Source organism: Bufo gargarizans, chromosome 3 (assembly GCF_014858855.1).
Source record: "Bufo gargarizans isolate SCDJY-AF-19 chromosome 3, ASM1485885v1, whole genome shotgun sequence".
NCBI classification, from domain to species: domain Eukaryota; kingdom Metazoa; phylum Chordata; class Amphibia; order Anura; family Bufonidae; genus Bufo; species Bufo gargarizans.
This window is the reverse complement of record NC_058082.1, coordinates 312,742,747-313,031,104: the sequence shown is the minus strand read 5'-3', so window position 1 is coordinate 313,031,104 and position 288,358 is coordinate 312,742,747. Positions and strand designations below refer to the sequence as shown.

Sequence of the window (288,358 nt, the reverse complement as noted above, 5' to 3'; positions counted from 1 at the left end):
TACTCATCAGACAAAATACACTATATCATCTTTTTATAGCATCAGGGTAATATTAAAATAGCCCCCCAACCCCATATTTTAATATACATATATAATATAACTCCAAATTCCACAAATTACAAAAGATATATAAAAATGACAATATCAGTGACATTACTATACTAAAATTAAATAGAAACGCACAGAAAACGCAATTGCGTTTCCAATGCGTTTCCAATGCGTTTCCAATGCGTTATCTATAGAATATATAAAAAAAAAAAAAAAAAAAAAAATTATATAAAAATATATAAAAAATATATAGAACATCTTGTCCAAGGCTAATAGGAGGATCAGATGAAAAATCTCTCTGTTGGGGACCCAAAAAATCCAAAAAATCTCCCCAAAGACACGTTAACTGCATTTGCGATGGAGGATAAAATATATATTTCTATATGTAGATAAGGGAGGCGAGCTGGGCAGGGAGGGAGGAACAGAGTGCTGGTAAACAGCCAAAATCTGAATCTACATCACCACCCAGCTCGCCCCCCATTCCTTAGAGGAATCCAAACAATTCCCATTCTGCATTCAAGCCCTTTGGGATTAGGGACTCAAACTCGAAAATGCGACGGGATTCCTGTCTGGACATGGCTGCTATATGATTGCCACCTCTCCAAGGTTTTTTTACTTTCTCTAATGCAACAAATGTCAGAGAAGAGGGATCACAATTGTGAACTTCTTTAAAGTGTTTCGAGAGGGAGTGCAATAAATAACCCTTTCTAATATTCGCTAGATGTTCTGCCACTCTCTTTTTTAGGGTCCTCTTGGTCCTTCCTATGTACTGTTTTTGACAACTACACTGTAAGAGGTAGATAACGTCTGTTGATTCGCAGGTCAAACATTCCTTAATGTCGAACCTGAAGGAGTTTTGTGTGGAGATGACACTTAAGGTTTTCCTAGCAAAGTTAGTCGTTTTGCAGTTCCCACACCGCCCACACCTATGGAAACCACCCACTGTTAACCAATTGTGTTGCTCCTTCCTACACTTATTCGTCAATTTCAATGTGGGTGCTACTTTTGCTGCCAGTGTAGTAGCTCTAGTGTATGTGATCCTGGGGTCTCTAGTCAGGGATGGGCCTATTGTTTTATCATCCAGGAGGAGATGCCAATGTCTTTTAATCATTTTTTCCACCTGTCGATATTGAGAATGGTAAGGCAGAATCATCCTCACTGTTTCATCCATCGGAGTGGCACATTTCTGGACAAAGAAGTCTTCTCTTCGCATGTTCCTGACTTTTTCCAAGGCTTTGTTAACAGCCTGATCTGGATATTCCCTCTCCCGGAACTGTTGACTAAGAGTGATGGCTTCTTCCTCAAATTCACTCTCATCAGTACAATTCCGCTTCAGTCGTCTAAATTGACTGACTGGTATGTTTAGCAACCATCTTGGCAGGTGGCAACTGGAATAGCGAATAAAGCTATTCCTAGCAACCTCCTTCACAAACGTGCTACATTTAATCCTCATTCCTTCTATCGCTACTTTAATATCCAGAAATTCTATCTCTTTATGACTGATCTTTGGAGTGAATATTAAGTTCTTATCATTCATATTTATCTCCATCAGGAATTCGTCAAGACTTTCCCTTGTACCTTCCCAGATAAACAGCACATCATCGATGTACCTACGCCACAGCACCAGACTCGCCCCCAACCTCTGCTTGATGGTCTCAAACTCCCATTGTGCAAGGAAGAGGTTGGCATAGCTGGGGGCGAACCTGGTGCCCATGGCGGTACCCGTGAGCTGAAGGTAGAAATCCTGTTCAAAGGCAAAATAATTATGAGAAAGGATGTATTCCACTCCCTCCGAAATGAACATAAGCTGTTCACCTTCAAGAGTATTCTCTCTCTGAAATTGTTTCAATAAGGCATCTATCCCCAATTTGTGTTCAATCACGGTATAAAGTGAGCTGACATCAAGTGTACCCAACAGCCACCCTTCTTTCCATTTCAAGGACTCTAGTGTTTTCACAATATCCGTAGTGTCTTTAATATAGGAGGCTGTGGTCTTGACCAAAGGTTGAAGCCAGCAATCGATATACCGTGATAGATTTGAGGAGATTGAATCAATTCCCGATACTATCGGTCTCCCTGGTGGACATTTGAGATCTTTATGGACCTTAGGGAGACAGTAGAACACCGGAATTCTTTTTTGTGTTTCCATTATATATCTTGCCTCCTGATCCTGGAGAAATCCCGCCATTAGGCCCCTATCACATAAACTCTTTAGTTGTTTATAATATTCCTCTGTCGGATCTTTTTTCAGTTTCTGGTAGGTCATACCATCTCCTAGTTGCTTCAGACATTCTATTCTATATGCTTCTGTATCCAAAATTACAATCGCTCCCCCCTTATCGGCGGGTCTGATGGTAATTTCCCTAGTATTTTGTAATTCCTGGATCGCATCGCGTTCCTTTTTTGATAAATTGGAAGTCTGAGTGCGACCCTTTAGTGCCCTTAGGTCTTTTTCTATGTTTGTCTTGAATGTAATCATTTCCCCACTCATTTCCTGCCTGGGATACTTTTTTGATCTTACTTTACAGTCAGTATGCGAGTAATTCCCAACAGACGACCCATCCGGGTTTGTCCCTGCGACTGGATTTTTAATAAAGTATTTCTTCAAACAGAGCCTGCGTATAAACTTTTCAATCCCCACATATGTGGAGAATTTATCCAAGGCCCTGGTCGGGGAAAACTTTAAACCTTTATTCAGAAGACTAATTTGTGCTGATGTGAGTGTAATCGAACTAATGTTAATTATGTTTGATAATTCCTCGGTGGATTGTGATAGTTCCTTCTTTTTTGAGTGTCTGCCTCTTCGTATCTTTCGCCGTGTTTGTGAGTCTGTTGGTTTCTGTATTGTGATTGTTCTTGTTGATAGTGAGGTTGAGGATACCGTGTCTGATTGTAATTGTATCTCAACCCTGGTGTCCTTATCTGGTTCTCCCGGTGTTCCGGGTATCGCTGTCTGAGATTGTATTTGTGTTTGTGATCTCCCTTCTGTATAGTCCCGTGTCTCCTTGGTGGCGAAGGTGTTCGTGTTCGTGTTTGTTTCATTTTTGAACGATGATGGGGAGGAGTCCCATCTAAAAAAAGGGGCGTTGATAATGCCTCATACCTATTTGTGACTGCAATCAGTGATTCATGTTGTACCAAGTCATTAGTGTCATTAGTGAGTCTTTGTGAATCTACATTGTCACTGGTTCTCTCCCGGACATAGTCGTTGCTGGGGACACCCCCACACTGACCCTTCAATTTTCTCGTTTTCTTATATATAATTTCTTTTTCTAAGATATCCAGATTTTTACAAATCCTATCATGCCAGCCCTTTGTTTCATCCCCAATGGGGAACTGTTCTAATTCCTTTTTAATATTATTAATTTGTTCCCCCAGTTCACTTGATATTTCCAGTCGGCGTTTGATAATCATCTGAATCAAAGGGCTGAAACAAAGGGCTGGCATGATAGGATTTGTATAAATCTGGATATCTTAGAAAAAGAAATTATATATAAGAAAACGAGAAAATTGAAGGGTCAGTGTGGGGGTGTCCCCAGCAACGACTATGTCCGGGAGAGAACCAGTGACAATGTAGATTCACAAAGACTCACTAATGACACTAATGACTTGGTACAACATGAATCACTGATTGCAGTCACAAATAGGTATGAGGCATTATCAACGCCCCTTTTTTTAGATGGGACTCCTCCCCATCATCGTTCAAAAATGAAACAAACACGAACACGAACACCTTCGCCACCAAGGAGACACGGGACTATACAGAAGGGAGATCACAAACACAAATACAATCTCAGACAGCGATACCCGGAACACCGGGAGAACCAGATAAGGACACCAGGGTTGAGATACAATTACAATCAGACACGGTATCCTCAACCTCACTATCAACAAGAACAATCACAATACAGAAACCAACAGACTCACAAACACGGCGAAAGATACGAAGAGGCAGACACTCAAAAAAGAAGGAACTATCACAATCCACCGAGGAATTATCAAACATAATTAACATTAGTTCGATTACACTCACATCAGCACAAATTAGTCTTCTGAATAAAGGTTTAAAGTTTTCCCCGACCAGGGCCTTGGATAAATTCTCCACATATGTGGGGATTGAAAAGTTTATACGCAGGCTCTGTTTGAAGAAATACTTTATTAAAAATCCAGTCGCAGGGACAAACCCGGATGGGTCGTCTGTTGGGAATTACTCGCATACTGACTGTAAAGTAAGATCAAAAAAGTATCCCAGGCAGGAAATGAGTGGGGAAATGATTACATTCAAGACAAACATAGAAAAAGACCTAAGGGCACTAAAGGGTCGCACTCAGACTTCCAATTTATCAAAAAAGGAACGCGATGCGATCCAGGAATTACAAAATACTAGGGAAATTACCATCAGACCCGCCGATAAGGGGGGAGCGATTGTAATTTTGGATACAGAAGCATATAGAATAGAATGTCTGAAGCAACTAGGAGATGGTATGACCTACCAGAAACTGAAAAAAGATCCGACAGAGGAATATTATAAACAACTAAAGAGTTTATGTGATAGGGGCCTAATGGCGGGATTTCTCCAGGATCAGGAGGCAAGATATATAATGGAAACACAAAAAAGAATTCCGGTGTTCTACTGTCTCCCTAAGGTCCATAAAGATCTCAAATGTCCACCAGGGAGACCGATAGTATCGGGAATTGATTCAATCTCCTCAAATCTATCACGGTATATCGATTGCTGGCTTCAACCTTTGGTCAAGACCACAGCCTCCTATATTAAAGACACTACGGATATTGTGAAAACACTAGAGTCCTTGAAATGGAAAGAAGGGTGGCTGTTGGGTACACTTGATGTCAGCTCACTTTATACCGTGATTGAACACAAATTGGGGATAGATGCCTTATTGAAACAATTTCAGAGAGAGAATACTCTTGAAGGTGAACAGCTTATGTTCATTTCGGAGGGAGTGGAATACATCCTTTCTCATAATTATTTTGCCTTTGAACAGGATTTCTACCTTCAGCTCACGGGTACCGCCATGGGCACCAGGTTCGCCCCCAGCTATGCCAACCTCTTCCTTGCACAATGGGAGTTTGAGACCATCAAGCAGAGGTTGGGGGCGAGTCTGGTGCTGTGGCGTAGGTACATCGATGATGTGCTGTTTATCTGGGAAGGTACAAGGGAAAGTCTTGACGAATTCCTGATGGAGATAAATATGAATGATAAGAACTTAATATTCACTCCAAAGATCAGTCATAAAGAGATAGAATTTCTGGATATTAAAGTAGCGATAGAAGGAATGAGGATTAAATGTAGCACGTTTGTGAAGGAGGTTGCTAGGAATAGCTTTATTCGCTATTCCAGTTGCCACCTGCCAAGATGGTTGCTAAACATACCAGTCAGTCAATTTAGACGACTGAAGCGGAATTGTACTGATGAGAGTGAATTTGAGGAAGAAGCCATCACTCTTAGTCAACAGTTCCGGGAGAGGGAATATCCAGATCAGGCTGTTAACAAAGCCTTGGAAAAAGTCAGGAACATGCGAAGAGAAGACTTCTTTGTCCAGAAATGTGCCACTCCGATGGATGAAACAGTGAGGATGATTCTGCCTTACCATTCTCAATATCGACAGGTGGAAAAAATGATTAAAAGACATTGGCATCTCCTCCTGGATGATAAAACAATAGGCCCATCCCTGACTAGAGACCCCAGGATCACATACACTAGAGCTACTACACTGGCAGCAAAAGTAGCACCCACATTGAAATTGACGAATAAGTGTAGGAAGGAGCAACACAATTGGTTAACAGTGGGTGGTTTCCATAGGTGTGGGCGGTGTGGGAACTGCAAAACGACTAACTTTGCTAGGAAAACCTTAAGTGTCATCTCCACACAAAACTCCTTCAGGTTCGACATTAAGGAATGTTTGACCTGCGAATCAACAGACGTTATCTACCTCTTACAGTGTAGTTGTCAAAAACAGTACATAGGAAGGACCAAGAGGACCCTAAAAAAGAGAGTGGCAGAACATCTAGCGAATATTAGAAAGGGTTATTTATTGCACTCCCTCTCGAAACACTTTAAAGAAGTTCACAATTGTGATCCCTCTTCTCTGACATTTGTTGCATTAGAGAAAGTAAAAAAACCTTGGAGAGGTGGCAATCATATAGCAGCCATGTCCAGACAGGAATCCCGTCGCATTTTCGAGTTTGAGTCCCTAATCCCAAAGGGCTTGAATGCAGAATGGGAATTGTTTGGATTCCTCTAAGGAATGGGGGGCGAGCTGGGTGGTGATGTAGATTCAGATTTTGGCTGTTTACCAGCACTCTGTTCCTCCCTCCCTGCCCAGCTCGCCTCCCTTATCTACATATAGAAATATATATTTTATCCTCCATCGCTAATGCAGTTAACGTGTCTTTGGGGAGATTTTTTGGATTTTTTGGGTCCCCAACAGAGAGATTTTTCATCTGATCCTCCTATTAGCCTTGGACAAGATGTTCTATATATTTTTTATATATTTTTATATAATTTTTTTTTTTTTTTTTTTTTTTATATATTCTATAGATAACGCATTGGAAACGCATTGGAAACGCAATTGCGTTTTCTGTGCGTTTCTATTTAATTTTAGTATAGTAATGTCACTGATATTGTCATTTTTATATATCTTTTGTAATTTGTGGAATTTGGAGTTATATTATATATGTATATTAAAATATGGGGTTGGGGGGCTATTTTAATATTACCCTGATGCTATAAAAAGATGATATAGTGTATTTTGTCTGATGAGTAGATATTCCTGTCCTGAGTCAGTATTACAACAATGGCATAAGCTTTGTAGGACCGGATGCAAAACCAAATTCGGTCCGTACTCCGGGTATTCTGGATTTCCTAATTGTAAGCTGTCCCACCTGAGCTGGCCTCATAGGAGGATATAAAATGTTGCTCAGAGCTCACTGTCCCCACCACTGAGGAAGGGGTGTATACCCTGAAACGCGTCTGGGCAAGTGTGGGACAGTGAGCGTTCTTCCTTTTCCCGGATACCACGAGTGACTAACAAGTGATCACATCGGTCGGGATTTGTGCTGCATAGACAGTCCGTGATAGAGGCGCTGCTTGTGAAGCGCCGAAGAAAGAAGCTACGATAACTTCAGCTGGTGAGTCACGTGAGACGTCACGTTCTGACTCTACACCACGTGGGACGCCACGTAGCTGCACTCGGATGCGACCTCGAGTCTCCATGTGAGCGGAGCTGATACAGAGGTAAGAGATCCGGCTCCTACTTATTATTTGTAGCGGAATACCTTCTCTATTGGGACATCAGGGATTTATTGCTTATAGCTGGACATCTTAAACTGGTCAGTGTGACATCTCATTCCGTCCTCTGGATACATTGGAATTTTATATTATAAGGGGACCAATTGCAGGTCGGATTATATGGACTGCAGGCTGACCAATGCTTGATGCTTGATGAATTTTCTGATGCTTGATGAACTCCATTATTATTAGCTTCTCAGGACTTACTGCTGCTGTTTTTTATTTTTTATTTTTCTTATATATCTTTTATGTATTTTAGTTCTATGGATTTTTATGTGCAATTAATTCAGTTTTATGTATGATAATGTGTTGACATTAAATTAATATCATCCAATATCGTTCCCTGATACGGAGTGCCCCTCATCTAATTATACAAATCCTTTATCATCATGCTGAGCTATTGTATGCTGTAACAGTGGACTTGTGATTATTTTTGTCAATAAAACATAGTTGATAAAAAAAAAAAGAATATAGTCAAAAACCTAAATAATTTACTTATTAGGTATCGCCGCGTCCGTAAGAATCTCCTCTATAAAAATATCCCATGACCTAACCCCCCCAGATTAACATGGTTAAGAAAAAAATAAAAATAAATCATATGTGCCAAAAACAATATTTTTGCCACTTTTCCATTTCAATCCATTTTTCCCGGTAACAAAACAAGGGTTAACAACCAAACAAAAGTTACAATTTATTACCCTGATAATGCAGTTTACAGAAATGCCACATTTGTGGTAGTAAACTGCTGTATCAGTAAAAGGCAGGCCGCAAAAGGAAAGGACCGACATGGTTTCTGGAAGGCCGATTTTGATGGCCTTTTTTATTGACACCATGTCCCTTTTGAAGCCCCCCTAGAGTAAAAACTCCCTAAAAGTGACCCGATCTAAGAAACTACACCCCTCAAGGTATTCAAAACTGATTATACAAACTTTATTAACCCTTTAGGTATTCCTCAACAGTTTATGGCAAATGGAGATGTAATTTCAGAATTTCAATTTTTGGTAACCTTGCCTCACAAAAATGTAATATGGAGCAACCAAAAATCATATTTACCCTAAAAATAGTCCCCCCAAAAAATGCCACCTTATCCCGTAGTTTCCAAAATGGGGTCACTTTTAGGGAGTTTCTACTCCAGGGGTGCATCAGGGGGGTTGAAACAGGACACGGTGTAAATAAACCAGTCCATAAAAATCAGCCCTCCAAAAACCAAACGGCGCACCTTTCACTCTACGCCCCACTGTGTGGCCATACAGTAGTTTACGGCCACATTGTGTGTTTCTGTAAACGGCAGAGTCAGGGCAATAAAGATACAGTCTTGTTTGGCTGTTAACCCTTGCTTTGTTAGTGGAAAAAAGGAGTTAGAATGGAAAATTAGGCAAAAAAAAAGATTCTCAAATTTCATCCCCATTTGCCAATAACTCTTGTGCAACACCTAAAGGGTTAACAATGTATGTAAAATCAGTTTTGAATACCTTGAGGGGTGTAGTTTCTTAGATGGGGTAATTTGTGGGTGGTTTCTATTATGTAAGCCTCGCAAAGTGACTTCAGACCTGAACTGGTCCCTAAAAATTGAGTTTTTGTAAATTTCTGAAAAATTTCAAGATTTGCTTCTAAACTTCTAAGCCTTGTAACATCCCCCAAAAATAAAATATCATTCCCAAAATAATTCAAACATGAAGTAGACATATGGGGAATGTAAAGTCATCACAATTTTTGGGGGTATTACTATTTATAACAGAAGTAGAGAAACTGAAACTTTGAAGTTTGCAAATTTTTCCAAATTGTGCAATACAAAAAATCTTTGGACTTCATTTTACCAGTGTCATGAAGTACAATACAGGTCCTTCTAAAAAAAATAGCATATTGTGATAATGTTCATTATTTTCTGTAATGTACTGATAAACATTAGACTTTCATATATTTTAGATTCATTACACACAACTGAAGTAGTTCAAGCCTTTTATTGTTTTAATATTGATGATTTTGGCATACAGCTCACGAAAACCCCAAATTCCTATCTAAAAAAATTAGCATATCATGAAAAGGTTCTCTAAACGAGCTATTAACCTAATCATCTGAATCAACTAATTAACTCTAAACACCTGCAAAAGATTCCTGAGGCTTTTAAAAACTCCCAGCCTGGTTCATTACTCCAAACCGCAATCATGGGGAAGACTGCCGACCTGACTGCTGTCCAGAAGGCCATCATTGACACCCTCAAGCAAGAGGGTAAGACACAGAAAGAAATTTCTGAACGAATAGGCTGTTCCCAGAGTGCTGTATCAAGGCACCTCAGTGGGAAGTCTGTGGGAAGGAAAAAGTGTGGCAGAAAACGCTGCACAACGAGAAGAGGTGACCGGACCCTGAGGAAGATTGTGGAGAAGGACCGATTCCAGACCTTGGGGGACCTGCGGAAGCAGTGGACTGAGTCTGGAGTAGAAACATCCAGAGCCACCGTGTACAGGCGTGTGCAGGAAATGGGCTACAGGTGCCGCACTCCCCAGGTCAACCCACTTTTGAAACAGAGGCAGAAGCGTCTGACCTGGGCTACAGAGAAGCAGCAGCTGGGGGGTTGTGCGTCTTATGGGGCAAAAAATAGGTTATATCAATCTAGCACATATATATAGTCCTTTCATTTAGGAAAGTGATATATTCTCGATGGACATGAATTCGCTAGCAAATTTTCGGGTTGTAGCTGATCCGAATTTATAGTTATAGATACTCTACTAGTCTTTGTAAAGGACTATATGTGCTAGATTGATATACTATTTTTTACACTACCTTTCTGCTAATTATTGGACACTAGAGCTACTATTTCTTCCTTTTCTTTTTGAGATTGCTTATATTCATTTTATTGGTTTTGGGGGGTTATGGTTTTATATTGTCGTACTAATTATTTACATATTTTATTCTGTGTTTTTACCAATGATATAGCCAATACATTGATAATCCATTATCTGTGTCCATTATTTTAAGCATTATATGACTCCAAATCAGAGAGTGCCTGCTATTATATTTTTCAAGGTTATCCAAAAAATGTATTATTTTACATCTAGTCGACTATCCTCAGTCCATACAGCACTAGATAGCCGAGTGCCCCCCAAACCCAGTGTACATTTATTTATTCCCTCATTGACCATGGGGTGAGTTGCGGGGTGTGCACCGACTCATTAGTTTCCAAATTGGCTCAGCCACTGATTTTATTATTAATGTGCGGTATTTGCCTTCTTATCCCATTTGGGTCGCATACAGCATACAACCCACCCTACTTAAATTATAGGACATGTTTTAGACACAGGCCAGCGGGCAATTATCAACTGAGCACCCACTAGATAAAACAAGCACTTCCTGCAAATCAAAAGGTATTCAGGGCTTTGTTCAGAGAACCAATTTAAGGGTCCTTTCACACTTGCGTTTTTCTTTTCCGGCATAGAGTTCCGTCACAGGGGCTCTATACCTGGAAAAGAACTGATCAGTTTTATCCCCATGCATTCTGAACGGAGAGTAATCCGTTCAGGATGCATTAGGATGTCTTCAGTTTATTCGTTTTGACTGATCAGGCAAAAGAGAAAACCGTAGCATGCTACGGTTTTCTCTCCGGCGAAAAAAACTGAAGACATGCCTTGTGGCGAAACCAACCTCGCCACTGGGTTTTGGAGGGGGCTGTTTAAAAGCCTCTTGCCTCAGGATTATGGCCCATGCTAACTTTTAAACCCCTGAACCTATTCCAGGGAATTTTGGATAGGTTTGTCCCCCAAGTTATACTGTTTAAATTGATGTAAGTTATATGTATGGACAATGTAACCTCACAAAGTTGTAACAATTTATAATAAGTGTAACTTGTCAGCTTGGGAGGAATATGCTGGGTGTGGTTCTATTGTCCCATTGTGTGTTTAAATGGTGATGTCTGTCCTGTATCTCCACGTGTGTATTGGTGATCTCCCCTTTGTCCTGAGAGATAATTGGATTGTCTTCGGTCGTCTCCCAGGCAGAGAGGAGGAAACCATGATGCATTGTGGGGATATGTTGTATCTGTCCTGTGTCGCAGTCTCCCTTCTGGTCCTCTAGGGGGCGGGAACGATTGGTTGCTGTATTTACATTGTGTGTGTTGTGAATTACTGATTGGTTGGATTTCAAAACCCTGTGGGCAGTACTATGTCTTTTTTTTATCAATAAAAGAGGCTGTACTTGAAGTACAGTCAGACCACTGCTTGACCCTCAAGACGGAGCCTTGTCTCGTTATTGGGGGGATTCCATGTATGCTGTTGGAGACTGATTGCCAGGAGTGTAAGCCGACTGAATGCTTTTCCTGTTCGTCTGCCGGCAGCTATTCGCGAGGTTCCAGTTTGGAGTGCTATTTTGTATCCAGTTCGGGAGGTTGGTGTTCTGCAGTAGCTGTGCCTGTCTCTCGGAAAGGGGCATATCGCCTAGACGGATTTTAACCCCTTGTCTGCTGAAACGGTCCGTTACATGCCTGAACGCCGGATCCGGCATTTTTTTCCAATAGGAATGTATTAGCGCCGGATCCGGCATTCAGAATACCGGAATGCCGGGTCCGTCGTTCGGCATGCGCAGATCGGTAAAAATTAGAAAATGTACAAGACGGATCCGTCGGTCCGCATGACAAGCGGAAAGACGGATCCGTCCTTGCAATGCATTTGTGAGACGGATCCGCATCCGTCTCACAAATGCTTTCAGTCAGCGGCAGATCGGGCGGCCAGTTCTGACGACGGAACTGCGTGCCGGATCACACTGCCGCAAGTGTGAAAGTAGCCTAAAAGGTAAAACACCAGGCAATTTTTTCGACATTTTATTACCCTGCTCATATTTATATAGGTCAGGGATCAACAACCTTTGGCACTCCATTTGTTGTGAAACTACAAATCCCAGACTGTTCTTGTAATTATGATAGAAGTGAAGATTCTGGGAGCTGTAGTGCCTGAGGTTGCTGATCCCCAATATAGGTTGTGGAGCACTTTTTCTCTTTGACTCTGCCTCCTCCAATCCATATTACAGCCACAAATCCTGATCTGACTATAGGTCTAATATCGGAACTTACAGCATCATAACTCTCTATCATGCTGTTAGTTCAGGTCATCTGAACCACAACTGAGCTGACATTTATGGCTGTAATAGACTATAAAGCACACGCATCACAACTATTTGAAAGAGGCCCAAGTCATGTAGTATGAATATCCTGGTGAGAGGAAGTTGTAAAATGACAACGCCCGTGAACATATTTCTTTTAACTTTTAATGAGATCTTCAAACTATTGAGTTTACATCAATGGAAGTCTATGCCCTGGGATCTCCCTGGAGATTTCAGCAGCTGTACTCAGACTGGCGATTCACTTTTAAAGGGAACCTGTCACCGGGATTTTGTGTATAGAGCTGGGGACATGGGCTGCTAGATGGCCGCTAGCACATCCGCAATATCCAGTCCCCATAGCTATCTGTGCTTTTATTGTGTAAAATAAACTATTTTATAGATATGTAAATTAGGCTACTAACATTTCTGGAACCCAGCCACACCCACTGTGAAGGAGACCAGCACCGCCCCGCATCCTCCGAGTCTCCTCCTTACTCCCCGACATCTCAAAGCTAGAGCGCCGTAATCTTGCGATGCGCAAGCACAGTGTTCTTTCCCTGTGCTGGCATCAGCCTCAGGGAATGAACTGCGCATCGCGAGATTACGGCGCTCTAGCTTTGTGACGTCTGGGAACAAGGAGATTCGGAGGATGCGGGGCGGTGCTGGGCTCAGAGTCAGAACGCTGGACTCATCCCTGAAGCATGGAGAAGACAGGACTCATCTAAGGATCATTTACATACCTATAAAATCTTTTATTTTTTTGACACAATAAAAGCACAGAGAGCTATGGGGACTGGATATTGCAATGATAATTTCTGTAAAGCACTGCAGAATGTCAGAACTATGGGGAGTCATCAAAAAAATATACACCCCTTTTTGGCATATATTAGGCACATATTTTGTCGCAAAAACTGCATCTTTCCCCTCTTTACACCGCTCACTCCAGTGCCGATAAAAGGGGGCGTGGGGTGGGCATATTAACGGGTGGGCCGACAGGCCTGTCTCATTTACTATTTTCTACACCAGTCTTTGGTGTAGAAAATGACTTAAATCTACACTTGTTCTATGCCACTGGAACATGCGACTAAGTTAGGTAGAGGCATCCACCGCCAGAGCAGAGGTATTAAGACCGGCTTATAAATAGTTGGTTTTAATAAATTACCCCATAGGTGAGTAAAATAAATAAAATCGGGAGTGCCAGTAGGACTATCAATGTGATATTGATGAACTACCCTAAGAATAGGTGATCAATACTTACTGTATTTTTCATTCCATAAGACGCAACTTTTCCCCTCAAAAGTGGGGTAAAAATGACAGCGAGTATTATGACGCAAATACTTTTGAGCGCTTCCATTATGGAAGTGCTCATTGGTACACGGTAGAACCAGGGAGCGGTGAATATAGTGCTTTACTCCCACTCCTTGGACTTCTGCCAGCACCGCTCTGTGTCCTAACTGCCTGCTGTGTGGTCAGGTCACAATGCAGCGCTGCAGGAAAAGCGTGCTGGATCTCCCAGGTGGCAGTGCCGACTGGAGCAGGAGGGGTACATTTTATTTATATTATGTCCGATCCGAGGACTGTGAGCCCGATTAAGAATTCGCGCGCAACCTAGGTACGTCTTATACAGCAAGTCCTGGAGAACCTTTTTTTTGCAGTACAAGGCAACTCTGTAACCCACACGTAAACCTACAATTGATTTTATGTATTTTATTAGTACCTTGATGAGTCCTAAAACTTTAAGCAAACTTCTGTATAAAAAGAAACAGGCCTATACATAAACATATTACATTTACTACTTAATATTTTAATAAATGTACATACTGGGAAAAATACAGTCCTGAAAGTAAAAAAAAAAAAAAAAAAAAGTTTCACATTTTAAAATTCAAATTAACAGGGAAAAAAAATATTTATTAATGTCCGCAGTGCATCAAAGAAAAGTCAATCAGATCAATGTACGGTATGCTCTATTCAAACAATACAAAAAATTATTTTTAAAAATTCATACTAAGCCTACACTCAGTGCAGAAAAAGCAGACCTTTCTAAAGTGTTTAAATTTAAGAAAGGAACAAAAAAAAAAAAATAATGACTTTCGCAAAAAATAGTTAAAGCTTTATGTTATAGTAAAAAAATAGATTTTAAAAAGTTGGAATGCTCCATCAATACAGGTGAAATTGTCATTTATTGAAACAGAACTCAAAAAATATAAGAGGTCGTAGTGTACAATATATTACACAGTGCACACTTAAGTGCATTTTCATTCAAGTATGAAATCCTGTAACACCCCAAAACTCCAAGACAATCCATGCATTTACTGTCAAAGGAAGCCCCGTTATATTGATGTCCTAGCACCAAGTACATTAAACTGCTGGGAAGATCAACCAAATTGTGAACACAGATAAATACATTCATGAAATGTTACATCTAATTGCACAAAATGTCTATATGGTACAACTCTTATTAACAAAATCCTTCTGTGTCACTCGTGTTGGTTCTCTCAAAATTAATACTGGCAATATTTTAGGGGGGTGGGGGAAGGTAAACATCATGAAATCCCCACATACAGTTTATCAGTTTTTTTATTGGAAAACAGATCTAATAGAGGTGATGTAAAGTTCGAGCGCTCCAGAACAACCACAGGCCTTTGGTAAAGCTGGTGGAGTTGTTTTAACGCCAGGTCACCACAGTCTGACAAAGCTTTGTCCAACATAGTTCTTAAATTTTGTAAAGTGAGTTCGGATGCTGCACTCTCGCCCAGGGACAGGCATATTTGTTGGTAATTTCGATCTTTACAGGATCGCTTTTGTGGGAACTCCCACTCAAATTCTTCATCCTCAAATTCATCATCTGTCTCTTTACTCTCCTGCAAAAACTTGAGGAAAGAGGATTCAAACCCCATTGGCTTAAAGTTCTTAAGTCCAATTGCTATCTGTATTTGTTCTTGCCGATTGTCTTTTCTAGGGGAGAGGGCGACAGACCCTACAGGCTGCCGCAGAGAACTTCCTTTGCTTTCCATTTTGCGGCCCGTTTCAAAACCTGTACAAGATACATTTTCTTTTTCGTTAGAATTGACAAATCTGTCTTCAGGTTTATGGAAACGTCTAATGTCAGACTCCTTAAAATTTGATATTTCCACGGGACCATTTCTTCTTAGATCACCGTTTGAGTTCCTCAAAGACTCATGCTGTCCATTGGCAGCGCTGTGATTATCACTGCGCAAAGTCAATCTAGGACTAGGTTCCTCCTCACCTGAAACGGACTGCTGTTTTCCCTTTGGAAGGTTCTTCACACAATATACCAACTCTGAAAGATGATCGCTAACATATGTAGCGCTCAGGGTATGCGTGAGTTTGTAATGTCGTACAATGCTACTTTCTAGTTTTACTACCGATGAGCAGCCATGAAGCATACATGGAAACTGTGTAAATTTAATATTTTGGGCACACATTTGCAATGCTTCGTCTCTGGACTTATAGTAAACCTTCTCGCCTTTTGAGTCCCGATTTCTACGCTTTATCTTCTTTTTCTTCTTCTTATAAATCAAACGATTGCAACGTTTTGGTTCACCATAAGTTTCATCTAATTCCTCCTCCTTTTTTTTCCGCTTCCGCCTGATTTCATACAGTTTGTACTTTCTGTGGCGGGACCAAACATGTTTGGTGTAATTCGTATGATGTCGAAAGACGGCAGTGCAGCCTTCTACATCACAGTAAATCTCAGACTCCTCGCTTTCACTGATGTCACTTTCCTGTGTCTCGCTTTTTAAGTGGTTTTCAGCCTCAAAGTCAGCAAATTCCTGCTCATCACTGTCCCCCTGTTCATGAAATTCTTTGTAATGTTTAGCCAGGGCTTGAGGACATGTAAAACTTTTTCGACATTCTTTGTATTTACAAGTACATATCTTTCTGCATTTGTCATTTTCTTTCTTTTGCGCCTTTTCTTTTTCCAAACATAAAGACTCCCTGGTATATTGATGTACAAGCTGATAATGGCGGACTAAGCCCTGCTGACTGGTAAAAGAAGAATTGCATGATTCGTGAATACAGTGAAAAGGCTTGTGATACTTATTTAAAATGTAGCACAACTTCCCTTGAGCTACCACTCGCCTGCTGCCTCTTCCTTCTGCTGCAAAATCGTCTTCTCTTGGTGCGCCAATCACATTAGCAGCATCCGTTTCATCAGACGAATCACCAAATGTCTCAGAATTAATATCGTCCTGGGGTGAAGATATTCTCTTCACACTACTGCTAGATTCACTTACGTGGAATTTTTTCCAGCACATTTCACGTCTTTGACTTAGAATATGGCTTTTAAGCTTGTTATTAAGCTTCCCAGGACCTGACCTTTTTGTTTTTTCTTTGCTTATTTGATGTTCCTTTTTATAATGAATTCGAAGTAGGGTTCGTCTCGTAAAATGTCTCTGGCAGATATGGCACTCAAAAGGAGAATATTTCTTTTGGAACATGCTAAACTTTAGAGCGTTTTCCTTGGTATACTGATGTTTTTTACAGTAATGTAATAATAGAGCAGTTTTTGTAACAAAAGCAGATCTGCAACCTATAAGCTCACAAGCAAACGGTTTGGCTGATAAGCGAGATAAATACTGGTTTAATCCCTTCTCTTGCTCCGGGGTTTTGCCTTTTTGAGTCCTTGAAAAATTGTTAGAACAACTGGCTACCATTTCGTGACCTTGGGGAGAAGCGCCTGATATGGTGGAATTTGATGCTGCAAGATTCAGCTGTTTCAAACTTGTGAGAAGTTCATACAAAGAGTCCTCAGAAGTAGCAGAACTTTGACAGCTATCGGATGAAGGAATTTCTTCATGCCCGCTATGAGTCTCGGGGTCTGTAAGGTTATACAATGTTTCTGACACTTCTTTTGTTTTCTCTTGCTCCTCTTTAACAGATGTACTGCACGGGCTTTCACTTCTAGTTAAAAGGTTGAGAAGATTCTCAGAGCCACTCTTACGCTTGACCATGGGCTTATTAAGTTTCTCACCACCAACTTGCCCATTGTTCTGCTTTTTGCAAGTGCAGTCTGAATTTAATCCATGATATACACATATTTCTGCATTACTTGAATATTTTAACTTTTTATCCTCGTGCTCTTCAGGTGGAGAATCTTTTCCTGTACCCGATGCCAACCTTTTATCTGAAGGAAAATGTACGTAATTGCAATCTGAGCTAAATGGCCTTTTGTTTGCATTTCTAAGGTCTTTAAATATATCAGTCCTATTTTCAAGGCCATCACCAGAGCAAGCAACATGTGTAGCAATGTGACTCTGCAGTTCAGATCTGCAGTAATAAAACTTTTTGCAGGAGGGAAAAGTGCACGTGTATGCAGCTTCTCGAAAATGTTGAGCTTCATGATGGTAAAGCAGTCCCAAGTCACCGAACACCAGGTGGCATCCTTCTAGTTCACATTTATACTGCGGGTCCACATGGATTTGTTTGTGGTGAAGCAGTTCATTAATAGTTTTAAATTTCTCATTGCAGTCTATAGATATGCACATAAATGGCAGAGGTCCAAGGTGAAGGTTCATGTGTTGTTGTAAGTGAAAACTCGAGATAAAGTGTCTCCGACAAAAAGCACACTTCTCTCTCAGATTTTTCAAGTCCAAGTAATGCTTTACATTTTCATCATTGTTATGGTCTTCCGTTTTTAGGTGTATACTCAAATACTTAAACTGCTTGAAAACTTTGGAGCATCCAGTTCCAGGACATGGATAGACATCTCTGTCTTGCAGATTTTTATCTTGTATTGTCCTAAAAGTGATGTAATCTGTTAGGGCTGTTAGGGGTGTTGGGGCTGTTGGGGCTTTACATTTAACATCCAACTTAACTTCAAAGGTTTCATTTTTCTTTTTAGGGCGATGTCTCATGGGCATCTTCATGTGCTCCATTACGTGAGGAACAAACACTTCCTTCTTTCTAAACTTTTTCACACACACGGGGCATGTATAGATTCCATCTTCAAAGTGCATTCTAGCATGGTGAAGAATCCTTGCCTCAATTACTTCTCTTTTACATAGGAGACATACAAATTTATACTGTTGCCATCGTTTAGATCGTTCAGACGAGCCAATTGGCTTTTTCACTTTAACACTCTCTGTTTCAAAGGAAGCATTTTCCTGTGGCTCTTTTTGTTCCAACAGTAGATCAAAGTTGTCCAAGGAGCCATTTATGATATCAGGCTCGTTCACAGAGGGGTCTCCATAGTGGTCATCCTCAGAGTCTGAAACTTCAATACCAAGAAGTTTAAGGCAATGTCTTTTTAAGGTTTTCCAGGCCCAGAATTCAGGATCGAACGACCAATGACTTTTTAGTGCAAGCAAGAGTTCACAGCGAAGGGAGTTGGAAATAACGCTTGATTCTTCAACATGTTTTTGATCAGGTTGAAGAAACAGCTCTTCTAATACATTTAAGCCTTCAGATGTTGGTTCAAATAAGAATTCTGTGAGTTGACAGGCCCGTTTAACCTCCAAATCGTCTGGTAAGAGGCATGCTATAGTTTTGCACACGGAAGACTTGGTTGCATCCGTCTCAGGTGATGTGATCTGAAGTGCTCGTATACATAACATGATGGAAATGGGAACCCCATCATCTCCGGCCTGAAAGACAAAAGGAGTTGATTAGTTTCAATACTTTTATTTCTGAACACTTGTCACTTACTGGATTGTGCCAGTGAAAACAAAGCAAATGATTAAAGGGATATTCCAGTCTTGTGTGTATGATGGGAATAGCCCTTTAGGTGGAATATACTTTAAAGGCTATGGACACCTTTAGGGGCATTTTTTGTATTATTGCATTGTACTCATTTTTATCTAAAAATAATTTTTTCAACTCGTATTTATTACAAATTTTGGGTCCCTTTCTCTATACAGCCGTGAGATTCTCTTGTAGCATGCTCTGTATGTTCATCTTATCTCTGATCTTATATAAAATCATAGCTCAATTCTTATGTTACTGATAAGACTGTGGCATCAAGAAAGATGAGTGGGGATCCTACTGCTGGGACTCCCACCTATAATGAGAACAGAGGCCTCGTACTCCCTGCAGCTCTCCTGAAATAACTGGAGAGGCTGGTCACTACATTAATTTCTATGGGAGTTCTGGTAAAAGCAGAGTACAGCGCTCAGCTATCTCTGGAACGCCCATAGAAATGAATGGAGCGGCTGCCCCGGTCATTTTAGGAGAGCTGCAGGGGGTACAGATCCACCGCTCTCGTGATAATAGAGGGGGAATAGAGGATAACTTGTACCAACTGAAATACTCCTTTAAATAAGCATTTTTTAGCTATTAGTAATTTAGACATAAAAGGGCTATTAGATGACCAGCACAAAGTGAAAGTACAATTATCACAACTAGGCAAACGTTAACCCTTTATGACAAAGCTGCTGAATATTTGTGCGATTAAAAAAAATATATATATTTTCAGCCTAAAATGCAGTCATTACAAAGTGCCCTGAAGGTGTACATAACCTTTAAGCCCAAATGAGTAAAACGCAATCATAAAAAAATTAAATAAAAAATTGTTCCTGAAGGTATGCATAGCCTTAAATTAAAAGGGTATTCCCAGTTTAGATTATGCCATGATTATGAGGGTCCAAACCTCTGAGACCCTGATCCTGAGAATGAAAGTGGCAGAGTGCTATTCCTTGTTTTTTCCTTTCACAGTGCTACCCCTGGCCCCATTTATTTGAATGAACCTGTACTGCAGTTCCCATGCACAGCAGGTGGCCACAGCGTGTAAAGCTAGCCACACAATTGAGATAACGATAGGCAGCTTCATGGACAAAATTGCAGTCTGCCGCAGCCCATGAGGAATGATCATTTGCACTAGTTTTTCAACATAATATTTAATGGCGGCACAACCCCTTTAAAAGAGAACAGAGTTGTCACATTTTGCCCATGAAGCAAATGTTGAAGGCACATTACAAGGTTCTTAAACCTATTTTTATTAAAACGGTCCATAAAGCAGTCTTCCAGAAATAAAACTTAAAAATTGGGCCCGTCCTGAGCTCAGTGCAGGACCTGGAGTCACTGGCCCAATGAAAAGGTTTAATGTCTGGAAAAAAAAAAAGAAGCTTTATGGACAGTTGTAATTAATAGGTTTAAAACACCGTTATGTGTCAAGAAGCAACATTTCAATTGCTGCATAAGCAAATATGTGATGACCGGATCCCTTTAAGTTATTCACACAAAAACAAACTCAGGTCAAACAATGGATTACCTATTCTAGTGATCTCACTCATTTGGTACTAAAATTCTATTTACAAACCTTCTCTAGGAGACTGCACAAGTTGCTCATCAACCGTCATCTATGCCAGCTTGCCATCAGTGATTCACACTGACAACACAACAGTTTCAGGCAATCACTGGCCTCAGCAGTGCATCAAAAAGTGATTGGCTGCAGCTTTGGCTTCTGCATTTAGCTAGACAATGCATCACAACCTCAGACTTAAAGGGGTTATCAAATTCTCAAAAATTACCCCCCCCATAGATCATACTTGCCCCGCTCCGCGGCACCCATGTCACTCTGGATCGCTGCATGGCCGCCGCTGCATCGCCCCATTGCGCAGATCAAAATGAGCAAAGCAAGTATGATCTATAGGAAGGGCCCATGCATTGTGGGGGACACTTAAAATTGAATAAACCTTTAAAGGCATTTTACAGTCTTTACTAAGTGATGACCTATCAAAGACTGGCCGTCACTTAGTAAAGGCTAGAAACCCATTTAACAAGGGTCTACCCAGTTTACCCCTACCTTATTATACTCAGAAGTCAGGGGCCCCAGGATGGTGAAAACTGCCCAGTACAAAGAATGCATGCACAGTGTAAAGTTTACAAACACTAGTGTACATACAGCCTGTGCCACATGGGCATTGTTTTGCTTGAATGATCATTTGCCACTCACCTCTGTATGTACAACTTTTACAAGGAAGAATAAGTGCTGGCACGTTTTGGCAATTGCACCAAACTGCCTACACCGTTCAAGAAAAGTATTCAGAGATGGATCAATTCTTCGCTGCAGTTTACTCCAAAACAAAGTCAGCTCCCTGAAATATAGATATATATTAGTATACACAAAACACACACACAAACTTGTAACTCACTTAAATTGACGTCAGGACCTAGCAATATTTGCAAAGAAAACCAATTCCATTACACTTGCTATGGTGCTCTGAAGTTTTGTGGGCTGATGCGGCAAAAATTTCAATACAATTCCTGACATACTGCTTGCTCGCATCTTTAATAAAAAATGTCAAATATTAAAGGGGTTCTCCGGGATTTTTATATTGATGGCGTATCCTCGGGATAAGTTATCAACATGAGATGGCCAGGGGTCCGACTCATGGCACCCCCGCTGATCAGCTGTTTCAGGAAGCTGCAATGCTCAACAGAGCTCCAGTGAGCCTCTTCGGAACTTACCAAGCACAGCGCCATCCATTTGATAGCGACTGTGCTTTATATTGTAGCCCAGCCCCATTCACTTGTTGTCACATGGCCTAGAAAGGCCTAAGCGGTCACGGAGCACCACAGCCTCTTTATACAGCTAATCAGTGATGGTGCCAGCAGTCAGACCCTGCTAATCTTATATTTATGACCTATCCTGAAGATAGGCCATCAATATCAAAATGCCACTAGAACCCTTTAAGGACTCTTATTCCTTTCCCCAATTGTCCAGTAAATACAATTCTTTGGTTGAGAAAAAATGTCATGGGAGGAGCTGTAAATTATCATGGATCAACAATGCCAACTGAGGTGTGTTTCACATAGCAAAGATTGCAGTTAGGACAAAAACGGTGACAGGGACCGCTCACCAGGAAAATGACGTTTCTTCATTTTGTAGCTGCTGTGTAAGGTAAGTGGTACATAGAATAAATGCAGCATTAACTTGTCCTTCAGATTCCATATTACAGATTGTATCCAAAACATCTTTTCCATCCATTTTTGAAATCTGTATGAAAAAAAAACACAAACTGATCACATATTTTGTTGTAAATGTCCGATATGGTAAGAAACTGGTGAACATCGACTATTCGAACCCATGATAAGCCACACAATTCCACACAAAGTGAGAATCTAAAAACTGCCTGTGCATAGCTAAGGAAGAAAAGATTTTTCACTTCAATACACTAAGACTACTTTCACACTCGCATCCATCCATCATGAACAGATCCGTTTGTATTATCTGTAACATAGCCAAGACGGATCCGTCATGAACTGCATTAAAAGTCAATGGGAGACTGATCCATTTTCTATTGTGCCAGATTGTGTCAGAGAAAATGGATCTGTCCCCATTGACTTACATTGTGTGTCAGGACGGATCCGTTTGCCTCCGCATCGTCAGGCGGAAAGGCAGCGTTTTGGTGTCCGCCTCCAGAGTGTAATGGAGACTGAACGATGGCAAACTGATGCATTCTGAGAAGATCCTTTTCCATTCAGAATACATTAGGGCAAAACTGATCCTCTTTGGACCGCTTGTGAGAGCCCATGACGGATCTCACAAATGGAAAGCCAAAACGCCAGTGTGAAAGTAGCCTGTCATCAGGAAGATCCTGCAAAGCTAAGACAAGACAGAACACATTTCCAACAGAACTTGAAAAACAAATAAGTTACGCTACTTTCACACCAGCAGTTTTTGGTGGATCCGTCATGGATCAGCAAAAAAAAGCTTCCGTCTCGATAATAGAACCTTCTGCCTCTGTTGTGAACGGATCCGGTTGTATTATCTTTAACTATTAAGTCAGAGAAAACGGATCTATCCTGACACACAGTGTAAGTCAATGAAGACAGATCCGTTTTCTCTGACGTCTTGCTCTGCACCACATCGGACAGAAAAACGCTGCTTTCAGCGTTATGCTGTCCGCGATGTGGACGCAACCAAACGAAATGGAACGCATTCCATTTTGTCCCCATTGACAATGAATGGGGGCAAAACTGAAGCATTTTCCCCGCTATTGAGATCCTATGATGGTATATATTGGTCGATCAGATTTTTTTTTTTTTTTACATAACTCAGACAACCACTTTAATTGAAATATAATCTAATCCAAAAAGCAGACTCACTAACCGACCTCATCTTGCCTATGTCTGTTATTTCAGTTACCTGCTCTGCCCTAGAAGCGAGTCATTCACTTCCTCACTACTAATTTAGATCCTGGTCTCATATCTTAAGTGAAACCAGCTCTCTATGCAGGACTTCCTGAAGAGCTTGTGTAGACAGCAGCCAGTCTGAAAATATGGTGCTTCAGTGTAAAAGGATGAAAAGAGAAGCAGCCCAAGCCACTGATACAACAGGACTTCAGACTACCTCAAAACACCACAAAGTGCATTATATGATGACCAAGTTGCACTACCATAAATACCTGCTGTGTCCAAATAGAGCAAAGTTAAATAGCAGCCAGAACCAATGTTGATAACAAGCAGGTAAGCATCACAAATGGGGTACTGGCTTTGGAAACCTTTGGGAGCTATTTTTTTTTATGATTGTATTCTACTCATTTGGAGCTAACAATCATTTTTCAATTGGTCTTTAATTATTAGCAGGTTCTGTCTGAGAACTGTTGTGTCAGCTGGATCTGTACATCTTATCTTTAAAATCCTGGCAGCTCAAACACTCATTACAGCTAAACCAGTATAACATGGTCAGGCCTCTGCACGCAGTTTCGGAAGCAAAAATCAGTAGTGAATTCACGCCTAGTTTTGCCTTCCAAAACTGCATAATGAAACCTGACCATCAGTTTGATAAGAATTTAGCTTATTTATGAGCTGTCAAACGTTCAGAGATAAGGGCTAGAGATCCAGCTGACAAAGCAGTTCTCTGAATCGGAGAGCTCACTTCAAATGCACTTAAAGTGAAAGCTGTGGAAAGTATTCAATAAAGACCAACTGAAGTTATTTAGTCCCAAATGAGTAAAATGTACCAATATTAAAAAAAAAAAAAAAAAAAAGCCGAAATGTGTCCATAGTGTTTAACTTCTTAGTGAGCTTGCCAATTTTTGCTTTCGTTTTCCTTTTTATCTTACAAAATTAATTCACAGCCATACGGGGCTTCTTTTTTTTGCCGTACATATTTGTTTTTAATGGCAACATTTAATTTACAATATCTTGTATTGGAAAGCAGGCAAAAAGTTCCCGGTCGTGTGAAAAAAAAAAAAAAAATTTGACAAGGTTTTTGGGGATTTAATATTAGGGAGGTCACTGCACAAAAAAAAATTACAAGACATCCTTATTCTGCAAGTTAGTAGCATTATGGCAACACCAAAATTGCATAGTTTATATTATGTTTTACTTCTTTTAAAATATAAAAACCTTTTAATAATTATTTGAATTGACATTGTCTGACACCCAATTTTTTTTATATTACTGTCTAAAGAGCTTTATGGGGGCTTGCTTTTTCATTGATACCATTTTGGGGTACATATGACTGATCACTTTTTATTCAAAATGTTTTGGGGGACAAGGTGACCAAAAAATTGTGATGGACCATGTGATGAGCGCAGGGACATCATCAAAGGTCCTTTTAGCCAGGTCCTGAAGAAAGTAGAAAGAAGAAGAGGAGATCCGCTACGCGACCGAGTGGATGGGGCGCGTTAATTTTTTTATTATTTTTAACCCCTCAATGGACATTTTACCAAGCATTCTGTATTAAGAATGCTATTATTTTTATTTTCCCTTATAACCATGTTATAAGCGAAAATAATGATCAGGTCCCCACCCCGATGTCTCCTAGCAACCATGCGTGAAAAATTGCACCGCATGCGCACTTGCTTGCGATTTTCACGCAGCCCCATTCACTTCTATGGGGCCTACGTTGCGTGAAAAACGCACAATATAGAGCTTGCTGCGATTTTCAGCGCAACGCACAAGTGATGCGTGAAAAATCACCGCTCATGTACACAGCCCCATTTTAGTGAATGGGTCCGGATTCAGTGCAGGTGCAATGCGTTCACCTCACGCATTACACCAGCGCAGAATTCTCCCTCGTGTAAAAGGGGACCTTAGACGCGGCACCTAGCCATGACAGGCCTGGGAACCTTCAAAAGGCCCCATGCCAATCATGGAAACCAAATCGAACCCCCTTGATTTTGCAGCAGGGGCTTTGATTGCAGGACAAAAGGAGCCTCTCTAACCCCACCGATGCTGCGGTCACTATTGACAGTGACATCTGATGGGTTCAAAGACCAGAGTCGGCATCATTGTGATACTGGACACAACCAAAGCTCGCCATGTATGCAGTGAACTCAGTGTGCGAGTTCACTCCATGCATTCCCTCAAAGTTAATGCCGTACATGTACGGCATTGTGTGTTAAGGGGTCAAACTTAAGCTGGAATTCCACTTTTAAGAACCAGAAAGTCACCTTTACAAAGCCATCTGCAGATAACCATTCACACCTAATACTAGTGTAGACCAGGGATGCCGAACCTGCGGCCCTCCAACTGTTGCAAAACTACAACTCCCAGCATGCCCAGAAAGCCTACAGCTATCAGTCTACAGCCAAGCATGATGGAAGTTGTAGTTTTACAACAGCTGGAGGGCCGCAGGGTGAGCATCACTCGTGCAGAGTAAAGATCTGACAACTCACAGCAACTCAAGCTACATGATAGATTTTGAGCACCTTTAAATGTCTAGTACAACTTTATACTACCTGTTGGATGGCAACAAACTTTTGTGCAAAAGACATAGTGGATTAATCTTCTTGGCTTATTTATGAAGAAAGTATGTCTAAAACATATTACATCAGAATGCAGGAGCAGGCACAATGGTAAAAGTGGGCCCGTTACTCTTGCTTGTCCCCTCACTACTAGACTTCACAACTAAATGTTCAAGTGTTGTTAGGTATAGGCAGACATCTTTCCTTGTCCAAGTGAATATTAGAACACCATCTTTTGGCATACACTCGCTGAAAACTATTCGAGGGCTGCCAAAAGGCGGTTGCAAAAATCGTTTATCACAGTTAACTCTTGATGAAATAAATTCCCTTATGAAGCCTTCCACTTACCTCTTTAAAAGCTTCTTCATTTGGCAGCATTGTACACAGGCATGTGATAAAGGACTGACGGAAAAAGAAATTGCTTGAAGTCTCGGCCGTTTCAGAGGCAATTCTTGATAGGAGCATTGCTTGCTCTATGCAGTTTGTCTTCATTAAATGCTTAATGCGCATCTGTAGAAAACAGGGGCCTTCTTGCGATATCCAATTACAAACTGGTGCGGAGAGAAAAATATCATGGAAGTTTAAATATAAAAAATCAGCATCAAATGAAGACAAATACTTCATATCTGAGGAAATACGGTATATTCTGGGGGAAAAAAAAAAAAAAATTATGCCATTCATACCTACTGCTTATACTCTTAACCCTATAATCTCTGGTTCCTTTCACCTTAGGCAAATAGAGGACACGAAGTGTAACTACATTACCATTTAAAAACGAGATTTTTGTATAACTTACCAGTAAAATCTCTTTCTCGCTCTTTCCTTGGGGGACACAGAAGACCTTGGGTATAGCTCATCTCCATAGGAGGCGTGACACTAAGTGAAAACTGTTAAGCCCCTCCTCCACAGCTATACCCTCAGCCTGGAGAGAGAGACTGCCAGTTGCGTGTCCAAGCAGTGAGAAAAGGCAAAGTCCAACAAGGAACCAACAAGCCAACTACCCAACGGGTAACAAAAACTTGGAAAACGTACAGAGAAAAAACAATGAATGGGTGGGTGCTGTGTCCCCCAAGGAAAGAGCGAGAAAGAGATTTTACTGGTAAGTTATACAAAAATCTCGTTTTCTCGCCCAGTTTCCTTGGGGGACACAGAAGACCTTGGGACGTTCAAAAGCAGTCCAAAAGGGGGAGGGACCACAGCACCAAGGTGAAGCACCCGAAAGGCATCAATGAACCGCCGCCTGTAAACCCAGGCGGGGTAAGGCAGCATCTGCCAAAGTCAGAGTATGCACCCTGTAGAACTCAGTAAGGCGTGCAAGGCAGACCTGTGGCCGCCGTGCCCAAATGCACGGCCGAAGCCCAATGCCTCCGGCCCAGGAGGCACCGACCGCTCTGGTGAAAGGAACGGTGACACCAAAGACAGAATCCTGCCCTTGGTGCGGTAACCTCAGCAATAGCCAATCTGATCAAGCGGAGGAAAACCACCCTGGAGTCTGTCAACCCTATGCACAGCCCTCCTGGAAACCCAAGAGGCCGAACGACTGCAAGAGTCGGAGATCTCCAAGTAAAAACGGCAAGGCCCAAACAACGTCCAAATAGGTGAGGTGTTGAAGCGAAAGGCAAACACCACCTTCAGAAGGAAGGAAGGAAGGAAGAAACGGGATGCAGAACAGCCCTGTCCTGGAAAAGACAAAGCTCGTAACAAAAAAAGGGGCCATTCCGGCACCCGTCAGAGACACGACTGATACGGAACACAACCGTACAGGACAGAAGGGGTAGAGAGAACTCCTGTAACGGCTCCAAGGACAAGATTGGAGCGCCGAGAGTACAGTACAGAGGAACCAAAGAGCCACTCCGAGGAAGAAGGTCTGGACATGCCCCGAGGGCCGGGGAACGCTGGAAGAGGAAGGACAGCGCCGACACTTGACACTTCAAGCAAAGGAGTCCCAGTCCCAGGTCCAGGCCGGACTGGAGAAAGACAGAACCATGGGGGGGAGAAGGGCAGAGTGGGGAATGCCCAGCTACCCACCGACACCCAGACAAAAAACCCTAAGTCCAACGACAGATCCTGGACGAAACACAGCCAGGAGCGAACAGTAGCGAGCCCGCTGGAGTCACCTGGGCAAGCGGATAAAAACCCAATGTGACCAGGCGCAGACCAGTAACACGGGCAGAAGGGTCGGCAAAAACTGGTCCCGTCGGCCTCCGAGCAACGTTGTCCCGTATCCACCCGGAGTGGGGGAGCAGAAGGACAGACGGAAGGGAACCGAAGGGTCCGCCCAGCATCCGCCAGATGCCAGGACAAGACAGGACAATCTGGACCGAAGGGCAGTCCCCCCAAGTTACCAAGAAGGTAAGTCTACAGCAGGACCATAGCCTAGAATGGAAAACGCAATCTGCACCCAGCGGGAGGACAGAACGCGGTAGACCCAGCAAGAGGCACACAGCAAATACAGCCAGTGTGAACAAGGGAGACAGTACGAGACCAAAGGAACACCAGAACCATCCACATGAACAACCATGCTCCCCCCAGAGGGGAGGACAGTGAAGGAACAGCCTCTGAAGCCTGGCCGGGCAGAAGCCACATCGGCGTGATCTGTACCGAACGGGGAGCCAAACAGAGCCGGCGAGACAAGGTAGTCGAGACAGAGGCCGGCATCACACCCCCCAACCGAAAGGAGGAGTGGGCAGCAGGGAAGTCATAGGACAGCCCAAAAGCAGAACCCTGCTACACTGTGAGACGCCAGGTTCACCGCCTCGCAGAAGGCAAATACCCTGAAGAACCCAAGGTGGAAGTCCTCCGGACCTGGGTAATAGAGCATCCAAGAGAAGTTGGGTGATCTACCCGAGAAGAGTGGCCCGAACCTGGTAGCAGATCAGACCGAAGCGTAGAGGGCGCCAAGAGGAAGGACTCATACCACACTGCATCCGAAGAGGAGGAAATGGTAATAGGCGAAGGAACCATAGTCCCGCCAGAGCCAACGAAGAATCCGAGGGGCGCTGCAGACAACAGCACGCATCTAGGAACCACGAACACTTCCCGGGAGGAAGGGCCAACGAAATGAATGAGTACCACCCAGCTCGGTGCAGTAGAGAGCACAGAGCCCTCCGGGTCAGGTGGACAGAACGATCTCTGTAGAGACGAGTGCAAGGCTTGCGGCAAGTAACCCAAGAGAACAAAGGGATGTCGCAGGAAGGAGGGGAAGCATACGTACGAGCAGCCCCGTAAGCAGTGAGAAGGCCAACCCACCTACGGGAGGAGAAGGCAGAAACGGCCCAAACAACGCACAAGAACGGCCGCTCCCTGCAAAAAAGACACTCAGAGAAGAGGGCCAGCCACAGAGTGCCCCAGCATCTATGGAAGTGCAAAGTGCAACCTGAAAGGGAGTTATGCATAAGCCTAGCATGGCACGCGATGGAACGTAAGCAGTCCGCCCCGAAAGAGGGGAAATGTACCTGGCAAACTGCAGTCGGCAAGAGTGCAAAGGCCCACCCCAAAAGGGGGTGACGCCTAAGGCCGTACCTACTCCAGAGACATAGGACATACCATACAATCCTGCAGGAGCGCAGGAGGTCCACCTAGTGAAAGGGGGACATGCACAGGGTTATCCTAGCATTAAGAGAGCGTGCAATAATTCCCCCAACACCGAACTTTGTGAGAGTGCAACCACTCCGCCAATGAAGGGGACATGTACAAGTCCAGCACAGCACGTACAAGGACAGCCGTGAATCTCATGAGCGTGCAAAGGTCCGCCCATGGAATGAGGGGTGGTCACACACAAGGCCAGCACCGAATCCAATGGGAGTGCAAGCGTTCCACCCATGTACGGCGCTGGTGCGATGTGTAAACATGACGCCCGCTTGCACGTGCAGCGGGCGTCATGCACATGGCCAGCATCTCATCCAGGGAGAGTGAGAGCACCCTGCCATGTACGGGAGTCATGCACATAACCAGCAACGTACTGGCGAGAGACAAACACAGTCAGTGAGAATGTGTGTATGTCGCCTGAGGAAGGGAGGCATGCCCATGGCCGGCAGCGAATGCGAATCCAGTGAGAGTGCGTACACCGCCCACGGAAGAGGGGCCATGCACATGGCTGACAGCGGATCCAGCGAGAGTGCAAGCACCCCGCCATGGAAGGGGTTCATGCACATGGCCAGCAACGCACCGGCGAGAGAACAACCACAGACAGAGGGAGTGTATGCATGCCGCCTGAGGGAAGGAGGCGTGCCCAAGGCCGGCAGCGAATCCAATGAGAGTGCAGCATACCACCTATGGAAGGGGGTCATGCCTATGGCCAGCCGCAAATCCAGTGAAAGTGCAGCGTTCCGCCTATGGAAGCGTGTCGTGCACCTGGCCAGTACCGCATCCGGTGAGAGTGCAGATTTCCGCCTAATAAAAGGGGGACATGCACATGATCGGCAACAAATCCAGTGAGAGTATAGCGTTCCGCCAATGGAAGGGGGTCACGCACATGGTCGACCGCGAATCCAGCGAGAGTGCTGCGTTCCGCCAATGGAAGGGGGACGTGCACATGGCCAGTACCGTATCCGGTGAGGGTGCAGTATTCCGCCTATGGAAGTTGGTCACGCACACGGCCGGCAGCGAATCCAGTGAGAGTGCTGCGTTCCGCCTATGGAAGGGGGACGTGCACATGGCCAGCACCGTATCCGGTGAGAGTGCAGTATTCCGCCTATGGAAGGGGGTCACGCACACGGCTGGCAGCGAATCCAGTGAGAGTGCAGCGTTCCGCCTATGGAAGGGGGACGTGCACATGGCCAGCACCGTATCCGGTGAGAGTGCAGTATTCCGCCTATGGAAGGGGGTCACGCACACGGCTGGCAGCGAATCCAGTGAGAGTGCAGCGTTCCGCCTATGGAAGGGGGTCGTGCACATGGCCAGCACCGCGCCTAAGAAGGTCATACACAGGGCCAGCCCGCAGCCAGGGAGAGTGCAGTATCCCGCCTGGGAGGGGGGGGGTCATGCCCATGGCAGGCACCATACCTGGAGAGGGTGACGAATGCTGCCTACAGAACTGACCGCATGCACTTGGCCCGCGCTGCATCCCGGGAGAGGGCAAGAAACCGCCTAAAAGGGGAAATGCACCTGGCAGCGACGCAGGCTGGGAGCGCGAAACCATGCTGCCTATGGAAGGGGGGCATGCAGACAGGCAGCACTACTGCGATGAGGCTGCAGCGTCCTGCGCAGCCCACAAGAATCTGTTAGACATCTGTTTATTCATTATTATTTCATATTTTTTTTTTTTTTTTTTTATTTTTTTTATTTAAAACAGCCTCTCTGAGGCTAAAGGGGAACCACCATATAGGGCACAGATTCTCTTGATGCAAGAGAAAAAAAGGGGTGGCCAACCATACAGGCCCATTGGGAGCCGGCCTGCACCCAAAGGGTTAACAGGGAGCCGGCCTGGGGGCCGGCGCTGCGATCCACTGGGGGCGGAGGAAGCCCCAGGCGGGAAGAATTCGCGCCTGGAGAAGTACCCGCCCCCTCCAACAAAGGCCAGACTTTCGCGGCCTAGTAGGCCGTAAAGCCGGGGCCTAAATTTGTGCGGCGCCCGGCCGACCGGGGCCGCATAGTATTATATACCGCCGGGACTGAGGCGGAGCGGCGCATTAAACCGGCCGCGGGAGCCCACCCCGCAGGCCGGAAGAGTCGGGCCCAAATGGAGTGCCGGAATTGCGGCCCCGCAGGCCCGATGGCGGCCCAGCAGGTCATTGCGGCGCCCGGCCGCACCGGAATGTCCATGCCGGCCGGAGGCGAGGTCTGTCAGGAGCGGGCCCCAGGCCCTGAGCAACGCTCCGGTAAGGAGATGGGGGGACCCCGAGATCGGGTGCCCGCGTAGTATCATATACCGGCGGGACATCAAAAGATAAAGGGGGACAGCAGCTGCATGTCCTATGGGGCCAGGAGGGGGAGGGGGGGAGCAGGGAGCAGATTGCCGCCCTGCGGCACCCCAGGGGCCAGCCTAGATCCAGCAGTGGAAGGGTTAAGGTTTGTCCAGGGATTCGAACTCATGACCTCTGCCATCAGAGGCAAGGCATTCACCATCACAGCTATGAAAGCTGTTCAGAGAGGCACAGTATGGGCCATGGGGGGGGGGGGGGGGGGTTAGGCACGCAGGAGACCGGGTGGTGGTGGTGGTGGAAAGGGGGGGGTCGTAGGGCTGGAGAAGCCAATCTCTCACCATAGCCGTCTTCACCCTCGGTCCATTCCAGCAGGGTCGCCCCTTCAGCTACTGGCACCGTAGTGGCAGGACGCTGGAAGAGGGGCTTGGCGTGCGGGCGACCCTTGCGCTGGCGGGATACAGGGGAGCTGGGCTGCCCTGGTCCACCTTGCCTTCTGTGGGGGAGGCAGCAGTGCGGATGACCGGCACTGGCGCAGCTCGACCCCGGGAGAAACAGAGAGGTCTAGTGCGACTCTGTTGTCCCTGATGATCTGGAACAAAAAGAAAAGAAAAAAGTAAAAATCAAAATTTAAACAAGGAGAATCAGCCCTGCAGTAGCAGGGAGTGTCTTGCCTCCTTGGACACTAAGCAAAAACTGGCAGTCTCTCTCTCCAGGCTGAGGGTATAGCTGTGGAGGAGGGGCTTAACAGTTTTCACTTAGTGTCACGCCTCCTATGGAGATGAGCTATACCCAAGGTCTTCTGTGTCCCCCAAGGAAACTGGGCGAGAAATTACGCATTCACTTGAATTTACAAGATGCAACACATTTGGTGAGCTCCCCATGGGCAAACTACAATTATATCAGTAGAGGCCATCTTTATACCATGTTTATAATCAGCAGCACTGAATGCTTAGGCTCAGAATACGCTTTAAAAGAGCAGAAAATTCCCTGTGAAATGATCAAAAGTAAAACCCTACTTGGCATTCTCACCTTCTTCAGGCTCTGCTGTCTGCCGAGACAGAACTTTAACAAGAACTGGGTTTTTCCATGCACCCCCATGCTTGATGTTATCAACCAGCAACTGCAAATTGCTATGTCCAAACTCCAATAATATGTCTTGGGAATCCTTACAAATGATAAAAACAAAACAAACACATTCTTAGTAACAAATTCCCAAAAACAAAAGTGCAAAACATAACATTGGTCATTATTACATTCAACCCATACAGCTGCTATATGAAGGAAGATACATCACTGAAAAGTGGCAAAACATTTATCTTCATGTAGAGAAGGTTAATACAATGCAGTTACTAATGTATTGTGATTCTCCATATTGCTTCCTTTGCTGACTGGACTCATTTTTCCATCACATTATATACACCGCTCGTTTCCATGGTTACGACCAGCCTGCAATCCAGCAGTGGTACTGCTGCTTGCACATTATAGGAAAAAATGCTGGCCTCTCTGGTGACTGGGACAGTGCATAGGATGGCACTTTCTCCTATAGAGTGCAAGCACAACCACTGATGATGGATTTTAGGGGTGTCGTAACCATGGAAACCAGCAGTGTATACTGTTATAGAAAAATTAATCAAGCCAGCAAAGGAAGCAATATGGGTAACAACAATACATTAGGAAGTGCCTGGTATTTATTTTATCTACATACTGAACTGACAAAACCCTTTTAACATGAAAGCAAGGTTTCTGCCGCTTTCACTCCTGACCTGATTTCTAAAGACCATGGGAACACATTTATAAAAACTGGTGTAAAGTAGAACTGGCTTAGTTGAACATAGCAACCAATCAGATGCCACCTTTCATTTTCCATAGGAGCTGTGAAAAATAAAATGTGAAATCTGATGGGTTGCTATGGGCAACTAAGCCAGTTCTACTTTACACCAGTTTTGATAAATGTGCCTCCATATCTCCCACTGTACAGGAAATATCAATCATATCAATATTTATATAAAAGAAAAGGCCCATATTTCATAGCTAATATGCAGTCATGACTGAGCGGCCTGAAAAGCATTTAGAACAGGATAGCATCATTAATATCTATGGCAGAGCACAGTTCCTGCTCTACAATAGAAAGTAATGATGACATCCTGTGTGCAATATGCCATCAGGCTGAGCAGCCTGACGAGAAGGCTCATCACTATATCGCAGGCATTGGAGCGCAATGTAACGAAGCAAGATCCCACAACCCTTCCGTGCAGCTCAAGGAAACAAGTCCTATTCACATTGTAGGATGGGTTGCTGCCAGCCATTTCAAATAATACACAATACCACAATACAAAGTCAACTTACCATGACAGACTTTTTAAATCTCAACCCAAAATCACATGAAAGGTCATCTTCAGTCATAGAAAGAATTACTTCAAAACAGCTCCTGTGGAACAATAGGATAATATGATAAGGTGACACACAGCTACAAAATCACGCGCCTTAAAGGGAACCTGTCATCAACTTTATACTGCCCACCGTGAGATCAGCATAAAATAGTGACAGAAATGCTGATGTCAGCGGTGTGTCACTCATGAGCTAAACGTAAGTGGTAGCTGAGACCCAGCATCATAATCATTGCGGCCCAGGCCTTGGAAAGAGTCAAATCTACCTGAGAAGAGTCCTGGTTATACATAATCTCCTGCTCTCCCGTCCATCTGCTGATGATTGGCAGTTCTCTCCTAGAGAGAAAGGGAGATAACTAGGTAGGAGACTGTCATCAGCAGGTGGGCAGGGATTCATGAATAACCAGGACTCTTCTCAGGTGGATGTGACTCTTTTCCAGGCCCAGTCTGCAATGATTGTGATGCTGGTTCTCAGCAACCACTTACTTTTAACTTATAAATGATAGACTGCTGAAATCTACTCACCTGTCTCTACTTTACACTGCCTTTAGCATGGGCAGCATAAAGGGGAATGACAGGTTCCCTTTAAACAAACAGCACTTTCATTAACAACTAGAACCCGGAAATGAAAAATGGTTTACAAAAATGGAAAATGGCGTACAGGGAAAAGGGTTACGTAGTACATGTACAATGCTTCACTTACAGTACAAGCCTTTCAATGAGCAGTAAAACGTCTTCACACTCCGTGGTCAGGTACGGCCGTGCATTTGCAAAACTTCTCAGAGCAGTGCCGTACACATCTGTGTAAAGTATGAGATTTTCAGAGGCTGTATGATCTTCAGCGCACTTCAGTAAGACCTAAATGGGTGAACAGGAAGAAATTGTGTTACAAATAAAATAAAAAACGTAAGCATAAAAGATCTACATCACACAAATGCACCCTTCTAGGTTCACATACCATCTGGGCCATATAGTTGAGAGATACCGTAAGATATAAAAAAGGAAAGCTAAACTGATGCCAAACCTGCTATATGGGATACGAAAACTTTATTATTATTTTTTAAGTTGGAACAAGAAATGAGTACAATAAAAATGAGGGGAAACTACCCAACTGTGAGTAACTGTAGAGGTATGTACTTTCACTTCTGTGTAGGCATGGACCTTAGATACAGTAAATGTAGGTAGCCTAAGTAAAGCTGTGCAATAGATTTCAGTGGAATTAGCGCTGACCGTCTAATGTGTATGGGGGCCTCCCGATCACCCCAACAGATGATGCCCGGGAGAGGAGCTGGGAGCTGCTGGATTCTAACATGCCTGATCCTTCGGCTTTCAGGGGAGATAAGCCAGAGCCAAGCGTGCATGTGGGCAGGAGAGCTAGCTTTTGGCTGACAACCGTCTAATGTGTATGGGGGCCTCCCGATCACCCCAACAGATGATGCCCGGGAGAGGAGGAGGGAGCTGCTGGATTCTAACATGCCTGATCCTTCGGCTTTCAGGGGAGATAAGGCTACTTTCACACTAGCGTTCGATCAGATCCGTTCTGAACGGATCCGATCATAATAATGCAGACGGAGGCTCCGTTCAGAACGGATCCGTCTGCATTATTTTTAGCATATAACAGCTAAGTGTGAAAATAGCCTCGTACGGATCCGTCCAGACTTTCAATGTAAAGTCAATGGAGGACGGATCCGCCTGAAGATTGAGCCATATTGTGGCATCTTCAAACGGATCCGTCCCCATTGACTTACATTGTAAGTCTGGACGGATCCGCACGCCTCCGCACGGCCACCCGAACGCTGCAAGCAGCGTTCAGCTGTCCGCCTGTCCGTGCGGAGGCGAGCGGAGCGGAGGCTGAACGCCGCCAGACTGATGCAGTCTGAGCGGATCCGCTCCATTCAGACTGCATCAGGGCTGGACGGCTGCGTTCGGGTCCGCTCGTGAGCTCCTTCAAACGGAGCTCACGAGCGGACCGACGAACGCTAGTGTGAAAGTAGCCTAAGCCAGAGCCAAGCGTGCATGTGGGCAGGAGAGCTAGCTTTTGGCTGACAACAGTCTAAGGCTACTTTCACACTAGCGTTCGTCGGTCCGCTCGTGAGCTCCGTTTGAAGGGGCTCACGAGCGGACCCGAACGCAGCCGTCCAGCCCTGATGCAGTCTGAATGGAGCGGATCCGCTCAGACTGCATCAGTCTGGCGGCGTTCAGCCTCCGCTCGCCTCCGCACGGACAGGCGGACAGCTGAACGCTGCTTGCAGCGTTCGGGTGTCCGCCTGGCCGTGCGGATCCATCCAGACTTACAATGTAAGTCAATGGGGACGGATCCGTTTGAAGATGACACAATGTGGCTCAATCTTCAAGCGGATCCGTCCCTCATTGACTTTACATTGAAAGTCTGGACGGATCCGTCCGAGGCTATTTTCACACTTAGCTTTTTTTTTTGCCATTTTAATGCAGACGGATCCGTTCTGAACGGAGCCTCCGTCTGCATTATTATGAGCGGATCCGTTCAGAACGGATCCGCCCGAACGCTAGTGTGAAAGTAGCCTTATGCGAATGGCCAGCAGTAGGGCTGCAACGATTAATCGATGTAATCGATTATATTCGATAACTGGATTCGTTGTCGACGAATCCAGTTATCGAATAATCGCCGATTCGTTGCTATTCGGGCGGGCGGTCGCTGCATCTTTATTTTACCTTTTTACAATGACGCTCCCGCTCCTGTAACAGCCAGGCAGAGCGGACGGCGGCGTAACGTCACTCACTCACGTGACACGCCTGCTCCGCCTCCTTCATTCATGAAGTGGGCGGAGCAGGCGCGTCACGTGATTGAGTGACGTTACGCCGCCGTCCGCTCTGCCTGGCTGTTACAGGAGCGGGAGCGTCATTGTAAAAAGGTAAAATAAAGATGCTAGCATCGGGGCCGGGGCTGTTAGGGGGAGGGGGGATCTGTCTATGGCACTGCTATGGGGGGGGGTCTGTGTCTGTGTATAGCACTGCTATGGGGAGGGGGGAGGATCTGTCTATGGCACTGCTATGGGGAGGGGGGTCTGTGCACTGTTATGAGGAAAGGGATCTGTGCACTGTTATGCCCATAACAGTGCACATATCCCCCTCTCCATAACTACGCCGTCCACAGATCCCCCTCTCCATAACAGTGCACATATCCCCCTCTCCATAACTACGCCGTCCACAGATCCCCCTCTCCATAACTACGCCGTCCACAGATCCCCTATAATAGTGTCGTCCACAGATCCCCCATAATAGTGTCGTCCACAGATCCCCCATAATAGTGTCGTCCACAATTTGTTTTAATATGGCCTTTGAACATAATTTTTCAAGTAAGATCATATAAACCTCTCTGTTTGGTAATTTTGTCGTTTTTTCCGATTAATCGATTAATCGTAGAAATTAATCGGCAACTAATCGATTATTCAAATAATCGTTAGCTGCAGGCCTAGCCAGCAGTCATGTCCTGGAACATACTTCAGTTAAAAATGAAAGCAAAAAAGTTTGAGGTCTCCGAGCAGGAAGGGGGGGGGGGGGTTAGATAAGCACGTTTTATCAAACCAGTGTCGGAATAAGACAAGTACAAAGTTGATATTTCTCAACGTAACAACTTGGACTAGAAGGTTCGCATAAGTGAATGATGAAGAAAAGCATGGCTGAACTTTTTCTGCATATTTCCATTTTTCTGTTCACTCATAGGGCCATAAAAAAGCAGCGCCAGATCAGTCACGTGACGGACACCGACGGTGCCTAAGATAATGAGTTCTGTCGGCTTTCCATCATAGTGCCAACCATCTTACCAGAAAATACAGATGGAGCCTCCAATGTAAATGCGAACATAGCCTCACTTCAACCATTTCATTACAAGGGTCTAGCCTGAAGATCTGCAGTACAACACATGGCGCCAGTGGCAAAACTGTATCCTCCCTACACAAGGAACCATTCTGAGCTGCCCCGCCACCTTGCAAAAGAATAAGACCGCTTCAAAGCTTTTTCTTTAAAAAAAAACAAAAAAACACACAACAACAACAACAACTGGCACCCACTGAACTGAGCGTGTCTGCATGTAAACATGGCAGCACTCCCACGCTAATGTAATGTTCACATAGCGTGAACTCAGTAGGGCATTTTTTTTTTACATTGTAATGAAAACCCTAGAATTCTGTGATAAAATAAGATTTTGTGGAAACTACACAGCACCCATCGTACAAGCTGCGGCAAAATTCTGCCTGAAAACCCCTTAGGTTATGAAGTTTAGAAAGCAGCTCTACAGATGGTACATACACGTGAAAAACCAACACGTTATGTGCAGCTTTGTTTGCCAATGATTTCCACCGATCAACGCAGGAAGCAAAAACTGAAAACCAACTGTGCCCACATGCCATCCATCAGCTACGCCTGGCCACCGACGTAAAACTAGGCCGTGCTGTACTGGTCAGGAACCCAGACATACACACACCTGCCCAGGACTCACATTTTCTAGCGGCACATCTTCACCAGTGGTTGACCCTAATCCCCCCACTCAGCTCTTTACGTGGTCTGGAGAGCTTCTGGTGCCCATCAGACCATGTATACCAAGCGATGACACAAAATGTAAAAATGTTAGAACGTGTGCAGCTAGGTCATCCAGTGTCAAACCAAGCATCTGACTAAAGGGCATCCTCCTACTGCGCTAGTGTCTTGTCCAGCCATTGTGCCCCTACAATCCTCAGGGGTGAAGAGGTGCAACACTGGCACTTCTAGAACAGACCGCTCTACAGCGCTTCCTACGCAGAGGAATGTGCCCCATGGATTGTAGGACCCCCCCCCCCCGCCCCCCAAAATAAACAGTGTCTAGTCTTACCCTAAAGAAACGAAGCACAAAGCTGATAAAGGAGAATAATATATGACTTCAGGATGAGACTACCCAAGGTTTGTAACCATAGAGGATATACATCTGCATATGAACTGTAGAGTGGAGAGCACACACAGCGCAAGCACGGCCACCATTCACCGCTATTTTCAGGACTCCCATAAAAGTGAATGGAGGGCTGCCTCGCGAGCATGGCCACTCTTTGTCCACTTAGGGGGGCCCATTCAGGAGTGAGACTTGTGTCTGACATTGATGGCATCTCCTAGAGATATGCCAGTAGTCTCAGGTGGCAATAGCCCTTTCATTTTCTCTTGTTTTAGACACTTTGATAACCATTTTGTAATTGTTCCTAAGTGTAAAAACCCAAGATAGTTGCTAAATGTACAAATCATTTGGAGTTCTGGGCGATGAGACCCCCAAACCGCAAGAATAGAGGCCTCCAAGTCACGTGAATAAAGCAATAGCGCTCATGCGTGACTATGGGACTACTGGGTAGAGTAGTGGACACAGCACAGCGCTCTATATACATGGTAACAGGGTGCCATGATTAGCTGGGCCCCAACCAACCACACTTCTGAAGATCTGTTTAGTAAGGGGTCACAAGTCAAATATGCGTAAAATATGAGCCAACATGGCATGGCCTCGGCTTGTAATAGGCTCACTCATTGTCACCAGTCTTCTCCGGTGCCCTGGTAAACATGAGCGCTGGGACCTGGCAAAGGTCCATTTTCCATACAAGTCCCTGGGAGCCTGGCTGACAGCGCCTCCGGGAGTTACTATCCCCCACCTGCCCGGCGGGGGAGCTGCAGTCCTAATCTAACAATGCCCTGGCACAGATCTCAACATGCCACTCTGCCAGCAGGTTGGGAGACGATCAAAGGTTACCTATGCCAGCCCTTCCCGCGCTCATCACCCTGTGTGGCACAATCGCTGTGACAGTTGTGACTGCGATCCCCGCACGGCCATCACGCAGCGCTGCACGCACCAGTAGCCCAGTTTCCTCATTTCATGCGCTAGGGATTGTGGGTGCAGCGGGCCGCCATTCCTCCCGGTAACCCGCTCTGTTGTGACAGGGCTTCGGGGGCTGAATGAATTGAGGAGAGGGACTGGGCTGAAAACAACCCTCCCACAGAACCCGCCCCCATCACTCACTGTCAGCAACCAAAATAAAACGGCACGGGCTCTACAAGCCGGAGCCGCTCCCCTCGGGGCTCAGCCCGCTCCACAGCAACAAGCCCCCCCAGTCCCCGCCACTCACCTCGCACAGGCGCCTGCAGTAAGCAGCGGAGGACAGCAGCGACACCTCCTCCTCTCTCAGCCCGTCCTCCAGCTCCTGCAGCGTCTCTAGCAGGCGGCTAGGCTCCAGCGAGGAGGGAGCCGGGGGAACCGTCCCCCCGTTACTAAGCCCCGCTCGGGACTCTCCCTTCCCGTCCGCCATCTTCTCTCGCCTTTGCCGCGCGTAGGCAACACTGTCGCACACTCACTCTCTCATCACGTGATTCGGCGTGGGTAGGACGACGTCATCACCAGGGAGACCGGCGTAGGGAACGCCCATTTCTAGCTACGTAGTGTTGCGACCCCAAACCTCGGTAGCGCCGCCCATCTGTGGCGGCCATTTTGTTTGTTGACATGGGTGTGAAGACATTCCAAGGCTGGTTTGTTTCTTTTAGGTCACATGTTCTGCAATGGCGGGGAAGTAGAGAGGGCCGAGGAGGCAGTCACATCCTGTTAGTACAAGGCGTCCATACCTGCTGGATCAGTTACTTAGGACCTGCATAACCCACTCTTACAAACACAGGCCAGTGCCCCCAGTAGTGCCAGCACAATGCCCTTTATAAACTTCTCAATGCATACACACCTGCATACCGCCCCAACAGGACAATATGTGCGGGTATGCGCAGTGCAGAAAATATTTCCATACTACGCCATGCCTCCAACTCCACCTAAATCCCAACTATACTCATCCAATCCCACCCAGTCCCCTTAATGCCCCTACATAGTAATTATGCCCAGCCATGTGCCCCCTTCACAATATGCCCAGCCATGTGCCCCCTTCACAATATGCCCAGCCATGTGCCCCCTTCACAATATGCCCAGCCATGTGCCCCCTTCACAATATGCCCAGCCATGTGCCCCCTTCACAATATGCCCAGCCATGTGCCCCCTTCACAATATGCCCAGCCATGTGCCCCCTTCACAATATGCCCAGCCATGTGCCCCCTTCACAATATGCCCAGCCATGTGCCCCCTTCACAATATGCCCAGCCATGTGCCCCCTTCACAATATGCCCAGCCATGTGCCCCCTTCACAATATGCCCAGCCATGTGCCCCCTTCACAATATGCCCAGCCATGTGCCCCCTTCACAATATGCCCAGCTACGTGCCCCCTTCACAATATGCCCAGCTACGTGCCCCCTTCACAATATGCCCAGCTACGTGCCCCCTTCACAATATGCCCAGCTACGTGCCCCCTTCACAATATGCCCAGCTACGTGTCCCCTTCACAATATGCCCAGCTACGTGCCCCCTTCACAATATGCCCAGCTATGTGCCCCCTTCACAATATGCCCAGCTATGTGCCCCCTTCACAATATGCCCAGCTATGTGCCCCCTTTACAGTATCACAGACATACAATATTACTGACATATTGGTATCAGAATACACTATAAGCAACTGAATATGACAGCAATTGTACAGCATGACCTCGTATTGTCTACAAATGAAGGAAATATAAGGATAAATATGCCCAGCTACGTGTCCCCTTCACAGTAGTTATGCCCAGCTACGTGTCCCCTTCACAGTAGTTATGCCCAGCTACGTGTCCCCTTCACAGTAGTTATGCCCAGCTACGTGTCCCCTTCACAGTAGTTATGCCCAGCTACGTGTCCCCTTCACAGTAGTTATGCCCAGCTACGTGTCCCCTTCACAGTAGTTATGCCTAGTTATGCCTAGCTATGTGCCCCTTCAAAATAGTTATGCTCAGCTATGGGCCTTCTTCACAATAACTATGCCCAGCTATGTGCCCCCTTCACAATAGTTATGCCCAGCTATGTGTCCCCTACACAGTAGTTATGCCTAGATATGTGTCTCCTTCATAGTAGTTATGCCTAGCTTTGTGCCCTCTACACAATAGTTATGCCTAGATATGTGTCCCCTTCACAATAGTCATGCCTAGCTATGTGCCCCTTCACAATAGTTATGCCCAGCTATGGGCCCCATTTACAATAGTTATGCCCAGCTATGGGCCCCATTCACAATAGTTATGCCCAGCTATGGGCCCCATTCACAATAGTTATGCCCAGATGTGCCCCCTTCACCAGGGCTGGTTTTAGGCTACTTTCACACTCACATTTTGAGCGGATCAGTCATGGACGGATCCGTTCAGATAATACAACCGTCTACATCCGTTCAGAACGGATCTGTTTGTATTATCTGTAACATAGCCAAGATGAATCAGTCTTGAACACCATTGAAAGTCAATGGAGGACGGATCCGTTTTCTATTGTGCCAGATTGTGCCATAGAAAACGGAGCCGTCCCCATTGACTTACATTGTGTGTCAGGGCGGATCCGTTTGGCTCAGTTTCATCAGACAGACACCAAAGTGTCAGTTTCCAAAGCGGAACGGAGACTTAAAGGGAACCTGTCACCGGGATTTTGTGTATAGAGCTGAGGACATGGGCTGCTAGATGGCGGCTAGCACGTACGCAATACCCAGTCCCCATAGCTCTGTGTGCTTTTATTGTGTTAAAAAAAACCGATTTTATACATATGCAAATTAACCTGAGAGGAGTCCTGTCCCTGACTCATCTCACAGACAGGACTCATCTCAGGTTAATTTGCATATGTATCAAATCAGAGTTTTTACACAATAAAAGCACAGAGAGCTATGGGGACTGGGTATTGCGTCTGTGCAAGCGGCCATCTAGCAGCCTATGTCCTCAGCTCTATACACAAAATCCCGGTGACAGGTTCCCTTTAACTGATACAAACTGATGCATTGTGAGCAGATCCTTTTCCATTCAGAATGCATTAGAATGCAAACTGATCTGTTTTGGACGGCTTGTGAGAGCTCTGAACGGATCTCACAAACGGAAAGCCAAAACGCCAGTATGAAAGTAGACTTAGACAAAATGTGGTCCTGGGCAAAATCAAAAGTGGGTCCGCAAATCTTGCAATAATGTACTAAAGTCTTTAAAGATGGGAGCCATAGCAACCGGGTTCCTAACGTATTTATACAGCGGGCACCCACGGCCAATGTCCGCGATCTATGGTAATGCTGATTGTGGACATTTAACCACTCAGATGCCATACTCAAATGGCACCTTTCCCAACAAAAAACACCAGCCAAGTTTACACAAGTTGTAAAAGTGGCTTCACATGGATGTTATTTGAAACATTTTTCTCTGTTGGGGACACCCTGTGTTTTTATTTAGCCTCTATTTTTTAAATGTTTTTTTCCAGGCTTCAAACTCATAGTTATCTATGTTAAAGGCAAGAAACTTAACCACTGAGTTATAGAGCTCAATGTTATACTTTTGCAAATATATTATGGCTAAAAACCTCATTAGTAGTTTCCCATGTATTATGTATTCATAGATATCAAAAGTATCATTTTATATATTTTTTTAGTAATTGCATATTTATTTTGTGCAATACATTTTTTTTTATAATTAGTAAAACAAAATATAAAATGATACTCCTGCTATATATGAATACCTACTACATGAGAAACTTCAATGAGGTTTCTCTATAGCACTTTAAAGGGGTTGTCCGGGTTCAGAGCTGAACCCGGACATACCCTTATTTTCACCCCCGCAGCCCTCCTGAGCCTGGCATCGGAGCATCTCATGCTCCGATGCGCTCCTGTGCCCTGCGCTAGATCGCGCAGGGCACAGGCTCTTGTGTTTACAATAACACACTGCCGGGCGGTAACTTCCGCCCAGCAGTGTGTTCGGTGACGTCACCGGCTCTGAGGGGCGGGCTTTAGCTCTGCCCTAGCCGTTTTACTGGCTAGGGCAGAGCCAAATCCCGCCCATCAGTGCCGGTGACGTCACCGGGGTTCCTGTCAGCCCCATAGAGAGCCCCGGTACGTCACCGGAACTCAGAAAAATGCCTTTGCCCTGCGCGATTTAGCGCAGGGCAAAGGAGAGCATCGGAGCATGAACTGCTCCGATGCTCATGTCAGGGGGGCTGCCGGGGTGAAAATGGAGGGATGTCCAGGTTCAGCTCTGAACCTGGACAACCCCTTTAACATTGAGCTCTATAGTTCAGTGGTTAAAGGGGTGTCCAAGTTATGAAGAAAAAAAATATATAGCACTGTAAATCCGATGGGCAGCAATATATAACTAAGCTGGTCCTTTGTTTACATGCAATAACAACAATCTCTGTCCCTCCCCCTGCTCTGCAAAGGGAGTAAATAAAAGTGCTGCTCTGAGGGACATATCTGCCTGCTGGGAGACTCAGCAACATGTTTTAGTAGGACTACAAGTCCCAACTGTACAATGACACTTCTGATACACAGAGACTCTCCCCCCCCCCCCCCCCCACCTGTTCTTGGGAAATGCTCTGTAGAACTGTAAGCTTCTATGCTCAGCATTTGTCTCCTCACTGCCTGCAGCTACTCAGTAAAGCCTTCAGCCCCAAGTCTGTGCAGCTGAAGGGGTTAATGTTTTTCCTCAAGAATCCAGGGAGAGAGCAATAAGCAGCAGCCGGCAGTGCAGGGGGGCGTGGCCAGCACATTGACTTCTCACATATATGCTCTCTCAGGCTTGTGCACGAAACATTATCAGAGCAGGGAGAGAAGCTGACATCACAGGTTATGTGACCCTCAGTGGAATCTGAAAAAGCAGCAACTGGAGATAAAGTGAATTGTAAAGTCCTTTCATTTGCCTAGTTAGAAACATACAAAGAACAAAAAATAATAATAACTCAGGCAACCCCTTTAAGGTTTTTGCCTTTCATGTAGATGGTTGTGAGTTCGAATCCTGACAAATATATATTTTTTAAATAGAGGTTAAATAAAACTAATTTAAGTTTTAGGGTGTATTTAAGTTTTATTTAACACCTTAAGGGCCCTGACATTTTTCACCTTAAGGCCTCTTGCACGCGAACGTTTTTTTCCCCCCGTTTACATTCTTTTTTTGTGTTTGGTATACGGAACCATTAATTTCAATGGGTCCGAAAAAAAAAACAAAAACAGAAGGTACTCCATATGCCTTCCGTCTCCGTATTTCCGTTTTTCCATTCTGTTCAAAGATAGAATGTCCTATTATTGTCCGCATAATGGACAAGGATAGTACTGTTATTCAAACTAGAAACTACACCCCTCAAGTTATTCAAAACTAAATTTTATAAAAACTTTGTTAACCCTTTAGGTGTTCCACAAGAATTAACAGAAACACTACGGATGCACTCTGTAGTGCTTCCATGGGGTCCCCATCTGTGCTTCCGGTCCCCATCTCTGTGATTGCGGACCCATTCAAGTGAATGGACCGCATCCGTGATGCGGAGTTCACACGGGCTGGTTCCTGTGTATTATGGACCCGGCGTATGCGGGCTGCAATACGGCCACGGGCAAACAACGTTTGTGTGCAAGAGGCCTTACATAATAAAGCTTTTTTGAAATAAATCATTTTTTGGTGTCTTTTTTTTCTGAAAGCCATATTTTTGTTTTTTGGGCGATTATCTTATGTAGCATCTTATTGGTTGAGATGACGGTTTGATTGGCACTACTTTATTTGATCATTTGGTATTACACTTTTTGTGATGAAAGGACAAAAAAAAAGGCTCTTTTTAGCACAGTTTTTATTAATTTATTTTACGGTGTTGACCAGACAGGGTAGATCATGTGATATTTTTATAGAGCAGGTTGTTACGCATGCAGTGATACTCAATATGTCAGTTTTAGATTTTTTACTATTTTATATGTCTCTTTATATGGGAAATGGGCCTTTTACATTATTTACTTATTTTTTATTTTTGTCCCACTGTGTCACAAGTTAAGAGGAAGGGAAAACACCAAAATACACAACACAACAAATAGACAACAATCTAATCTAGGCCTCGAAAGCTAAGGAAGAGGGATGGTGACCACCTAGTAATCCCTAGGCCTTTCCCTAACTCCTGCCAGTATGAGCAGATCCTGATGGTGGAAATACTCAAAGCCCCGATAAAACTGATGAGCCCTAGGATAGGTAGCAGGGTATGAGACAGCTGGATCCTTCCATAATGAAGGAACTTGCGTCTCCCTGAGGCCTAGAAACACACACCAGATAATAAGAAACAGCAAAGACAACAAGTACTTAACTTAGAGACGCATGGAGAAGCAGGAGATCCAAGAGAAACCAGCACTAGCAATTCCAAGCAGAAACTATCAACCACATGGTCAGCAGTGTGAGGCGGATCTAAATAGAGCCCCATCACTGATAACGAGCGGCACCTGAGGAGAGGTGAGATCTGCCAAACAACATACAAAGAGGAAAACAGAGAGACCCGTCAGATAGCCTAACGTGCAGCAAGTCTATCCGATCTTCTCACCTCTCTCACAGGAGAAATCGTGACACTATGGGACTTCAACATTACAGGGTCTGATCCCTGTTTCAATGCAGCACAATATATCTATATTGTACTGCATTGACTATCAGTGTATTACACAGTGTAAGAAACCGATAGCTTGCCTATTACTTCTTTCTGGGAGAGGGAAGGAAAAAACAGCAATACCTCCACACATCACGGCACCGCACATGAGGGGAACAGAAGGACCGCAGGACAAGAATGCTTGTCCTGGGGAACCAAGTACCAGCTATTTAGGACAAGCATTCTTGTCCTGGATACTTAAAGGGTTAACCTGTATACCCCCTTCATAGCTCACAGAAGCACTGTGGTTATTGAGCGGTCCCACACTGAAGCAGGGGGCCCCAGGCAATTGCTCAGTTTGACCCCCCCCCCCCCCCCCCAACACCGGCCCTGCCCTTCACAGTAATTATGCGTCCCCTTCACGATAGTCAAGCCCTAGATATCTGCCCCCTTCACAATAGTTATTCCCACCTGTGCCACCTTCACAGTAATTATGCCTAGTTGTGCCCCCTTTACAATAGTTATGCCCAGCTGTGTGTCCCCTTCACAGTAGTAATTTGCAGATATGTGCCCCCCTCACAGTAGTTATGCCCATATGTGTCACTTTCACAGTGGTCATGCCTAGATATGCCCTCTTCACAGCAAGCGAAAAAAAACTGTAAATACTTACCTAGCTACTCCGACTATCACAGCTTACCCTGCGCTCCCAGCAGCAGGCAGGATACACATTGCCCTGCTTGGCTGTGTAAGAGGAGCAGAAGTTGCTTCCCGGCCTGCACCTCTCCTCCTGCTTCACCATTACAAGCAACTGTCTCTGCGTCCTATGGATGCAGAGACAGCTGAGAGTGGGACATACCTCAGCTGTTACAGGTCAGCCACCGAAATCTGGGACGGTTGGGAGGTATGCACTTACAGGGTAAAGGGCTTCCCAGTCAGAAGAAGCAGAGATCTAAGCCTAAATACATTTTGTACCACTAGGGGGAGGTTATTACATTTTAGTAAGGGCTCATGCACACGGCCGTGTAATACATCACGGATGCGGTCCTATTCTTTTGAATGGGTCTTCAAACCGGTAGATGCGGTGCGGAAGAACGGATCAAAACCCTACGGAGTGCTTCTGTGGTTTTTCTGGCCGTACATCCGCACCGAAAAAAAGTAGTGTGGACCATGTGATGCGGATCGCGGACCCCATTCAAGTGATTGGGTCCGTGATCCGCATGCGGCTGCCCCGTGGTCGGTGCCCGTGCAGTGCGGTCTGCAGCACGGGCCCGGCCAGCACATGGTCGTGTGCATGAGCCCTTATTGAAATGAATAGAAGCTGTATAAGCCTGGGGCTACATAGCGACATAAGTGGGGCAGCAAAAAAATATCTGCAACTTACTATCGTACGACTATTTTAGAGCTGTGATTTGGTTGTAAAAACACAAGTCACATGTTGCACGCGGCTCCGGCTACTTGGCGCTCTTGGGTACTACATGTGTCACATGACCAAGGATCACAGTGTAGCAGGGCAGTCACAGAAATTAATGGGGGTCACAGCGCAACTAACGTTTGCCACAAACGGCAGAATCGCAAAGACTTCAACCCTGCTGGATTTTTGGAGATTCCATGGTTGCAGCAAAAATGGGAGTTGTGCTACATACCCATTTATTTCCAAGATGGCCAACCTGAATTTTTCTTCTTTTCTGGACAGCTTATTTAAAGAGGACCTTTCACTTGTATAAAATATGTGAACTGAGTATGCTGCCATATAGAGCGGCGCCCGGGGATCTCACTGCACTTACTATTATCCCCGGGCGCCGCTCCGTTCTCCCGTTATAGGCTCCGGTACCTTTGCTCCTTAAGTTATAGTAGGCGGGTCTTCCCTTGTCCTGTGGGCGTCTCCTTCTCCTAGGCTGCAGCGCTGGCCAATCGCAGCGCACAGCTCACAGCCTGAGGAAGAGACTAGGAGGTCTCGAAACGCGTCTGGGCGATTACCTGTGTGATATAGAATTTCTACAATACATGGCCATGTACTAACACAAGAAAATCCGATTGAGAATTTCTCAAAAAAAAAAAGCGCTATCGGAAGAAGCATCACTCTACTCACGTATGTATCAAGCCTACGCAAGACGAAATCTCGACTAAACCGGAACTGACATTACCAGAGCGGAGAACAGCTGATCTGTGGGACGCCACAGCAAGACACGCCCGCATCCTACACACCGGACGAGACATCGTATCGAGGCACACAGTGAGTAGCAATAAGTATCTAAACAGACCGACAGTTCATAAAGATACAAAACCTCCCCCTTTTCAGAGGGATAACAGCCTATATTACGGCTGAGACTGTGCAGGACGTACCTGGCATAACAAGGACATTATAGACTGGATGGACACTTTGAATGTTACATTGGAGATGTATATCCTCTAACGCATCATTCCAGCAACTATCGACTTGGACACTACAACACACAGAGACACTCTGCAACAACGCTACGGTTTTTGTCGCTGACATTGCTCTAAGTGAGGCTGGGGAAATCGCTCTGACTGAGCTAGCTGCGATCTAATCAATCACCCTTACAGGGGAGATACGGATGCAGACAGCCCGATCAAGCGAATTTGATATTTGATATTCCTGCATAGAATTTTTTATTTTTTATTTAATATTTTAACATATATTTTATTGTGATTGTTTGATCTAGACAGACATATGTGTATTTATTAATAATAATAATAAACTGTAACACTTTTCTCAACGTGAATACAAGTGTTTTGAGTGCCGGCTCCATCTTTTTGTCAGTTCACATAGTTTATACAAGTGAAAGGTCCTCTTTAACCCCTTAGGGACCAGCCTGTTTTGGACCTTACTGACACAGCAATTTTTTTCATCGTCACCTTCCAAGAGCTATAAACTTTCTGTCTATGTAGCTGTATGAGGGCTTGTTTTTTGCTGGACAGGTTGTAGTTTTTAATGATGCCATTTTGTGGTACACAACTTACTGCTTGATTTTTATTACCTCTTCCTGGGAGAGGGAAAAAAAAAAAAAAAAAAACACAGCAATACCGCCACTGAGTTTTTGGGTTATAAATTTTGCAGCGTTCATTTTTTGGCATAAATAACACAATAACTTTACTCTCTGTCAGTATGATTACAGTGATACCAAATACATATAGATTTTTTTTTCCATTTTACTACTTTCGCACAATAAAACTTTTTTTTTAGAAAGAAAATGTTTTTCCATCGCCAAATCCCAAGACCAATAACTTTTTTACTTTTCTCTCTACACATCTGTGTGAGGACTTGATTTTTGTGGGAACTTGTAGATTTCATTGGTATTATTTTGGGAGTACATAAAGACTGTCACAAATAAGCAAAAAGCAGCAATTCTGGCTTTTTTTTCTTCTTTAATGGCGTTCAACGTACGGGATAAATTACATAATTTCATTGTGCGGATCATTATGCGGCGATACCAAATATGTGATTTTATTTTTACTATTTTTTCCATTGAAAAGCATTTTTTAAAATTGTCATTTAATAGTCCCACAAGAGAACAATAATAGGCGATATTTTGATTTCTTCTAAATTAAATGCACTATTTCTTTAGTGCACTGTACAGGGTAGCCCGCCTCCAGTGATAGTAGATTTTTTTTATTTATTACCCACAAGTCACAAAAAATGCTGAAAGTGGTCCCTGTTCATGTCTATGCATCTTTGGGCACATCGGATTATGTTGACTGATACTGCTCACAGATCTTCAACAGTGATGCTGCAGAAAATGTCCTGCCTTTCCAACAAGATGGGGCAACATGCCACATCTGAATGATCTTACTGGCACGGGTTCGTGAACTATTTTTTCCTGGGCCACCCTGTACTTTAAGGTCAGTGCTATACTGACATTCACCAGCAGGCTGCTCCATCAGAAAGTGACTTCCTGGTATTGACCCTGTCTGGTATTAGACTCAGTGTTTGTGTCTCATTCTGGTTCTGACATTTATTCTCTGGTTTGACCTTTGCTGGTTTTGACTATGTTTTTGGATACGGACTCTGCCATTGTTGTCATCGTTTTGTCCTAAGCACTTAGACTGGGGGCCGCTGTTAAGGTCAGACGATTCAACTAGGTAGGGACAGTGGTTGGTTGGTGACTAGGAGGTGCACGGTTTCCTACCTACGTGAGATTTTCACTATCACAGCCAACAGCCAAGTGTTTCTAAATTGTATGAAACACCTGTTTGGCACTGACTACACCCCTTGAAAAACTCTTTGGGACGTGTACTTTCCAAAATGAGGTCACTTTTGGGGGGGGGGGGGGTTCACTTTAGGGATGCTTTAGGATTTCTTCAAATGCAACATGGCACCCAGAAACTGTTCCAGAAAAATCTGACCTCCAAAGTCCATATGGCGCTCCTTCCCTCCTGTGTTCTGTGTTGTGCCATATTCACGAGAAAAATAGGTAACAATTTGTAGGGCAATTTTACTGTTATCTCTTGTGGAAATGAAAAATTTAATTTATTGTAAAAAATAAAGTAAGGTTTCATTTTCACAGCCAAATGTATCTAAATGTATCTAAATGCTCACTACACCCTTTGAAAAATTATTTGGGAGGTTTAGTTTCCAAATTCGGGTCACTTTATAGGGGTTTCCATTGTAGAGGTGCCTCAGGGTCTTTTCATTGTGCTAAAACACCCTTCCAGCAAAATCTGCCCTCCAAAAACTATGGCTCTATGTTTTGCTGTTAACCCTTGCTTGTGTTACAGGAAAATGAACTAAAAAATGGAAAACATGCAAAAAAATAAAAATTATACTTTAAAATTTTATGAGCCAGCTTATCGAGGTTGCATCATTAAGGAACGCCTGCTGGAGACTGGGGACCTAGAATGGAGTGGCCTGCACTTTCTCCAGATCTGAATCCTATTGAAAACCCATGGGATCAGCTGAGTCGCCATGTAGCTGTAGCTTAAACTTTTTATGTTTTTCTGAAATTTCACCCAGAAGCTAAATATTGCTAACTTTTTGTGGCAAATGTTAATTAATAACAGTTTTTTTAAGTATCGCTATGTCGTATTAGCAGAGAAAAATTAGCAAATTTTTCCAAATTTTCTATACATTTTTTTTTATAAATTAAAATTAAAACATATTGACCCAAATTTATCACTAACAAAGTACAATGTGTTACGAGAAAACAGTCTCATAATGGCTTGGATACATAAAAAGCATTGCAAAGTTATTACTATTGCAAAAATACTCCTCATCGGGAAGGTGAAAACTGGCTGTGTTTTGAAGGGTTAAATATGCAAAATGACACCAAAATAAATATGCATACTGACAAAGTGGATTCCCTATTTTGTGTCAGTCGTTTTGATATAAAAATGATGTATAGTTTCATATAACTGAAGCGACTGTTTTGGTTGGCGTGGGCATTTGTATTTTATTTTAATATTTTTTGGCACATAATATGTTCCCCAAAAAGTCATTAAGGCTGGGTTCACACCTAAGCGTTTTACAGCGCATTCCTACGCGCTGCAAAACGCTCAACACATGAAAATCAATGCTTCCCTATGGCCCTGGTTCACACTTGAGCGTTTTCCAGCGCGTTTGAACGCGCCGAAAAACGCCCTACGCTCAAAAAAGTACTTGCGCGACTTTGAGGCGCTTTGTTGCGCGTTCGCGCCCATAGGATTGCATAGGAACGCGCAAATATGTTCGTTTGCGCGTTTTTGACCAGAAAAACGCGCGGCCGAAGGCGCGTTTGGCACATAGCAACAGTCATAAAAGGCCACACCCTAGAGATCTGCAGGTGTCTAGCCTGGCCAAGATGGAGGAAGCAGGCTGTGATAGTGAGACACTGATCAGGCTTGTGCAGGCAAAACGCTGCCTATATGACATCCAAGATGCCAAGTACAAGAATCGGAGAAGCAGGCAGCAGGCATGGGAGGATATTGGAGCAAGCATTTGGCCACAGTGGAAGACATTCTCAAAAGCTGTGAAAGAAAGCAAAGGTATTTACATGTGTGTTCTGAGTGTAAAAAAAAAATAAAGCCTTGTGTGCACTGGTGTAAAATCTCTATGTAATAGTCCAGCCCAGCTCGACCTGCGGCCCTCCAGCTGTTGTCCAACTACAACTCCCAATATGCTGTGCTGCATTTTACTTGCTGTAGCCTGTTTAAGCATGCATGGAGTTTTGCAGTTTTGCTTCAGCTGGAGGGCCGCAGCTTCACCATCACCCATTCTTGCACAATGTAGTCGGCCAGTATGCTCAATTTGCACTTGTTCCAATCTGGAAATCTCTTTTACCTTCAAATGTTGGCCTACATTAGTGGTGCGGATTTTGTTTTTAAAGTTGATATGGATATTGTCAACCTTGAAACATTATTGTGCTTGTGGGCTATTGCAGCACTGGCACATGATAGGTGATTGTATGTGTATATAGCAGTGTTTCCAACCAGTGTGCCTCCAGCTGTTGCAAAACTACAACTCCCAGCATGCCCGCACAGCCAAAGGCTGTCCAGGCATGCTGGGTGTTGTAGTTTTGCAACAGCTGGAGGCACACTGGTTGGAAACACTGCTATATAGTACCAGTATTGGGCACATAAATGGGATCCCTAATTCCGCCCACATTGTTTTCCCTTGTTTTAATGGACGAGTATTAGGCACATAAATGGGATCCCTAATTCCGCCCACATTGTTTTCCCTTGTTAAAGGACGAGGATTGGCGGGCACTATTGGGGCTCCTACAAGGGGCACGATATCGGGGAAAACACGCCATTGCACTAATTCGCTCTTCAAATATTTTATTTAACCCATTACAATAACCAACGAAAAATGAATATTCAAAGTAACAGAAACAATTTGAGCAGATGCAAAATACGAAATAATATACCATTAAATGGCTTGCATTTGCCACGGTAACTCCCCCTGTGGCGACATAAAATAAGCCGCAAAGTGGTCCCGAATGGCCGCAGCATGTGTGGTCCCACGCACACCTCTGCGATTCTGCCTCTCCATGGAATGGCTCAACGAATCGTCAAAATTGAAGCCATCCCTTTCTCGGACAAAATTGTGAAGAGCACATGCTGCCTTCACAACCGAGATGGCGGTCTCCAATTTCAGATTGATGGGAGAGTGCAGAACTCGCCATTTGTTGGCTAAGATGCCAAATGCACATTCCACCACCCTGCGTGCTCTGGTCAGGCGATAGTTAAAAACACGCCGCGTAATGGATAAATTCCTGGAGGAGTATGGCCTCATAAGGTGCTCACCTAGACCAAATGCCTCGTCACCCACAAAAACAAAAGGCATAGAGGGATAACTGGTGCCAGGCAGTGTGGTGTTTCCGGGAAGGTCAAGGGCATTACTACTGAGCAATTGACCAAACTCAGAATGGCCAAAAACAGCAGAGTCCGAGCTGCTGCCATAGGACCCCACATCGACATAACGAAAAGAATAGTTGGCATCACATACCGCAAAAAGAACAAACGAAAAGTATTTTTTATAATTAAAAAACTGACTGCCACTCCTCATTGGCTTCAGAACGCGGATGTGTTTTCCATCAATTGCTCCGACACAGTTCGGGAAATTGCAGGTTTTTTGAAACGTATCCGCTATTTTCAGCCACTCCTCCTTGTTTGGTTGGCCCATCACAACAGCATGAAGGACCTGCCAAATGGTGATGCAGGTTTCCCTCACAATCACACTGGCTGTGGATTTCCCGATCTGGAAGGCGTAGTGCAGACTGGTCAACGATTGGCCTGTAGCTAAATAGCTGTAAAAAATGAGTGTAAAGCAAATAATAAAATTAATGGATGTAATTTTATTTGTATTATAGTAAACATCCTCAAAAGCAAGTGGAAGAGCCTCAAAGATGCCTTCATTCGTCATCGGCGCAAAGAGAAGGAACAGAGGAGTGGAGCTTCGCCAGGTGCACGGTCCAGCTATGTCCATGCGGAGGAAATGGCCTTTCTTATCCCATGCACTGAAATGCGTAGGTGAGTCCAGGGCATACACATGCAGGAGAGGGTGTGGTATGACATGCATTCACTTTCATATCTTGAGCATACTTATGTATATTTTCATGTTCACAGCACCGATAGTAGCTGGTCGAAAAGACAACAGCAGGAGGAGGAAGAGGAGGACGTCACCAGGGACAGTGAGGCCTGTGCATCTACGGGGCCACTAAGTCCACCTCCAACCGATCCCACCCCTACATTCCAAACACCCTCACAGCCTGCACCACCTGTCGTGGATCCCGAAAACATTCGGACTCACCGTTCAAAACGGAAAAGATCCGATCGCCAGGAGGACCGCCTAATTGCATGCCTGGAAGCACTTGCGCATCCTGCACCCAAACTCACTAGTGATGCCCATTTCTTACTGAGTTTGGAGACTAGAATGCTGCTAGTTCCCCCAAGTCGCAATACTGAAGCGAGGGAAACCTTAACAAGGGCCCTAGACAGCTTCATTCCACATGATGACTTCACACAGCCCAACAATGCACCACAACATCCACCACCACATCCACCACAATATCCACCACAATATCCACCACAACATCCACCACAACATCCACCACAACATCCACCACAACATCCACCACAACATCCACCACAACATCCACCACAACATCCACCACAACATCCACCACCCACTCACACATACACATCACAAACATACCCACAAACTAACATACCACACCCTCACGACACGTGGCACACACAACCACAATCATCATACAGCTATGCCTCCACTAGCATGGGCACCAACACCTCCACCACCACTCAAATGCAACCTGGCCAGCAATCAGGCGGAATGAGAGAGCCCATGCGGGATAACGAGCCACAATACCAAAACCTGTGAGAAGTGGCATACTTAATTTGGTGCATCAGGGGTGTTCTTCCTTCATTGTTAAGATCGGTACATTACCGATTAGTTTTTATGTATAAATTACAAAAGTTCTGTTGATTGGGTTAAACCCAGTTTGCAAATTGTTTGAGGAACTGTAAGATGTGATTACTTTTCCAAAATATAAAAACTTTTGCAAACATTTTTGAACTCTTATTTAGAACAGATTGTTTGCTAAGGAAAAATGTGGGGAAACTATGTATGGTATCTATATGCAAAATGTAAAAAGCATACACATACAATCCCCCCCCCCCCCCCTCAAAAACACTTGAAATATCACAACCACAAGTAAAAACTAACTAAGGCCACACTAATATACAGTCAACACACAATGCAAATGCTTTATTAGGCCACAATTACAGCCTACTTACCGCAAAGTTATGATCAGTCTTTCCGCTGGTGGGATACTGTCCCTGCATGAATGTGTCCTGACGTTGCAAATGGGTGCCCAACAACCCCAGGAGCTCATCAAAGCTGTTGCAAACGAAAATGGTGAGGGTTAACAATAGCAAATATAAAAAAATGGGACCTTCACAATTGTAACCCCACTCATAGAACTATTGTATTTGTACTAACCTGGTGATGGACATCCGCGTGTATGCAAAAAATTGGTCTTCATGGGCCCGGAGGGTCTCGTACAGTGCCCAGAACTGTCCCCTTTCCTGTCGGTTGGCAATGACAGGATGGACCCAGAAGCGTTGCCTGCTCTCTCTCCTACGCCTCAAACGTAGGAGAAGGATTGCAGACACAATAGCCGCAAATGGTCGCCTTCTGGAGTATTCCATGGTCGCAAACAATCCAATCCACTCTCTCCAAACACATGAAATTGATCACCTCCATTGCACTATCATTAGACACCTTTCATATAGACGGGCCTGTTTTTTCATTGGACAGCAATACTGTCAATCACACAAACGCGCGTTCGACGCGCGTTTACTAAGGACAAAAACGCGCAACAAAAACGCGCAGAAAACGCGCATGTTGTCGCGCATAAAACGGGCATATCCTAAACGCTCAAGTGTGAACCCAGCCTCATAGACCTCTCAGGACACTTTTTTTTTTATTCTGCACTTTTCTACTGTAACTGGGGAATCCAAAGGAGCCCCAGTTATAGGTGATACCAGAAGGTCTGCTAAGACCTTGCAACTCTGCTCTGCCCCCAAGACATCCAGTGATCACCCGCTATTCACTGCATAACACTCATTAAAGGGGTTATCCCATCTTAGACAATGGGGCATGTCGCTAGGATATGCCCCCATTGTCTGTTACGGTAGGTGCGTGTCCCACCTCTGTGACCCGCACCTACAAGGAGAACGGAGCTAGGGAGAGTTGTGGCTGGGCAGTGCGCACTCCTCAAGTTTCTCCGCTCCGTTCTCCTTGTAGGTGCGGGTCCCAGAGGTAGGACTCACACCTATCAGACAATGGGGGCATATCCTTTAAGTGTTATGTTCCAAACAGGAGAATGCAGATGTGCAGGAGAATGCAGATTTCTTTAGGATCCTGAGCTGTCAGTCCCACTTTGTACATGTACAGTGCTCTGGATTAAAGCCAGGACCAAGTGCCATGCATGTATGCAGCTTGGTCGTAAAGGGGTTAAGGGTGTGTGACTTTGCACTTGCAAGGGGTGTGTAACCTTGTCTTTACTGAAAAGAGTTCTGCTGGTCCAGAGGCATCGCTTGAATCTCCTGGGCCACAGTGTAAAATTTGTAACAAGGCTCCATACCTATCATATCATTTATAATACTGGTGTCTACTTTTCTGGCCCTAGGCACCAAGACCGGAGGCAGAGCGAGCATGTCTGGAATAATACAGAAGTTTTGCAATGTATTATGTGAGCCTTTCTCTGTTAATTCACTCCCATTCATGTGCGCACCCCCCCCCCCCCCCCACTGTACTGTTTATACAGGAAGTATTCGTCTCCAACGCAGCCACCCACAGGGAAGGTTTTATCGCTCGACAAGGGGGTGTAGCTTGTTTTAAACATAAAACTTATCTTAAAGGGGTATTCCCATCTCAGACAATGGGGGCATATCGCTAGGACCTATAACGAGAAGGAGCAGGGAGAGCTGTGGCTGGAGGACCCCAGATTTCTTGGGGTCCGTCCATCACCAAGCACTGCTCCCATAAAAGTGAATGGGAGCATACCGCGCATGTGTGGCCCAGGCTCCCATTCATTTCTATGGGGCAGACGGAAATAGCCGAGCCAGCGCTCGCCTATTTTCGGCGGCCCCATAGAAATGAATGGAGGTCGGCTGCGCAGTGCGCCCTCCTTCACTTGCAGGGCCCCATTCTCGATATAGGTGCGGGTCTTAGCGGTGGGACCCGCACCTATCAGACAATGGGGGCATATCCTAGCGATATGCCCCCATTGTCTGAGATGGGACAACCCCTTTAAATTTAGACTCCTTGTCTAGATGTCTACCCTGTCTTATAGTAAATCTAGGCCAGGCATGCTCAACCTGCGGCCCTCCAGCTGTTGCAAAACTACAACTCCCAGCATGCCTGAACAGCCTACAGCTATCAGCAGGGCATTGTGGGAGTTGTAGTTTTATAACAGCTGGAGGGCCGCAGGTTGAGCATGCCTTATCTAGGCCATTGTATGTCATCTTCATACTTTATACACAGGGTTCACAACCCTTTCTGGTCTGAGGGCCACATTGTCAAATCTAACCAATCACAAGGGTTACAATAAAAATATAAAGAGGTATTGCCAAATATAAAAAGAGGAATTGAAACATTTATGAAAAGGTATAAGCCATAAATACATGATAGGTGGGATTCCTGGAAGTGGAACATGTACCTATCAGAAGAATGATGTCACCTTCTCCATTCACATTCCAAACAGTAGGATACCATGCGTATGGCTATTTCCATTGTAGTTTAAATCAGTTGCTAAAACAGCAAAGTGTATAATTACACCACCTTCCATCTCATCTAGATCTTTCTGGAGTGAAATATAGGGGGCAGGAGACCTCTATTTTGCCAATATATGGGGTGCCAGCGATGACCACCAGACACTATTGCTACATTCCTGTTTCTGCTCTTTCACTTTGCACTATTCCTCTCTTTTCTAACATGGAAAATATATGTGCAGTGAGCCCAGGAGGATAGGAGTGGTAGTGGCTCTGGCTGTAACATTCAATCACAGTGGCTTTCCTTACACAGATGCACCCTAGGGCCGTGCAGTGTCTGGGTGGTTCCTGGTAGCTGGGGTGCCCTTGGTGTGATGAGGTACGAGTAGGGTTGCCACCCAGCCGGTATCTCACCGGCAAGGCGGGTATTTTAGTGGCCCTGCCAGTGCCGGTAATTTTTACTACCGGCAATTGATTGCCGGCATTTTCCTGTTACTAATGAGCGCTTCCATTGTGCAGCGCTCATTAGTACAGCCCTTACTTCCCCCCCATGTTAATAATAAAAAAAAAATAATAATAATCTCCTCCATTTACTCACGCTGCTGACTGCATGTGCAGGACAGGACCTGCGAGACGTCATCCCACTGGAGAGCAGGTCTTGTCCTGAGCTTCCAAGTCAGCAGGGAGCGTTCACAGCAGCGCAAGCAAATGGAGGAGGTGAGTGTTTTTTTTTTTTTTGCAGAAGCAGAGGGGGGGGGGGGGGGGGGGGCACTAATGGGGGGGGGGGGGTAACGTTATACTTCCCTACTTCGTGAGATTTCCCTACCCTCGTCACTTCCGGTTGCACCGGACATGACGTGAGGAGGTGTGCAACGCCCCGCAGGCGCACAACAACGGGTTGGGGAAATTTCACAGCAGAGTGCACATGCGCCGGGAGCCTCGCCAGCGGTTAGGGTAGGGAAAAATTATGGGCCAGTGCGCAGGCGCGGTGATCGGATGGATGTTCTCAGCTGGACACCGGCCAACACTGCGCATGCGCCGGGAGCCTCACCAGCGGTTAGGGAAGGGATAAATTACATATGGGCCAGTGCTTTTTACCTACCCTAACCGCCGGTGAGGATCCCGGCGCATGCGCACTCTGCTGTGAAATCTCCCTAACCTGTCGTTGTGCGCCTGCGCGGCGCTGCAGGCTCCCGATGCATGCGCACTCTGCCGTGGAATTTCCCTAACCCGTCGTTGTGCATTATTCTTCCTGGGGGGCACTAAAGGAGCATTATTCTTTCGGGGGGTACAAATAGGAGCGTTATTCTTACTGGGGGCACTAGTGGGGGCATTATTTTTACTGGGGGGGCACTAATGGGCCCATTACTCTTACTGGGGGGCACTAATGGGGGCATTAATATTACTGGGGGCACTAATGTGGACAGTATTAATTCTGGGGGGCGCTAATGGGGGCATTACTATAACTGGGGACACTAATATTATTGGGAGCCACAGTATGATAGCTTAACTTGGCCAGTATTTTTTCTTGGGAAAGGTGGTAACCCTGGGTACTGGTGCAAGGCAGGAGATGTAGGTGCTGTGGCTGGCGTATGTGCTGGAGTAAGTAACCAGGCCAGTTGTAAAAAATAAACAAATTTCTCATTACTTCAGAATGGGAGCTGTAGTACATCAAACGATATCAAGGCACACTTCCAAGGCAAGTCACAGTGCAGTCTCTTCCCAACAGTTATATATACGTAAACAGCAATTTAGTCCTTCATAATTTAGTCCTTCAGCGCATTCTAAACACTTTGCAACCTTTCCAAGGTGCAAAACTGTCAAAAATGTGGTAGGTGCCAGAGACTACAAACCATCCACAAAGTCTCCCAATCAGCTCTGCAATTTCCAGATCGAGGGATGCAGATTGTCAAATGGTTGTCCAAACCGTTATACAAGTGTGAAAGATATCATTAACTGCTAATCCTTCCACAAGAAGCAAAGTCTCCATATCCACCACCAACAGCGAGCACCTTGCTAGCACTCCTAGTGTTCCTATACAGTCTTTGTGTATCTGTTCCCCCTTCCCTCAGGGATTCTCTCCTGACACATTTGCTGTTCCGTTTCCTTGATTTCAGCTTTAGTAAAGATAGGTTTCTCACCAGCAACTGCCAAATAGGTGTTAACCAGGCTCTGAGGCTGCTGCTTCTCACAAGCAGACCAAGACTGGAATGGCTACTACCTCTCTCTCAGACTAAGGTACAACTAGCATCAGCAGGTGGAGCTAAACTGAAACTTGTCTAATGCAATACTAGCTAGATAGTCCCTCCCACAGAGAAAGGCAGGGTCCTGCTTCTGAATTAGGGCATAATTAACTGAACAGTGCCACCTACAGACAGATATTGGGAATACATACAAAGCATGAACAGATTAATGGGGTTGTTCCCAGGTAGAAACTTATCTATCATCAGGATAATCATGTGATCAGTATGGGTCTGACTTCTGGGACCCCACCGATCGCCAGAATTTAGGTCCTATGCCCCTGTATCAATGAAGCGGCAGGTCACGCATGTCTACCACTGCTCCATTATTCTCTGTGGCACTGCCAGCGATAGCCAAGTGCTGTATTTGGCTTTCTCTGACAGTTCCCTAGAGAACAAATGGAGCAGCAGAAGACATGTATAACCTGCCACTTGATACATACAGTATAACATTTTCATGATCTGTAGGGGTCACAGTGGTTGAACCCCCACCAATAAGATATTGATCCTCTATCCTGTGGATAAGGGACTACGTTTTTAATGTGGCATAACCCCTTTAATCACATTTAGCATACTAATGGGTCTCCAAATAACCATACTAAGCCATGTCCAACCTCCTCTCAATCGCCCAAAGCCAAGATGAAAACTGCTCTTTGCAAGGCCACATGCACATGTATACTACAATATGGTGGACAATACAAAGCCAAGTCTTCCAAAAGCAGTGTGAATGCAGGCCAATTATCAGGCCTTATGGGTGTTCATTGAACATATGGGGTCTACAATTACTAAATCTAAAAGGAAATCGTATTCATAGTCTGATTTTTCAGCTGAGTGTTTTGAACAGTTGTCTGTAGGCGAAGCAATAATCTGTGGATTAAAGGGGTTGTCAGCTTTTTTTATATTGATGACCATGATCTTCAGGATAGGTCAATGATGGCCAACCTCCGGCACTCCAGCTGTGGTGAAACTACGACTCCCAGCATGCGCCATTAATTTATATGGAGTTCTGAGACCAGCCAAGCAAGTGTACATCTTGGGAGTCGTAGTTTTACCACAACTGGAGTGCCGGAGGTTAGCCATCACAGGTCATCAATAGCAGATTAGCGGACGGCTGACTCCTGGCACCACCACTGGTCAGCTTTTTAAAGAGATCACAGCGCTCGTACAGGCACTGCCTTCTCTTCATTGTTTACCTGCTCACTGTCGCAACTGTAGTGGCGAGAAGGTGTAATTACAACTAAGCTGTTCCATTTACATCAATGAGACGGCTCTGTAGTATTCACTTGAACAGGAAGGAGCCGTCCCCATTCACTTAAATTAGTTGTAATTTTTCCTACACTGGTACATTGTAGCAAACTGTCAGAGCACAATAGACATCTTGCTGTTTTTCATTCACAGAGGTTTGTCTATACTGGGTACTCTTGTGGTAAACTTACCTATAAGGCCTCATTCACACGTCCATGATGACAACCGTGACAGATTTCTGTGAAGATCTGTCGCTCCATGTGTTCGTGTTGTGCCCTCCATGTATCAGCTATATACCATGTTCAATGCTTGATTCAAAAAGACATTTCCAGAGCAGCTCCTACCAAAGGTCAGTGAAAACCACTGACAGAACACTGGTGCCGTTAGCATTCTGTCCATGGTTTTCGCATAGGCTGCAATGGGCATGTTTGGTTCACAGCATGGTCCAATTTAGTGTGTGTCTCCATTGTTTTTCCAGTAACTCACATTCCATTTCCATCAGGGGTGGACTGAGAACTTAAAGTGGCCCTGGAAAAAATAATGATAATAAAAGTGGCCCCATTTTGTAGGCAAGTCCAAATTAACAGAAGGTGGGTAAGTAGGGAGGGTCAACAATACCATAGTGCAAAATACCATCCCAGCAGAACCAAGTAACACAGTGTAGCACAATATACTGCCCCAAAAGCTCTGTGGTGGCCATCAATAGCTACCATCTTCTGTCCTCCTCCTGCAGTTGTCCATGGAGCAGGGGACTTAGGAGGTGAGGTGAGGGTCACAGCAGTTGAATTCAGGAGGACATGTGCAGTCGCAGGCTGTGGGTACATGAGTACCTGATTCTCACAGCGTTTATTACTATTGAGAGCTCATTATGTACACAGTCAGCGGCAGAGAGGAGGACTTGGGTGGACCCCCGGGGCATCGGCCCTCTAGGAAATTTCCCTGTAGGGTCTATGGCCAATCCGCCCCTGATTTCCATGCTACACATGCCAGATTCCTGATAGGATGTGCGTTCAGATTGACAGATCTGGCATAGGTGGGGTAAACCTGGCTTCTTTTTACTGCACTTTTTGAAGTATAAGGGGGCATTCACACAGGTATATCTGTTTTGCAGTCCACAAGTTGTGGATCTGCAAAACACGGATAATGGCCATGTGCGTTCCACACTTTGCAGATCAGCACGTCCCGCCCTTTGTTAGAAATGCCTATTCATGTCCGCAAAACGGACAAGAATAGGTCATGTTCTATTTTTTTTTTGCTGGGCCATGGTGTGCTGTCCACATCTTTTGCGAACCTATTGAAATAAATGGGTCCGCATCCAATCCGCAAAAATGCAGATCAGATGCAGACTGAAAATACAGTCGTGTTAATGCCCCCTAAAGCAGTGTTCCCCAACTCCGGTCCTCGGGACCCACCTGCCGGTCATGTTTTCAGGATTTCCTTAGTATTGAGCAGCTGATATAATTAGTGTCCATGCATCAGGACTTACCTCAAGTATTCATTCTGTGGGATATTCTCAAATCATGACCTCATGGGCCCTAAGGACTGGAGTTGAGGACACTGCCCTAAAGATGTCGGAAAACATTAATAAATGAGTTATGCTATGAATTCTGGGCATTTTCTAAATGTTTGTGTACAAAAACATGCAGGGGTTCTTAAATATGTAATAAACCTGAATAATATATTTTCCATTGTACTTTTTCCAAAGACCACTATAGATACACTTGTAGATAATTTCATTATAAAGCGAATGATTTATATGAAACAGTAAGCCTAGTCTCCCACATGCAGTAAGACTATTGGGATGGCTGTTCCTGCAGAGGAAGAACCTGCCGGGTTCACCGTATCCAACTACAATGGGATCCGTCCGCTTTCTGCTATGAGCGCCGGTTTTCAGCCAGACAAAAACCAGTGCATGCACTATAGTCAATGGGATCTGACAGTACACAGCAGTATCCGACTAGGCCAGATACAGTGAACTCCTGCAGGGTCTGGCGGATAGTTTTGCTGCATGGTGAAACTAGCCTAAATAACGCAGAATATCACATGTAGGCCCTTATGCACACGGCAGTTGTTTTGGTCACATCCAAGTCGCACCCATTCACTACAATGGGGCAGCAAAAGATGCGGACAGCACTCCGTGTGCTGTCCGCATCCATTATTCTGTTCCGTGGTCTACATAACCTGTCCTATTCTTGTTCGCGTTTTGCGGACAAGAATAGGCAGTTATATTAATAGCTGTCCGTGTCCGTGCCAATTGTGAAACGCACACGGACGCCATCTGTGTTTTGCGGACTGCAAAACACACAACGGTCGTGTGCATGTAGCCATAATAGAATATACAATTATATACATTGCATAACATATACAGAACTTATGGCTAATAAAAAAGTGTGTAATCTAATGTGTTTATACCTTTCTTTCCGATCTCCTGACATGGAGCTGTTCTTGCATTATACTTTGCATGCTGAACCATTGAAGGACTCTGAATTGGGTTGTCTGCACCCTTTGGCACACCAGCTGAGAATGTTTAGAGTCATTACTCACTTTCCCCTCCCCCCAACACATAAAGGGGTTTTCCAGTTTTTTTAAAACACAGTTCAATAGACCTTTAGGCCTCATGCACACGGCCGTGCCCGTTTTGCGGCCCAAGATATGCGGGCACCAGCCTTGTGCACCCCACATTACGGATGTGGACACATTCACTTGAATGGGTCCGCAATCCAGAAGATCCAGTGCGGAACGGAGACACGGAACCACCACAGAGTGCTTCTGTGGGGTTTCTGCCCGTTCATCTGCACCACAAAAAAGTAGTGCATGCACTACTTTTTTGTGGTGCAGCCAGACCACTGACCCATTCAAGTTGAATGGATCTGTCTGCGGAATTCGCACTGATGTTGTCCATGCATTTGCGGTCCCAAATGCAAGGAACGGCCGATCAATGGCCCTGTGCGTGAGGGCCGATCAACGGCCGTGTGCTTAGGGTGAGAGTATACAGGATGGCAGTATGTAACTGCTGTGGGTTTTAAGTTGATTATTCAATGGTGTAACGATTTTGCTGTAAAACAGCTATTTAATCGGCAAAGACATGCAGTTTGAAGAGGCCCCCTGACACTGAGGTTTTTGACCACATCAGTACCATTCCTTGTGGCCTCATCCTTATTATCAACCTAAAAATGGCTTTACCTTTCCAATTTAGCTCTCGCCCTTGTTCTTGTGGGTTCCTCGCTATATTTTGTTGAAGTTTTGTCCATAACGAGGGGCTGCTGTAGTCAGGTAGGATTGCAAGCAGACAGTGGCAGGGGACCAGAAAAGTGACTTCACTATGGAGCACTGTAAGTAAAGTTAGACTTTGCAGCGGGAAGAATTTGCTGGTTGTCTGCATGATCACAGCCCCCCCAACTCTAGCAATTCCTGAGGCCCTGACGATTATTATATCACCTGTGCAATGCTAAGGAAGTCCCGAAAACATGGTTTGTTGAGTGAACCTGAGGACTGGAGTTGAGAAACACTTGGGTAGAGAGAGCACTCCACCAAGGGTTCTCTGCGTGGATGCCAATACTTCATTTTCAGAGGCAGCCTTGACCCTCCATGCATACTTGATCATGTGCAAGCTTAGTGAGCATGCATGCCGTATTTTCGTAATTCTTTATATAACTGTTACCATACATAACCAGAGATCCAATGCTGGAATGTAAAATACGGAACACATGCAGCATTATAGTCATGCATTATGGGGTTTTGCTGTACATAAGATCTAAACTGATTGAAAACCTGCTGACAAATTGATATTATATTTTTCTCAACCTGACCCTTATTGATAAAAAAAACAAAAACTAATGATCATGGCTGAACTGGTGAAGACTGATGTGAACTGATGTACTTTTGCATTGGTTTTAAGGCTCTCTAGGATAGAATAGGATCCAATAAGTGGTCCATCATGATTAGGCTACGTTCATATCTGCAGCACATTCTCTGTTTTACTGTTATGTGTAAGAGCAGAAGAAAAAAAGGATGTCCAGAAGACCTCCACCTATAATGGGTCCATCAGGTTTCCGTCATTTTGCCGGACAAAATACCAATACATCCAGTAGTATGTTGTTCTGCATTTTTGCATGGAATCTGTGATGGAGGCCTCTAACGGAACTGTCACCACAAATGTGAACCTAGCCTCAATTTTTTTGGGGAAAAATACTGCAAAGTGCAGTATAACTGCTCATACAAGTCAGTTTCACACAGCTTTGTTTGGTCTGGGAAACACGCTCAATTCGATGGCCACATTTCCCAGATAGAACACAAGCCCTCTCATCCGAACTCACAGCATCATTGTGACTGATGCTGTGAATTCCTGCCTAACCGTACTGTCCTGTACTCACCTAATGTCGTACGTGCAGGACAGTAGGCCCGTGGTCAGGCAGAAAGCATAGCACCATGAGTCATTATGATGCTGTGATTTTGGGTCAGAGGAGAAGTCTGCTTTCCTGAAAATACATCATCATATGGAGCGTGTTTCCTGGACCGAACACGCTTGTGTGAAACTGGCATCAGGGTGCTTTCACACAAAACAACTCCACTGTGGTTGTTGATGGAACTGCGGTCAAAGCCAGAAGTGGATCCGGCAGGAAGGAGAAGTAGAAGTCCTTGTTTTATATGTTCCCTTCCTTACAAGTCCACTTCTGGCTTTGGCTCAAAATGCTGCTTGAACAGCTGCCATAAAGACTTCTGAATTTCTTCAGAAAATGTTGTATGTGAGACCACCCTTACACTTCTTTCACATTTTGAGATTGTATTTCCAGGATGTTTGTTTAAGATTGAATCTCAATATTTATTCCTTAGACCTTTTCCTTTTGATGAAAAGAGAAGTATGGGAAGGAATTTGTCAGAATGTGATATGGAAAGGGACATGCAAGGGGCTCTATAGAAAAAATCCAGTTGGATCCTCCATTATGATGTTGATTTTTGACACCCAGGACAGAAGAGCCATGTGTCCCCTACACACCCTTTTCATGAACCTTGGCCCAATTCCCCACTAACAATGCAGTTCTTCTATAGCTAAAAGGATTGCACAGGTTTTCACCCCCTAATTAAAAGTTTTTAAAGAGGTTGTCTCATGAAGACAACCCCTGCCCATATGCTCCATAAGGAAGTACATTTGCAATGGGCCGCCTCCCCGTAGTGCCCTCTATATCACGTCCCAGGTTTAGTAGGACTGGCGAGTAGTGTAGTAATGGCCTAAATGTCTCTTTATGTGTGTCACGGTGCTCCTACCTGGATACCGCTGGACACCAGGCTTTGGCTCTGAAGCAATAGAAAGGGGAAAAATTGAGGGATGTGAAAGAATAAATTGAGTCCAGACCTTGAGATTAAGTTCAATGGCAGCTTTACTTGAATAAACGTTTTTTCAAACAGTTTTCAGGCTTTGTCTTGGTTCCAGCAGGTTTTAGCATGAACTGACGGGCAAACTCAACTCTGCTTTCTCTCTGCTGTACTGACAAGCTAACTTGATAACTCAGCTTCTTCTTAATGCTGCACTTCACTCTGTAGTCGGACTTATGTTCAGCCAAGGAACTTTTCTCCTGGCTCCTGAGGCTTTAGGCTTCTGCCTCCTTGGCCAGCAGAGCTTAAAGTGCTCTGGCTGGCATGGGCAGGTCCAGCAGAGATGTGCCCCTGCACACCCTTCCTTTGTATAGGGAAAACTAGACTAGACCTAACTGGTCCCCACCCTTCCCTCATAAAGTATGGCTAGACCACTACTCTCCAGAGGGGGGTTAGAATGGAATGGCAAGCTCCATTCTCTCTAACTATAGCTCTACCGTGTTTGCTACCATCTGCTGGTGGACCAGGTACATTACATATGAACAGTTGCATAGCAAGATTAGGAATGCACATTGTGGAGGACCTGGACAAAAATACATAAGATGACATTGTGTTAGCCCATTAGAGACAGTAGCAGGGTGCCAGAGTGGTAACACCACTCTGGGGTGTTAAACATTTTCTAGATAACTCTTTGTGCAACTACAGTGCCACATAACAGAATAAGCTCCAGTACCCAAATATTGCAGCCAGCCATAGTGCCCCATAGCAAAGTGAGCCACGGTGCCCCATAATACAGCCAATAGCAGTGTTCCCATAGCAGATCCATACAGATTTGCTTCCATTATAAACTGAGCCTCGATGGCTTCTTAACATAGCAAGACATGCTGAAATGCCTGATATTCATTGCAGCCACATAACTGTATCATTTAATGCAGCACATCCACTTCCGGTTTAGCCCCACTAAATGGAATTAAACTGTCCGTAGATACCCGCTGCAGTTTCCAGTGGTGCAATGCAGACACCGCTCCAAGAAGGGAAATGTGATTTCTTGGCGCAGTCGCTGAAGATACATCATCCCAAATTCCGTGGACAAAAGCCATTGTGTGAACTAGCTCTAAGGAAAGGGGACGAGGCGGCAGAAAAACTGACAGTGGTAGACAGTTACTTCCTGTCTCAGAGGCTGAAGGTACTGCTGGATGTATGTTGTAACGGAGCCTACTAATCTTACTAGCGCCTCATACTTAGGGCTAATGCACACAAACGTTTTTTTGCATATACGGAACAATTAATTTCAATGGGTCCGCAAAAGATGTGGACAGCACTCTGTGTGCTTGTAAATTATCGGGCGGCACTGCGTGGAGATATGGGTGCACAGTCAGCGGGCGTCGCCCCAGGTACTTCAATAAGGAACGGGACCGTCACTCCTTGCGATGCAATAGTATATTCTTTATTCGCCACTCAAGAAGAAAGTGGACGCGCGTTTCGGCACATGCAAGTGCCTTTGTCAAACACAATATATGTGAGCAGCAAGATACATAAAAGTGAACATGGGCATGTGTTTAAATGGCCCGCCCTCGGTCACATGACCAGACCATTCAGGTCATGTGATTATGACATCATGTTGGCAAGGTAACTGGGATGGTTTACAAACACCATGACTAGTCTTATGCGGAGATACAAGTAATAGCTACGATCCTCGCACTTCCTCGATGATCGCGGTAAGTAAATTCTCAATTGCACTGTGGAGACACATTACAGAATATGAATTACATAAGTCAGGCAACGGGGATAAATATGCGAAGCAATAATACATTTGTATTGATTGTGAGACATTACAAGAAACTGGTCACCGCATTTAACCCTTTAGGTGTCATAGTTTGTAGGCGGTGGATCCAGTAAGCCTCACGTTTAAGCAACAACTTAACTCTATTTCCTCCCCTTCTAGGTGGCAATACTTCTTCAATAATTTGAAAGCGGAGTTGAGACACATTGTGTCTCTGTTGATGAAAATGTAGTGGAATGGGCAATAGGAGATTTTCATTGCGAATTGTTGATTTATGCTTTGCGAAGCGGTCTTTCATGCGCATCGTGGTCTCACCTACATAGCAGAGGCCGCATGGACATTTCAACAAGTATACAATGAAAGTGCTATTGCAGGTGAAATACCCCTTTATTGGGATTTGTTCCCCAGTATGTGGATGTGAAATGTAGGGGCCTTTTATTATACTAGAACAGTGGATGCAACTTAGACAAGAGAAGGTACCTTTCCTAACAATACCATTTGTCGGGGACCCTTTCTAATGGTGCCTATATCCGCTCTAATAATTGTATCTTTTATATTGCCAGCCCGTTTGTAATATAACATTGGAGGGCTTTGAAATTCTGGAATCTGCGGGTAGGACCTAGTCACTATATTCCAATGTTTATTGATAATGACCCTTAGATGGTTAATTCAGAGATGATATTGCACAACTAGGGGGAGTCTCTTTTATGGTGTTTTTACATTATCTACTGGGGCTATCTCACATTTGTTTCTTTGTTGTTGTAGTAACCATTCTGGATATCCTCTTTGCCTGAATTTATTGGTCATCTCTTCAAGACGGGTTTTCCGGGTGAGTGGGTTACTGACAATTCTGTTCACCCTTTGGAACTGTGAGTAAGGTAAAGACATTTTAGTAGCTGGTGGGTGATTGCTTCCGTATCTAAGTAAACTGTTGCGGTCTGTGTCTTTAGTGTGCAGGTCTGTGATACATTTACCATCTCGGCCTTTTAAGACCCAAGTGTCCAAAAAAGGTATTTTGAAAGAATCACAGTGTACCGTAAATTTTAACTCAGGCCATACATTATTGACGTAAAGGGAGAATTCCTGGATGGTCTCTACGCCGCACCGCCATATGCAAAACACATCGTCAATAAAACGTTTCCAAAAAATACAATTGTGCTGAAAAGGCAGGTGGGGATATATAAAATCCTGTTCAAACTGTGCCATATAGCAATTTGCATATGGCGGTGCACCCATATCTCCACGCAGTGCCGCCCGATCATTTACAACAAGTTACTGAGTCCTTCCGGAGCGAGCACGCATATTATGCAAGCAGCTACAGCATCACAGATAAACACCTTCAGCTATAATGACGAACAGGCACGCCAGATAATAGCACAAGTTGATTCCTCTGTTGAATTTTTGAAAGTTACTTCCAGCGAGTTCAGAAGCCGCGATCTGTCTTTACCTTACTCACAGTTCCAAAGGGTGAACAGAATTGTCAGTAACCCAATCACCCGGAAAACCCATCTTGAAGAGATGACCAATAAATTCAGGCAAAGAGGATATCCAGAATGGTTACTACAACAACAAAGAAACAAATGTGAGATAGCCCCAGTAGATAATGTAAAAACACCACAAAAGAGACTCCCCCTAGTTGTGCAATATCATCTCTGGATTAACCGGGGATGTAGGTGAGACCACGATGCGCATGAAAGACCGCTTCACAAAGCATAAATCAACAATTCGCAATGAAAATCTCCTATTGCCCATTCCACTACATTTTCATCAACAGAGACACAATGTGTCTCAACTCCGCTTTAAAATTATTGAAGAAGTATTGCCACCTAGAAGGGGAGGAAATAGAGTTGAGTTGTTGCTTAAACGTGAGGCTTACTGGATCCACCGCCTACAAGCTATGACACCATGTATCCGCAGTGCAATTGAGAATTTACTTACCGCGATCATCGAGGAATTACTTGTATCTCCGCATAAGACTAGTCATGGTGTTTGTAAACCATCCCAGTTACCTTGCCAACATGATGTCATAATCACATGATCTGAATGGTCGGGTCATGTGACCGAGGGCGGGCCATTTAAATACATGCCCATGTTCACTTTTATGTATATTTCTGCTCACATATATTGTGTTTGACAAAGGCACTTGCATGTGCCAAAACGCGCGTCCACTTTCTTCATGAGTGGCGAATAAAGAATATACTATTGCATCGCAAGGAGTGCCGGTCCTGTTCCTTATTGAAGCACTCTGTGTGCTGTCTGCATCCTTTGCTCCGTTCTGTGGCCCCGCAAAAATTATGAGGCACGTCCTATTCTTGTCCCTTTTGCAGACAAGAATAGGCATTTCTATAAGAGGCCTCCTGTTCCGTTCCACAAATTGCGGAAGGCACACGGGCGGCATCCTTTTTTTGCAGATCGTCAAAAAATGTCACGGTCATGTGCATGAGCCCTTATACAAGAACTGAGCTCACAGTGACATCCAAATTACTCTCAAGTGCAAAAGAACTATAAAGCTTTTGGTCACACAGTGCCTGAATGCCCCGGTACACAAAGGCACCGCACATCAGGCCATGGATTTATACTATTGTTTATAATGTGGTCAAGCAACAATTCACAATACCTTGCAGATTTGCCAGAAAGCTCTTGCACTTATTCTACTACACTTTCAATGAACTAATACAATGTAGGCTTTACTGAAGAAGAAACGCAGGGTGAGCTGTATAAGCTATGTTTCGGTTAGTTAGCTAGTAGGTACAGTATATTAGTAGTCTGCATTTCTTTTTTTAGTAAAGCCTACATTATATTAGTTCATTGAAAGTGATGTAGAATAAGTGCAGGAGTTTGCTGGCAAATCTGATGTGCGGTGACTTTGTGTACCGGGGCATTCAGGCACTGTGTGACCTGAAGCTTTTTCGTTCTTTTGCACTTGACAGTAATTGAGGTGTCACTGAGTGCTCAGTTCTTGTATAAGTATGCTTTGCATCCAGGTGCAATATGTTTTTCATGGAAGCCCCATTCACCTCTATGGACCAAGGCTGCGTGAAAAATGCAGAATATAAAACATGCTGCGATTTTCACAAACCCATAGAAATGAATGGGTCAGGATTCAGTGCGGGTGCAATACGTTCAATTCATGCATTACACCCGTACAGAAACCTCACTCATGTGAAAGGAACTTAAAAGGTAGAGACAGATTTTGCAGCATTCACATGTGGGCAAAAAAAAAAAAAAAAAGCCCCCATGTAGTGGCCAATGACTGTACAATTTAGCATTAAAGGTTATGTATTATCTTCAGAATTATGCAACCATTAGCCAGCGCATATTCAGCCGCATGCAGATAATGCAATGTATGTCCTTCCTTAAAGAGTGAGTGTCATCTGAAAATTATGTATTGTTTAAATCAAGTTTTTATGACTTTTTTTATAACTTTAGGTGATTTTTAAAAATGCCACTATTTTTCTTATTTCTAATATCTTCCAATTTTTGTACTTGGTAGGGTTGGACGATATCAAAAATATTCCCGTGATAACGATCTCAAAACCCCCTTAATGACCAGGCCACTTTTTACACTTCTGCACTACACTACTTTCACCGTTTATTGCTCGGTCATGCAACGTACCACCCAAATGAATTTTACCTCCTTTTCTTCTCACTAATAGAGCTTTCATTTGGTGGTATTTCATTGCTGCTGACATTTTTACTTTTTTTTGTTATTAATCGAAATTTAACTATTTTTTTGCAAAAAAATGACATTTTTCACTTTCGCTGATGGGCATAGTGAGTTCATAGAACTTTATATTTTTTGTCACAAGTTAGCGGAAAATGATGATTTTTTAATTTTTTTTATTTTTCTTACAAAGTCTCACTATACCCATCACAAAATACCTTGGGGTGTCTTCTTTCCAAAATGGGGTCACTTGTGGGGTAGTTATACTGCCCTGGCATTTTAGGGGCCCATATGCGTGAGAAGTAGTTTGCAATCAAAATCTGTAAAAAATGACCGGTGAAATCCGAAAGGTGCTCTTTGGAATGTGTGCCCCTTTGCCCACCTTGGCTGCAAAAAAGTGTCACACATGTGGTATCGCCGTACTCAGGAGAAGTTGGGGAATGTGTTTTGGGGTGTCATTTTACATATACCCATGCTGGGTGAGAGAAATATCTTGGTCAAATGCCAACTTTGTATAAAAAAAACATGGGAAATGTTGTCTTTTGCCAAGATATTTCTCTCACCCAGCATGGGTATATGTAAAATGACACCCCAAAACACATTCCCCAACTTCTCCTGAGTACGGCGATACCACATGTGTGACACTTTTTTGCAGCCAAGGTGGGAAAAGGGGCACACATTCCAAAGAGCACCTTTCAGATTTCACAGGCCATTTTTTACACATTTTGATTGCAAACTACTTCTCACGCATATAGGCTCCTAAAATGCCAGGGCAGTATAACTACCCCACAAGTGACCCCATTTTGGAAAGAAGACACCCCAAGGTATTTCATGATGGGCATAGTGAGTTCATGAAAGTTTTTATTTTTTGTCACAAGTTAGTGGAATATGAGACTTTGTAAGGAAAAAAAAAATCATAATTTTCCGCTAACTTGTGACAAAAAATAAAAAATTCTAGGAACTCACCATGCCCCTCACGGAATACCTTGGGGTGTCTTCTTTCCAAAATGGGGTCACTTGTGGGGTAGTTATACTGCCCTGGCATTTTAGGGGCCCATATGCGTGAGAAGTAGTTTGCAATCAAAATCTGTAAAAAATGACCGGTGAAATCCGAAAGGTGCTCTTTGGAATGTGTGCCCCTTTGCCCACCTTGGCTGCAAAAAAGTGTCACACATGTGGTATCGCCGTACTCAGGAGAAGTTGGGGAATGTGTTTTGGGGTGTCATTTTACATATACCCATGCTGGGTGAGATAAATATCTTGGTCAAATGCTAACTTTGTATAAAAAAATGGGAAATGTTGTCTTTTGCCAAGATATTTCTCTCATATGCCTCGGCAAACGTATCTTTTACTGCAGAGGAGAAATCTCGTCTTGCAGCGCCGCATACACCGACTTGTGTGTAATCTGACAGCAGCGCAATGCTTCTGTCAGAATGCACATCAGTGCTGCAGCTAGTCGATCGGTTGGTCCACCTGGAAGGTAAAAAAAAACAAAACAAAAAAGAAAAAAACAGGCCGCAACGCAATAAATTTTATTAACTTTATAATAACTTTACAACAGAACATATAAACTTTATTTAACTTTTGAAACTGAACGTTAACTTTTTTGCTTACTGGTGTTTTTTTTTTTTTTTTTTTTACCTTTATAGGGCAAACCTCTCCTTCCCCATAGGACAATGTGCAAAGCGCGAATCGCCCAAAGATGTGGCGAAGTGCGTTATGCACTTTGTCCAGGTGAAAGGAGAGGTTTGCAGCAGCTGTGTGTGAATGGGCCCTAATAGCCCTGTGTGCCTGTCCTCTGAGATGCAATCCCTATGCTAAGTGTACCTGTGTGTGGTACTTCCGGAAACACTCTCCAAAGCATAGGGCAAGGTGGTCAGGGCAGTCAGGACAGAAATAGCGGGTGTCACGCCTTATTCCACTCCTGCTACAGACACAACATCTTTTTCGGGGTGACGGTTGGGTGGAGGTACCAGCAACGACATTGGGGAAATGTTGCTCGTGTAGACGGCTAACTACACTGGTGGATGGGGCCACGGAACCTCCTGGATACAGGATGTTCTCGATGAACTCTTCCTGAAATTTGAGGAAGGATCCTGTTCTCCCAGCCTTACTGTAGAGAACAAAACTATTATATGCAGCCAATTGAATTAAATATACAGACACCTTCTTATATCAGCGTCTGGTGCGTCGGGAAACTAAATACGGAGACAACATCTGGTCATTGAAGTCCACCCCTCCCATGAGGGGCTTTTCAATGACTCTGGTTGCTCGCTCAATTTGGATTGTCGTGTCTGCGTGAATGGAGGAGAGCATGTAAACGTCACGCTTGTCTCTCCATTTCACCGCAAGCAGTTCTTCGTTACACAAGGCAGCCCTCTCCCCCCTTGCAAGGCGGGTGGTAACGAGCTGTTGGGTGAAGCCCGCGCGACTAGTTTGCGCGGTGCCACAGCAGCCAATCTGTTCTAGGAACAAATGCCTGAAGAGGGCCACACTTGTGTAGAAATTGTCCATATAAAGATGGCAGCCCTTGCCAAATAAGGGTGACACCAAGTCCCAGACTGTCTTCCCACTGCTCCCCAGGTAGTCAGGGCAACCGACCGGCTCCAGGGTCTGATCTTTTCCCTCATAGATCCGAAATTTGTGGGTATAGCCTGTGGCCCTTTCACAGAGCTTATACAATTTGACCCCATACCGGGCGCGCTTGCTTGGGATGTATTGTTTGAAGCCAAGGTGCCCGGTAAAATGTATTAGGGACTCGTCTACGCAGATGTTTTGCTCAGGGCTATACAAATCTGCAAATTTCTGGTTGAAGTGGTCTATGAGGGGCCGAATTTTGTGGAGCCGGTCTGCAGTGTCCCAGGGGGTCAGTAGTGTATGCTGGGCTTTGTAGTGCAGATTGACCACTAACCTGGGATCCACTGTCGTCTTCAAATCGGGGCAAATACTGGAACAGGCAGGTGATTAAAAGTTCGTGACGCCAGTGTCAATTAAACGGTGACACGCCGTGTAAAGTATGGTGGAAGAATGAAGCAAGCACAGGATAGCCAACAAAAACTGGAACTTTTACTGAATATCAGTCAGGATAATACACGGACACTGGTAGTGCACAGTTCCATAAAAGACGGTTGGTTTTAGAAGAATACAGATGGTTCTTGACATTACAGGAAGGCCGGTCTTAGCGATGAATTATACAGAGTGTTGATTACAGGAGATGCAGTACAGGCGGCTTGCACACTATTCCTGACTGGTCCTGCTACATGTGACTTTCCTCCAAGGTCTAATGCCCTTTATCTGGCGTACCCTTGAAGCTGTCCTTATCTAGTACCTCCTCTGTTATCTTGAGTACCTCTCGCTTTATCTGATCGGCCTCTGTGGTAATCTGTGTCTTGGCTTGTGGCTCGCTTATGCTGCTTCAGCTGAACGGATGGTGACTCAGGAGGGGAACCTTTTCCTTGGATCCGGAACCCGGTTACAGGGCCTTTACTACCCTCTCCTAGCCGGCAGGCTTGGGGCCTGCTTTGCTCTCACAGGCCCATAGCCTTGCCTTCTCTCAGACACAGGATCATTTCTGACCTCTGCTCCCACTGTCTGACTCTCCTGCTACTCCTTCCTGACTGGGCCTTATATAACCTAGGGTTCCCTAGCTCCCTCTAGTGACTCAGAGCTGGAATGACACCCTAGCCGGCCTGCAAATGCACGTTTCACAGTAACAGGAAAATACATAGCATGACATTATAAGATATTCTATACCAACCTCCCCAAAAATACAGGGGGAACGACAATACCCAAGTGACCCTTCTGTAGTGACGGGGTATTACTCTCCCGTACACTACATACCCCGCTGCTTTAAGCTGAGTACGACCTCGTACTCCATCAGGGCCCGCCCAACTGGAATCATGACCTGAAATAGAGAAAGACACATGCATGCATACATATATGTCAATTACACTCTTATCAGACCCAATTGGAAATGGTGAAGTCTGGTGACAAGGGGCGTCGTTCTCTTTTTCACAGGATAGTGAGTGGAACGGGGGCGCTGACCTGGCACAGCGGATGTTTAGAGAACCAGGATAGTCCATGACAATAAATAAGTCCATAATAAATTAACCTCTCAGAGGCTTGCACATAGGAAGTCCATCTCTGGGCACATATACTTGAATAGAAAAACCGGTTATTAAATACTGTCAGCAGCACATATATAAAATGACAATACAGGACTCTGACAATACCAGGGCCTTGTTATCCTGGCAAGTCCTGCTTACCCTTTAAAATAGTGCTGACATAAAAATGTCTTTTCAACCTGAAATGGGGGTAAAAGGGGTAAAATTTGTGCAAAAACTTCAAGGCACAACCGGGAATTCAGCAGCAAACCGGATGTCCCAAACAAAACAAAGGCAGCTGGAAGCATTGATACACAGTGGCACATCATTCAACTAGGATGCCACCGGCCGTGGGTAACTGGCAGCAAGCTTCACCAGCTCTGCCAACTGGAGGGACAAACGGCCGTTAAGGAGATGAACAAGAGGGCAAAAGTACTCACAGACGAGTATCATGTTCTTCCTCAGATGACGAGTCGACATAGGGAACCTGCAGCAGTTGTTCCGGCAAGGACGGCCACATTTGAAACCCGTCTCCCCTGACAATTTTTAGAGGGGGAGGTTTATCTTTCACGGCCTCCATCTCGGCCTCCGTCCTCGGAAATGGAAACCATCGCACGCCTCCTGCGCAGCCGAGGTCCGCCACCCAATACACCCTCTTTCGTAGGGTCTCTAGTTCTGCTTTGCTACAGGTGGTCGGATCTACCGGAGGTCCAGGGGGTCCGGCCGCTGGGGGAACAATGGCAGCTGTTGCTTGGCGCCGGGCCTCAGCACTTTCCTCGGCTCTCCGGCAGCTGTCCTGCCGCTCCTTCTCCTCCTCTCGTCTCACTGCATCCGGAGGGGGGTACCGCTCCTCTAGCCCCTGCAGCACGATAGGCTCCCAGAAGACGTCTGGACTGAGGTAGGCCTGACTTTGAAGATGGGTGGTTTGGCCCTTTTCCACGTGCGCTCTAGCTGTTTCAACCGGTTCTGACCTCTCTTTTCCAGAGTCCCAGTTCTCAGCCGGCGCCTTCGGGCGAGTCACTGCGGTGGCGTAGGGGCCCCTTAGACTTTCGGCTGGGGTGTATTCTATGATCTCCCCTATGGTCAGATTGTGGAGATGCTCCGGGAGGTAGTGCCGCTTTACCGATCGCCGGTTGACATAGAAGTCCCGGCCAGTCCCCAACTCCTGGATAAACCCATAGCCTTTGTCCTTATCAAAGGACACCACGATCCCGCGGCGCCTTTCTAGCTGGGGCTTACCCGGAAAGGAGTCTCCCTGTATGGACTTAGCCATCTCCTCGAACCGCTTCTTCCGGCTGGTGTTCTTCTTCGCCACCGCGGCTCTCAACTCCTCCATAATAGCCGGCCATTCTGCATGCCGGCGACGGATCGGTGGGGACTCCGGTCGGGTGATGCTTAGGTCCATGGCCTGGGCCCAGGGGGTGGCCGTCCAGGCTAGAGGATCCCACGGCCCCAACTCCGGAAAGTCCGGTGGAGTGGCGCCCCACTCGCACGTGGTCTCATCCTCGCTCTCTGCAGCGCACGCCATCTCTTCTCTTCCTGGTTGCTGCATCGACTCTGACTCCTCCCACGCACTGGGCCAGTCTATCTCCATCGGAGCCCCGCCTCCCAGGCGTAACTCTTCAAAGTAGTTAGCCGCTTCGCCACTCCTCAAGGTGGGCGGCGCTCCAGGGCAATCGTCCCCTCCTTCTTCTTGGAAGGTTTCGGCGCCAAATATTCGCGCCTCTGCACATCCTGATGGCGCAGTAAAAAGCCTCATGGCGTCGGCGGCCATTTTAGATGTCCTGATGCTGCAATTCACTGACAGCAAGCAGGATGATGAAAAGTCCAATAAAACACAGTCCACAAATGCGATTTTCTCTCTGGTGGTAGCGCAACACAGTACAGCGTCTCTGATTCCTCCCAGGCACAATTGTAATCCACAGATTAGGAATAAAGGTTACAGTCTTTGTAATACGGTGGTGGAATAGTTAAAGCACACAGTTCACACTTCTCTGCACTGTCGAAGTATGCGGATCCTGTTCGGGACGCCAAAAAGAGCGATGCAGTGTCCCAGGGGGTCAGTAGTGTATGCTGGGCTTTGTAGTGCAGATTGACCACTAACCTGGGATCCACTGTCGTCTTCAAATCGGGGCAAATACTGGAACAGGCAGGTGATTAAAAGTTCGTGACGCCAGTGTCAATTAAACGGTGACACGCCGTGTAAAGTATGGTGGAAGAATGAAGCAAGCACAGAATAGCCAACAAAAACTGGAACTTTTACTGAATATCAGTCAGGATAATACACGGACACTGGTAGTGCACAGTTCCATAAAAGACGGTTGGTTTTAGAAGAATACAGATGGTTCTTGACATTACAGGAAGGCCGGTCTTAGCGATGAATTATACAGAGTGTTGATTACAGGAGATGCAGTACAGGCGGCTTGCACACTATTCCTGACTGGTCCTGCTACATGTGACTTTCCTCCAAGGTCTAATGCCCTTTATCTGGCGTACCCTTGAAGCTGTCCTTATCTAGTACCTCCTCTGTTATCTTGAGTACCTCTCGCTTTATCTGATCGGCCTCTGTGGTAATCTGTGTCTTGGCTTGTGGCTCGCTTATGCTGCTTCAGCTGAACGGATGGTGACTCAGGAGGGGAACCTTTTCCTTGGATCCGGAACCCGGTTACAGGGCCTTTACTACCCTCTCCTAGCCGGCAGGCTTGGGGCCTGCTTTGCTCTCACAGGCCCATAGCCTTGCCTTCTCTCAGACACAGGATCATTTCTGACCTCTGCTCCCACTGTCTGACTCTCCTGCTACTCCTTCCTGACTGGGCCTTATATAACCTAGGGTTCCCTAGCTCCCTCTAGTGACTCAGAGCTGGAATGACACCCTAGCCGGCCTGCAAATGCACGTTTCACAGTAACAGGAAAATACATAGCATGACATTATAAGATATTCTATACCAACCTCCCCAAAAATACAGGGGGAACGACAATACCCAAGTGACCCTTCTGTAGTGACGGGGTATTACTCTCCCGTACACTACAGGTCAAAAGCTGGGTGGCCTCTGGGACGGGAGGTGGTGTTATCACTAAAGTGCAGGAAACGCAGGATGGCCTCAAATCGTGCCCTGGACATGGCAGCAGAGAACATGGGAATGTGATGAATTGGGTTCGTGGACCAATATGACCGCAATTCATGCTTTTTGGTTAGACCCATGTTGAGGAGAAGGCCCAGAATTTTTTTTTGAATTCGGAAACTTGGACTGGTTTCCACCGGAAAGGCTGGGCATTAAAGCTTTCCGGGTTGGCGGATATAAATTGAGTGGCATACCGGTTTGTTTCTGCCACAACTAAGTCCAAGAGCTCCGCAGTCAAGAACAGCTCAAAAAATCCCAGGGCTGAACCGATCTGAGCTGTCTCAACCCGAACTCCAGACTGGGCGGTGAAAGGGGGAACTAATGGTGCGGCTGAAGTTGGGGACTGCCAATCAGGATTTGCCAGCACCTCAGGGATTCTAGGGGGTCTACGGGCCTGTCTGTGCGGTGGCTGCGACGGGGTAACTACTGCACGTGCCACCGTACCAGCTTCAACTGCCCTTCTGGTGCTCGCCACTTCACTATGTTGTACGGCAGTGCTGGTACTAGGTCCAGGATGGGCTGCGCTGCTGGTGTATGCCTCACCACATAATCCGACAGCGCCAGCCCCACTCTGCTGCCCTTGAAGCGGATCCTGCGCAACCTGTGGTCTAGCGACACGGGGCCGGGTACGCCTGGTGGTATCAGGGACCTCAACCTCCTCGTCCGAACTTTGTGTCAGAATGCCACTGCTTTCTACAGGTTCATATTCTGACCCGCTAGATTCATCAGATGAGGGTTCCCATTCCTCATCCAACTGGGTCAGAAGCCTGTAGGCCTCTTCAGAAGAATACCCCCTGTTTGACATTTGGGCTACAAAATTTAGGGGTATTCCCTGAGACTACCCAAGAAAAAAAGCAAGCCTGTCTCACAAAGGGGAGGGTAGCGAAGTACCGGAGGCCGCTGCGGTTGATAAAAAATATCAAAACTGATTTTTTATCATCGCAGCGCTTGTAAAGTGATTGTGCAGTGATCAAAAAATATATATTTTTTGTCACTGCGGCGGGGCGGGCGTGGGTGAACGCATGTGTGGGCGACCGATCAGGCCTGATCGGGCAAACACTGCGTTTTGGGTGGAGGGCGAACTAAGGTGACACTAATACTATTATAGATCTGACTGTGATCAGTTTTGATCACTTACAGATACTATTAAAGTACAAAAGCTGATTAGCGATACGCTAATCAGCGAATAAGTGACTGCGGTGCGGTGGGCTGGGCGCTAAACGATCGCTAAACTACCTAACCAAGGGGTCTAAACTATCCCTAAAACCTAACAGTCAATACCAGTAAAAAAAAAAGTGACAGTTTACACTGATCACTTTTTTCACTTTCACTAGTGATTGACAGGGGCAAGAAGGGGTGATCAAGGGGTTAATTGGGGTGATAGGGGGTGATCTGGGGCTAAGGTGTAGTGTTTGGTGCTACTCACTGTGATGCCTGCTCCTCTGCTGAGACCAACCGACGAAAAGGACCAGCAGAGGAGCAGGGAAGCCATTTAACACATCATATATACAAATATAATGTGTTAGATGGCTTCTGATTCGTTTTTTTAAAAATCATCAGCTTGCCACCCACGATCATTGGCTGGCAAGCTGATGAAGTGACCCCCCTCTAACTTTTGCCGGCCCGCGATGCGCATACGCGGGCCGGCTAAGCGCGTCATCTCGCGTCTCGCGAGATGACGCGTATGTGCGTGACTGTGCCTGGAGCTGCCGCCTCCGGAACACGATCCTGCGTTAGGCGGTCCGGAGGCGGTTAATGTCCTTGAGGACGTCCCAAGCTGACACAGAACCCCTCCCTCAAACAGGCACGGATGGACTACACCGAAGGACACATGAAGGTAAGATAATACAGTTTTCTTACCTCTTATCACGGGCCTGCAGTCCCGGTGTCCGTTAGTGAGGTCCTCCTCGTCTGGTCTCTGGGGGTGCTGGATCAGGGGATCCTATCCTCGAGCCCCATGTTGGGCTCACAACTGTTTTGGATCTGGTCAAACTGCCAGTTCGGTTGATTTACTGCTCCAAATTAGTTAATGTACGTGCATGGAGAGATCAAACTGAGAAACACAGCTGGGGGGTCAAAACAGGCTCTCTGCTTTATTGTAGGTTACAGCAGATTATATAGAACAGGAAGAAGCGTGGGAGGTAAGGTGGCGTGTATATTTTCTATTGGCTATAAACTCTGTATTTTCTGTAACATCTGTGTGCAAAAAGAAGTCCCCCCTCCCCCTTCCAAATAGGGAAAGCTGCTTGCTTGAAATGAACAGAAACCGTCTTGAGGCACATAATAAAGCAGAAAGCAAGATTCTTGTTATAGGCGTTGGCTGGGTGCCTGGCCGCCATTTTAACTACAGTATGGTTCTGAACAAGCAAGTATCCATTTTGTATCAATAGTCCATAACATCACAACAGGGGATATTGTAGGGGGAATAAATGATTTTACTAAAACACACTAACACCAATGACCACTTTTACACAATAAATAATGTTGGATCACCAATGACTAAGGGATCCACATATATCCGCAGTATTGCAAACTAAAAAGTAATGAAAGGTATAATCTTAATCAGCATGATCAACCCTACCCACGGTATACCTGGTTTAATATGGTTGATCATGCTGACAGAGACTGTTTAAGTGATATTTATTAAAATTATAGATCAGTTAAAAAAGCATGTATATGTACAAATTGACAACTGGACTGTACCTTGATCTTTTTGGCAAGATTCAAGTTTGGAAAGCAATATAAAATTATAGTGATTATCAGTCAAGTCAGGAATCAGATCAGGTCAGCATGATCTCAGTGACTGTATGACCTAATTATGTAACTATTAATGGATAAGAAGAAAGCAATGACGATATGATCCAAGTAAAATGTACTGTATCTAACGATAAGGAGTTACATTACTGGTGCAGAATTTTTTTCTGTTCAGAGGGCCACACTGCCAGATTGTACTGCTCCAAAGTCTGCAATAAACTTTGGTATACCCATCTGAGATATTTATAGCATATCAACAGTATATGCCAAAAATAGGGATCCTTTGCACCCCTGTTCGGCACTCCAAAGGAGAGGAGACAAGGTGGTTAGTCACATGCATAAGACTTTATCCATTGATTAATTCCCATAAACTACACCTATGTGTAGCCACCTGTTCATCTTGTTTCCCTTTGGTGTGCCAAATCTATCAAACATCCATATTTTGTGTACATATCCCATATATGTCTGGAAGCACAGTGACTCATCATTTCTAGATTTAAGGCTACTTTCACACTTGCGGTAGCAGGGTTCGGCAGGCTGTTCTGGCGTGGAAACAGCCTGCCGGACCTGTGCTACTGAGCTAATGCTAGCCCACCATGCCACTGGAAGTCCACTACAGCATGCTGCAGTTTTTGTCCGGCCGCCTCTCTGCTTTATTATAGTGAATGGGGCCGGAGCGGACTACCGGCGGCACGGTGGTCTAGCGTTAGCACGGATGCGGCATGCTGTTCCCCCCGCTGGAACAGCCTGCTGGACCCTGCTACCGCAAGTATGAAAGTAGCCTAAATCTGACAAAGGACAAAATTTGCATGGAGTTTGTGTTCTCTCCATGTTTTCATGGATTTCCTTTGGTTTCTCCTCACACTCCAAATACAGAGATAGGTTAATTCAGATTGTGAGCACAAAAGGGATGATAATTTCCCTATTTATGCAATTATGCAAATGAAGTCAGATGCAGCCACAGATTTCTTTTATACAGCTGAATTGCGGTAGTAAGGCTGAATTTCAGTGCTTTTTTTTTGGGCGACGAGGGGTCTTGTTACATTATTGCATTTAATTTTTCCTCCACTAGATGGCAGTTGTATCTTATCATCTTGCCGTTTGGTGAAATGATCATAATACTGTTACTATCCATCTAACCATTCAATAGTTTTTTTATTCTGTATTCAAATCATTGCTTGCCAGCAGCAGAGTGCTTTTCAAACAACATGATCTGCTGCCCACAAACGATGATTTAGGTGACCATACCAATAATCTATTACCCGATGAATGAGTGTTTTGCTAATTTATCAGCTAATCGGAGGCATCTTTAAATGGGCCGATTATCTCTAACGAACGTTAGTAGAAAGCCATAGACAGATCACTAAACAGTAGACATGCGCCTGGCCCATTAAAGAGGACCTATCACCACAAAATGCAATGCAATCTGCATTATAGAGTTATAGAGCAGGATGAGCTGAGCATGTTAATATGGATGCACATAGGAACAGCGATCTGTTGTGACCAGTCTAGTTGCATAAAAATAACAGGGTGATAGATTAGAGAATAACTACATTGAATATTCTCTACAGTGCTGAACCAGACTCTTTTATGACTTACAGAGACATCCATTGACTTTAGTTAGCAAAACAGAATACTTTACTGATTATAAAAAAAAAAAAAAAAAAAAAAAAAAAAAAAAACACTTTCTCTATTAAAAGAGATGATGCCAGTTCCAGTGATGGAAGGAACAACAATTATTTAATAATTAACTGCTGAATTCTCCAATTTCCTCCCATTAAGCATTCAGTATTGTGCTGATGTCTTAAGGTACCCATACAGCTTAATTCAAGTGCGTACTTACAGTAGAGGCAAAGATAGTAGTCACTAACAGGCCCAGTAACCTGAGGAGGTTCAAAGATCCCTATGTCACACAAGAAAAGGCAGTATTATAGAAAGTACATGGTAGGTGGAGAACCTTGTTAGAGATTTTGCATTGGGAACCCAAATCTTTAAGTTATGCCTCTGCCTTCATTAGCTGTTGCCATCAGCCATGTCTCCAATTCAGGTCTGAATCAATTCCACCCGAATTGAAGTGCCTTTTCCTTTTATTTGCCCCAAAGTTCACCTGCATCGAATCTTCAAAAGTTCTGATTCAGATGTGTCACGAACCAGTGGGTGAGAACTCGCTGTGCCACGTGACCAACCTCCTCTACAGGCGTTGTCTAAGTGAACCCCTCGTTCTTCACAGTACCCTTGATGGTGGGGATAGACTTTCCCGAGGGGAACAGCAGGTCGCTACCTCTTCAGGAGGATTGGCACACGAGGCAGCTGGTCCAGGCAAACCAGGGGATACCAGAGCAAGGTGCCAGAGGTACAGACGTAGTCAACAGGACAAGTCATAACCAGGAGCAACAGTGCAGTACCAAAAGATGAGGCAGAAGCGGAGTCAAACAAGTAGGTCAGGGAAGGTGGCACAGGTAAAGGTCAGGCAATCCGGGTCGGCAAAAGGGGTGTCGAGGCAAGCAGGCAGGAATCAAACAGGTAGCGGAGTCCAGAATCACATTCACGGGTCAGGTAAACAGGAACACAAACAGAGATGACAGCAAACTTTGCAGGACACAAGGTCCTTTGACACTCAGGCACCTGAGGAGGGAGCTGGACCACTTAAATAGGTGCAGGAGGGCTGGAATAGGTCAGCACAGTCACATGTGCTAAACCCATAAATCACAGGAAGTGACACGTGCCAGCCCTTAAGGAAGTGCTACAGGGAACAAGCTGAAAGCTGTTACAGAATGCAACTCGAATCTCTACAAAATGTGCATAGAGTTCAATTGGTTTTGAATTGATTCTCTCATCTCTAATAGAGAAGCAACTTTTTAATCTAAACCTTTATCCTGTTGTAAATTGTTTCCAGATCTCAGAACGCAGACAGAAAAGTAGAATTTTTTGTCCCACTGTCAGCATCAGTAGTTGACCATTGAGAGGACCGTGTGGTATCTCTTGTTCTGCTGTATTTGATTATAGCAGGTCAGGAAGAGGAAGCTAAATCTGATCAGCCTGGGAAGTCACCGGATAGTGATATTGTAGGGGGAGTAATCACTGTACTGTATGGTGCGATAATTACGACCATCTAAGGAGGTATTATGCAGACACCTTATGGGAGTATTATTTCATGGTGTAAGCACTGTAATCAAAAACATGCCAGATAACAAGTGCATGTGTCTTTAGATATATACTGTAGATCACATTCAAACCCAAAACTTATGTCACAGTCCTTGAAAGTAGCATAGGCAACTTTCTTCCGGGGTATAGCTTTTATCTGCCTTCTATGTCAGCATTACTTTACACATGTAATCACAGGCTTGGGTTCAAGTTCAAGCCAGGACGTTTTGCTGCTTTTATGAAAGTAGAATTAGTAAATTATTTCCATAAGGGCTTTAAATTATTTTTGGTCTGAAGCAAACACTAGTAGTCCAGTTTTAGACCACAGCAGTTGTTCCCTGATGGACTGTTGAAACATTTGTATTAGTGTTGAGCGCAAATATTCAAAAAGCGAATTTTTATCTCGAATATCGCAACTTCGAGAATTCGCAAATATTTAGAATATAGTGCTATATTTTTTTTTTTTGAATATTCGTCATTTTTTCCATCTGAACACATGATTCCTCCCTGCTTCTTGCTTGTGGGCCAATGAGTCATTGGCCCACAAGTAACTTAAGCAGAGAGGAATCATTACTTCAGATAGAAAAAAATGACGAGCTATAGTGCTATATATTAGTAATTTAGAATATTCGTTAATTTTTTCCATCTGAAGTGAACACTGTACACTGTTCACTTCAGATGGAAAAAATGACGAATATAAAAAAACCCGAATATATATCACTATATTGAATATAGTGCTATATATTTGTTTTTTAGAATATTCGTAATTTTTTCCATCTGAAGTCATGATTCCTCCCTGCTTAAATTGCTTTTGGGCCAATGACTCATTGGCCCACAAGCAAGAAGCAGGGAGGAATCATGTGTTCAGATGGAAAAAATGAAGAATATTCGAAAAACGAATGTATAGCACTATATTGTATAGTGCTATTTATTAGTTTTTGACCCACGCCTGTATTGATTTCGTAATATTCGCATATTACGCAATCATTACCTTGCCGATTTTTTTGTAAAAAAAAAAGAATGTAGAATATAACGAATATTTGAATTTGCGAATTTTCAACGAATATTCTACAAAATATTTGCGAAATATCGCAAGTTCGAATATTGCCCCTGCCGCTCATCACTAATTTGTGTACAGCAAGTATTTTAATCCTTCACATATTGCAAGAAATTACTAGGGATTCTGACATTGCTTTGTAATTTGCCGGTTTAAGTATTAGCTATAATGCACATTATGGCTCAGTTACTGTGAGCAATTTTTCCATAGTATTGCCAGCTGATAGTTCTTGGACTAAGGCCCAGTATACATTACTGGTGAAATTGCTTACATTAAGGCATATCTGATTCATTTTATGCATCAGTTATGCTGTATATAGGAGCAACTAAAAGAAAAAGATTGGCTAAAATCCATTATATTAATAGTAAAGAATAACACATAAATAAGGATTTTTCCTGTTCCAGATTAATTTTTTTAACACTTTGGTGGCACATTATGTTACATGGACCAGTGCAAGAAGTTCTTCCTTTTCTTGAAATGATATGGAGAACAGATATAGGTGGAAATACATTACCTTAAGTCCTATGAGAGCCCCAGCCGTCAATGATAAACCCATGTACAACAAGGTAAGTAATATGGGCATGCTAGCAGTGGAATATTTTTAAATATATTATTATGGAATTTGGGGTTAATAAAAGTGGGTCTGCAGTGACCCGGTAGTTCACTACTAAATGAGTTAAATTGTGCATTTGTGTATCACAAAGGCTGTGTAAAGGGAGTACAGAGTTAATGTCCTGGCCCCTAGAGACAGTTGCTGGGTGTGGGCTGGTTCCACCCCTTTTGGGCTTAATACTGTAGCAGTGTGTGCAGCCAGCAGCCAAGGTGTTAGCAGCAAAAAAGTGTGTAGCTGGTGCCTGTGTGAGAAGCAACCTACAGGCATTCCGCTGCCCTGTGAAACAAGAACAGCTATACAAGTGACTCTAAGATCAGCTCGCCAATGAGAGAAGGAGGCATTGACATTTACAGAAAGTTGAGGGCCATTGCACAAGAGACAAAAGTGCATGGACAAAAATGTCAGTGAACTTAACGCATGAATGTTAAGCTGTGGATTGCATTTGGTTGAGGATAAAGGTCAGGTGCCCTGCCATATCTGTGACACAGACCGGCCATCTGTTAAAAGACTACACCCCGCAGTCAGGCATTGTTGTGCTATATTGAGAATGAGGACTTGCACCCCTTGGACGAATTGGGAAGTTTGCTTGGATTATATAGAGAGATTCAGAGGGTTAGTCATTGTATGGCCTACATCCCCATATACACCTGTGGGAAAAATGTGCATGTAACCTGGAAAGAATAAACTTATTTTTGTAATTGCCTATGTATGTCACATGCTCAGGTTGCTGCAGTAAAGTACAGTGGATTTGTTTCCCTAAAAAATTGCCTCCTCATTGCCTTGCATCGTCTACCTGCGGTATCACACCATTGTCCTTTTTTCCAGGACCTCAAAGGAGCCCTGTCTTGGGCCCCCAAACCCACTGACATCAAGGTTACCCCATCTACCACCAGGCAGGAGACCCAAACCAGGGTGTGCCCTGAGGAGAAGAAAGGGTGTGCTCCTCCCAACACTTCACAGCCTAGGGAGCAGCACAAAGAGGATCTCTATCGTGACTACTACTACTACTACTACTACTACTACCTTGCTACCACCATGCTCCTGTCCTCTCTCCAGGCTTCATGCAGATCCATCCCCCATTCAGGTCTTTCATTTATTAGCCAGAGAGAAGAGGAGCTACACAGAGCATAAGTCATAGATTTCAACTGGGGCTGTGTAATATTTAGTTTCCTTTGTGGTAGCACAGCACTTAAATTTAGCATGGGAGTAAATTCCTAGCATCCTGTAATCACCAGAGACTCCTTCACAAATACCCAGTGATCCAGCTCAGTTTTCCTCCTGCGTGATGCAGAAATACTGGAGGGAAACTGATTGTTCATATTCATCCGGTACAGTTCTGATGCCAAGTGCCAAATAACGCCAAACAGAAAAAGGCTGCATGCTAGGTTCTGTCTGGTGCTAACAGTCTATGGATGCTGGACTAGTGTATATATCAGTTGTTTCCAGCTCTACAAAAAAAACTAAACACTGGACATAACTAACATATGAGCTTTCTGCGTTAGAGTTGTCTATAATAGCAACATCTGGAAAATTACATCTATGAGCTTATTTTAATTAGAGCTATAATTCACGCCAGTTTGTGCTTTTTTTTTTGATGATGTCCCAGTCTCCTTTCTGGGGATGGACGAACATCTGCAGGGACGATGCGCGAATGCGATCAAATGTTCGCGAACCGCAATTTCGCAGCAGGCCCCATTCACTTTAATGGCAGCTGAACCTGAAAAACCTTCAGGTCATATTTGCAGCCACCAAATACTTACTAGAAGTGCACAAATCGTCCCACAACATGGACAGTGAAATACCAGAGGGGGATCAATGGCAAAAATTCCCACAATATATATGTATTTTAATCAGGTTCCATTTTTATGCGTCTTAAAGGGAAACTGTCAAAAATGTGCCCTGCTGGAGCCTAGAAAATTTATATTTTAGACCACGGGAGGCATTCACCGGACAGAAAAAATCAAGTGATTATGTGGCTGGAGGTATATTAGACGGTCGATGGATATCAATTTTACTGCAGGCCAGTGGACTACAGGCCCCAAAAATTATTTATTCACCATACAGAAAAGAACAATTGATAATGTGGCTGGAGGTACATTAGACGGTCACCGTATAACAATTTTACTGTTGGCCAGTTAGATTACAGGCCCCAAAAATTATGCATTCACCGTTCAGAAAAGATCAAATCATTATGTGGCTGAAGGTATATTAGACGGTCATTGTATATTAATTTTACTGCAGGCCAGTGGAATACAGGTCCCAAACATTATGCATTCACCGACAGAAAACATCAAGTGATTATGTGGGTGGAGGTACATTAGACGTTCACCGTATAACAATTTTAGTGTTGGTCAGTTAGATTACAGACCCCAAAAATTATGCATTCAACGTACATAAAAGATCAAGTGATTATGTTTTTTTTTTGTTTTTTTTTAATTAATTTATTTTTTTCTTTCAGAAACAAGACATGACAATAAACAATAATACAACCGGACATAAACAAAGATAATTCCTGTATATACACATACATTTGTTACTCGCTTATCCTTAGACATCAGGAATATATCCCTGTCCTGTTTCTTTTCTCGTGTCATATACAAAAAAAAAGAACCAATATAACCCCTCCCCTTCCCCCCCCTTGATGGTTACCGCAGATAGAGAAAAAAAAAAAAGGGAAGAGATTGAATTCGTAATCTCATTTCAGGGTACTTTCCTTTTCCTTTTCTTTTTCTTCCCTCCCCTCCCTCCCCTCTCTCCTTCCTTCCTTCTTCCACTTCCTCCATTTATTTATGGGTTCCGGCATATTCGTATCTACGTACCTTCCCACATAAGTTCTTCCATGCTTCGATGTTTGGTGGTGTGTCCGCCCCCACTCTCTAGCCACTACAACCCGCTCCAGCATTAATCCTTTGGCCCATTTCATTTCTATTTCTCTGTCGAGACCTAATTTCCTGATATATCCAAGCACCGCTATAGCGATCTCCATTGGGGCTGGACATCCAGTTGATCTGGTCAGCTCCCGAAAAACCTGAGTCCAATAATCCTGCATTAGAGGGCAGTGCCAGATCAAGTGGGTGAAATCCGCGTTATCCATCCTGCACTTCCAGCATCTAGCGTCCCTTGTTTTATACATCCTACTGAACACCCATGGGGTGATGTAGGTACGATGGACAATAAAGAACTGTATCAATCGAAAATTACTCGATACTGTACTTCTTTTTATACTTTTATAGATACATCTCCAATCTAACGCATTAGGTTCCACTTCTAGTGCCCATTTTTGTTCACTATTAAACTTTATCACTCCCCCTAATCCCCTTTTAATTTTTTTTATATATCTGTGATATTGATATTTTGGTCCCCTTATTGAGGCAACAAAATTCTACAAATTCTGATTGTTTGGTGATTAAATACTGTTTATTCTCAGTGGTGTCAAATGCGTGTTTTAACCGAAAATATCTAAAACGTGTGAGGGTGTCTAATTTTATACTAAGCCCTAATTCTTCTAGTGTCCTGAGCTTTCCTTTTATCTCAATCTGTGATATAAACTTAATACCATTTTTTTCCCAAAATACATAATCATCTAACTTCTGAAACTCGCCTAGGTTTATATTCCCCCATAGAGGGGTAATCTTTAATGAGTAATTTATCCCCAGTAATTTTTTGGCATTCACCCATATCAAGTGCATCATATTGCTAATAGGGCACTTCTTACCCTTTATTATTAATATCCCGGCTTCCAAGACACTAAAAATATTATATTGGAGACCTACAAACTCACCCACTAGATACTGACGTAATCTGTCATCCTCTGTCATTAACCATTGTAGCTGGGATGCGTAATAGTAGCCTCTGAAGCAGGGCACGGACAAACCACCGTCTTCTTCATCGAGCCATAAATATTTTTGTTTGAGCCTGACCCTTTTTTTCCCCCATATAAGATCATTTATCAATCCCTCCAATACGTTAAAAAGGTGGTCACCTATCCAGACAGAACATGAGGATATAACATAGAGGACCTGCGGCAGCAAAATCATCTTAATAATAGCTATGCGATCTGCCTGTCTTATCAGTATTTTTTGCCAGATACTTATTTTATTTTTAACCCTTTTAAGCAGAGGGGCAAGATTCAATTCTATATATTCCTGAATCCTCGCACTAATTTTTATTCCAAGATATTCCAGTGCGTCTGTGGATTTTAATATTTTAACGTTAATATCCGTTCTCCTGGTTTCATAGCCAATTGGGAGTAGCACTGATTTCATCCAATTCACCCTGAAGCCAGAGATTTGGCCAAATTGATTTACAGTTCGCATCAGGTATGGAACCGTCGTCGCCCCCCCTTTCAAGAAAAACAAGATATCATCCGCGTATAAACACATTTTATCTGAGGCGCCCCTACTCCCAAATCCCCTGATGTTATCATCTGATCGCACCTTACATGCTAACGGTTCGACAAATATGGCAAACAGTAGTGGTGAAAGGGGGCATCCCTGCCTAGTTCCTCTTTGCATTATTATCGATTCAGATGTCTCTCCGTTGATTTTAATCCTAACTTTCGGATGTTGGTACAGTAATTGCACCCAACCAATAAATTTGTCCCCCAAGTTTAACTCACGCATTATGTTCCAGAGGTATGCCCACTCCACCCTGTCAAATGCTTTTTCTGCGTCCAATGACAGGATGGAGTGGGCGCCCTCCCCACTCATCTGGATATTAAGGAGGGCCCGACGGATATTCGTTTGAGCCTGACGTTTCGGTATAAACCCTGAATCAAGTAATTATGTTGCTGGAGGTATATTAGACGGTCAATGAATATCAATTTTATTGCAGGCCAGTGGACTACAGGTCCGAAAAATTATTAATTCACCGTACAGAAAACATCAAGTGATTATGTGGCTGGAGGTACATTAGGTGGTCACTGTATAACAATTTTACTGTTGGCCAGTTACATTAAAGGCCCCCAAAATTATGCATTCACTGTACAGAAAAGATCAAGTCTTTATGTGGCTGGAGGTATATTAGACGGTCATTGTATATTAATTTTACTGCAGGCCAGTGGACTACAGGCCCAAAAAATGATTTGTTCACCGGACAGAAAACATCAAGTGATTATGTAGCTGGAGATACATTAGGCGGTCACCGTATAACAATTTAACTTTTGGCCAGTTAGATTACAGGCCCCAAAAATTATGCATTCACCGTACAGAAAATATCAAGTGATTATGTGGCTGGAGGTATATTAGACGGTCAATGGATATCAATTTTACTGCAGGCCAGTGGAGTACAGGCCCCAAACATTAGGCATTCACTGGACAGAAAACATCAAGTGATTATGTGGCTGGAGGTATATTAGACGGTCATTGGATATCAATTTTACTGCAGGCCAGTGCAAATACAGGTGAAATACATATGTTTAAAAGAACTAAAAATATAAAATTGGATTAAAAACATGGCTAACGAAATCCTGCCTCTTGAAAAAAAAAACAATGGTAATAGGTGAAATTAAATTAAACATGGTCGTCACAAGTATTGAAATCCTCATAGATCCATACCTCATTCATTTTTAGAAATGTGAGGTAGTCCACACTGTCGTGAGCTAGGTGAGTACGCTTATCGGTCACGATCCCCCCTGCTGCGCTGAACGTCCTTTCAAACAGGACACTTGAGGAGGGGCAAGCCAAGAGTTCCATGGCAAACTGTGCCAAGTCTGGCCACAGGTCAAGCCTGCACACCCAGTAGTCAAGGGGTTCCTCGCTTCTCAGAGAATCCACATCGGCCGTTAACCCAATGTAGTCAGACACCTGTCGGTCTAGGCGTTCCCTGAGGCTGGATCCAGAGGGCGGTTGTCAATGGGTTGACTGCAAGAATGATCTCATATCCGAAGTGACCAACAAATCTTCAAACCGCCCTCTTCCTGCATGCACGGTAGGATTGGTACCTGCAACTGTTTCTCTGTGGGTGGAAATTCCTCTGCCAGTGCCCGCGACAGCAGAAAGCAGCATCTCTCAAAGCAAGGCCTGGAAATGCTGCATTCTGTCAGCCCTCTGTGATGCTGGTAACATGTCCGCCATTTTGTGTTTGTACCGAGGGGCTAAGTACGTTGCCACCCAGTACTGGTCCTTGCCCATTATGCTTTTCATACAGGGGTCCCTCTTCCAATACTGGAGCATGAAGGCCCCCATTTGCACTAAATTGGAGGCGGTGGACCAGAAGAATGTCGTCCTCTGTCTCCTCCCCCCATCCACGGACAACACCAGGGATCCCTGAATAGTTTAAAGCCTGCTCTTCTTGCTCCTCCTCCTCCCCCCAGGCACCATCCTCCTCTGACTCCTCTTCAGACTCCTGCTGACTTGTCTCAGATGGAGTAGCCCCCCCTGGGAATTCATTCAGCATTGCGACTTCCTCATCTTCCTGCTCCTGCTCCTTGACGGCTTGATCAATGATACGACGCAATGCACGCTCCAGAAAGAAGGCGTAAGGTACGATGTCACTGATGGAGCCCTGACTGCGACTGACCAGTTGATCTAATCAAATGGCCGCAGAAGTCTGCATGCGTCGCGCATGAGCAGCCACTGGCGCAGTGAAAAAAAAAAAAATGCTCCCCAGAACCTGTCCTGCCGTAGAATTCGCACAGGTAGTCGTTAACAGCACATTTCTGATGGAGCAGCCTATCAAAAATATACAAGGTGGAGTTCCAGCATGTCGGGCAGTCACAAATCAGACGTCTGACGGGCAAGTGGTGTCGCCGCTGAACGTCAGCAAGGTGAGCCATGGCCGTGTAGAATCTTCTAAAGTGGCCAGAGATTTTCCTGGCCTGCCGCAAGACATCCTGGACCCCGGGCAACGAATCGTTTGGCAACGAATCGTTGCATGACTAAGTTCAGGACATGTGTTCCAATGCCGTGCACGTGTGTCATTTTGCCCTGTTTCAGCGAACTCAGCAGATTAGCATTGTTGTCGCACAACACTTTACCAACTGTCAAATTGAGCGGGGTTAGACACTGATCGGCCTGTGACTGCAGAGCTGAAAGCAGTGCAGGACCGGTGTGTCTCTTGGCTTCCAGGCACAACAGCCGCAGCACAGCATGGCAATGTCTCACCTGGCACGTTGAATAGGTTCTGGGGGGATGGGGGGTGCTGCAGAAGATGCGGTAGCAGTGGAAAAGGAGGAGTCAGCCGAGGAGGAGACGGAGGATGGAGTAGGAGGAGGAGAAGAAGAGGCATGCCTGCATGCAATCCGTGGCAGTAACACCAAATCCACATGGGGGCCATGGGTTGCATGCTTGACGGCCGTCAGAAAGTTCACCCAGTGGGCAGTAAAAGTTATGTACCTTCCCTGCCTGTGTTTGCTAGACTACGTGTCTGTGGTCAGATGTATCTTGGCACCGACACTGTGTGCCAGAGATACATTCATTTGCCGCTGAACATGGCCATATAGATCTGGGATGCCCTTCTGGAAGAAATATTTCTTTCTGGGGACCTTCCATTGGGGTGTGCCAAAGGCTACAAATTTTCTAAAGGCCTCCAAGTCCACCAGTTTATATGGCAGTAGTTGGCGGGCTAGCAGTTCCAACAAGCCGGCGGTCATCCGTTGGGCAAGAGGGTTATCCGGCGTCATCAACTTTTTACGTTCGAACATTTGAGCCACAGAAGCCTGCCTTTTGCCAGATGAACGTGACAACGGCACGGTGGAAGGTGGAGTGGAGGACAAATGGGAGGAGAAAGGAGAAGGAGAAGAGGCAGGATGTGGAGCATTGGGAGTGTGGCTTTGTGGGTTCTGACGGTGTTGCTCCCACTGGGCTCGGTGATGGGAGGCCAGGTGCCTTCTTAAGGCGGTCGTCCCTAGGTGAGTGTTGGGCTTACCGTGACTTATGCATTGACAGCACAGGCTGCAGATGGCAACACTATTGTCAGCAGCTGACACGTTAAATAAAGCCCACACTGCGGAGCCATGTGCCTGCGTCCTGGGAGCACAAGATGTGACCGTGCATGGTGGATGGCTCGCTCCAGATACATTTGCAGTCTGCTTTTTGCCTCCTGTGCATTGCGAGCTCTGCTTGCTTCTCCTCCCTATCTGATTCTCTGTCTCTCCCGCCGAACTCCTCTCCTCTTCCTCTCTTGTGGGCACCCACGTGATGTCCATCGACACGTCATCATCGTCACCTTCACCACCACTGACATTTGAGATCTCGGAGTAGGCAGCAACAGCGGGGACCACCCTCCTTGGGCTGATCTGGGTACTGTCGTCAGACCGCTGGGTGGTGGCCGTTGCTACCTCCTCTTCCTCATCTGATGCCAAAAATCTCTGTGCATCGGTAAGGTCTGGGAATGGATGGGAAAATAATTCCTCTGACTCGAGTGGAGGGGCTATGGTGGTGGTGGTGTATTTGGGGGTGCACACAGCAGAGAGTGAGGAGGGTGCTGATACAGAGGATAAGGATGGTGCAGAAGTGGAAGGCTGAGTGAGCCACTCAACCAACCCTGCTGCATCCTTTGACATAATTGCACACACTTTCTCCAACTTCCAACTTAGGCTCCGGCCTGGTGCACCTGCCCAACCCCTACCACTCCTGTGGAATGGCCTGCCTCTTCCTCTGCCTGTCATTTTCAAATTAACGCCGTGATAAAGTCCCTATAGAAGAGCAGTATTTGTGGAGCAGGTATATAGAACCCCTTAATGATTATTTGCTGGAAGAAGGTATATCAAACCCCTTAATCAGATTTTTGGGGGGGCAACAGGTTTACACACCAGTTGCAATTAGTTGTTCCAATAGCGTTTGTTCGTCTGTATAGCTGCCGTATCGCAGCAGAAACGCACACAACTGCTGCACAATACAAATGCACTATATAGAAAGTATATAATAGGTATATCCCACCCCTGTTTGGGGGGGCAATTGGTATGTCACACCAGTTGCAATTAGTTGTTCCAATAGCGTTTGTCCCTCTGTATAGCTGCGTTATCTCAGCAGAACCACACATAGCTGCTGCACAATACAAATGCACTATATACCGTGTTTCCCCGAAAATAAGACACTGTCATATTTATTTTTCCTCCAAAAAACACACTATGGCATATTTTCAGGGGATGTCTTATGGCTTATTTATGAGGGATCCAGTGAAAACTCGGTCCAATCTGCACGCTGATGCTGAGGAGACTTTTACTTTCACTTTCTCCCTCAGCTTGCTGTGCACAGAATGACCGGAACCTGACAGGGGCAGCCGACCGTGTTGATGGGGCTGCCCGCAACTCTCCTGTCACTTACAGATGTGGGGCAGATGAGACAGCACCTACAGCAGCTGTCACGATGGCGTACTGTAGGTGAGACAGCACCTACAGTGGCTGTCACCATACGGCAGATGAGAAGGGCTGCCCGCGTCTTCTTTACCGCTCTGTGCAGTTCATAGCCATGCCCATCACTATGGCTAACTTTCGGGGTATGTCTTATATTGAGCACATAAGCCACAACCCTGCTACAGCTTATTTTATGGGAATGTCTTATTTTCGGGGAAACAGGGTAGAAATTATATTAAAGGTATATCACACCCCAGCCTAAGTTGTACTTTATATTGTGCCCATTTTCTTCAGGTAATGAAGATTAGAGGGTGGGTATCATCATGTCTTTGCTTAAAGGGGACGCGCAATCCTGGGCTTTTTCTCTGCCGCCCAGTTCTCTGGCCCCCCGGTCGGTGGAGGAACTTTTTAAAGCCCTGGGATTGATTTACGATGACCCAGATCGAGTTTCGATGGCAGAATCAAAATTACGTAACTTACTACAGGGTAAACATACTGCTGAGGTTTACTGCACAGAGTTTAGGAGGTGGGCTACTGAGTCGAGGTGGAACGACCCCGCGTTACGTAGTCAGTTTTGTCAGGGGTTATCTGAAAGGTTGAAAGATGCCCTGGCTTTTCATGAATACCCAGATACTTTGGAGAATGCAATGTCTTTGGCTATACGTTTGGATAGACGTATCAGAGAGAGGTGTAAGGGCCCCTCTGTGCAGGGGATTCCTCCCGCGTGCGGTTTTGTTTCACCAGCTGCCCAGGGTGATATTGCTTGTTACTCTGGGGTAGGGAGGAACCCATGCAGTTAGGTCAGATTTCTGGCCATTCTGATAGTAGAGACTTTCGAAAAGTGCACAATCTATGTTTCTATTGTGGGAAGAAGGGTCATTTTTATTTTTTCTTGTCCTTATGTTAAACCACAGGTGGAAGAGAAAAAGAAAAAAGAAAAAAAAACTCCCCTCACACTTGGTTGTATGAATGGTGTGGTGGAGCAGACGGGTATGCAAGCTCCCTGCAGTTCCCTTTCAGCTATGGTGGCGCTAGAGTCTAAAAATGTGTTGGTTGATGTTTTCCTTGATTGTGGTGCTGGGGTAAATTTAATTGACTTTCTTTTTCTTCAGAGCCTAGGACTAAGTACTTGCAGGTTAGAGAATGAGATTCCTGTTTTTGCTATTGATTCTTCCCCTCTTTCTCAAAGGAGCCTTACTCACATTGTTCATGGTATTCATTTAAGGGTGGGTGATTCACATGCTGAGATTATTTCTTGTTTTGTCATGAAGGATTTGTCAGCTCCAATAGTGTTGGGGTTGCCATGGTTGTCTAGACATAACCCAATTATAGACTGGCAAGCAAGACAAATCATTGGTTGGAGCGAGTTTTGTTCGGATAATTGTCTTGTCACATCTATCGCTGAAGTGTCCATTACGGCCTTGCCTCAGTATCTCTTGGATTTTTCGGATGTCTTTTCGGAGGGTGGGGCTCAGGAATTGCCCCCTCATCGAGACTATGATTGTCCAGTGAATCTCATTCTGGGGGCTAAGTTGCCTAAGTCTCGGCTTTACAACCTCTCTCAACCCGAGAGAGAGGTCATGCGAAAGTATGTCGCCGAGAGTTTGGCAAAGGGTCATATCAAACCATCTAAGTCTCCAGTGGCAGTAGGTTTGTTCTTCGTGAAGAAGAAAGATGGATTACTGAGACCGTGTTTGGACTTCCGGGAGTTGAACCGTATTACAGTCCGGGATCCATATCCCCTGCCTTTGATCTCTGATCTTTTTGATCAGATTGTTGGAGCCAAGGTGTTCTCCAAGTTGGATTTGAGAGGAGCATACAATCTGATCAGGATCAAGGAGGGGGATGAGTGGAAAACGGCCTTCAATACGCACGAGGGTCATTTTGAGAACCTGGTAATGCCTTTTGGGTTGACGAATGCGCCAGCGGTATTTCAGCGATTCGTCAATGATATTTTTCATCACTTGGTGGGGAGGTTCGTAGTAGTTTACCTAGATGACATCTTAATTTATTCTCCTGATCTGAAGACCCTTCAGGATCATGTGAGACAGGTTTTGACGATCCTTCGGGAGAATAAGTTATATGCTAAACTGGAGAAATGTTTGTTTGCGGTGCAAGAGCTTCTGTTCTTGGGATATATGCTTTCTGATTCCGGTTTTCGTATGGACCCCGAAAAGCTCCGGGCAGTTCTGGAGTGGGACCGACCAGAGAATCAGAAAGCTTTGATGCGGTTCTTGGGGTTTACGAATTATTATAGAAAATGTATTTCGAATTATTCCACCCTAGTCAAACCCCTTACTGATATGACCAAGAAGGGCGCTGATGTCTCTGTCTGGTCGGATGAGGCATTGCAGGCCTTTTCGGCTATTAAGGAGCGTTTTGCGTCTGCTCCCATTCTGGTGCAGCCGGATGTATCTCAGCCATTCGTGGTGGAGGTTGATGCATCAGAGGTGGGGGTTGGGGCGGTGCTTTCGCAGGGTTCTTCTCCTGGCAAGTGGGTTCCGTGTGCCTTCTTCTCCAGGAAGCTCTTGGTCGCCGAGAGGAATTATGATGTTGGAGATAGGGAGTTGTTGGCTATCAAGTTGGCCTTTGAGGAATGGCGTCACTGGTTAGAGGGGGTGTCCCACCCCGTTACGGTGTATACAGACCATAAGAATTTGGCCTACCTGCAATCTGCCAAGCGTCTGAACCCTAGACAGGCCAGATGGTCATTGTTTTTTACCAGGTTCAATTTCGTGGTTACCTTTCGCCCAGGTGTCAAGAACGTCAAGGCAGATTCCTTGTCTCGCAGCTTCCCTCGGGGAGGTGATTCAGAAGATCCTGCGCCAATTTTGGCGGATGGGGTGGTGGTCTCCGCTCTGTACCCTGAATTGGAGATGGAGGTATTGGGAGCTCAGGAGGGGGCTCCTGGTTCGTGTCCCCCAGGGAGATTGTTTGTTCCTGAGGGCCTACGATACAAGGTGTTCAAGGAACATCACGATACTGTTCTCGCTGGACATCCTGGTGGTAAGTCCACCTGTGATCTGGTGTCCCGGAGGCTCTGGTGGCCAGGGTTACGTAAGAGTATTGATAATTGCGTGACAGCTTGTGAGACCTGCGCTTGGTCAAAGGTTGCTCATACTCGACCACCTGGTTCACTTCTTCCATTGTCTATTCCATCTCATCCTTGGACGCATTTGTCCATGGACTTTATTACGGACCTGCCGAGTTCCTCCAGGAGAACAGTGATTTTGGTGGTAGTCGACCGTTTCAGTAAAATGGCTCACTTTATACCACTAACGAGTCTGCCTAACAATAAGACTCTTGTGCAAATATTTGTGGATAATATTGTGAAATTGCACGGTATTCCTTCGGATGTGGTCTCTGATAGGGGCACGCAGTTTGTCTCCAGGTTTTGGAGGGCGTTCTGCTCTCGGCTTGGCATTCAACTTTCTTTCTCGTCGGCTTTTCATCCATAGTCGAATGGTCAGACGGAGCGTACCAATCAAAACCTGGAGACCTACTTGAGGTGCTTTGTGGCTGAGAATCAGGAGGACTGGTCCTCATTCCTGTCCTTAGCAGAATTTGCATTGAATACCGTAGGCAGGAGTCCATGGGTAAGTCGCCATTTTTTGGCGCATACGGTTTCCATCCTCAGTTTGGTACCTTTTCTGGGTCTGGTTCCTCCGGGATGCCAGAGGAGGAGAGATTCTCTTCTGCCTTGTCCTCTATCTGGCGGAGGATTCAAGGGAATTTGGAGAGGATGGGTGAAAGGTATAAATGAATGGCTGACAGGAGACGTGTGACTGATCCGGACCTGTGTGTGGGTGACCTGGTGTGGTTGTCCACTAAGAATATCAAGTTGAGAGTGCCATCTTGGAAACTGGGTCCAAGATTTGTTGGTCCGTATAAGATTTCTGCGGTGATCAATCCGGTGGCGTTTCGGCTGGATCTTCCACAGACTTGGAGGATCCATGATGTCCTTCACAGGTCTTTACTAAAAAAATATGTTAAACCAGTGGTACCATCGTCATTGCCTCCTCCTCCTGTTCTAGTCGAGGGAAAATTGGAGTTCGAGATCTTGACCTGGTGCACTGGAGGGGATACGGTCCTGAGGAGAGGATGTGGGTTCCGGCGTCTGATGTCAACGCCAGCCGACTGGTGAGGGCCTTTCATAGGTCCAATCCGGATAAGGTTGGTCCGGGGTGTCCGGAGGTCACCCGTAGAAGGGGGGGTACTGTCATGCCCCACTCTGACGATGTGCGGAGGTCAGCCAGGATAGCAGCACGAGTTTAGTGGTTGCTTTGGAGCCGTGCTGGATCCGCCTCTCATCAGGTGCACTGGGTGGGGTCTTTAGTTTAAATAGCACACTGCCCAGTGCCCGGAGCGGATTATACTGTTCATTCTGGTCTGGGAAGCTTGGAGGGAAGGTTGGCTGTCAGTTCCTTCTCTCAGAGATGTGTCTTTTCTAGTTTGGTTGTTTGTGTCTTCTTGTCCATCCAGGTTCTGTGCGAGCAGACTGCTCCTATCTCCCCACTTCACCATCTTAGGGAGTTCAGGGTTTTTGTCAGCCCAGGCTGGAGGACACTAGCACACCTACCTTCAAGGTCTGCTGTGGGCTGAGCAGTGCAGGGAAAGAGGTCAGGGATAATCTAGGAGGTGACCCTTCCCTTGTCTCTCGTCCAGAGCCTGGTTGGTGTGTTATCTTGTGTACAGAGTGTACTTCCGCCGTGACAAATATATTCACCCACAGAGTTTATGCTAGTGATCAATAAATGTTGTCAGTAATAATCCCAAACACATTCAAATAACAAATGAAATGCCCTCACAAAATACCACAAGAACTAAAGAACCTCTTTGCACAGGCAAGGAATAAATGTTCAAAGCAGGTTTTAATAATCAGGCTGAGCACCAATCCTTTAGAGGGGACTGGCCTTTTAAGAAGCCGAGTGCTGACATGGAACAGCGTAATTCAGAGCAGCTGCATCAGTGAACTCAGTAAGCAACTTCTTGTTCTACAAAATCAAAATTAATAAATACCAACTCTGTTAGTTAATAATGTCACATATCCATAAAATTTATTTTATCACAATACATTACATTGTTCATTGTAGTCATGAAATAAATAATGTTTGCCAACAAATTTAAGCAGAGTTCTCGGTGGAACATGGAACACAGACAAGTTTTCAAATGTTACATTTAGCTGAAAAGTTTTCAAATGTTACATTTAGCTAAAAAGATTTTCACTGTAACATACCAATCAACTAGATATTTGCTTTCTTTGTCCAAGGTTGTTATTATATAGCCATATTTGTGGTAGATGTTACCTCCATGCATGTTCTTTCTTTAGGAAAGGTTTTCTTTCTGGAAATTCTGGAGGGATATAGACCACAACTATGGCTAGAAATATGAAAGCTCAGTAGGCCTGTGTGTTTTCAATATTTTTCTTGTAGTTTCTAAAATATTTTGACAGATTATATATTAAATCAGTTCTTATATTTGGTTTGTATATTTTTTTTTTTTTAATTGATGGCCTGTCCTTTGTTAGGTCATGAATATCAGATCATGGCTGGTCTGACACCCGGTGCCCAAACCAATCAAATGCTAGCAGGAGCCATGGTCCCCGAAACTAATATAGCATATGGCCTGGAAACAAACAGCTGTGTAGTGGTCATGCCCGGCTACTGCAGCTCAGCCCCATTTCTAATGATAGTTCATCAATAACAAAGTCCTGGAAAAACCATATAAAAAGGTTAGGGATATGTAAAAAATAAAATAAAATAAAGAATTTAAAATAAATAAATTGCATCCCAAAGCATACTGTAAATTTATAACAGAAAAAAACAACGATTTTATGCTACATAATAAGACACCACGTAATAGACATTGTGTTTTTATAAGCTGGAAGTAAAGACTGGATACACATAATACTGATCTTCAATATGTATTCTAAAAGAAAGTAATGCTGAGAAAACAAATCTATAAATGTTGTCAGGCCACATGCAAATTTCAAACCAATTGGTCTGGGTGTCGAATATGTGTTCTTATAGCTCAGACGCTTCTACAAAATTATTGAGGCCAAGTTCTCACAGTGAAGGATATCCTTGATTTTCACTTTTTCGAAAAGGGAATGCATCATCAGAAAAATGACCTTGTTATTTAAATAGTTACTGTACTTTCAACAAACTTTGAATAAATCAATAGTACAAATAGTACAATGTTATCAGAGAAAAATGCTTCATTCTTCAATCATGAGCCACTTCTTAACAGTCCCCCCCAAACTAATCATTCACCCTCAATTCACAGCTAAAATACTTCTTTAAAGAAGAGATGGACTCTCAGCTCCATGAGGGATTAGGTTACATGATGCCCATAGAAGAGGGGAGGGGGAGAAGTGAGCTGCTGGAAGGAGACAGAGGCTCAGGCACACAGACACTGCTGCTGGCTCTAGGAAGTTTTCTGCCTAACTCAGTGCTGAATTTATAGTAATGCTGCTCAGTATTGCTGTACTATTTCCGCCATACTGCTGCATCTAAGGGTGTGCTACAGAGAGATGCAGAATCTCCTCTTCTGTATATGTGATGTGTATAGGAGACTTCATAGCAGCTAGCCTCCATTCATAAATTCAGGGAAAACTGAAAATTAGAGATACAGCTTACGCACAATACAAGTCATAAAATGTTTAGTGTTACTGCATCACATGACAACTTATTCTAAAATTTCACCTGAAATAGGATGTGTGCTGTAAATCAGGTGTTTAATATAACATTTTATTGAAATGTTTGGTTCTGTGTTTTTTATGTACATATCAGATCTTATAACAGATCTTAAAATATTACGGTTTTAACAATGGCCACTTCAGATCAATTGTAAGCTTTGCTGTATAGAATGGGGTAGGATGAGCAGGTCCATCCTATTATATCTAAAGGGTGGGCAAGTTAATGTAGTTTACTGTACTGCCGGAAGCCAAGATAAGCCTAGATAAGCCTAGATAAGGCAGGAAAGTAACTCTATATACAGATACATCTCTACATGTATCTCTCCTGTCCTCCTGATCTCTGGGGAAGTAAACCTTATTTCATAACTTCCCAGATCTTATAATAATCTAAGGCATTTTTCCAGCAATTGTCTTCGGTGAATTTCAGGTGCCATACAACATCTATATCCTGCTGTACTTTCTATACACAAATAAAGTGTTAATAAGTAAAAAATAATTAGCTACAATGCACACAATAATTTCACTTTTACAAAATAAAATCTAATTAATGAAACTGGAAACACAATTATTTACCCTTTAGAAAATGAAATATTATTATTGAAACGTAATTATTTGGAACATTTCCATGCTTACAGCTAAATTATGGATCTGTGTTGCATATATCTATAACATGACATCCATAGGATGCCATGGGTCCATACTCCATGAGCCTCTTATTTTATATGTAGGAATCTAGGAGACACAGCGGCAAGGGATGTGCCCACAGGTCTAATGCAATCAGAAAGATGAATAGGATCTATCCTTTTATCTATCCCTTCTCTCTAGTAAGAAAAAACAATAATCAGGACCCAGCAGAACTGCCCATGGAAGGGAATAGTGTAAGCTGAATTTAAAATGCATAATTATCTTATTGCCTTCTTATTTTACCCCTGCAATGGGTATATAGCACCATGGTAAGAATTTGAGTATCTTTATGTTATTATAACCATCCACCTCATTAATCTGTAGGCATTTGCTAATTTTTTTATTTTTATGACAAAAAATATAGTGCTTCATGAAATATAATATTTTACTGCCAATAAAAAAGCCTGTATTTTTAAAAATTCCAGTAGAAATACCAAGCTGTCTATACATTGTGCATGCTTGTACATTTGTCATGGGGCATCATGTATAGAAGCATATGTATGTGTATTGATAGACAAGTAAAATCTAAAAACAAAGCCGTGTGTCCAGTTTCATTAAAACAGCATGAGACTTTTAATGAACAAAAAATACAAAGGCAAAACATTTAGGCATTCAAACCAAACTACGCTTCAGCATCCTGTACAGTAAAAATGACATCTTTGTGATACATTATGCCACCCAAGTAAAAATGCCAGCCATGCTCAATACAAAAACATGCAAAATGATGAGTAGCAGCTTCTAATAACTAATGAAACAGAATTCTCAGAACTGGGTCCTACAAGGTCTAGAAGAGGTTATTTTAGCCTTGTATGTTGTACAATCCATGCTTTTAAACCAGAAACTCTATAAGGATCCTTGCATATCACTTATATGAAATCTGTTCTCCCTTTGTCTTTTTGGATCAAAAGAAGAATCAGAGGGAATGTCTTATGTGCTACTATGAACCAGCCTCTTTTTGATTTAAAGGTACCAGAATTTAAATATTAATGTTGTCCTCTCTAGATGGCACCAGTGTTGCACATTTATTTTACAAAGAAATGTAGTATTTAGCCCTAGAGGATGAAAATCCTCCACATAATTTACTAAAAGGGATACGTTCATCACAAATGGGGCTAAGCTCAATCTTCATAGAAAACAATTTTGGAATGTTTGTTTTTCTTTTCAGCAGTATTATACTTTTGACAATTAAATAGAAAATGCTGTCCTTCTGTAGCACTCAGCACAGAGCGATAAAACTCCTATATAATTAGGTAACCCATTGTCTTATTACTACTGTAAGGTAAAGAAATGATCTGTAGGGCAATCCTCATGATAATAGTAGATGTAAATTTCATATAAAAGTATGACAGCTCTATTGTTCTCACAATAGGCCTAGCTAAAGATGCTCACAGAAGAACATTGCGCTTATCAGTGTAATGTGTGATGCTATCATTGAGTCACTCACCCCATTTCCTCTCTAGTGATGGTCTGACTGAAAAAGTCAAGCAAGGCTGTTTACCATGCTAAAAGTCCAAATAATAGAGGATGTTAAGGGCCAGGGCAGAAGTAGAATACATGGAGTGACTTTAAAAAATTATATCCTGAAAAACATCCACTTTTTTTGTACAAAAATATTACATAGAAAATTCACATATAGGCTATTAATATGTGATAATTTTAAAGGAAGTATTCACTTAAGGGCCTTTTGCACAGGTCAATTATCTGCCTAAAGGAACGTTTATTCCCAGTCTTTGGCCTTTGTGAAAAACAAGTAAACCCTGATCTGTGACCATAAGGCCTCATGCACACGGCCGTGCCGCTTTTTGCGGTCCGCAGACCGTTGATCCGCGAAAAACAGAAGCTGCCCGTGTTGCCTTCCGCAATTTGCGGAACGGAACGGGCGCCGGGAATATAAATGCTTATTCTTGTCCACAAAGCACGGACAAGAATAGGACATGTTATATTTTTTTAGCGGGGCCGTGGAACGGAGCCACGGATGCGGACAGCACACGGAGTGCTGCCAGCATCTTTTGAGGCCCCATTGAAGTGAATGGGTCCGCATCTGAGCCGGCAAAACGGCGGCTTGGATGCGGACACAAACAACGATCGTGTGCATGAGCCCTAAGAAATATCTTTTGCTAGCAGCAGATATCCCAGTGCAAACAGGGTATGTGTTGGTAACAATTATGTAAATGAATGGCTGCATGTGTGCAGTCATTTGTTCAGGCAACTATCTACGCATGTGAAGGTCCTTAAGCCAACGCTGATTGATGTGCTACATTGTCGATTGGAGCTCATTACAGCCAATTATAAATACCCTAAGGCCCCTTTACACTTGCCAATCTTACAGGTGATTGTCAAGGAAGGAAGGGTTCCTTCCTTGCGAGCACCTGCTCATCAGTGAAGAAAACCATTATTGCATTTACATGCAGCGATCTCCTCCACAGTATGGGGAGCAATGATTGCTAATGCCACACTGTGACTCAGCATCACAGTGTGTTTACACAGCACGATGTGCTGCCAGTAAATAATGACAAACGATCATATTACCCTGCGAACAAGCGTTTCACTGGTCATCAGGCAATTGGCGGCACCTTTACACCGCCAGATAATCGCTAAACAGCGTTCCTATGAAGGCTTGTTAGCAATTATCTGGCGGATTCTTGGCCCGTGTAAATGGCCCTTTAGTTCCCACAAGAATGCACCAATACTCATCTAATGTCTCACTTAATTTTCAAGGTTGTACATACATCTGGGTTCCATGATATATGTAGGGTGGCTATATCTCATAGTTAAATCATTGTGGAGACAGATGGCAAACCTCATTATAAGAGTTCTTTCCTCCACCCAGGAGGAGCTTTATGCTGGTGAATTTGCAGAATAAAGATCTTTTAAAACTAAAATATGGGAATATTCTTGTGCTGAGATTTATTTCTGTGTTTTATTTTAAAAGACGTTAGGGAGATGAATCTCCCATAAGTGATGTGCAAGGGGCTTGAGTAATGTTTAAATGCGCCATATTTTTTACTTTGATAATCCTGTTTGGAACGTGATACGTGAGCACATCAGCCTATGTTAGTATAGCACTGTGATATTAAAATCTGCAATAAAGCATACTTTACTCTGGGCAATTCTGGAAAGTTCTTCTTGTCAAAAGAATTATCATAGGTCATTATTATTTTTTATTGTGTATGCAGTTCCCTAATATAATCCTTAAAGAGTTTTTTTCAGTTTTTAGGGGTCTTCTTCCCTTTAGGACAACCCTTGTATGTATGCCTTATTATGTCATTATAATGTCAAAGATGGACTTTCCTTTATTAGCTGTGAGGAGGACTTGTGAACTTTATGTACCGTAATTCTTTTCTTTTCAACTTTTTTTTGCTCAACAGTTTTTTTTTTATAGTTTACAATGTTGTTTTTGTTTGGGTACTTAGGCGTAGAGATCTTTGAACTACTAATAGAGTAAAGATTAATATTTTGCATATTTTACTCATTTTATGTAGATCCTTTATCATCAACTATCAAACTGATCATATAATTATATGAATAGTCACATTGACCTCTAAACTCATGATTTTCATAACTCCTCTGTTGTGACTACAAAGTTCACAAGCTATTCTCAAATATGCCATGTCCATGGTCAGACTAAGGCCTCATGCACACGACCGTATGTATTTTGCGATCCGTAAAAAATACGGATGACGTCCGTGTGCATTCCGTATTTTGCGGAACAAAACAGCTGGCCCCTAATAGAACATTCCTATCCTTGTCCATAATGCGGACAATGATAGGACATGTTCTATTGCTTTGCGGAACAGACATAAGGAAACTGAATATCTAAATTGGCACATAGCACTAGTAAGAGTATCCCAGACATTTTCTTCACAAAAATTATCGTTTTTTTCTAAACCATATTTATCTGCTTGTAACAATAGGAACATAAATAAGAGCAGAAATGTCTGCAAAAGGCCTCCATTTCTTTTAGTGCTAAAATATAATAAGGAACAGTTTCTTACATGGTATTTTATGTAACTCTTGGTATCTCAAATAACCTCACAAAATAGAATTTCTTTTGTATGAAAGTTCACATTTCAGATAAAAACACTGAATAGATATGTATTGGTTTCTTGTGCTTCAAATGGGGTTTAGTTTATTTATTGGCAATGGATGTGCTTCAGTATTAAAAACCCAATCTTCTAATGATAACAGGTCATCTTCTGAAAACAGTAGGTAGAGGTATCTGTAGAACACACAAAAAGATAATGCATTAGCCATACTGTTACAAGGTATAGAAAATGTATATCTTGCTAAAAAATCTAACACAGTACAGAGAAGAGTCTGCATTTTTTTCTTCCAAAAGCAGCATCTTTTGTTTATAGACTGTCTTTGGCGTTGCAGCCCATCTTCCCATTTCAACTCAAAAGGAGCTCCGATGCAATACATAGGCCATGGACAAGAATGGTGCTGTTTCTGGGCAAAATAGCTGACTCTGTTTTGGCATATTTCACACTCCATTTAAAGGGGTTGTCTCACTTCCGCAGGTGGCATTTATCATGAAGAGAAAGTTAATACAAGACACTTACTAATGTATTGTGATTGTCCATATTGCTTCCTTTGCTGACTGGATTCATTTTCCCATCATTATACACTGCTCGCTTCCATGGTTACGATCACCCTGTGAACTTGAATGTAGGCAAGGCCACCACTTCTGGATTGCAGGGTGGTCATAACCATGTGTAATGACCGGCGTCACGCAAAGGGAGGGAAAAGGGAAGGCCCTGCCCAAGGGAGAGGGAAAGGTGGTGACCCCTGACTCACCTTGCGGCTGGCACCTGACTGCCCTGACGTCTCTAGACGGGTTCCTCACCCGTACGCCAATCACGTGCCTAAACCCTGGCTTTCCCAAAGATGAGCCCTAGGTAGTGAACGGGGCGGTGGGATCACTAGTCCGCACCACTGACACTAATAGGAAAACACCAAGGAGAGGACAGACAATACAGACAAACATATAATCCCAGGTAGGCGACAACAGCAGACCACAAAGGCCCAACAGGGATCCGGAGGGTAACGTTCTGGAACAACAACCAGGGAACGCAGCAACACAGCTCCAGTGGGTCAGTATAGAAGTCCAGGCAGGAAGCTCTATATCTGGCAACCAGAGAAGTGGGAGAGGGGAATATAAAGAGGTTGGGAGTGCTGGACAAGGAACAGCTAAGGAGAAGGAGCTACGGATCCTTGAGTGAGCCAAAAAGGGTTGCAAAGCAAACCCAAAAAGCTACCATAAAGAAACAGCCCTATCTTTCTACATAGAGCGCGCAGCCAACCGCTGAGACTTCCTGACCCCGGGTATAACGGAGTCCGGCGTGGTTCTTGACACCCTCGTGACACCATGGAAACAAGCAGTGTAAATTAGTGTGCATGCATCGGCCCTTTAAGAGCAGTGTTGAGTGTGGGTCAAGGAGAAACTTTGCTGGCAAGAGGCAGGCTGTGGTTTATTGGAATAATTGGCAGTCAGGCCTACTAAAAAAGAGCATTGGAAGACCGTTGGTTCTGGACCACCAGAGAAGGAGGGTAAATGGAGCAGCCCCTGAGCCCGCCCAGAAAAGTGGAGTGTCAGTGGGCACAGGCCACCAATATAAAAGTCCCTTCAGGATTTACTCTGCCTTTTACTCATAAAAAAAGGTGGGGGTGTAGGGTGTGTTTATACTATAAGTCCCTCTCCAATAGGCCCTGGGTGGTAGGCTAGTTCACAGGTGGTGGCAGGATGGGTTGTGGACATTAAAGGGAAATAAGAATAAAAAAGAATAATAAATAAAAAACACAATAAGAGGCAATGGAAGAAAATTACTCAACAAGTATTCATCAGCAATAATAAGGCCGTGTATTGGAATTAAAAATAATTTGAATTAAAAATAAACAAAAAATCGCCGACTGGGTGGCGAATAGATGTACAGGTGAATACACTTCGGCGTAAGTCTGCACAATAAGATGTTACTCACTTCACGGGGGAGGGGGGGGGGGGGTTACTCGGATAAGCATAATACACCGGTAAACCAATACCCCACCAGCCAGGTTCGCCTCTAGATGGTGAAAGATGAAGGCAGACACAGTCAGGAAGCTTCTGTTCAAATTTCTTTTATTAGTGTTTAAAAAGCTGGCTCGACGCGTTTCGGGACAAATGTCCCTTCATCAGGAGTAGTATAACTGGCAGTGTGTATAGTCGGGCTATTTATGGCCTGGGTGATGGCTTAATTGGCAGGGGGGAGCTGAAAAAGCGCCAAAAACAGGGGGTGGGGGGTCAGAAAATGGCGCCAAAAGGTGAGGGGGCGTGTTGGTGAACGTGATGCCTTTACCTGTGGTGACGTCATCGGCTCGGGATGGGCGGTAGCGATGTAGGTGAGTGGTGGTAAGTCCGGTGCGCGATTTGGGCCTACTGCGCATGACCGGAAGTGACATCGTCGAACGATGCGTTCCAGGGTGGAACGCAAAACCGGAAGTTGCGCTGCGAGTCACGACACTTCTATTTAGCACATGAAGGGAACCCCACCAGCCTTAGAGTTACCCCCCTGGAACAAGTGACATCGTCATTTCAGCATCTCTGTCAAAAAGAGATGTTCTGGATTTATCGCCTCAACACCCTCACTCCCTTCGGCCTCAACAAAACGCTTGAACACTTCAACTATTAATTACCACCTTGACCCACTGACAAAGTAATCAACAACACGCAGTCCCCCCTCCCACGATATGGGGGATTCACATTCCACATATCGATCTTTCACACATACCCATAGATTCCCACATTCCCACTTATGTCATCCCCCAATCACATCTTCTAATGTCACACACAACCCCCTCTCAGCAGTCGATACATAAAAACAAGTCAATAGTCCAATACTGTTGTATAGACACTTCTTCCATTATTGATTTTTGGTATATATATATATATATATATATTTATTTATTTTTTATATATTTTTTAATATTTTATATATGTTTTAATAATACATTTATTTTTAATATATTTATCAACACATTTTTATTATATCTATTACTTATATTATAGTATATATACTTTCAACACCGTTCTTAACATCAATTCATCAACACACACTGTCCAACACACTCAAAATAGCCTAAAGCTCCCTCATTATGTGAATTAATACAGATGAATAATCATTCCCCTCCATCTAAGAACAAAGAAACCACCTATCCGACTTCATTGCTTTCCCTACCTTCCCCCACCATCCATCCTCCCTTCACACCTCAATCGCACATAACTCCACCTCCACAGATGACCTCATCGCAACTTGGCCCAATGAGAACACAGACCATAATCACAAATCTAACATTCAAACAAATAAAAACACAACGCTCCCTAACCTGCCACCACCAGGTCCCCACCATCCTGACACTAGCCATCCCCAAACAACTCTAACACTCCTCGGCCTGATCTGAACAGCCGCAGCGCAACTTCCGGTATTGCATTCCACCCTGGAACGCATCGTTTGCCGACATCACTTCTGGCGCAGTAGGCCCAAATCGCACACCGGACTTACCACCACTCACCTACATCGCTACCGCCCATCCCGAGCCGCTGATGTCACCACAGGTAAAGGCATCACGTTCACCAACACGCCCCCTCACCTTTTGCCCCCATTTTCTGAACCGCCCCCCCCCCCCCCCCCCCCCGTTTTTGGTGCTTTTTTCAGCTCCCCCTGCCAATTAAGCCATCACCCAGGCCATAAATAGCCCGACCATAGACACTGCCAGTAATACTACTCCTGATGAAGGGACATTTGTATTCACCTGTAAATCTATTCGCCACCCAGGCGGCGATTTTTAGTTTATTTTTAATTCCAATTATTTTTAATTCCAATACTTTTAATTTAATTTAATCTCACTCCCCCTCTTCCTGTCTCCCACTCATGTTTTTAGATACACACTGTAAAGGATCTCCTGGCACCCCGACCGGGTACCTTCATTAATGGATGCTCCCAGTGCCTCCCGAGGACTCCAAGCACTCCACTCGACACCGATACCACCACAGGAACCAGGAACAGGAACAGCTCTTACAAGAGCTAGAAGTAATAGCCAGGGGAGTATACACGTATAGCAATCCCCACACACATGAGACAAGGCTCTATGTTGAATGTAAAAGGTTGAATGTAAAAACAGGAACTCTTTATTTGAACACACAGCATTGATTTATACACATCTTCCAACAAGGTTACCACCCACAGGGTTTTGTAAAAACAGCCAATAACCACGTACAATACACTATGTGCAGAATTATTAGGCAAATGAGTATTTTGACCACATCATCCTCTTTATGCATGTTGTCTTACTCCAAGCTGTATAGGCTCGAAAGCCTACTACCAATTAAGCATATTAGGTGATGTGCATCTCTGTAATGAGAAGGGGTGTGGTCTAATGACATCAACACCCTATATCAGGTGTGCATAATTATTAGGCAACTTTCCTTTGGCAAAATGGGTCAAAAGAAGGACTTGACAGGCTCAGAAAAGTCAAAAATAGTGAGATATCTTGCAGAGGGATGCAGCACTCTTAAAATTGCAAAGCTTCTGAAGCTGAAACGTCAAGACTGGGCCAAGAAATATCTCAAGACTGATTTTTCTAAGGTTTTATGGACTGATGAAATGAGAGAGAGTCTTAATGGGCCAGATGGCTGGATTGGTAAAGGGCAGAGAGCTCCAGTCCGACTCAGACGCCAGCAAGGTGGAGGTGGAGTACTGGTTTGGGCTGGTATCATCAAAGATGAGCTTGTGGGGCCTTTTTGGGTTGAGGATGGAGTCAAGCTCAACTCCCAGTCCTACTGCCAGTTTCTGGAAGACACCTTCTTCAAGCAGTGGTACAGGAAGAAGTCTGCAAGGTAAGAAAAACATGATTTTCATGCAGGACAATGCTCCATCACACGCGTCCAAGTACTCCACAACGTGGCTGGCAAAAAAGGGTATAAAAGAAGAAAATCTAATGACATGGCCTCCTTGTTCACCTGATCTGAACCCCATTGAGAACCTGTGGTCCATCATCAAATGTGAGATTTAGGGAGGGAAAACAGTACACCTCTCTGAACAGTGTCTGGGAGGCTGTGGTTGCTGCTGCACGCAATGTTGATGGTGAACAGATCAAAACACTGACAGAATCCATGGATGGCAGGCTTTGGAGTGTCCTTGCAAAGAAAGGTGGCTATATTGGTCACTGATTTGTTTTTGTTTTGTTTTTGAATGTCAGAAATGTATATTTGTGAATGTTGAGATGTTATATTGGTTTCACTGGTAAAAATAAATAATTGAAATGGGTATATATTTGTTTTTTGTTAAGTTGCCTAATAATTATGTACAGTAATAGTCACCTGCACACACAGATATCCCCCTAAAATAGCTAAAACTAAAAACAAACTAAAAACTACTTCCAAAAATATTCAGCTTTGATATTAATGAGTTTTTTAGGTTCATTGAGAACATGGTTGTTGTTCAATAATAAAATTAATCCTCAAAAATACAACTTGCCTAATAATTCTGCACTCCCTGTACACTCAGACACTCCCACACAAAATCCTCCCCTCTGCCTGTGATTGTCACGGCTGAGGATGGGGAAAACCCTCAGCCGTGCGATGCCAGAAGATGGTAGGTCGCTATTTGGCCAGGACCACAGAATTAGGGAGCAGGTCACCTCCTAGAGATTCCCTAATCTGACCCTGACTCCTAGCTACATGAGCCGACCTTGAAGGTAGGAGGACTCATGCTCAGGAACCTCGGATCCCTACTCACCCTCCGCAGATCCCTGAACTAGGAGCTGGTTAGACAGCCCGTTCCTCCTGGACGCAGAGAAAAAGGAGTCTAAAGTGGCCAAGCTGCAAGGGGATAGGAACATGAACAGCCTATGGATATGGCAGGAGGATGAAAAGTACTTCCACACCTACCTGCCACAGACACACAGACTGGATCCAGTGCAATACAAGCTAGTGTCCACACCCAAACATAAATGGACACAGCACACACACAAACACACAGGAACCCAGATCCATAGGTGCATAAAATATGAAAGAGAAAAGAACATCAACTGAACATCACATATAACATTTTTGACCACAAGGATGGCCCTCACTGGCAGATGGTATTAGAGACCAGGAGGGTGCCTCCAGCTTACTACAAGGCTGGAGTACCCCTCAGCTTCTGAATCACAACAGAAGCTATATAGGCCCAAGTAGCCACACCCACACAGACACACCCAGTGTTCACACACACAGAAGGGATTTAACCCTTCCTACACCAGGCATGGGAAAACAGCAACTTAAAGGGGAATACACACACAATAAACCCCGTGCACACCAACAGAAACAAGGCACACCTAAATAGACAGGTTGCCAGGTGCAACCGCATGCACAACATAGCAAGCTTCCTCGCAACAGCTCAGGCTGCTATGCTGCCACATAAACAATGTTGCCAGCGGCAACCACAGGTAAGACAACATATTACAGCCCTCACCTGTGATTGACAACCAGACCTAGACCGCAGGCAACTGCATGCGGTTACAGGAGTCTCAACCATGACCATGGTCGTGACAGTGATGCAATTACCGCACACTGGGTTGATGTAATCATCACAGGCAGGAGAATACACAATGTCTTCTGTCCTGGAGACAACCGAGACGTAATTCAATTATCTCTCAGGACCAAGGGACATCGCTAATACACACAGAGAGACAATGGAACAGACCTCACTACTCAACGTATACAATGTCCCACCCTTTACAATACACATAGACATTTAACATCCCAAAATGGCACGAATTAGACCAGGGGTTCAAGTTAATACAAGTCCTTTGTGAACAAAGGAAGCCTGGCTGATGAGAGGGCCCATAATCCTGGGGCAAGAGGCTAGCAAACAGGCCCCTCCAAAACCCAGTGGCGTGGTTAGTTTCGCCACACACACCATTTTGTCATGGCCTTATTATTGCTGATGAATACTTGTTGAGTAATTGTCTTCCATTGCCTCTTATTGTGTTTGTTTTTTTTTATTTATTTTTTATTGTTATTGCCCTTTAATGTCCACAACCCATCCTGCCACCACCTGTGACCTAGCCTACCACCCACCTTCCTTATTTTTCCACCACCCGCTATTTTGATTGGCGCTTTTTCCAGGGCCTACTTGGAGAGGGACTGGGAGTATACACACACCCTACCCCCCTCCCACCTTTTTTATCTACATTTACCTGCGGTCTCTTCTGCAGGGCTGACCCTGTGAGCAGCCTATCTTTCTCACCCCCTCCTCCTTCCCTTGTCGCCTCCAGTTACCTCGGGTCCCGTGGACATCCGTTCCATTTGGATCCCTGTTAACCCTCAAACTCTCTCTTTTACTCAGAAAACCTGCTCTAAATCAGATAGACCAATATATCACAGAGCTCCTCTACCGCTATCATATCCTGCTCTCAGCTAGGACAGTATAAATCACCTGAGAGGACAAAGCCCTAGAAGCATGATAGTTTGGTACCCTGTTGCAGATTTTGCTTGAGGCCCAAACTATCTCTCTTTCATAGCCTAGTTGCACTGAGAGCAGCAATAATTTGATCTGTCCTCTTCTAGGTTAATACTTAAAGAATTTAGACTGTTTATGCAAACCGAATCATTAGCGGTAAGTTTCAAAGAATTGCCTGCTTTATTGTATTTGGCAGCCAAGCAGCAGAAAGAGAATACTCTTGTAGATAAACTTATTGCCCAAGTATCTCCTGATTAAGAAAATGAGACTGGATGGGACTTAATTAATGGAAATCCAGTGTTGATGTCTACAGCACATAAAAGGTAATACATAGCTGAGTATTTAGTTGGCTTAAAGTTGGTAATTTATAATCAATAGTGCTTAAGCGTAACCAAATTCACTACAAATCACATATTACTTTTTCCATTAATTCCAATTGGCCTGTTCAACAAAAATGGCTGCATTTAACATATCACAACTGCTTTTAAAAGCCTCTTAATATATTTGGCGCATCTTCTTGCAGCCTGTGCACATCAAATCTACATCAGTTATGAGCTTGCGTAAATTTGAGCTGTGAATTACATCAGTTTGTGCTGTAAATTATAGCAAACCTGTTGGGCGGTAGGAGTCCACACTCCCTGCCAACTGTTGACAGTGGTGTAAATTTGTCAGCCCTAAAAAAACTTGACAAGGACTCTTATGGGGTTTATATTGGGCGAATTTCCAGAACTTTTAGCTGCCAAGAACGTGAGTGTTGCCTCGTGTGTCAGTAAAGTTAAAATACAAGATACTTTATGTAAAAGATCAAACTGGTGGCATATAAAAATACGTATATGTCAAGCTTTATAGAGATTATAAGAAATGTAAAATATACTGATACCATAAAATGTTGATTCAGACTATTAGGCTCAGGATATACTGTGCATTTGTGTAGTGCTACTACTTGATTATACAGTAACTACCCCTCCACAGCTGCAGTCCTAAAGGTACAGCTACATGCTCAGGTCTCTGCATGCAGTTTTGGAAGTCGAAATCAGGAGAGGATCATAAAGGGAAGAAAGTATAAAGGACAGATACATATTATGTTCTTGTTTTGAATTCACTCCAGGTTTTGGCTTCCAAAACTGCATGCAGAAACCCTTAGGAAAACATTAGGATATATGAAATCTTGTGGGCTGCAGCTGTCACTCAGAAGTTAAAATCAAGTAACACTCAAAAAGTCACAGTGTAGCCCAGACCGTAAAGGGGTTGTCTGGGTTCAGAGCTGAACCCAGACATAAACCCTTCTTCACTCATTCAACATGAATAAGTGGAGCATCAGAGCATTTCATGTTCAGATACCCCCACCCACCCTTTGACCTGTGCTGAATTGCGCAGAGCAAGGGTTTTTTCTTTACCTCCATTGACGTACCGGGCATTTCATGGGTATGCTAGGCGGAGGATTCCACCTAGCAGTGAGCCTGGTGACATCACTGGCGGTCTTTAGAGCTGCCCTAGCCTGGTGGTTGGGACAGAGGGAGCGAACATAGGCTGGTGCTTTTTTCTATAGTGTGCAACATTTTCACTGCCTGGCCCTGTCAATCAAAGTGCAGAGGGAGGAGCATAGCCTCTAGGTGTAATGGCAACGCCCCTGTTGCTCCTAGAAGCTCATTTGCATATATTAAAACATCATGTTTCTCAGCAATGCAGGCACATATGAACATGGGGCCAACACAGATGCCTTCAGCTGCCAAGTGCACATGTAACTGGTCGGTCAGTGTCATAGGAACAAATCTGCTGACAGATGCCCTTTAAAGTGTGATTGTATTTTAAAATGTGCAGGCAGCAGGCAATACCGAAACACCTGAATTCTCAGTCCAGCTCTTAAAAGGCGTATTAGCTTTTGGACATTTTTGGCATATCAATATGGCATGTCATAATTTTCCAACAGGAGTTAGTCCCACCTCTGGAACCCACTACTATCTCCAAAACAGGGCCCATTGAATAGCGAAGATGCTACACATGCACAGCATGTTCTTCATACATGTGTCCCCTTCTTGAGATACCAGTGGGTCTCGGAGGTGGCACTCGCCACTATTGGACTTTTCTGGCATACCCTATTGAATTGCTGTGAATGACTAGATGGAACACCCCTTTTAACCAATAATCCAGTATAAAAAACTAAAAGGAAAAATGGAAAATAAAAACATACATGCAATGTCCATATCCTGTGGCAACCATAAATTCAGCCTCTCTTTAATAGTTTAGAGTGTCTGTATACAGCAGTAAGAAAACCATAATTTATCATTAAGCAGAACTGAATGAATATGTTCCACTCACTTTAATGTTTCAGACATGAAAAAACTTTGTTGAACATTATCATGGCTGGGATTTGTAGTGTACACATCTTTAATGCCTGAAAATCCACTTTCTATTCTGCAGTAGGTATCCAAGGCCTGGGTAAAAGAAAGAACAAGTCATACATATATTTCATGACAAGAAAATACATTTATAAATTGTGATAACAGAGCGTAACATTCTGCTCATCTCAACAAAATTATTGGACCAAGTGACAGCAATCTTTTTTCTTTAGCTGAAGTCAATCATGCAAGGGTCGGGGCTAGAATCAGCATGGAGGCGCAGAACGATCCTGACAATCAAATGCTTTTCGTATTGTACAATGAGATTTTCCAGCCTGTTGGAAAATTCTCTACTATTCCAGTCCTTGCCTTCTGATACAATAGGAAAAGAATCGGACCCCAGATTATAGTATTTTTATACTGATGGCCTATCTTCAGGATAGGGCATTAATATCTGATCGTCAGAGGTCCAGTGTTGGAAGTCCATTGTTTAGTGGACAAAGCTGCAGTAACTCTGCCATTGAAGTGCTCCGTCCACTACACAATGGATAAAGCTGTGTACTTCCTGCTCTCACTTCCATGCTGGTTCTACTGCAGAACAGCCATTTGGCGGGGATCGGCAGGAGAGTATAAGCCATCAATATAAAAGTACCAAAATAAAAAACCCTTTAAAAGGGGTTAATGCAAGAATGGAGGAGGTTTTGGCAAATCCCACACTTGGCCAGACCTATAAAGGGAAGCTTACTTACCTGCTTCCGGCTCTGGCTCACGTTCCTTCTCCTCCCGGTTTGCGATGCCCCGCTGCGCTCCCTCATTGAAAACATCCGGTTTAACGCCGACTGCAGCCAATCACTGGCCATGGCGGTGACCGGATCCCCTTGCATCATGTGACTATACGAGCCCACTCTTGCATAACCCCTTTACGGAAGGGTCAATGTGCTCACCATCCCTCAGTGGAGGTCATATGCTGTGCATATTGCCTCATTCACAAGTGGTCAGTGGTTTGGTCAGTGATTTCCATCAGTGATTGTGAGCCAAAACCAGGTGCGGCTCTAAACACAGAACAGGTGCAGATCTTTCCCTTATACCTTATGTCTGTGGAGGCTCCACTCCTGGTTTTGGCTCACAATCACTGATGGAAATCACTGACCAAAACACTGATGTGTGAATGAGGCTTAACAGCACTGCTTGACAAGTTGATTGATGCTTGTTTGCTCTCATTTACATGGTGCAACAAACGTTTTTCATAAATGTGATTGTTTGTACGAATGTTCATTTCCCCTCATACAGGTAAATGCCTATTTACATGTGGATTTACCGCAGACCGATGATGAATTTTATCTCAGCAAAAAGATGCTATCAAGACAAATGAGCGAATTAGCATTTGTCAATGTATCAATGGAGATTGTAGCACTGAGCAGTGATTGTGAATGAATGATCATACAAATAATTGTTTGAGTGATGATTATATATTAAATGATCTAATTAAAAAAAGGCTAAAAACATAGATTTATTCCAGGAGACGCCATTGATTTAGACAGAATTAGTCAACAATCGAATGTCTTTGGTCTCTTTATATCTGCTGCAGGAAGGAAAGATGGATCCAACATGTCCCTGTCTCTACTGACATGAACATGCATGCTTTGCTAATCTGAGCGTGCAGGCAAGGTATGAGTTGTTGGGTTCTCTCTCTAGGCAGCTTTAGTATATATCAAATTATTCTGTATGAACAGTAGTTTACTCTCTCCAAATGATCCTTATGAGATGGACTAATTAATAGGGAGGAACATAAACTAGGTAGGCCTTTACTGTCCAAGTACACAGACTAGCTCATCAAATTAAAGTAAGCCAACTCTACCTACAAAACCTTCAAATATTTGCTGTTCACTGATGTCTAAGGGTTTGGCTACCCAGCGATCTTGGTTGCGAAACACCTGCCGTGCCCACGGATTGTAGTGTAGAGGTGCTAGCATAGAAATGAACGGGGTTGCAGCATGACTGTAACCACCGAATGGCAAAACATCTTGCAGTGTTGGATTTTTTGGCGATTCTGGGGTCACAGTAAACATGTGAGTTGCGCTGCGACCCCTATTCATTTTTATGGATGTCCTGCTACACTGTGATACTTGGGCGCTACACTTGTCACTTGTAGCTAAATCCTTATGTCTCGTATACACGTCATTTTTTTGGTCAGTGATTTCCATCAGTGATTTTTGAGCCAAAATCAGGATTGGCTCTAAACACAGAACAGGTGCAGATCTTTCCCTTACACCTTATGTCTGTGGAGGCTCCAATCCTGGTTTTGGCTCACAATCACTGACCAAAACACTGACGTGTGAATGAGGCTTTAGGGTAGGTTCCAATGCTATGGACAGCTAGGAACATGCAGGTGTTAACAGCAGGTTCACTTCCTTCAGGTGATCTGGAGCTCCAGCTTCGGGTGGTACACTCAAAAAAGGTTTTATAAAAGCAGACCCACCCATTTATAACTGACACTTTCTTATGTATGGACCAAGTCTATCCATAACAATCTCAACCAAAAACCTAGAGCTAATTACACTTATAAAATGACTTTATTGAACATGACATTCTGCTTGAAGTTATTTCTGATGCCCTTCATAATGAGTTTGGATTTCCTATTACTACGAATAACATCAAGGCACTGTCTTTTTTTTTGTAACTTGAGGCTTTTCTTGAGGCCATTTGTTGTCAGATGAGATACAGACAGATAACTGCAGTTTGTTTTGGTTTAAAGCAAAATGAGGTGAAGATTTTCAGTTCAATTCCACAAGACGATAACTGCAGCAGAGATTAGGCCAAAGGAAAATGAATGTTTGTAGAATGCAGAAGGGATATGCCATGTGTTGCGAGAGATTATGTCATCTTATCATTATCTGTTTCAAAATGCAGTTTTACTGTGTTCCTGACACACACATCATACAGATACTGAGAACCCTGGCCTAGCTAGTCACAGTATACAGAAAAATATAGCAAAATGATCAGAGCTCTATATTTGACCACATCCGTGCTGGTTTCAATTATTCTTCGTAAAGGAAATGTGTCATCAGAAAATGACCAACTGTTTAAATTAAGTTTTTATGTTAAATAGATTTTAAAGAATTTTTTGGATGCGCTTTCTGTTTTTCATGTTACTACTTATATTTAATGAAATATCCTAAAATCCTTCAATTTTCACACTGGCTCTAAGCCTGGTCTGTACAGATCACCTTTCAGCAGTCATCTCATTATCATCAAAGGCCAAGCAGATCAGAATAACAGATTATTTTGGGCATTCCTATAAAACTCAGCCTGTTGTGCTTGTGGCCCATGGTGGCTGTTGTGAAATGTAAAATATCTCTAAATGCTGTTTATGTCAGCTCAGGCAACATGGCCGCCCCCATAATCATGTTCAGAAAATAGAATTAAAATTAAATGAAAAAATTACAAACAAATTCAAAACTGATTAGAAAAAAGTTTTTTGGGCTATTTGGTTTTCACTAATAGCAAAAAATGTTTTTGGGTGAATCTGGAGGTATTCTATGGGGGTCCACTAAGGGTACAGCCCGACAGTGCAACTGACCATGTGTCAAGCCACGCCCACCACCAGCAGCCAATGGTTGCACGATTCTACCACAGGTGAGTGCGGCTTGGTCACAACGGTGCCTGTCACATGGTTGTATTATATATGGACTACAGAAGTTTGGAAGGCATTGTCTACAAATCGTATATGCATTTGAGGGGCATCTTTTATGACAAGATGAGGGCCTGGCTTTTTAATGTTGAGTTAATGCCCTTTGATGGTACATTGTGTAGTTTTTTTTACATGTAGCTCATCTATATTAGAAATCTTCATCTCATGGGGAGAAAAAAGATACAAACCGAGCATTGTTCAATGCACATATTAAAGGGCATCTGACACTGGCTGACCTGTTACATGGGCACATGGCAGCTGAAGACATCTGTGTTGGTCCCATGTTCATATGTGCCCACATTGCTGAGAGGTTTTAATGTATGCAAATGAGCCTCTAGGACCAACAGGGGCGTTGTCATTACTCCTAGAGGCTCAGCTCTCCTTGCAACTGCTGTGCTCTGCTCTTTGATTGACTTTAGGGGAAGTCAGGGCCAGACATGATGATGTTTACACTCCCTAGTCCTGTCAATCAAACTGCAAAGGATGTAAGGATGTAGTAGTTGTAGAGAGAGCAGAGCCTCTAGGAATAAAGACAACATCCCCATTGCCCCTAGAGGCTTATTTGCATACATTAAAACTTAATTTTTTGGGCAATGTAGGCACATATGAACATGGGACCACAGATGCCTTCAGCTGCCAAGTGCACATGTAACAGGACAGCCAGTTTCATAGCTACAAATCTGCTGACAGATGCCCTTTAATACCTACTTTATCTCACAATACTTTTAGATATTTTTCACCACAATGTAAGTGTCATCTTTCCATACCTGTACAATTTCCCAGCCCCATTCTCTATATTTGGGGTTGTGCGTCAGTCTCCACAAGTACAAGTAACTCTCCACCACCTCTGGACGTAATAAGTAGTATCGTTCACTCAGCCTAGTTGATGTAGCTTCAGCCCCAGTATCAAACCTGAAAACTTCAGGCCCAAGCTTGGTATCTGAAAAGTAGAGGTTAGTAATTCATTATTTGAGATTTTTACATTTCCTACAGCCTACCTCCCTTACTAGTGCCAATTTTATGCACTGACATTCAAAAATATAATTTCCCTACCTAAATAAAGCCATTTTTACAGTTCAGTGTCAACTGTTTGCTTTGGCTAATGAATATCCAGAGGAGTGCTCATATTACATTGTTGTATATTGTTTTATGCCAAGTCAGCAAATTATCAAAGTCAGTATAGTCCCTTGAGGAACTTATGTTGCACACAGGACCCTGGCTATTAGCTAGGTTGCCTTTTCTTGACAGCCAAAGGTACACGGGATATAGGCATTCTCTGGGCTACAGATATTGACCTATCCTCATAATAGGTCATCAATATGAGACCAGTGGGGGTCCGACACCCTGCACCTCCACTGATCAGCTGTTTCTGGCTGCTGCCATGCTGGAAACTAATGGTATATGGAGTGGAAGCAGAAGGCTCCATACACTGTGTTCCAAAGCCGGCATGCTGAAGATCCCATTCACTTGACTGTAAGCTGAGCTGCCGTACTCCAGCAGAACCTCTACACAGTGTATGAATCTGTCTGCTCCAGCTCTGTACACTGTATAGAGCCATAAATAGCTGATCAGTGGGGGTGTTGGGTATTAAATTCCTACCAATCGGATACTGATGACCTATTCAGAGGATAGGCAATCACTATCTGTAGCCTGAGAAACCCTTTAAAGAACAGAGAATTTGACTGTACAGTTTATGATTGTTATTCGTATGAATATTAGATGCACCACAATTAAAGTCCCTCCTAATGTGAGCCATTTAAATACAGACTAGACGATAGATCTGTAAAAACGATGCAAGTGAGCATAAACAATGTGCTGTACCAGTGCTTACTGCGGGCATTAAGAAATGACAGATGCCAGAAAGCAGGGATGCTTAAGCAGACGGCCCAGAGCCAGGGCCCATTTAATATGCTCTAATACCCTTCATACAATAGAATAGGCAACTTTATTTATTCCAACGGAACAAGTGCAAACACCATTTATTTTTGTTTCTTTGGGTGCACATTTTGTAGTGTGAATGATTCTTGTCTTATTGCAAACTGAAAAGGAAGCATTGTACAACAAACAACATTGTCCTGGTTAATTTTGTTGGCAGTCTTCATTACTTACATTTTTAATCTGGCCAAAGATTCATATCATACAACTACTTTCTTCATTTAAACTTTGTCATCACATGGCAGGAAATGGCACACAAGAGATGCTACATAGAAGCAACAAATAAAAAAGTCTTTCCTCCACAGTGCAATGCCTGCAGTATCCTCTCTCCCAGTAGTCACAGCAGTGCCCCCTGCTTTTCTCAGAAGTCATCGAAGGCCCTCTTTACTCTGTGTACCACAGTAGCCTCACCCTTCCTAAAGCAATGCCACATAGTAGGTTAACATCCCTGTGAGGAATATGGATTAATATTTACACTCAGCCATGTCCTCACACCCCCATTTGCTGACGGATAGCGGAGGTAGTTGCAGTACGCAGCCCTGCAGGGTGAGGCGAATGGTGAGGTCACAGGGGTAGTTACTAACCGAGGGTGTTTTTGGTACTCACAGTTTTTCATATACCCTGGGCAGGCGTACAGCAGTGATGGAGAGGCTGGCACATGGATCCTCTGGGGCACTCTCTATTTATAGGGACAAGCCCGGGTGGTAGGTGAGGTGCCCTAGGTGTTGCAGGTTTAATGTGTCGGTGGCAAGATCCCTGTAAGTTTGTGACGCCAGTGCCGGTAACGGTGGAACACCGATTTATTATAGTAATAATTGAGGAACACAAGTTGCAGTAAACCAGAACTTCCTTTTACTGAAACAGTTCAGATATTTACAGTCTTTAGTTGGTTCCACATGTAAAAGAGTGTCACAGGTAGGATTTATATAAACAGCAGGCAAAGTCCTTGCAAGATACTCAGAGGGAATAACACTTACAGATCAGGCTGTATTTTTCCTCAGTTCCTGACTGGCTTTTCTCCAAGGCCCATATGCCCTATTGCTGGCTTTATCCTTGGGTAGGGAAACCTTCCTCTGGTATATGTCTCCTTGCTGTAGAATATCTTTCTGCCCTTCAGCTCTCTGTTTGGCTGGAATAAACTTGGCTCTGCACTGTACTTTTATAGGAACTTGGTTTCTCAGTAGGCAAACTCTTCCCCTGGATGCTGTCATGGAACCATGAACCAGACGTACAACAAGAGATAAGTGGAAATAAGAAGGCTTTATTGAAAATCAAGCTGTAAGGCAAAAGTCCAAACGGATGGCTAAACCGAAGCAGGGTCTTGCGAAGCCAGAGGTCAGGAACCAGAAGGGTAGTCAGACGAAGCCTGGATCAGGAACCAGCAGGGTAGTTAGACGAAGCCTGGATCAGGAACCAGCAGGGTAGTCAGACGAAGCCTGGATCAGGAACCAGCAGGGTAGTCAGACGAAGCCAGGATCAGGAACCAGAAGCAGCAGCAGTCTTAGAAGCATGTGAACACAGGAGGACCAAGCAAGGAACTGAAGCCACAGACCTCCTATATATATGAGCTAGGCATCCAGCTCCTCCCAGTGGGAAGGAGAAGCCGCAGGGTGGGAGGCTACAAGAAACCTAGAAACCAAGATGGCCGCCAGCACATGTCAAACGAAGGAGAACAGCAAGAAGGTAAGACCATGACAGTACCTCCCCCTCAAGGGCCCCTCCTCCGCGGAGTAAAGAACGGTTTCTGAGGGAAGCGTGCGTGGAAGGCTCGGAGCAAGGCAGGAGCATGGACATCTGCGGAGGGAACCCAGGAACGCTCCTCTGGACCATAACCACGCCAATGGACCAAAAACTGCACCCGACCGCGGACCAGGCGTGAGTCCAGGATATTGCTCACCTCATACTCCTCACGATTGCCCACTTGGACCGGACGAGGCCGAGGAACCGAGGAAGTGAAACGATTACACACCAGTGGCTTCAACAGGGAGACATGAAACACGTTGGAGATCCGCATGCCAGGAGGAAGCGCAAGGGCATATGCTACCGGGTTTACCCTGCGAAGCACTCGGAAGGGACCAACAAAGCAAGGCGCCAGCTTGGGAGTGGGCACTCGAAGGTTGAGGTTGCGGGTGGACAACCATACGCGGTCTCCGACCTGGTAGGAAGGAGCGGGCGCTCGTCTGCGATCAGCCTGGAGTCTCTGGCGCTGCGCAGAGACCTCAAGGGACCTCTGGATCTGTACCCAAGAAGCACGTAGGACGGAAAGGTGATCCTCCACAGCCGGAATATCCTGGGGAGAGAATACCTCCGGTAACACGGCAGGTTGGAACCCATAATTGGCCATGAAGGGAGACGTCCCAGAGGAAGAGTTCACCGCCGTGTTCCTGGCAAACTCAGCCCAAGGCAGGAGGTCAACCCAATTGTCTTGGTGATCGGAGACATAGCAACGAAGGAATTGCTCCTGATTGGATCGTTCTGCGGCCCCATTGGACTGAGGGTGGTAGGCCGAGGAGAAAGAGAGATGAATCCCCAACTGGGAGCAAAAGGCGCGCCAGAACCTGGACACAAACTGACTCCCCCGATCCGACACAATCTCCTTGGGCAAACCGTGCAACCGGAAGACCTCCCTGGCAAAAATCTAGGCCAACTCTTGTGCAGAGGGTAACTTCTTGAGAGGAACACAGTGGCACATTTTAGAAAACCGATCCACAATCATGAGAATGACCGTATGGCCTCGGGATGCAGGGAGGTCCACAATGAAATCCATCCCCAGGTGTGACCATGGACGCTCCCCGGTGGCTATGGGTTGCAAAAGGCCCAACGGAAGGTGCCGAGGGGACTTACTCTGGGCACAAACGGAGCATGCCGCTACATATGCGGCGATGTCGGAACGTAGAGAAGGCCACCAGAACAGACGTGAAACAGCCCAGGACAGCTGATTCTTTCCAGGATGCTCCGCGGCCTTGGAGTTATGGTAGGTTCGCAACAACCGAGTGCGCAACTCCTCAGGCACAAAACATCTGCCATTGGGTCTCCCAGAGGGAGCACCAGATTGAGCCGCCAAAATCTGCTCACCCAGGGGAGAGGTCAGGCTGGTGCGAATGGCGGCCAGGATCTGATTCGGAGGTATGACCGAAGTCGGAATCGACTCCTCCCCGGACAGCTCGGAGTACTGCCGTGATAAGGCATCCGCTCTGATGTTCTTGGAACCGGGTAGGTAGGAGACCATGTAATTAAAACGTGACAAGAACAGAACCCATCTGGCCTGACGTGGTGTCAATCTCTTGGCCTCAGAGAGGTAGGTCAGATTCTTGTGGTCCGTCAGGATGAGAACCGGAACCACCGAGCCCTCGAGCAAGTGCCTCCATTCTTTAAGGGCCTGCACGATGGCCAATAACTCCCTGTCACCAATCTGATAGTTGCACTCCGCGGAAGACAGTTTCCGGGAGTAAAACCCACAAGGAAGCAGAGGACCCTCTGGTGTTCTACGCTGAGACAGAAGGGCGCCTACTACCGTCTCAGACGCGTCCACCTCGAGGACAAAAGGCAACCCAGGGTTGGGATGCGACAGAATCGGAGCCGACACAAAAGCGGACTTTAGAGCCTCAAAAGCTCGGATGGCCTCGAGCGGCCAGACCTGGGGATTACTGCCCTTCCTGGTCAGATCCGTGAGAGGCTTGGCTAGCATGGAAAAGTCCCTGATGAACTTCCGATAATAATTGGCGAAGCCCAAAAAGCGCTGCAGGGCACGAAGACCACTGGGCTGGGGCCACTGTAAGACAGCCGAAACCTTCTCAGGATCCATGGAGAACCCCTCAGCGGAAATGATGTAACCTAAGAAGGTTACCTGGGATCGGTGAAATTCGCATTTCTCAAGCTTACCGAACAGCTTGTTCTCTCGTAATCATTGCAACACTCGTCTGACATCCAGAATGTGGGCCTCCATGGATTCAGAATATACCAAGATGTCATCCAAATAGACCACCACACACTGCTGCAACAGGTCACGGAAAACATCGTTGATGAATTCCTGGAAGACTGCGGGCGCATTGCACAACCCAAAGGGCATAACCAAGGATTCATAATGACCGGTCCTGGTGTTAAACGCGGTCTTCCACTCATCGCCCGCCTTGATCCTTACCAGGTTATATGCCGCCCTCAGGTCGAGTTTGGTAAAGACCGTGGCCCCTTTGAGGCGATCGAACAGCTCGGAAATCAAGGGTATCGGGTAAGCGTTCTTGATCGTGATGCGATTGAGACCCCTGTAATCGATGCAAGGCCTCAACTCACCGCCCTTCTTTTACACAAAGAAAAATCCAGCCCCTGCCGGGGACGAGGATTTGCGAATGTGTCCGCGTGAAAGCGCCTCCCTCACGTACTCCTCCATGGCCTCATTCTCCGCTACCGACAGTGGATAGACTTTGCCACGAGGAGGAACGGCACCAGATTGTAACTCTATGGCACAATCGTATGGGCGGTGCGGAGGTAGGGCAACCGCACGCACCTTATCGAATACATCCCGGTACTCCTCGTATTCAGGAGGCAACAGAGAGTCCGAGGAAGTACACAGTAACTTGACAGGCCCATGGATGCAACTAGCCCCACACTGCGGTGACCACGAGAGGATCTCGGCCGATCTCCAATCGAAAGTCGGATTATGCTTCTGGAGCCAGGGGTACCCCAAGACCACCGAGTAGAGTGAAGACGAAATAACCTGGAGACAGACCGACTCTCTGTGAACGGCACCAATGGCCATCCCCACTGGAAGGGTCTCCTGAGTCACGTGTGGCGGCAGAAGGGGTCTGCCGTCTATCGCCTCAAGAGCCAGTGGGGAACCTCGAGGCTGCAGAGGAATGGAATTGGCGGCCGTGAACACACTATCAATGAACAAACCACCAGCACCAGAGTCCACCAACGCCTGGGTCGTCACCGAGCCCCCGACCCAGGAGAGGACAACAGTAATCAGTGGTTTATCAACATGGGAAACCGGGGACGAGGAGACTCCACCCAAGATCTGCCCCCGACAGGATCTCAGGTGCGAGCGTTTCCCGGACGGTTCGGGCATGCCAACCGAAAATGCCCACCGAGACCACAGTACATGCATCGGCCCTCGCGTCTCCGGAGTACCCTCTCCCCCTCGGACAGGCGAGCAAACCCCAGCTGCATGGGTTCACCCCCAGACAAGTCATCCCCAGGAGGCGTGGGAGGAGAGGGAGGCACGGGTGGGACAGCAAACGTAGGCGCCAATCTGTTAGAAGGCCTCCGCAGGCTCTCCTTAAAGGAAGGTCTCTCCCTGAGTCTGGTGTCAATCAAAATCAGGAAAGAAATAAGGGACTCGAGCTCCACTGGTAGGTCCTTAGCTGCAACCTCATCCTTCAAGGCATCCGAGAGACCATGAGAGAAAGCAGCGACCAGAGCCTCATTATTCCAGCCCACCTCTGCTGCCAGGGTACGAAACTCAATGGCGTATTCAGCTACGGATCGTGAACCCTGTCTGATGGACATAAGGAGCTTCGCAGCAGAGGCAGCACGAGCCGGCACATCGAATACCTTCCGAAGAGAAGCAACAAAACCGGAAAACTCGGCAACCACCGGATTGTTGTTCTCCCATAAAGGGCTGGCCCAGGCCAAGGCCTTGTCCGAGAGCAGCGAGATCAAGAAGCCCACCTTTGATCTCTCAGTAGGAAAGGCATGTGGCAGCAACTAGAGTTGAGCGAACACCTGGATGTTCGGGTTCGAGAAGTTCGGCCGAACATCCCGGAAATGTTCGGGTTCGGGATCCGAACCCGATCCGAACTTCGTCCCGAACCCGAACCCCATTGAAGTCAATGGGGACCCGAACTTTTCGGCACTAAAAAGGCTGTAAAACAGCCCAGGAAAGAGCTAGAGGGCTGCAAAAGGCAGCAACATGTAGGTAAATCCCCTGCAAACAAATGTGGATAGGGAAATGAATTAAATTAAAAATTAAATAAATAAAAATTAACCAAAATCAATTGGAGAGAGGTTCCATAGCAGAGAATCTGGCTTCCCGTCACCCACCACTGGAACAGTCCATTCTCAGATATTTAGGCCCCGGCACCCAGGCAGAGGAGAGAGGTCCCGTAACAGAGAATCTGTCTTCATGTCAGCAGAGAATTAGTCTGCATGTCATAGCAGAGAATGAGGCTTCACGTCAGCCACCACTGCAACAGTCCATTGGCATATATTTAGGCCCAGCACACACACAGGCAGAGGAGAGAGGTCCCGTAACAGAGAATCTGGCTTCATGTCAGCAGAGAATCAGTCTGCATGTCATAGCAGAGAATGAGGCTTCACGTCAGCCACCACTGCAACAGTCCATTGGCATATATTTAGGCCCAGCACACACACAGGCAGAGGAGAGAGGTCCCGTAACAGAGGATCTGGCTTCATGTCAGCAGAGAATCAGTCTGCATGTCATAGCAGAGAATCAGGCTTCACGTCAGCCACCACTGCAACAGTCCATTGTCATAAATTTAGGCCCAGCACCCAGGCAGAGGAGAGAGGTCCCGTAACAGACAATCTGGCTTCATGTCAGCAGAGAATTAGTCTGCATGTCATAGCAGAGAATGAGGCTTCACGTCAGCCACCACTGCAACAGTCCATTGGCATATATTTAGGCCTAGCACACAGGCAGAGGAGAGAGGTCCCGTAACAGACAATCTGGCTTCATGTCAGCAGAGAATCAGTCTGCATGTCATAGCAGAGAATGAGGCTTCACGTCACCCACCACTGCAACAGTCCATTGGCATATATTTAGGCCTAGCACACAGGCAGAGCAGAGAGGTCCCGTAACAGACAATCTGGCTTCATGACAGCAGAGAATCAGTCTGCATGTCATAGCAGAGAATGAGGCTTCACGTCACCCACCACTGCAACAGTCCATTGGCATATATTTAGGCCTAGCACACAGGCAGAGCAGAGAGGTCCCGTAACAGACAATCTGGCTTCATGACAGCAGAGAATCAGTCTGCATGTCATAGCAGAGAATGAGGCTTCACGTCACCCACCACTGCAACAGTCCATTGGCATATATTTAGGCCTAGCACACAGGCAGAGCAGAGAGGTCCCGTAACAGACGATCTGGCTTCATGTCAGCAGAGAATCAGTCTGCATGTCATAGCAGAGAATGAGGCTTCACGTCAGCCACCACTGCAACAGTCCATTGGCATATATTTAGGCCCAGCACCCAGGCAGAGGAGGGAGGTCCCGTAACAGAGAATCTGTCTTCATGTCAGCAGAGAATTAGTCTGCATGTCATAGCAGAGAATGAGGCTTCACGTCAGCCACCACTGCAACAGTCCATTGGCATATATTTAGGCCCAGCACACACACAGGCAGAGGAGAGAGGTCCCGTAACAGAGAATCTGTCTTCATGTCAGCAGAGAATTAGTCTGCATGTCATAGCAGAGAATCAGGCTTCACGTCACCCACCACTGCAACAGTCCATTGGCATATATTTAGGCCCAGCACCCAGGCAGAGGAGGGAGGTCCCGTAACAGAGAATCTGTCTTCATGTCAGCAGAGAATTAGTCTGGCATGTCATAGCAGAGAATGAGGCTTCACGTCACCCACCACTGCAACAGTCCATTGGCATATATTTAGGCCTAGCACACAGGCAGAGCAGAGAGGTCCCGTAACAGACAATCTGGCTTCATGACAGCAGAGAATCAGTCTGCATGTCATAGCAGAGAATGAGGCTTCACGTCACCCACCACTGCAACAGTCCATTGGCATATATTTAGGCCTAGCACACAGGCAGAGCAGAGAGGTCCCGTAACAGACGATCTGGCTTCATGTCAGCAGAGAATCAGTCTGCATGTCATAGCAGAGAATGAGGCTTCACGTCAGCCACCACTGCAACAGTCCATTGGCATATATTTAGGCCCAGCACCCAGGCAGAGGAGGGAGGTCCCGTAACAGAGAATCTGTCTTCATGTCAGCAGAGAATTAGTCTGCATGTCATAGCAGAGAATGAGGCTTCACGTCAGCCACCACTGCAACAGTCCATTGGCATATATTTAGGCCCAGCACACACACAGGCAGAGGAGAGAGGTCCCGTAACAGAGAATCTGTCTTCATGTCAGCAGAGAATTAGTCTGCATGTCATAGCAGAGAATCAGGCTTCACGTCACCCACCACTGCAACAGTCCATTGGCATATATTTAGGCCCAGCACCCAGGCAGAGGAGGGAGGTCCCGTAACAGAGAATCTGTCTTCATGTCAGCAGAGAATTAGTCTGCATGTCATAGCAGAGAATGAGGCTTCACGTCAGCCACCACTGCAACAGTCCATTGGCATATATTTAGGCCCAGCACACACACAGGCAGAGGAGAGAGGTCCCGTAACAGAGAATCTGTCTTCATGTCAGCAGAGAATTAGTCTGCATGTCATAGCAGAGAATGAGGCTTCACGTCACCCACCACTGCAACAGTCCATTGGCATATATTTAGGCCTAGCACACAGGCAGAGCAGAGAGGTCCCGTAACAGACGATCTGGCTTCATGTCAGCAGAGAATCAGTCTGCATGTCATAGCAGAGAATGAGGCTTCACGTCACCCACCACTGCAACAGTCCATTGGCATATATTTAGGCCTAGCACACAGGCAGAGCAGAGAGGTCCCGTAACAGACAATCTGGCTTCATGACAGCAGAGAATCAGTCTGCATGTCATAGCAGAGAATGAGGCTTCACGTCACCCACCATGTCCGACCATGTCCACGACCATGTCCACGTCCGCGTCCCTTACTAGATGTTTTTCTCATTGTTATGGTTCACCACAACAACAAATATATTATTTGGCCCAATGTATTGTATTCAAATTCAGCGGGATATAAATTTGAGGCCTAGTATTTAGGCGCTGGGTGACCGGTATGGATTTAGTGACAGAATTAGACTTGGAAATGCACAGAAGCGTGTGTGTGTGAAGTTATTCTGAATGACCCAATGTGCACCTTGAATATTATATACCCTTTTAGGGATAGATTTCAAATAGCTCTGATATAGCAGAAACCACTAAATTATGAAATTGTTAAATTGGGAATTGTATTTAAACCCAGAACAAAAAATGTGCTTTGACGGACACTAAATAACTTTCCCAGCCACAACAGGACAGCGTTAACGAGAGATTTAGCAGGATATAAATTTGAGGCCTAGTATTTAGGCGCTGGGTGACAGGTATGGGTTTAGTGACAGAATTAGACTTAGAAATACACAGTAGCGGGTGTGTGTGAAGTTATTCTGAATGACCCTATGTGCACCTTGAATATTATATACCCTTTTAGGGATAGATTTCAAATAGCTCTGATATAGCAGAAACCACTAAATTATGAAATTGCTAAATTGGGAATTGTATTTCAACCCAGAACAAGAAATGTGCTTGAACGGACACTAAATAACTCGCCCAGCTACAGCACTAGGGACAGATTTAGCTGGATATAAATTTGAGGCCTAGTATTTAGGCGCTGGGTGACCGGTATGGATTTAGTGACAGAATTAGACTTGGAAATGCACAGAAGCGTGTGTGTGAAGTTATTCTGAATGACCCTATGTGCACCTTGAATATTATATACCCTTTTAGGGATAGATTTCAAATAGCTCTGATATAGCAGAAACCACTAAATTATGAAATTGCTAAATTGGGAATTGTATTTCAACCCAGAACAAAAAATGTGCTTTGACGGACACTAAATAACTTTCCCAGCCACAACAGGACAGCGTTAACGAGAGATTTAGCAGGATATAAATTTGAGGCCTAGTATTTAGGCGCTGGGTGACAGGTATGGGTTTAGTGACAGAATTAGACTTAGAAATACACAGTAGCGGGTGTGTGTGAAGTTATTCTGAATGACCCTATGTGCACCTTGAATATTATATACCCTTTTAGGGATAGATTTCAAATAGCTCTGATATAGCAGAAACCACTAAATTATGAAATTGCTAAATTGGGAATTGTATTTCAACCCAGAACAAGAAATGTGCTTGAACGGACACTAAATAACTCGCCCAGCTACAGCACTAGGGACAGATTTAGCTGGATATAAATTTGAGGCCTAGTATTTAGGCGCTGGGTGACCGGTATGGATTTAGTGACAGAATTAGACTTGGAAATGCACAGAAGCGTGTGTGTGAAGTTATTCTGAATGACCCTATGTGCACCTTGAATATTATATACCCTTTTAGGGATAGATTTCAAATAGCTCTGATATAGCAGAAACCACTAAATTATGAAATTGCTAAATTGGGAATTGTATTTCAACCCAGAACAAGAAATGTGCTTGAACGGACACTAAATAACTCGCCCAGCTACAGCACTAAGGACAGATTTAGCGGGATATAAATTTGAGGCCTAGTATTTAGGCGCTGGGTGACAGGTATGGGTTTAGTGCCAGAATTAGACTTGGAAATACACAGTAGCGGGTGTGTGTGAAGTTATTCTGAATGACCCAATGTGCACCTTGAATATTATATACCCTTTTAGGGATAGATTTCAAATAGCTCTGATATAGCAGAAACCACTAAATTATGAAATTGCTAAATTGGGAATTGTATTTCAACCCAGAACAAGAAATGTGCTTGAACGGACACTAAATAACTCGCCCAGCTACAGCACTAAGGACAGATTTAGCGGGATATAAATTTGAGGACCTAGTATTTAGGCGCTGGGTGACAGGTATGGGTTTAGTGCCAGAATTAGACTTGGAAATACACAGTAGCGGGTGTGTGTGAAGTTATTCTGAATGACCCAATGTGCACCTTGAATATTATATACCCTTTTAGGGATAGATTTCAAATAGCTCTGATATAGCAGAAACCACTAAATTATGAAATTGCTAAATTGGGAATTGTATTTCAACCCAGAACAAGAAATGTGCTTGAACGGACACTAAATAACTCGCCCAGCTACAGCACTAAGGACAGATTTAGCGGGATATAAATTTGAGGCCTAGTATTTAGGCGCTGGGTGACAGGTATGGGTTTAGTGCCAGAATTAGACTTGGAAATACACAGTAGCGGGTGTGTGTGAAGTTATTCTGAATGACCCAATGTGCACCTTGAATATTATATACCCTTTTAGGGATAGATTTCAAATAGCTCTGATATAGCAGAAACCACTAAATTATGAAATTGCTAAATTGGGAATTGTATTTCAACCCAGAACAAGAAATGTGCTTGAACGGACACTAAATAACTCGCCCAGCTACAGCACTAAGGACAGATTTAGCGGGATATAAATTTGAGGCCTAGTATTTAGGCGCTGGGTGACAGGTATGGGTTTAGTGCCAGAATTAGACTTGGAAATACACAGTAGCGGGTGTGTGTGAAGTTATTCTGAATGACCCAATGTGCACCTTGAATATTATATACCCTTTTAGGGATAGATTTCAAATAGCTCTGATATAGCAGAAACCACTAAATTATGAAATTGCTAAATTGGGAATTGTATTTCAACCCAGAACAAGAAATGTGCTTGAACGGACACTAAATAACTCGCCCAGCTACAGCACTAAGGACAGATTTAGCGGGATATAAATTTGAGGCCTAGTATTTAGGCGCTGGGTGACAGGTATGGGTTTAGTGCCAGAATTAGACTTGGAAATACACAGTAGCGGGTGTGTGTGAAGTTATTCTGAATGACCCAATGTGCACCTTGAATATTATATACCCTTTTAGGGATAGATTTCAAATAGCTCTGATATAGCAGAAACCACTAAATTATGAAATTGCTAAATTGGGAATTGTATTTCAACCCAGAACAAGAAATGTGCTTGAACGGACACTAAATAACTCGCCCAGCTACAGCACTAAGGACAGATTTAGCGGGATATAAATTTGAGGCCTAGTATTTAGGCGCTGGGTGACAGGTATGGGTTTAGTGCCAGAATTAGACTTGGAAATACACAGTAGCGGGTGTGTGTGAAGTTATTCTGAATGACCCAATGTGCACCTTGAATATTATATACCCTTTTAGGGATAGATTTCAAATAGCTCTGATATAGCAGAAACCACTAAATTATGAAATTGCTAAATTGGGAATTGTATTTCAACCCAGAACAAGAAATGTGCTTGAACGGACACTAAATAACTCGCCCAGCTACAGCACTAAGGACAGATTTAGCTGGATATAAATTTGAGGCCTAGTATTTAGGCGCTGGGTGACCGGTATGGATTTAGTGACAGAATTAGACTGGGATATGGCCAAAAAATAAACAGACTATTGCTGGTTAAATGCACTTGGTGTGACAGCTTCACCCTGATGTAGGCTTTAGCCAAAAAACAACCACACCATTGAGGGTTAAATGCACTTGGTGACAGGCGCAGCTTGCCCCTGATTTAGTATATGGCCAAAAAATGAACAGACTATTGCTGGTTAAATGCACTTGGTGTGACAGCTTCACCCTGATGTAGGCTTTAGCCAAAAAACAACCACACCATTGAGGGTTAAATGCACTTGGTGACAGGCGCAGCTTGCCCCTGATTTTGTATATGGCCAAAAAATGAACAGACTATTGCTGGTTAAATGCACTTGGTGTGACAGCTTCACCCTGATGTAGGCTTTAGCCAAAAAACAGCCACACCATTGAGGGTTAAATGCACTTGGTCGCAGCTTGTGCTGGCGCACCACAAGACACAAAATGGCCGCCGATCACCCCAGAAAAATGTGACTGACAAACGGTCTGTGCAGCCTAAAAACAGTGAGCAATTGAGGATCAGCAGCTCAATGATCCACAGCTGCAGATCGATCAGTTAATCAAGTCCTTTGGAGGAGTTAATCTGCCTAATCTCGCCCTACTGTCGCAGCCGCAACCTCTCCCTACGCTAATCAGAGCAGAGTGACGGGCGGCGCTATGTGACTCCAGCTTAAATAGAGGCTGGGTCACATGGTGCTCTGGCCAATCACAGCCATGCCAATAGTAGGCATGGCTGTGATGGCCTCTTGGGGCAAGTAGTATGACGCTTGTTGATTGGCTGCTTTGCAGCCTTTCAAAAAGCGCCAAGAAAGCGTCACAAAAGCGCGAAGAAAGCGACGAACACCGAACCCGAACCCGGACTTTTACGAAAATGTCCGGGTTCGGGTCCGTGTCACGGACACCCCAAAATTCGGTACGAACCCGAACTATACAGTTCGAGTTCGCTCATCCCTAGCAGCAACTCGAAATAAATGCCCACCTGGTTAAGGAAACCTCGGCACTGAGTTGGCTCTCCCCCAAAGCGCTGTGGAAGGGGGGCAGAACCGGTCATACCCCGAAACACCGCAGGCGCAGCAACAGGTGTCGGGGTAGACTCTGGTGCAACAACCGGAGCGGCAGTAGGAGCGGGCCCAGGAGCGACAACCGACCCATCGGCAACGGAAGCTAAATGAGCCGTGCGTTCAAGCAGGGTTTGCAACGCCACAGCGAACCGACCCAACAGGTGATCCTGCTGATCAAGTCTGGCAACCAGCGTAGGTAGCGAGGATGGCCCTGTACCGTCAGAATTCATGGCTTGGTCCTAATGTCATGGAACCATGAACCAGACGTACAACAAGAGATAAGTGGAAATAAGAAGGCTTTATTGAAAATCAAGCTGTAAGGCAAAAGTCCAAATGGATGGCTAAACCGAAGCAGGGTCTTGCGAAGCCAGAGGTCAGGAACCAGAAGGGTAGTCAGACGAAGCCTGGATCAGGAACCAGCAGGGTAGTCAGACGAAGCCTGGATCAGGAACCAGCAGGGTAGTCAGACGAAGCCAGGATCAGGAACCAGAAGCAGCAGCAGTCTTAGAAGCATGTGAACACAGGAGGACCAAGCAAGGAACTGAAGCCACAGACCTCCTATATATATGAGCTAGGCATCCAGCTCCTCCCAGTGGGAAGGAGAAGCCGCAGGGTGGGAGGCTACAAGAAACCCAGAAACCAAGATGGCCGCCAGCACATGTCAAACGAAGGAGAACAGCAAGAAGGTAAGACCATGACAGATGCATCTTCTGAGCTTCTATTGCTCAGGAAACTCAGGCAGGCTAGACTGCACTAACTAGCCTCCTGGACTATACTGCACTAACTCTTTCCTGTCTGGGGCTAACTATATATACTAGGGGTTCCCTAGCTCCCTCTACTGTCTAGGAGGAGGAACTACCCCTAACAGGCCTGATACAGGAGATAACAGGAAAAACATATAAAAACATCATATAAAATACAATGAGCACGTTCTACAGGAGGTGGAGAATAACGTGGCCATATTGACCCTTGTGTAGTGCCCACATTTACCTAGTGGGACACTACATAGTGAACTCCACAGGAGGGCACTGCTTCAAAGCCCCAGTGTCACTACCAGAGCTTTGAGACGTTCTCACAGCTCTGTTTCTCCACCCCTGTGATGATGTCACTACTAGAGCTTGGAGGAGTTCCCTCTGCCCTGTTTCTCCGCCCCTGTGATGAGGTCTTTACTTTCTGTTTCCTTCCTCCCAGCTGTCCCTCCTGTGTTTGATTTCGCTGCCTTTAAATCACCCCTCCTCCTTTGTAGAGGTGCGGATTATACTTTTCATTTGAGCTGTATCTCTCGCTTGAGTATCTTCACCTATGTGATATCTCTTCACTGGATCTGTGTTCTGCTGAAGCAAGTACTTCGGATATTGTCTGCTGACTTTGGATCTGTTTTCACTGCAGCTGCAGCTCCTTCAGTTAAGTGTTCAGACATTGTGTGTTTCTGTTTCTTTGCTGACTGGATCCGAGGCGACCCCGGTTCCCTCCATATACTGTGCAGGGCACCGGTGGCCGTGCCCCTTCCACTATTGTAGGGGTTTCAGTGGTCATCAGCCTTAGGTACGCGGGCATGTCTCGATCCACCATCTGGATCTGGACATGTGCTTAGCAGCTTAGGGAGAGCATTTAGGGTCTGACAGGGGTAACCCTTTATCCTCCCTAGTTTGGGTCCGGTCAGTTGCTATTCACTGTGTAGGCTCTTGTTGCTCAATTACAGCCGTGACACCCAGCCCTGATTGTCATTTGATTCACCTCTTGGCATGTTCAGTGTACATGCAAAATAAGTTTCCACCCCCCCCAGCCATCTGAGTGTCAGTTGGCAAGGAAAAAAGCCCCAGGGGGTCCAGGCTTCAAGGAGGCTCCAGGTGGAGAAGGTCACACCTCAGTCCACCAGTTTGGAGCCAAGCTAAATACTGCAGAAAACCCCCCAGCATGGGGTATCCGCCCTTGCCCAGGATCAATGAGATCTCCCAGACATGTTGGCACCTACCTTGTTATAAGGAATTATGAATCGCCTAGCCATCGCAGGTGCAAACCGGATACATATTTGTGTCCCGGTGGCCACGAGGTACGTGCCCATGGTCTTTGTTTAATAGGGCGAGGTCAGCGAGGGGAGATATCCATATCTCCCCATAGAAACCACATAGCGCTACCAGGTTTGGACTCTACTTGTAGATGGAACCCAGGCAGGTCCATTGGTACCAGAACCATCTCCCTGTGACCCTCTGGTCTGGTGTTATGAACCCTAAAGGGTTTTGTGGGCAATTTGCTGCCAGCCCAGAAGAGGGGGAGTGGACCCCTCCCTGAGGCCGGGAGGGGAGGGGCCGGCTACAGGTTAAAAGTCTGGTGCCAGCAAGCAGGCGGGTCTTTCTCTGAAGAAGGGTCACATCTTACAAATGTGTTTAGAGGGACCCAGGAACTTGCTGAGATCACGGCCCTTCATGTGGACTCCAGCAAAGAACATCTCCCAACCAAAATGAACTTTCATTTTACCCGGTAACTTACTTTTACATTGCTTAACCCTGTTGTAACCATCTAACCTGTAATCTGTAACCTCAGACCACTGTATATATTCTCTGTGTAAATTGTTAAATCTAGTGTGCCCTTACGGCGATTAAATCTATAATTTAATCTTGTGCTATCTTGTATCTCGATCACGAACCCACGTTCGTGTTTTGGCCTAGTTATAAGCTACCACGGGTTGGTGTCTCACCCTATATAATCCCGTTAACAGACCGGGCTTATATCAAACGAGAGCTGGTGGCAGATTTCCCGGGCTGAGACAGCGCTGTTTTCACTGCGGCAGTGAAAAGGCTCTCTCAGCTTGTTGCCTCCTTGTGTCCGCTTGGACAGGAGGTGTGTGTGTAAACTGTACCAAGCTGACCATACGTGCTTCTCTGGAGGGCGTAACTTCACGTTTTTAGTAAAGCCGTGACCATACTGCGTCTCGTCAGCTCGATGTAGTTGACGTCAAGCGGTCACGAGGTGTGGTATTTGTCACAATCTCTTTCCATAGTGGTCTCAACAAGACTTCAATTTCCTCCTCTTGGTCATAACAAGGCTTTTCCACTTTTCTCTTGGTCACAGAAGTACTCCCCTCATTTTCTACTTCTCACAACAAGGCTCCTAACCTTTTCTTAGCACAGCCCCCCCCACTATTGGTCACAGTAAAATCTCCACCCTTTTTTACTGTACTCATCTGATCCCACCCTCTGCTGGTAGAAAGCTTAATTTCAGAAGTCTATTCCTGACTGCTGCTTGGAGGTTCCTTCGTCTCCATTAATCTCTGCCAGGGGCAGATTGGCCATGGGCCCTACAAGGAAATTTCCCGTTGGGCCGATGCCCAGGGTGCCACTCAAGCCCTCTTGATGGTCGCAGGCCAGGTACATAATTATCTGATGCCCAACAGCTGCAAGTGCCCTCCTGAACTCAACTATATTACTGTCTTCATGACGGTGATACAGTTGAATACTGTGGTGAGGATGGCAGTATTTTGTGCTGTCCTGTGGTATTTGGTTCTCCTGGGGCAATATTCTGCTCTGCACTACAGTATTGCAGGCCCCGCCTACTTCAGTTGTCCCCGCCCACTTGTTTTGGCCCATCTTCTGTCAGTATGAATCCACCTACAACACAGGGCCATTTTTTGTTTTTTTTCCAGGGCCACTTTAAGTTCCCAATCCACCCTGATCTCTACTAACAGAGAGCCATTGAAGATGAGGGACTTCCATCATTTGACAATATGTTTTCTGCCATCTCACTGTCAGGCCGCTACTGACAATCTCCTTTAAAGCAAATCTGGACTATTTGCAGTAATACTTACATAGTACTGGAGAAGTGGAGATATGTTGTCCAGATCACTATTTTTTTTCTACTGCTCCCCGTTCCCCTGTATACATTGTGAGGACTGCCGTGCATGCACACACGAGTCCTCTCCATTATGTTGGTATGGCACAGCAGTCCTGACTGTGGGTTTCAGTGCAGCCTTGAGTGCTGACAGCAGAGTACTGGGGACACTAGGAAAAAAAAAAATATAGTATTCTGGACTCCTTACGTGCAGTACTACTCATGTATCAGAATCATGCTGTTGAAGGAAAACACAAAGCTCCAGTGAGCGTTGCTGCCTCTCTGACATCTTTGATCACATGGCCTAGGTGCAGCTCAGTCCCATTCAATATGATGGGGTTGAGCTGCATTACCAAGCACAGATGACATCAAATGGATGGCGCTGTGCTTGATAAGCTGCAAGGAGGCCACCGCGCTCACTGCCGACTCAACAACTGACCAGTAGGGGTGTCGGGTATCAGATCTCTGCCGATCTGATATTGACACATAAATATCAAATGATTTTATATTTGTGACTGGACTGGTTCTTTAATATGCAGCATCTCTGTATTGGAATGTATTATATGGCCGGTCAGAGTGTAGAAAATGATATGCTTTGCCATTTATAACAATGTATAGTCTGCCATTCATAAAGTTTAGATGTGCAATTTAAGTTATCTACTGTACATCCTGCTGTCCTGCTCTGTCGATGCATCATAGACATATATTTTAATATTCTAGAAGATTTCACAGAATATAATTCCCTGGTCTTTTAGCCAAGTACTGTTAAACCAAAATCGGTCTTTTGATGGTCTAGCTAGACATGAAGGGGGTCATTTATTATGACTGGCGTTTTAAACGCCATTCCTAATACCCCTTTGGCTGGCAGTGGATGCGGCCTCTACATAAGTTAGGCAATCTAGGCCAGTTCCCTTGCTGGCGTAGATTTAGACCATTTTATACGGCTAAAAATGGCATAGAAAATGATAAATGAGACAGGCCTGCCGGCCAATTACCTTCCCTGCCCACGCCATGCCCCTTTTTTTACACCTAACGTGAACTGGGAAAAGTCGCGGATTGCAAATAACCTTTGCGCCACAATCTGCAACAGATATACGTCAAAAAGTGTATAAATATTAATAAATGACCCATGAAGTTTGTAGAGACATAGGCCCCTTTCACACGGGCGAGTATTCCGCGCGGATGCGATGAGTGAGTTGAATGCATTGCACCCACACTGAATACTGACCCATTCATTTCTATGGGGCTATTCACATGAGCGGTGATTTTAACGCATCACTTATGCGTTGCGTGAAAATCGCAGCATGCTCTATATTCAGCGTTTTTCATGTAACGCAGGCCCCATAGAAATGAATGGGGTTGCGTGAAAATCGCAAGCATCCGCAAGCAAGTGCGGATGCTGTGCGATTTTTACGCACGGTTGCTAGGAGACGATCGGGATGGAGACCCGATCATTATTATTTTCCCTTATAACATGGTTATAAGGGAAAATAATAGCATTCTGAATACAGAATGCATGGTAAAACAGCGCTGGAGGGGTTAAAAATAATAAAAAATAATTTAACTCACCTTAGTCCACTTGATCGCTGCCCGGCATCTCCTTCTGTCTCCTTTGTTGAATAGGACCTGTGGTGAGCATTAATTACAGGAACAGGACCTTTGATGATGTCACTCCTGTCATCACATGGTACATCACATGATCTTTTACCATGGTGAGCATTAATTACAGGAACAGGACCTTTGATGACGTCACTCCGGTCATCACATGGTACGTCACATGATCTTTTACCATGGTGATTCACCATGGTAAAAGATCATGTGACGTACCATGTGATGACCGGAGTGACGTCATCAAAGGTCCTGTTCCTGTAATTAATGCTCACCACAGGTCCTTTTCAACAAAGGAGACAGAAGGAGATGCCGGGCCGCGATCAAGTGGACTAAGGTGAGTTAAATTATTTTAAAAAATTTTAACCCCTCCAGTGCTGTTTTACTATGCATTCTGTATTCAGAATGCTATTATTTTCCTTTATAACCATGTTATAAGGGAAAATAATACAATCTACAGAACACCGATCCCAAGGTCGAACTTCTGTGAAGAAGTTCGGGTTTGGGTACCAAACATGCGCAATTTTTTTCACGCGAGTGCAAAACGCATTACAATGTTTAGCACTTGCGCAGAAAAATCGCGAGTGTTCCCGTAACGCCCGTGTAGTCTGCTCTCCCCCATTTACTGGAAGCCATTTGGCACCAGGAGAGGTATAGTGTGGACTCTCATTGCATTCTTTGGTGGCCATTTGGCACCAGGATAGGTGTGGAGTGGGCTCGGCATGCATGTTGGTACCTGCATTCCTTGGATATAATGGAGGCCATTTTGGCACCATAGATGACAGAAATTAAAGCAGGCCCAGCATGCATGTGGAACCTACACTCCCTGAATTGTATGGTAGCCGTCATGGCACAAAAAGGGTAGTATTTAGTGTTAGGACCCGTCTTACAGAGATCGCCTTGACGTGCGGTAGATGGGCTCAAATAATTTTGTACAAAATGTATTTGCCAAGCATCTCTGATTTATAAGTATAGCATTAGCAATTATTATGCATTTTTGTACTTTATTTGGTTTGCAGAGAGCTTTTGCATTGTATGTTTTGTTTTACATTGTTGTTCTCAGCCATAGCAACGTGCCCCTGCGCATTGGGATGTGCTGACTGACCCCCTTTTTCTTTGCAGTTAGAAAAATTTGAATATCGTGCAAAAGTCCATTTATTTTAGTAATGCAAATTAAAAGGAATTGCATTAATGCAGCTTAAAATTAGAATTTTGTAAAAAAGGTTCAATATTCTAGGCTCAAAGTGTCACACTCTAGTCAGCTAACTAATCCATACCCCCTGAGCAAAGGGTACCTGAGATCTCATATATTATTTTCACCTTTTGAGTTGCATTACTGAAATAAATGAACTTTGCACGATAGTCTAATTTTTCGAGTTTCACCTGTATCAGTCCTGGAATGAATCAAAAGTGAATTAGTGGGTCATCTCTGCTGGTATACTAATGACCACATTACTGCTGTAGTAATATAAGAGATGAAAGAAAACAGGACTTTTATTCCAAATTCTATGATGTAACTGAAAGATACACTGACGAGCAAAAGGGTAACAATGTTTTGAACTTTTGACTTTCAGGCTCCATATCTCACCATCCACTACAGCAGTGGAGGCAAAGCTATGGAACGGGGGCCAGAGGCGGCACTCAGAGCCCTTTCTGTTGGCACCCGCACCCTGGAAAAAGTATAAGGTCTACCAATATACCTTAGACTTTACCTTCCGTTCATCAGCGCAGGATGTGCTATGAACAGCACAGGCGGCACACTGAATGTAGGCAGGATATTAAAGTACATGGAAAATATACTACATTGGTATTCAGGTTACATTGTCTTGTTGGCACTTTGCGATAAATAAGTGGGTTTTGGGTTGCAGTTTGGGCACTCAGTTTCTAAAAGGTTTTCTATCACTGCACTACAGCTTCGAACGTGAGACTACCATCATTATATAGACAATCATCTTGGCTATCTCATACATAAATTGGACTTTCTACTATTTAGCATATGATTAGTTATGCAGATTCTTGTCATGTAACTGCATTGTTACTGTTTTGCTCCTGGTGGTGGAATGGTATTTTTCTTTTTGTATACTACAAATTACAACCTGTTCTCATATTCCCCAAGAGCTCAGTGTGTTACTAGGTTGATCCTAAGCAAAAGGTTACTCGTTCGATTTCAGGAGCAGCCATGAAAAAGATTTCTCAAGAAAAGAGAAACTGCATCATCCAGCTCATCAATAGCGGTATCTCGGTCAAGAAAATTGCCAAACTGCATCATGTGAGGGTCGTGACAGTTGGAAGAATACGAAATGAAGTCCGTCCATCCAATCCAAAGCCAATAGGTGGATGTTCCGACAAAATATCGGAGTCAACCAGTCGGTTCATCACAAGGTCTATCAATTCAGGCGCAACAAACACGGCCATGGAGGTGGCTTGTATGCTGTGTACTAGTGAGATCACAGACATCCATGCAAGCACCGTGCCATGCACATTACACAAGTCTGGAATGTTGGCCTGAAAAAAGGTGAAGAAGCCTCAACTTCAATATCGTCATACGAAGTGTCAGCTCGCGTTTAAAAAAAAGTACAAACAGTGGACAGTAGGAAATTGGAAACAGGTGATTTATAACGATGAGACAAAGTCTATAGAGTGGGCTCTGGTGGGTGCAAATGGGTCTGGAAGAAGCAAGGGAAAAGGGGGCTAACGGATCAAGGAACTGTCCAGTTCGTGGAGGAAGCCTGATTATTTCACAGCCAAAGGCGTTTGATACTAGACCAGGATCGATGGTGGTCTCAATGCTATCCTATATGTGACTATCCTACAAGATGGGTTACTTTGAACACTCGAGTACTATGAGTATGAAAAGAACAACATAGTGTTCCAGCAGGACAACGACCCGAAGCGTACATCGAGATTGGTGAAGAATTGGTTCAATGACAATGAAGTAGAGGTGCTGGATTGGACCCCACAGTCCCCAGACCTCAACCCAATCGAACACTTGTGGGTAGAGTTTAAAAAAAAGCTGTATTCGCACCCAAATGAGTCGACCAGTATGCACCAACATTGGGAATGTGTACAATAGACCTGGGAACAGATTTTGGCCAAGACATGCTTGAATCTGATCGAGAGCATGCCCAGAAGGATTCAGGCAGTGTTGAAAGGTGGATTTACAAAATAATAACATTTTAAATTTAGAATTATAGAAGCAAAACAGTAACAATGCAGTTAAATGACAAGAATCTGTATAACTAATCATATGCTAAATAGTTGCAATTTATGTATGAGATAGCCAAGATGATTGTCTATAAAATGATGGTAGTCTCACGGTTGAAGCTGTAGTGAATGGTGAGATATGGAGACTGAAAGTAAAAAGTTCTAAACATTGTTACCCTTTTGCTCATTGGTGTATGTACATCCATAGTCGATGAGAAACAGAGAACTATCCACTGAACCAGTGATTTTTACAACTGAACTATTCAACATGCTAAAAAAGAACATTTGAAATGTCAGCACTTAGATAGCCACTAGTGTTATTCTTCTCATTTGGGTTTAACAGAATAAAGGGTACAAGGGTCAAAGTAAATCAAGCCATGAATTACTGAGTGGAAAATCACAAGCTACCATTATCTCCTAAGCAGGACTGCATTTACAGTTGCTGCTGCCCTAGGCACCGAGCCTGGCTACATCCCATATGAGCAATGCCTTTCTGGGCATCTAGAAGTTAATTGTGACTAAAGGGAAAAACATCACTATCATGCAGCTTTTCAACCACAGCAGTAAAAAAATCAAGTCAATCAAGCAAGATAGCTGTGATTTGTGCTGTGCTAGTGGTGCAGATCCCAGGAGAACTGTTACGTGGCAGTCTGACTGCTTCTTTTCACATAAGTGTCATGGCTCTGCTTCATATTGGAGCCATGAAAGCTATTCCTAATCAGTTTTTAACAGCTCCAGAGAATTCCTGATGAAGTCTATTTACTTAAAACGCAGTCTGACAGGGTTCTGCCTGGTATGTTTCTTGGAAAAAATATAGTTGAAGAATGTATCTGACAAACACATAGTGCAACAGCACTCTACAAACCAAATAGAGTATACAAGTATATTATATTGCAAATGCTATGCTAATAACTTAGAGATGCTTAGCAAATACATTTTATACAAAATCATTTGAGCCCGTCTGCCGCACGCCAAGGCGATCTCTATAAGACGGGTCCTAACACTAAAACTCACCTGTTGGGTGCCATAACAGCGATCATGAAATCCAGGAAGTGCAGGTCCCACATGCATGCTGGGCCCCTTTTGGTTTATATCTGTGTGGTGCCAAAATGGCCTTCATTGAATCCAGGGACTACAAATACCAGCATGCACGCTGAGCAAACTATGTACTCATGCTAATTAAAATCAGCCTGTGAGGCAGAAGAGGGGCTACAGGAGTGCACGACCATAGGAGTCAGCCACAACTCCTATATATAATACTACATACAAAAAGGGGGGGGAGGGGTCAGCACATCCCAATGCGCAGGTGCACGTCGCTAATGTGGCTGCAAATATACATCTAACAAACACATAGTGCAACAGCACTCTACAAACCAAATAGAGTACAAAAGTATATTACATTGCAAATGCTATGCTAATAACTTAGAGATGCTTAGCAAATACATTTTGTACAAAATCATTTGAGCCCGTCTGCCGCACGCCAAGGCTTTGCTTCATATTGGAGCCATGAAAGCTATTCCTAATCAGTTTTTAACAGCTCCAGAGAATTCCTGATGAAGTCTATTTACTTAAAACGCAGTCTGACAGGGTTCTGCCTGGTATGTTTCTTGGAAAAAATTGTTGAAGAATGTGCTATTCTTGCTATAAAAAAATGCTAATCTGAACAGAGTTGTTTCTATGGAAAGTACATGGATTTCTGCAAGCCCCTTTCAGAAATCTGGCATGTATGAATATACCCTAATAGTTTTGTGCCATAAAATACTGCTATCCGGTATCTAATTAATACTACTTTATTTTCCTTAAAGGGGTTTTCTGAGATTCCCATAAAAAATAAAAATGTCCAGAATTAGTAACACGCTGTGAAAGAGGATGGCTGTCCCTCTGACAGCTTTCAGCCATTTGTTTACATGCCTATATAGGCGTTTCTGGTTTACATGCTCTGTCACTGGTATACACTGTGTAGCCGCTCCCTCCCAGACCTCAGCTAGCTCCCCTCCACATCACTCGGTAACCTCCCTACCATCTCTCCGCAGCAGGGGACAGAGGCTTCTTATCTCCTCCAGTTCTTCCCCTCATATCAGCTCCCTCTCCAGCTCAGCACTGTGCTCTCTCCCCCTTCCACATATGAGCTCCATGCACTGTCCTGTCTGCCTCACAGACTTTACCTCACTCTCCAGGTCTGTGGAGCAGTCACTAGCTCCTCTCTCCCCTGCCCAGTGTCCACAGAGCTGAGGAATGGTAGTGCCAGGCTGGGCAGGGGAGAGAGGCACTAATAATACACAGAGCTGAGGAGTGATGTGGAGGTGAGTGGCTAGAAGGAGATGAGGAGGGGGGGGGGGGTGTACACATCAGCAGCACTGCCCTGCCTTGCTGGGGTCACGTCTACAGGGCTGTGCTACACAAGAGGGAGAGAGAGCACAGGACTGTAGATGTGATGGCAGCAAGGAAAACAACAAGGTCACATGACTGCTTTGTAAAGAAGCATAGTAACATAGTTTATAAGGCTGGAAAAAGACACCCATCCATCCAGTTCAGCCTGTTATCCTGAAAGTTGAAAGCAAAAACCCCTGTGAGGTAGAAACCAATTTTACTCACTTTAGGGGAAAAAAAATTCCTTCCCGACTCCAATCAGGCAATCAGATAACTCTCTGGGTCAACAACCCTACTCCCTGGATCAACAAAGGTAATAAAATAGAGATGGCCCTGGCCAAGGCAAGTTTAAAAGTCTAATTCTGGAAAACCCCTTTTAATATTGATGACCTATCCTCACTATGGGTCGTCAATATCAGATCAGTGGGGTCTCCACCAATCAGCTGGTTGAAGAGAAGGCTGCACTCCATGTTTCAGCGCAGCCTTCCCTTTATTGTTTACCTGCTCGCCGTCGACAGCGAAGTAGTGAGCAGGTGTAATAATGACAGGTGGCATAATATTTTTTTATTTTTACACCATTCCCCTGATGGCATAGATTATGTGATATTTTTACAGAGCTAGTCGTTATGGACGCTGCAAAACCAAATATATACATTTATTTTATTTTTTTATATTTTTAACAATTTTTTAATTACTTAATTGGGGAAAATGGTCCTTTTTTTTGTGTGACCATTAATATCACTTTTTTTTTCTACTATTGATTTCTCCTGTAACTTGGGCTGACATAGTAGCTCCAGTTACGGGGAAATACACCCCTCATTGAGGCTGTACAGCATTATACAGTGCTGTACAGCCTCACTGCAGGGCTGATCGAGGTCTAAGATGCAGTCTCCCAGCCCCAGCAGTCACAAGACCATCGAGCCGGGACAGGAAGCAACACATCACTTCCTTAACTGTATACACAGCTCTCATTCAGGGCTGTGTATACAGCGATCTAGAAGGCAGGGACGCAAACCGTTCCTGCCTTCTCTGTTGGGTGCCCTGCTGCCACTGATAGCAGGCCCCCCGCTCAGCAGCTGCATGATTAGTGCCAGCCTGTGAATCAACGATCTAAAACGTCCATTCAGAGATAAATCCCGACCCCCAGGATGTTTATAGTCTATGGGAAGTGGGTAAGAGACAAGTGATCACTGTAGAAATCCCTCCTCCCCATAGACCGAAGGTGATTGCTGCATGTAAATGCAGCCGTCGTCTCCTCGTCTACCGGCCCGTCCCCTTCCCCGCCCATGCCTATTTCAACAATTTTATACCTGACGTGAGCGGGGAAGAAGTCGCAGATAGTGGCACAACTAACTGTCACCATCTGCACCTGAAATACGCCTAATTTAGGCGTATTTCAGAATAGTAAATGACCCCCAAATTACATATTATTCTCACTTCTCTTCACACTCTGGGGGGTAAAATCTTGATAGTCAACAATATTATGATTGAGATAAATGGGGTAAAAAGAAATAAAATGGGGAAAAAAGTATAAATTCAACAATTTTATTTGCATTAAAATGGAAATGTTTTTGTTCACTTCCTATTATGAAACAGGTTTCTATGGCTACATCAGCACTCATCTGAACCAGTATCTTTGTTGTATGCCTTCAGTTACCTAGGCACTAACATATGCACGGACTGACTTTTAAACAGTTATCTGAAGGCAGCAGCATCTGCATATAAAAACACACGCAAATGAATAAACTAGCAAATGAATAAACTAGCTAATAAATCACCGCCCACTCCTTGCTGCTGCTCTAGGCCCTTGCTCTCAGGTGCCTTATTACAAATAGTATACAGAAGATACTCAGAAGAATTAATGAAATATAAGGACTACAGCACATCATTCTTTATAGTCTCCTCAGTATAGGTATACAGTAGTATGTAGTATATAAGAGAGCTGAATTTATTTGATTCTGAAAGCTATATTTGACTATTTTGTAAGCTGTAGTGAGGAGCAAAGTTTAGAAAAATGTAGATTTGGCAGCTTTGCCGAACTTCGTCAAGAAATTTGATTTGTTACAAATTACTTTGTCAGAAATCACTTTTCATTGTATGGAGCAGGTACAATGATGGGGAACAATGATCCCGCCTTACCTCACTCACGTTTCAATGCTGATTGCGGCATCTGAGACTCACATTCAGGTTCTCAGAGGGTTAATCCGGGGTTAAAAAAAATTATTATACTCACTTCATCCACTTGCTCGTGGAGAGGCCGTTCGCTTCCATCTTGAGGGAAGAAAACCCGACAAAAGAACTGAAGACGCCACATGTGATCACTCTGGCCATGATTGGTGATGACAAGTGGAGGAGGTGAGTATAATCTGTTTTTTTTGCCATCATTTTAGGAAAAATCTATTTGTTACCATGAAGTGCGAGGAAATTCGGCTTCGTGGCGAATCAAATTTTTCCTAAAAATCGCATCCAATTTCGATTCATATGCTTCAATTCACTAAACACTAGTAAACTGCCTTCAACCTGCTTTTGTTCTCAGGCACCCCTTAAATATTACTTAGAGAAGTATTCCAAAAAGACATTTGTCACCTGTATGTAGATCACTGGTTTGGAAAGGAGGAAGGTAGATAGAGAAGTTGGCTGAGTCTACCGTGCAAGCTTCCACAATGGTTGCACTGTCAATATAAATGACGGCAAACACCGATCCTACACTGCTGTCCACTCCTCTGACAGGAAGCTACGTTAGCCAATCAGCAGCTGCTATGATGTAGCTATCTTTTTCTATCCTAATATTGGTAGTCAGAAATCTGCATGTTGGACAGGGAGAGAAGCCATGTTGGGCAGGGAGAAGTAATCACTGCAAATTGAGGCGCTAAAACGAAACAACAAAACTTTATTAAATTTACCATTAAAAATATAGTACATTTAATAAAGTTTTGTTTTGTTTTAAATATGGTACATTTAATAAAGTTTTGTTATTTTGTTTTACCATTAGGCAGGGAGAAGGATTACAAATTTAGTGGCATTTAAGGCTACTTTCACACTAGCGTTCGGGCGGATCCGTTTATGAACGGATCCGCTCATAATAATGCAGACGGAGGCTCCGTTCAGAACGGATCCGTCTGCATTATATTAGCTAAAAAAAGCTAAGTGTGAAAATAGCCTCGGACGGATCCGTCCAGACTTTTCAATGTAAAGTCAATGGGGGACGGATCCGCCTGAAGATTGAGCCACAGGGTGACATCTTCAAACGGATCCGTCCCCATTGACTTACATTGTAAGTCTGGGCGGATCCGCACGCCTCCGCACGGCCAGGCGGACACCCGAACCAAGCAGCGTTCAGCTGTCCGCCTGTCCGTGCGGAGGCGAGCGGAGCGGAGGCTGAACGCCGCCAGACTGATGCAGTCTGAGCGGATCCGCTCCATTCAGACTGCATCAGGGCTGGACGGCTGCGTTCGGGTCCGCTCGTGAGCCCCTTCAAACGGAGCTCACGAACGGACCAGCGAACGCTAGTGTGAAAGCAGCCTTAAGACTGTATTGTAAGTTTGTGTATCCAGGAGTCACTCCTAGAAACTTCATAGCCTGGGCTAAACAGACCGATACATTGATATTCACCAAACAGCAGTGTATGTCCTACAAGACTTGGTTCACATTGGCATTTTTAAGCTTCTGTATTTGGCTTTACAACTCCTTTTTTGTTAGGGTGCATCACAATCTCATTTGGCCAGTTAATCACAGGGATTGTACTGTTTTACATGCATATGTGCTCTTGATCGGACATTTGGGGGCAGTTTTATGGGCCTAATAGTATTTGCTAACAAATTTAATCTTAACAGACGTCTTACAGTATATTATATAGACCACCGGCGTAGTAACAGATTTTAATGAGGCAGTAGTATAGATTTGAAAAAATGTAGTTTATTATTTCATTCAAGCATTAATAGATGTGAAGGATAATTCATACCTGTACGTACATAAGATTCATGGCACGTGTTGGCAATCTCTGCTGCTAATTCCATATAATGATTTGTTTTCTTGTCTGGTGCATCATTTGCCCCAAGTGCCAACATCCCTGCAGCAAAGCAAGTCAGATGTCCCATTTTATGGTCTAGGATTCCACCTCTCCATTCAGCAATGTATGTGAGACCTCCAGCAGATCTTCTGATTAGATGTGCTTCAATTGCCTGAAACAGTGCAGATAAAAAGGAACTCACAGGGAGCAAGCAACTTTCAGCATTATTGAGCACAATATGACTGCTGCCGGGCATTTTCCACACTAAAAGTTTGATTATTCCATTGGTTCATATTAGAAATGATATTTTAATAAATGTACCATTTATTTCTTATCAGTGAAACATTTTATTCTTTAATACAATAACATAAGTTGTATTTATAAATGTATATCCCCTCCACATCTCCCTTGGCTTGCTATGTATACATCACTTCTACTTCTCTGTACCATACATTGCATACATTAGATCTGGTGCTGTTGGATGAAGGGACCACATGAGGATGTCACGTGGGCACTGGATTGAGAGCTACGCTACTATGCACAATGTGAAAGGACCCATGTGAGGACTGAGCCACATGCTTTCTCTACTGTTCTGTAACTATAATAGCAGTGAATGTAGAGAGCAACACATATGCATGGTCACCACAACTTTAATGCTCCACCTCGATGCTCTGGTTGGTGCCACCTCACCAGGCAGGACAGGGGACCTCTGTTTGCCAAAGGTATAGGTCCCAGAGGTGAGACCTCATTCATCACACATTTATGGCAAAGCCTGTGAATATTCCATTAATATCTGTGATGGGAATGCCTCTTTAAAGCTTTGCTAATGCTGGCCTTCAGAGCCTCCTTTAGGGGTCAATTGGGAAGCTGGTATTTCTGATGGTAAGAATGCAGCAGTCTATAGAAATATTTTTGTGATCAAAAATACTGAAACCCTGAAGGAACCCTGTTAAAAACTGTGTGACATTGTGGTCTCTCAGTGTCAGTTTAGATCCACTTGAAAACAGACTTGTCACAGTGTAATGGCTACCATTAAGAACAGGACCCACAATGTTAGTGTGAACATAGTCTTAAAGTGTTTTTTTTTTTGCACCCCAGCCTGGAATACCTGAGGAAAAATCCATACTCACCTGCTCCCTGCCACTTCATTCCAATTCTCTGGCTCTCTACGCTGGTCTTTTGGTTCCTGTATGTCAACTTCTGCATAGATGAGTTTATGTTCGCCACTGCAGCCACTGACTGGCCTCAGCAGTGACTTGTCTCCCAGTAGCATGTGACCCAACAGTGAAGTGTCGCTTGGGACACATCATCGCTGAGGCCAGTCATTGGTTGCAGAAGTGCACATATACTATTCCACGTGGAAGTTAACAGATGGGGACTGGAAGACCAGTGAAGAGTGGCAGTGAGCCAGGGAAAAAAAACAGAGCACCAGTAAGTATGGATTTTTCCATGGGTATAGTGAAGAGTAGGTAACACAAACTGGCTCACATTTGTTTTCTCAGAGTAACTTCTCTCCTCTCCTACCCTAACAGGTTTTGCACTTGTTTTTTTATAAAAAAAAAACACATGTTTGTTTAATTGCTTTTAATTATATAAAACCTAATAGTAAAGTAAAAAAATAAAAAAAAATAAAGTGTCAGTGAAATAGATTGTCAGGGTTAATGGATAATGTAACGTTACTAATAATTACTGCAACTGATATTCAGAGGAGGTGAGAGCTGCATTTTCATGCACTAATCATCTCCTTGGTATGGGAACAAGATATTAATATTGTGATTGCTCATTTCTATACAGATTCATTGGTTGTGAGCAGCAGATACCTGTTCAAACAGGACAATGTACTGCCCAGAAATGCTTATTTTAGGTGCTTGTCAGAAGACCGGACCACCCGGTGAACAAGTGTTTTCTTGTTCATCAGGTTATCGCCAACATCTTTACACAGACCAGTTAATCAGAATGACCATTTTTACAAATGCTCCTGCCTGATACTTGACCCAATCATATGTATGAAATGTCTACTGCATAGCTGCCAATAGTCCCAAATTTGCAGGGACTGTCCCTAAAGGCGGCTTTACATGCCTAGATTGTCTATAAGAAGGCGTTCCTTCCCAACAGTCAGCTGCTCGTTTAGTGAAGGAGACCACTGCATTTACATGCAGCGATCTTCTTCACAGTATAAGGAAGAGGGATCACTATTACGATCGCTCGTCCTAGAACAGAATCATTGCTTCTGGGCAGCAGATCCCAATCTGCTGCCCAGAAATGATGATTGATGTGTCTGTACGAATGACAAGATCACCCAATGAACAAGCGTTTCGCTCATTCATCAGGTGATGGGTGGCATATTTAGACGGGCAGATTGTTGGGAACAAGCGTTTGCAGGAACGTTCATTCCCGATAATCCGCCAAACAATTTTCAGAACGGCAAATGTGGGCTGTCCTGGGCCAAAACAGAAGGAGTTTATATAAGCCCTGCTCATAACCCGGCATGTCTGCTTAGTTTAGTGCATTCCTGGGGGGACCTTACATGCCTCAGAGTTACCATCTAAAATATTGTTAAGTATGCTACTGCAAGTAATCAAATATACTTCTTAAATGACTATTATATATGAAACAACAAGGGCCATCAGATTTAAGAGTGAAATACAAACCGGATTCCCAAAAAGTTGGGACACTAAACAAATTGTGAATAAAAACTGAATGCAATGATGTGGAGATGCCAAATGTCAATATTTTATTCGTAATAGAACGTAGATGACAGATCAAACGTTTAATCTGAGTAAATGTATCATTTTAAAGGAAAAATACGTTGATTCAAATTTTCACGGTGTCAACAAATCCCCAAAAAGTTGGGACAAGTAGCAATAAGAGGCTGAAAAAAGTAAATTTGAGCATAACGAAGAGCTGGAAGACCAATTAACACTAATTAGGTCAATTGGCAACATGATTGGGTATAAAAAGAGCTTCTCAGAGTGGCAGTGTCTCTCAGAAGCCAAGATTGGTAGAGGATCACCAATTCCCACAATGTTGCGCAGAAAGATAGTGGAGCAATATCAGAAAGGTGTTACCCAGCGAAAAATTGCAAAGACTTTGCATCTATCATCATCAACTGTGCATAACATCATCCGAAGATTCAGAGAATCTGGAACAATCTCTGTGCGTAAGGGTCAAGGCCGTAAAACCATACTGGATGCCCGTGATCTCCGGGCCCTTAAACGACACTGCACCACAAACAGGAATGCTACTGTAAAGGAAATCACAGAATGGGCTCAGGAATACTTCCAGAAACCAATGTCAGTGAACAAAATCCACCGTGCCATCCGCCATTGCCAGCTGAAACTCTACAGTGCAAAGAAGAAGCCATTTCTAAGCAAGATCCACAAGCTCAGGCGTTTTCACTGGGCCAGGGATCATTTAAAATGGAGTGTGGCAAAATGGAAGACTGTTCTGTGGTCAGACGAGTCACGATTCGAAGTTCTTTTTGGAAATCTGGGACGCCATGTCATCCGGACCAAAGAGGACAAGGACAACCCAAGTTGTTATCAACGCTCAGTTCAGAAGCCTGCATCTCTGATGGTATGGGGTTGCATGAGTGCGTGTGGCATGGGCAGCTTGCATGTCTGGAAAGGCACCATCAATGCAGAAAGATATATTCAGCTTCTAGAACAACATATGCTCCCATCCAGACGTCATCTCTTTCAGGAAAGACCCTGCATTTTTTAACAAGATAATGCCAGACCACATCCTGCATCAATCACAACATCATGGCTGCGTAGGAGAAGGATCCGGGTACTGAAATGGCCAGTCTGCAGTCCAGATCTTTCACCTATAGAGAACATTTGGTGCATCATAAAGAGGAAGGTGCAACAAAGAAGGCCCAAGACGATTGAACAGTTAGAGGCCTGTATTAGACAAGAATGGGAGAGCATTCCTTTTTCTAAACTTGAGAAACTGTTCTCCTCGGTCCCCAGACGTCTGTTGAGTGTTGTAAGAAGACGGGGAGATGCCACACAGTGGTGAAAATGGCCTTGTCCCAACTTTTTGGGGATTTGTTGACACCATGAAATTCTGATTCAACATATTTTTCCCTTAAAATGGTACATTTTCTCAGTTTAAACTTTTGTTCCGTGATTTATGTTCTATTCTGAATAAAATATTAGAAGTTGGCACCTCCACATCATTGCATTCAGTTTTTATTCATGATTTGTATAGTGTCCCAACTTTTTTGGAATCCGGTTTGTACATGGCAGTGTGATATAGACATATGCTATGAAAACAATCCAGAGACGCACTTCCAGCACTGCTGTACCCGTTTTGCATGCGCATATATACCGTAGAAGCATCCTTTGGTTAGTTACTATGGTGACAGTGTCCAGACAAAATGAAAGACACGCTTTTAATGTTCCGCAATTTCCTCAAATGCAGAAGACTGAATATAAATACTGAACGAATGCAACGTTCAGCATTGGTTTGCAAACTGTAGAATCAGCTTTTTAGCAGCACAAAATATAATCCATTAACTGTAATCACATTTTATACACGGCAGTAAAAACACTGTATCTTCAGCATTAACTCTTATGGGTCGTAAATACAAAGCTAAATGCTAGCTAGTAGTTCGACTCCTTCCAGTATTTGTTACAGGCAGCGTTCGTTGAAAAATGTCAATAGCTTGGAGAATGGAATCATTTTACTTTCATGGGCATCAGTTTATCAGTATATATAGCAATTTTACATCATTCATACAGTCATTGCTCTAAGCTGTATGAAATATGTATGCAGTGTGTATGTATGCAATGTCTACTGTAGGTAATCAAATAATTATATTTTTGGATGAAAAGGACCACTAGTAATGGTACAGCAAAAGATGAACTCTAAGTACCCTTACACATAAATTTTATGACCATTCATAGAGCGCAAATATTGATTAATTTATTTGTTAAATTATTTAAATGAACTAAAAAAGGATGTAAAACTACAGTAATTGTGCCTCATTTGATGATTAGAGTCATTAGAATATTAGGGGACAGTAATTATTAATACTAGCACACCTATACCGCATATTATAGATCTAGTGGAATTTTGGCACGGATAGCTGTGCTGAAATTTTTCCAAAAACCCGTCTGGAGCCACGTCCTTTTTGTCTCCCATACATCTCGATGGGTGGCAGCGCTGAGGATTGCAGAACAGCGCCACCAAAATTCCACTGAAAAAGCTGCCATGTGAATGTCTCCTAACAAGTCAGAAAGGTAGAGTGATAAGCAGTGATATTAAGGGATGTATTATACCTGATGATCTGCCTGTGTAAAAGTGCCGACGATTACCCGATGAATGAGCAAATGCTCGTTCATTGGGCAGTCACAATTTTTAAGCAGGTTAACAAATAGTTTGCTGGCGGCAGATCATGCCATCTAATCATGCTCTGCTGCCAGCAAACAATGATTCAGTATGGGGAGGAGCATTAGTGATAACTCCTCCCAATACCGTGGAGGAGATTGCTGAATGTAATAGCAGCGGTCTCCTCCGCCAACAATCGTCTGCCTCATCTGCTGGTGTAATACCAGCCTTAGGGGACATGTACATAGTCATAGACTGGAGCAGTGACCTCTACATGTTATACACAGGTGTCTTCTGCAGACTGAAGACAGTTACACTGAAACAATCTTTTATACAACGCTGGGTAATTACATAGAATGGTTTTAAATAAAGTTCATGGTAATATACTCTATCTCTAGGACTGTGGCCTTGTGCTGCTCTCTATAGCAGTTATTGACCATCCTGACTGCTGCATACCAGTGACCTCCTAGCATTGACTTACGCACAGACGACAGTGACTGGCAGTAGCAGTCACAAAACCTTGCCACTTCCAGTCCAGCGGGTCCTGAAAGGTCAGGATGGTACATGGTACTTGATAGTTTGACTGTGAACAGGTAAGTGGTGTTTTTCATTCTTTAGGCACATGTTCCGGTCACTGATTAAGTCTGCTATTAGGGTGGACAAACCCTTTAAGGCCTTTTTCATGGGCTGATGAACAGAAAATTATTGGGAATGAAGCATTTGTTCCTGACCGTTGCCTGATCTTTGAGCCGAAGTGCAACACATCCTTTTTTACATAAGATGATATGCTGCTGGCAAACAATGATTTTATGTGCTGCATAAAATATGTGATCGTCGAAGAACAAGTGTCCATTTACATGGGGAACTTATTGTGAATTCTCCTTCTCAATAATTGCTCCAGTCTACAACCCATGCAAAAAGGTCTTTAATAGTCACATAAAGATAAGCAGGGGAGAGTTAACAATTGAGGTTGAGAAATGTAATATATGACTTTTAGCTTAAAGGGGTTGTCTCAAAAATGGGACATCCTCTGCGTCTAAGGGGACATCCTCTGTGTCTGGAGGAAAGAAGGTTATACACAAACATAGAAGAGGATTCTTTACGGTAAGAGCAGTGAGACTATGGAACTCTCTGCCTGAGGAGGTGGTGATGGTGAGTACAATAAAGGAATTCAAGAGGGGCCTGGATGTATTTCTGGAGCGTAATAATATTACAGGCTATAGCTACTAGAGAGGGGTTGTTGATCCAGGGAGTTATTCTGATTGCCTGATTAGAGTCGGGAAGGAATTTTTCCCCCTAAAGTGAGGAACTAACTAGATGGACAGATGTCTTTTTTTGTCCTTATAAACTATGTTACTATGTTACTAAAAATGACTTTTATGTCATAATTTTGGCCAGTGAGACTTTGTACCAATCCCAAGACGGGGCTAATGCCGCATATGGCCATCAACAAAAACAGGTCAATCTCCACTGAAACTATGGAAACCTGCAAGTGAGTAGCCTTGAAATGCTTGTCCTAAAAAATTACTTTTCTGTCCTTAGCCAGTGGAATCCCTACCGATTGGACTTGTACTGAATGCCAAGCCAACACCGTTAAAGGGGTTTTGTGGACTTTTAATGCTGTGAGCTATCCTATTGGTGGGTTCTGACACCTGACACCCACACCAATCAGCTGTTCCCTGCAGGTGCCAGTGCCAGAACTAGCATTTTGAACAGAGCTGAAAGCTCAGGTGAATTCAAAGTATAGTGGCTGTACTCATTTATTTGCCATTCCGGTATACCATCTTATTTTCCTTGCCGGCTTATACTCCTATGACCATATGATCTAATCTGTTTGACACAATGTTATAAAATAGATTCCACCTACATTGTGTTGTGTGATTGTGATCTTGGAGATTTTCCAGAAAGCGCTTCTGTCTCCTACCCCCTGCTTCTAATTACATATGGTAATCTTGATAAGTGGATCACGCCTACAGGTTATATATATAAACCTCTCATGTGTCATCTTCATACATCTAAATATAAGAATGTACATTGCTGACAAAACATGTGTTTCCTACCTCTACAGCTTCGTAGTACATGCCCTTTGCTTCATTATCTTGTTTAGCTGACATCAGCCAAGACTTGATTAAGTATTCATAGAAGCTGTCACCAAGTCCTCCAAGAGACACATGATCTATAGAAGGAGAAGCGACACACAATTTGTTCAGGAAGGGTGATAAGGAAATTAATCCGACATTTCATTTGTGCACATGCAAATCTTGCCGTTAAGCATCTTTTCCAAGTGGCTGTTAAGTCCCAGATTCCATTCAGCGTTGTCATTTGATGGATTCACGATTAAATGCTTTATACAATCTTTAGTTTTACCAGAAGATAGTCAATTACATTAGGTCAAGTCTAAAGCTTCTAATGACTTGCAACTAGACAACAATAGGCCAAGTCCTCAAAACTGAGATTTTTTTTAATTATCTTATTTTGCTGATATATGAAGTAAATAATTGGTTTAGCCTCATTCGTGGTAGATGTTAGATAAATATTTTATCCATTATCTGGGTTGCTATTCTGGCTTAAAGGCCCCTTTACACAGGACAATTCAGCAGGTGATTGTCAGGACGGAAGCGTTCCTTCCTGGCAATCGCCTGCTCGTCAGTGAAGGAGACTGCTGCTATTACATTCAGCGAGCTCCTCCACAGTATGGGGAGGAGTAATCGCTAATGCCATCGCTCATCCCCATTGTTTGCCGGCAACAGAGAGTTGTTTAGACGGCAAGCAACGAATTAGGTGCCTGGACAAACAAGCTTATTGTCCGACAAACTAGCGTTTCGCTCGTTCGTCGGGTAATCATTGACACCTTTACACCGCCACATAATAACTAACAAGCGTTTATAGGAAAGCTCATCATTAGCAATTATCTGGCGGTGTAAAGGTGTCACCGATTACCCGATGGACAAGCTAAATATTTGTTGGATTCTAATCCTGTGTAAAGGGGCCTTTAGACCCTTTTGCATTGTATAACTGTTGGGCAGATTATCGGGGACAAGTCTCCATACGAACGTTCATTCGCATTAACCTGCCCATATAAAGGCCCTGCTGCTCACCTGAAACAATTGTTCATGAGGACACCTAAATCATCATTTGTGGGTCAGCAGTCAGGGTGTCTTAATCAGCACTCTGCCGACCAGAAACAATGAATCTGTACTGGGACCAGTGATGGCATTAGCGATCGCTCATCCCCATACAGTGGAGGGGATCACTACATGTAATAGCAGCTTTCCCCTTAACTGACATGCAGGCAATTGACTGGAAGGAACGCCCGCTCCATAGAAGAATAGATGCATTGCAAACCATATAACCTTGGGCTTGTCAGATCTGTGTAGAGTGCAGCATGAAAATTGCGACAAGTTGGATTGCTGTGGAAAACACCCGCAGGAATAGGGGTCATTTATGATTTGCTCATTTTGTTGTGCTGCTGTCATACAGTGTGACATCTATGAGTGTAACATATCTTGGTTGCAATTTGAATTCAAGGGTTAGCCTGTACAAGCCTAGACTTTTGTACATGTGCTTAATTTTGGCATGAATTGGAAGTTTACATGCATCAAAATATTATGTGCTTGCCTTTGGATTACAAACCATCAGTATTACAGGTAGGCTCAATCTATTCCAAATGTTATTGCTTAGAAAAACTACTAATTATAGATGCAAAAATTGCATTTCATACATTACACTGGCAGGATACATGAATTAGGGTTTACAGGCTTTATACATTCAGATAGCATGGTATTATAGGCACTTCCATCAGGGAAAGCAAATACTGATACAAGGGCAGGTGAAAGCACCATTTCCCAGCAGTATGCAGACAAACCACAATATTGTATGCTAGGGATTAGACTAGGTATAAAATACAGATGACCCGGCCCTCGTACGTCTATCATTGAGGAGGGAGAATGTTTCAGGTACAGCTAGATTTGGCCAGGCAGTGGAAAATCTTCAAAGTGTCTTTCAAAATTCTGCAGCATCAAATGGTACAGATTTTGATGAAGAATTTGTTGCCGAAATGCTGTCAAGTTATGTGCTGGTTTCTCATTTATTTCTCATTATGTGCAACATGTACAGCACGCTTGGCCATATCCCTGCTCACAGACAGGATTCTATTAGGTGCAATTCACATAGTTACATGTAGTAGCCTTTTCGATCAGGTTGGATGTGTGGCACTTTATAAGAACACCTCACAATAATGACACCGGAGTCTCTTCTAACATCACAAGGCCAAATGGCATCTTGCAAAAGTGATAAAATGAGTTAATATTTGGCCAAAATACACAAGCTCATATCTTCCCTTAATGTGACAAACATCATGGAGCTAGTGACAAAATACATTAGGCTGGTTATACACATTATGTGTGCATCAGCGAAACCCAGCTGACTGGTAGACTATCTAATATGTATGGGGCCTTCTGACTCTCCCCCAACAGATGTCATGGGAGATAAGGATCAAGCAAGTTAGATTTCAACTATCTGGACATTTGGTTCTCGGGGAGATAAGTCGCTACCAGAGAAGTCTGACGGCGGTTTCGTCCTTGTCTTCCTACTGGGAAAACAAGCTTTACTCATATGAGCTGAGGAGCCATGTGTATGAGGGAATTGTAGCTCTTGACTGACAGCTGACTGACGGCTATCTTATGCATATGACTGGCCTTAGTTAGGCATTGCTGGCATTCTTGATGAGTTCTCAAGAGTATCCAATGAAAGAAAGACTAAACATAGAAACTTTACAAAACAATAAATAACAATTTATTTCCCTTAATGCATAATGCCATACATATACAGCACTAGCGTGCAGAGGATGTATGGAGCGATTCACCAGTTTTTGGTCTCCTTGTCCCTCTCAAAAAATTGAAAAAAAAAGTGATCAAAAGGTCAAATGTACCCAAAAACCCTTAACAATAAAAACTACCGCTCACCCTGCAAAAAAGAAGCCCAAACACAGCTCTGTAGTCGGAGATATTAAAGTTATGGGTGTGAGAATATGGTGATGCAGTGAAATGTATTATTTTTCCAAAGGTTTTTGTTTTTGTATAAGTAAGTAAAACCTAATAAAAACTTCATAAATTTCTGTAATTGTACTGACCAGTAGAATAAGGTCACTGTAAAGCGCACAGTGAATCGTAAAAACACCCCTCAAAAAATGGTAGAATTGTGTTTTATTTTTTTCAATTGCAACCAACAGAACCCAAAATTATTTTCACGATTTTCCATGTTTTGGTAAATTTTATGGTGCCATAAAAAAAAATAAAAAAATGTGAATGAGAAATTTAAAAAGTTGCGGCTACTGGATGGCAGAGAGGAAAAACTAAAATTGGTCGGTTCTTCAAGAGTCACTGTACTTTCACACCATTTCATTTCATATAATACAAAATGGTGTAACTAGCATATTTCTAAATTACTTCATTAAAAAAATATGCCTGCATCCACCTGAAAAAAAAGAAAAAGCTGTAAAATTATGGTCACTAGGGGTCTCACTTCCACCTAAGTTGCAGCCCACTTGTTGTTAGGCAAGATCCGTGTATGGTAACAGAGACTCAGAAGACGGTTCACAGGAAAAGGGGGTGTGAATAATATGGCTGGAATAGACATTAGAGAAGCCTAAACATAACTTTTTGCTTAACAGTTATGATTGCACAGCCATTATGCAAACTTTTTGTGAAAGCTCAGGTACACTCAGGTACACTAAGGAGTTACACTGCTCATTTCATTAGATTTTCATCTTGTCTTTTATTGCAATTAAAACTAAGAAACACATGAACAAATGTATGTGTTCCAGGAGATCACACCTTTCCCCCTCTTCCTTCTCAATGGCACAGGTCAGAAGGTAATACACCGCTGTGTTCTCTGTAGGATTTCTACAAGAATGTCTATGTTGTCTACAGGTTATGCTTTTAATAGGCAGCACAGTGTATGGTAATAGCCTAGGCATTAAGGGTGTATTAGACAGGTTAGTATGAACACTCGTTAGCATTGAGCTACGTGTATAATAGTGTCCCTGATTACCCGATGAATGAGCAAACGCTCGTTTATGGGGGCAATCCTAATCTTTCAACAGGTTTAAGATAATTGCTTGCCGTCAGCAGATCATGCTGTGTAATCAAAATGTGCTGCCGGCAAACAATGATTCAGTATAGGGAGGAGTGATTGTCACGGCCATATTGTTTGACCGTGACGCGGTTGCTGTGCAGACTTGTTGCCGGTGGCAACGTGTTGTCGGTTTGCACGTGCATTTCCCCTTTAAGGTGTGTCTCCCTGCTTTTTGGTGAGTGAAGGGTTAATCTTCTAGCTGGTGGGGATTTAGGTGTGTCCAGGGTGTGGCCACTAGCTTGTCTTTATCTTTGGCTTCCTGGCTGGGGGCAGTGGTACTACAGCCTTGTAGCCTCCTTTCCTGGGTGATTCTGCCCAGTCCTTGAGGGCCACCTTGTTAGACATACTGTCACGGTGGGAAGTGGGGGAAACCCCCCACCGGACAATGTAAGAGGGATAACTGATAGCTGCTTGGCCAAGAAGCCAGGAAAAGGGAAGCAGGTTACCTCCTATATCGTCCCTAATCCTCACCCTAACTCCTCACCGTATGAGCGGACTCCGAAGGTGGGACGGCTCATACCCTGGAAACCTGGGACCCTGAGTCGCCCTGATTATCCCTCAGATTGGAGCAGGGGGAAAATGTCCTGTTCATACAAGACACAGAAGAACAAGAGTCTCTAAAGACCTAATAGCAGAGAAAAGGAGAACCATACACAGCAAGAGGATCGGCAGGTATGAACACAAGACAACACACTTACCTGCTGAAGTCTCCATGACTGGAACCCCTGCACACGTACAGGAGCCCTAACACCAAACAGGATGCCGTACCAAAAAAATCACACAGGTATCCAGCATACCAGACTCCGCCAGGACCCCCATGCTGCAAGGTGCATGGCAGCCCCAGGCAGCGCTGCATACAGGCTAGTGGTTCATCCCTCCAGGAAACCAACCCCCTTCCAGAGGACATAACACACAGGGAAAACGTCTTACATACATGCAGGGACAAACACCAACAACAGCCCAGACATGTAACAGCAATCAAGACGTACAACACACCCTGAACATAAACCCACACCTAACATACAACAAGTGAGGTAGGGTATAAGGAGCATACAAAAGGAAGACAATTTTTGACCAACAAGGTGGCCCTCAAAGACTGGGCAGAATCACCCAGGAAAGGAGCAGAGCTCCAACACCAAACAAGGCTGGAGTACCACTGCCCCCAGCCAGGAAGCCACAGATAAAGACAAGCTAGTGGCCACACCCAAGAAAAACCTAAATCCCCACCAGCTAGAAGATTAACCCCTCGCTCACCAAAAAGCAAGGAGACACACCTTAAAGGGGAAATGCACGTGCAAACTGACAACAACATGTTGCCACCGTCACGGTCAAACAACAATATGGCCCTGACAGTGATGGCATTGGTGATGGATACTCCCCATGCTCTGGAGGAGATCCTGCATGTAATAGCGGTATCCTCCACTGACAAGCAGGGGATTGCCGGGAAAGAACGCTTCCTTCCTGACAACAGCCTGCATAATCTGGCTGACTAATACAACCTTTATCTTGTTGTAATTTGTTAAAATAGTAGGTACTCATTCGAAGAATGTTGAGAAACACTGTATTTTTAGGTGGGAAAGGGTCTCTACTTAACTTTCATACGATCATTCAAGAGAGAGATCAGTTTTTGGGGAAAAAAAACTGCTACATGGGAAAAACTGGCATAGATCATTTACATTGAAATCAATACTTTTCCACATATAGGGGCACATTTAAGAGACAGGCACCATGCCTTGTAGGGCTAGATCAGCTGAACACGATGCTATCTTTCACTTAGCAATCCATTGCTTCATTCTAGAAAAAAAAACACTTTTCTATATGCAAATGAACAGTTAAGTGCACCGAGGGATGGGTCAAGTCACTCTATTAACCCCTGCTCCTCTTGTTTCCTCTCCTTCTTAATTGTTAGGGTGAGGTTCCTGCATAGTCATCTCGCCTGGCTCTGTGACTCAGAAAGGAGAGGGAGGGGCTTGCAGAAGAAGCAGGAGGAGCAAGGGTGCACAGAGTGGCTTGGGACCGTTCCTTGGTGCACTTAACTGCTCATTTGCATATGGTTTTATTTTTCTCCAGATTGAAGCAACAGATCACTAAGTGAAAGGTGTCATTAGATTACTGGTAACAGATTCCCTTTAACTGGGCTTATATTTTTGTACATACGTTGGACCCAGCTCCCACTGACAGGGCTGAAATAATTAGGATACAATCCATGAGGTTTCTCCATTTTTTTCAATATTCTCCTGATGGTGTTCACCTATTGGAAATAAATTAACAGTGTTTAATAATGATTTTCTTTTCACTTTCTGCTCGAATTATGTAATGAAAATAGGGCACACAATCATTTCAACTGATGTTGATGCTGAATAAGTTTATGACCTCGGTGGGAATACATGTAGAGTTGTACATCTGGTATTATAAGGTGACTACCATTATAACCAGGAATAAGCTCACCTCTACTAAAGCCAACTAAATAAAGGATGTCAGCAAGAAATTATGGGAAGAATTTGAAAACTGGAGGATAAGTGGTAAAAATATAGGAACTTACTTTATGGGAATTACGAATAAGATCTTTTAAAATAATCATCCAAATGATAATAGAGGGAATAATATGTGGAACTGTATAATGTGGAAGTCTATAGGGATTGGGAATATAGGAATATATATCTATGGCATGATGACAGAATATTATAATTTTAGTATAATTGGGACAAATTTAACATGAAGACTAATAGAGCCAGTTATAGGATATTTTATTAATAATTTCTGGTAGATTACATAATATAGATGTTGAACAATAGTATGTCTAGATACATTATAATAGAGTAATAACTAAAGGATCTAAGCTTAGATTACCTGGGTTAAGTTAAATGCTAGTCTATTATCCCTAAGTATAAATTTCATAATAGCCATTTACATCTCTGAGACAAAAATGCATTAAAGAAAAAAAAGAAAAACTCCCCTATAACACTTTATTACCAACTTCCATAATAGTGTAGTAGATATATAGGAGAGAAAACGTACTCTGGTGTATATAATTTTAATACAGGTACAACAATTACTTTACGGCCAACAAAATGTAGGCATATTAGTAGCTATATAGCACTAATGCATTTTGATTCTACTATTCCCACTCCCATATATAATCCTACATTTGTACCTTATATAGTAATAACCTGTAATAATCACGTAATTTTGGTAATAGCACAATCTCTTCCCATACTGTTTAAAATAATAGATAAATCAGAAATGATATCATAAAATTGATTAATACAATTACATCTACATCTAGACGCAAGCGCAGGGATGACTTGTAAGTAGAGGAAATATTCTAAGTTCTACCGCATGCGCAGTAAAGAGAAGCGATGAGGGAGAAAATGATTACCTAAGTCATGCGCAGATGACTTGTAAGTAGAGGAAATATAAGTTTCACCGCATGCGCAGTGAAGAGAAGCGATGAAGGAGAAAACTATTACCGAAGTCATGCGCAGATGGATGAGCGTAGGAATATGTCGCCACCTATCCCAACGGGAAAGGTAAGTATACCAATTTTCATTGGATTCCTCCCTAGCAATCAAACGAGTAATGAAGAAATATTGGATAAGGGAAGAGGAAAACCCGCCCACCAGACATAAATAGAATGAACTGACAATGCTTGTGTTTGCTATTGCTCCATTACCCCTGAGGACGCCACGTTTAGTGGTGACACATGTAGGGGGAGCGATGTGTTCAATGTTTTTCAATTAGATTCTGACCTTGTGTTTAATAGCGCAGCGACATGGTGTTACTGCAGGCACCTTAGTCTAAGTGCTTATGCGAAATATATTACAGCTAGGGAGGTATAGTGAGCGTAATCAGGCACTCAGTGATGGTACTACTATAAAAGGAAGGAGTGATAACATACACCAGAAAACATACATAGGAGCGCTGAATTATTCACTATATTGATATAATTACCCATTAAGTATACTGCAGCAAATGATACGCTGAGAGTCAAAGCTGCAATAAACGCACATATAACAACAGAGTGTATACAATAAATTATTGACATGGCTGCAGTATAAGAGGTTATAAGCGATATGAAATCAATATCTCATTGAATCTCCCTAGATAAATCATTATCAGTGATATAGGCTCACAGTTAATACTGAGAACTAGAGAAATACTATAATTACTTGATATAAACACAGGGTAATTTTCAACTTTTAATCATTGTGTTGTTTTGGGTAGTTTATTTTAAGAGTCAAGAATAAATGTTACATTTTATTAGAATGGCCAAAAACAGGTATTAGATGGCCTCGGGCCATTAGACCTTTCATTAATGTCAAACCTGGGCCTGGCAGGGTCTTTTGTGGTAACGATAAAGTTTATGATCTCAGACACATTTCTTTACAAAATATGAAATTGTGGCAGTTTTACCTTCTCAATAAATACTGGGTCTCCAGATAATTCACTCAGCTTCAAAAATTCTAAGTGCAAGGTTCCAAATTCAGCTAAAATGCTGCTCCCAGCAGATGCCCATCCCCAGCTCCAGTTCAAACCACTGAAAAAATGTTTTAAAAAAATACTCATTAGTTACATTATAACAGAAGCTATACCAGTGTACAGGAAAAATGCCTTCAATGTCTAAGCCATGTACAGATATAATGTACAGTACAGACCAAAAGTTTGGACACACCTTCTCATTCAAAGAGTTTTCTTTATTTTCATGACTATGGAAATTGTAGATTCACACTGAAGGCATCAAAACTATGAATTAACACATGTGGAATTATATACATAACAAAAAAGTGTGAAACAACTGAAAATGTGTCATATTCTAGGTTCTTCAAAGTAGCCACCTTTTGCTTTGATTACTGCTTTGCACACTCTTGGCATTCTCTTGATGAGCTTCAAGAGGTAGTCACCTGAAACGGTTTTCACTTCACAGGTGTGCCCTGTCAGGTTTAATAAGTGGGATTTCTTGCCTTATAAATGGGGTTGGGACCATCAGTTGCGTTGAGGAGAAGTCAGGCGGATACACAGCTGATAGTCCTACTAAATAGACTGTTAGAATTTGTATTATGGCAAGAAAAAAGCAGCTAAGTAAAGAAAAACGAGTGGCCATCATTACTTTAAGAAATTAAGGTCAGTCAGTCAGTCTGAAAAATTGAGAAAACTTTGAACATAAGGGCTATTTGACCATGAAGGAGAGTGATGGGGTGCTGCGCCAGATGACCTGGCCTCCACAGTCACCGGACCTGAACCCAATCGAGATAGTTTGGGTTGAGCTGGACAGCAGAGTGAAGGCAAAAGGGCCAACAAGTGCTAAGCATCTCTGGGAACTCCTTCAAGACTGTTGGAAGACCATTTCAGGTGACTACCTCTTGAAGCTCATCAAGAGAATGCCAAGAGTGTGCAAAGCAGTAATCAAAGCAAAAGGTGGCTACTTTGAAGAACCTAGAATATGACATCTTTTCAGTTGTTTCACACTTTTTTGTTATGTATATAATTCCACATGGTTTAATTCATAGTTTTGATACCTTCATAGTCATGAAAATAAAGAAAACTCTTTGAATGAGAAGGTGTGTCCAAACTTTTGGCCTGTACTGTATATTGTAAGCTCTTGTGAGTAGAGCCCTCACTCCTAGTGTTTTATTCGTTTATTACCCTGCAATTTTGTGATGTCTTTTGATTTGTACAGAATTGTAAAGCGCTGTGGAATATGGTGGCACCATATAAATAAAGATAATTTCTATTATTATATAAAGGCTCAGTAGCATTGTTAGTTTTTCCAGTATCCAATTACAATACAATGCCTGGTACAATGCTTATGAAAAGTCTTCAAACCCTTTTACTTTTTTCACATTTTGCTAAAATCAAACAAAATTCAAGTTTTCCCCAATCTACCTGCACTCAATACCCTATAATGAGAAAGCGAAAACTGTAATTTTAGAAATGTTTGCAAATATAAGTATTCAGACCCTTTGTTATGACACTTGACATTTAGCTTTGGGGGCCTCCTATTTCTCTTGTTCATCTTTGAGATGTTTCTACACCTTCCCTGGAGTACACCTGTGGTAAGTTCAGTTGATTGGCTATAATTTGGACACACCCTATCTATATAAGGTCTCATAGCTGAAAATGCATATCAGAGCAAAAGCAAAGCTTTTTTAGACCTCAGAGATAGCATTGTGTGGAGGCAAAGTTCTGGAGAAAGGTACAAAAAAAAAATGCTCCACTGAAAACAAGGAACAACCACTTAGGTAGTCAGGTATGCGTTTCATATACATCATCCAAAAGGTCAGGGGTTGCATTAGTGGATTCCGGGCCCGCTGCTAATTCTATTGATTATGATTTTGCCTTGTAATTGGGTATTCCCTTGTGTTCTCTCTCAGAATCCATACATGTCACAGTGGTTAATTCCACTCCCTTGGTACCAGGTTTGGTGGAATTCTGTACAGTACACCTAGGATTTCCATGACCATTTGTGTAATACACAATGAGATTTGTTCGTTATCTGTAATGAAAAATGTACTTTCCACCATTATTCTAGGGTTACCTTGGCTCCAGCAGCACAATTCAGTAATTAACTAGACCTCCTGTGAACTGGAGAAACGGGGAACCAGTTGTGCTGTTACTTGTCTTTCTATGTTCCAAGCTTGTCTCACGTTAAAGGTTGAACACCTCCCATTAGGGATTTTGCTAATGTCTTTGCCAAGAGTGACTCAGACTCTCACGGCACACAAACCCTATGATTGTGCTATTGATTTGATACCTGGGTCTAGGTATCCTAAAGGGTGAATTTATCATCTGTCTGGCCCTGAATGTCAGTCCATGAGCGAGTATATACAGGAAAGCTTGAAAAAAAGGACATATCAGACCATCAGTATCCCTTATGGGAGCAAGGTTTTTCTTTATTAGTAAGAAAGAGGGGGATCTGACATCGTATATCAATTATAGGGAATTGCGTAAGATCACGGGTAAAAAATCAATAGCCATTGCCGTTAATTCCAGATTTATTCAGTCAACTTCTGGATGGTATAACCTGATTTGTAATAAAGAGGGGGATGAATGGAAGACAGCATTTAACACCTCTGAGGGTAACTTCAAGTATCTAGTAATGCTATTTGGGATGAGCAATGCTCCTACAGTGTTTCAAAATCTGGTGAATGACATCTTCAGGGAATTTATTGGGACATTTTTAGTAGTGTATTTGAATGATATACTAGTTTACTCTCCAGACTGGCAATCCCATGTGAACCATGTTAGAACAGTCCTACAAATTCTCTGTGAAAATTATCTGTATGTAAAAGGAGAGAAGTGTCTCTCTGGAATTCAAGAGGTATCTTTTTTGGGTTACATCCTCACCCCTTCGGGCTTTTAAAATGGATTCCACCAAGGTACAGACTATTATAAATTAGGTTCGACCCTCTTTTCTAAAAATGTTACAGTGTTTTGGGGGATTTGCAAACTATTATCGCAAGTCTACTAAAAAAAATTCTGCTTTTGCCAAACGGATTACGGACATGACTAGGAAAGGGACAGATTTAAACCTTTGGTGGCCAGAAGCCATTGAGGCATTTGAATCCCTGAATTTTTTTTTTTTATTGGGGCCCTTGTTTTGGTTCAACCAGACCTCTTCACTTATCCAGCTTAGTCCTTGTGCTCCCCCACCCCCGCAAATGTTATGATGTGAATTATTGTAAGCTCCTTGCAATTAAGTGGACCTATAAAGAATGGCATTACTTTTTGGAGGGAGCTCAAGATCAGGTAACTGATTACTGACCACAAAAATATAATGTTCTTGGAGTCGGTTAAATCCTAGAAAGCTCAGATGGGCACTATTTTTCACACGTTTTAATTTTATCACTTTTAGGCCAGAAACAAAGAATACTAAAGTAGATGCTTTAACTAGAAGCTTTTGCACCATTCACCCTCCAGAGGTACATTTAGACCCTATACTACCATTGTTATCGTTATTGCATTGCTTTCTTCTGATCCGACGGTGGAGATCAGAGGAAAACAAGACCTGGCTCCTAAGAACTATCCAGAGGGTAAATTATTTGTTCCAGTTTAATTCTATCTTTGTCTTCTGGGTGAGTGTCATGTCTCTGTACTCAATGGGCCTCCCTGTTCATTGACCATATTGCCCACCTGCATGGTATCCCAGAAAATATTGTTTCAGATAGAGGTGTACAATTTGTTTCCAGATTCTAGAGCGCTTTCTGTAAGTTAGGGATTTCCTTGTTATTTTCTTTGACCTTTCACCTCGAGACTAATAGGCAAACTGAGCATTTGAATCAATCCCTAGAACAGTATTTGAGGTGCTACATTTCAGATAATCAATCTGGGTGGCTTATATTGTGCTTCCAAAGTATGTAATCAATAACCATATTAATTCCCACCTTAATACATTTTTTTTCTGCAACTATGGTTTTCATACGCGGTGTGAGTCGCTTTCGTCTGCAGCCTCTGACATTCCGGAAGTAGATATGGTCGGAAAGGAACTTTGCACAGGCGTGTTAACGTCACAGGTCGCATTTACTGCAATACTGACTTCTGTATACCAAACCTCAAATTTGTACCCTGACTCAGCCTTCTGCCTGACCCTTTGTACTTGATGAGCTATCCTGGTTTTGGCCCCTGGCTACCCCTATTTTCGCTTCGCTGTTTCTGTTTAGATTTGGACTTCCCTGGTATAGACCTTGGCTTGGTACAGTTCTGTTTTTTGTGGTCTGATTTCTGTGCTGTTCTGTCACTAGCTATTTATTATTAGTTTCCCTGAACTCCCTTCCCTAATTTGGACCCGCACTTATTTAGTAGGGACTGCCATCCAGTTGTGAGCAGCCGTTTAGGGTGGATTGTGCAAATAGGTGGGGACAGCGCTAGGCAGAAGTTTAGGGATCACTGGTCCCTATTAGTGATGAGCGGCAGGGGCAATATTCGAATTTGCAATATTTCGTGAATAATTGGGCGAATATTCATCATAGAATTTGCGATTATTTTCTTGATTGCGAAAATCGGCAATGTAATATGCGCGTATTGCGTGCGCAATACAGGCGTGGGTCACTGTTGCTACATTTTTCAAGCTGCTAGAAGTTTCCTGAGACTGGAGAAAATGCTTGGCACGGCAGAACATCACAATAGCTTTATATGCAGATAGAGTGCTGCAATATTTTTGTAATTGCGCAAATCAGCAATTAATGATGCGCATATTTTTGTGCAATATGTGCAACTTCACATTTTAGCAGGTCTGACTACATATTACTGATTGTTGCACTAAGTATTGTTGTGAACTTGTGACATCACAGCACTATGTATGTAGCATGTATGTATGGACAGCAGAATCAGCTACACTATATCACAATCTAACCTACACTGACTATCTCCCACTAACTATCTGTAATATATATATATATATATATATATATATATATATAAAAATAAAAAACACTATCTCATGTAATTAAACAGTAAAGCAAAGAACACAGCAATGACACTGCTGTCTCACTCAGAACTCCATAAAACTGCAGAAAATGGCTGCTGGGGAAGTTCTTGTATAGTAAGGGATAGGCAACTTTCCTATTGGTTGCTAGGGATGTTGCTAAGCTCAGACAAAGACATTGCAGCCTTCTCATGGGCCCACAAGCAAGAAAGGGAGGTTACTGATGAAAAAAAAAAAAAAAGGATATTTGAGAATACGAATATATAGCACTATATTCTACATCTTCGCAAATTCTCAAAGTGGCGATATTCGCGATTAAAATTTGCGATTCGAATATTCGTGTCCAACACTAGTCCCTATTGTGACAAGCCCAGTCAGGGTCCTGACTAGAACCCAATTGTACATCTCTGAGGGACATCTGAGCTTGGAGGATCTGCAGAGAAGAATGACAGAAAATCTCCATATCCAAACCAAACCTTGTGGCATCATACCTAAGAAGACTGGAGGCTGTAATCTCTGCCAAAGGTGCTTCAACTAAGTACTTTTCAAGAAATAAGCAAAGATTTCGAACATTCTGTTGTCACCTTGTCATTATGGAGTATTTAGTGCAGATTGATGGGCAAAAACTGGATTTAAAAAAAAAAAAATCTAGAACGTTGCAACATAGCAAAATGTGAAAAAAGTGAAAGGATCTGAAGACTTTCCAATTGCATTGTATATAGACTGTACCTCACAAAAATAAAAATCAGCAGAGCAAACACATTGAACCAGAAAGGAATGCTGGGAGAATTGCTAATACAGTTTTGGATTATAATACAGGTTAAATCCAGGACTAATACAGCTCTATTATCTCTTGGTTTGGGCATTCCGTTCATGGTATTTTTGGATTTCCCGATGTATACCTCCAATGGAAGGCTGCAACATGTGAATGTATGCTGCTGTATAAATATATGGTAACATAAGGGACCCAATGCTAAAAAAGAAAACAACTATGCCAGCTCATACCGACATGGCACATGCCACGTTGGTATATACCAGGTAGATGGGGGCCTATGGATACTTTTGACAGTTACATCATACTCTCTCCTATTGCATACAATGAACTTACTTCAGAAACAAAGCGTGAATAAAGCCTAAGGCTGCATTACAATCTGCCATTCAGATTCTGTAAAAAATGCATGGATAAAATACCACTGCATGCAGCATTATTTTCTCCAGCAAAATGATGGACACCATAACTGCTACACGAAGGAAACCCCTTTATAGTCAGTAGGATCTGTCAGGTGCCATTGGTGACAGATCCAGTCCTGCAGTTGTTTCATTTTTCTATTTCTTGAGTGGAACAGCCAAATGGAAATGACAGAACAGATGTGAATGTAGCCTAACTCAACTTTTTCTGTAGATTAACTCCATATATCAACCGTAAAATGAATGTCCATTATAAATCATTAAAAAGCTTCAATATAACTTTCAGGGGGAAAAAACTAATTTTAAAATAAACATTAAAGAGAGAATTTGTAAAGTGTGGTTATTTCTAGAGAAGTCCTAAGTGCAAATTTATTTTTTATACTTTGGGTTAGAAGAGAATAAAGACATTAGGAGAAATACAGATGGGGCGACACATGAAGTAGTTATTAGATCTTTCACTGATTAAATGTTTCAATAATCTTTAAGCTGAAATTATCTTGTCAAGGAAAGGATACTAGTAGTGACAGCAAATTACACATTTGAGCATTGAGTCATAACCAGGATCATTGTTTCTTCTCCTTCTTCAAGTGCTTTAGGAAAGACATCGTGCCTATTACAAACCATTTTATCATTTTTTAGTATGTGCTCTCCCAGCGCTGCTCTGTAAGTACCTCAACAATTTCTCAAAAACTATGTTAAGAATGTCTGAGGTGGGAATTGTGAATGTGGAATCGCCCTCTCAGTTTTGGCAGTGTTTAGAATGATGTCTAATAACTATTATTTAAAGAAATGGAAAATGCTTTTTATAGTAGAGCAGCAGAGATTACATAAAGTCTTGTTTGGCTAGGCTTTTTATGGTCCATGCATTGACTCCGTATATATTTATACATGCACATAAAAAATACTTTAATGCTAACTAAAACCAAATATGAATACAAATGACTTCGGGGTCCAATATCAAATATAAATGGCAGTGGATCCCAATAATAAGGTGCACATAATCCAAAGTCAATCCATATTGCCATAAATAATGCAACCTACAATGAAGTACACTTTCACTTTAAAGAATCAAAAGAAACCGTGCAGAGACTGTGGCATATGAATTATGCCGCTATAATGCTCGGAGTGTCAGTAACAAGCATTCTACATCTGCACATCTCCGTCCTTCTAACACCATAAATACTGCATGGGAAGAATGCAACACTTTCTAATGGGGTGAAAATAACTAGTGATAAATAAGCCCACTAATCATTAAGATCGTGGCACACTTCGAACCACGTTTCACGTATATCGCTTTGTCTGGATACTCCTCCCTCCTGATGAAGTGACAAGGGTATGGCATTAGAAGTTTTTCACGGTTCCCATTTAGTAATTATGGTGTTACAAGGACGTATAGATGTAGTATGCTTGTTACTGACACTGAGCATTATAGCGGCATAATTCATACACCACACTCCCTGAACAGTTATTTTTTTTATTATTTAAAGTGTGCAACATAGCAAGGGGTTTTGTTTTGGAAGGCAGGTGTTTTCCTCCCAACATGGGCGGCTGGGCTGATTTCCAGCCAGGTGAGACCAAATACCGGACTGGAGTTTAAAGGGGTTCTGCAGTTTGTTTAAACTGATTATCTATCCTCTGGATAGATCATCTGATCGGCGGGGGTCCGACACCCCCTCCAGCAGCACCGCGGCCTTCTCACTGTTTACCGCTGGCCCAGTGATGTCACGACTAGTATCAATGGCCTGGGCGGGGCTAAGCTCCGTTCACTTGTATGGCTCTGATGAGCCGAAGTTATTGCTTCGCGAAGTCTCACAAGACTTCGGGCAATTACTTATTAAATTAATTTGTACTTTAAAAACCATTTCCCGAACTTGGGTTCAGTTCCAAGGTAGCACTTAGAACCGAACCCGAGTTCGGGAAATGTTTTTTTACAGTACAAATTAATTTATGAAGTTATTGTGCGAAGTCTCTTGAGACTTCGCAAAGCAATAACTTTGGCTCATAGGAGCCAATACATTCTAATACTGTACGGAGCTCCTGCTCCATACAGTATTAGAACAAGGTTTTATGCGAATCAACTTTGGATGTTTCATCCAAAGTCGATTCGCTCATCCCTAGTTGTATTATTTATGGCAGTATGGATTGAATTTGGATTATGTGCACCTTATTGTTGGGCTCAACTGGCATTTGCATTTGATATTGGATCCTGAAGTCATTTGTATTCATATCTGGTTTATGTTAACATTAAATAAAACATTTTGTATGGGTATATATAAAGCCCCTGGTTTCTATTGTTTTGATATTGTAATTTGAGCTATCCTGGGTAATGGATTGGCAGTTACATGGTTACAAAAGGACTTTATAGGAGTTTATAGACCCACTTTGCCATAAGAAATGCTGTCCCTATAGGTGTGCTGCCAAATGGTGCCTCCATTTAGCACCATATTCTCCTTGGTAAGCTATGCTTCTAGGGAAGACTATCTCCATAACATTGTATGCACTGAAGCAAGCCACATTTATTTATTTTGGGGGTTACTGATTCTCTAAGAATCTAAGAGAAAGAAAACCTGTATGTCCCTCCCTATAGAAAATACACAGACACACAGACAATGTTGTCCCATAGCCAAATATGGGTGCCACATTATATGTATGTATGGACCTTAATAATCCATCGAACAGATAGCCTATAATATATACAGTGTCCCTCAAGATTAATTAGTTCCAGATTGACCATTGTATGTTAAAACCATTATAACTTGAGTAATTGGTTCCAAAGCCTCAAAATGCCATCCAAGATAAGAGAACATGAAGATTTAAGAAAAAAAAGCAGATAATTAAAGGGAACCTGTCTTCAACTTTATGCTGCCCATGCTAAAGGGGAGTTGATTTCAGCGGTCTGTCATTTAAAAGTTAAGAGTAAGTTGTTGCCGAGAACCAACTTCACAATCATTGCAGACTGGGCCTGGAAAAGAGTCACGGCCACCTGAGAAGAGTCCTGGTTATTCATGAATTCCTGGTCTCCCTGCCCACCTGCTGATGACTGACAGTCTTCTATCCAGTTTTCTCCCTTTCTCTCTAGGAGAGAACTGCCACTCATCAGCAGATGGGCAGGGAGAGCAGGAGATCATGAATAACCAGGACTCTTCTCAGGTAGATTTGACTCTTTTCAAGGCCTGTTGTTGCAATCCTACAGGCTCACCTGAGTCAGAGGACAGCTGGCTGGAGGTGGGAGCCCAGTGGCAAGGACCGCAGGCAGGTTGTAGTTGCAGGAAGTCAGGCAGAGGCGTAATCGGTTGGCAGGCGGTGGGTCAGGGCAGGCGGCAGTGAGCATGGTCAGACAATCCGGATCAGGAACGGTGGTAGCAGTTCAGTTGGTAGGGACAAGCAGAAGAGTAGTCGGGGACAATTCCGAGGTCGGCAGCAGTAGAGTTGGTAGCAGTAGCAACAGAGGAACAGCGGTAGATGCAGCAGGATCAAGTCCAGAAGAACAATAACCAGCAGGGATCTGGTGCAAGAGGCTGGGCTTATAAAGAGGAAGTAGCAGGTGCAAGGAATCACAGAGATTAACAAGGCAAGGCTGGAACAAGGTAGATCAAAGAGTTCAGTAGAAGGAAAAGTCCAGAAGGGTTGGTAGTCTAGTGGCTAGAGCTACCACCTGGGACATGGCCGGTCATGGGTTTGAATCCTGACAGTACTCCCCCCCCCTCCAAGGTGACCTCTGGGCACCGCAGATGATGGTTTATCTGGATTTCTTTGGTGGAAAGCTTTTACCAGTCTGGGGGCATGGACATTTTCCTCCGGCTCCTAGGAGTTAGCCTCGGGGGAATAGCCCTTCCACCCAACTAGATACTGCAGCCTTCCACGGTGGAGTCTAGAGTCAAGGATCTTGGCCACAATGTATTCCTCCTGGTCTTGTACTCTTACCGGAGGAGGAGGAGGGGGGTGGCGGCCTGGGAAAGTGTTCTCAACATGTGGTTTCAGGAGAGAGCAGTGGAAAACCGGGTGCACTCGGATGGAGTCGGGAAGGTCGAGTCGGAAGGTGACTTCGTTGATTCGAGACGTGATCTGGAAAGGACCCATGTATTTTTGGCCCAACTTCCGGAAGGGAACCTTTGGGCTTAGGTTTCTGGTGGAGAGCCACACCTTGTCTCCTACCTGGAATTCCGGAGCGGGTTTGCGGTGTTTATTCGCTGCCTGCTTGAAGCGGCTCTGGGCTTGATGTAAATTGTCCCGAATATTTTCCTGTGCCTGTTGTAGACTTGCAAGACGTTCAGCCACAGCTGGGACTGTGGTGCAAATGGGCAAATGAGGGATGAAGGTTGGGTGTAGGCCGGTGTTAGCGTAGAACGGGCTGTATTAGGTAGAACTGTGCTCCGCATTGTTATAGGCGAACTCGGCCGTAGAGAGGTGGTCCAGCCAGTCGTCCCTCTGATGGGTGATGAAACAGCGCAAATACTGCTCGAGGATTTGATTCGTTCTCTCGGTCTGCCCATTGGATTGGGGGTGGAACGCAGAAGACAGGTTCACCTTGATCCCAAGGGCTTGACAGAAGTTTCTCCAGAACCTGGAAGTCAACTGTACTCCACGATCCGAAACTACATCGTCCGGGGCCCTATGTAGCCTAAAAACCTCTCGGTGTACCAGATCGGCCGTCTGTTTGGCGGTAGGTAGGCCCTTGCAGGGGATGAAGTGGGCCATTTTGGTGAGACGGTCGACGACGACCAGAACGGTGTTCATACCCTTGGAGGGAGGAAGGTCCACAATAAAGTCCATGGAGATTGAACCCCAGGGGCGGGAGGGAACCGGGAGTGGACATAGCAAGCCCATGGGGGAGGAGCGGGGGGGTCTTGTTGTGGGCGCACGTCGTACATGAGGAGACAAACCTCTCGGTATCTTTTCTGTAAGTTGGCCACCAGAAGAAACAGGAGAGGAGCTCCTGGGTCCTTCTGATACCCAGATGGCCGGCCGGTTTGGAATCGTGGTTGAGTTTAAGTACGTCAAGTCGTGCAGATTCTGGTACGTACAACTGCTGATCCCGGTACAACCAGTAGCCACCCTTGAGAGTAAGGTTTACAGCTCCAGGTGGGTAGGTGAGGAGGTGATTGTTCTCATACCCTTCCTTGAGGGAACCCAGGAGTTCCCTCAAGTAGGTGGCTCCTAGGATGCTTCTGTCGGGAAGGATACCGGCCGGAGCCTCATTGATCTGAGAGGGTTCAGAGAACATCCTTGAGAGAGCATCCGCTTTGCCGTTCTTTGACCCAGGGCGATAGGAGATAATAAAATTGAATCTGGAGAAAAACAGACTCCATCTGGCCTGTCTGGCGGTGAGTCTCTTGGCGCTGCGGATAAACTCTAGGCTCCGGTGGTCGGTGTATACAGAGATGGGATTGTGGGCCCCCTCCAGCAAGTGTCTCCACTCGGTGAAAGCGTCCTTGATTGCTAGCAGTTCCTTATTCCCGATGTCGTAATTCCGTTCAGCGGGGGAGAAGAAAGCGCAAGGTTGTAGGAGCATCTTTCCCCTGAACGTTGAGACAGAATTGCGCCCACCGCAGCGTTGGAGGCGTCCACCTCGACCGTAAATGGTAATTCAGGGTTTGGGTGGGCCAGGATCGGGGCAGAGGTGAAGAGGGACTTCAGTTTAGCAAAGGCCTCCTGTGCCTCCGGAGTCCACACGAAGGGGACAGTCTTTTTTGTTAGTTGAGTGATTGGGGCGATGATTTTCGAAAAGTTCCTGATGAACTTCCGATAAAAGTTTGCGAAACCTACAAATCTCTGGACCTCCTTTTCGTTCTTCGGAGTGGGCCACTCAGTCACGGCCTGGATCTTCCGGGGATCCATACTTAAGCCCTCCGGGGAAATAATATAGCCGAGGAATTGGGTGGAAGTCTGTTCAAATTCACACTTCTCCAGTTTAATATAGAGAGACTGTTTACGGAGTTTCTGTAGCACCCTGCGGACATGCCCACGATGTTGTTCAGGGTCTTCTGAGAAAATCAAAATATCGTCCAGATATGCTACCACAAATTGGTCAAGCATGTCCCTGAGGACGTCGTTGATAAAATGTTGGAAGGTAGCAGGGGCATTGCAGAGGCCGAAAGGCATGACCAGATACTCGAAGTGACCGTAGCGGGTTCGGAAGGCGGTTTTCCACTCGTACCGCGGGCGAATTCGGACCAGGTTGTAGGCTCCTCGGAGATCGAGCTTAGTGAAGACTTTTGCCACCCGAAGTCTCTCAAGGAGTTCAGAAATCAGGGAGAGAGGGTACCGGTTCTTCACAGTAATGTTGTTGAGCTTTCGAAAATCTATGCAAGGGCGTAGAGAAGAGTCTTTTTTCTCCACGAAGAAAAAGGGGCCCCTGCAGGAGATGTGGAAGGTCGGATCAAACCTTTTTTTTTTGATTTTTGTCTAAGTACTCCTTCAGGGCCTTGAGTTCCGGCTCGGAGAGGGAGTATATACTGCCGAAGGGTATTTCGGCTCCAGGTAGCAGCTCAATCGGGCAGTCATAAGGCCGATGCGGGGGCAGTTTGTCTGCATTTCTTTTGTCACAGACATCCTGGAACTCCCGATATTGAGGGGGTAAAAGCTCCTTGGTGGATAGTCCGAATATGGTAGGTTCTTCGGGCGGAGGAGGGACAGATTCACGTAAACAGTTCTGAGAACAAAAGTCAGAGCGGAACCGTATGCAGCGGGCGTCCCAGTCCACCGAGGGGTTGTGGGTTTCCAACCAAGGGATGCCTAAGATCACCGGAAACTTAGGGGAAGTGATCAGGGAGAAGTGAATGGTTTCCTGATGATCGGGTTTGACGAGGAGTTGAAGATCAGCGGTCTGGTGCGTAACCGGCCCAGAAGAGAGCGGGTCCCATCGACGTTTCCAGATCGATGGGGGCTGCCCTGGTTACCAGTGGTATGTTGTTCTCATGGGTGAAGGTCAAGTCCATGAAATTTCCGCCGGCCCCCGAGTCAAGCATTGCAGAGCAGGGAAGCTGTCGTTCCCCAATGGAGATAAGGATGGGAACAATGAAGTGGGACCCAGTACCTGTAGTGTCCATGGTTTCAGAGGCCAAGGGTGAGATTGTGGCTTGTTGTAATTCCCATAATTTAGTGACAGCGATGGTTCGGCGAGTCTTATTGGGGCACCTAATAGCGAAGTGCCCTGGCTCACCACAGTAAAGGCAAAGGCGGCCAGTCGTCTCTCCTTTTCAGCAGCCGATAGAGTCTTGCGCAGTGTGTCAACCTGCATCGGTTCGATGGAGGGTTGGTGAGCTGGCTGAGTCGTTGGAGTGAAATGGTACGCGGGCCTGTTATCTAAGGACCAGAGTCTTTCTCTCCTTGTTTCCATGAGTCTCCTGTCAATTCGGATGCACAGTTGGACGAAGTCATCCACATCGTCTGGGGCGTCTACCCTGGCGAGCTCATCCTTTATAAGTTCGGAGAGTCCGCAGTGAAATTGACTTTTCTGAGCAGCGGGGTTCCAGGTGGTATCCGTGACCCAGCAGCGGAACTCGGAGGTATACTCGGCTACAGAGCGTCTTCCCTGCCGTAGACTGTGCAGCCTAGCCTCGGCAGTCGCGCAGCGGTTAGGGTCGTCGAAGACTTGGCTCATGGCTGCGGTGAAGTTGTCTAGGTTATTTAATAAGGGACTGTGGGATTCCACATATGGGGATGTCCATGCCAGGGCCTCGTCAGTTAGAAGGTTATAATGATGAACAGGATCTTCTTTCTGTCTGAGGAAAAGGAGCCTGGCTGCATCTGAAGGTAGATACGGCACTGGTTGAGGAACCCCTGAAACTGGCGACGATTGCCGTTAAACTTTGACTGGGAAAGGCATGCGGGTGTCTGTGACCGCGCCGCGTACGTCCTGTAGTTGACGCTGCAAGTAGATAATTTCCCTCTGGTGGCTCTGGATTGCGCCTTGAAGTTGAGCCATTTCCTTTTGGGCAGAGGCGCCAAACTCCTGAAGTTCGGAGACTTGTTTTCGCAGGGTGGCCATCGCAGAATCCATTTTAGGGCTGGTTATTCTGTTGCAATCCTACAGGCTCACCTGAGTCAGAGGACAGCTGTCTGGAGGTGGGAGCCCAGTGGCAAGGACCGCAGGCAGGTTGTAGTTGCAGGAAGTCAGGCAGAGGCGTAATCGGTTGGCAGGCGGTGGGTCAGGGCAGGCGGCAGTGAGCGTGGTCAGACAATCCGGATCAGGAACGGTGGTAGCAGTTCAGTTGGTAGGGACAAGCAGAAGAGTAGTCGGGGACAATTCCGAGGTCGGCAGCAGTAGAGTTGGTAGCAGTAGCAACAGAGGAACAGCAGTAGATGTAGCAGGATCAAGTCCAGAAAACCAATAACCAGCAGGGATCTGGTGCAAGAGGCTGGGCTTATAAAGAGGAAGTAGCAGGTGCAAGGAATCACAGAGATTAACAAGGCAAGGCTGGAACAAGGTAGATCAAAGAGTTCAGTAGAAGGAAAAGTCCAGAAGGGTTGGTAGTCTAGTGGCTAGAGCTACTGCCTGGGACATGGCCGGTCATGGGTTTGAATCCTGTACTGCAATGATTATGATGCTGGTTCTCAGCAACCACTTACTTTTAGCTCATGAGTGACACACTGGTGAAATCAGCATTTCTATCACTACTTTATACTGCCCTCAGTGAGGTCAGCAAAGAGTTGATGACAGGTTCCCTTTAAGACAGATAAAACAAGTAATTACCTATAACAGTCAGGAATAGCTGCTAACTACGTAGCATCTAATACAGCTATTTTACCAGAAAAGTGTCGTTGATTGGTTGGGTCTGAGTCTGAGACATTGTATGTTGAGTCTAGTTTCAACTTAGGATGGGTCAGAAAAGACCACTGTATGTTGAAAATAATGTATCCTGAGGCCATTGTATTTTGAGGGATCACTATATAGGATATACTGTTGATGAGTTTCCTTTAGAGAAAACTGCAAGAAAAATCACATTATGATAAATGTAATGGGGTTGTTAATATCCTCCTACAGTTTACAGTTTCAGTATTCTGTAGGAGTGGAGATTGCTGTCCGCATCCGTTGCTCCATTCCGTGGTCAGCAAAAAAATATAACCTGTCCTATTCTTGTCTGTGTGCATGAAGCCTAAGGGAAACTTCAAATTTGGCAGTCAGAACAACTCCTGGACCAATGACCCTTCTCCAAAATTCTAGTAACTATAACTTGCAATATTATTATACTCCAGAAATGCATCCAGGCTCCTCTTGATCTCTATTAGTGCGTACACCATTACCACCACCTCAGGCAGAGAGTTCCATAGTCTCACTGCTCTTACAGTAAAGAACCCCCTTCTATATTGGTGTAGACACCTTCTTTCCTCCAGATGTAGAAGATGTCCCCTTGTCACAGTCCTGGGTATAAATAGATAATGGGAAAGATCACAGATAATGGATAATGGGAAAGATCAACAGGCCGCGCTGAAACTAATTTGCTTAGGTGACAAACAGAAAACCGCCGCAGAGCTGTGGCAGGGTATAAGGGACCAAACACTCAACCTACAACCAGGCATTGTTATGTCTGATAATGACCATAACTTGATGGCGACTTTGAAGCTCGGCAAGCTCACACACATACCATGCTTAGCCCACATGTTCAACTAAGTGGTTCAGCAGTTTCTCAAAACCTACCCCAATTTGCCTCAGCTACTGGTGAAGGTGCGCCACGTGTGTGCCCATTTCCGAAAATCATCTACAGCTGCCGCCGGTCTGTCAATGCTGCAGCAGCGCTTGCATTTTCCAGCTCACCGACTGTTGTGCGACGTGAGCATGCACTGGAACTCCACGTTCCACATGTTGGCCAGGCTTTGTGAGCAGCAGAAGGCAGTAGTGGAATACCAGCTGCAACATGGTCGTTGCCTTTCCAGTCAGCTTCTGCTCTTCACAAGCTACAAGTGGGCATGGATGTCTGACCTCTGTGCGGTTTTACACAACTTTGAAAAATCAACACAGATGGTGAGTGGCGATGCCGTTATTATCAGCGTAACCATCCCACTTCTGTGTCTACTGAGGTGGAAATGGGGGAAGACAGTACACAGGATGATAGGCAGACCACCCTCAGTTCGTCTTATCAGCACGAATTGGATAATGATGATGAGGAGGAGGAGGAGCAGGAGACAGTTGCCTCCGCTACAGAGGGTAGTACCCATAGCAGGTTTATTCCATCTGCGTGAATGGGCCAAAGAGGAGGAAGTGGATGAGGAGATTGAGAGTCATCCTCCTGATGAGGACAGCAAAGTCTTGCCTGTTGGGACTCTGTCACACATGACTGACTTTATGTTATGCTGCCCTTCCAGTGACCGTCACATTATACGCATTTTGGCCAACACTGATTACTGGTTGTTCACCCCTGCTACAAAGAGAACTTCTCATCTCTCATTCCTGTGGTTGAGAGAACTAGCAAAATGGTGCAATACCAGAAGGTCCTTGTGGATAAATTGCTCCACAAATTTGCAGCTGACAAAACTGGCGGCAGAGTATGTAGTTCCTTGGGCAACTGAGGAGGGGAGACGAGGGGAACACACAGCAGTTCCAACAGAGGCAGGGCAGCACTCTCCAAGGCCTGGGACAGTTTTATGACACCCCGCCAGAAACCTCACCCTGATGCGCGGCCTAGTGTAACAAGGAGGGAAAAGTTTTGGAAGATGGTGAAGGAGTACATAGCAGACCGTGTCAGCGTCCTCAGTGATCTTTCTGTGCCTTACAACTATTGGGTGTCCAAGCTGGACACGTGGCACAAACTGGCGCTCTACGCCTTGGAGGTGCTGGCCTGCCCTGCCGCCAGCGTTTTGTCAGAGCTGGTATTTAGTGCTGCTGGGGGCATAATAACTGATAAGCGCATCCACCTGTCAGCAAAAAATGCTGACAGGTTGACTCTTATCAAAATGAACAAGGCCTGGATTGCCCCTGACTTTTCTACTCCACCAGAGGAAAGCGGCTGAACATAAAAGCACTTTAAATGTGGCTTGTATGGTGTATTCCCATGCACCCCTTCCACCACAGAAAAACTGTATAAGGTTCAATCTTCCTTTCCTCGTCCTCCTCCTTCTCCATCATACCAACATGCTCATTAGGCTGCCCTCGCTCCTAATGTTCTAGAGGGTCAGCTCAGCAGCAGGCCGTCACCCCTAATGTTTAAGATTGTCAGATCAGCAGCAGACCCTCACCTCTAATGTTTTAGATGGTCAGATCAGCAGCAGGCCCTCGTCCCTATTGTTTTAGAGGGTCAGCTCAGCAGCAGACCCTCGCCCCTAACGTTTTAGAGGGTCAGCTCAGCAGCAGGCCCTCGCCCTTAATGTTTTAGATGGTCAGATCAGCAGCAGGTCCTCGCCCCTAATGTTATAGAGGGTCAGCTCAGCAGCAGGCCGTCACCCCTAATGTTTAAGATTGTCAGATCAGCAGCAGACCCTCACCCCTAATGTTTTAGATGGTCAGATCAGCAGCAGGCCCTCACCCCTAATGTTTTAGAGGGTCACCAGCAGGCCCTCGCCCATAATGTTTTAGATGGTCATATCAGCAGCAGGCCCTCGCCCCTAATGTTTTAGATGGTCAGATCAGCAGCAGGTCCTCGCCCCTAATGTTTTAGAGGGTCATCTCAGCAGCAGACCCTTACCTCTATTGTTTTAGAGGGTCACCAGCAGGCCGTCACCCATAATGTTTTAGATGGTCACATCAGCAGCAGGCCCTCGCCCCTAATGTTTTAGATGGTCAGATCAGCAGCAGGCACTCGCCGCTAATGTTTTAGATGTCAGCTCAGCAGCAGCCCCTCTCCCCTAATTTTTTATAGGGTCAGCTCAGCAGAAGACCCTCATCCCCAATGTTTTAGATGGTCAGATCAGCAGCAGGCACTCGCCCCTAATGTTTTAGAGGGTAAGCTCATCAGCAGACCCTTACCCCTAATGTTTTAGATGGTCAGATCAGCAGCAGGCACTCGCCCCTAATGTTTTAGAGGGTCACCAGCAGGCCCTTGCTCCTAATGTTTTAGAGGGTCACCAGCAGGCCATCAATCATAATTTTTTTAAGGCTGTGTATGTTGCCCTCCTTTATGTGTAATAAAGGTTGTATATATACAAGTAAATATACAGGAAAGAATGTTTCCTAACAATTTTTCCTCTAAAATTGATTTTATCTTTGGTTTTCTGCATATTATTGTCAATTTGTAAAAGTGCCGTACTACTCGGGCAACATCGTTCCCAGTAGCGACCTGGGAGTCCAAGATGCATCCAGACATCCTCCCCATGCTTTTCCTGAACCATTTCAGTGGTGTTTCCATCAATTTCTGACCTTTTTCTGTGAACCAGACACCCTCCCCTCTTCAGAGCAGGGGGTGCCTGGTTTAATGCTCTGGTTCTCCCATTGAGTTCCATTGTGCTTGCGTTATCTGTAGAGCACCCGAGCATTCCAAAGTGTTCTACTCGAGCACCAGAGCACCCGAGCACTTTGGTGCTCGATCAACACTAGTAAGTGATAAGTACTTTGTCTTTATGACCCTGACATGTGATTTATCTCCTGAAATAGAAACTGTTCTGGTGGCCCTGACCTTATCTGTTTCCAATATGTCTTGGTTGTGCAGTTGCTGTCACCCAGAAAGGCCAGTTAGTCATCTACAGTAAAGTCTATTCCTTCAACAGACTCCGCTCAGTTTGACCAACACAAATCAATGATAACAAAAATCAAAGATGACAGTCCAATAAGAACAGTCTGAAGTTATCTTCAGGGTGCATTTGCCATCATGTGAAAATATGATCCTTTGAAAGTCTTTAGATGTATTACCACAATATACAACTGTTAATTTGAGCTCCATTACCCAGATGTTGGCTGCATTAGTTACCGATTCCTTCATTTTTAAGGTACTTTTATTTCACTGTAATTTAATACATAATAGAGACATATTTATAAGCAACAAATATACAAAAGAAAACATGCAGAATATTATCCTTACTTTCCAAGGCTGATAATACCACGAGGGATACCAGTAGGTGTGCTAAATGCCGGTAACAGCTTCTTCCCAAGACTAATTGCTTTTTCCCGGAACACCTGGAACCAGATGCAATATTTGCTTATTTCTGTTCAGGTTTTGCAGAAATTCACATTTATTTCACTGATTAAAAAAGTATAACTGCACAACACACTTTACCATTTAGGTTTGATCTATTTTGGACCTTTAGGATTGAGCTGTATTTTTACTTGAAACATTCCAAGAACTATAACTTTTAGATTTTTCTGTTAACAAACTGGTCTGTGATGTTATATAATGTAATGTTATTAAATGTTTTGCAGACACAGCACAGTATGGTAGGGTTGTCAGGGACAGAAGGGGCATGAGTGGGCTAGTCCTACTTCCTGAAGAGAGAGTAGGTTAGAGTGAGTGTGTGAATAGGAAGAAAGAAAGTCCATGTGCTCCTTCTGCTTAGGTCTCAGGAACCAGAGACTAACTAATTTCTATGAAACTTACTGCAAGAAAGAGAGAAAGAAAGAAGAATCTGCATGGCAGACTTTGCTTCTTGTAAGGTATTACAGTTAAGACACCCGTCACCCTTAACCAAGTCTAAAGACCTGCATCCTGCAGTGGACACTACAGCCATTCATATGGTCTAGTGATGAACTTTTCTTAATTTTTTGGGACAATAGAAAAATACATTAAATTTTATTATTGTTTTTTGTGCTTTTTTACACCATATCCTGTGTGGTATGAATAATTTTATTCTATGGGTTGGTACGATTATGGCAATACCATCATTATCATTGCAGTATAAACACTTCAGTTAGAACTTAAAGAGTACATGCCAGCAGCATCAATCCTATAAAACAATAAAAACTGTCTGATAGGATTGATCTGACTGAAATAACATGTCTTGTGAAAATCGATTGGGGAGTTCCCAAGAAAAAAAAAGAGTTTTATTTCTTATGAACCTAGAATGAAGAGGAACTGAGGTGCACCGAGTGGCTAGGGCCCCCTGTTGCACTAAAGCCATCATCTGCATAAAGAATAAAAATATTTATTTGCCGCAATTGACTTTAAAAAGACAGATATAATTTCAATCAGCAGGATTAATCTTCGCAAGTAGTATCCCTGGTTTGATAGGGTTGATCCAACTGAAAGGTGCTCTTTAACACTTTGCCTGTCTCATACTTACTTGCAGGGTGTCACCTCACTAGCAAAGAACATATCCCATACATGCTTGCTACTTATGGATAGATTTCAAGCTCAAAATACAGCTGTTAGGAATGTGTCCCAGTGAGGTCTGCATATACCTGTAGCTCTGACTTCTGACTCGATTTCTAAAGGCTATATTTCATACTTGCTCACTGATTGTCGCTTAAGGGGGTATTTTTTCCAGAAAAGGAGTAAGAAGATAAATGATCACTGATATAATCACACCTCTGTACCTAAGTAGGCCATTTTGTTTAAAAAAATATTATTCAGACAATTTTCAGACTAATACAGGAGCTTTTTTTGTGCCCATACTATGGATACAACACTCTGACCTCCCATGGTTCATCAGAACCAGAAGCGTGGTGCTCTAACTCATTTTCTGATGAACTGCAGGATGTTCAGATGTTGTGTCCATAATTCGAGAGCAATAAAGAACACATATTATCAACTATAATTGCCAGCACTTGCATGCATTAATTTGGTTGGTGCATTCCTTTAGTTTTTGCATTTCTTTAAATCCTGCAGCATTGACTTTAGGTAGACCTGTGTGATATACAGTTGAAACCAGAAGTTTACATACACTATATAAAAATATCTGAAATTAGAATAAGCCTTTCCTGTTTTTGGTCAATAAAGATTACCATAATTATTATTATCTGCCAAATGCCAGAATTATGAAAGAGAGAGAGAATGCTTTAAGGCATTTTTTTTTTTACTTTCTGCAAAGTCAAAAGTTTTTCATTAAAATTTGGTTCCATTGCCCTTAAACTGTATAACTTGAGTGAAACGTTTTAGGATATCCTTCCACAAGCTTCTCATAATAGTTGGTCGGAATTGTGGCCCATTTTTCCTAACAAAACTGGTGTAACTGAGCCATGTTTGTTGGTCGCCTTACTCGCACCTGCCTTTTCAGCTTTGCCCATAAATTCTTAATGGGATTGAGATCAGGGCTTTGTGATGGTCACTCCAAAACATTGACTTTGTTACCCTTAAAGGGGTTGTCCGGGTTCAGAGCTGAACCCGGACATACCCTTATTTTCACCCCGGCAGCCCTCCTGAGCCTGGCATCGGAGCATCTCATGCTCCGATGCGCTCCCGTGCCCTGCGCTAGATCGCGCAGGGCACAGGCTCTTGTGTTTTCAATAACACACTGCCGGGCGGTAACTTCCGCCCAGCAGTGTGTTCGGTGACGTCACCGGCTCTGAGGGGCAGGCTTTAGCTCTGCCCTAGCCGTTTTACTGGCTAGGGCAGAGCCAAATCCCGCCCATCAGTGCCGGTGACATCACCGGGCTGCCTGTCAGCCCCATAGAGAGCCCGGTATGTCACCGGAACTCAGAAAAATGCCTTTGCCCTGCGCGATTTAGCGCAGGGCAAAGGAGAGCATCGGAGCATGAACTGCTCCGATGCTCATGTCAGGGGGGCTGCCGGGGTGAAAATGGAGGGATGTCCAGGTTCAGCTCTGAACCTGGACAACCCCTTTAAGCCACTTCGTAACCAGTTTGGCAGTATGCTTCGGGTAATTGTCCATTTGAAAGACCCATTTCCGCCAAAGCTTTAACTTCCTGGCTGATGTCTTGAGATGTTGCTTCAGTATTTCCACATAATCTTCTTTCCTCATGATGCCATCTATTTTGTGAAGTGCACCAGTCCCTCCTGCTGCAAAACAATCTCATAACATGATGCTGCCAACCCTGTGTTTCACAGTTGAGATGGTGTTCTTAGGCTTCCAAGCTTCTCCCTTTTTCCTCCAAACGTAACGATGGTCATTATAGCCAAAAAAGTTCAATTTTAGTTTCGTCAGACCACAGGACATGTCTCCAAAAATGTAGGTCTTTGTTCCTGTGTGCATTCGCAGACATTAATGTAGCTTTTTTATGTTTCTTTTGGAGTAATAGCTTCTTCCTGGCAGAGTGGCCTTTTAGCCCATGTTAATACAGTACTCGTTTCAATGTGGATATTGACACAATCTTACCAGCTTCCGCCATCATCTTCACAAGGTCTTTTGCTTTTGTTCTTGGGTTGATATGCACATGATGGACCAAAGCACGTTCATCTCTGGGACACAGAACCTGTCTCCTTCCTGAGCGGTATGATGGCTGAACAATCCCGTCTTGTTTGTACTTGCGTATAATTGTTTGTACAGATGAACGAGGCACCTTCGGGTATCTTGAAATTGCACCCAAGGTTGAGCCAGACTTGTGCAAGTCCACAATTTTCTTCCTGATATCATGGCTGATTACTTTAGACTTTCCCATGATGCTACACAAAGAAGCTGTATTTCAGGTGTTCATTTAAATACATTCACGGGTGTGTCTGTAATTAACTCAGATGTCAACAAACTAACAGAAGCTTCCAAACACATGACATCATCATATGTGCAGTCCAGGATTGTTTAAAGGCATAGTAATATTAGTGTATGTAAGCTTTTGATATTGCAGAGAGTAATAAAAATGCCTTAAAACATTCTCTCTCTCTCTCTCTCTCTCATTATTCTGGCATTTGGCAAGTAATAATAATTATGGTAATCCTAATTAACCAAAAACAGGAAAGGTTTGCTCTGATTTCATGTCAGATATTGAGAAAAACAATATCTTGTCTTTTTATACAGTATATGTAAACTTTTGGTTTCAACTGTATATGAACGCCTCTTACAGATTTTGTAGACTATATTTTATTTCCACAGGATCAATGCTAGAGCACGCATTTTAGTCACAAAGTTGCATGAAGGTGGTTGTGTGCAGTAATTATTAGCTTATAGTTACAGATTTTCCATTGGCACCCAAATGCTTTAGGTCATATCTCTGCATGTAGCAGACACATCAAATTTTAACAGAAATTGTATTCTTTATTTGGATAATCAATCAGGGTACTCCCATGTGTTTTCCACTTCTGGCTGACTTAGAGTCTCACTTTGACTCAGATACTCAAACTTCATATACCATTCAGCCATGTAACATTTTGAATATTTGTTGTTAGATGAGAAGGATACCACTCACGCTTCAGAAGACCTCATGGTACTTTCTTTACTTTATTTTCCACAATTAAAAAGGGTTGCATGGCTCTCAGGCCCACTTGTTCAGAGTTCGCCAAGTCGTAAACCAATTATTCAAGCGCTCAATATGTGGTTTATAACTCGGCGAACTCTGAACAAGTGGGCCTGAGAGCCATGCAACCCTTTTTAATTGTGGAAAATAAAGTAAAGACAGTACCATGAGGTCTTCTGAAGTGTGAGTAGTATCCTTCTCATCTAACAACAAATATTTAAAATGTTACATGGCTGAATTGTATATGAAATTCTTTATTTGGAAGCAGTACTAAAGAATTCTTTACCAATGTGGATCAGAGACAAATCATTATAAAATCGACTTCATAGTTCTTTCAACATGTTTTACATGATTGAGACTTTGATTAATGTAATCTCCAGTGTGTAAGATGGAATCAGCTGAGACGATAACCCTGAGATGTTTGATTAAAATTTCATGATCATATGTATGCGCTGTAATCAACTGCTTTCGGGAGATGGAAGAAAGTAATGAAAATAGCACTAAAACTGCAGAACATTAGTATTAGGCAGCTGATTTCCAAAGCAAATACAGAATATAGCACCATAGAAGGATCAGAGAGACATGAAAGAGCACAGGGCCCAAGAAGAGCAGAAAGCCATAAAAGTGCACAGGGCCATAGAAGAGCAGAAAGCCATAGAAGCATACAGGGCTCTGATTTGGTAAAGGGGTTGTCCAGCCCCAATATTAATGACCTATAGGCATCAATATCTGATCAGTGAGGGTCTGACACCCGATCAGCTGTGAGATAAGGAGGCGGTGCTCTGTGCGGGTGCCACTTCCTAGTCTTCACACTACACCTCGTCTCCAGTGGAGCGGCAGCGTAGTGTAATTGCTGGATGAAGCACCGCCTCCTCTTCCAACATTATTCTGACACCCCCGCCGACGATAGGTCATTAAAGGGGTTGTCTCATCATGGACGATGGGGGCATATCTCTAGGATATGCCCCCATTGTCTTATAGGTGCGGGTCCCACCGCTGGGACCCATACCTATATCGAGAATGGAGCCCTGCAAGGTGGTGGCTGGAGGACTCCAGTCCGGCCACCACTGAGCCGGCTCCCCATAGAAGTGAATGGGAGCGTACAGCGCATGCGTGGCCCCCGCTCCCATTCATTTCTATGGGGCCTCGGCTATTACCCCCGGCCCCATAGAAAATGAATGGAGGGCGGTTGCACATGCGCAGTGCACACTCCTTCACTTGTGGGGCTCCGTTCTTGATATAGGTGTGGGTCCCAGTGGTGGGACCCGCACCTATAAGACAATGGGGGCATATCCTAGCAATATGCCCCTATTGTCCAAGATGAGACAACCCCTTTAATATTAACGGCTGGACAGCCCCTTTGACACAGGGAACCATTGTACCAGATTATTATTTGCTCTATTTTCATAGGTATATTTGTACCAAATAGCAGTCTGAAGCTGCTGTATTATATGTGTCCCAATATTCACTTTTCTATTCATTTTTTAATTTGTTTAATTCAATAAAGCTGCAACATTTAATTACATTCATAAAGCTATGCAGAGTTCGATAAGAAGCATCAGCACAATCATGTAGCGCTTCAGAAAATAGACCAGCTGCTACGACTTCTAACATTTTTAATCAGGGTTTAGGTATAAGGGGTAGCAGCTCATTGGGGCTGTGGTGCCTGACGGTGCTGAAATGGCTATATGCCACCAAGAAGACATTAATATTATATACACAATACTTGGTACATGGGAGGCCCTGTTACAGATTTGTTTTGAGGCCTCAAGTTATGCCTCTGTTCATAGTATTATATATTATTATATACAGTCATGTGAAAAAATTAGGACACCCTTTGAAAGCATGTAGTTTTTTGTAACATTTTTAATAAAAGGTTATTTCATCTCCGTTTCAACAATACAGAGAGATTAAAGTAATCCAACTAAACAAAGAAAACTGAAGAAAAGTCTTTTCAAGATCTTCTGTAAATGTCATTCTACAAAAATGCCTATTCTAACTGAGGAAAAAGATAGGACACCCTTGCCCCTAATAGCGAGTGTTACCTCCTTTGGCTGAAATAACTGCAGTGAGACGGTTCTTGTAGCCATCTACCAGTCTTCGACATCGGTCTGAGGAAATTTTACCCCACTCCTCAATGCAGAACTTTTTCAGCTGTGAGATGTTTGAGGGGTTTCTTGCACGTACAGCCCTTTTCAAGTCACCCCACAGCATCTCAATGGGATTCAAATCTGGACTTTGACTTGGCCATTCCAGGACTCTCCATTTCTTCTTTTTCAGCCAATCTTTGGTTGATTTACTAGTATGTTTTGGGTCATTGTCATGTTGCATGGTCCAGTTCCGCTTCAGCTTTAATTTTCTAACTGATGGTCTCACATGTTCTTCAAGCACCTTCTGATACACAGTAGAATTCATCGTGGATTCTATGATGGTGAGCTGACCAGGTCCTGCTGCAGCAAAGCAGCCCCAAACCATGACACTTCCACCTCCATGCTTCACAGTTGGTATGAGGTTCTTTTCTTGGAATGCTGTGTTTGGTTTACGCCAAACATGTCCTCTGCTGTTGTGTCCAAATAATTCAATTTTGGACTCATCTGTCCAAAGAACATTATTCCAGAAGTCCTGGTCTTTGTCAACTTTATCTCTGGCAAATGTCAGTCTGGCCTCGATGTTTCTCTTGGAAAGCAAAGGTTTCCTCCTTGCACACCTCCCATGCAAGTTAAACTTGTACAGTCTCTTTCTGATTGTAGAGGCATGTACTTCTACATCAACAGTAGCCAGAGCCTGCTGTAGTTCTCGAGATGACACTTTAGGGTTTTTGGAGACCGCTTTTAGCATCTTGCGGTCTGCTCTTGGGGTGAACTTGCTGGGGCGACCAGTCCTGGGCATGTTGGCAGTTGTTTTGAAAGCCCTCCACTTGTAGACTATCTTCCGGACAGTGGAATGGCTGATTTCAAAATCTTTTGAGATCTTTTTAAATCCCTTCCCAGACTCATAGGCTGCTACAATCTTTTTTCTGAAGTCCTCTGACAGCTCTTTTGCTCTCACCATGGTGCTCACTCTCACTTCAACAGTCAGGAGCACACCAAACTAAATGTCTGAGGTTTAAATAGGGCAAGCCTCATTCAACATGCAGAGTAACGATCTACTAATTATGTGCACCTGGTGTGATATATCTGTGTGAGATCTGAGCCAATTTAAGAGGGAATACATGTGAGGGTGTCCTATCTTTTTCCTCAGTTAGAATAGGCATTTTTGTAGAATGACATTTACAGAAGATCTTGAAAAGACTTTTCTTCAGTTTTCTTTGTTTAGTTGGATTACTTTAATCTCTCTGTATTGTTGAAACGGAGATGAAATAACCTTTTATTAAAAATGTTACAAAAAACCACATGCTTTCAAAGGGTGTCCTAATTTTTTCACATGACTGTATATATTATTATTATAATAATATATTTTTATTCTATAATATAGTGGATCACTGGTTCCCGGTAAGTACTGCTGCTTAGGGGCTATGAGTGGCTCTGAACGTTTTATCTGTTTTCATGTAGGCTTCCTCTACGAATGCCTGTTTCCTTCCATACTTCATAAATATCCTTAAAGGGAATGTGTCATCGCAAAAAAAAATTCTAACAGGTAAAACCAGATACATATCCTTTTTTTGGAATCTGTTTTTATTGTTATGATTGTAGATTTTTCTATGCAAGGTGATGGGAGTCATATACCTGGGCTGTTAGCAGCATTTAGAGTTATGTTTGAGAGGTTTATAAAGCCAGTCTTAGCATATCTGCCTCAATGACTTCTATGGTAGCGTTTTCTAGACATGCCCTGTGACCAGTGTTCCCTTTAAACTGTGCAGCTGCGCAGGCGCCATAGTGTCCCCGCTCAGGGCCTCTATAGGCTCACTCACCACCGCAACCCGCAAACCCGACTTCAAGAAAATGCCTGTTCTGAATTCTAGGTCGGCCTACCCCAACAATGCATACCATTTTTGCTGTGTGCATTGTTGGGGTGGGTAGCCCCAGAAGTCTGAACAGACCAAAACATGCTACCCACAATGTCCACAGTGTTCCTACTGTACGTCCTGAGGAGGAGGTGGCACCTCCAGCATGGAGTCCTGTGAGAGAGGCACAGGGAGACACACTAAGGACTGTAGGTAACGCTAACACATGATCTGCACTAGTGTTATCTGTGGTTTTACATAGGACTGCAGGTAACACTACTACATGATCTGCACTAGTGTTATCTGTGGTTTTACATAGGACTGCAGGTAACACTACTACATGACCTGTACTAGTGTTATCTGTGGTTTTATGTAGGACTGCAGGTAACACTGCTACATGATCTGCACTAGTGTTATCTGTGGTTTTACGAAGAGGATTCTCCTCCATTGACATCGATAGTCCTGCAGTACCGCCTAGAGGGCAACATAGAACGCATTCTGTGCTGAGCCACCCTCCTCAGTGCGCGCTCCCTTTAGGTGCACTTGCGCGTCGCCGCCATTTCCTAGCGACCGTACACATACCGGAGAGCGGCACCAGAGCAGCGCGGACAGGCAGGTAAGTACCGGGAATACAGGATACATAGCGATGGGAAATTGCTTAGCAAAGTGTGAAGCCCCATGTGTACTGTAGTAGGTGTACACCTCCCTATACATTTAGTGCTGTATGTAAATGTACTGTGTGCACTGTCCAATCTCAGCGCAGAACGTCACAGCCAGGGAGAAAAAAAACTCACCTTCTCCCTGGCTGTGACGTTCTGCGCTGCGATTGGACAGCGCTACAGCCAGGGAGAAGGAACGGCCACAAAGAATAGCTGGTGTCCTGATGTTGTTACTTAGCATACAGCGAGGGGGAATGTAACGGAGCCACAGCGGCGCAATGGAGCGGTGCCCAGAAATAATAGTAAAGTGCAGGGACATCCCCCATGTATGCCCTACATGTTCTGCTACTTAGTTAATAAAGTATGGAGCCATGAATGCGGCAAAGGCACTTGTGTTCTCCCTCTTCCCCAGGGTCCAATCAATATTAAAGACGGCCCTGTCTGTGATGATGACTGATGAAAAGTAGTCTCTACAGAACAGGAATTATCAACCTATTATTAGGCTTAGTGGCCAGTGCAAAAACTGTACGATATTCGAAAATATTTGAAAAAAATCACCAAAAATTCCCAAAAATGTCATTTGGCATGCATAGAATTAGAGAAAAATGTCAAAATTTAACAAACAGTGCCCCTCTTGTTAATAGGCTGAGACTGGTACTGATGTAGCCCATGGTCAAGAGAGGTGCTGTTTCTAGGCAACTAAGTAGCCCTTTTTGTGTTTCTGATCTCATACAATAACTTTAAGGTCTTTGACTTTCTATGCCATTGTTCCTGATGTGTGTACTACTATGGATGCATGTATATTAGGCTGCTGAACTCGTCAGCACTTTATAAATACATACAGAGCAATTTTGCTAAACTGCAGCATGTTTCACATTACAGAAAATATATTAAACTAAATTTTTTCTCACCTCTTTTCCAGACAGGTAATAAGCAGAGAGGAGTCCTCCTATGTATCGGATGTTAACTTCAAACAATGAAGCCTCTCCATTCTTTTGGAAAAAAAAGATTCAGAATGCAATAAAAAGGACAGATGTTTACAATTAATGTGGCTAGAAATCCGTCTTACATCATTAGCTATTATTCTCCAAGTACTGTATAATCATAAAAGTTGATCAGATTAACTGCATCCACAGGGAAACACTTTTGTAGGTTCGTCACAGCACAATTCATTAAAGCATTCGATAGACATCTAAGCAAGTCCATATTTATATTTCAGGAAACATAGCAGGCTATATAAAGGGAAAATGCACTTTCATTGTGCTGTTCTGTGATTTCCAAAAATAGACTACATTTTTCTTAAAGACTTCCTTACTCTGTTTTTAATTTCCCAAAAATGTATTTTTGGTAGGCATCTGAGCCAGGGAACGGCACGAGTTGATTTACAGTAAGTTCAGTGGTGATCCAGATATGGAAGGACCAACACACTGCCAGGACAGTCCAGTATTAGTAATATGTGTATACTATGACCGTTAATGAGTTAAATTGTATCATTTTCTTATGAGAATTATTCTTACCACATTCAGATCTAGGCTATTCTCTACCCACTTTGCAGCATCTTCAAACTCTTCCTCCAAATCCATTATGAAAAGAGTGTCCAGGGCATCAACTATTGTTGCTCCCTTTAATCCCCCTGTTCGAAAGAGAGAAATAACTGCATTGTAATCCTATTAGCTGATTTATGATGATTAAACAAAGACCAAACAAAGTATTAAAGCCCATTACAGTCATCACAGTGTCTGTGAGTTTATTAAAAATAAAAACAGTACTGTATGTTATAAAATAACACAAAACACTACAATACAAATAGTGCCCAAATAATACTTAAACAGGTTTTTCCTCGTTAGACATTGATGACTTATCCACAGGATATGCTACAAATGTCTGACAGGTGCCAGTTTCACCTCTGGGACCTGCAGCTATCTCCAGAACAGGAGGTCAGACAAGAAAGTATGTTTCGATGACTCCCATTGACTAGAATGAAAGCCGTGCACGCTTCTTTATTCATTCTTAGTGGCCTCCTCAACAGGATGAACAGGGTCAGGGTACCCTCATTTGGGAGACAGATGCAGGTTCCAAAGATGGATCACCATCTATCAGACCTTTATGGCATATCCAGTGAAAATACCATAAATGTCATAAATAATATAAATTTATAGTACAATCATACATTGCTACATAATATAGTATGGATTTAGGATTAACTTTAATCTAGGTGTTAAAGGTAGAAAATTGTAGTAAAAAGGGGGTTAATATACCTTTAACCCTAGTCTATGGTTGTATAAAATGTAATACCAACATCACTGGTGATCTACAGTGGTAAAAGTGTTAATAGAAACACTCATGGTGGTCTAGATTGGTGAAGGGAATAATAGTATACAAAAATGAAGCTTTTATTAGAGCTGCCCTATCTTCTGGGGTGAAAGAGGGATTAGGAGACATGATTGGTGGTCTATATGGCACTAAAAAAGTTAATATCCTTAATAGCTCTAGGTGTTAGTGATCAGCAAGTGGTTTGCCATAGTGCTTACCCTAAGGGTATTACTCTGGCACTTCTCTAGTATTCACCCTATAAACCCTACATAGGGATCCGGACCTCGCTGCGGGTTATCAACAAGACTGGTACTTCCTGGGATAGTCCAGACGTAGTTGGTAGCTTATCCACTAGAGCCAGGGACTCCGGTTCAGACATAGAGAAAATGCACCAAAAACACAGGAAAACCACAGGTACAGTCTGAACAGACACGAAAGCTTGAATGCTGGTTTTAGAGATTGAGGCAGCGCACGGTTAATGTACATACAGAAAAAAATTGCAGGCAGGGTAGTGGAGAGGTGCAATTCAGTTAGGGTTGCTGACGTCTGCCATGATACAATACCCATCTTTGTCACACAGTAGGTGAACTTTTTCTCATCAACATTTCAATGTCATCTGGGAACTAGCGTCCCTTGATTTACATAGTCCACTTAGTCCATCTCAAGTCTGCAGCTTGCACAAGCTTATTGTTACGCTGTCGACTCCTGTCCTCCACTGCCCCACTATCGCAGGTGGGCATGGGTGTTGCTCCACTCACCCTGTGTGTATTAAGTGAAACTTCTCTGTAGTACTCTAACTTTTCCACTTGGTTCCTGTTCAGCTGCTGACTAAGGTGCCTATCAACTCTCATTGATTCTGGGCTGTTTGTTCCACCCCGTTGTCTGATATTTAGGCTCCTAGCTTGCAAGTGTTCCATTGAAGGTGTGCTTATCTGTTTGTCTGCCTGTATACCATACCTCTGCCAGTTCATTGACTCTGATAATCTGATGCCTTCCCTGACTAAAGCATGAATACCGTTGTCAACCATTGTTCCCTACCCTAACTTCAGACCAGTTTCACAAATACCACAAACTGACCTCTTTCTTGATTATGAGTATTTCATGTTCCTCAGTGCTTCACACCAGTGTCTCTGACCCCTGTGGATCATATGCCAACTACACTGGAACTATTCCAAGAGGTAGCGGCCTGGTGGCTCTAATGCAGTGAAGGCCTCATGCCTGTACAGAGGTTAAAGGGTGAAAACCAGTAGATCACCAGAATAACACCACTGGGAGCAGCCAAAAGTTAAACTGATTAGTTGGTACAGTGGGTCCACATTCACTGCTAATTACACTCGTAGAGCCAGACTAAGAGAGAAACTGTTGTCAAAGACTAAGCTTGATTTATAGGCCTGCTGTGTTGACCACACCCATATTCTACATTGTGACCTCACAAGAACTTAGTGTGCAGGGCCAGACTCTACACATTAGGCCATTACAAGAAGACCAGGGCCAGATTCTATCTATATTATGACATTGCATGAAGTAAGCTCAGCCTGATCCAGTACATCACAGGATGTGATCTACTTCTAGTCAAGATAATGGATCAAGAGAAGGATCTCAATGGTCTTTTATGGTTCTAATTTATCAAAACAGATTAATAACAATGTCTTAGAAACTCATAGCCCAAAAACCATAGCAACCAATCAGAGCTCAGCTTTTTTTTCTTCTTTGGAAAAATGAAAGTCAGTGTTTAAAGTCAGTAATCACATATCTGTCTCTCTATGTTTTGCAAGTCACATATATTGATTTCTATTCAGAACCCAATGCACCTTTGTACAAATGCAGGCAGGTGTTTGGAATGGTGCTGAAATAATTTCAGTCAGAGGCAGTTTCAAAATCTGCAGTAAACTCAGTCGCAACCTCTCTAATATGACAGCATATTACTTGTGGTAGTTACAGTCTCTTACAGTCCTTATAACACATACATAGAACTACAAGTAACAGCACACTGCTTAATGCACAAAGACATACAGTAAGTAAACATTGAATTCATGAAAAAGGGAAACTGCATTGTTGCTATACTTACTGTAAGAAAAAGTAGAAGCTCTTTGTGCATATTAGTGATAAAAAATACCTCGGACCCATCTACCAGGGACAAGGTGGCTTCAAACAGACAGGACCTACTCTAACACATGCTTCTCCTGAGCTATCAGCCTGCAATCTAGGCAAAGTAAGATTTTCCCCTTTTTGGTGTATACAGTATATATATATAGTGTCTATAGAATTTCCCTAGTCCCAGGGGAAACTTCCCTGATACAGACATGATGTTCTTTCCACTTTCCACTGAGTTTTCTCCTCTTGCCAACCTGATTTCTCTTAGACTAGGTCCCCAGTATGGCCTGCTTCCACTGTGAAATGTTGTAGAGGGGCTCCTGCCTACCTCTGCCTCACTGCCAGTTGCATCTGAGTCCCTTCTCATTCTTCACACATGTGGATAACCTGGTTACTCACCATGGCAACCAGACTCGCCTGGTTCCTGAACCACCCCTCCAGCTGGAGGTCTCTCACCTCATTGTCACTACTGGTAGTCACTCCTTACTCAAGCCTTTCTCACTTCTCATAGTCCTGTCATTTTCACTGGCCATTGTATGACTCCCTCTGCTCCCAGACTCTCTGGTCCAGTACATAGCCATCTGTTTGGACTTGGATCTTCTTACATTATGCACCCCTCCCTGGTACCATTCTCTGAGGCAAACATGTGGACAATGGGAGGGAGACTGGGCAGACCTTTCTTTATCTTAACTTACATCCACAGTGGGGAAACTGGGTGCAAGCACACCATTGCAGACTTGAACTGCCTGAGATAAAGGCAACCAGTGCTTTTGTCAATCTCTATTAGTGTGCTAAATATTTAGTATGAAGAGATGGTGATCCTTTTAGATAACTTGCTCCTAAGTTTTTAAACCACCCGCAAGTACAGGGAACACCCACTTGTCAGGTAAAAATGCCTTAAAGTGTACCTATACTTTTAGATGACTTTTCAGAAAAAGTTCTTACATGAATGAATATTAGTTTAGAAAAAGGGAAGAGGCAAAGAGCTGATAAGTAATGAAAGAGGCTTTTTCTTCGGTAAGCTATATTACAAAGTTTCTTATAGTTGTCTGTATTATTGATTTATGCAAAGTTGTATGAAACGTTAGTGACCATTTAAGCTACCAACTTTTATTTCCTTTGAAGAAGAAACAGATTTCACCATGATGACTGACAATTGAACATTTGCTTACAGAAAATGAAGTAAACAATGTGATAACAGCTGAAGGTGTTTCAAATAAATAGTGAAAAAGCAGACTAACACAACATATTGTCTAGAACTCAAAGATCAACAGATTATGCGCACTTAGCTGGTGTAAACAAACTCAATATGTTCAAATATGCCACTCAAAACTGCATGTGCCCGATTATAAGTTAACTTCATATAAGATTTTAGTGCTATAAAGTACGTCATTTTTATTTTTTCCAATATGCTAATAAAATTCAAATAAATCCCACTGAAGTTTGTTCACATTGCGTAAAAGCGTCTGCAACTTATTAACGGCAATCAATCCCTTGCAATTAGCCAGACTTTTCCAATTACAGAGCAATTTCAGTTTCAAGTAATTTTCACATTAATTGCAGAGTAATTATTCTTCAGATAATTTACATATTATTAAAGAAACAGTTTTTGCTACATGCAGTACCTATTCATTAAGATGCGCCAAATTTACCAAGGTGGCTCATGCTGGATGATAAATTTGGGTGAGGGCTAGTTACTTTTGTCACTACTTATTGGTTGGCTTATTTTGCACCAAAACGTGCACTAAGCCACGTTCTTTTGTCAAGCTGGAAGACCAAAACAGGCAAGTTAGATGTAGTGGATTATAATTTTGGTGCAATTGCTTAATAAACAGATTTACAACTTGATGCAACATTATTTACCAAAAATGTACCAAAGGTCTAAGTGCAATCACATTAGTAAATTTACTACATTGTCCAATAAACATAGTCCCTTTTTTACTATGATAACTGCACCACTTTCTTGACACTGTTTACACCAAACTTTTAGTGCACCTCATTTTACAATAACAATCAGACAATATATGTTTTACGTTTCTGTAAGAGAGCCACTGCCAACAAAAAAAGGCTAAAATATTCATCTTTATTGATATACTATTATAAAAGAAAATAAGGTGGTTATAAAACACAACACCAAATGATAATGCAATTTAGGCAGTATATTGTAAGAAAGGGGAGTACAGTCCACACCACCAACCACTACTTTATTTGAGGTGGGTGGTAAAAATGCTGGGTAACTACAGATAATACTTACTCACTTTTACCATGCCTAAAACTGTGGGATAGACTGCAGTGCCGGGGTCCCCAATTCAACCATACGGTGTGAACAGCAATAGTTTGTAGGTTCACAGTCAGTCACTGTGAGTGGCCAAGGATGCAATCAACCCAACATTCAAGCGTGAGTCAGAGAGGATCAGTAGTGTGGGAAGTGTCTAAGATGAGACCCCTTTCCCTTTAAAAAATATCAGGGCACCATATATCAATAGTTTGTTAGATCACCATGAATAATTCTACTAATCGTAGGTGCACTGACAACGCTCTCGTGCTGATATGCGCTGTCTGCACTGTCCTCAACTGACTCATTGACTACCATCTAACAGTCCATGATAATTCTGCTCTAAGCTGGCGTGCTCTACGTGTTTCTACATAGTCTGCATGTGTCATCAGGAGCTATACTGCCTAAATTGCATTATTATTGAGTGTTGTGTTTTCCACCCCCTTTTTGTGTTTTAATGGTATATCAATAATGATTTGCATTTTAGTGGGGGTATTTTTATAGGCACTGACTCCCACACCTCATTTTAATCAATAATGATTAGCATTTTAGTCAGGGTATTTTTATAGGCACTGACTCCCAAACCTCATTTTAGACACATATTTTATTCAGATGCGCCAAATCATTTTTTTATTGCCATCCTTAACATTTCCTGGTTTTAACCCTTCCAGCCCTTTTTTTTTTTTCCATTTTTTGCATTTTTGTTTTTCACTCCCTGCCTTTCGCATGCCATAACTTTTTTATTTTTCCATTCACATAGCTGTATGAGGACGTTTTTTGCGGGACAAGTTGCACTTGCTAATTTCACCATTTAATGTTGCATGCGATGTAGTGGTTAGAGATAAGCAAATTCAATCCGAATTTCAGGATAAATTTGATTCGCCGCAACGGGAGGCCACCGTCATCATGATTGATATCGGCGAAATGCCGTGTGCGGTGACGTATGATGTCACCACGCCAATCGGCGTGATGTCATCTCGGGGCAGAAAAGATTTTGCGCCAGATCTTCAAGCAAGATGGCGGCGTCTAGCCCGTCGCGAGCAAATGGAGGCAGTAAATGTTATTTTAAAAAATTATGTTAATTGTGCACAGTTTTTACACTCAGATATTGTGATCATGTGTGAACGCGGCATCAGAGGGGTACAATGATGGGGGGCGGCACTATCGCAGCGCTTCGTCACAAAGCAAAAAAATAATTTTTATTCGGCAAAGCAGCCAAATTGAATTTTCTAAAACTTCGCTCATCTCTAGTAGTGGCGAGCTGGAAATAAATTCTGAATGGAGTGTAATTGGGAAGAACCACAATTCCGCAACATTTTTTTTTTTTTTACAGTGTTCTCTTTATGTGTCGTTTTTCTTGTGTTTTAATACTGGAAAAAAATATATAAACCTTGAAAAATAATATTGACATATTACGACCTCTAAATTTGAAGTGGCAAAACCATTTAGACTTTTTTTTTCCGTTTTGCCATTTGCCATATGGAATAAATATTTTTATATTTTAAATAGTACGGGTGTTTTCTTGTGCAGAAATACCCATGATGTAAATTTTTTATTGTTTATGTATTTTTATTTTGGGGCAAGGGGGTGAATTAAATGTTAAAATTTTTAACATTTTTCTTATTTTTAAAAACTTTTTTTTTTCTTTTTTTTTTCGTAGTTCCAAGTTCATGAGATTGCTTCCCTCATACACTCCAATGTATTACAGCCATTGCATCCCACTCTTCTTGAAGGGCGGCCCTCGGATCATTGAGGTTCTGGGGTACAGTGTTACGAGCCTCGACATGGCGCCTCAGCTGATCTCATAGGTTTTCAACGGGATTGCAGGCCACTCCATTTGAGGTACCCCAGTCTCCAGCAGCCTTTCCATAATGATGTGACCTCTATGAGCTGGCAATGCGCCATAAAGATGAAATTAGGCCTGTGTTGTTCATGCAAAGGCACAATGGCTGAATTCATGATGTTATTCAAGTAGTATGGGCTTGTCACTGTACCATTCACAAAGTGTAGGCGATTTCTGTATTGACTAGACACACCTGCCTACGCTGTAACACCACCATCGCCAAAAGCTCATCTGTAGCTGATGCTGTCCTTGACGTCTCCAACTTCGTTGGCAGCCATCATTTGTGCTCAGCGTGAATCAACTTTCATCAGTGAACAACACTGAGGCCCACTGGTTCCTCATCCAGCGTAGATGCTCCCTGGCTCATGCAAGACGGTGACGCCTGTGCCTGGTGGTGTGGTCAGGTTTCCTTACAGATCATCTAACACGCAGACCATGCTGATTTAAACTGTTTCAAATGGTCTGACATGACACTTGGGTGCCTCTCACATCCCTTAAATGTGCCTGGAGTTGTGTGGCATTAATCATCCGGCTCCACAAGGCATTGTTCACAATGAAATGGTCATCAGTGTGGGATGTGCCCAAAGGACATCCACTTCTATTCCTTTCTGTGACTCTTCCAGTCTCTCTGTATCTCTGTTGCAACCTGCGGATGACACTATGTGACACTGTAAGCTCACTGGCCACTTCCGTCTAAGAACATCCTGCTTGAAGCTTTGCGATGGCAAGGTACTGTTGATCAATTGTGTCGTCTTGGTTTCATGATGTCAAAATGTGAACAGCATGATGAGGAGGACTGTTTAAGTACCAATTCTAATTGAACCAGGACATTTATTGGATGATTCATGGATCAAACACCTGTTGTGAATTTCGCCGTTAAGCTTCTTGTTAGAGAACAGCAAGTTGTGCAAAAAGTACTAAAACATTGAACAGTTGGACATATGCATTCAGAAGTTTAGAGAAGGTCACATTAAGTTCACCTGTAAAGGTTAAAGTGCATTTTGGGTTCATCTTGAAATTTCACCCACAAACCAAATATGAGTACAGTAGTATATATATATATATATATATATGTGTGTGTGAAGAATACTTGAAGATGGCCACTCAATTGTTAACTATTACATTCCTAAAGCAATAAATGTTTTTGTCTGTATGCAGACATCAAGATAGCCCCAAGTTCTTTCAAGACATAACCATTGCCAAATATGCCATATTCTATTCTATTTGTACAGCTATATTATACAATAACTGGCATCTACTATGGTTTCGCACCCAGTACATATTAACAAAAATCAGTCCTGGTGAAGAGGACTCAAGAAAATGTCAAGAAAGCACAGACATCTGAATTCAGTCTTGCACAATCAATTGTAATGATGTTATTCAACCTGTTGGCATTTACTGTGTGTTAGCTTTTGATACAGAGCCCTAAAAGACATGGGGGAACTTATTAAAGCCTCTGCACCAGTTCTCTGGTGCAGAGGCTCGCACATTTTCATGCAAACTCTCTTTTGTGCATAAAAAGACTGTTTTTTTACTGTTTGCAGGTGCAATTTTTAGTTTCTGGCACACAGACATCTCTTAAATGATTAAGAGACGTGTGCAGACATTGTGTCCCCAGTGTAATTTAGAAACATAGAATGTGTCGGCAGATAAGAACCATTTGGCCCATCTAGTCTGCCCAATATACTAAGTACTATTGATAGCCCCTGGCCCTATCTTATATGAAGGATGGCCTTATGCCTATCCCATGCATGCTTAAACTCCCTCACTGTATTTGCAGCTGCCACTTCTGCAGGAAGGCTATTCCATGCATCCACTACTCTCTCAGTAAAGTAATACTTCCTGATATTACTTTTAAACCTTTGCCTCTCTAATTTAAAACTATGTCCTCTTGTGGTAGTTTTTCTTCTTTTAAATATTCTCTCCTCTTTTACCTTGTTAATTCCCTTTATGTATTTAAAAGACAGGAGGGCTGTGCAGAAGGCTATAGAGACAAGAAGGCTGCACTTCTCAATATAATAGATTGCAATTAAAGTGGTGATATTAGTGAACTGCATACATGTTTGCAACACATAAAAAACTGTATAAAATGGCCATCCACTTTAAATGACAGACCTCTAGTTTCCTGCAGCTACCACTAGAGGAAGTTTAGGTGCATACTCTACGTGATATTGAACTAACAGTGTGTGGCTCCTCAAAACCACCTAGTTATAGCTGTAGGTAGCCAAATTTTTTGCATGTAAAGGTGTTTTCCCATGGCACAAACACCCCCTTATCTACAGTATTGGGAATAAGTATCTGATCGGTGGGGGTCCGACTGCTAGAACTACCACCAATCACCAGAGCAGGGGTTCCATTCCCCTGAATAAATGGAGCAACAGGTCAAGCATATTTGATTAGCTGCTCCTTTCCCTCTCTACAGGACTGTTGGAGAGCAGTAGGTTTTAAGTGAGGGTACTTTTTATTTTTAATTCTGCATCCTTTCAGTTCTGGAAGAGTGAAATTTACATTCAGCACACAAAATGTTTCAAAACTATTTGTATGAAGACCAGTGTCATGTTTCTTATATTTTCTTAACATGTTAATCATGTTTATGTGATTTTATCAATCACATTTTCTTATTTAATCTCAAAAGTCTTCAAGCAAAGAGTTATTTGTACTTTTAGTACATGAGAATATATTACAACACTGAGGAAATTGAATATTCTCATAAAAAATGCTGGACGATTTTGATCTACCTTGGAAACCAGGTACAATACAGTTATTTTATTATCATCTTTTTTTTATTTTTTATTAATAATTCTCTTTTTATTGTATTATCAACAACATAAATCATAGAATTACAAATACTTAGTACTTTTGAAATAAAAGGCCAGACCTGTACAACTGGTCAATAAAGCATTGCATCGCAAGTCACAAATATAACCTATATCATATTTAAGCAAATAGTCTTCCAACCTCACTTATCATGCATTGTGAGATATACGATTTACATACATTTATTAATTCAAAAGTCGTGCGATGAAAATCGCTTCTCAAATAAAGAAACATAGAACACTGAGTCATAGAACCTAATACAAAAAGTCGAGTAAGTTCACTCCAATCGTGGCTACTACTTGTAGCTTAATATCAAAGATTGCATTGTATTTAACTTAGCTTAGTCTCACATTCCTTCCACTCGATTTAATACTTATAGGAATAGGTGATATGGCCCACCAACGGATTCCTCCCTTATTTTCCTACTAGGTGATCTCACAACTCACCCACCCCGTCAGTTATTTTATTATCAATGTGCTGAACATGGCATAATCACAGTATGACCTTCCTAACCTGATTACTCATGTGTATTTGCTTATCAATATACAGTATGTGTTTATAAATGTATGCATCAATCATTATACATATTTTACCAATGTGTACCTCTATTTGCTGGCTTTCATGGTCTAGGTGGCATGGCTTGTAACAGTAATACTTACTTAATATTTGTTAATATTTTTTGATCTGCTTATGACATTACTTAAAATTAGTCAAACTGTTAGATTTTGTAACCTTACCAAATAGGCTTCCAAAATGTCCATCTTTAGTCACTGGACGAAGCTCATTCTCTCCCCAAGCATATCTCTTATAGCTGTCCCATGCAAATTTCATCATCTGTTGGCAAAAAAAAAGTTAGACATTGTATAAATGAGATATAAATGATTGGTACAGAAAGATCTAAGATAACAATATTTGTGTTGATTATTTGGAACAGGAAAAATGAAAATTAGTAAAATGTTTGATATTTAAACGATCACTGTACTTTCAGCAAACTTTGCAAAAAGCAATTGTACAGGTGACTATAAGAAACTTTGTAATACATCTTATTGGAGAAATATGCCTCTTTCTCCACTTATCCTTACTTCCCATGCTTCCTAAACTGATTGTTCGCTCTGATTTCACAGCTACAATATTTCCTGACTCCTGACAGACACAACACACTATCAGCTCACTGAGGAATCAGGTTAATTGCTGTCTATGAAATCTATAGAGAGGAGGGGAAAATGAGGATTTAGCATTCAATTCTAGGTTTAGTGTTCCATTATTGTGGTGTGGTATAACTCTAAATGCATAACCTTATATTTCTAGAAATTTTTTCACACTAATCAGTCAAATCCACTACTCCTGTCAGGCTGTGTTCACTGTTCACATCAGAATTTTGTCCCATGTATAAGATATGTACATGTGTATACGTTAAATGTATGCCCTACCGTGGCTTCAGCCACCGTAGGGTTCCATTGTAAAGAAATATATCCGCATATATTGCATTTCTGCAGGCAAAATGTGTACAGCAACATCCCTCAGCAATAACAATTTATTTGATTGAGGTCCCTGTGACTAGACCCCTAGGGATCAGCTCAACGCTGAGGGATATTCATAACAGAGAGCTGTCAAAATGGGGCAACAACTTTAATTAGAAGTAGGTGTCTGTCTGTCTTAAAGGGATTGTCTAGTTTAGAAATTCCATTTTCACATACCCTGTAAGGAAAATCTGACTTAACAGGGGTTGTCTTCTGTTCAGAATCTTTATCTCCCAGCCAGAGGGGAAACCAGAGGAGCATCCCATTCTTCCAATCCCTTCAAAATGCAAAAATATAGTCCTGCCCTACAGTATATATCATCTAGCCATGCTTCTGTTATCACTCATGATGACTCATCATCATAACTCTCCTCCAACATGATCCATTCACTTCATCAATCTTGTTTCTAGAATTTATGAGGATGCATTGATCCAAGTCAGAAAGTTGCTGTTATATAAAGGCAGGCATTATTTTTAGACTTTAATCAAAGTAAACGCCACAAATGCAGAAGATAGTAAACTCAGTGGTGTCCTGCTACCTGATTGAATCTTTAAAAATAGCTGAAAATCACAGATAGATAGATATAAGAGATAGATAGATGAGAGAGAGAGAGAGAGAGAGAGAGAGAGAGAGTGAGAGAGAGTAGATGGACTGAGAGATTTATAGATAGATGTATAAAATGCAAGACTGATGTTGCATCCTTTTTTTTTGCAGATCCATTGTAACAATGCTTATTCTTGTCCGCAAAATAGACAAGAATAGAACATTTTCTATCTTTTTTGCGGAACTGTGGAATGGACATGTAGATGTGCCATTTTGCTGTCCCATTGAAGTGAATGGGTCTGTATCCAATCCACAAAAAATGCGGATCGGATGCAGAGCAAAAATTAAGGTAGTGTGCTTGAGCCCTAAGTCTGTAACTGTCTTCCGATCCCAGGTATGATACATCTATAATAAAGTGCTGTAACTTGGAAAGAAAGACATAAAGAAATAAAATCAATTCAGTTCAGCTACAAAATAACGTATATATTATAAATGTGTAAGTCAAGAAGAACAAATCAGAGTGGACAGGAAGACAGGGCGTTGTATGCTGTCAAATCAAAGATGCCTAGGATCATTCGCTGCTTCAAAAGAATAGTAACATAATGCTTAAATGGAATAGTTACCTCCTTTATCCTGTTTCTTTTTTCCCATATTGCTGGATCATTTGGTTTAGGTTGATTTCCCAGTGGTGGATATTTAAGGGATTTCTTAAATGCCTTGTAATCAAAAACAAAGTCGGCATGGTTCTTCTGAGCTGCGGATATCTCGTTCTCTTTATTTTTGGCTTTAGCAGCTACTATGTGTTCTCTGTTCAATGAAACATCTTCTTTTTGTGTTTCATATTTGCTGGTTAGAAATCCCAGTGGTTTTATATCCACATCAAACTTGTCTTTGGATCTCCACTTTTCCCGATTTGTATTCTGCAGCAGTGACTTTTGATCTTCAACGTTTTTTTTGTTCATTTTCTTACTAGCATAGTTGTGTAATCTTTCACCGTTCTGGCTCTGTGTACTAGATAAAAATATTCTTCTAAATTTTGATGTGTCTGGTAGGAGAAACAGAGTTCCAAAGCATAGTGTAATAAAACCAGACAAAAATAATAAAAATACAAATTTTTGTGACAGGCGAAGTCCAAATCCAGCTGGAAATATCCCAGAAATTTTTCTGAGAAACATTATTTTAATTTGCATCTAAGACTTTGTGACTGGTATTTACATGCACATCATGGCATTGCATAGACTTTTTTGTATGTCAAATTTAGCAAATGATTTTTGACTGTTGACCCATGAAGATGATGAAGTGTTGACCCCTGTAACGATAGAAGATCATACATAAATAAATACATAACATAATGATGAATTGAGAAGAGTGCATGAGATTTGGGTATAAGACTTTGAATAATCATGTACAATGCAAGACAATATTGGTAGTCATGAAAAAGATACTGTATAAGGCCTCATGCACACAACCGTATGCATTTTGTGGATTTGCAAAACATAGATACACCCCACATTTTTCCGTTCTGCATATCCCCCACTAGTAAATATGTTCTATCCGTTTTACTGAGCAGCCAGACATGCAGACCGGATGCAGAGAGAAAATACTGTCATGTGCATGGGGCCTAAGGAAGACAAGCTCTGATTCTTAAAATAAACACATTGCATCTAAACCTAAGTCTTCAATCATCCTTTTCTGAGCTTAAAGGCTATGCACACCTTTGGAGGAAAATTTTGTATATAATTGCATTTTACTCATTTTTGGCTAAAAATCATATTTTCAATTGGCCTTTATTAAAAAATATTGAGCCATTCCGTTACAAAAGACTAATTGTTTTCTAAACTTTACGACTGCTACTTTCATTTTCGCTTTGTGCCGGTCATCTTATAAACCTTATCTCTAAACTGCTAAGCACATAAACACTTATTTAAGACCAATATAAAAATAATTTTAGCTCAGTATAAGTACGCAATAATAAAAAAAAAAAATTGCCCCACAAAGGTGTACATAGCCTTTAAAGGTGCTCTCTTTCTACATCAAAACTTTTCCTATGAAAGATGCCAGGGGTCCAGCTCTCAACACCCTTGGAAAACAGAAGATCTTGTCAGGAAAAGCCATGGCCACCCAGCCATTTCCACTGCAGTGATGAATGGCCACCAATAAGATACATCCAAGACTAGATTATAGAATACATAAATTATTTGATCATACCCACATTCAAGGCTTGAATCTCTCCATTCTAGTTCATAGAGATCCCTAAAATAGCATACAGGCAATGGTTGCCTTTAACCCTTTATAGAAGTAATGTGCTATCTACTGTATTGCATGAGGTGAGAACTTCATTTCAGATGGCATCCTTCCCTGATTGCTTGGATGCAGCAATTTGGTAGATTTGCACTCAATATCTGCATTTAGGGAAAAAAACTCCATCTATTGAGGTCATGTGACCCCCGATTGTGCACTAAGAACCAGATTATTATTTTCTATCTCCATTTTAGCACAGCTGTCCCTCCCCTACTTCTCTACTTTACATACGTAGAACTCTCACCTATCATGTTGCTGAATGCAAGAATGCTGTAAAGTGGTTACGATTAGAGTTGAGCGAACACCTGGATGTTCGGGTTCGAGAAGTTCGGCCGAACTTCCCGGAAATGTTCGGGTTCGGGATCCGAACCCGATCCGAACTTCGTCCCGAACCCGAACCCCATTGAAGTCAATGGGGACCCGAACTTTTCGGTACTAAAAAGGCTGTAAAACAGCACAGGAAAGGGCTAGAGGGCTGCAAAAGGCAGCAACATGTAGGTAAATCCCCTGCAAACAAATGTGGATAGGGAAATGAATTAAAATAAAAATTAAATAAATAAAAATTAACCAAAATCAATTGGAGAGAGGTCCCATAGCAGAGAATCTGGCTTCACGTCACCCACCACTGGAATAGTCCATTCTCAGATATTTAGGCCCCGGCACCCAGGCAGAGGAGAGAAGTCCCGTAACAGAGAATCTGTCTTCATGTCAGCAGAGAATCAGTCTGCATGTCATAGCAGAGAATCAGGCTTCACGTCAGCCACCACTGCAACAGTCCATTGTCATAAATTTAGGCCAAGCACCCAGGCAGAGGAGAGAGGTCCCGTAACAGACAATCTGGCTTCATGTCAGCAGAGAATCAGTCTTCATATCATAGCAGAGAATCAGGCTTCACGTCAGCCACCAATGCAACAGTCCATTGTCAGATATTTAGGCCCAGCACCCAGGCAGAGGAGAGAGGTCCCGTAACAGACAATCAGGCTTCACGTCAGCCACCAGTGCAACAGTCCATTGTCAGATATTTAGGCCCAGCACCCAGGCAGAGGAGAGAGGTCCCGTAACAGACAATCAGGCTTCACATCAGCCACCAGTGCAACAGTCCATTGGCATATATTTAGGCCCAGCACCCAGGCAGAGGAGAGAGGTCCCGTAACAGAGAATCTGGCTTCATGTCAGCAGAGAATCAGTCTGCATGTAATAGCAGAGAATCAGGCTTCACGTCAGCCACCACTGCAACAGTCCATTTTCATAAATTTAGGCCAAGCACCCAGGCAGAGGAGAGAGGTCCCGTAACAGACAATCTGGCTTCATGTCAGCAGAGAATCAGTCTTCATATCATAGCAGAGAATCAGGCTTCACGTCACCCACCACTGTAAGAGTCCATTTTCATAAATTTAGGCCCAGCACCCAGGCAGAGGAGAGAGGTCCCGTAACAGACAATCTGGCTTCATGTCAGCAGAGAATCAGTCTTCATATCATAGCAGAGAATCAGGCTTCACGTCAGCTACCAATGCAACAGTCCATTGTCAGATATTTAGGCCCAGCACCCAGGCAGAGGAGAGAGGTCCCGTAACAGACAATCAGGCTTCACGTCAGCCACCAGTGCAACAGTCCATTGGCATATATTTAGGCCCAGCACCCAGGCAGAGGAGAGAGGTCCCGTAACAGAGAATCTGGCTTCATGTCAGCAGAGAATTAGTCTGCATGTCATAGCAGAGAATCAGGCTTCACGTCACCCAACATTGAAACAGTCCATTGGCATATATTTAGGCCCCGGCACCCAGACAGAGGAGAGGTTCATTCAAATTTGGGTAGCCTCGCAATATAATGGTAAAATGAAAATAAAAATAGGATTGAATGAGGAAGTGCCCTGGAGTACAATAATATATGGTTAAGGGGAGGTAGTTAATGTCTAATCTGGACAAGGGACGGACAGGTCCTGTGGGATCCATGCCTGGTTCATTTTTATGAACGTCAGCTTGTCCACATTGGCTGTAGACAGGCGGCTGCGTTTGTCTGTAATGACACCCCCTGCCGTGCTGAATACACGTTCAGACAAAACGCTGGCCGCCGGGCAGGCCAGCACCTCCAAGGCATAAAAGGCTAGCTCTGGCCACGTGGACAATTTAGAGACCCAGTAGTTGAATGGGGCCGAACCATCAGTCAGTACGTGGAGGGGTGTGCACACGTTCTGTTCCACCATGTTAGTGAAATGTTGCCTCCTGCTAACACGTTGCGTATCAGGTGGTGGTGCAGTTAGCTGTGGCGTGTTGACAAAACTTTTCCACATCTCTGCCATGTTAACCCTGCCCTCAGAGGAGCTGGCCGTGACACAGCTGCCTTGGCGACCTCTTGCTCCTCCTCTGCCTTGGCCTTGGGCTTCCACTTGTTCCCCTGTGACATTTGGGAATGCTCTCAGTAGCGCGTCTACCAACGCGCGCTTGTACTCGCACATCTTCCTATCACGCTCCAGTCAGGAAGTAAGGTGGGCACATTGTCTTTGTAGCGTGGATCCAGCAGGGTGGCAACCCAGTAGTCCGCACACGTTAAAATGTGGGCAACTCTGCTGTCGTTGCGCAGGCACTGCAGCATGTAGTCGCTCATGTGTGCCAGGCTGCCCAGGGGTAAGGACAAGCTGTCCTCTGTGGGAGGCGTATCGTTATCGTCCTGCCTTTCCCCCCAGCCACGACACCAGTGATGGACCCGAGCTGCGTTGGGTACCACCCCGCTGTGACCATGCTTCATCCTCATCCACCTCCTCCTCATCCTCGTCCTCCTCGTCCTCCAGTAGTGGGCCCTGGCTGGCCACATTTGTACCTGGCCTCTGCTGTTGCCCAAAACCTCCCTCTGAGTCACTTTGAAGAGACTGGCCTGAAAGGGCTAAAAATGACCCCTCTTCCTCCTCCTCCTCCTGGGCCACCTCCTCTTCCATCATCGCCCTAAGTGTTTTCTCAAGGAGACATAGAAGTGGTATTGTAACGCTGATAACGGCGTCATCGCCACTGGCCATGTTGGTGGAGTACTCGAAACAGCGCAACAGGGCACACAGGTCTCGCATGGAAGCCCAGTCATTGGTGGTGAAGTGGTGCTGTTCTGTAGTGCGACTGACCCATGCGTGCTGCAGCTGAAACTCCACTATGGCCTGCTGCTGCTCGCACAGTCTGTCCAGCATGTGCAAGGTGGAGTTCCACCTGGTGGGCACGTCGCATATGAGGCGGTGAGCGGGAAGGCCGAAGTTACGCTGTAGCGCAGACAGGCGAGCAGCAGCAGGATGTGAACGCCGGAAGCGCGAACAGACGGCCCGCACTTTATGCAGCAGCTCTGACATGTCGGGGTAGTTGTGAATGAACTTCTGCACCACCAAATTCAGCACATGCGCCAAGCAAGGGATGTGCGTCAAACTGGCTAGTCCCAGAGCTGCAACGAGATTTCGCCCATTATCACACACCACCAGGCCAGGCTTGAGGCTCACCGGCAGCAACCACTCGTCGGTCTGTTGTTCTATACCCTGCCACAACTCCTGTGCGGTGTGGGGCCTGTCCCCCAAACATATGAGTTTTAGAATGGCCTGCTGACGTTTACCCCGGGCTGTGCTGAAGTTGGTGGTGAAGGTGTGTGGCTGACTAGATGAGCAGGTGGAAGAAGAGGAGGAGGAAGTCGAGTAGGAGGAGATGGCAACAGGAGGCAAAGAATGTTGCCCTGTGATCCTTGGCGGCGGAAGGACGTGCGCCAAACAGCTCTCCGCCTGGGGCCCAGCTGCCACTACATTTACCCAGTGTGCAGTTAGGGAGATATAGCGTCCCTGGCCGTGCTTACTGGTCCACGTATCTGTGGTTAGGTGGACCTTGCCACAGATGGCGTTGCGCAGTGCACACTTGATTTTATCGGATACTTGGTTGTGCAGGGAAGGCACGGCTCTCTTGGAGAAGTAGTGGCGGCTGGGAACAACATACTGTGGGACAGCAAGCGACATGAGCTGTTTGAAGCTGTCTGTGTCCACCAGCCTAAATGACAGCATTTCATAGGCCAGTAGTTTAGAAATGCTGGCATTCAGGGCCAGGGATCGAGGGTGGCTAGGTGGGAATTTACGCTTTCTCTGAAATGTTTGTGAGATTGAGAGCTGAACGCTGCCGTGTGACATGGTTGAGATGCTTGGTGACGGAGGTGGTGGTGGTGTTGGTGGTACATCCCCTGTTTGCTGGGCGGCAGGTGCCAACGTTCCTCCAGAGGCGGAGGAAGAGGCCGAGGCGGCAGCAGCAGAAGAGGCCGAGGCGGCAGCAGCAGAAGAGGTAGCAGGGGGAGCCTGAGTGACTTCCTTGGTTTTAAGGTGTTTACTCCACTGCAGTTCATGCTTTGCATGCAGGTGCCTGGTCATGCAGGTTGTGCTAAGGTTCAGAACGTTAATGCCTCGCTTCAGGCTCTGATGGCACAGCGTGCAAACCACTCGGGTCTTGTCGTCAGCACATTGTTTGAAGAAGTGCCATGCCAGGGAACTCCTTGAAGCTGCCTTTGGGGTGCTCGGTCCAAGATGGCGGCGGTCAGTAGCAGGCGGAGTCTCTTGGCGGCGGGTGTTCTGCTCTTGCCCACTGCTCCCTCTTTTGCTACGCTGTTGGCTCGGTCTCACCACTGCCTCTTCCTCCGAACTGTGAAAGTCAGTGGCACGACCTTCATTCCATGTGGGGTCTAGGACCTCATCGTCCCCTGCATCGTCTTCCACCCAGTCTTGATCCCTGACCTCCTGTTCAGTCTGCACACTGCAGAAAGACGCAGCAGTTGGCACCTGTGTTTCGTCATCATCAGAGACATGCTGAGGTGGTATTCCCATGTCCTCATCATCAGGAAACATAAGTGGTTGTGCGTCAGTGCATTCTATGTCTTTCACCGCTGGGGAAGGGCTAGGTGGATGCCCTTGGGAAACCCTGCCAGCGGAGTCTTCAAACAGCATAAGAGACTGCTGCATAACTTGAGGCTGAGACAGTTTCCCTGGTATGCATGGGGGTGATGTGACAGACTGATGGGGTTGGTTTTCAGGCGCCATCTGTGCGCTTTCTGCAGAAGACTGGGTGGGAGATAATGTGAACGTGCTGGATCCACTGTCGGCCACCCAATTGACTAATGCCTGTACCTGCTCAGGCCTTACTATCCTTAGAACGGCATTGGGCCCCACCATATATCGCTGTAAATTCTAGCGGCTACTGGGACCTGAGGTAGTTGGTACACTAGGACGTGTGGATGTGGCAGAACGGCCACGTTCTCTCCCAGCACCAGAGGGTCCACTAACACCACCACGACCATGTCCACGTCCGCGTTCCTTACTAGATGTTTTCCTCATTGTTATCGTTCACCACAACAACAAAAATATTATTTGGCCCAATGTATTGTATTCAAATTCAGCTGAATATAAATTTGAGGCCTAGTATTTAGGCGCTGGGTGACCGGTATAGATTTACTGACAGAATTAGACTTGGAAATGCACAGTAGCGTGTGTGTGAAGTTATTCTGAATGACCCTATGTGCACCTTGAATATTATATACCCTTTTAGGGATAGATTTCAAATAGCTCTGATACAGCAGAAACCACTAAATTATGAAATTACTAAATTGGGAATTGTATTTCAACCCAGAACAAAAAATGTGCTTTGACGGACACTAAATAACTTGCCCAGCCAGAACAGTACAGCGGTAACGACAGATTTAGCGGGATATAAATTTGAGGCCTAGTATTTGGGCGCTGGGTGACCGGTATGTATTTACTGACAGAATTAGACTTGGAAATGCACAGTAGCGTGTGTGTGAAGTTATTCTGAATGACCCTATGTGCACCTTGAATATTATATACCCTTTTAGGGATAGATTTCAAATAGCTCTGATACAGCAGAAACCACTAAATTATGAAATTGCTAAATTGTGAATTGTATCTCAACCCAGAACAAAAAATGTGCTTTGACGGACACTAAATAACTTGCCCAGCCACAACAGTACAGCGGTAACGACAGATTTAGCGGGATATAAATTTGAGGCCTAGTATTTAGGCGCTGGGTGACCGGTATGGATTTACTGACAGAATTAAAATTGGAAATGCACAGTAGCGTGTGTGTGAAGTTATTCTGAATGACCCTATGTGCACCTTGAATATTATATACCCTTTTAGGGATAGATTTCAAATAGCTCTGATACGGCAGAAACCACTAAATTATGAAATTGCTAAATTGTGAATTGTATTTCAACCCAGAACAGAAAATGTGCTTTGACGGACACTAAATAACTTGCCCAGCCACAACAGTACAGCGGTAACGACAGATTTAGCGGGATATAAATTTGAGGCCTAGTATTTAGGCGCTGGGTGACCGGTATGGATTTACTGACAGAATTAGACTTGGAAATGCACAGTAGCGTGTGTGTGAAGTTATTCTGAATGACCCTATGTGCACCTTGAATATTATATACCCTTTTAGGGATAGATTTCAAATAGCTCTGATACAGCAGAAACCACTAAATTATGAAATTGCTAAATTGGGAATTGTATTTCAACCCAGAACAAAAAATGTGCTTTGACGGACACTAAATAACTTGCCCAGGCAGAACAGTACAGCGGTAACGACAGATTTAGCGGGATATAAATTTGAGGCCTAGTATTTAGGCGCTGGGTGACCGGTATGGATTTACTGACAGAATTAGACTTGGAAATGCACAGTAGCGTGTGTGTAAAGTTATTCTGAATGACCCTATGTGCACCTTGAATATTATATACCCTTTTAGGGATAGATTTCAAATAGCTCTGATACAGCAGAAACCACTAAATTATGAAATTGCTAAATTGTGAATTGTATTTCAACCCAGAACAAAAAATGTGCTTTGACGGACACTAAATAACTTGCCCAGCCAGAACAGTACAGCGGTAACGACAGATTTAGCGGGATATAAATTTGAGGCCTAGTATTTAGGCGCTGGGTGACCGGTATGGATTTACTGACAGAATTAGACTGGGATATGGCCAAAAAATAACCACACTATTGCTGGTTAAATGCACTTGGTGTGACAGCTTGACCAACCACACTACTGAGGGTTAAATGCACTTGGTGACAGGCGCAGCTTGCCCCTGATGTAGTATATGGCAAAAAAATTAACAGACTATTGCTGGTTAAATGCACTTGGTGTGACAGCTTGACCAACCACACTACTGAGGGTTAAATGCACTTGGTGACAGGCGCAGCTTGCCCCTGATGTAGTATATGGCCAAAAAATGAACAGACTATTGCTGGTTAAATGCACTTGGTGTGACAGCTTGACCAACCACACTACTGAGGGTTAAATGCACTTGGTGACGGGCGCAGCTTGCCCCTGATGTAGTATATGGCCAAAAAATGAACAGACTATTGCTGGTTAAATGCACTTGGTGTGACAGCTTGACCAACCACACTACTGAGGGTTAAATGCACTTGGTGATGGGCGCAGCTTGCCCCTGATGTAGTATATGGCCAAAAAATAAACAGTACTATTGCTGGTTAAATGCACTTGGTGTGACAGCTTCACCCTGATGTAGGCTTTAGCCAAAAAACAACCACACCATTGAGGGTTAAATGCACTTGGTCGCAGCTTGTGCTGGCGCACCACAAGACACAAAATGGCCGCCGATCACCCCAGAAAAAAGTGACTGACAAACGGTCTGGGCAGCCTAAAAACAGTGAGCAATTGAATTTCAGCAGCTCAATGATGCACAGCTGCAGATCGATCAATAATCAAGTCCTTTGGAGGAGTTAATCTGCCTAATCTCGCCCTACTGTCGCAGCCGCAACCTCTCCCTACGCTAATCAGAGCAGAGTGACGGGCGGTGCTATGTGACTCCAGCTTAAATAGAGGCTGGGTCACATGGTGCTCTGGCCAATCACAGCCATGCCAATAGTAGGCATGGCTGTGACGGCCTCTTGGGGCAAGTAGTATGACGCTTGTTGATTGGCTCAAAAAGCGCCAAGAAAGCGCCAAGAAAGCGTCACAAAAGCGCCAAGAAAGCGACGAACACCGAACCCGGACTTTTACGAAAATGTCCGGGTTCGGGTCCGTGTCACGGACACCCGAAAATTCGGTACGAACCCGAACTATACAGTTCGAGTTCGCTCATCCCTAGTTACGATTTATCCAATGTTCTAGTATAATTTTCTGACGTCATATCTAGTGTTGAGCGAATCGAAGCATCTGAAGTGGAATTCAATCTGAAGTTTAAGAAAAATTAGATTCACCACAAATCCGAATTTCCTTGCGCTTCGTGGTAATGAATAGTTTTTATTTTTTTTCTAAAATGGCTGCTGCACAAAGTGAAAGTAAGAAGTCCGGGAACGTGAGATCCCCATAATGTAATGTAGCCAGGCAGTCAGCAGATAGCCTTCGCCTGTAATGTCACAGCCCTATAAAAGCCCCATCTCGCACGGTCTCCTCCATTTCATTGTGAACTGTGAGTATTTTACACATAGACTTACAGTGCGTCAGACTGAGTATTAAAGCGCGGTCTTAAATATTGTCGCATTTATGTTGTTGAACTGCTGACACATGCTTAGTTAATCTGTTATTTTACATCAATCATGGGATAACCCCTTAAGAGCTGGATGTTAAACGTGTTGCACAAACTTTACTTTTGTTATCACAATGACATTTGGTCTCAGTTTGTCCTTCATTTAATAAAATATATTCGCTCCTTTAGGCAGGAAATTGAGTCGGGAACAAATCTAAGCCAGCTAGAGATTACAATCAACAAATGACGTGACATACATAGTTTGCAGGAGGTTAGGAATAAATAGCCACAGCCAGAATATTTATGTGGCAGAGCATTATGCAGATCCGTGATGTAGAGGCGCAGCATGCAAAACAGAGGAAGAGTAAAAAGCATACGGGGCCTATCATTTCCAATGGTAATCGGTACTTTTTGCAATGAAAACACTGTTGCTATAGGTAATATTTTACTATGCACTAGTTCTCGTAGAAATATTTTTACATTCACAGGTCTTAATATGTGTCTCCAGGGTAACAGACCATAAATATTTTGTGTAGTATAATCCTAAAGTCATTCTCCCTTGCATCTGTCCCTTATTTCTTATGGGGACAAATGATAGAGGGTATGACTGCAGGATCTGACTACACAGATTCTGTCTGTAGTCTGCTACCATGAAGACCCTTTGATCTACATAGGAGCTGTAGACACAAAACAGTAGGACATTTTGATTTATTTTTTCAAACTGGCTTTATTTTTTCATTTTTATCCATTGGTGCAACATAGTTGCAAAGGCAGACATAGCCTTGGAGTTATTCTAAACAGTAATAATAACTTTCTGCTAAAAATGTTATTGCCGCTACTGTCTACCTATAAACCAATTCTTTTTGTGTTGAGCAGCGGCACTTCTCAGGAGTGCTCCCTGTCTCTTCTTTTTCTTGAACCATGTTACAGCAGTTGGTGAGGAACCACTGCGTCAAACAATAGATTTGACTTTGGGCTAAACCCTAGGGCATTACTAAGGAAGTCCTCTGGCATTCACCCTTTGAAACCTGTACAGGTAAACTATGCTGCAGGGGAACCACCAGACCGCTACCTCCTGGAGTAGTCTCCTAGAGGTACGTAAAACAGTGGCGGTTATGCCACTAGCATTTTGCAAGAGATTACATGTTGGTATTAAATGCTTTCACCGTGGGGGCTCAGAGGAAAAAATTGCCCTTTACATAGATGATATGCTCTTTTTTTTTAGTAGATGTGAATGCATGTTTGCACAAAGGCATGACAACTATTAAGACATATGGGCAGTACTCTGGACAATGCATCTAGTGGAGTATATCTGATCTGTTGACGGTAAATGACCAACCCTTTAATCTTCCATGTGAATTAATTCCATTGGGGTGTTACCAAATATTTAGGGTTTAAGGTTTTACTAGAGTTTTCTGTCTTTGAGCACCTGAATCTTTTACAAAGCTTAAAGGGGATGTCTCACTTCAGCAAATTACATTTATCATATAGAGAAAGTTAATACAAGGCACTTACTAATGGATTGTAATTGTTCATATTGCTTCCTTTGCTGGCTGGATTCATTTTATCATCACATTATACACTGCTTGTTTCCATGGTTACAACCACCCTGCAATCCAGCAGTGGTAGTCATGCTTGCACATTATAGGAAAAATTCAGGCCTCTCTGGTGTCTGCGTCTGCGGGAGTATGCAAAGTCCAGCACTGTTTCCTATAGTGTGCAAGCATGGCCACCACTGCTGGATTACAGGGTGGTCGTAACCATAGAACCGAGCAGTGTATCATGTGATAAAAAAATAAATCCAGCCAGCAAACGTAGCAATATGGACAATCTCAATACATTAGGAAGTGCCTTGTATTCACTTTCTCTACATGATAAATAGTGTTGAGCGGCATGTCCCATATTCGAATTCGCGAAATTTCGCGAATATTCGAAAGAATATTCGTAAAATATTCGCGAATATTCGAAGTCGTTATTATTTCGCATATGCGATAATTCGAATTTTCGCATCGCATAATACATATTATGCTATGCAAAATTCGCATGTGCGCTAATGAAATCGCCTTACGAAGATTCGCAACTCAATTCAATCACTAATGTATGAATGCAAAGCCCTTTGCCTCTGTTCTGGGACAAGTGTAGATATTCGCATGTGCGCTAATAAAATCGCCTCACGAAGATTCGCGCCTCAATCACTTTCTAGGCAATGTGAGTAAGATCTGAGCTTTTGGACTTTTGGGAATCAATCGAGATACAGTGGGGGGTGATGACAGTAGTTGACAGAGTACAGATCAATGTCATCTGTAAGGTGGAAAGTAAAATGAAAAATACGAATATTCGTAAATCGAATTTTACGAAGTTCTAAGTATTCGCGAATATGGTGCTATACTATATGAATGCACAGGCCTTTGCCTTCTCTGTTCTGGGGACAAGTATAGATATTCGCATGTGCGCTAATAAAATCGCCTTACGAAGATTCGCAACTCAACTCAATTCACTAATGTAAGAATGCAAAGCCCTTTGCCTCTGTTCTGGGACAAGTGCCGATATTCGCCTGTGCCCTAATAAAATTGCCTTACGAAGATTCGCGCCTCAATCACTTTCTAGGCAATGTGAGTAAGATCTGAGCTTTTGGACCTTTGGGAAACAATCAATTATATGTGTACTGTAATTTTGTGAAAAAAAACCAAAAAAACGAATATTTGTTTTTACGAATATATAGCACTATATTCGAAATATTTGCGAAATCGCGAAGTTGCAATGTTCGCGAAAAAAATCGCTTTTTGAATATTCGCGCTCAACACTAATGATAAATGCCACTTGCTGAAGTGACACAACCTCTTTAGGTTTAAAAGTCTGTCCTGGTGCAGGATGCCACTGTCTGTGGTGCGCCGCACCAGCCTTATTAAAATGGTATGAATGTCCCAGTTGTTATAGATTATTCACAAATTACCTGTATGGATACCCCATTACCTGCATGTTAAGAAACTTGACATGGCATATGCGCACAGCCAGAATCAAATTATACATTTGAAATGGAAGCAAAGATGATGGTGGTTTAGCAGTTCCAGACCCTGAGACCTACTATATAGCACCCCAATTGCAGCAACTTATGGGTTAGGATTTAAAAGTTTAGGGCATCTGTCAGTATGATCAACCCTTTTAAATCAGGTACATTGCTTGGAAGGGTTGAGCATTCTGATTAAAATATCACCTGGTTTATGTCTATATGATGCACCATTCCAGAGAAAATAGCATTTGCATTAATATGCTAATTAGCTAGTTGGAGCACTAAGGGGCTGGCCAGAGCCACAGTTTGTGAACACCGCTACAGCCTTAGCTACTCCCTCTTTCACCTGGATTGACAGGGCTAGATATCTCGGGAAGCGGGGAGTCGCTGAGGTCAGAGCCCTTCAGGCATCAATTTGTGAACACCCCTGCAGCCTTAGTCACTACTCCCTTCCCCTGGATTGACAGGGCTGGTTATCTCAGGGGAAGGGAGGAGTGGCTAAGGCTGCAGGGACGTTCACAAACTGGTGCTTGAAGTGCTCTGGCTGGGCCCTCAGTGCTCCAACCAGCTAGAAACTATATTAATAAAAATACAGTTTTCTCTGGAATGATGCATTGGACAGATATAAACAAGGTGACCCTTTAATCAGCATGATCAACTATTCTTGGTTTAATAGGGTTGAGCATGCTGACAGATGCTCTTTAAAACTAACTAACCCCCACATTGCATAAGGTATGGTGGAGAGCACTAAATATTTTGAACCTTACTAAGTGTACTGAATATACGTTTCTGTGGGAGATATCATAGCTGCTGGGGCTAAACAGTTGTGGTAGGTAGAAACTTAAAGATATACAAAGTGTCTCACACATTGTTGCAGTTGGGAAACGAAAAACAATTCTTAGATCTGCTTACTGAATATGACATCAGTTGGACCTTCAGTTAAGGGTCCATTCAGAAGTCTGTAGGTGTTTTGCTGTCCGCAAATTGTGGATCCGCAATTTGCGGACTGCAAATCGCCGGCACTATAATAGAAAATGCCTTTTAGGAAATGTTCTATTTTTTCCGGGAACTGAATTGCCGATCTGGAAGTGCGGATCCGGAAGTGCGGTTGCGGACAGCATATAGTGAGTGTGCTGTCCGCATCAGTTCCGGTCCTATTGAAATTGAATGGGTCCTCACCCGTTCCGCAAAATTGCAGAACAGATCCGGACCTAAGTTGCGGACGTGTGCATGGACCCTAAGACATACTTTTAGAAAGGATAGTGCAGTGGGTGGTGGTCCAGTGCTGACAAATGATGCAGTATTGTCCAAAATTTGACTTTTTTGGAGGGGGTGGTGGACCTGGTGAATTGATTTAACACTGTATGTCTGAATCCTTTGCCTGCCCCACAGTCTATAAAGTGGTGGTAGAAAGAATACTCTACATGGCCAGAAAGCTCATTGCACAGCACTGGCTACAGGAATCTCCACCCACACAATGGGTTTATTGAAAAGGTTAATTGGCTTGTGTCCAACGAGAAGAATATTTATAATAAATTAGTAGCCTATAATAAATGTGGGACGCTCCAGTCGTTATGGCTTGATGGATCAGAACTAGAGACGGCTGGGATCACTACCACTCAGTAAGTTTGTGGTTAGTTAGAACCTAGATTTCTCGGACGAATGCTTCCTCTGTTGTACATGGAATGAGACATCTTAACTTTAAAAGATGACCCAATGCTTGTGTATAGATGACTACTTGGTGTACCATGCTTATGGGAAGGGGTGTAGGGGTAGGGGATTGTTGTGGGTGGGAATTTGATTTGTTTTAGAAAATGTGAAATAACAATAAAAATTACTAAACAAAATCCCACAATTCAATACATTCTGTATTTTCAGAGCAACATTTCCCATATTCCTTCTGTATTGTTCTTTCTTGAGAAAGTACCATGACATATTCAATAAGAAGTGAAATACAGTTCAATTGAAATTCTATTGGAAATTCACACTAACACATCCAAACCAGGTAGTAACTTTCTTCCAGTGACAGTGAAAGCAATAGCATGCATTATTTTTCTTCTACAGACTGAAATGTTATTAATGTAACTAAATGAAATGCATGAGACAACCATACTGTGAAACTACAATTCCCAACATGCACACTTGCTCATCTGTTCTCGAAACTCTCATAAAAGTGAAAGGAGCATGCTGGGAGTTGTAGTTTAACAACAGCTGGAGTGTTAAAAGTTCCTGACCCCTGCCTTAAAGGAACAGGGCAATGACTTTACTATAGAAAGTAGGGCAGCTTGATATGAACAAATGAGATAAAAGAGCAATTTTGCTTCCGTTACTATGTCATTGCCCTTAGAACTGGATCAGGCTAAAGCTTTTCCTTTCTGCATCCTAAATACAGTCTAATCCCCTTGCTGCATTATAATTCACTGTCCCCGCTGGGATCCATTTCAATCAAACCCCATTCCAGCCACAAAGAAATACTGGCATAAGTCAAAATTATTAAGCAAGTGTCTCAATGATTGAATGTTATACTCCAGCACACCTTAAGGCAGAATCTACATTACATAGAGGAAACTGAAGAAACAAGGGCAAGACGTAAATATCTCACAAATAATTTATCTGAAAGGTCGGACAATTCAGAAGATATAGATATGTGTTTAGGAGGTATAGAGAATAATTATGCTGAACTACAGCTATTGTATGACCCCTTCCCTTAATAAAATGTCATCTCCCAGTTGGCCCATTTATATAGCATTTCCCTGGGCTATCGGCTGCCAATTGAATGTTCATATTAACTAGATCTCTCAGTAAGAAAACTGATGTCATCTGTCAGATACCCTCTAAGGAAACAAAGAATCGTCTCTTTTCCTAGTGAAAAAGCACACTATGGCCTCTTATAGTATATGTAGTAACATGGATTTGTACACTATCTTGAATGTATCGATCTTGCTTCCTAGCACTATTGGGGTCATTTATCAAACTGGTGTAAAGTAGAACTGGCTTAGTTGCCCATAGCAACCAATCAGATTCCACCTTACATTTTCCAAAGGAGCTGTTAAAAATGAAAGGTGGAATCTGATTGGTTGATATGGGCAACTAAGCCAGTTCTACTTTACACCAGTTTGGCAAATGACCCCCTTATGTGGGTGTGTATATATTTGTATATATGTGTGTGTGTATATATATATATATATATATATATATACATACACACCCACACATAGAAAGAGAGAGTTGTTAGACAAGAATATGTGATCATTTGTAAGCAAGCACATGCTTTATGTTTTAGAAATCATCTGAAATGTGGTCTATGTGTCCATTGTACATCTATATACTTATTTCTACACCAAGATGTCTAAGTGGATGGTTGGGGAAGTGAGTAATCAAAGCTTTCAAGAAAAGAGGCGTAGGAGCACTGAAATAGAAATGATCTTTTATCTAGCAGCTAGATAAAGGATCATTTCTAGCAAGAGATCAGGCCCTAAGGAGTCAAAACTTGACATTGGTGGGGGTTTCAGTGAATGTTATAAAAATGTGAGTGGGCATATTATAGTACTCTATATCAATCTTTCCACCCCAAAAAAATGAGATTATGCCTTAACTTTTCTACCATTTGCTTTTGTCCTCTGAGAATTTGATTATCTTATTCAAGATGGGGGTTTATTTCAGTTTATTGTTAATTTATTTAAAAAATATTATTGGGGAATTTATCATGGACCAGTGTTTTACACCGGTCTATGATTTCCCCTGTGCAGTTAATTTATGACGAGGTGCAGGTCCATGCGCCTAAACACAAATATATGGCAGCCCGTGCCAAGCTTTTTTTTTGCGCAAGCGGCAAGAGCGGCGTAGAAACGCAACCTGCACCTGGATTTAGGCTCAGTGGCGTTTACATTTTTTATGCCATGCAGGGAATGATAAATTTCCACTTATGTAAGATGGAAGTACAACATTTTAGACTAAATAAACATTAATTAATAAACAAAAATATGCGATAATATTTAGCTTTTTCAAGTATTTCAACCCACTTAGCCTGCCAAATGGTTCTTCAGATTTTCTATTAAGGGGTATTCAACTTTCACAATATTGATTCCCTATCCTCAAGATAGGTCATCAATATCAGATCAGTGGGGGTCCAACTCTCCGCACTCCAACTGATCAGTGACACTCATACGAGTACTGCAGTCTCTCCAGCGTTTACCTGAACAATGGTACTGGGTAATTACAGCTTTCGTCTTTTCACTTGAATGGCACTGCTCTTCTGAGGTTAATTTTCTAGGATGTCAACTAACCAGTGTGTGGGGTATCCAGAGTACTTACCCACAGGAATCACACGGAACACAGGGAGAACATACCTACTCCCTGCAGATGTTGTCCTTGGTCAAATTAAACCAGGAAACCAGTGCTGAAACACAACAGCGCTAACCAAAGACTTATTATGCAGTCCCCCTTTTCCATACTATTTTCACTGAAAAGTGATGATAACTATATCTAGGTTAATAGGATGTGTGTATAAATCTATATTTGTTATTACACTGCATGCCTGAAAATATAAAAAAAATGCAATTTTTACAGAAAGCCACCAGAAGACCTTGAGGAGCAAGTGTTTATACTATCTTGTCATATTTTATATTAATATAATTCTTCAAATGTCCCGAAACGAGGTGAAAGCTACAATGAATAGCAGACGGAGCCTTGAGATCTGCACTGATTGTCCATTTTGAAATCCGTGATAACTGGACTGAACTGTACTAATACAAATACAAGACAACTTTGGAAATGAGTCCTCCCAAGTGGGCACAGACCATAAATGAACTACTTAAAAGACCATTCTATGTTAATATTGTTTTCAGCCCTGGCTTTCCAACTCATTAGATATAACTTAGGTGTAAATGTGAATGAGTAGGAGAGGTTGCCATAGGGATCCACGACTGTTCTATTTTTGCAAGCAACGGGGGGAGAAGACAAACAGAGGCAGCTCTCTCTGGCAACAGGTATCGGGCATCTGCAGTATGTATAAAAAACACAAAATCTTGCTCAATCACAGTAAAATAGTCACAATCAAAAGTTCTATGACATTGGAGAGGATACTGGCAATTTTTCAGAACGCTGAGAAATAATACAATAAAAAAATTACATTTCGCAACATAAAGTAGCAATTACATTTTTGTAAATGCTATAAATACATAGTTAGTCTATAGTAAAGAGAATCAACTTGCCTAATATTTTCTTAAATTTGCCAAAAGCTAACATCACACTTAAAAATTGGCCAATGCACCCGAATAATGATAACTGAATTGGCAAAATCCTGATGACAAGACAAAAAGAGATTTATGAACAGGGTAAGAGATTAATCATACCTCACCAAGGAGAAAACTGTCAACACTTAATATTTTACGTGTTCATTTGTTACTTTGACGTTCATCATTTCTGTGATATAAATTCTGAGAACAATTTGGTCAAAATTACATTTAGAAATAATAAATGGCATAATACCATATTATATACATGTAAATGTATGTATTTATTTAATTTTATTTATTTTTATATTTTGTATGAATTTATATTAAGTTAAAAAAAATATTGCTACTTAAGTCCATAACAAATCCAAAGTGCCAAGTGCCCAAAATAATATTTGTTAGGCTACTTTCACATATGCGCTACAGCCTTCTGGCAGGCTGTTCTGGCATAAAACGCCGGGAATCAGCGGAACAAAACACAAATGAGCACAGTGGATTATGTCCGGACAATTTTAAGCATTTTTTCCAGGTTGCGGACAGATCTCCGCCACACCCTATTACAGTTAATGGGGCTGCGGGCAACCCTGGATTTGTAAACTCTGGCAGGCTGTTATCTACTGGAACAGCCTGCCAGAATGATGTGCCGCAGATGTGAAACTAGCCTTAGAAGAAAGTCATCTCATTTAAAGGAAATCATTGGCATTAAGGCTGGATTCACATCATGTTTTTCCCATCCATTTAACAAAATGCGTATACGTTAAACGGATGCATCAGAATGATGCCATACAGTGGCATCCGTTCACCAAAGAGTTCCATTGTTAAAAAAATAAAAGTATACTTTATTTTTTCAAAGTATATATCAAATGTGATGCGAACCAACCCTAACATGTTTGGCTCTCATTGTTTTAATCTCTCTAGTATAAATCTCCTATGTATTGTAGGCCTTGAAGGGGTTATCCCCCAGTCCCACTGGTACCAGAAGAAGGTACTGGAACTACACAGCTTTAGGCCTCTTTCACACTACCGTTTTTTTTTTCCGCTTTGCGGTCCGTTTTTTGCGTTCCGTATACGGTCCGTATACGGAACCATTCATTTCAATGGTTCCGTAAAAAAAACGGAATGTGTTCCGTATGCATTCCGTTTCCGTATTTCCGTTTTTCCGTTCCGTTGAAAGATAGAACATGTCCTATATTTGGCCGCAAATCATGGTCCGTGGCTCCATTCAAGTCAATGGGTCCGCAAAAAAAAACGGAACACATACGGAAATGCATCCGTATGTCTTCTGTATCCGTTCCGTTTTTTGTGGAACCATCTATTGAAAATGTTATGCCCAGCCCAATTTTTTCTATGTAATTACTGTATACTGTATATGCCATACGGAAAAACGGAACGGAACGGAAACGGAACCACAGCGGAAGCAAAAAAACGGAACAATGGATCCGTGAAAAACGGACCGCAAAACACTGAAATGGACATACTGTAGTGTGAAAGAGGCCTTATTCAGCTGGCTACTGCAGCACTGCTCCTAGTTGGCATAGTGCTGCAGTAACCAGCTCCTTCCCCTACACAGTGGACAAAGCTGTGTATTTCCAGTAACTGTACGGTGGACAGAGCTGTGTAGTTATGGTGCCTACTTCCAGAGCCAGAGCTACCCTCAAACAGATGACTGTTAGGGGTGGTGGATGTCAGACCCCTGCTAATTAGATATTGATGGCCTTTCCTGAGGATAACATTAAGACAAACCCTGGCTATATGACCAGTTAGGGCATATGTATGCCATAAACAGGAGAAGAGAGCTCCTAACATGAAGCTAAATGGCCACCATGTAATACTAAGGCTGCCACAGGGGAGTTGATGAGAAGACAGTAAATCCTTCTGGCAAACAACTGATTTTGATGGGGGAATCTGAGATTCGCTGATTCTCTCACCACAGCCATAATATAAATCGCTGACAATAAGCTGCTTGTCTTGGGAGCTCACTGCTGCACTCATATTAAAGGGCTTGACTGCAAAAAGATCCCTTTAATGATAAATAAATTATAAGCTCTTGCTAGCAGGGTCCTCATTCCTCTTGTTCTAATTATTGACTGGCCTGTTGCTATGTTATTTATACATGAACCCCTGAAATGTAAAGTGCTGCAGAATATGTTGGCGCTATATAAATAAAGATTATTATTATTAAAAAAGCCTTTATAAACCAGTCCTAGTATTTACAGAGAATGGTGGACTGAGACTGTTAAGGGCTCTCATGCTGGGTGCAATGACTTCACACTCAGTTGCTTGTCAAAACTTTGTGAGTATGTGAGTAAGTATTGTGAAAATGAGCCAATTTACTGACATTTCTTGAAAACAGCCTATAAGCTCTCTAACACTGCTTGATCGCCCACTCAGTATGGAGGGCAGCATGTTAGTAACATTATACTGGTTTTAAGGCCAATCTAAATATACTGCCTATGTATACAGAAAATAGTGCGCCACTTGGATATTAGGAGCAACAATTAACAAATTCAGTGGACTCATAGAGAGTCATTTATCAAACTGGTGTAAAGTAGAACTGGCTTAGTTGCCCATAGCAACCAATCAGATGCCACCTTTCATTTTGGACAATGAAAGGAGGAATCTGATTGCTATGGGCAACTAAGTCCTACTTGACTCCAGTTTGATAAATGACCCCCATAGTATTCATGTAGTAAATGCAACCATTGATGAATACAGTGAATTCAGTATTCATGCCATACTGCCTTCTTTCTTACAGTGATTGATGCCTGTCTACAAGCAGATACTGAGCAGCTCTTAAGCACAAATGATGGCCTCTTTAAAAAAAATACTGCACTTCACAAAAATAACCATTTTCATAGGTTGTGCATGCGATAGCATTTTTTCCATTTTCTTTCCTTTTAATCAAAAATTCCCATTTCATGATCATATAGAAAAGCACAGAGACTTTATGTGTTCCATCTTTGCCATACCATCAGTACCATCCTTTGAGATTCTGCAATCGCTTCACTGAATTAGCAGTGATCAATAGAAAGGCATCTCATATTGTAAATGTGTTCCAGTCTGTTACAATGCATTTGTAAAGTCTTTAGACCATTAAATTTTTTCCCATTTTGTTATGTCGCGGCCTTGTGCTAAAATAAAAAATAAATACAGTTTTCCTCCATCAATCTGCATTCAATACCCCATATTGACAAAGTGAATTTTTTTTTTGAAATTGAAATATTTGCTAATTTATTAAAAACTTTTTATAGACATAAGTATTCCATTTGCTATGAAACTTTACATTTAACAGTAGGGGCCTTCCACATCTGAGATGTTTCTACACCTTGATTGGAGTCTACCTGTGGTAAGGTCTCACAGCTGACAATGCATGTCAGAGCAAAAACCAAGCCATGAGGCGTAAAGAACCGACTGTAGAGCTCAGAGAATGGGTGTTGTGGAGGCACAGATCTGGAGACGGGTGCAAATAATTTCTGCTGAACTGAAAGTTCCCAAGAGTACAGTGGCCTCCATAATTCTTAAATAGTAGAAGTTAGGAAAAACCACGACTCTTCTTAGAGCTGACCACCCCACCAAACTAATTGTTGGAGAAAGGTCTTGGTTACCTAATGGACACTCTAGCTATGCTCCATAGATCCTGTGTTCAGATGGGAGAAACTTCCAAAAGGTCAACTATTACTGGAGCACCAATCTGGGCATTGTGGCAGGGTGGCCAGAATTAAGTCTCCTCAGTAAAAGACACGTGGAAGCCTGCTTAAATTTCGCAAAAAAGGACTCTTAGACTGCGAGAAATAAGATTCTCTGGTCTGATGAAACCAAGATTGAACTTGTGGGCCTCAACGCTAAGAATCATGTCTGGAGGAAAACAGGCACTGCTCATCATCTGCCCAATACCATCCCTACAGTGAAGCATGGTGGTGAAAGTGTCATGCTAGGAGTGTGTTTTTCAGCAGCTGGGACAGGGAGACTGGTCAGAGTTGAGAAAAAGCAGAGTGGAGCAAAGAACAGAGATATTCTTAATGAAAACCTAATTCAGAGTGCTCTAAACCTCAGACTGGGCCAAATGTTCACCTTCCAAATGGAAAAGGACCATAAGCACACAGCCAAGAAAACACAAGAGTAGTTTAACCCCATTTTTGCATTTTCGTTTTTCACTCCCTGCCTTCCAATAGTCCTAACTTTTTATTTTTCCATTCACATAGCCTTATGAGAGCTTATTTTTTGCGGGACAAGTTGTACTTTCTAATGGCACCATTTACGGTTGCATACCATGTAGTAGGGAGTGGGATTTTTTTTTCCAAATGGGGTAGAATTGGGAAAAAATGCAATTATGATAAAGGTTTTGATTTATTTTTTTACACTGTACACTATGCAGTAAAATTGACCTGTTATCTTCATTCTCCAGGTCAGTACGGTTCCAACGATACCACACTTGTATAATTCTTCTTGCGTTTTAATACTGAAAAAAAAAAAAACCTTTGAGGAATATTTTTTTTTGCATAACCATATTCTGACCCCTATAACATTTTTGTAGCTATGCGTAAAATTATTGGGGCAGGGTAATGAGCCCAGTCCTCCACACCATAGAGCAAAGTGTGCAGATACTGCATATGTTTGGAAAATGTAATAAAAACATCTTTTGTGAAAGAAAAAAAAAAGAAAACCTCCCGGAAATGAGACGTGCACCTCCCTGAAATGAGATTTTGCAGGTTGGGATGTCTGCATAACAAAATGTGAAAAAAAGTGAAAGGGTCTGAAGACTTTCCGAATGCACTGTATTGTTTCAGGGTTGGCATTTTTTCCTCTGTAGTAAATCTTAAGATACAAAAGGCATTTTAAAGGGAGTCTGTCACCTCCATATGGCCATATACAGTGCTTACATGGCTCTTAATTTCACCTTGGTCAGTGTGCATCCAAAATAAGTTCTCACTTCAACCCTCTGCTTGTCAGATAGTGGAGGTAGTGAACTCCACATGGGTTCTGGCTTCAAGGAGGCCACATGCGTACACATTCACACCTCAACCAGTCAGCTAGGAACCAAGATGAGAAAAATCTCTCAGCAAGAGGTCTAGTCCATTCCCAAGTTCAATCAAATCTAGCAGACAGCATTGAACCGGTGATTTGTAAGGAAATATGAATCACATGCACAAACCGGATGAATATTTGCGTCCCTGTGGCCACGATGAACAGGCCCGTGGTCTTAGTGTGGTGGTGGGAGGCCAGGGAAGGGATATATACATATCTCCCCACAGAAACCCAATAATGGTACCATGCTTGGACTCTAATTGTAGCCGGAACCCAGGCGGGTCTGTTGGTCCCAGAACCATCTCCCTGTGACCTCCTGGTCTGGAGCTATGGGCCCTAATGGGTTTTGCGGGTCCTTGGCTGCCAGCCCAGAAGAGGAGGAGGGACCCTTCCCAGAGGCGGGCAGGGGAGGGAACGGCTACAGGTCAAAATCCCATGCAAGCTAGTGGGCGGCGTCTTTCTCTGAAAGGGGGTCACATCGTTCCACATGTTTGGAGAGACCTTGAAACTGCTGACATCGCTGCCCCCACATGACCGCATCCAAGGACTATTTCACCATCATAACCCAAAGGAACATTCATCAACCTGGTAACTGACTTGTACTCTGTGTAATCCTGGTTGTACCATACTACCTGTATTCGTGACCTCAGACCACTGTATATATTCTTTGTGTATAGTGTGTTATCTAGTGTGCCCTTAAGGCGATTAAAATATAATTAAATCTTTTCTTGTATCTCGATCACGAATCCCCACGTCCGTGTTTCGGCCTAGTTATAAGCTACCGCGGGTAGGTTTCTCACCCTATAAAATCCCGTTCGCGGACCGGGCTTATATCAAACGAGAAGCTGGTGGCAGATTTCCCGGGCTGAGGAAGCACTGTTTCACTGGGTCAGTGACTAGGCTCCTTCATCTTGTAAACTGTACCAAGCTGACCTTACATGCTCCTCCGGGAGGGCGTAACGTCATGTCTTGGTAACTAGTGACCATACCGCGGCTCATGAGCTCGACGTAGTTGCCGTCAAGCGGGCACAAGGTGTGGTATCCCACACAAGCATCCAAAGCAGCCCTCCCCCCTCCACTTTCTGCCCGAGCCCAGTTTGGGCAAAACAGTTAAGTGCTTTTCCCACAGCCTGAGCTGAGGTCGGGCAGAACAGTTAGGTGGTTAAACCACTTTTTGGTTACAAAAAAGACATCAGATATTTGCCGGTAAGATATTTTCCAGACACATATTTGCTGGTAATCAACAGAACATGACATTTTGTTCGCACAATTATTGGAGCATGGAGGCAGATTTATGAAACCATCTAAAAGAAAAACTGCCTGTTGCACATAGCAACCAATCACAGCAAGGCTTTTATTTCTGATCTTGGAAGATGAAAGCTGTGCTGATTGGTTGCTATGGGCAACAGAGACAGGTTTTTCTTTTAGACAGTTTCATAAATCTTTCCAAATGGGTCTAACAGAAACCTTGCCATATTTTCCACAATATTTATTGCAGTACAGCTTTCAATTTTGAGAGCAGTGAGAGAAATGTTAGCTGGGCTGGTCTAACAATTCTGACAACTATTCTACCATTACTTATTTGTGATGGGGCTTTTAATTTATGGCTCTGTAGTTGTGTCTGACCACTACTGGGCCCATAATTTGCGATGTATGGGATTTAGTTTGAGCCAAATTTATGACCAGTATGAATTTGGATTGTAAAATTTTACATAGTTACAGTTAATACGGTTGAAAAAAGACATAAATACATCAAGTTCAACCAAATGATAGGCGAAGACGCGAATTGCGTGATTTGCCTCTATGGTTGCATAAATGGCAGTAAGTGACACAGTGTTTCCTATAGCCTTCCATGACCTATGGCAGTGATGGCTAACCTCCGGCACCCTAGCTATGGAGAAACTACAACTCCCAGCATGCTCCATTCATTTCTATGGGGTTCCAAAAACAGCCAAACAAGAGTGCAAGCTGGGAGTCGTAGTTTTACCACAGCTGGAGTGCCAGAGGATAGCCATCACGGACCTATGGTATTGGAGAGGGGACTTTCGCGCTTAATAGTAAAGTTTTGTCTTCCTCTTTGACAGAAATGTAGATCATTATAATTTTGCAGAGCCAACATTTTTTTTAATCAATTATAATATTCAAAATAATTCCTTTTGTCTGGATTCCAGACTATGGCCAAATTTAATTTTGTTGAGTGGAGAATGTTGTTATTGTGTCTAAATCTGTGATGTTATTTTAGAAAGTGGTGAAAGGAAGATGTGAGACAATGCACCATAGGGCTTTATACTTTCAGAATGTTACTCCACTTTTTATACCACCTAAGAGCTATTATAATTTTAGTCCAAAACATGCGCCAAAAATTGTCTAAAACTGCAACAAAATAGAGTGCTAAATAGGACTAGACAATAAGATGGCACAAAAGTTGTGTAAAAAAAACCTTGGCCCAAATACACCCAGAAAATCATGTGCAATTTGGCATATCTAGAATGAGACGTCAAAACTGGTGTAAAAGAAAACTGGCTTAGTTGCATAGCAACCAATCAGATTCCAGCTTTTAATTTTCAGAGCTCCTTTGGAAAATGAAAGATGGAATCTGATTGGTTGCTATGGGCAGCTAAGCCAGTTTTCCTTTAAACCAGTTTTGATAAATCCTCCCCCTAGAGTTTTTACAATTAGCCAAAATTGAGCTACAATTCTGCCATAAAAATCCATCTCAAAGTAAGCCAATCGATAGTTGGTCTACAGTCAGAGAAAAGTGCCTATCCCTGTACCAGATGTATCATTCAGCCTGAGCCCTGTGATAAATCTGGTTCACACCATCTATAAGATTAGTCATTCTGGGCCCTAGTATCTAGCATGTTGTAAATGAAACACAATTATGGCACCTACACTTTGTGTATTTGGAACAGCAAGTGTGTGCAGTGATAGGAGTGGTGGTGGCCCTGGCGAAGTGTTGTGTCGCGGTGGGGTCCGTTGCAGTGGAATTGTAGTACTGAAGAAGGAGGCCAGAGTTACAAATAATTCACCGCACAACAATGATTTTGTTACTGAGAGAAAAACATGTGATTTATACTAAAATGAGCGCGCTGATTCCAAATATGAACTCAGAATTTGCCTGACACGTCTAGATTTTAACCCCTTAAGGACCCTGGGATTTTAAATTTTTGCTTTTTTGTTTTTGACTCCCTGCCTTCCCATTGTCCTAACTTTTTTATTTTTCCATTCACATAGCCTTGTGAGGGATTATTTTTTGCGGGACAAGTTGTACTTTCTAATGGCATCATTTACGGTTCCATACCATGTAGTAGGAAGCAGGAAGAAAATTCCAAATGGGGTAGAATTGGGAAAAAACGCAATTCTGATAAAGGCATTTATTTTTATGTGTACGGGGCTGTGTGAGGGTTCATTTTTTGCGGGACGATTGAAGTGCGTGCGACTTTTTGATCACCTTTTATACAAAACTTATTGGGTAGTTGAAGTGACAAAAAATGGCAAATTGGCTTTTTTTTTTCTTTCGTTACGCCATTTGCCGCATGCCATTGATATTGTTATATTTTATGCCGATGATGTTTATTTTTTATTGTTTACGTATTTTTATTTTAAGGAAAGGGGGGTGATTTGAACTTTTTTTTATTTTTTATATTTGCAAAAACCTTTTTTTTACTTTTTGTGTTCATTGATGTCTACAGTATATAGACACCATTGAACACTTCATTTGCACTATACCAATATAATGCTGCCACCTAGTGGCCTGTATTGGTATAGTCATCTAATAGGCCTGGTTGAGGCCTCAGTCTATTAGATCAATGTAACAGGTTCCCCGATCTCAGCTGGGGAACGCTGTTACCGGAGCAGAAGTACACGACTTCCACTTCCGGACTGCACAGATGCCGTGGTCACATTTGACCACGGCATCTGAAAGGGAAAATGTATGCGATCAGCCTCATGGCTGATCGCATACATGTGCCGCTGGTCTCTGCTATTTAAAATAGCAGAAACCTGGCGCTATGGCGCCTGCTGCACATGCAAGCGGGCACTATGTTTGGGGACCGGACTTCCGCCATACATGTACGGCGGAGGTCCTTAAAGGGTAAGTTATACATGCAAAGCCTATTCAGTTATAGTATTAATGCATTATATTGGAGATATTCCAATAGACATGTCCAGAATTGTTTGGACGCACTGATTGCTCGGATGTCAGCAGTAAGTATATAAGGCAAGCTGGACAGATTTTGATAAAGTGATCTGTTATAGTGCTATCAGTTTTGAAACTTAAAGGGGTTTTCCGGGCTTAACCTTTTTTTAGCTAAAAAAAAAAATAACCTGTGGAGGAAAGATTATTGATCAAATACTTACCTTCCACAGTGCAGCCGTTCTTGAGATCTGCCTCCCAGTCACGTGGTCCCTCCAGATGGGTTTCTGGTGCTTCCGGGCGAAGTCCCTCTTCTAATCTTCCTCTCTTCTCTTCCTGCCTTGTGCTGGAGACGAATCATCACTAATGACGTCACCACCTCCTGCAAGTTGAAGTGCCGGCCTCTGTCTTCTTCCTCCAACGCAGGCGCAGTATGCACAATTACAGTGCACATGCGCCAGTCTTTCTGCTCCGGCTCCGTACAAATTTACACTGCGCATGTGCCAGTATTTCGAGTGAGGGAAGCGTCAGAAACTGCTTCCTACAGTTTCATTAACTTCAACTCTGGATTGCATGAGGGGCAGTGTGGATGGAAAAGGGGCACATGGGGCAGTGTGGATGGCAAAGGTGGCACATGAGGGGCATTGTGGATGGCAAAGAGGGCACATGAGGGGCATTGTGGATGGCAAAAGGGCACATGAGGGGCACTGTGAGTGGCAAAGGGGGCACTGGATGGCACACAAGGGGCACTGTGAATGGCAAAGGGGGCACATGAGGGCATGAGGGGTACTGTGGATGGCAAAGGGGGTCCATGAGGGGCACTGTGGATGGAAAATGAGCACATGAGGGGCACTGTGGATGGCAAAGGGGGCACATAAAAAAGACACTGTGGATGGCAAAGGGGGCACATGAGAGGCACCGTGAATGACAAATGAGCACATGAGGGGCACTGTGGATGGCAAATGAGCACATGAGGGGCACTGTAGATGGCAAAGGGGGCACATGAGGGGCATTGTGGATGGCAAAGGGGCACATTAAAGGCACTGTGAATGGTAAAAAGGCACTGGATGGCACATAAGGGCCACCATGGATGGTAGTGGGGGCACTGGATGGCACACAAGGGGCACTGTGAATGGCAAATGGGGCACTGGATGGCCCACAAGGGGCACTGGGGATGGCAATGGGGGCACTGGATGGCACACAAGGAGCACTGTGGATGGCACACAAAGGGCACTGAATGGCACACAAGGAGCACTGGGGATGGCACGCAAAGGGCACTGGATGGCACATGAGGATGGCAATGGTAGCACTGGATAGCACAATGGGAGCATTGGATGGCAAAAATGGATCAATGTGGTTGTCACTGTTATGGGGGCCCTGTGAAGGTCACTGTTTTGGGGGCTCTTTGGATGTCACTGTTATGGGAGCGCTGTGGATGTCAATGTTATGGGTGCTCAGTATAAGTGATAAGGCTCGTGCACAGAACCATATGCGTTTTGCGGTCTGCAAGTCGCGGATCCACTAAATATGGTTACTGTCCGTGTGCGATTTGGGCATTTTTTTTGCAGTCCCATTGAGTTCTATGGGTTTTAGATCTGCATTATGTTCTATATTTTGCAGAACTGACATACGGATGTGGAAAGCACATGGACGTCATCTATGTGTTTTCTACATCCATATGTCAGTTCCAGTAAAGATAGAACATGTCCTATTCTGGTCCTCAAAATGAGGTTCTCAAATTCATAGAACTCAATGCGACTGCAAAAAATGTGGATCACAAAATGCATACGGTTGTGTCACGTGTGCACAAGGGTTTAGATACACAGCTCAGCAGGCAAGATCATACAAGATAGGATTAGATACACAGCTCAGCTGGCTGTATCATAGAAGATGGGATTAGATACACATGTCAGCAGGCAGTATTGCACACAACAGTATTGCTCTGTATCAGGCACATGTATATGTTAGGAATTCCAGCTGTTTATCACACTCTGGAGATGGTGAGGGAAGAGCCCGTGGACGGTCAGTGATGAGTTTAGATACACAGCTCAACAGGCTGTATCACACAGGATAGGATTAGATACACATGTGAGGGCAGAGCCTGTGGACATCAGTAATGGGATTTAGACACTGAGTGAGAAGTATATTCATGTCTCTGTGCAGAAAGATGGACACAGGAGTTATAGTGGGAGTATGCTGCAGACAGAGCAGAGTGGGGGGCGTGGCCAGCCTGTGACTCATCACTGTGCAGTGCAGCCAGGCTTGTGTATCAATAAAGTTATGTATTCAACAAAACAAAAGACGGGAAGAAAGTAAACAGATCTGTTAGGATAATGTGATGTCTTCCAGGAAGAAAGGAAAGCTTGGACATGAAAAACAGGTATTGGGGGCATATGTATGCATGGTGAGGGCTGTTAGGAGCAGCCAAAAAGAATTTTGATTTTAATACCGGACAACCTCTTTAAAGAGGACCTTTCATCTGGCAAAAAATTGTGAACTAAGTGTCATGATCTGTACAGCGGCGCCCCGGGATCTCACTGCACTTACTATTATCCCAGGGCGCCGCTCCATTCTCTTGCTACGCCCTCCGGTATGTTCGGTCACTGGGTTATAGTAGGCGGAGACTTAGGGGACTTGGTTATAGTAGGAGGAGACTGCCCTTGTTCTCCTGGGCGTCTCCTCCTCCTAGGCTGTAGCGCTGGCCAATCGCAGCGCAGAGCAAACAGCCTGGGAGAAAAAAACCTCAGCTTTTTCTATTTATGTCATTTTAATCATGCTTTAATAAAATGTATTATTCTTTTGGTACTATGAGCTCCTTTTCTCTGTGTTTCTGCCTTTTTTTATACACTGTTTACTACGCAAACTTTGCTGTAGATCAGGTAATTGTTGGAGTAAAACTCGTTCTGTTCAAAATTATCCACTGCTTTCCAGGTGCTTAATTCATTTAGGGATTCTTATGGATAGCAAAATTTTGTGACGTGTTACAACAATTCTGACTTCGGATATGTAATCCGCACACTCTATTTAGTATAGGACAAATGGTTTTTGCCCAGTAGCAGGCAAAACGTTTTTTGTTGTTCCGTGATGTAATGTAACAAAGTCCTTTTTACTAAGTGTAACTTAGAACTTGAAATACATACAGAAGCAACAGGCTTTAGTGCACTTCTTTTCTGGCATCAGTAAGGATATGGAGGCAGGTTGGTTGGTGGTGATTCAGCACTTAGGTGATACTGTCTAGTGGTTGTTTGATGGGTTGCTTGGCTGTTGTCCCTCACCTTCCAGCAGTGTCTGTAGATGCAGATGCAGCTGTTCACTCAAGGCTTTACCTGAGGACAATTTGGAATAGTACTCTCTGGAGAATTTAGTAAGAGGAGCAGGAGCTCAGGCAATCTGCTTCCTCTCCTCACTGTCTCTGGACAGGAACTCCTCCTCTTGGCAGGGAGCAGGTCCAGCCTACTCCTACCAAGCGGAGAAACGGGGTGGTTAATCTTGTTCCTGCCAACTTTTGCCATTCCTTCTTTGCTGGTAGTAATGGCCAGGAAGAAACACTAAAATACACAATGCAAAACTACCGGTACATAAAATTTGCAGTTTACCCCCAAGTACTATAATGTGCATCACAAATCAAGACACTTTCCAGAGGCAGCGACATTGATTTCTCACCCCCATGGTTAAAACACAAAAATGAAACCTTGAAGGAGGCCTCAAATGAGACATTTCAGACGGCCATTTTCTGAACAACCTGTCATTTATGATTGTGCTGTGGATGACAATGCCATAAGTCAAAACGATGAATGGCTAAGCCATTAATGGGTTGCAAATCCGTCATTTGGTCTGAACGACTTGGCTGCACCTAGCCTTTCTGCTGCCTGAAGCGAAAACTGAAACGTGCCCCCCCCCCCCCCCCCAAAGCAAATTTCTTAACCTAACCCCTTTGCCACAAAAAAACGCGCATTGCCCATGGCCCGTCTGTTGCCACCCTTTTGCCACTACCTGGTGCTGCCTGAAGCGATGGCCTCACCTGGCCTCATTGGTGGTGCATCCCTGGCTGCACCCTACAACAACCAGAAAAAACAACAACATGGCAGATCAAGTTTTCCAGGGATATCGACCTTCAGTGTTTCTTGCACTCATTTATATCACAATAAGGCTTCATAATTCAGCAGAAACTCATCTAGATCAACCTTTTCAGCTTTCCCCAAAATCTGTAGTGTATGGCTAGCTTTATAAGTGTAAGTATGGCTACTTTCACACTGGCGTTTTGGTTTCCATTTGTGAGATCCGTTCAGGGATCTCAAAAGAGGTCCAAAACGGATCAGTTTTGCCCTTAATGCATTCTGAATGGATAAGGATCCACTCAAAATGCATCAGTTTGGCTCCGTTCTGCCTCCATTCCGCTTTGAAAGCTGACACCAAAACGCTGCTTGCAGCGCTTTGGTGTCCGTCTGATGAAACTGAGCCAAACGGCTCCGTTCTGACACGCAATGTAAGTCAATGGGGACAGATCCGTTTTCACTGACACAATATGGCACAATAGAAAACTGATCTGTCCCCTATTGACTTTCAATGGTGTTCAAGGCGGATCCGTTTTGGCTATGTTAAAGATAATACAAACGGATCCATTCTGAACGGATGCATGCGGTTGTATTATCTGAACGGATGTGTTTGTGCAGATCCATGACGGATCCGCACCGAACGCGAGTGTGAAAGTAGTCTATAACTAAGTCATGGATGGTGCGAGACCTGTTATTAATGTATTTATCCCCATGAAAACGGTATAGCATAACTGAACCTGCCAACATAATTTCCTACAAAATAACCCACGTTCTTTACAGATTTTACAGCATTAGTGGGAGTAAGAATAATGCATTCATTTATTATTCTTACATGTATAAAGTGACGCCTAAACTACTTTATGTGAACTCTTTCCAAATGTCACAGTGTTCTTGTTACACTTCAGATATTCCAAAAAGCAAATAAATATTTGCTGTGGCAATCATTATCCTTTTATCATTTTTATACTAGCAGAAGGACCCGGCTTCGCACAGGTATATTTCATCTATTTCATTTAATGTTTGTGTGCGTCGCTAAAAGATATCGACAGTATCGCCCATAACAGTGACCTCTACAGCACCCCGCCCCTTTAACAGTGAACGCCACAGTCCCCCAACCCTTAACACTGACCCCCCCACAGTGCCCCGCCACTTTAAAATGGGACCTCTACAGCAGCCCATCCCCTTAACTTTGACCTTCACAGCACCCCACTCCCTTTACAGTGACCTCCTCAGGGGCCCGTCCCCTTAACAGTGACTTCTACAGTACCACGCTGCCTTAACAGTGACCTCACAGTACCCTGCTGCCTTAACAGTGACTTCCACAGCAGTTGCCCCTTTAATAGTGGCCCCTGCCCCTTAACAGTGACCTCCACAGTGTCCGCCCCTTTAACAGTGACCTCCACAGCGACCTGCCCCCTTAACAGTAACATCCACAGTAAACGCCTCTTTAACAGTGACCTCCACAGTGCCTGCCCCTTTAACAGCGACCTCCACAGCACCATGCCCCTTTAATGCTAGGGCTACACGACGACATGTGTTGCGCAACATTTGGTCTCAATAATTTTTATAATGATAGTCTATGGTGTTGCACTGCGACATGTGACATGCTGTGACTGCGACATGACAGTTGCAAAAAATCCATCCAAGATGGAGTTTTCTGCGACTGTCGCATTTCAGTCACAGCATGTCACATTTTGCAAGGCAACACCATAGACTATCATTCTAAAAATTGTCGCGCAACATTGGTGCTACATCAATGTCGCGCGACACATGTAGCAGTGTAGTTGTGCCCTATGTGTCGTGCGACACATGTCTTCATGTAGCCCTAGCCTAAAGCTGACCTACAGCAGTAAAGAAAAATAGCTGGGTTGTTATGGAAACCTGGAGTAAAACTGTGTGTATGTGGAGACTAAGGGCCTTTGAGCTTCTATTGGCTGATAAGGGACATGTGACCATGTGTTGCAGGCTTGTATTGGCTAATGCAGGTCATTTTTGGGAAATATCTCAGGAACGGTACGACCTAAAGAGCTGTGTCCCCCACAAGATTTCATTCCAGGTAGCGTTGAAATCGATGGTTGCGTTTTTGACTGATCGCGGAACATACATACATGCTTCCTTCTTTACATATATATATATATATATATATATATATATTACACGCTATTTGCTGTTCATTTTACACCTGTAAGGTGTGACTGCTATATGTAAAGCATTGCTCTGCCTTACAGTGGGATTCACATGGTGCCACAGTTCTAGCGTAGGTCAAAAAGGTGTCTAGAGCAGTTCATAAGTCCCTCTCCAGGAATAGCAGTAACGGTGGACTCTCTGCTGCAAATTATCATGGTATAATTAAAGGGGTTGTGCCATTATTAAAGGTTTCTTTAATATGATTCAGCGTGAAAAACAAATGACTTTTGTAATGTACTTTCTGTTACAAAGATGTTCCAGTTTTGGAAGAATCTCTTCACTTGATTATAATGACAGCCCCTGGTGTTTAATCTGTATAGTAATCTGCACATCCACCTACTAAGGTGGTTGTACATGCTCAGTTCCATCCTTCCACTGCCTTCATCCCTATCTACTGTTAGAAGCTGTGACAGTTACAGGGAGAGAGTGACAGCAGAAAGAACATGCCCCCTGAGCTGTGACAGGGAGAGAGCTGCATCAGAATGGACACGTCCCCTGAGCTGTTAGCTTGAAATACTGTGTATCTGGCAGAGCAATTGGACTAATGAATGGAAAGATGTCTAGATTCATTTGAGGTATAGGGCTAGTTCTAGAAGAGATTTTCTTGTACTATGACATCTTATTTTCATTTTTTACATCAATTATGGCAGACCCAGTTTAAAGAGAATCTGTCAGCAGTTTTCTGCTGCCCTCACTTTTAAATCCTAACAGCTCCAGAACATGCCAATGAGTCCCCATATTCATTCGCTCACGGCACTACCTGCCCACCTGCCTCTGACTGACAGTTTTTTTCCGTATGAACTAGAAGCAGGTGAATAGGGAAAGTCAGGAGCTCATGAATATTCGGGACTCATCATTATGCACTGGGGCTGTTCAATACAAGATTTTAGAAAAACTGACCCAGCATTTGGCTGAGGGGATCTGCCGCTTATTTATATTACCTACCATATATATTAATGACCTATCGTCACAAAATGTCATCAAAATCATAGCAGCAGGGGTCTGACATCTGGCAACCCCTCCAATCAGCTGTTTGAAGAGGATATGGTGCTCCATGCGAGCGCTGCTTCCTCTATATTACACTGCGCGTCATCTCAGAAGCGCAGTGTAATCACAAGTACTTAAAGGGAACCTGTCATGTGGATATTTGATTATAATCTAACTAATTATATACAATCATTAACTACTAAAAAGTACCTTAGATGTATTCACTTACTGGTGTGACAGATTGTTACCTCATAATATACACACAAAGATGCCGCATGCTAATGAGCTGATTTGAGTCCAGCGTGATGTCATTGAATCCAGCGTTTATTTAATTCAGAGCTATAGCCACTCCCCTGCCCACCTGCTGCTGATTCATATGGAAAATAACTGTCAATCAGCAGCAGGTGGGCGGGGAGAGTCAGGAGCTCATGAATATTCAGGACTCATCATTATCAGCTGGAGCTTTTCAATACAAGATGTTGGCAGATTCACTGGGTCAATTAAAGAAAGTGACCCAGCATTTTGCTAAGAGAATCAGTCACTTATTTATGTTGCCCTTAGTTAGGACACCATAAAACTGGTGACAGGTTCCTTTTAAGTACTATGGACATCATATCACAGGAAATAAGAAAGAGCTGCATGGACAGCCCAGAACGGGAGATAGAAGCAATAAAAAGTAAAATAAACACATTGCAAAATTATAGCTACTTCCATAATTAAATATTTTAAAGGATGTTGATGCAAACTGTAAAACTTCTTTAAACTGTCTATTAGTCAACATTTTGATATCTAGGCACTGCCTTAACAGATTATGCAGGGTGGAAAATAAATTGGGTAAGTTGATTTCTTTTTTACTGTTCTCTCAAGAATAGCGGAGAGGAGCTTGGCAAGTAACATGCATATTTGGTCAACCTGGAAAAAATATGGTAACTAAGTGGAATTAGGAATGCTAATTATCAGCCAAAAGATCCTTGAACCAACTATGTGGCTCATATCTGTACAAATATTCTTTAATACGTATTTAGATGCTTTACAGATTTTTTTGCAATCTGCTCTGGAAAGCGTATTCCAATAAAAAAGGGGGTCAATTTGATTGTAAAATAGCTATGGTGAAAAAGCACCCCCCTTATTTTAGACTGTGGGTTAAACACAGACCTGCATAGGGAGAAGGTTTGAGAGAAAGACAGAATGTGGCAGCAGTAATTAGAGATCTCCAGATATTACAGATGTGATGAGTTAGATTGTATTACTTTTCTGCCATGGAAACATACTGTGCTGTATAGGTGCTCAGTATAAAGCCTAAAATGGAAGCAACATTTTTTCCAGGAGCCAAAATTCTGTATGTAACCGCTATCAATTCTGTGTTTTGTAGCAGACTATAGCACTTACCAACACTCCAAGCCTTGATTACAGCCAGAGATATATCACAAGCCGTCACAATATTGATTAAGGGGCAGAACCAGCGGCAACACACGGGAGCCCCCTCCAACCTGACAATTAACATTTATTACATTTGCAGATCAATAAATACATAAGTCTTTAGACTCTTTCATTAGTGTTTGCCCTTAAATCCTACAAGAATAAGACAAAACACAGAAATGACCAACACATTCAGTGATGCTTCGAAAAACAAGACATAGACCGGCAACTAGAGAACATTTGTAAACCTGACTTCGATCCCAGTGCGGACTGATTCTCCCATACAATCATCTCTTTAGCTGGATCCCCCGTCCCCAATCAGACTGTCGCCCCGATAATTTATGATCAGGATCATTGTCTAAACGCAAATTTACACACTGTGATATTTTGCAATTATCGGAGCATTTTTTCCCACCATAGCCCAATAAACCCATCCTATTCCCAACAATAAGGACGGAATTCACTATAAGCAGATACAATGGTGATAGTTACTACAATCTCTCTAATTGATGCAAAGCGATTATTGCTATTATGATCAGTTTTATTCGAATTGTAGTGAAAATTGCTTAGGTATACAACCGTAATCCGCCTCTAACATAGAACCTGAATTCTAATGACACCAATAGACACACTTCACTACGAAAGGGATGGTAACTGTGTACCATTTTTTTTTTATTAGTAAAGGTTCCATTAATGTGGGTTCCTAATTGACCACTTCACTAGTCCAATACAGAATGCAATATTAAGAAGAGTGCACATAGAGGAAAGACATGACAAATATTGGCGAGTGTGGTTAGAGGGAGACATTGGAGCTGTGCTATTATTCTACGCCATTCATTTTCTTACCTTGCATGTATTGCTTTGTGTGTCTGCAGGACCAGGAGCCGCTTCTTTTTAAACACAACAATTCCTCAGTCTCTTCAGTACCTCTGCATGCTCCATTTGTCAGATCAGCTGATAATACCCAGTGAAAAGGTTTATCCTGGCTCTGCATAATTGTCTACATTTGTGAACTTGAGCACTAATGCATGCAGTTGCCTTACACGAGACGCTTAGCTTGTCTGCTGTGTGCGTGCATTCCTTCTAGCAAATAGGTCAGATTCATTAAATAAATGATAAACCGTGCTCGCTGCTGGATTCCAGATGCAGTGCGTGCAGTAAAGTGTGTGGATCTGCTCGCTGTACTAGGCATCACTCTAAGGTACCACATTTAAACCCCATCTAAGCAGTTTAGTCGATTGGATGTAAAGCAGGCTGCAATTGGTTAGATGGAAGCAGGCTTGGATTGGTCACATCCAGGGCTTTCCTATAGGCTAGTCCTAATGTGATTGTTCTGATGGCCTTTACATGTCAGGGGCCGTGTGCAGCCTGAGATTCGTTCTGTCACTTCCCTGGAAGCAATGACAGGTCTGCACAGTCGGAAGAGCAGAGCTCGAAGAGTGCAGGGGAAGCGTAGGAAACTGCTATGTAATATCCCTAATTAATCTAAAGGATGTTTTGTTTTTGTATTTAATTTTAATTCAGGCATTAACCCAGACATGTAATTAGAAAATTACAATCTTAGCAATGTATTATACACTGCTATGCTTTTGACGGGGAAACAAGGGAACAGCAGTGTTTCTCATTTGCACAATGAAGAATCTAATAAGATGAATATATGAGATCGTATAGTAGTGTAAGATGTGCTGCTGATAAGGCTACTTTCACATCGGCGTTTTTTGCTGGATCCGTCAGGGGATTAGCAAAAACGGATCTGGTAAATAATACAACCATCTGCATCCATTCAGAACGGATCTGATTGTATTATCTCCAAAATGAACAAGAAGCATCAGGCGCTAAAATCATTGTAAGTCAATGGGTGCCGAATCAGTTTTTTTTTTGTGTCCAAAAAAACAGATCCGGCACCATTGACTGACATTGTGCATCCGCCTTGCTCAGTGTCCACGATGCACACAAAAACGCTGCTTGCAGCCTTTTGGTGTCCGGCATGGGAAAGCTACAAAACAGAATGGAATGCATTCTGGTGCACTCCGTTCTGGTTTGTTCAGTTTTTTCCCTATTGACAATGAACGGGGACAAAACTGAAGCTTTCTGCTCCAGCGTTGAGATCCTCTGATGGATCTCAAAACCGGAAAGGAAAACGCAGATGTGAAAGCGTGAAGTGTAGCGTAAATTTTCTATTCTGACCAATAATGATCCATTAGAGCAGGGGTAGGCAACCTCCGGCACTCCAGCTGTTGTGAAACTACAACTCCCAGCATGCATACTTGCTCTGCTCTTCTAAGAACTCACATAGAAATGAATGGAGCATGCTGGGAATTGTAGTTTCACAACAGCTGGAGTGCCGAAGGTTGCTGATCCCTGCATTAGAGTGATAATTCGGTAGAGTACAATTGATCCTGGCAATTCTAATTCTACCTGCTTGAAAGTGATGTTTTAGTTCCACTGACTGCCCACTGAGTCCAGTGGTGAGCAACATAGGGATTGCTGTATTATATATACAGATCTCCAATATTGAACTTCCTTGACATTTTTCCCAGACCACTACAGCCATGCAATTGGCCTTATGGTTATATCTAATGGGTCATCAGAAAAGAGAACTCTTCTATATTGAAGATCGACACTGTCCAGTTGAACATTTATTTTATTTTATTTAAATCTGCACTAAAGAGGTTTTCCGAGAAGATGTACTTTTTTCTAATACCCACAGGCCTGCCTAAGTAAGCGAAAGATTCATATTTGCCTGCTCCCTGCTGCTCTGGTACTCCGTGATGGCTCCAATGTGTCATCAAGCCAGACAGTGGAAGATCAACACAGCAGAGCCATCATGGAGGACCAGAGCGATGGGGAGCAGGTACTACCTGTATAATACATCATAAGCTATTATTAAAGAATAATGTAGAGTTTCATTTACTTATTTTAGCTGATGTACTTTAGATTTACTCTTTATAGGCTGTTTGCGATCTTGGCTGTTTTTGGCTGTTTATTTCCCATGGTGCTACTGGCTCTTCAGATACAGAGGGGACACTCTCATCACTCTGCACTTGCTCTGGTCTGAGTTCAATCTAATGGCAGCAAATGTTAAATTAAAGGGGTATTACAGTAGGTACATAGGATAGGGGATACCTATAAGATCTTAGCACTGGGACCCCACCAATCATGAGAATAGGGGACCCATACCCCCTGCAGACCCCTTACTGCTCCCCTAAAATGAATGGAGCAGCCAGTTGCACATGTACCTGGCCGCTGCATTCATTTCTATAGGAGTTCCGGAAAAAGTACATCGCTCCGCTACGGTCATTTTAGGGGAGCAGCAAGGGTTCTGCAGGGCATATAGAACCCTCGTTCTCGTGATCCGAGGGAGTCCCAGCAGTAGGACCTTCACCGATCTGGAAGGTTTTCTAAGCCTTTAAATGTTCCCTCAGTCTGGTTCAGAAGGCTACTGTCACAAGGCGCCGACGGCAGGTTCCCCCAATTCACCACTGTCAGAGCTTTGCGGTTCATACGGAACAAGGACGTGACCTACGCTCTCGTCTCCATAGCAACGAGGGACAGTGAGGATCTGGCCGCGCGTATTCCCTTGGCGCAGTCAGCGTCCTTTGAGTCCATGGCAACTACGGTAAGCCTGAGCGCCGAGCTGATCACTCGGTGCTCGGCTGGATTCAGGAGAATAAGTCATGTGACGCTGGCCACGTCACATGACTATTTAACAGGCAGCCTGCTGGCCACAGGTTGCCTGTGAATTCAGTTTCTTCCTGAACTTGTTCAGCATGACATGCGGCTAGATTCCCAGCTCCGTTCCCGACTTCGTCCCCGGTTGCTCCCTGCATTTATTGGCTTCTCCTGGTTTGACCTTTGGCGTGGACTTGACTTCTCTTTGATTATGCTTTTGTACTTTAGCAACTTCCTGGTTCTGACTCGGCTTGCTGACATATCTGTTGTTTGTCTTGTATGTCCCTCCGCACTTACCCAGGCTAAGGATTGTCGTCCAAATGTACCTCGATGCCTAGGAGGAGTGGTGCAAGAAGCAGGGACAAGGGTGTGGGTGGAGCCAGTGGTCACTACCCTCTACCCCTCTTTGTGACAGATTCACAGGCCCATACTACCACTATGGATCCGCTACAACACCTGAAGGATCATGTCCAGAACTTGGTCCAGATAGTTCAGGAATTAGGGGAGAGGTTACAAGTCCAAGAAGCGGCCCGTAACCACACGGTCCCCCCCCCTCCCCGTCTGTCATGCAGACAGAACCTTTTGTTAAACTTCCCGAGCGGTTTTCAGGAGACCGCAAGAGCTTCCAGACCTTTAAAGAAAGCTGCAAATTATATTTCAGGCTACGACCTCTTTCTTCTGGCCTAGGGCCACAGCGAGTGGGAATTATAATTTCTCTGTTATAAGGTGACCCTTAAGAGTGGGCATTTTCATTACCCCCCGATTCATTGTGTCTTGGGTCAGTTGATGCTTTCTTTAAGGCCCTAGGTGCTCTGTATGATGAACCAGACAGAGCCTCCGTAGCAGAGACGCAGTTACAGGCTTTGGTACAGGGCGACCGACCAGTAGATGAGTACTGTACTCAATTTAGGAAATGGTGTGTTCCCTCCGACTGGAATGAACCTGCCCTCAAGTGTCAGTTTAGGTCAGGCTTGTCCGATAGACTTAAAGATATGCTTATAGGTTACTCCCTTCCCGAGACTTTAGAGCAGACCATGACACTTGCTGTAAGACTAGACAGACGCATTAGGGAGACACAGCAGGAGGTTTTGCTTTCTTCCCAGGTGACGTCTAAATCTAAGGTCAGTCTCGTGGGTATCCAATCTGAACCTGGTGCCGAAGAACCCATGCAGATTGGGATGACCAGAAGGGAAAAACGACGCCATCAGAGGACATGTTTCTATTGTGGTGGTTATGACCATTGGATTCGACAATGTCCCAAGAAGCCTCCTCCCAGTAGATCACTTAACCACTTCAACCCCGCTAGCTAAAACCCCCTTAATGACCAGGCCACTTTTTACACTTCTGCACTACACTACTTTCACCGTTTATCGCTCGGTCATGCAACTTACCACCCAAATGAATTTTACCTCCTTTTCTTCTCACTAATAGAGCTTTCATTTGGTGGTATTTCATTGCTGCTGACATTTTTACTTTTTTTGAAATTAATCAAAATGTAACGATTTTTTTGCAAAAAAATGAAATTTTTCACTTTCAGCTGTAAAATTTTGCAAAAAAACGACATCCATATATAAATTTTTCGATAAATTTATTGTTCTACATGTCTTTGATAAAAAAAAATGGTTTGGGTAAAAGTTATAGCGTTTACACACTATGGTACAAAAATGTGAATTTCCGCTTTTTGAAGCAGCTCTGACTTTCTGAGCACCTGTCATGTTTCCTGAAGTTCTACAATGCCCAAACAGTAGAAAAACCCAACAAATGACCCCATTTCGGAAAGTAGACACCCTAAGGTATTCGCTGATGGGCATAGTGAGTTCATAGAACTTTTTATTTTTTGTCACAAGTTAGCGGAAAATGATGATTTTTTCTTTTTATTTATTTTCTTACAAAGTCTCATATTCCACTAACTTGCGACAAAAAATAAAAAATTCTAGGAACTCGCCATGCCTCTCACAGAATACCTTGGGGTGTCTTCTTACCAAAATGGGGTCACTTGTGGCGTAGTTATACTGCCCTGGCAATTTAGGGGCCCAAATGTGTGAGAAGTACTTTGCAATCAAAATGTGTAAAAAATGGCCTGCAAAATCCGAAAGATGCACTTTGAAATATGTGCCCCTTTGCCCACCTTGGCTACAAAAAAGTGTCACACATCTGGTATCGCCGTACTCAGGAGAAGCTGGGGAATGTGTTTTGGGGTGTCATTTTACATATACCCATGCTGGGTGAGATAAATATCTTGGTCAAATGCCAACTTTGTTAAAAAAAATTGGAAAAGTTGTCTTTTGCCAAGATATTTCTCTCACCCAGCATGGTTATATGTAAAATGACACCCCAAAACACATTCCCCAACTTCTCCTGAGTACGGCGATACCAGATGTGTGACACTTTTTTGCAGCCTAGGTGGGCAAAGGGGCACATATTCCAAAGTGCACCTTTCGGATTTCACCGGTCATTTTTTACAGATTTTGATTGCAAAGTACTTCTCACACATTTGGGCCTCAGCGAATACCTTGGGGTGTCTTCTTTCCAAAATGGGGTCAGTTGTGTGGTGTTTGTACTGCCCTGGCATTTGAGGGTCTCCGCAATCATTACATGTATGGCCAGCATTAGGAGTTTCTGCTATTCTCCTTATATTGAGCATACAGGTAATGAGATTTTTTTTTTCCATTCAGCCTCTGGGCTGAAAGAAGAAAATGAACGGCACAGATTTCTTCATTTGCATCGATCAATGTGGATGAAAAAATCTCTGCCAAAAAAAAAAAAAGGAGGAGAAAGGCGTCTGCCAGGACATAGGAGCTCCGCCCAACATCCATACCCACTTAGTTCGTATGCCCTGGCAAACCAGATTTCTCCATTCACATCAATCGATGTGGATGAATAAATCATTGCCGGGAATTATTATTATTTTTTTTATATACAAAGTGTTTGCCAAAGCATAGGAACGCAGCCTCCTCCTCAGCTCGTATGCCTTGGCAAACGTATCTGTTACTGCAGAGTAGAAATCTCGTCTTGCAGCGCCGCATACACCGACTTGCGTGTAATCTGACAGCAGCGCAATGCTTCTGTCAGAATGCACATCAGTGCTGCAGCTAGTCGATCGGTTGGTCCACCTGGAAGGTAAAAAAAAACGCAATAATTTTATTAACTTTGGAACAGAACATATAAACTTTAACTTTTTGAACTAAACATTAACCTTTTTGCTTATTGGTGTTTTTTTTTTTTTTTTACCTTTATAGAACAAACCTCTCCTTCCCCATGGGTCAATGTGAAAAGCGCAAATCGCCCAAAGATGTGGCTAAGTGCGTTATGCACTTTGTCCCAGGTGAAAGGAGACGTTTGCAGCAGCTGTGAGTGAATGGGCCCTAATAGCCCTGTGTGCCTTTCCTGGTGAGATGATCCCTATGCTAGGTGTACCTGTGTGTGGTACTTCCGGAAACACTCCCCTAAGCATAGGGCAGGGTGGTCAGGACAGTCAGGACAGAAATAGCGGGTGTCACGCTTTATTCCACTCCTGCTACAGACACGACATCTTTTTCGGGGTGACGGTTGGGTTGAGGTACCAGCAACGACATTGGGGAAATGTCGCTCGTGTAGACGGCTAACTACACTGGTGGATGGGGCCACGGAACCTCCTGGGTACAGGAGGCTCTCGATGATCTCTTCCTGAAATTTGAGGAAGGATCGTGTTCTCCCAGTCTTACTGTAGAGAACAAAACTATTATACAGAGCCAATTGAATCAAATATACAGACACCTTCTTATACCAGCGTCTGGTTCTGCGGGAAACTAAATACGGAGACAACATCTGGTCATTGAAGTCCACCGCTCCCATGTGAAGGTTATAGTCGTGGACTGAGAGGGGCTTTTCAATGACACGGGTTGCTCGCTCAATTTGTATTGTCGTGTCTGCGTGAATGGAGGAGAGCATGTAAACGTCACGCTTGTCTCTCCATTTCACCGCGAGCAGTTCTTCGTTACACAGTGCGGCCCTCTGCCCCCTTGCAAGACGGGTGCTAACGAGCCGTTGGGGGAAGCCCGCGCGACTAGTTTGCGCGGTACCACAGGCGCCAATCCGTTCTAGAAACAAATGCCTAAAGAGGGCCACACTTGTGTAGAAATTGTCCACATAAAGATGGTATCCCTTGCCGAATAAGGGTGACACCAAGTCCCAGACTATCTTCCCACTGCTCCCCAGGTAGTCAGGGCAACCGACCGGCTCCAGGGTCTGATCTTTTCCCTCATAGACACGAAATTTGTGGGTATAGCCTGTGGCCCTTTCACAGAGCTTATACAATTTGATTCCATACCGGGATGTATGCTTGCTTGGGATGTATTGTTTGAAGCCAAGGCGCCCGGTAAAAAAAATGTATCAGGGACTCGTCTACGCAGATGTTTTGCTCTGGGGTATTCAAATCTGCTAATTTCAGGTTGAAATGGTCTATGAGGGGCCGAATTTTGTGGAGCCGGTCAAAAGCAGGGTGGCCTCTGGGACGGGAGGCGGTGTTGTTGCTAAAGTGCAGGAAACGCAGGATGGTCTCAAATCGTGTCCTGGACATAGCAGCAGAGAACATGGGCATGTGATGAATTGGGTTCGTGGACCAATATGACCGCAATTCATGCTTTTTAGTTAGACCCATGTTGAGGAGAAGGCCCCAAAAAATTTTAATTTCGGAAACTTGGACTGGTTTCCACCGGAAAGGCTGGGCATAAAAGATTCCCGGGTTAGCGGTTATAAATTGTGTGGCATACCGATTTGTTTCTGCCACAACTAAGTCTAAGAGCTCCGCAGTCAAGAACAGCTCAAAAAATCCCAGGGCTGAACCGATCTGAGCTGTCTCAACCCGAACTCCAGACTGGGCGGTGAAAGGGGGAACTACAGGTGCGGCTGAAGTTGGGGACTGCCAATCAGGGTTTGCCAGCACCTCAGGGATTCTAGGGGCTCTACGGGCACGTCTTTGCGGTGGCTGCGACGGGGTCACTACTGCACGTGCCACCGTACCAGCTTCAACTGCCCTTCTGGTGCTCGCTACTTCACCATGTTCTACGGCAGTGCTGGTACTAGGTCCAGGAAGGGCTGTGCTGCTGGTGTATGCCTCACCACGTAATCCGACAGCACCAGCCCCACTCTGCTGCTCTTGAAGCGGATCCTGCGCAACCTGCGGTCTAGCGACACGGGGCCGGGTACGCCTGGTGCTATCAGGGACCTCAGCCTCCTCGTCCGAACTTTGGGTCAGAGAGCCACTGCTTTCTACAGGTTCGTATTCTGACCCACTAGATTCATCAGATGAGGGTTCCCATTCCTCATCCGACTGGGTCAGAAGCCTGTAGGCCTCTTCAGAAGAATACCCCCTGTTTGACATTTGGGCAACTAAATTTAGGGGTATTCCCTGAGACTACCCAAGAAAAAAAAGCAAGCCTGTCTTACAAATGGGAGGCTAGCGAAGTACCGGAGGCCGCTGCGGTTGATAAAAAATATAAAAACTGATTTTTTTTATCGCAGCACGTGTAAAGTGAATGTGCAGTGATCAAAAAAATATATTTTTTGTCACTGCGGTGGGGCGGGCGTGGGTGAACGCACGTGTGGGCGACCGATCAGGCCTGATCGGGCAAACACTGCGTTTTGGGTGGAGGGCGAACTAAAGTGACACTAATACAATTATAGATCTGACCGTGATTAGTTTTGATCACTTCCAGATACTATAAAAGTACAAATGCTGATTAGCGATACGCTAATCAGCGAAAAACGGACTGCGGTGCGGTGGGCTGGGCGCTAACTGATCCCTAAACTACCTAACCAAGGGGCCTAAACTATACCTAAAACCTAACGGTCAATACCAGTGGAAAAATAAAGTTTGCACTGATCACTTTTTTCCTTTCACTAGTGATTGACAGGGGCGATCAAAGGGTTAATTGGGGTTCAGGGGGGTGATCTGGGGCTAATATGTGGTGTTTGGTGTACTCACTGTGTAGCCTGCTCCTCTGCTGGATCCAACCGACGAAAAGGACCAGCAGAGGAGCAGGGCAGCCATATAACAGATCATATTTACAAATATGATCTGCTATCTGGCTTGTCATTGTTTTTTTTTTATTCTTGGTGCCTGTTACTGTTTCAGCAGGGCTCAATAAGGGTTCAGGTAAAGCTTTTATTGATTCTGGATCAGCTGCTAGCTTTATTGATCTCAAATTTGCCTGCCAGGTGGGAATTCCTATCCTGACCCTTTCTGATCCTGTATACATTGTTGCTATTGATTCTACCCCATTTTTTAGAAGGTACCGTGAGGTTTTCTACTCCCAAGATTACGCTAATTGTAGGGGTGTGTCATTCTGACAGTTGTGCCCTATTAATTTTGGAGAATTAACCTGTTGATGTGGTGCTAGGTATGCCATGGCACCAATTACACAACCCTGTGATTGAATTAGTGGAAGGTGCCAGGTTTCCCAAGGGGCGTATATATAATCTATCTGGTCCAGAACGTGATTCTATGAGAGAATATGTCAAGGAAAGTTTGGTTAAAGGACACATTAGGCCCTGTGTATCTCCTATGGGGGCAGGGTTCTTTTTTGTCAAGAAAAAGGACGGAGGGCTTAGGCCTTGCATTGACTATCGGGAATTGAACAAAATTTCTGTTAAAAATAAATATGCTCTTCCTTTGATTCCCGATCTGTTCAATCAAGTTCTAGGGGCTTCATGGTTCTCCAAACTTGACCTGAGGGGAGCTTACAACCTAGTTCATATTAAATTGGCAGAATGGGGTGGCTCTACTAATCAATGAGGATGGGATGGTGCTCTATATCTCAGTGTGAACTCCACACACCCAAAAATGTATACAATAGGATAATTAAGGAAGATATGGCACTCATATATCCGGAGGACTGCTCAAACATTTATTTTTATTAATATCAAATATTCTGCAGGTCACAACTAAATACAAATCATACATCTAAAATCAACATACAAGATACGTAAATTGTACTAGAATTACACAATAAAACCATAAAACCATTAAAACGTCACTAAAATGACGATTATAATGTTAAAGGCTGAGGAATAGGGTATTCGTTGAACCTATGTGCCCAACAGCAAATATAGTCAGGTCATCGAATAAAGGTGACCATTCAGGCTGGGTGTCGATCAGACCATCACCATATATTCGATAACCACAAAAATTCTATAACCGCAATTCATAATACGCTCTGGTTAACAAATATAATAGTCATTCAAACCAGAATCTCGATTGGGTGATCAACAATTATTCAGCATTAATAATCGCCATTAAACATGTTGTAATGCATTTGTGTAATTTTCCCAGATAACAGGACATGGTTCCAGTTCGATTATTGGCTGTGAGTTACAGGTGTTGTATCGATCCAACACTAAATATTTGGTCGGCTCACAAAGTCAATATTCCATTATAGAAACACTGTATCAATTTCACAGATTAGCTTGAATAATTCGGGATTCCAGCTCTCTGGTGGCGTCCCACCTCTTTATGAGCTGTACTACTCCCTTACCTCCAAAGCGCAATAATGCCTTTCCTCTGGTCTCTGCTGTTTCAGCGTCCCTCGTGCTCAAAATCCTAGGTTGCTCCAATTAAGGTGGAGTGGAACAGTGTAGCTCCAGGGAATTCTTTAGTAGGCACGGGACAATCTGTTCTCAGCCAGCAGATAGGAGAGTGAGGCTGATCCTGGTGGTCTGTAGCGTACGCAGAAATGGTGGTTTTAGAGGGTCCAAATTTCTCCCAGACGCGTTTCGAAGTCTTATGGGTTCTGACTTCTTCCTCAGTGGTAATCTGGAACCCCCCTTACCACCTTTTTATATCCCATTTCCTGATTGAAATCCAGTGGGAACAAAATCCTGTCTTGGACCATGATAGCGGTTAGGTAGAAAGGTCTTTTAGGAATGCACCTGATTTAGTTCAGCCTGATCAAGAGAAACCTTTCATTGTAGAGGTTGACGCTTTTGAGGATGGGGTGGGGGCGGTGCTTTCGCAGGGACCCTCTAATCTTACCAATTTAAGACCCTGTGGGTTTTTTTCACGGAAATTATCTCCCACTGAGAGGAATTATGACATTGGTAATCGAGAATTGTTAGCCATCAAATGGGCGTTTGAGGAATGGAGACATTTTTTGGAGGGGGCTAAACATTGTATCACTGTGCTCACTGACCATAAAAATTTATTGTTCCTCGAATCTGCTAAACGCCTGAATCCACGTCAAGCCAGATGGGCTTTGTTTTTCACGCATTTTAACTTCTTGATTACTTTTAGACCAGGAAGTAAGAACGTAAAGGCTAATGCCTTGTCTCAAAGTTTCTGTGCATTTCCACCCCCTGACATTCCTCATGAACCCATCATACCAGCTAACATTATTGTGGCAGCTTTGTCCGAGGAACTGGCTTCTCTCATTGAAGCGCAGCAACATCTAGCACCGCCACAAACACCTACTGATAAGTTCTTTATTTCTGAGCAGTTTCGTCTCCGTTTGCTGAGTGAGTGTCACGACTCAGTCTTGTGCGGACATCCCGGTATTGAGGGCACCAAGGAACTCATGTCCAGGTCTTATTGGTGGCCCACACTATCCAGGGATGTCAAATCTTATGTCTCTGCATGCGAGGTATGTGCCAGGTCCAAAACGCCCAGATCAAGTCCTGCTGGTGAACTACGACCACTGCCTTTTCCGAGTAAACCCTGGTCACATATTTTGATGGATTTCATCACTGACTTACCTCCCTTGGAAGGGAAGCCGGTGGTTTGGATAGTGGTCGACAGATTCAGTAAGATGGTACACTTCGTTCAAACTTCCTGATGCCAGGAAACACAAACTTCTGTGTTTATTAAACAGGTGGTACGATTACATGGTATTCCTGAAAATATTGTGTCCGACAGAGGTGTTCAGTTTGTCTCCAAGTTCTGGAGAGCGTTTTGTCAGAGATGTGATATATCTTTCTCATTCTCTTCAGCCTTTCATCCTGAGTCGAATGGACAAACCGAACTCCTTAATCAAGCCGTTGAGCAGTTTTTAAGATCTTACATCTCTGATAACCAGCAACTATGGGTGAAATATCTCCCTTAGGCAGAGTTTGCCATAAACTACAGGGTGAACTCCTCCACAGGGGTTTCTCCGTTTTTCTGCAATTTTGGTTTTCACCCGAGATTTAGTTCTGTTTTATCTGTTCCATCACCTAATCCTGAGGCTGGCAGTGTAACTTCTGAACTGTGCACAGTTTGGGCTCGGGTTCAGCAGAACCTAGAGAAAGCTCAAGAGAGACAGAAAATCTATGCTTATAGAAAACGTTCCAAAGGAGGGGACTTTAAGGTCGGAGAAAAAGTTTGGATGTCCACTAAGAATTTGTCTCTGAGAGTGTCCTCCAGGAAGTTTGCACCACGTTTTGTTGGTCCGTATGAAATCCTCTAAATTATTAATCCTGTGTCTTTCAGGTTGAAGTTGCCAAATTCGTTGCGCATTCACAATGTGTTTCATAAATCTTTGCTTAAAAAGTAGCAAGATGAGTATGTCATTTCCAACATCATTGACGTTAGGAAGGTTCGAAATTCCTTTCAATACTTAGTTCATTGGAAAGGTTATGGACCTGAGAAAAGATCATGGGTACCAATGAATAAGATTCACGCTAATAGGCTGATTCAAAGGTTTCATCGTGATAATCCTCAAAACCTGCTCCATCGGCTTTGGGTCCGGTGGCCCCACGTAGAAGGGGGGGTACTGTCATGGAGCGCCGCTGGCCGGTTCCCCCTATTGATCGCCATCAGCGCTCTTCAGTTCATACGGAACAAGGACGTGCGCTACGCCCTCGTCTCCACAGCAATGAGGGACGGGGAGGATCTGGCTGCGTGAATTCCCTTGGCAAAGTCAGCGTCCTTTGCATCCATAGATTCAGGAGAATGAGTCATATGATGCTGGCCACGTCACATGACTCCTCTTCTCCACTATTTAACAGGCAGCCTGCTGGCCACAGGTTGCCTGTGAATTCAGTCTCTTCCTGAACTTGTTCAGCGTGGCATGCAGCTAGATTCCCGGCTCCGTTCCCGACTTCGTTCCCGGTTGCTCCCTGCATTTATTGGCCTTCCTGGTTTGACCTTTGGCGTGGACTTGACTTCTCTTTGATTATGCTTTTGTACTTTAGTGACATCCTGGTTCTGACTCGACTTGCTGACATATCTGTTGTTTGTCTTGTATGTCCCTCCGCACTTACCCAGGCTAGGGAATGTCGTCCAGTTGTACCTCGTTGACTAGGACGAGTGGTGCAAGTGGGCCAGGGACAGGGGTGTGGGTGGAGCCAGTGGTAACTACCCTCTACCCCTCTTTGTGACAGCTACGCAATCATGAGAAAGACTGCAAACTTGACAGTTGTCCATAAGACAGTCATTGACAATCTCCATAAGGAGGGTAAGCCACAATACATCACCGCTAAAGAAGCTGGCTGTTCATAGAGTGCTGCATCCAAGCATATAAATGGTAATTTGAGTCAAAGGCTCAGCCTTGAAAGGATTGTCCAGCAAAGTTTTAATTGGTCTTATATAATATTCTAATTTTCTGAGATACTAACTTTTGGGTTTTCATTAGCTGTAAGCCATGATAATCAACATTAAATAAATGCTTGAAATAGATCACTCTGTATGTGATTAATATACTGTATATAATATATGAATTTCACTTTTTGAATTGAATTACTGAAATAAATTAACTTTTCAATAATATTCTAATTTATTAAGATGCATCTGTGTAACCTGATCCGCATTCAGGAGGGTGATGAGTGAAAGACAGTGTTTAACATTCCAGATGGTCATTACGAATATCTTGTCATGCCCTTAGTAATGCCCCGACAGTATTTAAAGAGTTTGTCAATGATGTTTTCTGAGATCTCTACATCTGTGCGGTGGTATATCTGCATGACAGCTTGATCTATTTTCCTGACTTGACATCCTACTGGAAGCATGTTTACACTGACTTGCAATGGGTACGGAAGAACAGGTTGTGCACTAAATTTGAAAAGTGCCTTCATTAAAAATCATCCCTCCACTTCCCACTACAGCCTCCAGACAAACCCTGAAAAACTGTCTGCAGTCCTAGGCTGGCCTCATACACAGAACCTCAAAGTCATTCAGCGGTTTTAGGTTTCAACAACTACCAATTAATTCCACATTCCACCATTCTCTATGCTCATCAGACCTATCTCAGTTCTCACAAAAATTTCTGTGGCAAGAATATGACTGGAGGCTTCTCCGACTTGTTCTCTCCTGCCGAATGTCATTTTTTTTTCTTTTTTTAAAATAAATTTTTGTTTTATTGAATAAACACCAATAGAGAATGACTCACAGAAAATGTGAGTACACGTGTTAAGCCTGCACATAGGGTGAAACACCAAAAAAGAAAACGAGGCTAGCAGAAATGGTAATGAATGTACGCTTTATTATAGTCTCAACACGAGACGGAATGTATTAAAATACAATAAAAGACAACAGTACAATGGTGGATAGAGAGCACTCAGAATAATGGTACACCACTAAATAACTGAACGTATCAGAGCTAAAGAAATGATATAAATATCATAAAATGTATATATGGCCCAGACATAAACAAAGCTATCAGGGCAGAGTCAAGATCAAATACAATACATGCCAGAGTATAAAGTGCATAGTGCAAATATAACAAAATGCATAAATATATTATATAACCATAAAGGAAGCCATAAGGTAAATACCTGAGTGGTGAGCCAACGCACGTTTCGCGTAAGCTTCTTCAGGGGGAGAGTATGTATGAAACAGATACAGCAAAATGTGTGATATATATGAGAGTTGTGTTACATTCATAGAATTCTTTTGTCATACAAAGAGTACTAAAATACAGCTTGAACACGATTCAGTGCAATAATCATGAGAAGCAATTTGCATCTCTTGTAATTGTTAGAGGGACCCTGTCTCCGTGAAAATGCAAATTAATCTGCTGGCAGGATATTCTAGAGCAGGAGGAGCTGAGAAGAATGATATATGTAGCTTTGTGGGAAAAGATTTAGTACAATTTATATTTTATTTATTTAAATTCCTGCCCAATCTGGGCTTTTAAGTCAAGGAGGCGGTGCTATCAGTGATTGACAGTTATCTCTTTATACACAATCATAGAGGGAAGGCTGTCAATCACTGATAGCACCACCTCCTTGACATCAAAGCCCAAAATGAGCATGGATATTAATAGTTAAATTACAAATTGTACATAATATTTTCCCATAAAACTGTCCATCAATCTGCTCAGCTCCTCCTGCTCTATAACATGCTGCCTTCAGCGCAGACACCATGTTTAACATTACAGGATCTCTTTAAGTAAAAAGAAAATAACAACATATAAAAGTATACCTCGTCCCACCAGGATCAAATAAGATATACTGTTAATCAAAGAGATGACTATTGTTCATGTCCTACTCCGCCCTAAAGTTCCTTTGAAATCCTCATTGTAGTAACAAGTAGTGTGTAAAAAGGAAGACATGGGGGGTACTATCTCTCCTTAGGGAGAAAGCGCCTTAATCAGTGTGAGGAGACTTATAGGCAATACATGCTCCTCTGGAATTCTGGGAGGAAAGGGATGCAAATGAGCTCTTAACAAGCTCAGGCCTCTCACCCAGTCAAGCCAGTACTCTCTGCTCTGCACTGATGAGGGGCAATCACCCGAAACAGCTGTCTGAAGATGAGGTGCTGGCTTATTTAATATCCAAGTCATGTCTTAAGGCTTAGTTAAAAAGCTGAACATTGACTTTTAGGATAGCTGCCTTACATCTGGTGGCATTAGAGGCAGAACTTGTTAAGAGCTCATTTGCATCCCTTTCCTCCAAGGAAGACATAAGTATGTTGATTTTCATCTGTGACAAAACAGCTACAATAAACTTGCGCCATTAAAAAAAAAAAAAAAAAAAACTTTCATCTTAGTATATTTCTGGTGTTCTTTCTGTAGCTTATCAATATATGTATATTAATTTAATTGAGTGATAATTTCAAGCGTGGAAGGAACGCTGGTTGATAACCAATGTTGTAATAGTGCTCTTTTGGCTAATGTGGATAATGTGGACCAGTGCTGAGAATTTGTCCCCTTCTCTTGCAGTATCTCCAGTTGGTGTAATGGAGTGAAAAAGAAGGGGTAAAGGAGCTTTTTGAATCAGCTCATTCCAGAGATGTCAAATGAAGACTAATATGTTCTTCCAGAATGTTTGTATCTTATCGCAAAGCCAAAAACAATGATAAAAATCTGTTTTATCATGTTGGCACTTCTGACATTTTTTCTATCAGTGTCAGAACTGGAGGCAGGAAAGTCAAAAGCATACATGCATGTATTAGTCTTATCTGGGTCACTCTAAATATTTATAATATACCCTAATAAATTTATAATATGCTTATGTATCAGATGCCACCCCTCTAGTAGATGCACAAAAATATTTGGTATGCATAAGGCCCACTCCCAAAAGGAAAATGTAATTGGCTGAGCAAGCTTGACATCTCTAGTTTCTATACAATCCCAAGATCATTTTCGTAACATTATTACCGTCTACCCATTTTTCAAAAAGGTTTTGAATAATCTCTGAAGACTAATCATGCACGTTTTTATGACAGAAAGAGATCTGCAAATACTGAAAGAACTGGGAGTTCGTAAAAGCATGTTATTGAGAAAGGTCTGCCAGAGTTTTGAATCATAGCTTTGTATCATGTAAAATATCTTAGGGAGTCTGTCAGCTACTTTGAGGGTTTTAGACCGCTCATATCACAATATAGCACAGTTGCTTAACATAAAAATAGTACCTGTATTGTTTCTTTCACTTGTCCACATATGGAAAAAAACACTTCATAAGGTTATGCAAATTAGGGCCTGCAAGTGCTCACAGACAACGTTATGGCCGCAAGTACCCAGGCCCCTCTCTGATGTGCCCAGATAACCGCTCCCCTTGAAATCCTTTGGCCCGCCCTCCTCTCCTTATTCATCTTCCTCCTCTGGTTTGGATCTCATGCAAGAGGCGGTCACTGCCGGTCCCATGCATGCGCACTGCTCTAACCACTATGGGCATGGGCCTGTGTCACAGTCCCTCCCATGACAGAAGTTAGAAGATATGAGACTGGCTGCCTGTGAGGTTATCTGACAGTCTCTCTGTTTTCACTTGTTGCAGTGTTGTTGTTGGTAATGACCACACCTCTTACCATGCGGTTGATATTCTCTGCCTGGAGTTGGAAGAGCTGGTGTGTGGTCCTCATCTTAATTCCTGTTCATCAATTTTCTATTGAAGATAAGTGTTCTTCTCTATGTATTTTATTCCCATTTGCTCATTGTTTACTAGGCCTCATGGAGACGCTGGTTTGTTTATCTGGGAAGGAACCAGTCGTCTCAGACCCTGTCACTACTCCTAGGGATATTCAGGCTTACTAGGGCCTAAGTTTCCGGTGTATGAATATTCCCACCTTCAGGGTCTATTCATACTGACAGGAGTCAGGGCTAGGTTTAGGGTTTTCTTAGGTTGTTACCGTTTCCCCTTCCCTAGCCTTGAGGCCTAGTTCCTGGTCATTTTCCTTCTGTTGTCATTCTGGTGTTCCTCCCCTCCCCTTACATCGTGACATTATCAACCGTCCAAAAAACCACAATTTTTTATGTATCAGTGCAGCGATAGATACTATTTATGCACTGGTCAGACAATTGCAGGGGCTGTCTTTGGAGGTAGCTGACCTCCGCATGACCGTCTCTCAGATCCAGAGACCCCAGCCGGCTTGTTCCAGCAGCGGGAACCAGGCCTGTCCTGAACCTAAGGTTGCTTTCCCAGATAAATTTTCCGGGGGAAGTGACAACTTTATTCGATTCACAGAGTCGTGCAAATTATATTTTAAACTATGTCCTAACTCTTCTGGGGACAAGAGTCAAAGAGTAGGTATAGTCATTTAGTTACTTGAAGGTGACGCTCTTAGGCTTTTTAGTTGACGACCAGATCACAGTCCCTTTGGTCGGTAGATAAATTTTTCAGAGCTCTAGGTCTTATCTTCGATGACCCAGATCGGATCTCCCTGGCCGAGACTAAGTTGCGTGGCTTACGGCAGGGAGAGAGTTCTGCGGAGACCTATTGCTCTTAATTTAGGAGGGGCTACGTATACGGAGTGGAATGACCCAACTCTCCATAGTCAATTCTGTCAAGGGTTATCCGAGAGCCTGAAGGATGCGTTGGCGGTTCCCGGATATCCTGAGTCATTGGAAGCGGCCATGTGTCTTGCTGTACGTATTGATAGACACCTGAGGGACAGATCTTAGGTTCCTCACACTCAGGACGTACTACCATATGGGGTGGCGGCCTCCTCCGACACTTTGGGTAGAGAGAGACTTGAGCTCATGTCTGGTGACGAGCCAATGCAGCTGGGGGGAGCTACCCCTGAACCTGGTGATAAGTACTTTAGGCTTAAGAAGATACAGTTTTTTCTGTGGAAAAAGGGGACATTTTGTTAACGTACGTCCTTATGTTCAGCATCAAGGTAAAAAAGAAAAAAGATGTTTAGTTCTCATCTCACTCTTGGTGGTGTGGGTGGGGAATCTGATAATTTACTTTTGTCATTTGCCGGTAGTACCCGATTTCTCCTGTCTGCTGAGGTGGCGCTAGATTCCAAACTGTGGGAATTGAGGTGTTTATTGACAGTGGGGTAGGGGTTAACCTAGTTGATGGTCAGTTCATCCGTATGCATGGGTTGACAACAAAGTCAAATATTTTAGTGTTTGCAATTGATTCCCCTCCACTCACACAGAAATGTTTGTCCCAAATGGTGCTGGACATTCGTTTAATGGTGGGTGATTTTCATCAAGAATTTATTTTGTCTTTTGTGCTGGAGGGTCTGCTTGCTCCCTTGGTGCTAGGTTTACCATGGTTAAGCAAACATAATCCTACTATCGCTTGGCAAATGAGACAGATTCTTGATTGGAGCGATTATTGCATAGACAACTGTCTTATCATGTCGCTTTCTGTTGTAACCACTAAAGTTGTACCTTCATTTATTTATGATTTTTTCTGATGTATTCTCTGAAAGTGGAGAGCAGGAGTTACCTCCACATCAGGAGTATGATTGCCCCATCAACCTTATTCTCGGAGCTAGGTTGCCCAAGTCTCGGTTGTATAATCTTTCTGAACCCGACAGAGCAGCCATACGAGAATATATCCCCGAGAGTTTGGCTAAAGGTCATATTAGACCATCCAAATCCCCAGTGGCTGCATGGTTCTTCTTTGTAAAGATAAAGGACGGAACTCTTAGGCCATGTTCGGACTACAGTGAGCTTTATCACATTACTGTCCGTGATTCTTATTCCCTTCCTTTGATCCCAGATTTGTTCAATCAGATTGTCAGTCTCAAGGTGTTCTCTAAGTTAGATTTGAGGGGGGAATATTATCTAGTAAGGATCAAGAAGGGGGATGAATGAAAGACGGCCTTTAATACCCCTGAAGGTCATTTTGAGAATATAGTCATGCCTTTTGGGTTGACCAATGCTCCTGAGGTTTTTCAACATTTCATCAATGACATCTTTTATCATATGGTGGGCAGGTTTTTTGTGGTTTATCTGGATGATATTATAATTTATTCTCCTGACATGGAGACTCATCAGGATCACGTGAGACAAGTGTTGCAGATCCTAAGAGAGAATAAACTGTATGCTAAGATGGAGAAGTGTGTATTTTCATTTCTGGAAGTACAATTCCTGGGTTACCTACTCTCATCTTTAGGTTTTCGTATGGATCCTGAAAAGGTCCGTGCTGTGTTGGACTGGGATCGACCCGAAAATTTGAAAGCGCTTATGCAATTTTTGGAGTTCACCAACTACTACCATAAATTTATTTTGAACTACTCGACTGTTGCTAAACCTTTAACGGACATGACTAGGAAAGGTTTGGATATCTCAGTCTGGTCTGATGCGGCATTACAAGCCTTTTCAGCTGTGAAGAAATGTTTTGCTTCCGCTCCTATACTGGTGCAACCTGATTTGTCACAGCCACTTATTGTGGAAGTTGACGCATCCGAGGTGGGGGTAGGAGCAGGTTTGTCGCAGGGTCCTTGACCTAGTAAATGGTGCCCATGTGCTTTCTTCTCTAAGAAGCTCTCAACTGCTGAAAAAAATTATGATGTAGGTAATAGAGAATTGTGGCCATTAAGTTGGCTTTTGAGGAATGGTGTTATTGGTTGGAAGGAGAGATTCATTCCATTACGGTAATTACCGGCTAAACGTCTGAACCCAAGACAGGCCAAGACAGGCCAGATGGTCGTTGTTTTTTACCAGATTTAATTTCGTTGTCATCTATTGCCCTGGGGTTAAAAACGCCAAGGCGGATGCTTTGTCGCGTAGCTTTCCTGGGGGGAAGGTGATTTGGAAGACCCTGGTCCTATTAATATTCTAAATTACGGCACAAGGTGTTCGAGGAACATCACTGTACAGTTTTTACAGGACACTCTGGGAGCAGATCCACAGTCGATCTCATTTCTCGTAGAGTCTGGTGGCCGGGGTTGTGTAAATGTGTTAAGGGCTATGTGTCAGCTTCTGAGACTTGTGCATGTGCCAAGGTGATTCATACTCGGCCTTCAGGATCTCTACTTCCATTGTCTATCCCGTCCTGACCTTGGACTCATTTATCTATGAACTTTATCACAGACGTAACAAATTCCTCAGAAAAAACTGTGATTCTGGTGGTCGTTTATCGCTTCAGCAAGATGTCGCACTTTATAGCATTATCAGTCTACCTAATGCTAAAACTCTGTTGTCGATAACATTGTGAAGCTACATGGTATTCTATCTGATGTGGTGTCTGATAGAGGGATTCAGTTTGTTTCCAGATTCTGAAAGGCATTCTGTACTCGCCTGTGGGTACAATTGTCCTTCTCTTCGGTCTTACATCTTCAGTCGAACGGACAGACTAAACGTACTAACCAGAATCTAGAGACCTTTGAGTTGTTTTGTCTTGGAGAATCAGGAGGAGTGGTCTTCATTTTTGTCTTTGTCCGAGTTTGCCTTAACCTCTTGGGGACACAGGGCGTACAGGTATGCCCTGATGTCCCGGAACTTGAGTACACAGGGCGTACAGGTACGCCCTGTGTATTTCCGATCACCGCCGCGTGGTGGGTTTAGGGTAAATACGCGAACAGCCGTGCCGCCACACACACGCACACTAAATAAAGTTTTCCATACACGCACACTCCCCTATGGCATACGCCAGACGTTCTCGGCGGAGGAGGCATACGCCCTGCTTGCCTCCGACTCCAAGAGCACCAGTGAGGACACGTTCCTCTTGTCATCCGCGCCCTCCTCATCATCTAGTGATGATGATGAGCCCCAAAGGCGGCGGAGATGCTGCCAGGCAGAGAAAGGGGATCCCCATGCAAGGGACCCTGTGGCCCACACTAGCATGAGCAGCTCTGGAGCTCGTACTAGTTTTCCGGCCCACCAGATAAGTCCACCTGAGCCTCCTACCGGTGAACTTGCATGGTGTACCCCAGAGAATTTTGAGCCCTTGATTCCTGATTTTGTTGGCCAACCAGGAATCCAGATTCCCACAGTGGGCTTCACTGAATATGACTATTTTAGTTTTTTTTTGGGTGACCACTCTCTGAATCTGATGGTGGAGCAAACAAACTTGTTTGCCCAACCGTTCATTGCTCAACACCCGGGCTCCTTTTTGGCTAGGTCCAGTGGCTGGACTCCGGTCAGTGCAGCCGAGATTAGGACATTTTGGGGCCTCGTGCTGCACATGGGCCTAGTAAAAAAACACAGTGTCAGGCAGTACTGGAGTGGGGACATCCTCTACCAGACCCCACTCTACTGTATGGCCATGACACGTTCCCGTTTTGAGGCCATCTGGAAATGCCTGCATTATGCAGATAATGCAGCATGTCCCCCCCAAGGTGATTCTATATATATAGCAATATAGCGAATATTCGAAAAAACGAATATAGAGCAATTTAACTAATATAGTGCTATAATCTCTTTTTATTTATAGTTGTAATTTTTTTCCAATCTGGACTTCAGATGAGAAAGAAATTACAACTATAAGACAAAGAAGATTATAGCACTATATTAGCTAAATTGCTCTATATTTTCGTAATGCGAATTCTCATTATAGGAATTTTTATTGCGAATTTTTCAACTTACAACTATTAGACAAAGAAGATTATAGCACTATATTAGCTAAATTGCTCTATATTTGTTTTTTTTATATTCGCTACATTGCTATATATTCTTGTTTTAGAATATTCCGAATATTAGAAAAAACAGTTATAGCAATATAGCTAATTTAGTTAATATAATGCTATAATCTTCTTTGTCTAATAGTTGAAAGTTTAAAAATTCGCAATAAAAATTCCTATTGCGCAAATTCGCATTACGAAAATTCGCAAACAACACTACTCCTAAAGTCAAATAGACTGCAGCCTTCTAATTGGCCCACAAGCTAGAAGCAGGGAGGGGTCATGTTTACTGATAAAAAAAAATCAAATATTCGAAATGACAAATATATATCACTATATTCAAAATATTCGCGATATAGTACCTATATTCGCGATAAAAATTTGAGTATTCGTGATCAACACTACTTGCAAGCATATATACCATTTAATATGCAGAAGGCGAGCAGTAAGGGACGGTAAAGTGGCCATGCTGCTGATGACCCTGGGCGTGGTGAAACTGGGCCTGCTGCCAGAGCACAAGAAACACACTCATCCACGATACCTAGCTTCATGTCTCAGTTTGCAAGGCGGCGCAGTACACCACTCTCTAAGTCACACCAGTGCGACCAGGTGGTCGGTTGGATTGCAGCAGATAATGCTTCCAGTCGGTTAAGCACCACCCTGTCTTCCACAAAGTCCAGTCTCAGTATCCAAGAGTCTGGTCAACAGAATACTCACCCTGATCCTCCTTCCTCCCACCATGGAATGAGAGATGAGTTTTCTTTGTAGCAGGGGTCGAGAAGGGTGAACGCCCAGTAATCGGTGTTGGCCAAAATGCGTACAACGCGAGGGTCACGTAAAAAGGCAGCCTAACCTAAAGTCAGCCATGTGTGCCAGGGTCCCAACAGACAAGACTTCGCTGTCCTCATAAGGAGGATGACTCTCAATCTCCTCATCCTCTTCCTCCTCTTTTACCTATCCACGCTGAACAGATGGAATAAAACTTCCATGGGTACTACCCTCTGTAGCCGAGGCAACCGTCTCCTGCTCCTCCTCCAAATTGCTCTGAGAAGACGAACTGAGGGTGGTCTGGCTATCATTCTGTGTACTGTCTTACCCCATTTCCACCTCTTCCACATGCAAAGCGTCTGTCTTAATTGTAAGCAGCGAGCGTTTGAGTAGACACAGAAGTGGAATGGTTACTCTGATAATAGCGATATCGCCGCTCACCATCTGTGTTGATTCCTAAAAGTTGCGTAAAACCTCACAGAGGTCAGACATCAATGCCCACTCGTCACTTGTGAAAAGCGGAAGCTCACTAGAAAGGCGACGACCATGTTGTAGCTGGTATTCCACTACTGCCCTCTGCTGCTCACAAAGCCTGGCCAACATGTGTAACGTGGAGTTCCAGCGCGTGCTCATGTTGTACAACAGTCGGTGAGCTGGCAAATGCAAGCGCTGCTGCAGCGTTGCCAGACTGGCAGAAGCTGTCGATGACTTGTGTAAATGGGCACACACGTGACGCACCTTCACCAATAACTTAGGCAAATTGTGGTAGGTTTTGAGAAACCGCTGAACCACTAGATTGAACACGTGGGTTAGGCAAGGTATGTGTGTGAGCTTGCCGAGCTCCAAAGCCGTCACCAAGTTACGGCCATTATTAGACACAACCATGCCTGGTTCTAGGTTGAGTGGCGAGAGCCACAGCTCTGCGGCGGTGTGCTGTTTGTCACCTAAGCAGATCATTTTCAGCCAGCCTTTTGCCGCTTCCCCACTGCAGTGCTACACTGCTTCCAGCTACTGACTGATGTCTGACTGGTGCTGCAAGATGATAATTCAGAGGTGGAAGTTGTTGGAGGAAGCGGTGAAAGAGAAGGGGGGTTGCAGCCACTAACGTAGGTGGTGGCGGAAACCTTGATGGAAGTAGGGCCCGCAATCCTTGGCATCGGTAGCAACTGTGTCATCCCAGGGTATGACTCGCTCCCAGCCTCCACAACATTCACCCAGTGGCAGGGAAATGTAGTGTCCCTGGCCAAAAGCACTTGGTCTATGTGTCAGTCGTTAAGTGGACCTTTCCAATAACTACATTGGTCATGGCACGGGTGATGTTATGGGAAACATGCTGGTGTAAGGCGGGCATGGCACACTGTGAAAAATATTGGCGGCTGGGGACAGAGTACCGCGGGACAGTCGCCATCATCAGGCGGTGGAAAACCTCAGTCTCCACAAGCCTAAATGGCAACATTTCCAGGGCCAGCAATTTGGACAGGTGCACATTTAGTGCTATGGTCTGTGGATGGGTGGCTGGGTATTTGCGCTTTCGTTCAAAGGCCTGGGGTATAGACATCTGTACGCTGCGCTGGGACACAGAAGTGGATGTGCTAGCTGATAGTGCTTACAAAGGTCCAGGTGCATGGCGGGAGGCATCCGGGCCTCCGTCTTGGACAGGGGATTGGCCAGCACATAACACAGGGGAAAAGGAGGCAGTGGTGTGACCCGCAGACACTGGTTGTGGACCCAGGCATTGGGCCCACCTATTAGGGTGCTTTGATACCATGTGGCGGATCATGCTGGTGGTGGTGAGGTTGCTATTGTTCACGCCCCTGCTCATTTTGGTATGGTGCAGGTTGAAAATGACAATTCTTTTGAAAATGACTGCAGAACACCTCTCTGTACTGCTGTCCTCGCTCGGCTTGCCACCTTCTCCGGTTGGGTCAGTTACTTCATCGTCCAGCACCTCCTATTCCACTTCCTCACTCTGGTCAACCTCCTGACTTGTTGACCTAACAACAACCTCAGTTATTGACAACTGTGTCTCATGCTCATCATGAACCTCTTGAGAAACTAATTGCAGTTGACTTATTGGTAACTATATCTCATCATCATCATCCATCTCGTGAAAAACACTAATTGCCGTTCCCCACTGTCATCTTCTTTTGACTGTGGATGCTCCAGAGTTTGGGAATCAGGGCACAAGATCTCCTCCTGTCCCAAATTAAGGAATGGCGATGAAAACAGCTCCTCGGAATATCACTTGTTTGCCAAGACTCTCCATGGTGGGTGGAAGGAGTATCAGGGTGAGGAATCTGTAGACCAGACTCTTTGCTACTGAGACTGGACTTTGTGGAAGACAGGGTGTTTCTTAACCGACTGGAAGCATTATCTGCTGCAATCCAACAGACCAATCGAGAATGGTGTCCTGCGCTGCCCTGCAAACTGGGACATGAAGCTAGGTACCGTGGATGAGTGTGTTTCTTGTGCTCTGGCAGCAGGCACAGTTTCACCGCGCCAAGGGCCACGGCCTCTGCGTGCACCATCAGCAGCACGGCCACTTTCCCGTCTCTTACTGCTCGCCCTGCGCATATTAAATGGTATATATGCTTGCAAGTATGTCACACGTATAGTAGCGCAGGTTTTGTAAGTGTATGTGCAAATAAAGTACACAGAATGTCACAGATATTTTTAGGATGCGCACGTTGAACAGGAGGTATAGCACAAGTAATGTCGCTGTCACCACCGCCAAATAAAAAATTACACTGAATGAATGTCACTAATATTTAGGATGCGCACATGTTAAACAGGACGTATAGTGCAAGTAATGTCGCTGTCACCACCGCCTAAAAAAAAATTACACTGAATGAATGTCACTGCTATTTAGGATGCGCACACGATATCGCTGTCTGCAGTGGCCAAACAGTTGCAAGCTATTTAGCGCAGGTTGCGCTAAAAATATATAAATTGATGCCAGATAAAACTATAGTCCTCAAAAGAACTTTTGGGTTTCTAACAAGTTTTAGCAATTTAGTGCAGGTTGCACTAAAAATATATTGCTGCAACACACAAGGACTTAAAAGGACTTTTGGGTCTATAACATATATCTGTTGAGTGTTGTAAGAAGAAGGGGAGATGCCACACAGTGGTGAAAATGGCCTTGTCCCAACTTTTTGGGGATTTGTTGACACCATGAAATTCTGATTCAACATATTTTTCCCTTAAAATGGTACATTTTCTCAGTTTAAACTTTTGTTCCGTGATTTATGTTCTATTCTGAATAAAATATTAGAAGTTGGCACCTCCACATCATTGCATTCAGTTTTGATTCACGATTTGTATAGTGTCCCAACTTTTTTGGAATCCGGTTTGTAATATATATATATATACATATATATATATATATATATATATACATACACACGTGCGCGGGGCGTGTGTGTTTGTGCTTTAAGGTGCACACCCTAATGCAATAGGCTGCGCACACCTATGGTCTATAACAAATATAAAAACTAAAATATTGCTATTTCAATCCATACACTATCTCTCCCTTCTTCTCTCCAGCTCTCCCTGACTAATACTGAGCCAAAGATGTGTCATCGGGTGCTATATAGCACCCGATGAGGCGTTCCGGCCAGCCAATCACTGTAATGCCAGCAGCCAACATGGCTATGGCATTACAGTGAATGGCAGTACTTACCTGCACGTTTATTGGCTGTGTAGCAGCCAACAAACGTGCAGAGAGGAGACTCGAGCATGGCGCTGGAGCACACACAGGATTCGGCTAAACACCTCGATGTGCCGAGCATCGCGATGCTCGAGCCGAACTGGTGTTCAGCCGAGCATGCTTGATCATCACTAGCATCAGACCCTCAATAGAAGACAGTTGCAGAGCAGCACAAATGGACCTCACAACCAATACGGAATGCACCAACCGCGATAGGACCACCAATCCACAGCAGTCCCATAAGCAATGGTAGAAAGTAAAAAGGTTCACAGCAGCATGTCCGGTGTGACTATTTATTAGAAACCAAGAGTGCACACACAAAAGGATACAACGTTTCGGCTATGCAATAGCTGTTATCAAGTATACAGATACAAAAAAGTGAACGGTCGTATATACAACAGAGTGGCCACCCATGTGGCATAGTGTAGCCAATAAGTTAAAGGGTCAATCTCATCAGCACATGTGTTATAATTAAAATGGTCTGAGCTCCAATCAATCTAATGATAAATATAAGTTACATATACCTGAACATCATTGAGACTCATCCACATGCCTCAGTCATGTTGATTCCCAAAGTCGGCGTCTCAACAGACCCACTGCGCATGTCCGTGACTTCATCACGTTTCAATATGGACGGGCCGCCGTCACAAGCATCAGCGATGCGGCCACACCTCACTCTGTGACTACAGCACCTACAACCAATGAGCGCTCATACAGCAAATCACATGTAGAGCGCATCATCAGCCCCACGTGATCGTCACCTGAAAAAGGTCCTAAATCCACCTAATAGTAAATGGGTAAATCAATGACAATCTAATTGTCACTGAACCTCGGCTTAGGGGAAAAAAGAAGGCAATGGATGGGACAATGGGTGTCAGCATATACTATGGAGCTAGTGAACCTAAAAAATTGTACCACAGGGGGACAGCTAGTAAAAGTGCAAAAATACAATGTGAACATATATCTTAAAGTATCATGACCTTTTAAAGTAGTCAGACCTGTTATGGGACTGCTGTGGATCGGTGGTCCTATCGCGGCTGGTGCATTCCGGATTGGTCGTGAGGTCCATTTGTGCTGTTCTGCAACTGTCTTCTATCGCTGATTTTGATCCTAGGAGCGAGCACTGGGGATACAGTTACTACTGACCGATTGATGTACCCCTTGGACCAGGTAAGACCTCTGAGAGGACCAATATGAGTTCATACTTATATACTGAAGAGGACATTCACAGGTTAATTAATGAGGATGCCAGTGATGTGACATTCCTCAGTACTCCATCTATTGACCTGCTGAAAAGAAAATTCGAAAATGAGTCAAAAAGGCTCACTACCATGGAATTGCACCTTAATACGCTGAGGGAATACTATAAAGCACAACGTGTGCCCAGAGGTTTAAGATCACACCTCCGCCCTAACCTCTTTCCCAACAATGAGGACTTTTGTAAAAAGTTAGAGTCCGTTAACAACAAATATTCTTTTGAGTTGATGCTATTAAATATCGAATATTTGCAGAAAGAGGATGAGAGCATTAAGAAATCTCTTGCCATTCTGGAGGTGCAGATTCAAAGTCTGCTGTCTGCTGATGATTTTGTGACTCACAAGGAAAAGATCACTCAACATGTCCAACGGCACAGAATTGAGGTTGAAAAAAAAACTAAAGAGATAAGTGGCACCGTGACCTGGAGGACTATCAGTCTGGACGGATATATAATTGGCAAAACCAACAATCTCGTAACAAACCCCCCAGAAGAAGGGGAAGAGAGAGGAGATTTGATCAAGGTCATTTTGGCTTTACAACAGGTGAATCTGAGTCAACAAATGAGTCCACCAAGTCTGCTTTTTTAAGACGAGCAATGCACGCAGGGGGAGGAAACTCCGACGTGGCGGCAGAAAACACCACAGAGTCCAGAAAAGATCAGCCTCCACCTATTTATCCGGGATATAATAAGGGAGTACGAGAGAGAGTGACGAGACGCATGCACAAGAAATAAATAATCTGGTGGTCAACATATCATCTACTGAGTTGGGTGAAGACCAGATCAATGTTTTGCGACATGGACTTTCTTTTTGTCTTATGACGGACACTGATTGGTTCGAGATGGAACTTGATTTACAGCGTTTTTTTAGGCGGCTTAGATTAAAAGCATTTTTTGATAACAATGTCAACATCAGGGGTACCCCCAATAAGGAAGTTGCTGAATTGTCCTTGGCCAAATTTGAGCTAAGTAACAAGAGCAATTTCATGCCCCCACATAACAATCATATTGTGGAATCGTATATCTAAATATTAACTAAACAGATTAGGAATTTGCAAGAACATAGTAGACAGCAACAGTATAATTCCAATATGTCATACAAAGAGAGGGCAGCCCTCAAGGCATTGACACAAAACAGGGACATCACTATCAAACCAGCCGACAAGGGGGGAGCTGTGGTTGTCATGACACAGACAGATACTTAAGGGAGATACATAGGCAGTTGGGTGATGGAGAAGTGTATGAAAAATTGAAACGGGATCCCAAATGGGAGATTGCCAGGGTGGTGTCTGATATTGTTGATACAGCACATGCACGAGGCATTATTGATTCAGATTTATGCCAGTTTCTCAAGGTAACTTTTCCCATCACCCCGCTGATCTATGTTCTCCCAAAGATAAACAAGCGGTTGGTAGACCCCCCGGGCAGACCCATTGTGTCGGGCAGAGGGTCTATCTTCAGCAACATCGCTATATTTTTAGACAGACTGCTCCGTGTCCATGTGACCTCAGCTCCCTCCTATGTCAGCGACACGGGACACTTTTTAACCAAGTTGAGTGCAATCACTCTACTGGTCCACTTCTATTTGGTGAGTTTTGATGTGGTGTCCCTGTACACGTCTATTATGCATGACTATGTACTAAATGTCGTCGATGTGGCCCTGGCCGGCACAGGACTCACTCTTGATGCGCGCCGTTTTGTCCTCGACCTCCTAGAGTTGGTCCTCAAGAGGAATTATTTTCTCCTTGGCAATACCTTTTACCAACAGTCACGTGGTGTGGCCATGGGGTCCAACGTGGCACCAACTTATGCCAATATTTTTATGGCGGAGGTCAAGGACAAATTGGTATATGCATCACAATTTCAACAGTGGGTCCTGTGCTGGTGGCGCTACATCGACAACATTTTTATGATTTAGAGTGGTTCGATGGACTCCTTGAATGAGTTCCACCAACATCTTAACAATGGTGTACCCGGGCTTCAATTCACTGTGACGGCCTCTACTGAGGAGTTACAGTTTCTTGACATCAGGGTATACCGTGAAGGAGGTGTTTTAAAAACTGACTTGTACAAAAAGCCTGAAGATAGGAAGAATCTTTTAAGATATGACAGTAATCACCCACGCCGCATGCTTGACTCCTTACTCTGGAGCCAGATGCTGCGTGTGAGACGAGTGGTGTCTGATAATGACAAATTTATGAATCACATTGATGAGATGTGCAACAAGTTTTCCAATAGAAGATATCCAGGCAGGCTGCTAGATTTAACGAGGACCAGGATCTCCTCGGCTGACAAAGTGTCCACTTTTCAAGCTTCTCCTAGGAGAATGAATACGGGACGCATCCTGTTTGTATCCACCTATGGCAATCAAAGTGCGTATATAGCACAGATTCTGAGAAGGGAGTGGCACATTTTACATAGGGGTCTCCCTACAGTAAGTGAATTTGACAATCCGCCATTGATGGCATATGCCACATGGGTAGCCACTCTGTTGTATATATGACTGTTCACTTTTTTGTATCTGTATACTTGATGAAGGCTATTTCATAGCCAAAACGTCATATCCTTTTGTGTGTGCACTCTTGGTTCCTAATAAATAGTCACTCCAGACATGCTGCTGTGAACCTTTTTACTTTCTACCATAGCCTAAGACCCTGTCACTACTCATAGGGCTATTCAGGTTTACTAGGGCCTAGGTTTCCGGTGTATAAATATTCCCACCTTCAGAGTCTGTTCATACTGACAGGAGTTAGGGCTAAGTTTAGTGTTTTCTTAGGTTGTTACCGTTTCCCCTTCCCTAGCCTTGAGACCTAGTTCCTGGTAATTGTCCTTCTGTTGTCATTCTGGTGTTCCTCCCCTCCCCTTACATCGTGATAGCCTCGCGGTGACCGGCGCTCGCATGATATCTAAACCAGAGGAGGAGGATGAATAAGGAGAGGATGGCGGACCAAAGGAATACAAGGGGAGTGGTTATCTGGGCACTTGCAGCCCATAATTTGCATATCGTTATAAAGTGTTTTTTTTCCATTTGTGGACAAGTGAAAGAAACAATACAGGTACTATTTTTATGTTTGGCAACTGTACTAAATCATGATATGAGCAGACTAAAACGCTCAAAGTAGCAGATGGACTTTCTTTAAGGGTGAGTATACCTTTTTGTTTCCATGGCATCCCAAGTCACCATGATTCCATAAAGTAAGTAAATAATTCAACATCTGGAAAGATAAACCATGTAACTTTCTCTGAGCTTTCCATGCTGCTATTGTGTCAGAAACTAAAATAAATTCATTATTCTATTGGAGACAGCAAGCTACTCGCCATCAAGTTGGTGTTGAAGAATTGAAGACATCTGCTGGAGGAAGCCTGTCATCTGCTGGTTAAATATACTGATCATAAACATTTAACTTACATACAGAATGCCCAATGTATAAATCCTTGCCAAGCCAGATGGTCTGTTTTCTTCACCTGCTTTAACTTCCTCCTCCACGTCTGTCCTGCCGATAAAAACATCAAGGCAGATGCTCTCTCTTGATTCTTTGATCCAGCAGACCGCATCACTAAGCCTCAACATACACTCATCAACCAAAAAATATATAACTCACTAAGAAGGTTGCTGAAACTCGTGTCTCGGCTGGTCCCATAAAATGCTTTACTGACAATAAATCTGGCAACCAGGCAGATAAAGGCAATGTTGCAATCTGGAGAAGACATTCCTGGGAAACACTTGCTGTGTGTGGACGAGCATTAATCTGCTGGAAAATGCCAGTTGGAAATCCCGCCAGAGAGGAAACACATGTGGCCACAGGATGTCCTGCACATAACACTTACAGTCATGTGAAAAAATTAGGACACCCTTTGAAAGCATGTGGTTTTTTGTAACATTTTTAATAAAAGGTTATTTCATCTCCGTTTCAACAATACAGAGAGATTAAAGTAATCCAACTAAACAAAGAAAACTGAAGAAAAGTCTTTTCAAGATCTTCTGTAAATGTCATTCTACAAAAATGCCTATTCTAACTGAGGAAAAAGATAGGACACCCTTGCCCCTAATAGCGAGTGTTACCTCCTTTGGCTGAAATAACTGCAGTGAGACGGTTCTTGTAGCCATCTACCAGTCTTCGACATCGGTCTGAGGAAATTTTACCCCACTCCTCAATGCAGAACTTTTTCAGCTGTGAGATGTTTGAGGGGTTTCTTGCACGTACAGCCCTTTTCAAGTCACCCCACAGCATCTCAATGGGATTCAAATCTGGACTTTGACTTGGCCATTCCAGGACTCTCCATTTCTTCTTTTTCAGCCAATCTTTGGTTGATTTACTAGTATGTTTTGGGTCATTGTCATGTTGCATGGTCCAGTTCCGCTTCAGCTTTAATTTTCTAACTGATGGTCTCACATGTTCTTCAAGCACCTTCTGATACACAGTAGAATTCATCGTGGATTCTATGATGGTGAGCTGACCAGGTCCTGCTGCAGCAAAGCAGCCCCAAACCATGACACTTCCACCTCCATGCTTCACAGTTGGTATGAGGTTCTTTTCTTGGAATGCTGTGTTTGGTTTACGCCAAACATGTCCTCTGCTGTTGTGTCCAAATAATTCAATTTTGGACTCATCTGTCCAAAGAACATTATTCCAGAAGTCCTGGTCTTTGTCAACTTTATCTCTGGCAAATGTCAGTCTGGCCTCGATGTTTCTCTTGGAAAGCAAAGGTTTCCTCCTTGCACACCTCCCATGCAAGTTAAACTTGTACAGTCTCTTTCTGATTGTAGAGGCATGTACTTCTACATCAACAGTAGCCAGAGCCTGCTGTAGTTCTCGAGATGACACTTTAGGGTTTTTGGAGACCGCTTTTAGCATCTTGCGGTCTGCTCTTGGGGTGAACTTGCTGGGGCGACCAGTCCTGGGCATGTTGGCAGTTGTTTTGAAAGCCCTCCACTTGTAGACTATCTTCCGGACAGTGGAATGGCTGATTTCAAAATCTTTTGAGATCTTTTTAAATCCCTTCCCAGACTCATAGGCTGCTACAATCTTTTTTCTGAAGTCCTCTGACAGCTCTTTTGCTCTCACCATGGTGCTCACTCTCACTTCAACAGTCAGGAGCACACCAAACTAAATGTCTGAGGTTTAAATAGGGCAAGCCTCATTCAACATGCAGAGTAACGATCTACTAATTATGTGCACCTGGTGTGATATACCTGTGTGAGATCTGAGCCAATTTAAGAGGGAATACATGTGAGGGTGTCCTATCTTTTTCCTCAGTTAGAATAGGCATTTTTGTAGAATGACATTTACAGAAGATCTTGAAAAGACTTTTCTTCAGTTTTCTTTGTTTAGTTGGATTACTTTAATCTCTCTGTATTGTTGAAACGGAGATGAAATAACCTTTTATTAAAAATGTTACAAAAAACCACATGCTTTCAAAGGGTGTCCTAATTTTTTCACATGACTGTAGTTGTTAGTGTCCGTTCCTCATATCACTACTAGGGATGACTGGCTGTTGTATGAAATGGCTTCCCAGATCAACACACCAGGGGCTGTGTGTTGTTCCACAGCAAAGGCAGGATTGAAGTGTTCACCATGATGCCTCCATACTCAAAACTGACCATCTTTGTTTCCCAAACAAAGTCTGGATTCAACGCTAAAGATGATATGTTCCATTTCATAGCAGTCCAGGTTTCTCATTCACAACACCAGTGCATATAAAGGAGACAGTGGCTGGCTGTAAATGGCAGGACACATAATAGACACACCAATTTGATTCTGCTAAGCGTCCAGAAATGGTCTGTGCAGAGACAGGGGTGTGTAATGAAGGTGCCAACTGTGTATGGATGGTAAACAAGGAAACTGTGGGAGCTGCTCGTGCAGCAAGCCCTTGAGGAGCTGGATTGGAGGATGGAAGTGGTAGTGGCTCTGACTATAGAATGTATCACAGTGGTTTCCCCCATGCTGTTGCTCCGTAGGGCTTGTGCACTGAGAGAAGGTTGCACCCTTTCTTCCATTGGGGTTATCCTGTAGTTGAAGGTAGAGATGACCGAATCAAAGTTGACGAAGTGGAATTCAATCCAAATTTCAGGAAATATTCGGTTCGCACCGAAGCCGAATTTTCTCACGCTTCGTGGTTAAATGGCTGCTACACGTGTTTGGACCTAGAGCAAAGAACTCTGGTAGCGAGGGATCATCCACAATGCCATGCATGCAGCCAATCAGCAGCCAGCCAGCCCCTGTGATGTCACAGCCCTATAAATATCCTCATCCATCTTGGATTCTGCCATTTTCCAGTGTGCTTAGTACAGGGAGAGATGTCAGTAGGCGCTAGGGACAGTCCTGACCCAGAGACCGTTTAGGAGGACATTAGTGACGTGTAGACACTACTTGAAGATGATGAAGCCAATCGCACTTGGGAGCCGGGAGCAGAAGGGGCATTTATCATCATCAGGAGAAGAGGGTGGCAGCTTGCCCATGAGGCAGCGGCTGAGCCAGCAGGGTGATAACGTGGCTGTGAGTCAGCAGGGTGGCAGCAGTTGGAGTTCGGGAGCCAAACGTGCTTTGCAGGAGCCTACCGACCCAGAAGTTAGCGGTGCAGAGGTTCATGGAGGCAGCAGTGGCAGTCAGCACGGAGTGTTGGGGGGAAATGCCATACTCGGCGGTGTGGGAATTTTTTGTTAGGCCGCCAGAGGAGGTTAACATGGCCATTTGCCGAATTTGTGGTCAGAAGGTGAAGCGTGACCAGGGTGCCAATTTTGGCACCATGGCCCTGTGTAACTTCGATGTTAGCCAGTGGCAGCTCAAGCGTGACACCTGCCGTTTGCTCTCTGGCCCTTCGAGGAGGCCACTTTATTTGTCAGTCGCCAGGACTACAGGATGAACAACGTCATTCCACTGATTCATGTCCTGGAACAGATGCTGCTAAATCTTGCTGGCCAGGGGACAGGAGACTTGCTGACTACATCTCACAGCGACATGAGCCCTGTGGGAGCTGGACTAGAGGAGGAGGAGGACATTCGAGCACAAGCAATGCGTAGAGAAATTGATGTTTTTTCTACACAGGTGACAGGAGAGGAGGAGCAGCTGGAGGAGTTACAGGAAGACAAGGCAGATGACCCTGACACACCGTGGCAGTATGCAGTGGAGATGGAGGCAGGGAGTCCCTCCGAGTCACTTGCGTAAATGACCTGCTGCATGCATAGTGACAGCCGAATTGTCACCATTCAGCAGAGGGATGACTACTGGCTCTCCACCATGTTAGACCCTTGCTACCGGTCCAAAATGGGGGCCATTTTTACACCCGCTGAGAGGGAGGACAAACTGAACTAATATCGAGACTGCCTATGTGCGCCTTCGCCCATCCTAACGCAGGTCTGACCAGGGTGGCCCTCTGCTCATGTTCCACTGCCATGGCTGCTGGGGAGGTTGGGGGGGGGGGCAGGAGCAGTACCAGCTCCATCAGAAGCAACTTAAGTCTAGAGTCGCTGATGAGCAGTTTTCTTCACCCACCTACTGAAGAATCTACTCACCAGCAGCAGCAGCTAGACATAGATCAGAACCTGATCCAGCAGGTTGTGGCATACTTGGAGTGCAAACCTGCCACCCCACATCAAAGATTCCCTGGACTACTGGGCAGCCAAACTCGATTTGTGGCCACAACTGGTCGAGTTTGCCCAGGACAAGCTTTTCTGCATGGCCACCAGTGTGGCATCAGAGTGAGTGTTTAGTGCCTGATACTTCAGACTAGATTATCCATGGTGCCACACCTACACTTTGACAAAAAAGACCTGTTTCTTTTGGCTACCTGCTTCAGCTACTATTCTGATGCTGTCACTCTTCTGCTGCCATACCTGCTGTCAGGTGCTCCTACAGCCACCCACCATCTTCAGCTGGTACTGATATTGCCCCCCACTTCCCCACTATGTCACTGGGCCACTCTGTGGTCTCCTCATGCTGCTGCCACCTCACTACTCTGTAATCTCCTCATGCTGCTGCCACATCACCACTCTGTGGTCTTTTCGGAAAATTTGGCGAACTGACCAAATCGAATTTATGAGAAATTTGCTCAATTCTAGTTGAAGGCTCCCACCTGATGGTAGTTTGGGGTGCCCTTGATGTTGGTGGTTGTATGAGTGCCTGGCAGGAGGTGTAGTAGTGCAATGGCCAGCATATCATGTGGTAGGGGTCAGGATACCAAGGATACCAGGTAGGACAATAAACATTTCTTTTTACTTGAGTGCAAAATAGGAGTTGTAATACATCGACCAATAATCTGTGCACAGTACCAATCCTTTTCCCAAATGGTGTGGAATTGAGGCTGGCAAAGTGGCAGATAATGGCACTCTTGGTATGCTATCATGCTAAAGTCTCTCTCACTAGAATTGCTGACTGGTAACTGTAATATGCCAATTATGGCTGTAGTGTCCACTGCGGGATACAGGTCTTCAAAAGCCTGTCTGGCCAGTATGTGTTTAAGTTGATGGGTGACCTAACTGTATTCCCTCACAAGCAGCAAAATCTGGTTAGCTGTAGTCTCGACCTTGCTGACTCCTATGCTTAGCCATGTAGATTCAAGTTTTTGTCTTTCCTTCTTTCTTTCTTGCTATAGCTGAAGCTATAACCTTTACAGAGATCGGTTAGTCTCTAGATCCTGAGGACTAAGGAGAAGGAGCACATGAACTTGCTCCCTCCCTTCTCACTCATCTAGAACCCCCTTCTCTAGTCAAGAAGTAGGACCAGCCCCTTCCTGCCTAGAGGGAGGGAACAGGGTGGTTAACCCTGTTCTTGCCAACAATACCAGGTCATGCTGAGTGTACATGACATTAGACAACAGTAGATAACATCACATTACAAACCATTTGCAGATCCCCCTGTACTGGGGTACTGGACTTTTGTTTATCAGTGAATCAAATTATCTCTCTACTGGGGGTCTGCATGGGCATTCAGAGTCCAACACCTGAGCAAAATGTCTTTGAGTGCATTGTAGCAGCAGGCAAGTGACAGCATCAGAATAGTAGCTGAAGCAGGTAGCCAAAAGAAACAGGTCTTTTTTGTCAAAGTGTAGGTGTGGCACCATGGATAATCTAGTCTGAAGTATCAGGCACTAAACACTCACTCTGATGCCACACTGGCGGCCGTGCAGGAAAGCTTGTCCTGGGCAAAATCGACCAGTTGTGGCCACAAATCGAGCTATAGCAAGAAAGTAGGGAGGAATCAAGCAACTATAGACCAGTGAGTCTGACATCAATAGTAGGCAAATTAATGGAAACCCTATTAAAGGATAGGATTGTGGAACATCTAAAATCCCATGGATTTCAAGATGAAAAACAACATGGGTTTACTTCAGGGAGATCATGCCAAACAAATCTTATAGATTTTTTTGACTGGGTGACTAAAATAATAGACGGTGGAGGTGCAGTAGACATCGCATATCTAGATTTTAGTAAGGCTTTTGACACTGTCCCACATAGAAGACTTATCAATAAACTGCAGTCATTGAGCATGGACTCCCATATTGTTGAGTGGATTAGGCAGTGGCTGAGTGACAGACAACAGAGGGTTGTAGTCAATGGAGAACATTCAAAACAAGGTCATGTTACCAGTGGGGTTCCACAGAGATCTGTACTGGGACCAATTTTGTTTAATATCTTCATAAGTGATATTGCAAACGGCCTCGATGGTAAGGTTTGTCTTTTTGCTGATGACACAAAGATATGTAACAGGGTTGATGTTCCTGGAGGGAAACGCCAAATGGAAAAGGATTTAGGAAAACTAGAAGAATGGTCAGAACTCTGGCAACTGAAATTTAATGTGGATAAGTGCAAGATAATGCACCTGGGGCGTAAAAACCCAAGGGCAGAATATAGAATATTTGACACAGTCCTGACCTCAGTATCTGAGGAAAGGGATTTAGGAGTAATTATTTCAGAAGACTTAAAGGTGGGAAGACAATGTAATAGAGCAGCACGAAATGCCAGCAGAATGCTTGGATGTATAGGGAGAGGTATAAGCAGTAGAAAGAGTGAAGTGCTTATGCCGCTGTACAGAACACTGGTGAGACCTCACTTGGAGTATTGTGCGCAGTACTGGAGGCCATATCTCCAGAAGGATATAGATACTCTAGAGAGAGTTCAGAGAAGAGCTACTAAACTAGTACATGGATTGCAGGATAAAACTTACCAGGAAAGGTTAAAGGACCTTAATATGTATAGCTTGGAAGAAAGAAGAGACAGAGGGGATATGATAGAAACTTTTAAATACATAAAGGGAATCAACTCGGTAAAGGAGGAGAGCATATTTAAAAGAAGAAAAACTACCAAAAGAGGACACAGTTTTAAATTAGAGGGGCAAAGGTTTAAAAGTAATATAAGGAAGTATTACTTTACTGAGAGAGTAGTGGATGCATGGAATAGCCTTCCTGCAGAAGTGGTAGCTGCAAATACAGTGAAGGAGTTTAAGCATGCATGGGATAGGCATAAGGCTATCCTTCATATAAGATAGGGCCAGGGACTATTCATAGGATTCAGATATATTGGGCAGACTAGATGGGCGAAATGGTTCTTATCTGCCGACACATTCTATGTTTCTATGTTTCTATGTCTAGCAGTCAATTAGCTCTCATCAAGAGGTACACTCCTCAAAAGTATCCTCTGAAAGCCTTTTTTATGGGGATGCAGGGGAAGCACTTTTATGCCCTCTTGTGGCAGGACCCAGTGTCTAATGCCAAGTTTTGCCAGAATCTGACATTTCTATCTGGGTGCGCTATTTTTTTTTGTCAATGAGTGTATTGCTAACATTCAGGTAAAGGATATCCCTCGTAGAAAAACTTTTCCTCCCATGGCCCAGAGGAGAAGAACTCTTGCTTGGAGTCATACATCCAAAGTGGCTGGTCATCCTGTGAAAATAATTTCATGATTATTATTGGTGGGCCCCTGCTTTTCAGAGATGTTCTAGAATATGTTACCTCTTTTACCACATGCGCACAAAATAAATCCTCCTTCTCCTACCTCTGCCAGATATTCTGTAGCAACATATAAGTGTGGATTTCATCACAGATTTCATTTGATCCTATTGTTGTACTTTATTATGGATGGTCGTAGTCTATTTCTTCAAAATAGATCACATCATTCCTTCTAAGGGTCTTCCTACAGCTGTTTATATATTTCCAATACACAGATTACTGCAACAGTAACACATTGTTTCTGACAAAAGAGGTCAGTATGCATATATCCAGGTTCTAGAGGTTCTTCTGTAGACTGCCGGATGTCAGGTTAGACTTCTTCTTGCCATATCATCCAATGGGCAGTTGGAATGTAGTAAATCAGTTCGGGAGAATATCCCTAAGCCTAATCTACTCAATGACACAGTGGTTCCACACCCAGTTTGTTATATCTGTATTTTACAGGAAGTCAGGTACACAATAGAGACTGACATCCTGTCAACACAATCGTGGTTGTGGATTTAAATAAAGAAAAAAACTATTTTCTACTGGAGGACGTCAAATTTTACTTCAATTGTAACGCTATCAGGAAATGCTCGGTATCCATGCTCTATACTAAGGTGAGCTAACCATCCATCTCCAGCAATATATACTTCTGCAGAAATACTCAATAGTAAAGAGTATGGAAATACTTGTCTGAACAGGTTGCAAATTTTCCGGTCTGTGGTCAGCTTAGAGTGTCAAAATAAGATAATAATTCTGTACTCTAAATCTTAGCAATTTAAAGGTTTGTGCAGTACATGGAGGAGATCACACTAAGAAGTTTCTTGCTCTGAAAAAAATCCAACCACTTTCTTATAGAAACGAATCACCTTGCAGGTGTTCCAATGGCTCTTTAGTGGAACAAAATAAGGACATGGAGGCAGCGCGAATAAAGTAGTAGAGAAAAAAAAGGTTCTTTTAATCCTTGCTGATGTAGCAGTTCAAACACATGCATTTGAATCCCTTCCGTTAGCTGTAGAATGACTGTGCATTACTACTAAGCCTAGCTCACACTTCACTTATTTGGTCAGTATTATCAGGTATTGTCAGCCCAAAGCAGGCGTGGGTCAAAAACACAAAACATGTGCAGGTCTACTCATGATTAGTGATGAGCGAAGCGGCAGGGGCAATATTCGAATTTGCGATATTTCGCGAACATTTGTTAGAATATTCATCATATATTAGAGAATTCGAAAATAATTTTCTTGATTGCGAAAAATCGGCAATGTAATATTCGTGTAATGCGCTTGAAATATAGGTGTGGGTCACTATAGCTACATTTTTCAAGCTGCTAAAAGTTTCCTGAGACTGGACAAAATGGTTGGCACGGCATAACATTAGAATAGCTTTATATGCAGATAGAGTGTTCCAATATATTCGCGATTACGAAATCGTCACCAATGATGCAAATATTTTGTGATTAGTGTTTAGTGCACTAAGTATTGTCGTGAACTTGTGACATCACAGCACTATGTATGGAGCATGTATGGACAGCAGGACTCTATATCACTATCTAACCTACACTGACTTACACTGACTATCTCCCACTAACTATCTGTATTATATATATAAGCTAACTATCTAATGTAATTACACAGGAAAGCAGAGAGCATAGCAACAACACTGCTGTCTCTCACAGATATGCAAAATACTGCATACAAGGGCTGCTGGGGAGGTTCTTATATAGTAAGAGGTAGGCAACTTTCCTATTGGTTGCTAGGGATGTTGCTAAGCTCAGACAAAGACATTGCAGCCTTCTCATTAGTCCACAAGCAAGAAGGGAGGTTACTGTTGAAAAAATAATAATCTAGAATATTCGAAATTACAAACATATATCACTATATTCTAAATATTCACGAATTCTTAAAGTGCTAATATTCGCGAATAATATTCGGTATTCGAATATTCAAGCCCAAAACTACTCATGATACCTAATCTGAGAGTAGGCTTGGCTTCTGAATTTGGCTCACAATAAGTAATAGAAATAACTGACCAAACACAAGAAGTGTGATCTTCGCCTTACAGGTCATTGTTAGAGTCAGGTCTAATTTATCAGTGTGGACTGAACCGTGCAGCGGTCCAAAATTCAAGTAGTGGCCCCATGACAGCGGAGGATGCCAGCAGTAAGGTTGTGTTCATATCACTGTTTATTTTTCATCCTTCTGATCCATCAGAAGAACAGCCCCAAAAAAGCAGATACTGTATTTTGAGCTTCCGCCTTCAAGCCGGCAGTATTTGGTCAGCATTTTATCAGTATTTGAAAAGCAAAAACATGAGTGGATACAAAACAGAGATGTGAACATGTGATGGAAATATTTGTATGTCTTCTGTGTTTTGGACCCACTCTTGCTTTTGGCTTCCAAATCATCAACAAATCCTGATGCAAAATATTGATTGTGTGACAGAGGATTCATGCTCCATTTGCATGAATTTTGGCCATTTGCTTCTGAAATAGGTTTTATTCAGATGGAAAAGAAGTCCTGCATGCAGGTGTCATGGAACCATGAACCAGACGTACAACAGAGATAGGTGGAATAAGAAGGCTTTATTGAAAATCAAGCCGTAGCTAAAGTCCAAACGGATGGCTAAACTGAAGCAGGGTCTTGCGTAGACGGAGGTCAGGAACCAGGAGGGTAGTCAGACGTAGCCAGGATCAGGAACCAACGGGGTAGTCAGACGAA

General features: G+C 43.7%; 2 protein-coding genes across 2 annotated transcripts; both read right to left on the bottom strand.

The window, feature by feature from the left end:
* Positions 1-14,938: 14,938 nt before the first annotated feature.
* On the bottom strand, positions 14,939-40,715 carry RLF (RLF zinc finger). The gene is made up of 8 exons (XM_044286957.1): positions 40,471-40,715; positions 35,061-35,215; positions 34,317-34,398; positions 33,000-33,135; positions 26,455-26,657; positions 22,270-22,406; positions 21,363-21,504; positions 14,939-19,056 (listed from the first exon to the last, which is right to left on the bottom strand). The coding sequence occupies exons 1-8, from the start codon at positions 40,648-40,650 to the stop codon at positions 14,992-14,994; spliced, it is 5,100 nt and encodes a 1,699-aa protein (XP_044142892.1). The 5' UTR covers positions 40,651-40,715; the 3' UTR covers positions 14,939-14,991.
* Positions 40,716-106,290: 65,575 nt separating this feature from the next.
* LOC122931860 (mannosyl-oligosaccharide 1,2-alpha-mannosidase IA-like) lies at positions 106,291-247,164 on the bottom strand. The gene is made up of 13 exons (XM_044285915.1): positions 246,966-247,164; positions 209,884-210,569; positions 207,935-208,031; positions 197,373-197,488; positions 196,767-196,847; positions 186,995-187,089; positions 167,849-167,972; positions 165,593-165,686; positions 159,361-159,476; positions 151,919-152,138; positions 122,510-122,682; positions 118,032-118,147; positions 106,291-108,454 (listed from the first exon to the last, which is right to left on the bottom strand). The coding sequence occupies exons 2-13, from the start codon at positions 210,448-210,450 to the stop codon at positions 108,349-108,351; spliced, it is 1,905 nt and encodes a 634-aa protein (XP_044141850.1). The 5' UTR covers positions 210,451-210,569; positions 246,966-247,164; the 3' UTR covers positions 106,291-108,348.
* Between the last annotated feature and the right edge of the window lie 41,194 nt (positions 247,165-288,358).

Excerpts from the sequence above, each read along its gene's own strand:
- LOC122931860 (XM_044285915.1), bottom strand. The coding sequence starts at position 210,450 with ATGCAAATTAAAATAATGTTTCTCAGAAAAATTTCTGGGATATTTCCA. Across the intron at positions 167,973-186,994 it reads GGTATTATCAGCCTTGGAAA|TGGTTTGAACTGGAGCTGGG; the intron begins GTAAGGATAATA and ends ACATTTTTTCAG. Across the intron at positions 152,139-159,360 it reads TGTACTACGAAGCTGTAGAG|GCAATTGAAGCACATCTAAT; the intron begins GTAGGAAACACA and ends GCACTGTTTCAG.
- RLF (XM_044286957.1), bottom strand. The coding sequence starts at position 40,650 with ATGGCGGACGGGAAGGGAGAGTCCCGAGCGGGGCTTAGTAACGGGGGG. Across the intron at positions 33,136-34,316 it reads GATTTAAAAAGTCTGTCATG|GATTCCCAAGACATATTATT; the intron begins GTAAGTTGACTT and ends ATCATTTGTAAG. Across the intron at positions 26,658-32,999 it reads GACAGCAGAGCCTGAAGAAG|TTTGTAATTGGATATCGCAA; the intron begins GTGAGAATGCCA and ends TCTCCGCACCAG.